The sequence below is a fragment of the Leiobunum rupestre genome, chromosome 3 (assembly GCF_980474605.1).
Source record: "Leiobunum rupestre chromosome 3, qqLeiRupe1.1.hap1, whole genome shotgun sequence".
Lineage (NCBI taxonomy): Eukaryota > Metazoa > Arthropoda > Arachnida > Opiliones > Sclerosomatidae > Leiobunum > Leiobunum rupestre.
Window position 1 is genome coordinate 59,902,111 of NC_143386.1, and position 288,358 is coordinate 60,190,468.

Below are 288,358 nucleotides of genomic sequence, written 5' to 3' on the forward strand. Positions count from 1 at the left end.
AATAGTGCCATCTATCGGTGACCAAAATTAGTATTTGAAAAAAAAAGTTCGCGGTAGATTAGGCCTAATAATGTTGATAGCCCTAGTGTAATGTGGAGTTGAAGTCACGTTTCATTTTTTTTTGCTTTTGATGAAAAGATGGCGCTATGCTATATCGTAGCGCATCCAGAAAATACTCGTTGTCTGCTAGCTGTCACTTACGTATCAATCCCTCGTAGAATTGTGGATCTATACTATTTCATATATCAATGGGTGTATCCTTGAGCGGTTGGCTTGGGGATGTCCAAGTACGCATTTTGGGCACGCTCAGCATCCCGTGACTACAATTTAAACGTTTAAATGTTACGTTGCTTTAAATAGTTTTGTGACCATGAATTCTGAAACCAGTGGCGAAAACCGCAGTCTTTTGTCACAAATATTCACGAAAATATCACGGTGTACCTTCATTAAGTTCATTATACCGGGCCTACTCTTTCAAAAATTTAAATCGATTGTTTTCCAAAATATCCGCCACTTTCTTTTGTTTTCCTTAGATCAAGCTTCAAATGTTTTTCGCAAGGTGGCGCTAGTGAAACTTTTCGTCACGATTCCAAGGCCTAAGCAATCATTCGTTTCGTTCTACTAACCTTCAAAATATTACGATTTCGTAATAGGAAGTACACTTCGAATTACCTCAAAAACGCGGCGCGACCGACTGGAAACCTAATATTGCTATGAATAAATTATGCAAATTGACTGTAAAGTTACTAGGACCATTTGAAAAAAATACAAAAATTAAGGTGTGGTTCGAAATATGACTCGTAGTGACCAATAGGGTAAAAGCCTGGAGTGAAACCGACGAATAGCGAAACAGAAAGCGGAACGCACCGCTAACAACAAAAGCCAAAATATCTTTCGAAAACGCGATTTCGTTTCTGTCTGATCACGTTATAGGCCTAAAATCACGGCGGCGACGGTAATCGCGGCAGACACCTGTCGACCTTAGGCGGCCAACTCGGCAGCTCGTGATCGGAATTAACAACTGTTCCTCCACCTTAAACGCCTCAAAGGAGAAGGGTCATATCCACCAAAATAATATCGTTTCAGCTGCCATTTACGATTAATTTTGGGGTAGCTTTTTATTTATATTAAAAATTATTGTATAAAGAATTTATTTACAGTCCTAGTTGATGGCGGGAAAACGAAAGTCTGCCATTTTTAAGTGTATCACAAACAAAATAATCTGAATATGGCAGCACTGTTATCGTTTTTGTCCGGCTGAGAAACCTTTGCCTGGCAGCTCTGTTTATCCACATTGAAAATGGCGGATTATTACCGAAAATCAAAATTTATACTGATTGGCGGCTTTTTCAACCGTTATATTGAATCCATTAGGCCTCTAAACTCGTCGTATGGTCCAATCAGCGAACTCGCTCTCACTGGCTATTACCAATAAGAGTCGGAGATTCGTAAAGGCAAATAGGGCAGAGTTGGCCGACTTTTTGACTCCTCCAACATTCAAAACACCATCCAGCGCGTACAAATTTAATTAGCTTTTTCAGTTTACATAGAGCCACGTTGTGGCCAATGCGAGAAGCTCATGAACTGCTGGATTTTCGTCTGCTAAGCAGGCGATTTTTCAATGAAGCGTCTGCTTAGCAGACGAAAATCCAGCAGTTTATGAGCTTCTTGCATTTGCATCTACGTCGCTCTATGTAAACTGAAAAAGCTAATTGTCCGCGTGACAGTACCTTTACATCATGAGGTATAGCAGGCTTATTTACCTGCTTTTATACCCAAACATGGCGGCGTATTTTCACGCGCAAAATGAATTTTAAGATTCCCCAATTATTTTTAAGAGGATGCGTTAATAGCTATATATAATCATATGACATTGCAATTTCAGATTATTTATAAAACCAGGAAGACTAATAATTATCATAGAAATGGGCGTGGTTTAAAGCCGAGATTTCGCTGGAGATGGCATTTGACGTAGTTTAAGCTCCACCCGTTTCTCCGGACGCTTTCGCATCGATAGTTAGACATTCTAAGTGTACATATATAATTTCCCAATAAAACGTATTAGCGTTACCTAATGCATCAGATAAAGTGGCTATTATGATTCTCAAGGTTGAAACAGCCATAAAAATCTGTTAATGGATAAAAATTACCATATCAAGCAACCTGTATAGAGATAAAATTCTTTACAGGGAAAACCTGCCATAAAACAAACAAACCAACACTTCACTTACGTAGAATACAGCCCTCAATAAACTCGAAGCTCTGTAGCGATAAGAAGGATTGGCAACGTCTATTTACTATTATTCAAGTACCTTCAACTTCAGAACATGCCAGAAAAAGAGAGACAAGTGTAAATATTAAATAGACCGTTGTGTTTAAAGGGCCACAACGGCGTTTTTAATTTTGCCAGTTTCTAGCGCGAGCTTCGGAAAAGGGGCTGGAAAAATCCCAGAATATGATTGGCCGGTTTGATCTCACGTGGTATGGAGGAGGAGGAGCTACCATGGCCTGGGTGTCCTCGGACTATTTTTCTAAGGGGGGCGGATATCTTCAAACCTTTATACCCCTATATTAAAAGGTGGGTAACAATGCGGACCCTCCCAGCAAAAATTAATTTATATGAAAGACCAATAAGAAACTGCTATTTCGTTACACGTCGTTTGAATCGCAGACGATTTTAAAGCGCAATTCACATAAATTCAAATTTCGTAGGGTGGCTCGAAGAAACCCTTTTTTTCAACGACTAAGGACTAGCCAATCGTTTATCTCTTTTTGTAGGCAAAATGGCTATCTGGTTAAGTTGAAAACGCGTTTTTAATTTCAATTGTCTTCAGAAACGTTCCTATTCAATAATTAGCCATTATTTCGACGAAATAAGCGTCAATGTTCATAATAAAAGCGTTTGAAGTTTCAACCGCACCGCCATCTATCGGCTTTAAAAATAACTATTACGATGGTTCTTGCCATAACAAATGGAAACCTAAGCTGACGTCATGGGTCACCGAGGTCACGCTGAGTAATGACGTCCAAGTACCATCCTCGTTAACTTTTTCGTCTAACGGCGCGAGTGTCAGATATTATTGAAAATCACTTATAGGTCTTGGTATTAATCAAAAATTGATCTGTGAACTTCATAATCAGGTCGAAAATTATTTTCGGAGGTATTCTATAGTATTGGTCCCCACTATCGTAGTACTCATGAAGAATGATTCAGTTAATGGTACTTGCTTCATAGAATATAAAAAATAAGTGTAGTAGATTTGATAAAGTTGATGTTTGTTTAGACAATACTATGGTACGATTTCACTAGTTACGGTGGCAGTAGGTGGTATTTCTATATACACCCACCGTGATTATAGAGAATGCGCCAATTATTTCATCGGCTTTACTGTAATATACTTCTGAATTATACTATTATAATTATAGTAGTGCAATGAAAACAATTAAACTCATCTTCATGAGTTCTACTATAGTTGGGGAACTATACTATAGTACTGTGGCCCCCTTTACGGTATCAACGAGGATAATATTTTGAATGTGAACCTCCGCAAGACGATGGTATAAAACCAGGGTGACCTCTGACCTCCCGACCCTCTTCGAAATCAAAACAGAGCATCGAAACCCCAGAGAAATAATCTCCATCTAACGAAACGGAAATCCTGTTTAATGGAAAGCATCACGCGTTTTTTAAATCGTTCTACAACGTACGAGATAAAGTAGTGTAAGTTGAAACTACCACTGTAGGCCGATTTTAATAGAGCTCATCATATCAGCACTAAAATCATAAGACTATAATTATCTTATGTAAGTGTGACAATTTGTAGAATTATTAACTTACAGCTATGTGTGGAGTAATGTGCAATAAGGGAAATTTTTAAGAACAGTCACCGATTAGATGGCGCCACTAGGTACTAGCAAACGCGACGTAAGACACTAAAAGTGTGTCAACTCTACCTTTGCGCTCTTTAAAATATTTACTGAGAGCTAGTCTCACAATAGACTAGTAGTTGGCAGAGTACTGGCAACGATATATTAACTAATTAATTTCGGAGGCACCGGATATATTTAGTCTATGGTCTGGCGCGATTTTATCTCTTTGATCTCAGTGGTCTGAGCTTAGATTTACTAAGGATCCTCCATGTTTTGTCCTTGACGGAATCTAAAGATGGATTCTCTATCGCGCATGACTCACCGACGGCGCTGCCATTTTTCGTCCCTCGCCTCATATCCTTCTAACATATAGGATCCTTGCGTAGACATACGTTCTAAAACGCCTCACTCGGCAGCGCTGAAGTGGAGGAAATTTCAAATTTCGATGACGTATTTTTCACCCCCTCTCCCACTCTATATTTTTTTCTTTGCGGCCAGTTCTCATTAAACACACTTTTGGGTCTTATGTCGCTTTTGTTACTGCACACATGGGACGCGAAATTAGAAAAAATCCTAGTTTCGCACACTCTTCGCTTGCTCGTGGGCGAGCTTGGTTTTTGAAACGACGCAACCGTGCGCGCTCAAAATTCGCTGGCGAGCTAATGTGTGCATCCGCCTTTAAGCTATTTCCACCAATAGGAAAGCGGGTGAAAGGTTATGGCCCTATGCCCTTCCATTCTATTGGGCAATGAAAAAGCGTGAGCTTTCACCCCTGCTTTCCCATTGGTGGAAATAGTGTAACTAACCTTGTACATAGTGGCGCCATCTAATCAGTGGCTACTCTAAAAGTATTGGTTTGTATGGTGTGAAGACCAAGCTGCCATCTAGGAGCAACAAACACAGCACCCCGCACAAAGACAACGCAACCCTTTAAAAGTCTTACATTTTCTTGTGTACGTTTTTCAATGGTTAGAGGCTTTAGCGCCTGCTGCCTTCGGAAGGGGAAAATTCGGAAACTGTCTTCCCTCCGCCCGATAAACGTTCAGCGTAAAGGTTCGTCCAATGAAATTTGTACACAACACTGCGTTAGCGTGTTTAAAGGCTAGCTGCGTTCTCCTTGTGTTTGTTGCTCCTAGCTGCCATATGCACCAATAAGGATAGGGGACATTTAAATTTGGAAGAGGGTAAACTTAAAGGGAATATAACCTCAGGTATTTGGTGTGGAACACCAACGTTTGCAACTTTGCCCGCTCTTGCCTTGGGCTTTCGAAATGTTTGGCGCCACTGTACAGGGAAATTTTAAAAATTGAAGGGGTCTTCCATAAAGATTGCTTTGCGGGTTATATTCCCTTTAAGGTGAAAGGTGGGGGAGGTTTTCAATGTAATTTTTTTTAATATAAAATGTTGATTAGTGATGGATTTATCGGATAATATTGTTTTGGATGAAAAACATGTAAAAAAATGTAATACATATTTGTAAATTTTAGTGGGTTTTTAACAACGGCTGACGAAGGACCGCGGTCCGAAAGCTACCAATAATACATTTTATTTTATTAACCTCCATGTAGTAGCGTAACTTTTATTAAATTTTACTATAAGTTATATCGACCATGGAACGAAATTTTAGTATTTATAATTATGAATACACTAATAAGACCACTATGCCAACGCATTGTCTCGCTAAGCTGAAATAAATGTATTCTTGGTAAAAACTGACACACTTATTTGAAACGTAATTATTTACTTATGCTACAGTATTACAACTGTTTGGAAGACCGTTAGGAAAATATTCCCGAAAACATTTCGTTGACATAAGCTTGGCAGCTCTCCAAAGAGTTTTATAGTATCGTGTGGCAAAAGCGATTTCTAGCAAAGTCTACAAGGTTTATATTTAAAGGGCTCCGTGGCGTCCAAAGAGTACGTTTCCTGCTCGCATAAAACACTCCAAAATCTTTGAACTTGAATATATCTTCCTCGAAACGAGTACGGGTGGTGCAATAGGATTTTTTCGCAAAATTCCGAAATCCCAAGTTTAAGGTCATAGCAAGGTGAGACTGAATACTGCTGTCTTGGAAAGGTATCGTAATACCAATAATATATAATATCAGAAGTATATAAAATTACTCTTAGTCATAAGTATCCACACTGCTAATGCAGGGCTCCCAGCGATTTTTTTTGTTAAATATTATAGGAATTATAGGAAATTTTGTAGAAAATATAGGAATTTATAGGAACATTTTTAGCCAAAAAATAGGAATTTATAGGAACATTTTAGCTAAAAATAGAAATTTATACGAACAATTTTGAAAAAATAGGAAATTATAGGAGTTTATTGAAACTATAAGAATGGATAGGAACTCTGCCTGCCCAACCGTTGATGTTGCTAAGCTCTATTTAGAAGGCAAATTTTTCCCAAACGTTAAGGTTGTTTTCTAATAAATTATTTTTAAAATTATAGGAATTTCTGGATATAGCTGCTATAGAAAAACTATAAAATTTGGAAAAAATAGGAATTTATAGGAACAATTTTGAGAAAATAGGAAATTATAGGAGCATATTGAAATTATAGGAATTATAGGAACTCTGGGAGCCCTGCTAATGTTATTCGCGTGAAACATGTACCTTCGCAGGTTCACACTGATATTTCGGAAGAAAAATTAGTGCTGGGTGAAATATTTTATATATAGACTTTTTAATACTATTACCTCGTTAAAATAAGGTTTTAATATAAGTAAATATTCCTACGCAGTGTAATTTTGGAATTTTACATCGTAAGTCGCGGTAATACCGGAAGAAAATGTTGAGCCGTGATGCGGTGTGTATAAATCCGCGGTTTGGAGGGGAAATCACGTCATTTCGAAACTGCTGCTAGTACAGGTAGATATTTCTCTAGTAAGTTACGTATTATATACTTCTGATAATATACATTTTACCGAATTACTCCGTCTGACGATGTAAAAATTACTTTGTGTAAAAATATATACTGATTTATTATCAATTTTATTGAGATTTAAATGAAAATTATTTTAATGGATATTGTTAGCCTCGTACTTTTTTTTTGAAAACGGTATAAATTTTGGTATATTATTTGTACCAGCTTTCCCCGGTTTCATGGGCCCCGGAAATTAGTACCAGTTTTCCGCTGGCTTCAGGTACTATGGTAATTTGTACACATTCCCTCTGACTTCGTGGGCATCGGAAATTTCTACCAGTTTTCCCCGGTTCCATCGGCCCGGAAATTACTACCAGTTTTCCCCGGTATCATGGGCCCGGGAAATTTCTACCAGTTTTCCCCGGTATCATGAGCCCGGGAAATTTCTACCAGTTTTCCCCGGTATCATGGGCCCGGGAAATTTCTACCAGTTTTCCCGGTTTCATGGGCCCCGGAAATTAGTACCAGTTTCCCGCTGGATTCAGGTGCTATTGTAATTTGTACATATTCCCTCTGACTTCGTGGACATCGGAAATTTCTACCAGTTTTCCCCGGTTCCATCGGCCCGGAAATTTGTACCAGTTTTCCCCGGTATCAATGGCCCGGGAAATTTCTACCAGTTTTCCCGGTTTCATGGACCCCGGAAATTAGTACCAGTTTTCCGCTGGATTCAGGTGCTATTGTAATTTGTACATTTTCCCTCTGACTTCGTGGGCATCGGAAATTTGTACCAGTTTTTCCCCGCTGGCTTCAGGTACTATGGTAATTTGTACATATTCCCTCTGACTTCGTGGGCATCGGAAAATTGTACCAGTTTCTCTCGGTTTCATAGGCCCTGGAAATTTGTACCCGCATCACCTCTTTCGTCGGGACTACTTTATACCGAAAACCTGACATGAAATATCACCAAAATTACCTAAGCCTAACGCGTAATTCTTAGAACAAACTCGCGTTTTGGAGACGAGCTATCGTTGATAAGGACAACTCGAGCACGCAGCGGGGGCGTACGGATCACGACTTCGAGACAGGCTAAGGAGACGTCTCCGTATCAGATGCGCCGATTCAGATAAGAATTTAATTGCGACAGAAACCGATTAGGGAAAAATTAGAAAAATGTCTACTTATAATGATACCAGTAAACCGTTCTAAAATTATCCAAAAATGTTGTCCAAACAGGCGGTCTAACCACGTGGAGTCGAAGCGCTTAACTTCGTGATTACTAGTATAATACGGAAATCTTGGCGAGTGTCGCTTGATAATTTATCTAATTTTATCAGGGCATCGTGATTAGGTGAGTCATGTCTGGAAGAAGGGCTATGTACCGGAGACCAGGACCTCGCGTCAGTCTGTCATTGGACGTGCCGGCCAAATTGGCGCACCAGAAGCCGTCCGAAAACGTGTCCTTCAGGACCGGGTTCGACGATCAGTTTCGCCTGATGGACAGCGACGACCACGAGGAGGACCGATATTACCTGTACCTGCCTAGAAATCTCTCCTACTGTCACTTGTGCGCCGACGTCGTTAAGCAACACGTTCAAACCAAGGTGAAGCATTTAACGTCCAAGTTGCTGGAGCTGGGGATAAGCAAGGATGCTACTCAGGAGATTTCCGGTAAGTGTCTGTGCTTTTCATTTCACGAAGATTTTTTTGCTTCCGAAAACTGGGACCAAATAAATTGACGCGTCAATGATCTTTCAAGATAAATTTCTCCATTAAAAAGACGACTTTTTAGACCCCAAATTTTCATTAATCTCTTCCAATAGGCCTTTCAATAGGTCTTTATATAAAATCATCTCCAACTGTCTTGCCCCCCGCCGAACACTGCTACCAGAACTTTGATGACAGTTTAGGAAGTATAAAGAAATACGAAAAACATTTTGTAAGTCCAGTCGCGGTAGCACAAACTCTATATTGGACTTTGATGGGGATTTTATGGTAGCACCTATAAAACATATTCAAGGAAATCGTCAAGAAGTAATATATACGAGAGCCAGTACCTACAAGTTACTGTTATTTTTGTACCGTATAATTTAAAGTATTAAAGTTATTTAGCTACAGTTACTGTTTATTTGGTGCTTGTTGAAATAATGGAATTTTTCACTTGTAAACAGAACGTTGTGTTTTGCTAAGCCTTAATATGGCAAAAAAAAGCTACCTGGTTAACAAGAAACACTAGTTGGAAAGTTTCCATTATTTTAACAAGCATTAAATAAACAGAAACTTGCAGGTCCTAGCTCGTATATATTACTTCTTAGCGATTTCCTTGAAGGTGTTTTATTGACGGGCCTATTGACCCAATTTGAATGACGTTTTTGACTAAAATTAGCAAGGCTTTTGTCCTTTGCGAGCTACAGGCGCCATCTATGGTTAAAATTTACTGTCTATTTTAGGTTTTTTTTATATTGGGTGATGGTGTGAAGGACTCGGGAGAGATATGCACCAACATTCCAGCTAATTTAAATAAAAAATAAAATAGAATAGAGTAAAATAAAATAAAAATGTTACCTACTATTGAAACTAAATATTAGGAAAGCTTCCCTCACTTTTGGTAATAGTATTTAGTAACTTTGGCTCTAAATGTTTTACAAGGGTTTTCTCTTTTTGAAGTTTTGGAAAATCTTTTTACTGAAAAATACATTTGTAAGATAAAGATACTTTTCCCTGGGCGACGAGAGAGGGGAAGCGGGTACCTAGGCTTCCTGGGCCCAATTACCATGGCCCATGAAGCCTAGGGGAGAAGTTTGTACAAATTCCCGGGCCCACGAAGCCAGGGGGGACGTGTACAAATAACCATGGCTCATAAAGCCAGGAGGGAGCTTGGGCCCGGCGAAAAAGGGCCACAAGCAGGGCTGGCGGTAGGGCAAGGCGAGCGAGGTGACCGTCCGGGGCCCCTGGGCGGGGTGTGACTGTCAGTGTCAAACTATTTTTGAGTTTCTATCTCATCTCGTGTTGCCTAGGGCCCCGGACACCGTAACGCCGGACCTGGCCACAAGCGCTTTACGGGCCCATTGTCTTGACCTTCACCAGCACACCCTCTTGGAAATTTCTGTTAGAAGGGCCCGTGATGACATAATTTACCCCAGGGTTCAAATTGTCTTTGAACGGCACTGTAGGGAGATGAATAAGATACATATAAGGTGGGGTGGCGGAGTGGTTAGCCCTTTCGCCTCGCAGCAAGAGAAGCCGGGTTCGATCCCAACTTGTGGCACTGGGTAAAACTCGGAACAACTCCTTCTGCGTTCGCGTTTACAAGTTCTCTCCCCACTGGTTTAAGAGGTTTAAGTTTGCAGGGCTTGCCACCACCCTCCTACGCATTGTAAAACAGCCACCTGTTTAAAGGCATTAAAAGTCGCAAGGTAACTTGGGCCTAAGGGTATTAAAAAAAGGTAATATGACATATTTTATTAATTAAAGATAATTAACAACGAATAATTATTGTTTACATAAGAAATAGAAAAAAAGTTTAAAAACGCCAATTTAAATAGTAGAAATTAAATATCTAATGACGCTGGTTCTTATCTATAGTGCCCCTGTACAAGTATCCCACGCACACGACACAGGTGTTCGCGGTGAAGTTAATTTCCGGGGATTGACCTATTAATTTCTGTCAATGAAGAAACATTTCAACCGCAACCAGAAAAAAAGAGATTTCCATATCAATTACGCGCTAATTTCCTGTACAAGAACAATAAACAGTTCACATACCTCCTCCTAAAAAAATAAACCAGCCAGAATAGAGGTATAATTTGGCAATATCCCCGAGTGGCCCATTTTTAATAAAATATTTTACAACGGCGTCCAAATTTAGAGCGTTCTGTAAACACAAAAGTCCCAGAATTTCCGGAAACGGGAGTAAACGGAACCCTTAATATTGTTATTTTTAGCCCGCATGGGTGTCGCGCGATTGGAAACGCCGGTTGGAACCGGCCGGCGTCCGGGGCCCCCGTGAATATTTTGACACTGCCACGTTATCCTACGGCGACGCGATAGCATTTTTACTCGGTATTTTTTTAATGGGTCGTCCCCCTACCATAGTTTCTCCAAGAATACGACGCTACCCGAGAGCTAAATTTCTAATCCTACACTAACTCGGAGGCGCAGTGTTACCGGTCGACTGAATTAGTTATCGTTAGACGAGCCATGACGTTCACGAGAGAACCGTCTATACGAAGTTCATTGGCAGAGAAATGGGGGAGGAGGCGAGAGAACAGTCAACAAGTTTGCGGTAGCTGAGTCTGGTGCCGGATTTTGTAACTGGCTCGATGGGGGAAAACATGGGAGAATCGGCAGTGCGGCGCCTACGTTTTTAAATCGCGTTTTTCAGCATGATGCTGTAATGTTTTTTCACGGTGTGCTATGATCGCCAAGTCGCATTATTACGGACATTATGGATACACGTCCTTGAACTTGAAGAGCGAATGTTTTCATTGGAAAAGTAGGATTTTTTTTTCTAATTGTTGTTTGGATTCCGTATTTGGATCACTAGATTCATATTTAAATTTAATATTTATTACTGTGGATAACCTAATTTCACAATTTCTGCCAAACATTTTATTAGAGGCAAGGTAAACTGGCGCTAGTTAAAAACAAATGGTTGTGCATATTAGCAGACGATTTTTCGATTTAGAATGTACACCCTTTAAAAGGGCATTAAAAATAATTTACATAGACGAAAAACTATACTTCAGATAGTGGGGACACGTATTAAGTTTATCGATCTTGGTCAGCAGATTGTCTACCCGGTTACGTCGATGGTGATAGAAAATTAAACGCGTTTTTTGGACTCAAATTTATAATTCGCGACCGATACGAGTCTAGGTGGCGTAACGGCGCTAGCTTCTCCGAGGTTGCGCCTATGATCTAGCGTCTGCTACCTAGGAATATGAAAACAATTTTTTCTTCAATAACCTTATCAAAATATAAGCAAACGATGCAAAAATTATATTAAATTGCAAGTATCATTATTTTTAAAGTAAAATTTACGAATAACGATGAGGGAAAACTTATAGCGTCTGCTTTAGCCGGTACCTATCAAGGTTTCAATGACGAACTATAGGGGGCGTAGGGATAGTTTTCGTTCGCGAATTGTCAATTTTGTTTTTCCCTATTCAATAATTTGACGCTAGTTCATCGAAGTAAACATTATTTTCACTTTTTGAAAGCATTTTAATTTTCAAACGGCCTTGGCTTCAAACGAAAATTAGCCGATTAAGGAGATTCCTCGCCATCGTTACCTGTCATTGCACACAGCACCAAAATCCATTGCGGCGTATTTGTGAACTTCGTAATCGGGTCGGTACGGTTTACCATATATCAACGAAGTCCCTTTAAATCGTCTCTTATTTTAAAGAAGAAATAATTGACATATTTAAGGGAACATAAGGAACACGTTAAAAAAATTATTTGCTTCAAAAGAGGAAAATATTTAGCAAAACTTCCTATTAGGTTCAGATTTTTTAATTCCCAAATGAAATGAGTAAATTATTTCTTATTTTTTTCATAGTTTATTTGAAGGAATATTGCAGTAGTTTTCCCGATTTAAATTTCATTGAACTTGACTGACACGATTTGTGTTATCTTATCTTAACCCGCGGCGTTCACTTAAATTAATCTATCGAAACCATTTACTTCTGAACGTATTCAATTTAGCGCTTCTGAAGCAGTAGCCTAGATAAGGTCCGATGTTGTGAAATTGACTCCTCTTCAGCGACCCAAGCGGAATAAATAGTAAATACAAATTTTTAAAACAACTTCTACAGTTTGAACTAAAGACTATATATACGCTTCGCTTACTAGACAGGAGTGTTCCTAGGAAAAACTTGTTAACACCTCTGTAGCACTGTAAAAGCTGGGTTAATATTTGGACCCGCGGCTAGAGGCGCCACTAGTAACACAGCTCAAGCTAGGGGGAAATTTTGACCAGCGTCGAGATGGAGCCACAATCGGTATGCAAGTTGAGACATAGAACACGCCTGTCTAGTAAGCGAAGCGTATATATAGTCTTTGGTTTGAACTAATCATGACTTGTCTATGGTGAGAAACAAGATACTCTGTTGCACCACTCTCTCCCAGTAAATATCCCTAGAACGTAAATGTCCTACGGCACCTTTCAGATAAGAGAAAACTAGAACATGGGCAAACTACTACCCATGACTAGAAAATGCAAATAATGGGATTCACGAGAGTGCCATCTATATTTATAAAATCGAACTAGATGCTTTTAATTGGTTTGCTTCATTCAGTATTAATATTAGAGGCAGGCCAGGGGTTATAGACTCTCAAACTAAATGCTCGGACCCTCGAAATAAATCATTCAAAGATGGCTAGAGGGTCACCAGGACCCCCAATTTAAATGAAAAACGTTTTAGAATATTTTACGATATATCATAAACTATATGCTTTTCCTATCGTTTCTGCATATATTTGATTTTCACTACAACATTTCACTTGACCCTCATGAAAAATATACAAGAGGGGGTCGAGGGTCACAAGGAGCCTCGTCAAAAATACCACTATTTGCTAGTCTGCTAGGAAATTCAGCGATGCTATGAAAGAAATACATTTATATATCGAACTACATAGAATAGGATTGGTCGTATCTGCTACCACGAGCTAAATTCGGACCGCAATTTTCAAACACCAGTGTGGCCCTTTAAATAAAAGGCTTACAGTAATAGTGGTAGTTTAACCTTCGATAGCAGTAGCTATTGAGATTATTTATCACATAGAATATAGTTTTCTTCCATGTTGTAGTGGTAGCGAAGATATTTGGGCCCTTTAAGGAGGGACCAAAAATCAAGAGGAACGCACTGAAAGCATTTTATCGATATGGTATGCGTGGCATAAATCAGTAAATGCTGGTGTTTCATTATGATAGTGAGCTTAATTGCTTTTAACATAAGGAATGCTATAGAATTGCTCTAAATAGTCCATAATTCAAAATAAGGGCTGAAATAAAATTTACAGCGGCGCAAACGTACGCCACTTTCCAGGTGGAGAAACAGAGCTGCCAGGCAAATGATTATCAGCCGGATAAAAAAGATAACAGCGTTGCCAGATTCCGATTATTTTGTTTAAAAATTTAAATACACGGAAAATGGGAGATTTTCGTTCATGGAAATCAGACAAGTTACTTCACTGATTTCCATGCTTTAGTTTTCCCGCCAAATGTAGAAATAGGAAAGGAATAATTTGCGACGGTAGCGGCTATGGTTCCGAGACGCAATTTTACCGAAAGGTACCTAGTCTGCCATCTTCCGGAAAAGTCAAAGCAATCCCTGTGCAGTGTGCAGGGACGCATTCATTAGCCTCCAAGCTAAAAGGGAAGGAAACGCTTTAAGACACTGGTACAATTTTGTCAATGCGTTTTGATGAGGGCTAGAAAGTAAAAAAATTACATCGAATTATCTAATAGTTAACGTCATTAGGTGGTTTCTTTTCGCTTGTTCCGGGATTTCGGAGTAGGGTAAGAAGTGTAAGGCTATGGCGTCTTTTTACTGAGATTCTGTGGTGGCGAATAGTTTGACTCGAAATAAAAACGTATTTCCAAAATGGCTGCCTGTGGCCTTTTTAGCAGATAAATTCTAGCTAACAGACGACAAAATCCGATTTACTCCTCCTTTTCAGAAATTCAGAATGAGTAAAAAGAGTAGCCCTAATACTCCGGAATAACCGAATAGTTTATGGGGCGGAAAAAAATTATCATCCCCAGAACAGGCGAATAAAACTTTTTAAGGGTAAAAAGAGAACACTTTTAGTCCGAGAACAGGCGAAAAAAAACCCACAAATTAAGACACTAGTCTTCTAACACCCTACTACCGAGCCTACCGAATGTAGGTGGTAGATGTCCTAAATTTCATAGTCATATTACCTGTGCCCATAGGTTGTTATTTTACCTTCGTGCTCATTTTTCAGCTGTCCCTGAACAAAATGCATGCCATTTTTATTCGGTATAACAACACTTACTATTACGTTCGTCCTCCATTTGAATATTCCATTTAGGTGGAAACGTATCTACAAGAGTGTCAACAAACTCGTACATCAAATATAATTTTCACAATAAGATATCTTCCCATGAACAAAAAATTTATAATCTTAATAGGCGCTTAAATAATACATCCTTCAAGGAAATCGCCAAGAAGTAATATTTCCGAGAGCCAGGACCTGCAAGTTACTTTTTATATAGTGATTATTGAAATAATGGAGACTTTTCACCTGTAAATAGAACGTCGTGTTTTTGCTAAGCCTTATTATGTCAAAAAAGCTACCAGGTTAAAAGGGAACACTTGTTGCATAATGTGAAAAGTTTCCATTATTTCAACAAGCACTATATAAAAAGTAACTTGCAGGTCCTGGCTCTCGGAAATATAACTTCTTGGCGATTTCATTGAAGATGTTTTATTGAAGTGCCTATTCTGCTTAAAAGTAAGAATTTCACACACGGGAAGTTCCTGCTGATATAGTCCAAATCAGCCTTGGAAATAACGGTGGTCAGGTGGTCAAAGACCAGTTAATTAATTGCTCAGACCAGTTTATTTATTAAAAATTTGGGGGGTCACTGGTCACCGTGTCCAGTTTATTAATTCGAAATAATAACAAAAAAACAGAAGGTGACCAGTTAAATAATTCCAAATAATAGGATGACCGATTAATTCAAGGCTTATATCAATTTTGATTTCCCTATTCACTGGATTTCTATGTACAGCGACTCCGCTTATGTCGATGTTTTATGTAGAGTCCCTTCGCTCGCATCCCTCGAACGAGTCGAACTGTCTAACCCCCCTCTGGCCTCAAACCCTCAATCCTCTAGTCTCGCTTTCCCCCGAGTACGGTAGGCTACCTGGCTACGCGGTAACGGACCGGGGACTCTGGAGTTACGGGGCCCAAAGAAAGAGAGATCATACGGTTAATTACGAGGGTCTTCTAGGCTATGATAGTAGTCTTAGGTGAGACAGTACTATATTGTACTATTCTTGTGGTACTCATAAAATAAAGTTAACTATTTTGAATACGTGTAAAGTTAATGTTACCAACGTAATCTAACTTCCAAACATGTAGTATAGGTTTTTTTAGGCCTATAAATGATATTAGAACATTTTATACAAGACCAGTTTAATAATTCATAAGCTAGGGGGTCACTGGTTATAAGGACCAGTTTAATAATTCAAATGCTAGGGGGTCACTGGTCATAAGGACCAGTTTAAAAAAAAACCTTATTTCCAAGGCTGGTGGTCAGGTGGTCAAAGACCAGTTAATTAATTGCTCAGACCAGTTTTTTTATTCAAAATTTGGGGGGTCACTGGTCACCGTGTCCAGTTTATTAATTCGAAATAATAACAAAAAAACAGAAGGTGACCAGTTTAAAAATTCCAAATAATAGGAGATGACCTATTAATTTAAAGTTTATATCAATTTTGATTTCCCTATTCACTGGATTTATATGTACAGCGACTCCGCTTACTACCGCTGCGGCCGCACGTCGAGGTTTTATCTGGAAGGACGTATACTAACGTCATTCCAGGTTTTATGTAGAGTCCCTTCGCTCGCATCTCTCGAACGAGTCGAACTGTCTAACCCCCCTCTGGCCTCAAACCCTCAATCCTCTAGTCTCACTTTCCCTGGAGTACGGTAGGCTACCTGGCTACGCGGTAACGGACCGGAGACTCTGGAGTTACGGGGCCTATCGTACTACTCTTGTGGTACTCATAAAATAAAGTTAACTATTTTGAATACTTGTAAAGTTAATGTATTATAGGTTTTTTAGGCTTATAAATGACATTAGAACATTTTATATAAGACCAGTTTAATAATTCATAAGCTAGGGGGTCACTGGTCATAAGGACCAGTTTAATAATTCATATGCTAGGGGGTCACTGGTCTTAAGGACCAGTTTAAAATAAAACCTTATTTCCAAGGCTGGTCCAAATACAAAAACTTTAATGACACAGGCGCCATCTATGTTTAAGATTAAGAACTTCTAACGCGGGATATTCGAATAGATATTTCCCATAAAATCCCCGTCGCTACGGCTTTTTTTCGGTTAGCGTTTGTCAGAGTAAGAGCCTGTTTTTTTATGGTACGTAATTATGCGTTCTAGAGGGTTATGATGGATGAAACAGAAGCTCTGAAAGGTTAATATTTTCATTTGATTTTAATTTTACACTGTTTTGTGTTTCCTCCATGGCGGATTAGAGCAATTACGGCGTCCAGATTTAGACATTTTTCTCTATTTTGACAATTATATAGTAGAAGCTAGATCATATCCGCAGCACAACCTAGACTCGTTCCTATAGCGAATACAGTTTGTGCTAGCGCGACTGGATTTAAAACCGAGTTTTTTCTTTATCCTTCCAGAGTTCTGACAGTAATGTTGGACAGGGGGGTAAAATAGGGCAAGGATTTTATGAACAGAAGTATTGAATTTTGGAAGTGGGCTAACAGAATCACCAGCTTTAGGAACTGGGAAATCACGTGACTAAAGGGGAGGAGCTAACGGAAATTCGTTCTGAATTTTTCAAACGACTCTGTAGACCTTTAAGATAGTCAATTAAGAGTTAAGACACTTCTTATAATATAATAATATAACTCAAAAATAAACTGAAGCAAAGAAAAAAGATTTCCTATATGGAAAAACCAACTAAATACAACATTTAAGACCTCCCTTGACTAATAGAAAAGATGTTTATTTATTTTCTTTCTTACTTTGCTAGCTCAACGATCATTTTGGTTGCCACGTGAAAGTATTCGAAACAACAAACTAAAAGAAGAGCATCTGACCTCATCCACGTCTTCCATCGAAAGCGAAGATTCATCCTTATCCTCGCAGTTTTCCAATGAATCAATTCCAAAAGAATCGCGCCAAGCTCTTGGAGAGCTGCCTTCCATTCTACGTAAATCTAATAAGCGAGCAAAATCTTTTCCTCCAGCAAAAAAGTACTCTGGGAAGAAAGTAGTGAGATTCGCAGATTCCTTGGGATTAGAATTAGAGACTGTACGACACTTAATGGTTTCTGATCATCCGCCATTTGTTCCTTCAAAAGCTTTTGCTGATTTACACCACGTTGTCAATAGTTTAGAATTAGAGGCTGATTTTCAAAATCCTTCAACTTGGGTGGATTTTGATTTCCAGCTTCGGCGGCATTGTGTTCGATTACATTCAGTCAGGCCCACTTATACAACAGTGTACGGATTGATTACGGTGCTTAATTTAACTTTCCATAAAAATGTTTCTGTGCGGTATACAACAAATGGTTGGACGACCTATAATGACGTGTACGCTAGTTACGTTCCTCCCTTAGATGATGAAGAACCACATCCGGACAGAGATAACTTCAGCTTCAATATATTCACAAGTGCCAGTGACTTCTACGGGATGCGAGAACTGAAACTGTCCTTTGCAATCTGCTACCGCACTGAAGACGGCCAAAAATACTGGGATAACAACGAAGGGTTAAATTATTCTTTGAGTGGCTTTTATAAACCAATAACACTAAGTGCACAATTTAAACATTCTTGGGTTCATTTCCTGTAACGTGCCAAAGCACATTGTTAGTCAAATTGTGTCTTGATAATAAAGTAAATTGTAAAATCATTATCATATGTGCAAAAACCACTTCACTAACAACTATACAGTAGCCCTAAACTAACAAACGCATATTTTAATATTTTAAATTTTCTATTTGACGTATATATAGAATCAAAATCGTATTTTAGTACGAAATTCCCGCTGAAGCTTCCTATAGGACAAATAAAACCTGACCAAATAGTTATACACTGCTATCGCCACCTGTGAGGCGAAAAGAAAACTTTATTTCACAATAAAAAAACCAAACGAAATAACAATAGTACTTTTTAATAAAGCTAACAATATTCTACAGGAGTGTTATTTATAACACGTGTAAAAATTATAAAATCAAATAAAGCTATTTTTTCGGATTTAGCAGCATATTTAAAAAAAAAATCAACCAGTTCTTCATATTAAAATCTCTATTAAGTAGGTGTATAAAATTGTCCATTTTTTATAGTTATTACAAAAAAATTAACTTAGTCCAAGCTGGTCCAAGGGGAGCTAATTTAAACTGTTCAAAATTGTGCTAATAAATAATTATCACTAAATAACGGGGATTTAACAACACTTCTTCTTTGGTGTTGATTTTGATTTATCTAGAACCAACGAGTGATCTGGTAAATTTGGAAGATGAGGTCTCGGTATTCGTTTTGCTATTAAATAATGAAGTTATATCAATTTTTAAAGTCAAAAATAGCTTAGAACAGAGATGCCAGGTCGCGAAAATGGAATTTCCCTAGTTTCTCAAAACACTAAAAACAATAATATTTCCGTAAAACAATTACTTAGATGTTTGAAATTTCCCTCAATCTGGCATCACTGGCTTAGAAGCAACAGAGGACGCCACATTTTTTCAGGAATTTCAAATGACGCCATCTATTGTTTATTATAGAACAACTACCAATATTATTATCTCTAACTTACAAATATCTACAAAAAGTTCCGTAATGTTCACGGCTGTAAGAGCGCTAGATTCAACAAAAGCTGCTCCAATACTGTCTGCGTATGATTTGGCAGCTTTATAGGAAAAAAAAATTAAAAACTTTAATGTTATTAAATTTTTAGTCAAAATTGAATAGCACCAAAAGTATATAATATCTCTCTAATGAGAAAAGTCTAAGACAAAATGTAAAATGTAGCTTTTCAATGGGCACGATTTTTCAGTCTAATGATGCAATATATAAAATTAAGCTGTTTAGATATTTTTGTTTATTTATAAATTATATTTTTCCAATTAAATAGTAGTAGTATTATATTTTCCTCAGAAAGTTATTTTAAAAAATCAGCGGGAACCGGTGAAGGTAGATGTTTCAAGCGAATAACATTGACAATATAGAGTGTTGTCGTCTTAAACCCTGAGACGTCACCATTGTAATTTGCCTATTGATAAAAAACTGTAACTGTCATGGCGGCCACTATTAACACTACAGCTGTGACGTTACAAGTTTTCAAAATAGTATCAGACGACAACACTCTATAGGAAGATGAATACTTCTTTCTTACAGTTACATTGAATACTTTTGACAACACTTACTTGATTTAACAACTTCACGATTATCACTCAAGTCAATTTTATTTCCAGCAATGGCCAAAACAATATGACTAGGACCATGTAGTTGAAGCTCTTTTACCCAACTTTTGACAGCGTTAAACGATTCCTAAAGTCATTAATTTCATATTTAATCGCTTTAAAAACTATTACATGAGAAATACCTTCTTATATCCTCTAAAAGTTTTTCAGACATGTTGGAACAGATTGAAATTTAACAAAACATACGTAAGAAAAATCTATTTACTTGAGAGGTAATGTCATAGACTATAACAGCGGCACCAGCTCCTCGATAATACATTGGTGCTAAAGCTCTATACTACAATTTACAGGAAAATGTAAGTTTTACATGTGGTTAAAAGAAAGTTTCAGATGATTACATACTCGCTCCTGACCAGCAGTGTCCCAAATGTTAAATTTGTACGTATAATTATCGACAATTATGCTTTTCGTCATGAATGAAGCTCTAAAAGGCAATGTTTATTTAAATCTTTAAAATTAAATATTAAACATAAAAATACTTACCCTATAGTACTTTCATTTGATGGGTTAAATGTATTATTAACAAATCTTTGTACAATACTAGATTTTCCAACACCGGAATCCTAATAACGGGTGTTTACTGTTTAGTGATTAAAAAAAACAATACTAGGAAATAATATTTCAATTTTGAATAACTTACTCCAAGTAAACACAACTTGACTTCTTGATAGGCCATGGTTGAAATAGTGTGTAAATTAAATAATTAAAGGAATTAAAAGAGTTCCAGGTAAATGATTAAAAGGGGCGTGTAAACAAACGCCTCCTCTAAGATATTTGGAGTTGCAAAGTGTTATCTTTGGCCCTGAAAAGTGAAAAGCCAAGTCTTAAAGTACTCTTTAAAAATGATAGGATAAAATAAAATTACTTTTTCGTTATGCCTTAAAAAGACTCAAGTCTCCCCTTTCTTTTGATTAAGGAAATGAGTTTAGTCATTATAAAATATCTAATTTAGGAGAAGACAATCTCGAACGGAAATAAAGCATCCATTCCCCAAAGATTAAATCAAGGACAGTCACCGCCATCTGTTGCTCAAAACCGTCATATACTTAGCGCGATTTTCGAAATAGTACTTAGAAGAATAGAACTTACGTTAAGAAATAGGCCTTTCTAGAAAGTATCATTAGTCTTCTTGTTCTGATGTTGCTGCTGTGTCAAAGAAAACGTATCGATGACGTTTTACTACGAAAAGCCCTGGACATACAAGTAAATTCGACAAGGCACCCGGTTTTTGAGTATTTATTTATTTATGACAAAAAAGAATTGCTCAATAAGCCTCAGGTGGGGTTTTGTTTGAGCATCGCTACAGAAATACGCAAAAAAGACGAAACAAACGACTATAATAAATGAGCAAATTTGGAAATAGAAGTTGAGAATCAAGTAACGCGAGAGGAATCTTTAAAATGAAAAAAGGCAGAGACGTGGCGGCGGAACGTGTGGCGATTGGGGATAGAAACAATCTCTCAGGGAAGGGAATTCCAGTCATTAATAACACCAAGAATTGATCTATTTATATATAGAGCGTTGCCTCCGTTATATAACGGAGGCAACGTATAGAGATAATGTTTATATTCCGTCGATTTTTACCTTCGCTTCCGTTGCAGCTCTAGGATCAGAACCTGGCCCCCTCCCCTTAAAATTCAATCAACTCCAGGCGGTGCATTATTGGCTCCCTAAATATTACGTCCTCTTCACGCGATCAACGCGATTGACATCAGTAGCGGCGCTAAGGGTGGGCTGAGGTGGGCTTTAGCCCCGCTACATTTCTAAGAGGGGCCACATATTTATAATTAAGAGGCCACATATTTGAATTTATGAATCTTCTTAATCTCTAGAAATTTGATTTATTGATAAGAAACGTTTTACTGGAAAAAAAATCTTTCAAAATAATTCATTTACTCAAGAAGAGAGTAGACCATAAACAGATATAGAGGAAGGGGGCAGAAATTGAGAGAAAGTTGAATGGACGATAGAAACAAAAGAAAGGGGCTTAAGGGAATTTAGGGAAATACCCCGGGCATGCACGTGTCCCCTCCAGGTCTGATACAAGGTCAGTAGGGGGTCCAGTAAAAGGGACGAGAGCCGCAACAATAAAACGACCTTGCTCTTCTCGCTTCCTGGAAAATTTATAAGGGGTCACTAAAGTTGTAAGGGCCACCAAATTCTTAGGGGTCACAAAATAATTAGCCCATTTGTGAAAAAACCTTAGCGCCGCTACTGATTGACATTCACGTGAGAGACGCGTTAAATAATAACACCTCCTTTTCCATTTCCTCCCCCCTTTAGTTGATTCCACTGGTTCATGATGCGTCGCGACCATAGATAAAATATAGATACAAAGATAATTTAAACTCGTAGTCTCGTACCCTAGATTCGAATACTGAGAGCTTTCCCATTGACGGTTTTGTTCAGCCTTGGAAATAACGGTGGTCAGGTGGTCAAAGACCAGTTAATTAATTGCTCAGACCAGTTTATTTATTAAAAATTTGGGGGGTCACTGGTCACCGTGTCCAGTTTATTAATTCGAAATAATAACAAAAAAACAGAAGGTGACCAGTTAAATAATTCCAAATAATAGGATGACCGATTAATTCAAGGTTTATATCAATTTTGATTTCCCTATTCACTGGATTTCTATGTACAGCGACTCCGCTTATGTCGATGTTTTATGTAGAGTCCCTTCGCTCGCATCCCTCGAACGAGTCGAACTGTCTAACCCCCCTCTGGCCTCAAACCCTCAATCCTCTAGTCTCGCTTTCTCCCGAGTACGGTAGGCTACCTGGCTACGCGGTAACGGACCGGGGACTCTGGAGTTACGGGGCCCAGAGAAAGAGAGATCATACGGTTAATTACGAGGGTCTTCTAGGCTATGATAGTAGTCTTAGGTGAGACAGTACTATATTGTACTATTCTTGTGGTACTCATAAAATAAAGTTAACTATTTTGAATACGTGTAAAGTTAATGTTACCAACGTAATCTAACTTCCAAACATGTAGTATAGGTTTTTTTAGGCCTATAAATGATATTAGAACATTTTATATAAGACCAGTTTAATAATTCATAAGCTACGGGGTCACTGGTCATAAGGACCATTTTAATAATTCAAATGCTAGGGGTCACTGGTCATAAGGACCAGTTTTAAAAAAAACCTTATTTCCAAGGCTGGTTTTGTTACGAAGCGTTTACCCTTTTCCGGCACGTGACCTCAGAAAAATCGGGCTCCATCGGTTGCGGTAAGGCGCAAACCATGGAGCGAATTTTTTCTGAGTTCCGGCGGGAAGTGGGTAAACGCTATCGGCAACGAGCGAGAGAGTAATTTCGAATCTAGGGTACGAGTTTAAATTATCTTTGATAGATAGGAAACTTCAATGGGGCAACTGACTTTCACCAGATTCCCCTGACATCTAGTGACTGCGCCAGTTGGCTGTGTTCTCAAGAGCGTAGAAAGTATGTAGGAATTAAAGTTAGCGTTTTTGCTAATAAACTTATTTATGAAGGTAAATGCCTTCAAATATACATGAAATAGCGTGTAAAACAAACTAGAAATCTTTACTGAATGCTATTTCTTTGTGCTTATTTTAAATTTGTTTTCAGTACATGAAAAAAGTACTTTTAATACACCTAGCTCACTTAAGCCTTTGCAATTGGCATTGCGACATACATTCAGCCAATTTTAGTATAATTTAAATATTTTTTTAACATACCTTAACCTTGGATTAATAACAAAAGCTAAATAATTATAATTCATCATACTTTTTAATCCTAAGCTCGTATAAGTCATAACTTATGGAAGCCAGGGATTTTGGATTAAAAATATAAATTTATATTATTAATCCAAGCTGAAGCATTAAAGCAATGTTTATAGCCAAGGCTTACGCTGAGCTAAGAGTAGTACGGACTTCGTGTAGTGCGAACTTCACCAAATAATATTATTCGGGTGCCGCCACCAGATGTCGGACAAAATTCTGGAGTCACCTCTACAACATATAGTTTCCTATCTATATACGAAGTTATTTTATCTATGGTCGCGACTGACGGAATTAAAACATTATCTCTATACTATATATATATAAATTGATCAATTCTTGATAACACTACAGGAATAATGATTTAGACGCTGAGCGGAACGAACTCGGGGGCTTGGAGAGTTTGAGTATAAACTGAACTGAATTTCTACGACTACGTATTTCCAGAATTATCAACATCTGGTATTTCCAGAATTATCAACATCTGGTATTTCGAGACGAATGAGCTACGTAAAACAAGTTCAGCAAGCGTAGCTTATTTTTTGGAAAGGCCTATTAATATCGTAATGGTTTGTGTAACGGAAGAGTTATAACAGCTGCTATCGGCCAAGCGTATGAAAGCTAGATCCTCTGGTCTCTGGATGACATGATGGATAATTTATATTTGGCCTGCCATTGGTTAAAGACCTGGATGATATCAAAGATAACCTAGATGATATTTAGCACATCCAGAATTATATAACGAGCAGTATCCACCTCTCTATATCTTGGAGGAATAAAACAAGTATACTGACGGAGGGGTTCAAACGCGACTAGCGCCAACTGCATACGGAATTTCGCAACTATTCTCATTTTAAAGCATTGTTTTCGCGCCGTCTGGTTTGTTTTGAAACATTTCTAAATTATATGCGCCTTTTTCCAAAATGACTCGAATTTGTTTGGAGGAATAAAACAAACCAGACGACGCGAAAACAATGCTATAAAATTAGAATAGTTGCAAAATTCCGTATGCAGCTGCCGCTAGTCGCGTTTGAACCCCTACGACTCGCGCGAGTTCACGGTCACTGACGAAACCGATTTCGCAGCTCTTCGCAACTCCTGTATACTTGTTTTTATACTACTATGATATATCCTTAAAACATGTACCTTCGAAGACGACCGCTAATGTTTCAAAACACGTTGAGGGAAAAATACACTGCACTGGTAAATACATCACCAGGCTCGATGCCGATTCCATTGGGGGAGATTTCTCGCCAAATCGCAGATGTGTAAACCGCATCACCATATGCAAGAAATTCTGCACCTTTTCAAAAACCGCCACACTAACTTTCCCTTCTTGAAGGTTGATGACGCGTTCTTCGTCACGAAGTCATATCTACGAACAACGTTTCATCAAAGATAACATAGAACTCCATACCCTAGATTCGAATAGGCGATACTATAAAGTAAATTTGGTCTTAACCAATTTATGAGAAAACAAAATCACGTGACTACCTTTTCACAGCCAACTTCGATTCGGTAACTCGTGTAAATAGTTGGCCGTGCGACGATTAAAGGGAATATAACCTCAGGTATTTGGTGTGGAACACCAACGCTTGCAGCTCTGGCCGCTCTTGCCTTCGGCTTTAAAAATGTTTGGCGCCACTGTACAGGGACATTTGAAAAATTGAAGGGGTCTTCCGTAAAGATTGCTTTGCAGGTTATATCCCCTTTAAGAAAAAAAAATTCCTTCCAAATACCGCAGACAGCTAATTAACTTACACTTTTCTATTACAAAATGTTTTAAATAAAAAATCGATCAAAATTTAAACCACCATTAGCAAAAAAAAAAGAATAATAGTTCGCATTTCTTAGGATAGATGGCGCTGCAGTTCTCCACAAAGTCACGTGACTACCATCTTTTCAGCCCCCCTGGACTTTATAGTTTCGCAATTCCAAGAGTTTTGCGATTGATGGTTTCGTAACGAAGCGATTACCCACTTCCGGCAGGTGACCTCGAAAAATCGGCCTCCATCAGTTACTGCAGGGCGCTATCTATAGTTGGTTACCGTCGTAACTATGGAACTGATAGTTTCCGGCAGGAAGTGGGGAATCTAGTGTACGAGGTCTTTAATATCTTTGGTTTCAATAAAGAAAATGCTTTTATGGCATCTAGGAGCAACAAACACAACACCCCACACAAGGAGAACGCAACCCGTCAAAAGTCGTGGATTTTCTTGTGTACGTTTTTCATTGGCTAGAGCCGCTAGACGCTTTAGCGCCTGCTACCGTCGGAAGGGGAAAATTCGGAAATTGTCTTCCCCCCGCCCGTAAAACGTTCAGCGTAAAGGTTCGTGACGCTCGTCCAATGAAATTCGTACACAACCCTTCGTTAGCGTGTTTAAAGGTTAGCTGCGTTCTCCTTGTGTTTGTTGCTCCTAGATGGCATTAAGAGTGTTTATTCTACATTTGGCATCACGACCAGGCTTGGAAATAAGGTTTATTTCTAAACTGGTCTATTTGGCCAGTAACTCCCAACTCTTGAATTATTTAAGTGGTCACGTAGACCAGTTGGTTAATAATACGGTAGATAATTTAGAATTAATAAACTGGACACTGGACCAGTGAACCCCTAGCTTTTGAATAAAAAAACTGGTCCGAGCAATTAATAAACTGGTCTTTGACCCAGTGACCACCGCTTATTTCCAAGCCTGATCACAACTCAAAATTTACCTAGTCTATAGGCTTCGCGCGTAGTTTAAACTTTGGTCAAAAGTATTGCCGCCTACCGACTGAGTTTTAAATCTAATGTGTGAAAGCTGTCTGCTCATTCAAAATTATCTAGGCCGCGTTCAGTAACAGCAAACGGTTGGACCGTTGAATGCGCATTCGTTACTGTACGACTTTTTTCACTTCCGGGACTGACGTCACGTTTGCAAACGGAGAGTCAACGAAATAAGCGGCTGGAAGAGCCGGTTATTTTGTTGATAAACGCAATCGTGACGTCACAGCACGCGGGAAGGCTAGTTGCAGACGATATTTTATAAAATTGACAACAATCGTAAGAAAGCGTTCAACAGACGTGCCTTCACGATTGCAAACGGAGATCAACGGTTAATTAACAATTCCCCCTCCGTTGATATAAAAGCTGAACGTTTCAGTTAAAGCACATTCATTTTCAAAAAACGTCTGCTATTTCTTCACACATTTAGTGGACAGGTATTAAAGTAGATGGCGCTATCTTTTCTAAGATCGAAGCCTATTACCTCGCTTAAAGATGTTAAATGTAAATTTACACTGCGTATGGATTTTTACCACATCGATGAATTGATTAGAAAATCTATATACGACGGTCTTCGCCCTTTTTGCGTTTTACGTAATCATTTAAGCCAATCAGGAGACAGACGTATGTCGTTGACTCGATCCATGAAACGTGATTGCGCGAAAATAACTCGTGATTTTTAGAAAAATACCAGTCCTGTAATCACAACTCTAACCAAATTGATAAATATAAATAAAGGAAATTAATAAAATTATATAATCTAAATTTCACTGAAAGCTAGTCAAGTTTTAAAACGTTGCCCTTCAAGGCTTTAATACATTTTTTGAGCGGTGGCGCATGACCGACGCAGTGGCGTAGCTGGGGGGGGGGGGGGGGGGCGGTCCGCCCCGGGTTCCACCCATTTGGGCGTTATTTGGGGGTAACACCCAACCGTGAAAAAAATAAAAACTTACACAAACTAAAGTCTAGTAAGTAGCACACCATGATATCAGCCCCGGGTGTCACCCATGCTAGCAACGCCACTGGACCAACGCTATAATAACTAAGCCCCTCCCAGCCTAGCGACTGAAGCCAGACTACCCAGGTGGGGCGGGGAAGTGGTTAGCACTTTCGCCTCGCAGCAAGAGGAGCCGGGTTCGATCCCAACTTGTGGCACTGGGTGTAAATCCGGAACAACTCCTTCTGCGTTGAGTTTGAAAGTTCTCTCCCCACTGGTTTAAGGGGTTCCCCCCGAGAAATTCGGTTTCCCCTTCCATAAAAACTTGTTGAGGTTAACGGTAATAGTTAGTGTAGGGAGCTGTTGGCTTGCAGGGCTTGCAGGGCTTGTAACCACCCTCCTACGCATTGTAACCCGACCACCTGAATTAAAGGCTTTAAAAGTCGCTCGATGACTTAGGCCTAGGGTGGTGCTTTGGGTATTAGCCTAGCTGATTATTATTACCCAATGGTTGAAATGAATACATTCATGATAATATATACTCCTGGCTTTTTATCTTTTAAGACATGTACTATCAACTTCTAGCATGACCTATAATTTTAACTTAAGATAATATATACCTCGTACCGTAGATTCGAATTCTGTGCCTTGTTCGTGGTCAATAGCTACTTTTTCTCACTTCCTGCCGGAACTTCGAAAAGATTAGCTCCATAGTTACCATGGCTACAGCAGCCGATGGATGCAGTTTTCGGAGGTCACGTGACGGAAGTGGGTAATCGCTTCATTACAAAATCTTCAATCGGAAACTATGAAATAAAATAAGCTACGCTTGCTGAACTTGTTTTTATGTAGCTCATTCGTCACGAAAAACGTAAAAGTTCAGTTCAGTTCAGTTTATACTTAAAACAGGGTGCCTCGTCGAATTTACCCTTATGTTCAGGGCTTTTCGTAGTGAAACGTCATCGATAAGTCACCCGTGACGCATCAGCAACATCAAAACAAGAAGGTCAATGTTACTTTATAGAAAAGCCTATTGGAATCTAGGGTACAGAGTTCTTTATTATCTTTGTTGAAACTGAGTAGTATCGTAGAAATTTCGAGCAGTTTGAAATGTTATTACCCAGGCGATTAAGAGATTAATACTTAATAGTTTTGGCTAAAAAAACCACTGACCTTTCAAGCACTCGTTTCCATCGTCGATACTGACAAACGCCGATAGCGCATATTTTACACAGAATCCAAGGGATTTGTGTGTATTGGTTTCACGTACAGTGTAGCCGATGCAGCCGTGTCGTACATAACTCTACCAGTTAGGGTTATAAATTTCAATGATATCTAGTTTGACGCTACATTTAACGGCCTCGGTATCCCAATATACATTTTTTCTTAATCTGAGCCCAATGAGTTTTTTTTTATTCAAAGAAGGAAGAAATAAGAGCTGATTGAGTCTGAGAAGACCGCGAGCTCGGCGAATATCTGATTAATCAGGGCGAGATAGGTGTAAGGAATAGTTCTCTGTAGTACAATATTTGCTCCAGACGTACCCTGGTGGCCAGAATTGTCAAATACCGGAAGTCTCGATTTTACCGATACACGGGGGTGGGGGAATTGCAAAGGGCGTACAATCACAATTTCGTTTTATTCTGCTATTATTTGTACCTTTTAATACGCATGATTGATGAAATTATTATTTTTGTAAGCCAAGGACTATCTATTGAAATTTTGTTTACAGTTTGAAAGCCTATAAACAATTAAACGAAAAATTAGGTGATATACATAAATGGCTTAAAAACAATATAAAAGGACACTTACAGTATTTATTTCCCACAATTCACCAGGAAGCTCCAGAGCCACTGAAGTACTGACCACGATTGAATATTTCAATTTCAAATGTAATAAAACAAACCGTTGGAAAAATATTAAATTCGCCGAAAGCCGCCGCGAGATGGCAAAGTGCCAAGAAATCTTGTTCCGGATTTGTATCGGTAAAAGGGGTAAAATTGAGGGGACGGCAAAAATATCTGGCAGCCTCGTTTGAAACAAACATCTTCAACTCGTAGTATAGTAAAATGTATTAGAGAGAACTATCCCTGAAATGTTATTTAATCCATGGTGTAACGGCCACGCCAACGGGGAATACGTGGGGACAGAGGTGGCGGAAGTATTCCGACTACCCGTTGGGGGATTAGTGGTCGTCCTCACACGGCCATCCACAAACTCTGCCTCCCAGACGCTTGGGATTACAGGAGTACGCCACTACTCCCGGCGAGCCCAATAAGTTAATAATTTTTCCATTTCAGTGGTTTTTCGCCAGGGTTGGAAAAAAATAAGTTTTTTTAATAAAAACCCAAAAAAAAAAACGTTTTTTTTTAAAAACACTCTTTATTTTATATATTAAACTTATTATTTACCATGGTGAATATTAGTAGAAATTATGTTTAATTCAGAGAAAACGGCATGGTATTAGAAGATAAAACTTATTTTATACAAGACGTTTCGAGCCGAGGCTCTTCTTCAGTCGTTCGTTAGTTTTAATTAAAACTAACGAACGACTGAAGAAGAGCCTCGGCTCGAAACGTCTTGTATAAAATAAGTTTTATCTTCTAATACCATGCCGTTTTCTCTGAATTAAACATAATTTCTACTACTCTTTATTTTACTTTTAATCTATATTTCACGTTTGTTTAACCGTGCATACACATATACAAATCAACTGAAAATTAATGTGAGTATTATTAAAAGTCTCACGTGATCAGAACCAAGTTTTAGTTTCGTTTTTTACAAGTCTCACCGGAACGAAGTTTTAGTTTTAGTTTAATTTTTGATTTTTTATAAATGCAAGGTGACCACGAAAATTACTAAATATAGGATGAAGAAGGGTACACGATGACGGAATGTTTTCGGGTTATATACTACGTGAGTAGACCTAATTTATAGGAAGTTATTGAAAATATAGGAAGTGTGGTCACCTTGTAAATGTTTTAGAAATGTAATAATTTCGGTAAGAAAATATACCAAAATTTTTGAATAATTTTTAGCCAATTAAAAACACAGAGAGATTTCTGGCCAATTCGCGGGACCTCTTAACCCTCGTACGCACTATTGTGATATTTGAATTTCGTATCAATTGATACAGGCGCCATCTAACTCCAAAAAAATCATGGCTACCTTATTTCCAAAACCAGGTAACTCTAAATATTCGGTTTGACTAAAAAATTAATGATAATGAACGTTTTCGCGTTTCGCTACCTTATTTCCAAAACCAGGTAACTCGAAAAAATTATTTTCGATAAAATTCCTCTTGGGTTTATTAAGTTGATGTACAAGATGATTTAAATTTTTTTAAATTTAATATTTAAAATATAGTTCTAACATCGGGGGGATTGTGTGCACTTAAATGTCAGGGACATCTTGTTCAAATAAGAGCGTTTTGCATTTAACTGCTTTCTGGCACTCGAGATCTGTAAATATTCGAAATCCAATTTTCGATCGAAAACTAGATTTAGAACTTCGAGATCTCGACGAATGGTATTCGGTAAAGATTTCGAATAAGCATAAATTGTCGAAGTCGATCTCGACATGGTATAGGGTATCGAGATCGAATTCCCATTCGATTTTTTGCAGAATCGCCCCCCCTGGATTTGCTCCGATCAATTATCGCGTGTTCAATTTAAAGCTCTTGAGCACTCTGAAGATCGCTCGAAACCGATCTGCCGATTTCGAGAGATCAACGGACCAGGATTACCCTCGGAACATGTTTTTCCAACGCGCTTGGTCCTCTAAAGCCACGTTCACACTAGAGCCTAAAACAAAGTTTAGGTCAGTTTGTATGCCAGTTTTGACCGCCGACGATAATTCTTGGTTCCACGTGCGAAATCTATTCAGCCCGGTTCGCTTATAGCCAAGGCTTAACGCCATTTCAAATTATTACTAGAATTTTGAAAATACTAAAATGCGAGGGGTCGGACATTTACAAAATCCCGTACACTTTGTCTAAAATCACAAAATCTTTAAACTTTCTCTATGGTAAATTAACATTGAAATCCCAAAATCACTACAAAAAGTAAAGATAAAATCGCCAAAATCTCTACGAAATCCCGTACAAAATAATGGCAAGTGTCCGACCCCTCGCTAAAATGTATCCCAAAACAATTAGTTAATCATGTTTACTATACATACAGTAATATTATTGGACATTATTTAGAATTTTATTCCCATTATTTTCAAAATTACGAGCACTTTTACTTCCCCGCCTGGTCGTTTTGAAAGCGATTCTAAGCGAACCGACTTGGACGAGTTGCTTCCCGAACCAACACGAAGCGATTTCTCACGTTGGTTTTAAAAACCAGTTCTCTAAAACGAAGAGATTTAAGGGGTAAGTGTGAACGCGGCTTAATAGTCTTTAGTCGATATGTACGCCGCACAAGTCTCGCAAATTTGCGGCGTATTTTGCGGGAAATCTCGGATCACGTGATCGTCGGCCATATTTTCAGAGTGGAACGTCGAAAAATGTGTCTGGCAGCACTTCTCTCTGAAAATATGGCAGTCGGATAACGCCGCTGAAAATCCGTTTCGGAGTTATGATCATATCGACTAAGACTATTGAGCGAATCTCGAGCAGTCCAATGGAAATCACTATAAATGTTACGCGTGACGTCATCTTTCCCCGAGTGAGCATACGGTGGTAGTTTTTTTGCTAAATTTCAAATAAAACAGCATATAGCCGATAAATAACACTTCATCCCAAGGTTCGTAAAAGAAAAGGCACTATAAGGTTGGCTCTTGTAAAAGTGGCGGGAAGGGAGATATCTGCAGCTGTGCGGAAAGGGGAAAGATAGCGCTGTATTCCCCTTTTAACTGGAGGGAAAATCTAAACAAGACGCCGCGTGAAATTATAGCAACTATAGCAACTGCGCAGGCGTAAAGGTATAAAAAGAAATTCCTTTTGCTGAGCTTCCAGATTATAGTTATATCAGCCCAAGTTGGCTATATTCTAGTAAAACAGTGAATTTTAATTAACATACATTATGGTTTATATTAATGTCGCTATTTGAAGAATTAATTTTATGGTATTAAGATTTTATTAAACATGCTAATCTTGAAAAGTAATATTAAAATATAATGAAACAATGAAGCTACAATTTTTATTTAATTTATTGGGCGGTATTTATTAGTAATGCGGGGCGATTGAGGCCTTTAAATCTTTTAAATTAGTTTTCTTTATGATATGTTACTAACCACATGGCCGAGCCAACAATGATTTATATTTTCAATAAAAAGTTTTGATTTTGGGTAAGTTTTTATTTTGCCATTATTTGATTAAATAAATTTAAAGAATTACTAATTTGTATTTTAGGCTTTGATTTAAAAATAAGATTAGTATAAAAGCAAAAAACCGCTTATTTTGAAGGACAGACTCTTATAAGAACAGACGTAGCCACCCCGAAAATAGTTCTTTTGAAATCTGACCAGTGACGTCACTGGTCAGAGAGAAATATACCTCTCTCTATTCGTTTCGACTTTCTCTCAAAAAACGAGTTCCAAAGATGCGCCCCCCTTGACTTCATCCCAAAATATATTAACTTCACTTTTCATAAAATCCATAAATTTTAAAATTAAAGGACAGCAAATGTGGGGTGGGAAAAACCATAGACTAAGGAAGGTCGTCAAAAACATTTTCGGTTGCCATGGCAAATCGAATGGGTAGTGCAACGTCTCCTTTTGGGTAATTTCATATCTCATATAGGCAATAAACACCTCGGGTACTCTCCTTGTCAGTTGCAGGTTAAGAAAGGAAAAATATTAAGTACATTTGCTATATATACACATACCCTGCAGTAAAAAAGTTTCAAAAAAAATCCATGTTTGAATATAAGTAATGTAAAATATATTTAGGAAAGAGTAGAAGATAAGGGAAATTTTTTCTTAACCTGGGTTTATATAATCTTGTTAAATTTTGTTATTTTTCTTTTTTTTATTATATATTCTGTGTTATAGTTTTATTTATACTTGGCCCACTAATGTCATTTTTTTTGTACAACTTAAAATAATTAAATTCTGATTCTGAAAGATACTAGCACGAATATCCGGTAAATCGTCGGCGGGAGTTTCAAATTTCGCAGTGGCGGCGCCAGGAATTTTCGCGAGGGTAGGCAAACCAAATAATTAGGCCCCCGACCCGGGACCCCCCTTTTCTCAACGAAATGCTTCAATAAAATAAAGTAGTGATGTACATGACGAATAAAAAAGTTCTAACAACAGTGTTAACTAGGAGATACAATTGTTTCATTGTTATTTATAAATAATTTTATCTTTTGGGACAATTTTGAGACCCTTTCTAGATCAATTTGGGGCCCCTTATAGGGTGATTTTGCGGCCCCTCAAAATTTTAAGGTAGGCAGTGGCTTACCTGGCCTACCCCCTAGCGCCGCCACTGAAATTTCGCCTATTTTCTGTTGAAATCCTGAAGGTTCCTACGAGTGTAATAATAATCCATTTAAGAAATGTCTATCGCGTAAATTTAAAAGTATTTTATGTAGATTATTATTTTTAAAGGATGATTAGTAGATTAGTCCATTATAAAAAGGGATAAAAAAGCTAAACCCTAAACTGCATTACCATTGAATTGGGAATAATACTGCTAGAATTACAATTACGATATCGGTTGCCATGGTTACGCGGGACCTGTTCTGATAAATTCATCTTTATAATTAGGCGGTAGCGCCATCGATATTTTGTAAAGTTATATGGCTAAAAATAAATAATTACTAGCTAACTCACCGTAACTTGAGTTAAAAAGGATCGTGTTGACACAATAAAATTATTTTTAAACAACTTCAAAGGTTTGTTTGTTACGAGTAATCATACATTTCAATTTCGCATCAGATTCGCGAACAAAATCAATTGCAATATAGTTTCCACCACTAGAGACAGATGCCGCCCCGGTAGAACGATAAAGTTTATAAAGTCTCCTTATTGAACGAAATTGGTCCCGCGCCAGCCAGATTTAGTTATACCTCTATTTATTCCCAACTCAATGCTGAATTACAGTCCATAGGTGGTTCCTTTTAACGTTAAATTTTTATTTTTAAGCTTCATTATAGCGTACTTTTAGTAATACGCTCCTAAAAAATCATCAAATCGCACGTTTATGTACGTCAACGTGGTAACCTCGGCATTACCCGTTCTATACTTACCCTGGACTCGCCAAATGGAATTTTTTAAGTATGCTTCACATGTAATACTAAAAATAAATTATTACAACTGTTTTCAAATCTTATCTTTATTAATTAATTAATTATCACTTTGAAATATAACGCAATAGACGGTATTTTCCAAAATTGTATAACGCGCGCGGGTATACTTAGAAATTTAACCGTAAACAGGCCAAATTCGAGATTCCCGCAAACGATTTACCGGAAATTCGTGCTAGAATCTATCCGCCAAATGTACTAGATATTTTGCCTTTCTTACCTGCAACTGAGTATAGAGCCGTCTTTATAGACTTGATTGTGATTGGGTTTCTGCGTTTTCGTTTAGTTCAAGTCTACCTAGTCTCCTAGCTGATCTAATTAAAACGTTTTACTTAGGTAGGTGGAGTAATAAACTTTCAGTAAACTTTTAGCCATGAGCCCCTTATTCAGTGTATGCTTCCGCTAATTGAAAACTGCTTCGACGCTGCCAAAGTAAATTATGGATACTTCTCTAATAAGAAATATTATATTCTTCTGGTAGAAAGAATCTTTCAATCAATTTTAATAACTGAAAATATAAGAAATTACCAAAATTCTTCATACAATTTAAATTTTAATGATTTACTCTCGATATAATACAAATAATAAGATAATTTAGTACCATAGAAATAGTGGTGTACAGCGGTGTGATAAACTACTAGTTTAAAACTAGGGCCCGTGCTCGAGTCAATAAAATGTTAGTATTTGTATTATATTTGTATTAATTTTAATCGTGTATCTGGTATATTTGGTAGTATTAGCATTATTATTTTTAATCGTGTATCTGGTATATTTGGTACTAATAGTATTATTTTTAATCGTGTATCTGGTATACTTGGTACTAGTATTATTATTTTTAATCGTGTATCTGGTATATTTGGTATTATTAGTATTATTGTTTTTAATCGTGTATCTGGTATATTTGGTATTATAAGTATTATTATTTTTAATCGTGTATCTGGTATATTTGGTACTATTAGTATTATTGTTTTTAATCGTGTATCTGGTATATTTGGTACTATTAGTATTATTATTTCGTGGTTCCTTGGGTATTAGCCTAGCTGATTATTATTATTATTATTAGTATTAGAAATTCCACGGCTAGTAATCTATAAAAAATACGCACAATTAACTTTTTCACCACATAGTAATGCCCCAACACCATTGTCCAAATATAGCAGTGTCGTGTACCCTGCTTTACATAATGCTTTGGTTAGCGAGAGCTTTCGGCCTCGTAGAGCCTTTGTCAATTTGTAATTCTCCCTAAGTATAAATAAATTCATTGTTACGAAGATCATTACCCCCAAAAAATTAAAATATATTCTTAACGAGATATAAAGATAATCTAGAATAGAAAGCACTCAAAATTTACCTAATAACTTTTATCTTATTCAGATTAACTAAACAACACATTTTCGGTTTTCAAACGAAACTACAAATTCGTTACAGAGACAAAAAGGTCGCAAAACTTTGGACCGATGGCCGATTTTCAATATTTTGTAAGACGTTTCAGACTTCGATTAACGCGTAAAAACAAAAACATTTGTTTGAAACGGATAAAACGTTATCTTGTTTATTTCTACAACAATTCTCCGGGAAATTTCAAAGTAACGTTTCGCTTTCGATCTCTAAGAGGCTGACGATTGCCTCTATCTGCCTCCACTTAATACTTATCACTCCAAGTTCAGAAGTTAAGTGCTTGCCATTAAAGACACCCACACCATGTGCGCCATATCGTAAAAAACAATCCTGTCTCCGTTCTTTGAAATAAAGTAACTACTTCAAAACGAGACTACGAGTACACGAAATTTTCCACCCTGTCATGGCGACTAACGAGCACCAATCGAAAACCTGGCGCCATCCCTAGATTAATTGTTGATCATTTATTTCAGGGTTGCCACAAATTTTTCAGATTCAAATTCCCTGACTATTCCCTGACCATTTAAAGAGATACTCCATGACTTTTATATTTGACCTTTATCAGAAGTCAATAAATTTTAATGAACTTATATTTCAGTAAAAAGGTTATTGCAATGTTGAAAAAATTAGCCAAACTTTCAAGGAAATAAATGATAATCATAGAATTTGTCATAGACCTGGTCTAAAAAATAACCTTAAAAAAGTGCCCAGATAAAATTTAATACCCTTGACTTTTCCCTGACTTTTTACAAATTCTAAAAATTCCCTGATATCTCCCTGACATTTTAGGTCCATTCTTAAATTCCCTGACTTTTCCCTGACATGTGGCAACCCTGTATTTTCTCGGTGGTATTTTAAGCCTATTAATTTCCGGTAATATTACGACTTAAGCCTCGCTTGAAGTGCCTCTAGTTTTAAAACCTCGATTTATAATATATTTTTATAACCCTTGTCAAAAGCTAGAGTTGCTATTCCTCTTCTATATTTTATATTCCAAGCAGAAACTGTTGTCTGCTAAAAATTGGATCACCAACGAATCTATTCGCTAACGAAAACTATCGATACGCCCCCTTTGGTTCGCCATTGAAACCTAGATAGGTAGCGGCTAAAGCAGACGGTATTAGTTTTTCCTCATCGTTATTCGTAAATTTGACTTTATAAATAATGATACTTGCATTTTAATATAATTTTGGCATCGTTTGCTTATATTTTTATAAGCTTATTTACGAAAAAACATTCTTAGGACTTTTTAATTTGTCTGTAGCAAACGCTATCTCGGAGACTAGCAGCGCGCAGCGTTACGCCACTGAAGACTCGTTTCGGTTGCGAATAGATTTCGGTAGTGTAGCCACAAAATGTCGTCTGCTATGACACGAATTTACATTAGGTAGAATATCCAGTATATTTTTACCAACGTTGGCGACACATATATGACTTTGATCATAAGTAACATAATAACAATAAGTATGACAACTAACGAGATTTACAACCAAACTGACTTTCATAGTTATTGCGTAATCAAGATATGTTTTCTCAGCACAGAGCCCTCTAGTGTCTTAAATATGCGAGACTTTCGCTAAGCCGAAATATCTGGTTTCCGATAGATAGGTGGAAGATTAGGCTAAAATAATAAAAATTTAAAAAGTTTTTCTCTGCGCCACGAGCTCATGTTTTTTTATCACGCGTGATTCGCACGCAGGCTTCTCTAAAGTCTAAACAAAGCCAAAGCCCCTCGCGACTCCAGAACGTGCTCTCCGATATTAGGCTTAAATTTTTATCAAAACGTAGTCATCCAAAACGGTAAGTCGCGAGTCCAAGTCACAGCTTGAAGAGAGTATCAGTGCCGAAAAAAGGTTCGGTTAGAAAATTAGCATTAAAGCAATAGGAAGTGTCATACTTATTGTTATTATGTTACTTATGCTTTGATCAAATATTTAAACTAAGCTATTTTTAAAGAGTATTTTCTTTGAAGCGTAATCATAATTTCAATCACGATAATGAAGATAGATAATTAAAAAAAGTTCAAAACGTCGATAATTAGGAACTTAGCAACGGCATCTCGATTGAAGGCTGTGATGAAACGAAATATCTGATCTGATTTTGAAGTTTTAATTGGTGGAACTCGTAATCTAACCTTCGTTGAGTCAAACTGGCGCCACTACGTAATGTCTAATAACGGAACAATGGTTCTAACAATAGCTACACCCACAAATGGATATCAATCACCTATTTCTAAAATCGCGCAATCTTGGATTACCAGACAGTTTCAGAAACTCATGAAAGTACGTCAACGTGAAACTCTATATTTATCTCCCCGACGTTTGGCTCCAAATTTTGTTCAGTAAAAACGTTTTAACTTTTGACGTCTGGCGCCATACGTTTTTCCAATGGACTTCCGATTTAGTCAACGTGTCGAACGTTTATATCACTCTTTTCTACTCACAATTGTCAGTTCATAAATCATAATTAAAACAAACGTCCGCCATTTTCAGTGTGGAGTAACAGCGCTGCCAGGTCACGGCCAACTTTGATACTCGCGCAGCGTTGCCAGATCGAAAAACTGAAATTATCGTATCTAGGCTAAAAAATTATTGATTTTCCTGGAAAATTATCGTACATTTCTTTTTGGCGATAAATTTTAATTCATACATAAATGCGTTGAATTTAGATGATTTTTTAAAGCACTACAGGAGTTTTATTTCAGGGAAATAAACAAAATATCTATTATCATTATTAACTGAACTTAATGTTTAAAAATGTTTTAAAAAAATGCGGTAATAGCTAGGAGTAATAAACTCACACTCTGGACTACGCGTACAGAAAATGTAAATATTATCGTACATTATAGTACGTTGAGGCAGAATTATCGAAATAATGGTACGATATCGTACGCCATGAAAATTATAGTACGCCCCAAAAATTTTGATTAAATTATCGCACTGTGCGATAATTATCGTACGTCTGGCAACGCTGCACTCGCGCAATAGCGGCCAACCTATTCGTTGAAGTTTCTATGTTAACCGACGCGACGGACAAAAATATCTCCCGGCGTTGAGCGCCCCTAGCGGAAAATTATTTTTTGAATAGTTTTTGCATTGAAACCAGGGTGGGAAATAAGGAATTTTATTAAAGTGGACAAATGACCAGCAACCACCGTTTCCTGGAATAAATAAACTGGTCAGGGATCGGAGGGCAAGTAGTCTGCCAAATTTAAATCTTAAGGCCAATTTTAATTAATTAATAAACTGGTCCAGGCAATTTTTAAACTGGTAATTTGTCCACTGCCACCGCCTTATTTCCCACGCTGATTGAAACCAATATAAAAACGAGCGTGGCCCTGAACGCCGGTAGTTTATACTTTATAGCATGGTTTATAGTGGGAAAATCCTTGTTCATGGAATTTCAGCGAATGGTTTGGCCGCTATTGCGCGAGTGTCAAAGTTGGCCGTGGCCAGGCAAACAATACACAGCACTGACAGCAGGCCAAAAAAGATAGCAATATTGGTCAGATTCCGTTATTTTGTTTGAAATACACCGAAAGTTGTCAACTTTTATTTCCCACCAAAATGTGGAGGAAGTAAATTAATATTTTGAGGCGTAGTATCGACCAAGTCTTGTAAATAAGGGTCTGCAGCCTGCAGGACAAAATCCTGTTTATTAATTGCTCGGACCAGTTTATTAATTTAAAATCTAGGGATCACTACACTAAACGTTATATAGTATTTTGCAGTGGGTCAGTGTCGCAGAGACGTGCAGGTGGTTTTAATAAATAGCGCAAGGGGTCACAGGTTAAAAATCCTAAGAGCAAAGGGTCACAGGTCCATATGACCAGTTAGCAAATAAACCTTATTTACAAGACTGGTATCGACTAGGACCAGTTGACCTATTTTCATTTACCATTTCAAACAAATATTTTTCTTAAGGTTAAAATTATTCACTAAGCTTATGCCTTTGTTTGGGATTCATTCGTCGCCTGCTTTCAAAAATATTAGAATCTCAACCAGGGTTGGACATAAGGCACTAGTCACAGCATTTGACTACTAAAAATCTAAAATTAATCGAAATCTGCGGGCTCACTAGTCAATTTGACTTGTTAAAAATTTACCGAAATTTTCATAAATAAGGCGAATATGGCGTATTATCAATTCAACAATCCCATTTTATTTTTAAAAAATCATATGTAACTCCTATTTTAATTCTGACTGGTAAAGCAAAATGTTGGCTGACCTTGTTTTTATAACCCCTTTTAACTCCACTAGTCAGGCTGACTACTAAAAAAATATCCTTATGTCCAGCCCCGATCTCAACGCCAGATAAATATTTCCAACCTAACGTAGACGTTCGCGTTTACGCATTATCACGAGTTACTAAAGCTTGTATAATAAAAAATATATAAATCTGATAATGTTAAAACCGAAATACGGATGGGGGAGGGTGAAGTGCGGATAAAATTATCAGTTCAAGTAAGAGTATTTGATATCCCCACAGTTCTTACCCCCCTTACAAAGCCCAGGGAGTATTAAATACTGAAAAACGGGTCCGACCAGAATATTGAATATTTTGACACGGTATGAGACGCAACGGTAAATCCTAGTTGTAGGAACTCTATTGGGATTTACTTTTGTTTTATTTTTTTCCGCTCTGACAGTTACTACTTTGAACTTTGTTGGAGAGCCGAAGTTATACTACAAACTCGACCGTTCATTCTATGGTCAACCATTCTGCTGTGGCGTCTAGGATTAACCGGAGAAAAAGGACTCCGCCAGTTCACAGAACTGGGTTAGCACCTGATACGTAAGTTTCAATTCAAATATTAATCCGGGTTTAACTTAAATTCAGGGCTCCCACCAAAATCTCAAAAAAAAAATAGGGAAATAGGGGATTTTTCTGGCTAGAAATAGGGTGAAATAGGAACCAAATATTTTAAAGTAGGAACCAAATACAGACCATTTTAATAAACAAAAATAAGATCTTTATTTAAATTTTTAAAAGCAGCAAATTTTTAAAACTGACTTAGTTTTAATTTAAAAAATGTTTTATCACAAAAATTAAGTACTTATAATAATTATAATTACTAAGTACTTAGTTTTAATTTCTAAAAACACTTTTATCAATCCCAAAAATGACTATAAATTTTTTGTAATAATTATATCACATTAAATCGGGTTTTTTTTAGCTTTTCTACGAAATATTTTAGACCGATAGTACTTTTCACCAAATGTACTAGAAATAGGGTCATTTAGTGACCAAATCCCGATTTTATGGTGGTTTAGGGACCTCGAAAAAAAGTAGGGGCTTTTAGGCATTTTAAGGACCTGGTGGGAGCCCTGTAAATTTAAAATTAACATTAACCCGTGAAAAACGGAACGTTAAATAGTCTGGGTACAATCAGTCCGTTGATATTTGATATTGTACTTCTTCCTAGTACCGAGTGTAGAAGTATATTTCTTTATCATAAGCCAATTATATTTTTCACATTCAAAATTCTTACTGAGCTCTATTCACGACACAGGCTTCGTAACAATTTTGCGTCTGCTCGCTGTTGTAAGCTTTGACATTGCTTCGCTAGAAGGCAATTTTCTTCCTGCTGATAACGTCACTTTGTGAATAGTTTTCAGTAGAATATTTTCATAATTATGAAACAATATTATAGATTTATGTTTTTACCTGATAAACTTTCCTTTAAAAACCACTAAATCAGGCACGATATATTTAAATAAAGAGCGTTTAAACGATTTAAACTGACTGATTTAAGTGGAATTTAATTTACGCAAATAATGTTATGAAAGTTTATAAACAGTAGGGGATATCTGGCGACGAGTTTAAGCATCAAACAAAAAAATCCGATTGAGTTTCCAACTTTTTTTCCTTTCCGATATTTCTTTCGGAGATAATTTATCTCTTCCAAGGACTCTCAGGATTTTAGTCACCACAAAACTCGTGATGCCATTTATAAGAAAGAAATACGAAGTGGCGAATGGTTTAGAATAGTTAAATAGTTTTTTTTTTAATATTTTCCATGACCTACATAAAAATCTGAACACCGCAAACCACTAGTGGACTAGTAGACCTTTTTAGCGTCTTTAATTTACCGCTCTGCGGTACTCCGAGATATTTATAGCTTTAAGAAGTACAAAAAATTATGTTGTATAACTAAAACTACCTGTGTATGGATACGGCGATTATTAGCGATCGAAACAAATATAGGTGGCGCTGCTGGTAATATCATGGAGAATATTTAATGAGACGTTTCGCATCAACATGCCAGTAGGATAACCAAAAGGGGGCCGCTCGTGATGCGTCAAAGCCACTACTTCCCGCAGCTGGCGTCCTCCACGCGCCAAAAGATCGGTTGTTCACCCCCTTTTTTTGTCAGCCCCCAATCTCAGTCTGGAATCACGGTGACGCGTAAAAATTGTTAAATCTTCCACTCCTGACGTTTTCTCCGTGGTAATAGCCTCTGCATATACACAACATTTCGATATATTTTGATATTTTTCGGTCGCAAATTATGTCGCTAAATAAAAATTTCGGAAACATACAAAGTTAATATTGTAGGTCTTTATAGGGCATTTACTAAATACAGGATACGATGGGTATAAAATGTAGGATTTGGTAGGACGTCTGGGCTTCCAGTGAGATGTATTCTAAGTGAATGTCTATTATCTCTAGCACAGGAATAAAAAAAAAATTTGTTGAGGTTAAACGGTAATAGTTAGTGTAGGGAGCTGTTGGCTCGAACGCGTGGCATGCAGGGCTTGCCACCACCCTCCTACGCAATATAACCCGGCCACCGGAATTAAAGGCTTTAAAAGTCGCTCGATGACTTAGGACTAAGGTGGTGCCTTGGGTGTTAGCCTAGCTGATTATTATTATTATTATTATACCTCTACTTGGAATGCTTATACTGTCGTATCGCGTATGGTAAGATCACTCTAACGGCTTTGGCCCCGCCTACGACAGAAAAATCCCCTCTGCGCACGCTCCCCTCTCACGTTGTTGTTTGTTAAATTAACATAGTGACGTCAAAAAAACCGTCAGCCACATCGAGAAGAAAATCTGCCGCGATAAGTATTCCAAGTAGAGGTATGGATACCTTTCTAGCAATCAAAGTCTTTTTTAGTTTATTTCAAAAAGAGGAGATAGAGTTGGGTTAAAATTTATTAAGTTTTAAGTAGCAATTTTATTTTTTTTACTTATAGTAAGAGTTAGATCTAGAATGTATTTATTATCTTTAGGGACGATTTTTGAAGTTACTGCCAATTCCCCTCAGACCGAAATTTCTTCAGCCTTTAGAGTTCAAATATAGGTTATTATAGGAAATTTAATGAAATTATAGGAGAGAAAAGGAAAAACGTTAAATTATAGGGAAAAAATAGGAAATATAGGAACGGTGGTCACCCTGATATATTCTTGGTTACACAGGGTTGCCACAAAATTTTCAGATTCAAATTCCCTGACCATTTTAAGAGATTTTCCCTGACTTTTTAAGGCCAAAATATTTCTTTTATATTTTACTTTTATCAGAAGTTAATAAATTTGATGGACTTATATTTCAGTAAAAAGGTTATTGCAATGTTGAAAAAATTAGCCAAACATTCAAGGAAATAAATGATAATCGTGGAATTTGTCATAGATCTAGAGTTAAATTACCTTCAAAACGTGCCAAGATAAAATTGAATTCCCTGAATTTTTACCAATTCTTAAAATTCCATGACATTTCCCTGATTTTTTAGGCCCATTTTTAAATTCCCTGACATTTCCCTGACGTGTGGCAACCCTGTTACATAAAATCGCGTATATTTTTAACCACGCTGAAGAATCTAAAGAAGATTAAATACTAGGCAAAAACGTGTGTAGACAACGCGTATTACCAAAAATAGATATAAACAGCAAGTCTCTAATTTGAACCTTGTACTCCCTTTACCATGTATTCAGAGATACAAGCCCCCACCAATCAGAAGACTCCTCAAACTTTGAAATTTGGGAAAGTAGTGTCAGACGATACTAGCGACTCAGGAGGGATTTGGCGTAAGCTCTCTGTTAGTTTTTTTTGGGGCCAGTTTACACATCGTGGATAGGGTAAAAATTGATCAGATTACACGGCCCAGGCTCAGGCTCAGGTTCAGGTTCAAACTAGAGACTTTCGGGTTGTCTATTTACTTTTGGTATTATGTGTACCCCAATATCACATCGAGAACTAAGTCAGACAAAGGATTTGGACGAAAACAATAGATGGTAGGAGGTGACGATGTGTTTATCGCCTATTTGATAAAACGATCAAAGGTTATTATAGGCGTCATATTATTAATCTGTCATTCGCAATTTATTGACGTTGACATGCCAAGCATTGGAATCCAAGGGAGTCGGTTTAAGATAACGACAAATTTTAAATTTTGGAGTGCAGGGTTCTTTTTTTTTTAATTTTTTTTTATTCGGATTTTTATTGATTTTAGGGTTTTATGCCGGTTTTTCTTGACAAATTGATAAATAGTAAATTTACTGCAGCGATAACGTTAACTATAGTTTAAATTAATCTTTATTCAATAAATTATTAATAATACAATTTAAGTGCCTATCCTAGGGGCCCATCCTTGGAAGGGGCCCTCCAGTGACCGTAATTACTGTATTCGAAGGCATAAATCTATAATATCAATCGTAATGTATATCGGAGAAATTCCTAGGTAGAAGATTGTTTTAAAATTACCAAAATTTCTGACTGGGAGCTAGGAGCAACAAACACAAGGAGAACGCAGCTAGCCTTTAAACACACTATCGAAGGGTTGTGTACGAATTTCATTGGACGAGCGTCACGAGCCTTTACGCTGAACGTTTTACGGGCGGGGGCAAGACAATTTCCGAATTTTCCCCTTTCGACGGCAGCAGGCGCTAAAGCGTCTAGCCAATGAAAAATGTACACAAGAAAATCCACGACTTTTGACGGGTTGCGTTCTCCTTGTGTAAAGTGTTGTGTTTGTTGCTCCTAGCTGGCAGTTTACAGACGCAGCCTTAAATCGCAATGTTGCCTAATTATCGCATATTTAGTCGACGATTGTTAAGAGCTTTAATTTAGTAATTTAACCTTAGAGCTCAGACTTCTACGCTGAATCAGGGAAATTCAGGCACAGCCTAGTTCCAGGGATAAGAGTAAATGCAGCGCGTGAAAAGGGGGCCCAGACTAATTATCTGCCTATATTTAGTGAAATAAAACTTTGATTATAACTTAGGCCTAAGGTGGTGCCTTGGGTATTAGCAGAAGAAAATAGGGGGAAGTACGCTTCTAGTCAGCTTTGGAAAGGCGTCACTTTTCACGAATTTTCGCGCCAAAACGGTTTGGCGGGAAATCGAGGATGAATACATCGTTTAAAAAATCAATTTTTCTTAAATAGAACAATTGTAACATAATGTCCTTCTCATTCTCTGCTAATTGAGCTAAGGTGTATTTGCTTTCGTCGTTTATAGCCGAGTTGAATCAAAACAAAAGTGGAACTACCTTTTCAGTTTGGTTTATTATGCGTAAAAAGGCATTTTCGTGGGTCACACGACGACTTCTATGGCTCAAAGCTACAGATACGTACTTCCCCTATTTTCTTCTGGTATTAGCCTAGCTGATTATGAAATAGAAACCATTTCACCATTTTATCACACTAGTGATATTTTATACTAGTAGCTAACCATGTTAACAATAACAAAAGTATAGACTACAATGACGGGATTTGAAATGGGCAAAATATCAAAATTATAGTACTTTATAGGACATTTTGGGGATTTAGCTAAAAATATAGGATGTTATAGGACATTTTTTTAAATATTGGATTTTCTAGGAATTATAGGACCTCTGGGGCCCCTGCAATTGTTGATTTTATAAAATGTCTTTACGCTTGCCCAACTTGTTGAAATGTTGCCCTGGAATAGTTCAGCCAATGCCTAAGAATTAATTCATAAACTCTTTAGTGGGAGAGAAAACGGATCCACAGCTGAAGCGGGGAGGCAACATTTCAACAAGATGGCCAAGGTTATTTTATAAAAAGAACTATTCTATACTAAGGATTCTATATTTTTATAAAAATATAGAATCTTTGTCTTTACCAATATAATATCAAGAATGTATTTATTTATACTCAGGGAGAATGAATATGTCGAGACTATCGACGGACACGTTGAGGCCCTAACCCCGTCGCGCTAAGGGGGGGGGGGGAAAGGAGGCGGTCTTATTTTTTGCGTCCTCGCTGCAGCGTTAATCGCGTCGAAAAACGTAATTTTTAAGAACCAATGAGATTGCAGTATTATTTGATTTTATTAAAGCGGGGGAGCATACCGGGGCCCCAACGGGTGGAATTAGAGAAACGCTAAAAATAATCTCGACATATTCATTCTCTCTGAGTATAAATAAATACATTCTTGATAATATAAACTATTGTTAAATTTTCGGTGTATTTAATACGTGGTTTCACTTTTTCCTACCTGTTCGGTAATCGGTGGATACTTCTTGTCCTGGAACGAAAGGTGCAAAATTAAACTATTCAATAGGCTTTTCTATAAAATAACATTGGCCTTCTTGTTTTGATGTTTCTGCTGCGTCCATGACGTTTTACTACGAAAAGCCCTGGACATAAGGGTAAATTCGACCAGGAAACCTGTTTTAAAAGCACTCTCGCCAGCTGAATTTCCCCACATAGGTAGCTTTTAGTTCTTTTATTAAATGAGATGGCGCTGGAGTCTATCGCGACGCGTGCTATGAGCCATTCCAATCTCACTTCAATCTTTATTGCGAAAGTCGAACCTTAGAGTAAAAGTATATGTGGGAAGGAATGAACTATATGCCCCAAAGAGTTAGAAATCAGTCACTCCAGGGGGCTGAAAATCCTGTCTCCGCTACCTTTGGCTGTACAGCGTAGTTAGAGAAACCTCCGCTACTCTCATTGCCGCTACTATCTAATGGACAAAATTGAAAGAAAATAAGTAGTCCCGAACTCGACGCTAACACAAATTTTGAGCTTGCGAGATTGCAATTAAGTATAAACTGAACTGCACTTCTACGTATTTCGTGACGAATGAACTACATAAAAACAAGTTCAGCAAGCGAAGCTTATTTTATGGAAAGGCCTATTGTGAAAACTATTATACCCTCGAATCGAACTACTCTTCTAAGTTCTTACCCTACTCCAGTGGCGTAGCCAGGATTTTGGTGTGCCCCCTTCCCCCTACTCCGAAATCCCAGAACCAGCAAAAAGTATCCGCTTAATGGAGGCAATCCATGCAAATAGGAAAGAAAAACGTGGGATTGATTTGAATAGGCGCCTTAATAAAACATCTTCAAGGAAATCGCAAAGAAGTAATATATCTGAGAGCCAGAAACTTCCAATTACTGGTTGTTGAAATAATGGAAACTTTTCACCTGTAAACAGAACGCCGTGATTTTGCTATGGTTTAAAAAGTCAGAAAAGGCTACATGGTTAAAAGGAAACACTTGTTGCATACCGTACAAGTGAAAAGTTTCCATAACTTCAACAAGCACTATATAAACCGTAACTTTCAGGTCCTGGTTCTCGTAAATATTACTTGGCGATTTCCTTGAAGATGTTTTATTGAAGCGTCTATTGTAGTTGTAGTCTGCTGCTGGATTGGTTAATGCAGTACAGGATTTCCCATTAGGCACACTAGGCCCTATGGCGGTCCATTTCTAGTTGAGAGGCGGCAAAGTTTTGGGCCGGGGGGTGTAAAATTTATTTTTTCAAATGATTTTTTTTGTTTTCGCGTGGGTTACGTTTGCGGGGAAGATAATAGATGTTTCTATATAATAAAATAAATAAAAATTAAAAAAAAGAAAATGTTGCTCTTACGTCACAAAACACTGCTTTATTAGTATATTCCTCGCACGCGCGCTAGAAAAACATATATTCCTAGGGACTGTAGCTAGAGCATAGCGCCGATTTAATTTCGGTCGGCGACGGCGTTTGGCGAAAAACACCCCGAAAATCCTCGGTGGCGTGAAAGGGAAAAAATGTCTCCCCTCTTTAGAAAATTTAAAATGTTTTTGAAAGGAAAAAAAGTTGCGTAGGAAAACGCAAAAAATTCCGGCGGCGGGAACAAAATTTATCGGCGGCGGCGCGCCGAAAAGTAAATGACTCGGCAGAGGCGGTAAAAATTTCGGCGACGGCAGCGTTGTATCGGCGGCGCTAGGCTCTAACCATAGACAAATAAAAGATTCTACTGGACTGCTATCCTTTTCAAAACGCGTCTCCTCAACGTAACCCTCGACTACTAGCGCCACCTTTTGAAATAATGGTGAAAGCGTAGAATTACGTCACTTTGGGTACAACTTATGTCACAGACTTTTTAGATAATTTTTAAACCGACGAATACCGACCGGAAAAACCAGCCGGATATTGTACCCAATTCCGGTTCATACCCTTCCTCACCCCCAAGTGGAGGGTTACATTGCGGGGACGACAATATTAGTACGGGGTAAGGCACGGGATTGCTGTCCTGGATAATCTTTTATTTGTCTATGCTCTAACCATGGACTAAACAAAACGTTTTGTTTAGTCCATGCTCTAACAGTAGCGCGCGCTCGTAGACTTGTAAAAGTAAAAATGAGGTGGGGTGGCGGAGTGGTTAGCACTTTCGCCTCGCAGCAATAGGAGCCGGGTTTGATCCCAGCTAGTGGCACTGGGGGAAAATCCGGAACCACTCCTTCTGAGTAGAGTTTGCAAGTTCTCTCCCCACGGGTTTAAGGGGTTTTCCCCCGAGCTCTTTGGTTTTCCCTTCCCATAAAAACTTGCTGAGGTTAACGGTAATAGTAAGTGTAGGGAGATGACGGTTGGCTCGCGTGGCATGAAGGGCTTGCCACCACCCTCCTACGCATTGTAACCCTGCCACCTGTTACTTGATCACACACAAGCAACATTGCTTATGTGGTCGAAGGTGGTGCCTTGGGTATTAGCTCTATTTAAAAAAAAAGAAAAAAAAAGAGGCTGTGACATAAGAGGCAACATTTTAAATTTTTTACTTTTCATTCATTTCATTTTATAGAAACATCTCTTATCTTATCTGGATAAACTTTTTAGCAGCAGATGGAGGTTAAAGCGTGATTTTGAAATATGTGATTTGTTTTCAGCAACCCTAGCCCTTTGGCCCTTCCATCCTTCCGATGGGATCAGGACAAGGCGGCAGTTTCCTCTGGGCGATCTTCTGGTTCCTCGTCCTCCTGTTCGTTTCGTTCTTCGTCGCCGGCTTCTGCGTCCCATGGTACATCCTCTTCTCCATCTTCGAGGCTTGCATCCCGGGACTCCACGCGCTCACGGAAATCCTCCTCAAGGGAGTCAACTTCCCACACACTTGCTCCGACAATATGGTCCATCGACGCGACTACAAGAGCATCTAAGAAGAGCGCGTCGGTGTCTAGCCATGACAGCAAGTGCCAGCTCCGGATCCCGGTCTTCCGGATCCTGGACAGCCCCTTTTTGGCGCATTGAGCCGACAAACTCTAATTTGATCATCCGCCGGCCCTTATTATCAACTTTTAATCCTAAATATACCCCTACGATAGATTACGATGGCTCAATGGCCTTTTCTTAGCAATTAGCGCTAATATCATGGCTTATCTTAAGAAGACCCATGCAAAATGAACCGGTGACATATAAAAAATGATATTATATTACGCGAAATGAGAAACTCAACTATATAATCGAATCAGATTCTAAATGTATACCGGACTTGTTTTTAAAAATACTGTTAAATATGACATTTTATGATATATGAAGAAACTTGGTACTTACAATTGTTAATATCGCGTATTTAATCAACCTATTATCTAGATCTCTAAAACAATTTACGACAAATAAACAATTTTCATAATGTTATTGAATTTTGTCTGTTAATAAGAAACTACTACTATAAGTAACGCAATAATAAGTATGACAATTAGCTAGGTAGTAGGTATGCACCTATATATCGACCTATTTTTCAAATAAATAAAAAACAACGATATTCGATTTGTGATAGAAAATATGTAAAAACAACGATATTTGATTTGTAGAGGTTAACGGTAATAGTTAGTGTAGGGAGCTGTTGGCTCGCGTGGCATGAAGGGCTTGCCACCACCCTCCTACGCTTTGTAACCCGGCCACCTTTTTAAAGACATTATAAGTCGTTAGATTACTTGGGCCTAAGGTGGTGCCTTGGGTATTACAGAAAGAGGAAAATGTACTTCAACATATTGATGGGGATACGCCGAACGTAGATTAATATTAGAGCATATTAGCCTAGCTGATTAAAAAAATATGTATCACGTAAAATGCAAAGAAACATTCTGATATGCTCTTGCAAACTTTAATGAAAAATGAAAATAAAATGGTATGACAGTGCGCTGAACCGTCTTTTATACACTACTTTGTTAATATCGGCGCATCCCTACAATTAGCTAAATTATCACCGGACTGATTTCATAGATATTGAGCAATCAAGGTTTAGTTCAGCACAGAGATCCCCAATGATGATCATGACGAAACACACTACTGCCAAGGAGGATAATATACCACTCAGTTTATTTGAAAGTCTAAGTTGGAGCTAAGCAAGAGTATCGGTGTCGAAAAAAGGTTCGATCAGAAAATTTACATAAAAAATACGATGTTACTTATCTATTAATGACATAATTATAGGCCAACCAAAACTATATATCAGACCAATATGCAATGAGCTACCAGTAAGCAACAGTCAAATAAGTCGAGATACGTGACTTTTTTTTAAATAAATTTAAAATCGTTGAGTTTTAACATTACGCTAACTTATTATTGCTTTAAACATCTTATTAACTTTATACTTTAATCATAAGTTAAAATTGAAACTTTATACTTTAATCATAAGTTAATATTGTAACTTCATACTTTTATCATAAGCATACTACACTTACACCATACCAAACCTTAACTAGTGAAGCCAATGGAGAAGAGTCACTGGAAGTGACGAATTTCATGATAAAAAAACTTCCGATTACGCAATTCGCGACCGAAACGAGTCTAGGAGGCATAACGGCGCTAGCTTCTCCAGGGTTGGACATAAGGATATTTCTTTTAGTAGTCAGCCTGAACAGTGAGCCTCATACCCTAATTTATTTTAATAGTCACTGACTAGTGGGGGTAAAATTGGTGGTATAAAAACCAGAAGGACAGCCAACATTTTGCTTTACCCGTCAGAATTAAAATAGGAGTTTAAGATCACTTGAGTTACATGATGTTATTTTTTTTAAATAAAATGGGATTGATGAATGATGAATTTATGATACGCCATATCCGCCATTATTTATGAATATTTAGGTAAATTTTTTACTGGTCAATTTGACTAGTAAGCCCCCAGATTTCGATTAAATTCAGTAGTCAGAGCATTTATTTTAGTAGTGAAATGCCGTGACTAGTGCCTTATGTCCAACCCTGGTAGCACCTATGATCTAGCGTCTGCTACAGCCAAACTAAAAAGCAATAAGAAATTTTTCTTCATATTAATCTTATCAAAATATAAGCAAACGATGCAAAAATTATATTAAATTGCAAGTATCATTATTTATAAAGTCAAATTATTTTACGAATATTGATGAGGAAAAACTAATAGCATCTGCTTTAGCCGCTACCTATCTAGATTAATATTCCCAACTCAATGGCGAATATCGGCGACAAACTATTATTAATATTCAGTCTTAGGTGGTTTTTTTGTGTCACACTTAATATATTATTTAACTTATAGTATAAATAATTTTTTTTGTCTAGATATAAAACAAAAAGTTGCTTTTTAGACTTACTTCACTTTTGCTCTCAGGTAGCGAATTGTAATTTAATTATACAAGTCTTACAACGGTGGCCTCATTATCTGGATCAAGCCTTGTAAGAAAGTCAATAATATTGTATCTATAGAAAATGACTCGTCATTTTATTAAAAAAACTATGACCTATAATACTATATTATTATGTACATGTGCAATAATAAAGCGCAACTACATTAATTGATATATCAAGGGTTTCATTTAATATACACTTTGGTTTTTTTTACATTACAATATATCTATAGGTAATTGCAGGGTGTAGCCATATTAAAGCTTCATTGCGAACTAACACAATAAATTTCTCATTTTATACAACTTTTTTTTTCCATTCAATTTGCTTGAAAATTACCAAAAATAATAAACTTCGCACATTTCACCCTTTATAAGATTATCTTCCCAAACATTTCTCATACTGGTAGGCACATTTTTTATTATACATATAAAATTTGATTCAAATTAAAGCACTATTTTTAATATTTCCTATGAAAAGTATAATTGAGGGGTGTAACGGAGTAGAAAGTTTTATAAAATTTACATTTCAGCGGAGTTAAGACTTTTACTACATATTATATAGAATGTCTATTGTATATAATATATATTTATAGAATAGGGGTAAAAAATTAAACTCTTAATAATAGTTTTGTAAAATTATGCGTTTTTCGAATTAATACCACAATGGTTGTCCAAACCACGGTCTGGCCATGTGCCATGGTTAAGTTAAAGTATTTTGCAGTTTAGGGTAACCTAAGCCTACCACGATATCCTACGAGATATTTTCACAAATTGTCAAAGGCAGCAATTATATATATGTATTTTCATTCAGAAGTAACGATACACCTGCTCAGTTAACAATACACGTAGGAAACAGGTTACAACTACCTATTCGTTATGAAAAAATATTCAATAACCCACCAAAAAAAACTATAATTGTTCAAAAACGTATGTATATATAAAATGTAATTAATATTCTAAACCAGAATTGGGTATTACCTTATAGTTAAGTCAAAGTAAGGTAGTTCAAAAACCTTGCTTTCACGCAATTTTAAATTAACCCCTAAACTTGGTCGTATAGTAATGCGTTAGATATAAGGTATTATCTTATCTGATTAATAATGAAAAACTGCGCAAAACTAGCAAGTCTTTAGGAGTTGACCTACTGGTGTTTTACGTTGTGCAAGTTTTTAACAGGTAAGGAAGGACTTAAAACGTTCGGAGAACTATAATATATAATTTTATTTATAAACCTACACTGGGTTAGGAGAACGATGTCTGTTAATTTAACTATATTCAACATCAATTGTGTACCAAATATGGATGTCACAAAAGCCATTAATCTACCATAATGATTAACTTATATAATTTTGAGGATGTGTCAATTTAGGCGTGAAGCTGCCTTTTAGTCTGTGTGATAGAAATTAACGCTATTCTTCTCAAAATATCTCATGACCGATATCTTTTCTATTTTCTGATAAATCCAAATTATTGCACAATTATCTCCAAGGTTCCTAAGTTATCTCAAAAAGTATGCATGGTTTGTAACAAGTTTAAATATATATGTGAACAAAAATTTTTACTTCTACGTATGCTTAACAAAATTGGTGTAGATATCTGTATTTTCATTATATTACAGCATTAGTTAAAATTAATTAATTATCAATGTGTTACAAATAGTTGCATTTCTACCAAATACCAAATTAAATATTTTAGTCTTAAAGGGTATAACACTTCCAGTTGCAAACTTAGAAAGGGGAAAATTCTAGTACAACTTGGGCAAGGTCTTAATACTCATTATTTCAAATTTGACTGATTGAAGTTTCTGTTTGTCAGTGTAGCTGCTAGTGTTATTTCATTTCGAGTAACTAGAGTTGATAATGATATTTGAAAACCATTTCTCAAAAGAAGTTTGCCTTTTCTAAATTTCCAACCTAGTATAGTTTTACCTTGCAATTCTCCGCAGAACTATAAAAAATTATCAAAAAGTATTCTGATCCTTCTACCTTTCATATGGTATTAGGAATTAAATTTAGTAATTTATCTAGACTACCACTAAATCGCTATTGCGCCTAAAATAAGAAGTGGCCAGGGGAGGGGGGTGGGGGGAAATGAAAGAATTAAATCTTTCTTTAATTTTTATCACAACCATCAGAGCGAGATTTTTTCATTATTTACCTTTATCCTATAATATTCAAGAGTACAAAAACTATCCTACACCATAATAATGGGTATATAAAGCAATACAATTTAAATACCTTTCCCTTAACGCGCAGATTTGATCATTACGCTTTCGTTATATATTTGTTAACTAGCAAAAATGTATTAGGCTAAGTCTTAAAAAAAAAGGTGATAAGAGTCTATGACAATGTTGAGAAGAAATACAGTAGCGCTCAATTGTTTCAATACAATTCTGGGTTTTATTACGGAAGAAGTTTAGCCGGAAAATATCGAAATTATTCTTAATAACAAAGAAACTTTAAATAAAAAGTAATTAAATTTGTTAGGAGCTTCTGTGACACCAATTTTTGAGATTAAATTAACCACGGATTTAGTTTTGTTTTTCATAAAAATCACTATAGCGGCCAGTGGTCCCAGTGTAGAATTGATCCAGTTAAATGTTGAATTTTTTCTAGTTTCCCTACGAACCTTTACGACTGAGAACTTATATAGAGTCGGTAAAGAACGGAAGCGATGACGGCCATGCCCAACGGAATCAACCAGCTTTTCCAAGAACTATCAAGAAGCAATGAAGATATGTTGCTGATATGGACCACTTTTTAAACTTACAAAGTTTTTTACTGAAGGGTACACCTAATTCAAACCAAGTCGCGACAGTTTTAAACTTTTGGTACTTTCATTTATTCCCACTTCCACCAAACAATATTGTTAAGCATGCTTAGCTAAGCAAATACTTAGTAAATGGATAATGGTATCAATAAACAAAATTAACGATCAAAGCACATATTGAAAAACAATTCCCTAAAAAAACTAATTTCAGAACCTTTTTCCAAATTACTATTGTTGATTTTAGTTAAAAAAAATTGTTTAAAGGCACCTTGGGATTAAATGTACATGATAAAAAAACCATATAACTTAAATGGTTTAATTAGACGTGCCAATACTGTATTTTTCTATAAACCTGACATCTACATAATTTAGTTAATTGTGAAAATATGTAAGCTCCAGAAAAAAATACTATTTTAAACTAGATTAAATGTGTTTTACAAAAAAATATTATTTAACATCCCACAAAGTAGAAAGCTAAGCTCTCATCTAGTGTATGGAACAAGGCTCATATCAGACAAATTAAAAAACTACATAATATCAGCAGAGGATAAACATTGTTAAACAACCATTCCAGGTTAAAAAGGTTAGAAGAAAAAAAAACCCCAACAGAATACCCATATTTTCAAAGCAATAGAGGACCTAGTACAGGTTGTGCAACATCTGTTTATATTGTAAGAAAACTAAGAATAATAGGTTCTAGTAGCTCAGCTTTCAAAAATATCCCATGAAATGAAAAAAAACTAAAGCAATGGAAAAAGCCCACCAATGTTACAGCAGGTGACCCACAAGTGCGCATAAGTGATTTTGAAAAACCCAGCACTAATGAGCATAATACTCAAGCAGATGATGACAAACAATTATTAGGTGTTTTTTTAGTACAGGTTTCACAGCACCAAACACCATAACATTGAAAAACATGTAAAAATCCATTCAGAAGTTTTTTTGTTTAAAGAATAGCAAATAAAGAAACAGCAAATGATAAATACTAAACAATACAAAAGATATTGTAGCCATAAATTTTACCATATATACTGGTGATCATTCTTACACAACACCAATTAGAGGATAGTCTAATACATTGAATAAAAACTTACCTGTCACTGGATGTGGACGATCCGTATTCACCTTTTTCTTGTACACTGCTTACTTTACTGCGGTCTTCCTAAAACAATCCAACAAAATCAATTTCAATATAGAAATTTAAAAATAAAGATAATAAAAAAATAGATATACCAACCTCACACAATTCCCCAATTTTATATTGAATCATAAGTTCCCTAGCATCAGTGGAATGGCCCACATCTTCGAACGCTTCAGTTGCATCTTTCCCAGCTTGTTCTAATAGAACTTCCTCCCCTCCTGGATGCTAAAATGAGATATGATAAGGTTTATAATGGAGTTAAAATTAATATTACTTAAAACATGATTGATTTCAAACATGGGAGTAATTTAAGCCTAAGCCTTCCTTATTATATAGGATTCAACTTAACGTTATCTTATCAACTTTTCCTTGTGTAATATGCACATTTATGGTAAATTATCAGGGTGACCACTGAAAAACCCCAAAAAATTTATAGGAATATACGAAATTCAACAGTCGATTTATAGGAGAATATAGGAGTATTTTCTTTAAAAAAAAAACAGGAACATATAGGAGTATTATCTTTGATAATATAGTAACATATAGGAAAATTTGCATAAATAAAATTTAAATTTGTGTTAAAATAAAAGAAACTCTATTTAAGCAGACTACGATATTCTTAATTCCGTTGAGTGCAGTTCTTTAGAGAAGCAGTTTACATTTTATCAAAGGCATCTGTATTACGAAAAGCGAACTAGGCACGCGGGAAATTCGTAAAAACCGCACGAAATACAAAATAATATCTAATTATAGGAAAAATGGTTAAATGATAGGAAAATAAAGGAAAGCATTGAAATATAGGAAAAATTATAAAATAAAGGAAGAATGGTCACCCTGGATTATGTATGAACTAGTGAAAACCTTATTTTATCATCACTAATGTCAGTAACAAAAGAACCCTACATTTTATACTGTGTAATATCCAATAAAATGTGGTTCCATGTGACTGACTGAAAGGAAGCGCACTAACAAAGTAGGAGAGTTTAGAAAAAGATAGGGTTTACTGACTTATGTTTAATGAAGCGAAGTAAAAGTCCTAGTTTAAACAAAACTATAACAAGGCGAAGAACTTTTCACACCTTTATATGTTGCGCAAAAAGACAGATAAGATGTTACTGGTATTTTTTCCTTAAGGAAACATTTGTCTGTTTCACCTTGAAATTAAACATTGGTTTGGGAAGTAATAAAACGTATATATTCATTAAGTGGGAGGGCCAATTACTTTAAAGCATATATACAAGTATCTACCATTAGCAGAGTTGTCTGCCTATTCCTAATCGCATCAAATTTACTTTTGTTTCATTGGTATAAGAAAAAAGGCTGATTAAAATCATAAAATTTCCTCTTCAGTTATGATACGAGCATACGAGCAAATGTTTTAGCCAACTAGAACTTTTATAAGATTGCATCACACTCTAAAAGGCTAATAGAAATAGTGGATACTTTAACGGCTTAATCAGTGAACCATTATTATATGAAATATCTAATAGCATTTCATATATCTATGCAATGAACAAAAAGGCAAAGTTGGCAAACGCAAATGCTAAGGCATAAAAATAAGCCTCGGCCTAAAAACAGCACGAGATAGTTGAAACTTATTTCACACTTACTTCTTCCAAAAACTTCGTTAAATCGTAAACTCCGTGATGTATTAAAACCCATACAGATTTCTTCTCATTGTGTTTCGCAATGTCCTCTAAGCTAAAATATTTTACTTCTGATTCTGTGTTTGCCATTGTGCCGCTAATACAAATAGTGCGTTCTCTTCTGTTCGGCTTTTTTCGATGATTTGCGCTAAAGTCTGCGTACCACAATTTGATCTGAAGGACGTTAATGCATAGACTAAAGATTTTTTCGAGATTTTTGACCTTGGAATTTTTTTTTAGATCTTCCAAGTAAATCCATTCTATTTATAGTTACTAAAAATACTCCTCTTATTTTTAGTACATAAATAACGTCTTTCAAGAATACTACTTTTGTAAAACAATTTTTAGTATTTAATAATGACCTTCATTTTTATTAATCAAAATAAATTTATCTAAATGAATAACTTGTCAGTCCATTTACTATTCCTTGCATCATGATTGGTTGGTTTCAGCGTGGGAAATAAGGCGGTGGCAGTGGGCAAATGACCAGTTTAAAAATTGCCCGGACCAGTTTATTAATTAAATCGGAGGTGGGTTAGTGCAAAGATAATATAACTACGTACCCTAGATTGGAAATCAAGCTCCTTGCACGTAATCCAGGCTCTTACTGAGTTCCCGGCGGAAGTCGGAAAAAACTGCCTCCATAGAGCCGCTGCTGGCAGGGCTACCGACATCTAGTTAAAAAGTTTTAGTTAAAATTGCGCGTGGTTTTTGACTTGCGGTTTTCAAGATATCAGATATTTTTTCGTTATATTGTTTTAAAACAATAGTGGATCATGCCTGTAGCTCTAAAAAAAAATTTTAAACGAAAGAGAACTAAAGGTGAGTAATATAATTTTGGGTTAACTATTGAAATTCCTTATTTCTCACCCTGCTATGGAGCCCGATTTTTCCGACTTCCGGCGCGAGCTCAGTAAAAGCCTCACGAGAAAACGGGCTATCGAGAAACGCTGAGATTTCGAATCTAGGGTTCGTAGTTATATTATCTTTGGTTAGTGCACGGACTGTAAATTTAGAGGACGAGTAAAGCGTTGCCTTCCCCTGTAGAATTTTGGTTTCCCCGTGCATCAATCACTTCGAAATAGAGAGAGAGAGTCCGTCAAGGTCATTTGTATCAGGCATAGAGCTAGTCCCCCCCCCCCCCACGCATGTTATCTGGAAACCTGGTCGACCGAAAGACGAGCGCTTTAGTTAATGACCTTGAGCGACTTCCGTCAGCCTGATCGGTGAACGGGGCGTAAAATACCTCGGGAATACCAGTCCTCTAAAATTTACAGTCCGTGGTTAGTGGCTTCAAAAGTCGCATGATGACTTAGGCCTAAGGTGGTGCCTTGGGTATTAGCCTAGCTGATTATTATTATTATTATTATTAATTAATTCAAGGTGTTTTAATTTTTTTAAGTCATTCTGCTTGAATATTTTGCAATTGGTAGGTGGCTGTGGCATGTTTGTACACTCCAATTCGAATAAACTAGGACTGTGGGAGTAGTGGTTTTAGGCAATCGAGTCGGGTATCAAGTACGAATTTTTTTTCATCGAGTATTCAAGTCTAGTCGAGTAATAGAGTACTTGATTAAGGGAAAATTTTCTTATTCTAGTCATGTAATTAAAAAAAAACCTCGAGTAATATTTTTAACGAGTGGGGTTATCGAATATACTTGATTAGAAGCTGGTCTTATTCGAGTAATTATGAAATTAAATTTAAAATTAGTATAAACTAGCTTTCAATGCTGAAAAATATTCCTTTAATTAAATGAACCACAATTTTCAGAACTTTAGTAACCTAGTGTGACTAGTGGGATATAAAAAGACTAGTATACTAGGCTAATAGCCTAATCATAGTAATTAATAGTAAAGTAACCATAGAATATACTTTTTTTAATTATTAATGTACCGTCTGTCCGTATATTGCTTAGGAAGTTAAGACTCCTATGTTCTAACGCCGGCCGACATTCGAATTCGTGAAGTGACACTCCAAACCAAAACAAAAACTTAATAATATTGTTTGAAGAAAAACCGCGCAGGCGTACTACGTATTAAAAACCGTGATCCATCCCCAAGGTCATTCAAAGCATTTGTTGTTTGTGCGTCTTGTAGGTACCGTTTATTATTTTCAACCCAAAAAATTCTAGGCCAGGGGGGTCACTGACCACCTGTCCACTTTCAAAAAAATCCTTATTTCCCACCCTGGTTGGTTTACCCACAGCCCGCTGCAAAGACTATATATACGCTTCGCTAAATCAAAGATAATTTAAACTCGTACCCTAGATTCGAAATCACTCTCTCGCGCGTTGCCGATAGCGTTTACCCACTTCCCGCCGGAACTCAGAAAAAATTCGCTCCATGGTTTGCGCCTTACCGCAACCACGGCCAAATTCGATCATGCGCTGCCACGCTATATAGCGCGGCAGCGCATGATCGAAGTTGGCCGTGCAGCAACCGGTGGAGCCTGATTTTTCTGAGGTCACGTGCCGGAAAAGGGTAAACGCTTCGCAAGAAAACCGTCAATGGGAAAGCTCTCAGTATTCGAATCTAGGGTACGAGTTTAAATTATCTTTGGCTAAATAGACTGGCGTGTTCCATGGCTCAACTTGGATACGATAGCAGACGCTGGTCAAAATTTTTCCCGCGATTCAGCAGTGCTACTAGTGGTGCCACTAACGGCTGGTCAAAGGCTTCTCTCGGGTTTCGAAAGTGTTAACAGGTTTTTTTGTATGGAGACGCCTGTCTAGTAAGCGCAGCGCTTGGTGTCTAAGGCTCTAGCCGACACCATATCGGGAGACTCTCAAAAAAAAAATTAAGCGCAGCGTATATAGTCTTTGGCCCGCTGGAAGTCGCCTAAAAGAGATTTTTCTAAGGACCTTGTGCGTCACCTACTCGCTCCTCTCCCATAGATATATCATGGATGCTTAGCGTCCATGGATATATGAAAAACTATGGTTTGTATCCATCATCATTTACCTGTTTTACCACCCATTACCATAGAACCACTCACTTCTGGTAATGTTATCACATAAGCCTTAGCCTAGCCTATTGAATTATTATTAACCGGAAGTTTATCTCGCTAAAAGCAGTAAATTTCGAAAGCTTCCTGGACACCAGAGATTTTATTATTCCTCTTCCATATTTTCTGTGGTGTCACGTAATTTATTTCAAAATGGCAACTTGGCCAGGTGATTTGCAGCAGCAGGAATCGCAACAGAATGATATTTCTGATTTAGAATTTGAAGACAATTTTGACCCTAAAGTAAATGAAAATCTAGATCATTTACCAGATTCAAAAGAGTATCTGTCACGCTTAGAAAAACGTTTAAGAAAAATGAAAAACCTCAAAACCCCACAAAACTTATTGGATGGTCTGAGAGAGGCCAATGACTCAGTTATGCTACAATTGACTCAACAATCCTCAAATATAGAATTCGAAAACGATCAAGAAAATCATAAACATGAAATTGGCTTATCTTACATTGAACAAAAACTTTTCCCAGATAAAGTTGCCTTGAATTCGGAGGAACTACTACATTTAGTCAAAGCTGATGTTTTGCAAACCATAACTACTGAAATAACGGATACATCTGATAATCAGTCAAATACTTCTCGTTGAATACATTCTTCAGTAACTTTCATTTACTTGTTACATTATTTACATTATTGGTAACACTTAATTTTGAAAAATTGTGTGTGATGAAAAAATTGTGAATTTTACAGAAAAATAAATGATGTTACGGAAGACTAGTTAAAAAAAACATTTACAGCAAACAATTCTGTACTTCTCATGAAACAAATTAAGCCTTATAAAACAAAAACCAAGTTCATTTTTAATAAACTACCCTTCAAATTAAATTGTGATGAAAATAAATTTAATTTAAAAATTCTCTTTCCACAGCCGCCGCCATCTCTTCATCTATCGAACCTATTGACTCATTAAAGTCATCACTGTCACTGTTATCACTCTTTTCACTATTGTAAGGTATTTCAGTTCTGGCAAATTTTGAAGACACTTCTTCATCTTCACTATCTATAATACCCCCAAATTCATCTTTCTTTAACAATACATCTTCCATTTCTGGTTCATCCACTTCAGTTTTTTTCCTCTTTTTCCACCCTTTTGGGAATTCTCCTCCACTTAAACTTTCCCCACTGGTTGACTCGGATTCAACAACAACTTTCAGCGTATTTCCTAATTCTTCTTCATTAGCTTCATTTTCTGATTCTTCACTGCAAGCGTCATCCACTTCTTGACCCATTTTAGTTATTTCATCGGTAGAAAAAGAAAGCAAAGGACTGTAGCTACTTGAAAATTTTAGATCATTTTCTTGTTGATTCTCAGAACTGGGGATATTGATTGTACTTTGTGAATCAACTAAACGCGAGGTTTCACTTTTTGGCACCTCATAATTTTGAAATCCAAATAAATGTTTTCGTTTAAGTCTTGCAAAAGGGTTCTTTGATATTTCTTCAGTTAATGGAAATATTCGTTCTTCAACCCTTTCCCAGCGTTCGGAGCAACACCAAAGCCAATCAGGGTTTACTACCCAAACTCCTTTCATTTTCTTAGCTTTAATAACTTTGATGGTTCCTAATTTAGCGGCGATGAGATGAGTTGTTCCGGTTTTTTCCGTGGTATGAGGTATCAAGTCCTTCGTGACATTTGCACCTAACGACTTGGCTAAAATCCATACTTTACTCTTTTCCGGTTCCACATTTGTAGGGATAACTCCGCTAAACACAATATTTAAATTTTGAAGTACTTTCCGACGAACATAGGGAATGACAAGTTTTAAATCAGGGATCTCCGGTTTATTATTCGTCTTCATTTGGTCATAGAGGTCGTAGAATGCTTTGTGAATCATAGCCAAAATCTCTTCCAAATACATTAAATAGTCATCGTCACAGTCTTTGTTGGAGTCTTGTGACAAATTATCAGTTTTTATCTCTCCACTTTCAGATGTACTATCTGTTAAGGATTCAGACACGACCTCCTCAATCAAATTTGGTGTTTCTCCATTGAGTTTACATTCTCCTTCCTCGTCTGTCTTCATGGGAGGCTCAGTTTTAGTATCCATTTTCTCGTTAGGAGTATTCTCAACACTACTTGTAGAATCAGAAGATGATGTCCCATCTCCCGGCTCTGGTGTTATTTGTTTACCTTCAATGATTGGATTAGAGTTGTTAGTTTCAGCCGGAACAACCATGTCAGAAGGATTAGGTTTTGATTCAATGGCACTAGGTTTTTCATTATTTTCACTTTCTGGAGCCATGGTTTTATTTTCAGGACCCTTTCTTTTTAGGAGAACCATGTTTTTCTGTTTTTCTGTGATATTGTCTGGAACTGTGGATTTTTTTTGTTTGGAAGGTCTCAATTTATATTCACTTCGATCAATGCCTAGCGGAGCATTAATGTCACCAGTACCAGTGAAGTAATGATACGGTTTAACTGGAACCATGTTGGGAGCAAAATTCCAGACATCTTCTCGATCATCTATGATGCATACCATTGAATCACCGCAAGGGAAAAGAGCTCTGAAATAATTATTTTATTATATCAGGACAATTCAAATGTAGACTCTAAAATGATGCGAAAAACCTACTTTAGGTTTCCACACTTTGTTGACTGACTGAAGCATTCATCCCTGGAAAGGATGCGATGTGAAAAGTATTTTCCTTGATAATCGATCAGGCAAGCTATGTGATGAGCGTAAGGTCTAGCTCCAAAGGTGAAGATGTGAAGTTCATATAATTTCGATATTTTTTCCAAAAATTCCTCAGTGCCAGGCCTAAATTTTGTATGATACCAGGGAGATCGTACTCCGTACAATTGAAAATGAAAAATATCTTTCATGTCAGGAGGCACGTCTTCGTTTGTTGTGTGGATTAGAGTCTGATCCAAGTCAACTAGAAGAACCAATTTCCTAGTTTTTAAAAGCCTCTCTTGGTCAGCTTTTCCAAGTATTTTTGCTTGCTACAAAACAAAAATAAAATTAAATCATATTTGTAATTTTTTATCAAATATATTGAAAGAATTACATCTTCACTTATTCTAAGTTCTGGTACACTATGGATCATGCTGACCGAAGCATTTGTAGTAGCGTTAGCAGTTTTTTTGGTATCTAATCTGAAATATGAAATATATTTAAACAATCGCCAGAAAAGATTAGCATCCATAGTCATACTGTCTTAGATCAGCACCACATTCAGCACACAAATCTTTCATGACGACTGGATGAGCGCAAGCACCAGTTTTAAACAAAAGAATTTGAGTTCTGAAAATTAAAGAATGAAACTTATTATATCTACAATCTACTGTATGTTCAAAATGCAGTAAAAACATTACCCTGGATGTAAGTCTTCCCCTTCTTTCACTAAGAGTTTATGGATGGTTCCTTCCACTTTTGATTTCATTTTCTCGACAGACTTGACCGTATTATCTTGACTTTTTATTTCATATAACAAAAGAATTGTTCCGATGGAAAACCTATTTCCCGACTTTACTTTCCATTTTAATAATTTAGATGAATGTTGTAAATCAAAAATAACAGAGTCAGTGCTACCGTTGTCCTCCATTCTATTTTCGTGAGCGTAACGGAAATTACGGCCGAGGCCGGCGTCTGCAAAGTTAAAAATTTATCATTCTCTTAATTCGGCACGGCCAACTTCGATCACGCGTACCGTGCTTTAAGTACGCGTAATCGAAGTTGGCTGTGACTTCGGCCACCTAGGGGTACGTTCAGTAACGCTCATCAAAAACATCGCTGAGTAATCGATGCCAACATTTTGTTACTGTACGATTTTTCACGTTTCCGATTTGACGTCACGATAGGCATCCGATGCTCATCAAAAAAACCATTTCGGCGAGAAGGTGTTTTTGATGACTTGACGTCAAACGCGTCGGTGTTAACATTTATAGCCGCCATCTTTAAAAACAGCGCTGACTAAAATAACACCGTTCAGTAACTGTGTAATGGACGCTTCAATAAAAGATACTCGGTTTCTACTCCCCTCTCCAAATTCTTCTGGGAAGGAGCTATTTCCGGTCGGTCGGTTAAACGGTTAAAATGGCTAGCCACAAAGTCATATTTAAGCCAATTGGAGACGCGTTTTTGCCCTCATGAGAATTTTTGCGTCAGATAAGAAACGCGTCGGCTCACGTGTATAAGGAACATACTAATGTTTATTTTCGATAATATATTTTAAGGTAACATATATAATGTTTTTAAAACTAAGTATAAGAAGATAATATTATTATTATTATCATCCTCTTATGGTATAAATAATTAAAATTATATGAAATATTTTTATAATACCAGGCAATTTTAAAGCTTCTCATGGAGGCTGAGTTAATTCATTTCGTATAAAATTATCTTTTGGAAAAAGATGAAAACTCATTGCTTTAGAACTAAACATATTACTTTTGCGGTACGGTATGCAACAAGTGTTTCCTTTTAACCAGGTAACTTTTTTGGCATGTTAAGGCTTAGCAAAAAACTGATGTTACGTTCGAGAAAGTTTCCAGCTTTCTATTCACCAAGCACTATATAAATAATAACTTATGAGTCCTGGCTGTCGGAAATATTACTTCTTGGCAATTTCTGGGAAGATGTTTTATTTAAGCGCCTATAGACCATAGAAATCTCATAGGTAACTAGAATGCTGCCGTGTAACTGGCAAATGGCCCAAACGCCGTGGCAGACGACGCCAGATCTCAGCCAATCAGAGCTCAAAGAGCGGTTCTGCCAAGAATTTAATGTCACCGGAGAGAATGAAGTCACCTATCTCCCGCTATATTATTATCCTCCTTGGCGGAACCACTCTACGGCCTCTCATTGGCTGAAGGTTCAAGGCGAACTGGCGTCAAGCTCGGCCGTAGGCGGCAGCATTCTAGTTACCTATGAGATTTCTATGCTATAGACCCATGATGAAAGTTGGGGGGCCGAAAATTAACATTTTTACCTGGCAACTCAGCATTTGGACGGAACATCCGTTTCCTTACTTCCGCCTGTATATTTCAATGGCGGTCACGTGGTTCAAAACGTCACAAACAGGATGTTCCGTCCAAAGGTCTCACTTAAGCCTCGTCTGCGGCCCCTCTTTTGTTATGGGTCTATTGTTAAAACAGAAACGCTCAGCTTGAACGAAAAAGAGGCTTTTACTGTATTCTTCCCTAAGTTCCCCCTTAAAAAGGAAACAATGATTTCCGAAAATAAAATCTCGACTAAGTAAATTTTATTATAAATTAGTAAATTACCAAATAATTGCCACCAAATAAACGACTAAAGTTATGTAAAATAAAACTACACACAAGGATCAAACTGGAATAGGAAAATAAACGTATTTGAAAATTCCAGTGCATTTTTCCATGTACAGAAGAAAATGGCCAAAAGTATATTTTCCCATGGATTCTAAGACGCTAGGAGGGGGGGGGGGGGCGCAGGGCTGATGTGGAGTTCAAGTAAAAACTGATTTTTCCCAGATTCGCGTTACTGAACGTACCCAAAGTGAGACAGTGTGACGTCACCAATATTATAATAATACCATATGTAACATAATTACTCATAAGTATGCCACTGTACCTTTATTCCATTCACAAATCTTCACTAACGGTTTGTTTCACCACGAACCAGTAAAAAGGTGGACTACGTTAGATTTTTAACCTTTTTATTCATCCTAGTAATTTTGGGAGTCACAATGGTCACACTATTGGCTACAAACATATTTATTTAAGCCAATGGAAAACCTCTAAATTGAGAACGAATTTTTTGCGTCGGATTTTTAGTCAGCCCAATGTGGCTTTATTGAAATTTATAAACTCGGCACTCGCTCGGTTTGTTCGGATGAAGTTAAATAATGAGTAGTTTAGAAAAATAAAAGGTTGGGAAAAATGACAAGTAAGTGATCGCTTTCCGAAAATGGAACAAGTCGTCGAAGTGGGATATTCCACCAGCGTTATTAAAACCAAAAATAATTTAAACTCGTACCCTAGATTCGAATACTGAGAGCTTTCCCATTGCCGGTTTTGTTACGAAGCGTTTACCCTTTTCCGGCACGTGACCTCAGAAAAATCGGGCTCCATCGGTTGTGGTAAGGCGCAAACCATGGAGCAATTTTTTTCTGAGTTCCAGCGGGAAGTGGGTAAACGCTATTGGCAACGCGCGAGAGAGTGATTTCGAATCTAGGGTACGAGTTTAAATTATCTTTGTTAAAACCCATATCAAGCCTAGAAGAGTTAGGCCTAGGCTCAAAAGAATCTGCAAAGACTCCAATTACCTCCATACTCTTTGAATTAACCTTGTAGATGCGCCAGAAAAGCTCAACCTGAATTTCAACTATTTTTTCCAATAAACCTGCTTCTTTTATTTGACAATGCAAATTTACTTTAGAACGTGAGTCTCCGAGAACTTCATTAATTTGAAAATTAATTACATTAACAGAACTTGACACAATATTGTAGTTAATTTTAGCTCCTAAGCCTTGTTTGTTCAAACCGGTTTGTTTACTAAAATAATGGCCGTCGGTTTATCAGACGTAGAGAATTGGGCGACGGCATTATCGGCATTTGAGATTCGATGACGTCAAAATACGGTCAAATATGACATCAAATATGACGTCAAATATTACGTAGGGTACGGATGACGCAATATCTGTGAAACAAACCGTTAGTGAGGAAATAGAGCTAGTAGCATACTTATGAGTAATTATGTTACATATGATAATACTTCATTGTCAGGATTTATAAAGTGAGATACACTTATTGGGCTCCTGAGTACGCACTTATATCACGTACACCAAGCAGTCGAAGACAAGAATAACACAAAACAAAATAAAATAATACAAAACAAGAGTATCTTTACCAATACAAGAAAGAGATATACAGAAAATAAAAAAAATTAAAATAAAAAAGGGGGTCAGTGATTGATTAGACGTTATTTATTTTATTTATTTATTTATTTGAATACATAATAGACTGCTAAGCTACAGTAATTAAGCTTTTGTGCAATCTTACAGGTTGTGGCTTATATATGACAATAATATGATATAGTAGAAGAAAAAAAAAGAAACAAATACGTTAAACATGAGAAAAAAAGAAAAAAAGTGAATGCAATAGTACAAACAGGGGATAAATGGGAACCGGGCGGGGTTACTGTGAGTCTATGAGATGGCGTGAGTACATCGCTGGGTAATTTATTCCACAAGGTAAAGCTGGTTTCACACTCGACGGAAAATATGCCGGAAAGACGATAATAAACGCCGAGCTGAAAATTGATTCCCATTCGATATACCGCTAACGTTCAACTTTACGCTGCTGATTTTCCGTCGAGTGTGAAACCAGCTTAATTGTACTGACGGAAAAGTGCCTTTGACTGGTGGTAGTACGGACATGTGGTTTGAACATCTTGGCTTGCCTGCACGACGTCCTATTTAGCGCGTCTTGGCGAGCTGGCTCGTACCATGGACTAATTAAGGAGTGGTTCCGGATTTACACCCAGTGCCACTAGCTGGGATCGAACCCGGCTCCTCTTGCTGCGAGGTGAAAGTGCTAACCATACACCACCCCATTTATCACTCAACCACCCCAGTTATAATTGTAATTAACTTATATACTAGTTGTGGAGTATCCGAGTTATAATTGGTATAATAATAAAATAAGTGCTAGTTTCAGCTCGGCGATCCGCGATTAAGCGCGCGGAGCCACTTTCAACTCGCCTAGCTACGATTTAGCACGCTGAGCTATTTTGAACTCGGCGATCTATGATTTAGAGCGCCGAGCTACTTTTAACTCGGTGATCTGCGATTAAGCGCGCCGAGCCACTTTCAACTCGGCGAAACAACAGTATAAAACTATGTACAGATAAGAACAGGTGAATTGGGTAAGCGAAATAGATTAAGCGGTAAATAGTACAACAAACTATACAAAAATATAAAACTAATTCAGATGTTTACAAGAGGAAAATGGGGAATTGGCAAGAAAATCCAGCCCCGAAACTTGTCCAAACGTGATTTAAAAGAACCAACCGAGGATTTAGTTTTGACGGCAGAGGGTAGCTGATTCCATTGGTTAATAACACGTTGAGTGAAAAAGACCCGTCGGGATAAACAGTTGCACCTGATTTTGTACAGGGTTGGCGCTTTTCGGCCAGTCCACTTAATTGTAAAGAACTGGTCGGCCTTCAAGTCATAGAAACCATGAACAATCTTAAAAGTTTCAATGAGGTCAGTTCGAAGGCGGTCAGGATAAGGGAGGGTATGCAACCCCGGGACAAGTTTCGTGGCTTTCCTTTGCACCCGTTTCAATCTATCAACGTCTTTAACAAGGTGAGGAGACAGTGGCGTAAATAGTGCCCCCGCAGACCCCGAGGCGCGGGGGGGGCCCGAGAACTAGGGGCCCCCAAACGTTTATGATTAAAATCGGTACTATTTAAAAGGGCCCCGAGTGGTTTTTCGTGAGGTGGCCACGGAATTTCTAGTTACGCCACTGTGAGGAGGCCAAATGCTCGAGCAATAGTCGAGATGAGGACGGACATAAGCACTATACAATTCTTAAACGATTTAGCACTAAACAAAGAAAAAGAGCGCCTTAATAGATAAAGGGCTCTCATTCCTTGGGCTGAAGCAGCTTATTTGCTATGAGTGTCCCCCAACATTCTGCCCGAGAGCATCACCCCGAAGTCACGAATTAAATTTTGAGATTCTATTAGTCGGCCACTAAGACGATACTGGAAGATGGGGTTATTACTCCCACAATGCAGAACTAAAGATTTGGTGGTGTTGAAACTCATACCTTTCGAGGCCACCCAATAATCTAATGCATTGACATCCGATTGAAGTAAAAGAGCATCAGACACAGAGGTAATACCGCGGCCAACCTTGTTGTCATCAGCAAAAAAATTTAAAAACAACTCCATAAAAATTATTTTAATAAAAAAAAAAAAAAAAAATTATTTTAACACCATAACCACAAGGGGAGATCATTGACAAAAATGACAAAAAGTGTGGGGCCCAAAACAGACCCCTGGGGAACACCGCTAGTGACCGAGCACCAGGACCATCCCATCCGAGTTCTCAACCACTATTAGCGGTTTATTGGGCTAAATGGAGCGTGCAATGTGAGCGTATAGGGCCTTAGGGTTGTTAGGGATGCCATTAACTAACTGAGCCTCATACTTGAATTTCGAAGAACGAATGTGATTGGTAAGAAGGTTCCGTTTGTTCGCGTAAGCGTGCCTAGTCAAATCAGACGGGGAGAGACGAAATGCCCTAAACGCGGCACGCTTTTCCCTAATTAAATCATCGGTGTTCAATTTCATAATTCGCAACGGAAACAAGTTTAGGTGGCGCTGCGTCCTCACCATGTTCCACAAAGCGCCTGCTACTGTCAAATTTGAGAAAAATACCCATTTATTTATTATTAAAATGGCTGCAGCTCCAGCAAGCCTATTTTGAGTATCGATGTACAAAGCAATTCGCGACCGAAACGAGTCTAGGTGGCGTAACGGCGCTAACTTATCAATTATTTTTTTGGTACCTATAGCGTATAAGTGAGCACAATGTTTTACTCATTCAGCTTTTTCGACGCTATGATTATCGAAGGGCGCATAATCGATTCGTATAGCTCCATCTACTTTAATGCCTGTCAACTTAATGTGTGAAGAAATAGCAGACAACTTTTGAATATGAATGTTTTTTAACTGGAACGTTCATCCTTTATATCGAGATAATTTGGAATGAGCAAACAGCTTTCACACATTCGATTTAAAACTCAGTCGGTAGGCGGCGATACTTCTGACCAAAGTTTAAACTACGCACGAAGCTTATAGGAGTTTGACCATGGATCCTTGGTTTTACATGCAAAAGAAATATATCACTTATAAAATTTGGCAGTATTCACCACCAAGCGTTGCCTTACAAACTTTCTGGAAATCTCCTTCGTTGGGTGGAAGATCTTCTCAACGATAGGACCTTTCCGGTCCTGGTCATTGGGGTACTCTCTGCTACTTACCCGGTCTCAAGAGGCGTTCCTCAGAGCAGCTCTATCAGTCCCATCCTCTTCACGGTAATGTTGGACGGTATCCTAAAAATGTGCCAGAGAAAGGTGGAACAAGGTGAACACGCAGATGATATCGCGGCCTAGGCCACAGTCTTCGCGTTATATACCGCGCCATACAACTTTCGCTCGACAAAAATTTAGAGTACGGTGCCGACTGGGCCTCAACTTCCAGCGACTGAAGTGTCAATACATCCTATTCTCCAAAATGGCTATCATCCCGGGAGACCTCACTCTCAGTCTCGGGGGCATTCCCCTAACCAAGGTCAGATCATATCGATACATAGGTGGAATTTTTAACGACCGTCTCTCATGGAAAACACACGTCGACGCTCTTGTCTCATCATCCTTGAAAAGCGCAACCTTTGGCGTACTATCTCCGCGACCACCTGGGGAGCCAGTAGGGGGGTGCTAAGACTCTTGTACACTCATCTCATCCGCTACAAGCTGGACTGTACAAGCCCCCTCTGTGCGTCCGCAACTGGCTCCAAAACGCCGCAGTCTTGATCGAATCTGAGGCAGCACTTCCACCGTTGAGGGTTCATCGAGCTCTTGTGGCTCTTTACACCATTATTCCATGTGGTGCGGCAGATTCCCCGGAATTTGATCGTTGAATTCTGCGAGCCAACCTGGATAATCTAGAGGTCATGAAACGTCGTTCTGTACCGGGTCGGCTTCCGTTTCTGCTCCGGGCATGAAACCTGGCTAAGAAACATAACCTATCCTGGCTCTTTCACTCCTCCAAAGTGAAAGTTATCTCGGCAAAGAAAACCTCTGCCCAAAAGCGCTGAGTCAATTGTTCTTAGTGACCCTCGACAGCCATAGGTGAGGGCGCCAAAACGGGATCGGGACGAAGGGACCAATAACTTTTGCCCGCAAGACGGCGCCACAATGAGATCTCGCACCACCAGAAAAACTTGTTGGGGCCGCTATTGCAGCCACGTCAAAGGCGTGACTGTTATTTATACTGACGGGTCTCTTGCCACGGACTCGGGAATCGAGGGTGCCGCCTTTGCCATTCCATCTATCGGAGTCGGCACTCAGTCCTATGTGGGCTTTGGCCACCCCATCAACCGAATTGAGCTGTTGGCCATCTAACTAGCCCTCTCATATGCGTCGGAACATCTCGCAAGCCCAGTAGTCATCTGCTCAGACTCTAATAGCGCCCTCTAACGATCCGGTAGTGACCGCTATCCATGACCTGTGTGACCAATACTCCTACTCGGTGACGCTAATGTGGTGTCTGGCACTTCGGAGAGGAGGGCAACGAAATGGTGGATGTTCTAGCCGGTGTCTCTAGTCTCTCGCGCACACTTTTTTCCAGAGTTGGCAAATTAGAATTTCTATGTTTCGAAGTAATATGATATTTGCTTTGGTATTTATATTCTTTCAAATATATTTAAAACGATGTAATATAAATTTTTGATAAATTATGTGGCGTTCCTCTAAATGCATTGGTCCCAAAATTCCAATATATATTTAGCCTTTTTCCAACTGTATGCTATCCTGACTAAATACCCAACGTTGTTTTTTATTTAATTTCCGTAGACTAAGTAGTGTCATCTACGATCTCTAAGTAAAGTAAATTTGAGCCCATTAGATAGTAGATGTAGGCCTACCGTGTACGGCTACTACGACTACATAAAAGACACACACGGTCTTACGAGGAACTAAATTCAATGGTTTGAAAAGGGGCTTAAGACTAGCTATTAAAACAATAGTAATATTACTTTAAAAATAGTCGCACAAGCCTAATGTTATTCTAGGTACATATTCTATAGATTCTTTTACGCGCGTATTTCATGGGAGTCGCCATTACCATGCTACACGCGAGAGAACGGGTTTTGGGGGAAAGAACTTTCCACGGTAGAGCTACGTGCAGTACGTCTATGGCAGCTGCCTGTGGAGCAAATCGTGGGAGGGTCCTAGATGGGAGGAAAGACGCGCGTAAAAGAGTGTATAGGCTACATGACGACGGAATAGAAATCACGAACTGCAGTCCCATGAGCTTTTTACTATAATGGCTTTAGCCTCGTCTAAGCACTTTTCATTTCTTCGTGTACCCCGGTTTTGCGCAAAAATACCTAGATAATTCTCTATCCGACGGAAGTTCGAAACTACTCGCCAAACCGAGCTTCCAATTTCCAAACCGAGCTGCCAAACACGCTTCGAGTAGCTTTTTAAGCCATAAGTCACTTGGATCAAAAATTACACGCTGCGTAAAAATTCGCAACAGATGCGAGGGGGGTCGGATTAAAGAGGCCACCAAATCTCCGCTAACTAATTTTAACCCGCAGAACTTGGTTTCTCAGGTAGAGGTAACCCTATTAAGCGTTCCTGGGAAAAACGGCGTTGATATGTCACTCCAATAAAAATATATCTAGGTCGTTGCAATTTAGGACGACAACGACAACATTTATAACTATCTGACGATTGCAATAGATCCTTTTCGATATATATATCGATGTGGATCTAAAAATTGTCTAATTTAGGGAAAAGTCAAGGAATTTGAATCTGAAAATATTGGCGCAATCAAGTTAAATAAATTGCTTTCATCATTTATGTCATTATACGACGGGTTCCTTGTATTAATTAATATAGAGATGTTAGGGTGGCACTGGTGCTCGGAATTGTTTATTCATTATCCACAAATTTTTCGATTTATTTGAAAAACGTTGGTAAAAAGAATATCATTTTAACTTATTTAATTATGTTTTTTACGCAACCAAGCATTTATTTGAATAAAAGTGGCATTTATTTAAATAATTGTTTGTTTTATTTAAATAAAAGGGTTATTCACTTTCGATTATTTAAACATTTTACAATTTTTATTCAACTATTGGTTATTTAAATAAATATTATTTAAATATCGCCGAGCTTATTTTATTCATGGATAAAAATTAATCGAAATCCGAGCACTAGGTGGCACTGAATTTAATAAACGCTTCAATAAATCATTATCCAAGGAAATCGCCAAGAAGTAATATTTCCGAGAGTCAGCAATTCGCATTATTCGCTGTTTATATAGCTCTTGTAAAATATTGAAATTTGTCTACTTTTACGGCAGCAACAAGCGTTCCTTTTAAACCAGGTAGCTTTTTGGAAATATTAAGGCTTGGCAAAAAGTTTCCATTATTTCAACAAGCAACTTGCCGGTCTCGGCCTTCGGATAATTACTTCTTGGTGATTTTCTTGAAGATGTTTTATTGAAGGGCCTACTGAACTCCGTATAGTCTAGACACTAAGACATCCAGCGGACGCAATAGAAAATAGTAAATTGCTGGAAAGAGCATGGAAAAAATGGTACCCCAGAATATTTCACTACCTGTAAATAATGTTTCTACACAAATAGTTTTTTTATTGAGCAACAGATTTAAATATTCAAACTTTAGATATGTTTTCATATGCTTTTAAATATTTATTTTTAATAATAGAGGACGCGATCTACTGATCAAATGTAATTTATGGAAAAGGATTCAATTCAACGGGATGTAAATGTTATGCGATGATAAGGGGGGGGGGGACAGTGTGACTTCACTTAAATGCATTCTTTATTCATTTTTTTTATTATCACAACCTAACTAACACAATACAATATAAGCTTCATCTATATAAATAGCTTAAACTAATATGCTATCATTTATCACGTTCGTTATTGTTACGTTGATAGGAGCGGGATGGATTAATCTGATATTGTATTGTGTTAATTAGGTTGTGATAATAAAATGAATAAAGAATTCATTTATTTATACTGAAGTATAATGACTATATTGAGAATTTTGAGACCAGCCGTGGGCATCACCGTATAATTTTCCTCCTGCACGAGAGGGTGGGTACAAAAACATCCTTGTGTGTGTTTCATTTGCGTCGGAAAATGTCAGTTGTAGGGAACCAATGAGATACCGGGCTGATTTCCATTTTTCGGGGGGACGGAACTTACTGCTAGTCTGCTTCTGCTAGACCCTGAGATGGATTCTTGTTTGGAGGGACGCAAATAAATAAATAAATCTTGGTCGAATGACTAATAAATACGATGGAAGCTAACACCTCGCGACTCAGATGACGCGTAACGTGAAATTAAAACCACAGCCAAAATTAGATTATAAATTCGATTATAAATTCAACAATATTTTATTATTCAACATTACATTATAATAATTTGAAGGCGATAGACGTCTCATAGCAATTATCGCGTCTGGTTTTTATTTTATCACTGAAAATCTGTCCGTTCTGCTAGATCTCTATAAGTCAAATCTAGATTTAAACTTTTCTTAATTGAAATAATACTCTACCATAAATTCAAATTCCGTGAGTATATAATTATTATTGGTTTTTCGAAATAGAAAATTGACTATTATAAAAACTTGTTTCATTTTGAAGGTAATTCTAATTTTCAAATTCGAGACCTAACCTGGCAAGTAACACATGATCTGCGATTATTGATTTAGTTTTCAAATTTGAATTATAGATGTTAATGAACTAATTAATTAAACCACGGACTCTAATAGGTATAATAGAGTCCGTGATTAAGCGCAATCTTAAAATGTATGTGGTCCTTATTTATAAATATTCACACTATTAGAAACCATAGAAATGTATTTTCCTAAAAGCATAAAGCCAAGGGCCCCAAGGCTTAAGCTTCATTAATTTTAAAATAAATTGCATTTATTTTAAATGTGACAATGAAAGACGAAACTCTCGACGACCTACAGATATAACGAAATATTTAATTAAAAATTAAAATTAATTATTAGTTAAATAAGTACTAATCCGGTTTCTACTTTCTGCAGACTGTGTTGATATTTTCGATAAAAAGCTAGGCCTACGTGTAACCCAAGGTGTAACGATGTAACGCGTCCCTTTCGCCTTGATAAGTTCTATTCTCCAAGCTTTCGCCAACATCATAATTGTACTGCAAACTCCTGAGAGTGACTGACATTGTGAGTGAGATAACTCGACCTTGTAATCGAGATCTAAATGATGACGAAATGGCAAACCTTTCTCCAACAGTTCGCAAACCCGCCAATTTTAAATATTTGAAGTTCGCAATTTTCAACGTGTTAAATTTTTATTGAGAACAAATCCTAAATTGTTGGTCTTTTTTTTTACATTTTTATGTTCTAGAATGACCACACATTTTTGGTAAACTTCAGACCAGGTTTGGCTGATATAAATCAACAGAACTGTTATGGCTATATAGCCCTAGCTCTTACTGAAATAGGAGCAAAAAAAGTGATTTTTTTAAATTAAACTTGGCTTAATTAATTAATTAATCAAGTGATTTAAATCTCACAATGTATTTCAATGGAGGAATACAAAATGGCCAAAAATAGGTTCTTAAAAAATTAAGATACATAGAAAATCTGAGCAAACTAAAGTATTAAATAGTAATTGAATATATTTAAGATTTCATTTAATTTAAGATTAGCTAACTGATTAAAGTAAAATATCCGTTAATTATACAAAAATGCCATTAATTCTAAATAAACCAATAAGCTCAATAAAATCAAATAAATCCGATTTAATTAAAAAAATAGATTAAATTGATTTTTTTAAATAAGAAAAGTTTTTAGACCTGCTTTTTGTATGAGGTTGGTAAGAACCAGCCACACTGGTTTAAACCACCCTGGTTTAAGCCGCGTTTAACCACCGAATAAAATCCATAGTTAAAGCAACTTTGTTTTTATTAAAAAAAATTGAGAAATGAATTAGAAATATTGAAAAAACTAAAACTTAACCTTCACTTTTTGTCGTAAGTAATGAGAGCTAGCAATTAGGGGATCTTAAAATTAATTTTGCGAGTGAAAATACGCCGCCATGTTAGGCTGTAAAAGCAGGTAAATAAGACTGCTATACCTCACAAAGGTACTGTCACTCGCAAAAACGTAATTTTGAAATCGCGCAATTTGAGCATTTTGAGTAATGAGGGCTAGATATAAGCAATTTCAGCATTTTTAATAATGGTTTTAACCGTTTTAGGCCACCGGTTACATCCGGTTTTAACCATACGGGATTTTTAAATTTTAAAAAGCCAGTTTTTTGCCAACCCTTTGAGCTGTACCGCAGCTCCTAATTTTCAATGTGTTAAATTTTTACTTATAGCCAATCCTAAATTGTTGGTATTTTTTTACATTTTTATGTTCTTGAATGACCACACATTTTTGGTGAACTTCCGAATTAGTTATTTGACCTAATAGGGTCTCTTTGTCTGAGCTGTGCCAAGGCGCGTGAGAGTGTTTTTATATTGCATATGTTTCTCGCTAGAGGCGCTTATCTTTTTTTGGTATGACGTGAATACTACATCACTTAAAACGTAGTTACTAATTATCAGTAATTATTTCCAATAACTGACACACTAATGCAACATAATTATAGACTATGCGCAAGTCTTTCGATGGCGATGGCCAGAACGCAAAATAAATGCTTATTTTTTGTTTCAGCGTTGAAGAAGCTACCGTAGAGACATCGAGACAATGGGCTTATCAAAACCAGATTACAATAAGCTGAATAAGGAGCTGAAGATAGTTGAAAAGTTCGTGAAACTACCCGACTGCAGTGCCGAAAATCGGCAATTGGTCCAAAAAGTGTTGGATGAGTTGATGAACCAGATGAAGACGAAATGCCCCATGTTCGAATATCTCTACCAGGAGATAACGTACCAAGGAAGCTATTTCGACGGCCTCAGAATCAAGGAGGCAACGGAATTCGATCTGAACATCGTACTGAATTTCACCAGGAAATTGAAACTCAAACTTAAGGTATTTGAACAATTTCAAACAACGAAACCTATTAAGTTTTTTCATGTATTCTACTATTATTTTGTAGGTTGATTCAGACGACAAACCGCCCGGGTTCTCGAAATTGCGGCTAGAACAACCGTTGAACAAATACGAGTTGACTAAAGAAGTCAATGAAAAAATAAAGGGATTCTTTGACCAGAAAGACTACCTACTTCCAGACAAAATTAATCAATTTATGGAAAGTACTCTGAGCAGGACTTTCAACTCTGCCAATATTAAAGTTAAAGGAGTCCGTAAGGTACGTTATCCGTCATTCTTAACAGGTTTAACCGAGCTAGGGGTGATCGACCGTATCGGGTGCTAGCAGACGATTTTCCGATTTATAGTTTCTACACCCTTTAAGAATGTCTTTTCGTAACAATTACCATAGATCGAAATGTCATCCAGTGGACCAGCCAGAACGTTGAAGATTTTCACGGACAAAGGTCAAAGGATCGACTTGGACCTGGTTCCCGTTTTGAAGTTTGACAGCCAAGACTTCCCCAAAACGTTAACTTTACCGAAAGGCGTCAACTTCTTAGAAACGGTGAGTTTCATCTCAATTACTCGTGGGTGTGGAATATATTGTCTTTGCAATGGTAACAAGTTAATGTCGCTTAAGACACTGATAATGGTCACGTTATTATTTGGGGCAAACAGGATCGTGTGGTATTTTGCCCCGTGATCTGTGACATAGAATAATGTCATGGCGGCAGTTACAAGACCAGGCTTAGCAACGACATTACGAGCAAGCACCGAATAGAGATAGTACTTAACAATTGTATCAACCTCGCTACTTAGGACAAAGTCTGGTATATGGTACCCAAGAAGTACAAATGCGGCTTGAAAACCAACCCCAGGGAACCAAAGGCGGACGACTTCCCGCGTTTGTGGCGTATGCACTTTCCTTGTATGGAACGAAAGATTATGAAGGACATCAAGTGCGTCAAGCCACTGATCAAAATTCTCAAGGCAAGTGTCGCCGATTCCGTCCAGCCGTCCACGGTGTAAAGTAACAAGTACCGATTTGTATTATACAATTACAGCTGCTTCGAGACGTACAAAACTGGTGTTCCATCGCCTCCTATTACCTGAAAACGGTCGTTCTTCTGGAAGTGACCAACAACAACAATAAAGATTATTGGAATGATGTCAATATGGGGGAGAGGTTTATGGAGGTCAGTACCTGAAATGAAGTAATTTAAGTATTTCAAGATTGAGTGGGTGGATGAAAATTTATCACAAAATGTCCTTAAAGGGGAACGACCAAGCTTTAACTAGTTAGATAGCCCTATAGCCCGTTAAAAACTAAAATTTATAGCGAAAACCGCATCAAAAAAATATTAAGCGGTTAACTTTTAATAAAATAAAGAAATTTCGGGAAATTGAAAAGCGCGCCTTCGCTGCGACACCTGGTGAGAAATCGGTGAGACACTCTTTGTTTGAAAAACAATATAAAAGCGCGCGCTGCTGAAGACGCGAAAAATTTGTATTGCACGCGCGGCGCGTTCCCGTTGTACGAGACCTAAGCCTAAATTGCGCGATTTTAAAAGTTAGGATAGTTCGCAAATCGCTCACTGAGGTCGTGCTGACGCAGGCGATAGCCGCGATACACCTTAAGATGGTGGCGAAAATTCAAATCCAAATACTTGGCGTTATTTTGCATTTCAACTTTTTAGGCCAAAAACAATTTTTCCAAGACAAAATAAGGTACGTGTAAGTATATTGAACGTCTTGTTGATCTTTTGATACGCAAATGAAGCGATATTTGGAAAAACTTGGCCGTTCCCCTTTAAGGTGTCTTTTCTAATTATTTCGAACAGATCTTGTAAGTCGTTTTTTTGCTACAGATCCTGTTGAAGTTGAAGTCATACACCGAAAAGGGCTTCCTGCCCTATTTGATGTTTCCCAGCTACAATCTTTTCAGTTGCATCACTCCATTGGAACTGTCCAACATTCAAAACCGAATTGCTAAAATTCACAAAAGTATTACTGATAATCCTGAAAAAATCTTGGAGTTTTGTAACGTACCAAGACCAGATTAATTTTAACGTATATCAATTCATTTTTCAAAACTTTACCTTCCAATACTAAGAAGTTGTGATATACCTGTACTTTGTTTTATGCGAAATCCCATTATCCCCCCAGTTAATTAATGACTAATTAATTAATCAAGCTCAATATATATATAATCTATCAAGAACGTATATATGTATAAGAACGTTGAACAAAAGGCATCGCTTGGGCCATGTTATAATCAGTGTTAAAATCCGCGTGCAGCGCGCGCTTGAACTAGAAACGGTTTTAACCTTTAGCGGGCGCCACACGTGGTTTTTGGGTGGAGTTATTCTGTAACCGATTGCATCATGGCACCAGGCGCCAATAGGTGTTTCTATAAAATAAATCAATAAAAAAATTAAATGTATAAAATGTTTTTCTCTGCGTCACGAGCTTAAGCTTTTTAGTGCTTTATTAACACGCGCGTTTCGCACGTCGACTTCAAAAACCAAAATCTTTATCGACTCGAGCGCGCGCTCTCTATCTTCAATAACTATAGCTAGTGACGTAGAAAAAACATTTACACGTGACCTAACGTATTTTATAGAAACACCTATTTGATCGTTCAACGTTCTTATACATTTATACGTTCTTGAATCTATATATCTCCTTCTGATATAATAATATATTTTTCCAATGCTAAGATATTTTTCATGATATTCTAAAAGATATTTTAGAATATTTTTAGTATTTTTTGTACATGGATGGTTTTTCAGTTTTTATATTAAAACAAATTTTATCAATATAATTCGGGATTAATTAATTTTAGTAACATTTAGCGACCTCGAGACAGTGGCGGCGAGGGGTGCCATTGGCCTGTCAAAACATTCGGTAGGGTGGCGGCTGATAGCTAGGCAGGGGGGGGCTAGGAGGATCCAGCCATCTTAAGCCGCCACTGCCTCGAGAACTGAAAATGTAATCGTTTCTACTAATGGATTTGTGTGTACTATGTAGCCGCCGCCGCCACCAGTGTTCGTGGCAAAAAACTCGAACCGTTTGTTGCTAATGGTTAATCGACAGAAAATATTAAACCCTCGATACAAATTTTAATAATTTTGAAAACAGAGCCTAAGAAGTTGGTCGTTTGGCCATTTTAGTGATCTTGGGCGATTTTCGACTTTAAATATATATATTTATTAGTTGAAAATTATATTTTTAGTTAGTTCTTACCAATTCAGAACTACGATTACGGTTGCATCAAGAAATTTTAATTTTAAGGGAGATTTCTGGCCAATTCGCGGGACATCACAACCCGCGTACGCACTATATAATTGTGATATTTGTATTTCGAACCAATTCAAGATTCCGAATACAAGCGCCATCTGTCCCCAAATATTTAATCTTCGACATTGGAAACCTTTACAAACTTCGTCCATGGTTTTCTACTTTTGGATTTATTTTTAGGGCACCGCATGTTTGTTATACTCCGCGTAATCGGTGTACAAGCCCGTACCTTTGACTGTACTAATGAGATTACGCGAAATCTTAAGAGTACGTACTTTTATCAATGTTGAGTATACTATTGTTAGATAAGGTGTGGGCTATGGTATGTTATGATATCTTGAGTATTGCTATACAGGGTTTTGGCTATGCTATATTGGGTACTTTCGAAGTGTATTTTTAATAGTGCCAATTTTCATATACCGGGTTTTGGTTACTTAACTAATGAACTCGATGTCCATAGTCAAACGGATTTTTACTGGATGAATGACAAGATGATTAGGTCTATAAATAATAATATAAAATATTTAAAACTTCTCTTACCTATGAAAAGATGCCTTTGTGTCTAATTTATAATTTCGGCAATGCGAAAACGCGCAACTTTTGACCATTTTAGCACTTGTAAATACCAAACCTTTTTGCGTCTCTTTTAAGCGTAGGGCGAAATCGCGCAACTTTTGACCATTTTAGCACTTGTAAATACCAAACCTTTTTGCGTCTCTTTTAAGCCTAGGGCGAAATCGCGCAACTTTTGACCATTTTAGCATTTGTAAATACCAAACCTTTTTGCGTCTCTTTTAAGCCTAGGGCGAAAACGCGCAACTTTTGACCATTTTAGCACTTGTAAATACCAAACCTTTTTGCGTCTCTTTTAAGCCTAGGGCGAAATCGCGCAACTTTTGACCATTTTAGCACTTGTAAATACCAAACCTTTTTGCGTCTCTTTTAAGCCTAGGGCGAAATCGCGCAACTTTTGACCATTTTAGCACTTGTAAATACCAAACCTTTTTGCGTCTCTTTTAAGCCTAGGGCGAAATCGCGCAACTTTTGACCATTTTAGCACTTGTAAATACCAAACCTTTTTGCGTCTCTTTTAAGCCTAGGGCGAAATCGCGCAACTTTTGACCATTTTAGCACTTGTAAATACCAAACCTTTTTGCGTCTCTTTTAAGCCTAGGGCGAAAACGCGCAACTTTTGACCATTTTAGCACTTGTAAATACCAAACCTTTTTGCGTCTCTTTTAAGCCTACGTCGAATTCCGCGATTGTTCTTTTTGTATGTTGTTTTTAGACATCAGTAGATAAGTTTTGATAATTTCGAATTGTTTTTTCAGATGGCGCTTTTTACTGAATTTACCACACGACTGCTTGCTCTTGCTTGAATGTTTATTGTTAGGCTTACCCTATTCATCGGGGGGTCTATTGTATTTCATATGGGGCTCTCTTAAATCCTGGGCTCTCTTAAATCCTGACTGGGCTCTCTTAAATCCTGACTGCAAAGCCTCCTCGTGGCGAGAGCCGGGCAACGTATGGCTAATAACCTGCGGCTGATTTGCACAGGTACACTGTTCCTATCCAGTGGTTTGATGGGGTCACTGGAGCTCTTGAGGGGCTCCACACCCGGCGTTCGGTGTCGCGGGGCTCTTGGGGGCGGTCCACACCCGGTTTGCTGGGTCACTGGAGTCCTCGAGGAGGTGTCTCGTGATCGGGGCGCTGGGTCACTGGAACCTCGGGGGTGTTCCATACTTGGCATTCAATATCCTACTGGGGAGGATTTGTGTGGTGGAAGAGGAAGTCACTCTAGTCCTCAGCTGTGCGAGGGTGGGAATTCGGGCAGCCCATGGTGTCGCCTTTTGTTGGGCCATGATGAGGGCGTTTGTTTGCCATATGTGAGCCTGTCTTTATGGCTGTCTCACTGGCCGAACGTTTGTTTCGCAAAGTACATTTTTGTCCGGCATGACTCTTTGTCTTGTGTGCCGCCGTAGTGCCCAGCGGAACGGCGGGGTACAAATACATAACCTTATGTATTTCATATGTCTATGGTCGTAAAATAACAAAGAAATGCTGTATTTACCTTTCGAAAAATATGAATCCGAAAACCACATTCTGGATAGTCACTGTTGCAGCCTTCTCTCGCTTTGTACTTACAGATAAAACCGTTAAAGAAAGTGGAAAAGACCACTAACAGAAGTAAATGAACTGTCAGACCTCTATATTGACCATGTTGGAGACGTTTTCCTTATGGAAACATAGTTTAAAGAATCCTTTAAAATTTCACGTGCTAAGTGGCTATCGAGCCTAAGTTTTACATCGCCACCTACCGTCTCTAGGAGAAAAGTAGTCGGCCGACGGTCGATCGACTAAAAAAATTCGACTCACTTTCGATGTATGTCCTACTCTTAAATGACTTTGGGCCGACTCAGAAATGACTATGGGCCGACTTCACAGAGGCATATTTCCGACTCGAAAACGATGTTCGCCCGACTTCACAGAGGCATATTTCCGACTCGGAAACGATGTTGGCCCGACTTCACAGAGGCAATTTCCGACTCGGAAACGACGTTGGGCCAACTCCATATACATACAATACCGACTCGGAAACGACGATGGGCCGACTTCACAGAGGCATATTTCCGACTCGGAAACGACGTTGGGCCAACTCCATATACATACAATACCGACTCGGAAACGACGATGGGCCGACTTCATATAGACATAGAAATCGGATAACAAACTAGAACGATTTTTGAAATTTTGTCGCGTGGTCCGATTAGAACTTTTAAAGAACCCTGCCTTTGGCCCATGCTTTTCGTTTGGCTGGCAACGAAAGTTACGCCATCGTCGCCGCACTGGTGAACTAACACTCTATTTCGTCTAAGATTAAATGGCCGACTTTAGCTCGCCGCTAACGCGGTTTTTTTTGACATCTTTAAAGCGACTTATGTTTAATTAAAGTTGAAGAATGGCTCAAAATTGCGTAATTAAATCATGTAAGAGTAAATTCACAAAAGAAAACATCTTTTCACAGGTTAGTGTTAGAAATATTTTTCATTTTACCATAATTTCCAATCGCTAAGAATGCACTAGAAAACTAGAAAGCTAGTTTTTTTTAAATAAAAAATGAAGAATGGTTCAAAATTGCATAATTAAATATTTTAGGAGTAATTACTCAAACAAGAACATATCTTTTCACAGGTTACTGTTAGAAATAGTTGTTTTACGCGCAATGGTTATGGGGGAACCGGTGCACAGTAATGGTTTATCGCGAATATCTACGTTAGTATTTTATGTACGGCTATAAACCCAATTACGAACAAAAAAGTTCTATCAACATTTTACGTACGAGATAATCAAACGTATAATAAATTATATTTAATACTTTAAATTAGTATATACATTGTGTATTATTTCAACGCTAAATGTAGACCTCAGAGCCAGCAAGAATATACTTTAGCAAAGACAGTTTCTCTAAACAAAAGTACATCTAATTTTAACAGAAGCAAACTGAAAACCTACTATAAACTAAGTATTATAAATAGTTAGGCCTATGCGACCAATGTAAAATTCCCAAACAAACAGAGAAGAAAAATTTAACTTTTGGATATGAGCTAGCTAGCCTAGCTAGGTAACATATAATTGCATAACATTAGCTTACATTTATGAGAAGTGGTGGTTTAGAAAATTTGGTTGAGTCACTCTTGTAATTTTTTTAAAAATATTAAAAATGAAATGTTTGTATCAATAAAAGTTTGTCGATAATTGAGCCAGTTTTTCAAAAACAAGGAAACAAAAAAAAATTTTTGTAATATGAATCGTGTACCCGTGTGTAGGTGCTGGTTTGCTCAGATTTAAAGAGTGTAATTTAATATTTTTAACAATATTTTTGGAAATACTACTGAAATTAAATACTATTATAAATAATTATAAGTGAAAAATATAGCAATTACAAAATTCTTAGTTAATTTTTTGTTACTAGATGGCGGTATAAAAATTGGATTAAATGTTCAAACTAAAATTTTAAATACTAATAAATTTAAACACCATTATGAATAATCAATTTATATTAAGTGAAAAATACAGCAATTCCGAAATTCTTAGTTATATTAAGTGAAAAATACAACAATTCCGAAATTCTAAGTTATATTAAGTGAAAAATACAACAATTCCAAAATTCTTAGTTATTTTTTTTATACGAGATGGCGTTGGGAGCCTAAAATGAATGAAAATGACAAGATAATGAATTCTAGGAATATAAGTAATATTATTCGAGGAATTTAAGTAATATAATTTATTTGATATAAAAGAAGAGAAAATGTTCAAACTGAAAGTAAAATTAAAATGAAAAAAATATTAACGGAAGCGAAATTCGATCTTTCACCCGTTCGCTCCAAAGTGCACTGGCCTCTCCGATGGGTCGATTGTTTAAAAAGTAAAATACGGAGAACGCGGCTCCCGCTTTCTTCGTAATTTTCTATGTTTTAAATAATTCATTTTTTGACGGTGTTATCTAATTAAATAGTAAAATGTGGATATCGATTCTAGAGCTCCGAAATGCAAGGAATCCACATCTGGCCTCAGAATTAAAATCGGGTGAGTGGTTGATTTTATAATCACCGCGAGTGGTTGATTTTATCAGGGAGCACTAAACCCCTGGAGAGGTACTGTGGGGTAGAAGCTAGCGGCTGGGATAGTTCTATAATTTCCCCAAAATTCCTCCCCTCTCCTAGTTTTGAGGAACGGAGTTGGAAACTGCGCATGTGCCGCAGAATATTAGGGACGAGGTCTTTTTAAAATGATGACGTTACAAGCATGCGCATTTCAGACTTCCGTCCCTATACCAGGAGAATGGGGGAAGATAATTTGGGCTGCAAGAGATACTTCCTATAGCCGGTTTCACAGCAATTCTACACCACAGGACCTCTCCAGGGGTTTAGTGCTCCCTGATTTTATAATCACCAGCAAAAAGTAACGGGCGACTTTAAATTTTTAACAGTTTTTCGATGTTTTAAATTGTTTGACGGTGTTAACTATTTAAATAGGAAAATGTGCATATCGTGGGCAGTGCTACGAAATCCAAGGAATCCAAATCTGGTCTCCAAATTAAAATCGTGCGAGTGGTTGATTTTATAATCATGCGCAAAAATAATGGCGGCCGCGGAGTATAATTTCCGACTTTGAAACGACGTTGTGCCGACGTCCAATTAAATCGCACTTCGGAACTCCCACTTAATACCAATTTGATGCCTTAACAGAAATTTAGCTGAGACTGAATCGATAATAATTTTCAATTATTTTGTAAACACAAATGAGCTATTTAAAGTATTTATCTTAATAGAACTAATCGAACTCACGCAAAACATTGTTCACAAAGCTATTATTAAATGATAGATATTTGTTTATTGAAAAACTTACTTTGTTAGTGTAGATTTAATATATTTCTTAAGATTTCAATGATTTCTCCATTGATTTGTAACAGAAAATTAATCGCAGAAAAATAATTGTAAGCGTACCTTTTTTCTAGGAACCTTGGAAAAAATAGATGGCCACCTTGCTGCTAAAGCGGCTCGAGAAACGGGCTGGGCTAAAGCTACTTCAAATATAAGACGTCACGCTTAGAAACTGCGCCGCGGAGAGAAAATTAAGCCATTATTAAGGACATTCACTTTTAAAATAAACTTACCAGAAAATGAATAGGCCTTTCCATAAAATAAGCTACACTTGCTTAACCGGTTTTTATGTAGTTCAGTTCAGTCAGGAATCCATACCTCTACTTGGAATGCTTATCCTGCCGTATCGAGTATGGTAAGATCACTCTGACGGCTTTGGCCCCGCCTACTAGAGAAAAAAAATCCCCTCGGCGCGCGCTCTCCTCTCACGTGGTTGTTTGTTTAGTTAACACATACTGACGTCAATAAAACCGTCAGCCACATCGAGACGAAAATCTGCCGCGATAACAGATAAGCATTCCAAGTAGAGATATGGATTCTTGTCAGAGCAGAATAGGTTTGTAACTGAAAGGAAGGGAGTGAAACAATGATTGAACAGACATTTGAAATCGTTCCAAAGTGCGGCTGCGCGATTTTGAAATTCCTCGTTCGACTACTGTTAAGTTTTAGTTTTGGCTTTGAGCGTCGCTTTGACACTTCGGCTTTTCTACTCCTTGAGTTTGGATGGCGGTTTCGGCGCCGTTAGGCTTAGGTTACTTGGGTATTAATTTAGTAGTTTAAATACAGTTAATCAGTCAACTTATCTATGAATTATTAAGTTTTAAATCGTTAATTCGTTAAGAATAATCAAGTATACCCAGGGTTGCCACAGTTTTTTCACAATATAATTCCCTGACTTTTCCAGGTTTTCCCTGACCATCTCTGGAGATTTTCCCTGACTTATTTTGTGCCAAGATTTTTTAACCTTTATTTTAGTAAATGTTTCCTATTTGCAACCAAAATTAAATTCCCTAACATTTCCTTGATTTTTAGAGTAATTTTAGACAAACTCGCGATCAGGGGCGAAGCTTGGGGGGCATCGCACACTCCCAACATTTTCCCAGAGTTCACAAAATTGGCCATTTGAACTTGAGTTGGCAAAGAAAAAAATTCTGGCGTATTCACTTTAGCTCGATTTAAGTCAAGTAATTTTAATGTAATGGACCGCTGCAGCTTCTATTTGATTTTTTTATTATATTTTGTTTTTATTACTTTAAAAAAGATTAAATTTCAGAAAATTTAATTCCATTTGGTTTTGGATTATTGATTGTGGATCTGTGTTCCTACTCTACTCAGTATAAGTTTTTTAACAGTTCTGTTACATTTACTTTGGTTTCATCCAATTTGTCTTATTTTCCTACTTTACGGTAAATCAGAGCGCCCGAGTGAAATAATTACAATTGTTGACGTAAAGCTTCATCATAGAAATCAGAGAGTATTCGATTGCGATTGTAGTGATCGAAGTTGGCCCCGCCGTGGTCTACCATCACGTGTTTTTTGTCGTGTACATTAATTGTGGTAAAACAATTTATTTTTTAATACTTTTCTGTAATGCGGTATCACTTTCACTTCTTGGCAAATAAAAATTAAAACAAAAGGAATAAGGCGATATCACATTATTAAAATTGCAGGTATTTAACTTTTTATTTATGGTACTGTTTTCTATTTTCTTCTTTTCCAGTGGCGCTTGTAACAGAATCAGAATGGTATTAACATAATAACATTAGGATTAGACCATAGATAAAATAACTTCGTATATAGATAGGAAACTTCAATGGGGCAAACTGACTTTCAGCAGATTCCCCTGACATCTAGTGACTGCGCCAGTTGGCTGTGTTCTCAAGAGCGTAGAAATGATGTCGGCGTTTTTGCTAATAAGCTTATTTATTAAGGTAAATGCCTTCAAATATACAAGAAATAGCGTGTAAATCAAACTAGAAATCTTTGAATGCTATTTATTTGTACTTATTTTAAATTTGATTTCAGTACATGAAAAAAGTACTTTTAATACACCTAGCTCACTTAAGCCTTTGCAATTGGCATTGCGACATACATTCAGCCAATTTCAGTATCATTTAAATAATTTTTAACATACCTTAACCTTGGATTAATAACAAAAGCTAAATAATTATAATTCATCATACACTTTATCCTAAGCTCGAATAACTCATAACTTATGGAAGCCTGGGATTTTGGATTAAAAATATAAGTTTATATTATTAATCCAAGCTGAAGCATTAAAGCAATGTTTATAGCTGAGCTAAGAGTAATGCGAACTTCACCAAATAATATTATTCGAGTGCCGTCACCAGTTGTCGGACCAAATTCTGGAGTCACCTATAGTCCTCTACAACATATAGTTTCCAATCTATATAAGAAGTTATTTGGACCTTGGACTCTAGCCCGCAAAAACCAGGCCAAAATCAACCTTGGTCAAAAATCCTTCCCCTAAAAGGTTACACATAATCACATCTACAGACTACAGAATTCGACTTATTTGATTAAATGGCAGGTTACGCCACCGCCTGAATTTCCCGTGAAAACATGTAGGGGAAACTGATAAAAGGTGCAGACTGACAATTTTTGGAAATTTGGTAGACCTTATTCCTAGTTAATTAGAATAGCGTTTAGTGAATAGTAAATTACTACCTAAAAGTCTAAAAGAACTCCTATAAACAAACAAAATCGTTTGGGCGTAGTAGTTAACGTTGTAATATTTATTTTATTGCTTTAGTTGTTTAACATTAAATATTGAAATGAACTCACACAAGAGGCTTATGAGTAGTGAAAAAGATATTTTAGACAATATCAACTTTTCTGAAGTCATCCAGTGTTGGGCCAAATTAAAAAAATCGACGTATACAAGTCACCAACGTGTAATATTTTTTTATGCATTGGACTGAAAACGTATCATGTATATAATACATGTAATAAAACTTTGACCTTAGACTATTCACCTACTTATTAACTGTAGTTTAAAGTTGGCAAATTATTGGTAATGAGTTGACAATTTCATAGACTTAGCCCCCCAATCCTAAGCCCTTCGCTACGCCCCTGCCCGCGATATATATATTTCCAAATGGATGAAAGCTGGTTGTCTACTTGTTGAGGATTGTCTAATAAAAATTTTAAGCGTGATATGCATTTAATCTAATAATAATCCAATAGTCTTGTCAGTAAGCGACGTTTGATGTCATTTTTGGACCAAATTGTTTTTGGCCCTATTACAGCGCCATCTAGTATTAAAAATAACAGTTAAAAACCTTAGTAAATATAAGTGGTGGTCGCCATTACAGTTACACTTATTAGAGTACGGAACGAGTATGTTGTGTGAACCTTTGTCGTGGGAGTTGCAAAAGAGATTCTAGTCTCAGATATTTCAATGTTCCGACGGTAATTAGCTATCAATGTGACAAAACTAAATTATTGTCGACGGAAAGGCGTAATCAGTGGCTTAATGCATTAAGCCTTAGTCCAGACTTGGTTAAAAACCAAAAAGTTTGTTCAAGGCATTTCATTTCTGGTAAGAAAACTCATGCCCACTTTCTGTTTTACCTTATTAACGAGTTGATTGTTATTTTAAAGGTTGTCCATCAAAATTGTTTGATAATACGAACCCAGACTGGATACCTAATATTAATCTGGAAGAAACTAGTACTGGTACTCGAAGATATCAAGAACAGAAGAAACTATTTTCTTCAACTGACACTGCCACCGAAAATCTCTCCTTAGAGTTAATCAATTATTCTGGTAGTAAAAATGCAAGTTTTGTTAGAAATGATTCTTTAAGTGAAGAAGATTTGGCAGCCCTTTCCTTCGATACTGGCATATATAGCGAGGATAACGGTTTTTCTACTCTAACTATTGAGGAAACCATTAAAAAAGTAACAAATGACAATTGTTCTGACAAACCAAAAACAAAAGAAATGTAATCTGTGAAGTTTACCTGCAATTCAGAAGTACAAATGGAAATAGTTGAAAATTTTCTAGAAACGCAAATGATAAACCTCAGAACAGATCAAGGAGTACAGACAGAAAACCTAGACTCTAATAAAGAAATACCAATGGAGACATTTGGAATTGATCGAGAAATACAAACTGAGAAGATGGTAATGGACCAAGAAATACAAACTAACAATATTGGAATTAATGAAGAAACACAGACTACCATAATAGAAACACGCAGTATAGAAACCCAAATCATCCTTCCTCCATGCCCAAAGTATTTTCCGTGTCTCTTTTAAGTTTGAACTGGAAGCAGCAGAGTTAGAAGTTCAAGAACTCAAAACTAAGTTGAACCAATTAAGTTTAAACATTGAACTAGCAATTAAAGAAGGAGAGTCACTGAATAATGAACTCCAGACCAAAAAAATGAGATAGTTGAATTAGAGAAACATCTTTATAAGAAATTATATTTAGAAGAATCCTTTCAAGGCGATGATAATCGTGTAAAATTTAGAGTGGAATTGAAAGTTTCAATTACCTAGTGGCAATATTTGAAGAAGTTAAGCCTTATTTAGTTAAGCGTTCGAAACTGACAGAGTTTCAGCAATATATTTTAACATTAATGAAACTGAGACTAGCTCTAACGAATAGACATTTATCCTATCTTTTCGATGTTGCCGACAGTACCGTTGGTAGACTATTTTATAACTGTCTAAATGCCTTGTTTCAACGTCTTTCACCACGCATACATTGGCCAGAAAGGGAAAATTTGCAAGCTACAATGCCTCGCTGTTTTAGGGAACATTTTGGAACTAAGGTCGCTGTAATAATTGATTGCTTTGAAGTATTCACTGAGAAACCATCAAGTGCAATAAGTCGAGCAGAAACTTGGTCCAATTACAAGCATAATAATACAGTGAAATTTCTAATTGGGATAACACCACAAGGGACTATTAATTTTATCTCAAAAGGTTGGGGGGGTTGAGGGATCAAATGTTAACTATAAATTCAGGAATACTTAAAAAGCTTGTACCCGGGGATGTTATTTTAGCTGAGAGGCTTTGATATAGCGGAAGAAGTTGGATTTTATTGCGCGTCAATTCAAAATCCAGCTTTCACTAAGAAAGTAGCTCAGCTAGATCCATTTGATGTTGAATCAATTAGAAAATTGGCCAATGTAAGGATCCATATTGAACGAGTGATAGGTTGTTTAAGGCAGAAGTATGCTGTTTTACATTCAAAAATACCAATAGAGTTACTTGACAGTGTTCCAGACGAAGACGTTTCAATAATAGATAAAATGGCCATAATAGCATGTGCACTAACCAATCTCTGTTTATCTATGGTTTCAATGGATTAAATTTAACAAGGGTTAAAAGGTAACTTATTTTATTGTTTTGACCAGTAATAAATTCTATTTTTTGGAACAAAATTGAAAGCCCATTTTTTTAAAATTTATTGGCAAGTATTAAGTTTTCTTTCTGTTTGCTCGTTTCATTGCCCTGTCTATTTTGTTCTGTTTCGTACAGTCGGGCCAAAACCATTTTCCACTTTTGATAATATCAATTTTAAAAGAGTCTGCATGAAACCATTGAATATTGCAGTCATCCCGGTCGCATCCTATCACAAGGGAATCGCCCTCTTCCTTTTTACAGAAACACCATACTTTTGGTTCACTTTTAATTTTCTTGTTAGGTGACAAGAATGCTAGAGGTGTGCCTTTATTTGAATTATCCAAGGTTTTCATCTGCAATATTCCCGTTGAAGTTGGAGGTAATAGTGTTACCCTATCTGAAAGCGATGGCTCCTTTACTTTTGTAGTTTTTGTGGAAGATTTCAATGACTGTGAACTCTTCAAAGGAGTAGTTGTGACTAACTGGGGTGTCTTCGCAGAAGTAGTGACTAGTTGTGGTGTCTTCGCAGAAGTAGTGACTAGTTGTGGTGTCTTCGCAGAAGTAGTTGTGAGTAGCTGGGGTATCTTTATCAGAGTTGATACTGGTTGGAGACCCTTTGTAGGTGGTAATCCTGAAGGTGAAGGTGATAGAGGTATTATTGCTAATGATCAAACGAGTTGCAGGCAGGGGTTTTGTTATGGGACTTGTGGTGGGCTGGAGGTTTTTGGTATGACTTGTGGCTGGAAGAGGTTCCTTTGAAAGTGACGTTGGTAAATGCTGATCCTTCTATTGAAATGTTGGTGGCCTTTTTGAATTGTCTTGTCGTAATCTCTTCAAAGGCGATATTGGCGGTCTTTTTGAAGTTGATCGCCAGTTGGGACTCTCTATTCTCACCTGATGTACTGATGTAGTAGTAAAATGCTTCCCACAGAGCTCTGGCAGAATTTCTAATTTAAAAAACTAATTTTCAGCCTTTACACATGCGTGACCCCAGAAACTGGGGTCAGGATATATTCTTTCTAAGTAATGATCAACTGGAGTCCAAATACAAAAGTCGCAATACTGCCACTCTGTCAAAAAAAAATGCGCTTGGGTTTGATAGAAATATGGGTGGTCTCTTTTTAGTCGTAATCCATCTAAAGTGTTTTCTAGACAAGAGTTGTCATTTAATGTTGTATATGGTTTGTTTTTTATGTATAGGGACATTTTATTTCTAGTACCCCTTTCCCACAGCAATCACACTATAAGTCCATCTGGTGATGCCCCAAGATAAGGGAATGATGGGTTTAAAAATAACCCAGCTCTTTCATACTTAAACTTTTGATGTTTTTTAAAAGCAGCATTACAATATATTTTGGTAATTGTAATTTCATTATGCATTCCCCATTTTGTGGCGTGGGTCTGAAATACATGGCTGGCCGGATAACAAATTTGAAATATTAAAGACCGAGATGGTTTAGCTGGGTTTGAGTGACCAGCTCTGCGCAAATTTGAAGCGGTAATTCGACCAGCCCTGTATTTTTGCCATATTTTACTTTGTGACTGGGTCTTTGTGTCTGTTTCTAATTTTCTACTTTCTTCAATGGAAAATGGCACTTTTATTTTGTCATAGTAGTCTACAAGTTCATTGAATGTTAAACGCACTCTCGCCAGCTGAATTTCTCCGCCTTAAAGTTTGTACCGATTTTAGAAAAAGATTGTGAGTGAACAAACCGGTCTAAAATTATGAAATTGGTTTTAAAATAATCTTTGAAACTAACCTTTAATCATATTTAAAATTCAGCTTCGGAAAACAACGCGAAAATTACAAAAAGTTATTTAATAGGTAAGCCACTTTAAAAAAAAAGTTTCCCCATAGAATAGCATTGGAGAGGCATTCCCTCTTACTAGCGCTCCAAGCGGCGATAAGCGAGGCAAATCGTAAATTTTTTATACGCTCGTTAACATGGGCGCTAAATAAAGCTGCTGGCCTCTATGTGCGAGTACGCGAGTATATCTAAGTTGGCCGTGTTGTAGCAGAACAGTATCCTTGGCAGAAGAACGTCAAATTGCATTACTGCCAGATGCCAGGAAATACGTTCGATTTAGGAGTAGAAATAAGTCAAAATCCCCATTTTTATTGGCTGTGAGAAGCTGAGAGCGCAACGCTTTTATCATTTTCTCTTTTCGGTATAGAATTCTACTTTTTATTAAAAATAAACTGGTCATTATGACCAGTGAACCCCCCATATTCCATTTAATTTACTGGTCATAGCCCAAACTAAACTGGTCTTTGACCGACGCCACCGCCTTATTTCCAACACTGGTTTGGATGTTTTAAAACTTTCGCCTTCGCTGATATTTTAGGCCTAGCCAACTCGCAGACTACAAATTGTGAAGCAGACGACTTTGGAAGTTTTTGGTAGTCGAGTTTTAAGCCAATGAAACGCGTCAAAACGTTTACGAATGTTTTTATGTCAGCGGGAGGATCTAAAGCTATCAGGGAGAGCCAGACGAAATGCAGCCGTTATAAGCATTTTCAAGTGCGTATATGAGTTCCTGTTTGCATATAAGGGGGATATGTAAGTCACTATTTACATAGATATTGAACCGATAGTATGGCAACGCGTAATCAAACGTGGGCATGCTTTGGTGTGGTGATTTTAAATATTTAAGAAATTGAATTCATAGCCTAATATACCTTATATTACTAAGAATGTGAAAACTAGATCATCGCTACCTTAGAGCAAGAGTCAAGCAAGTCTGTAAACCCCTCTTTGAGAAAAACCAGTTCGAAATCTAGCATAATAACAATGATAATCTAATAATGAAAATTGATAAAAATAGAGTGAAAATATATATTGAAAATTTTGTACTGAGGCACCTTAATTTAAAAACACTCTCAAGGATTCTTATTTTTAATTTCTTTCAATAGTCACGTATCTCGATTTACTTGACTTGGTGTGAGTACTCGAACATCATCGATTTCTCGGAATTTTTTAGGGTCGAGTTCGAAAATACTCAGGGTGTCAATAATAACAAGACGTACACACAACAAATGCTTTGAATGACCTTGGGGATGGATCAAGGTTTTTAATACGCGGTGCGCCTGCGCGGTTTTTCCCCAAACCATAATTATTCAGTTTTTGTCGGCCGGCGTTAGGACTCAAGACTTTTAACTTCCTGAGCAATATACCGACAGATGGTACATAAATAATTAAAAAAAATGTATATTGGATTGTTATTTTACTATTAATTACTATAATTAGGCTAGTACCCTAGTATACTAGTCTTTAGTATCCAACTAATCACTATAAGGTTACTTAAGTTATGGAAACTGATTCATCCAAATTAAAGGAATATTTTTCAGCATTGAAAGTTAGTTTATACTAATTTTAAATTTAATTTCCTAAGTACTTGAATAAAACCAGCTCCTAATCAAGTACTCGATAACACGACTCGTTAAAAATATTACTCGAGGTTTTTTCTGAATTACTTGACTCGAATAAGAGAAAATTTCCCCTTAATCAAGTACTCGATTACCATAAGTAACATAATAACAATAAGGCTGACAATTAACAAAAATTATCAGAGTTACTGCCCAATTAAGGTTTATTTATGAACGGAGCCCCCTCGTGTATAAATATACCCAAGGCGAAATATAAAGCTACCAAAGACAATAATATGCTACTCAGTTCGGTTGCAAGTCCAAGTCAGAGATGGGCTAGATTGTCAGTGTCCAAAATAGCTTTCAAAGAACAGGAAGTGTCGTACTATTTGTTATTATGTCAATTATAATATTACTAATTACTATCTAAATCGTAGAACGAAAAAACTAGCGTTTAACAGTGTGTAACGCTTTAAGGAACTCGCGAATTTTGCCTGAATTTAAAATCAAATAAATGTCTTTTACAGCTTTGAAAAAGCTACACTAGAAAAAAATGGGCTTACCAAAACCCGATTGCTCTAAACTGAATAAGGAATTGAAGAAAGTCGAAGCTTCCGTGAAACTACCCTACTGTCGCAAGAAAGTTCGACGTTTGGTTCAAAAAGTGTTAGTGGAGCTATTGCACCGCATGAAGGAGACCTGTCCCCTGTTTGGACTACTTTACCAGAAGATTACTTACCAGGGAAGCTACTTCTATTAGACGGTAAAATAAATGGGGGTGGAATTTTAAACCGTCATTGCCACTTAAAAACTGGACACTAGCCGGGGAGGGAACACCGGATTGGTTGGTATTGGAGCATGCGCAGAGGCCAATTTTTAACTTTCGCCGAGTAACAAATATCTAAATCGTGATTCTTCGTAGAGCACGTCGCGCCATCTAAGTAAACTGACCGTTATATTTCGGGCATAAAAGCTAGACAAAATGGTTGTTTAACTGTAAATTTACCTATAACTTGAATTCTTTAAATTAAAATACAAATTATTAACTGAGATCAATCGTAATGACATGAAAAACGGTTGAAATAATTTCAGTGACAATTAAAGTCGCGAAGCGGAGAGGCTGGCAGCCATGCTGTCACGAAACGTTTCCCCTTTTTTGTACCCCCAAATTCAAAAACCCTTCAGAGGCTGGGAAGCCGTTGGAATTTATTTTACCGTCTTTCACCCGGAAACTTAAACTGAAAGTAATGGAACGAGACGAAACTAGGAAATCGGTACAGTTTCTCATCTATAATAGAATTTGTAGGTTGTTTCAGATGACAAGTACCGATTTGTACAATTACAGCAACTTCGTGACAAAGAAAAATGGTGTTCCATCGCCTCCTATTACCTGAAAACGGTCGTTCTGCTGGAAGTGATGAAGAACAACGATAAAGATCATTGGAACATGGACTAATTAACAACAGGGACGGCCCAGATCTATAAAATTTCCCTATAAGGACCCAAAAAAAAAAGTGTTAACGCGTTCAGCAGCGTTGCCAGGCAAATATTTTTTATCCTGGTGATTAAAACGTCATAAACAGGAAACAGATTTTAACGGTTTTAGCGGTTGTGATTTGAATTTTCAGATTGTTGTTTACAAAGGAAACCCCAAACGTCTTACGTCTCTCATAACCATCCATGTTATCACGTTAAATAAATATTTTAGTATAATTGGTATAGTTAAATGATATTTTTTCCACCTCCGATTCTAAGATAGATTCGAAATTATCTCGGAAATTATTCATCATCAAAAAAAGGTAAACAACTATTAAGCCTTGGTACAATCATTTATATTTATGAATAATATTATATTATGATAATAATAATTACCGTAACAAATTTGGGAATTGCTTTCAGACGGTAAGCAGAATATTTTACTATATGTACGATCGGAAAAGCTCGACATTCTAAAAGACTAAAATATTAGCACCGCATGGTAATCTCGTGGTTAAAATTTTAAATTCCAAGCATTCCTAGGAAGCTTCTTGCCCTATTTTACTCCCCCCGCCTATTTTGAATCACCAGCCTATACAGGCATTTCCTGTTATGCCCGCGAGTACCGCTAGAGTGCGTCGATGCTTGTTCTTTTTACTTTTTCCCCGGGCCGGACCGTCCCTGTTGTTAATTAGTCCATGATTGGAAGGACGTCAAAATGGGTGAAAGATTTATGGAGGTCAGTACGTAAACTGAAGTAATTAAAGTATTTCAAGGTTGAGTGGGTGGATGAACGTTTATCCCGAGGGGCAGGTCACTTCCATTTTGGGTGCGTCTTAATCATAGTAAAATGATTAAATCAAGGTAATCCTGATTAAGTCAGGGTAATCAAGATTAGAAAATCTAATCACGATTTAAACGAGATTTAATCATTCTAATCATGATCTAATCTTTTTAATCAGGATTTAATCATTTAAACGAGATTTAATCATTCTAATCATGATCTAATCATTTTAATTATATTTAATCATTTTAATTATATTTAATCATTTTAATTATATTTAATCATTTTAATTATATTTAATCATTTTAATTATATTTAATCATTTTAATTATATTTAATCATTTTAATTATATTTAATCATTTTAATTATATTTAATCATTTTAATTATATTTAATCATTTTAATTATATTTAATCATTTTAATTATATTTAATCATTTTAATTATATTTAATCATTTTAATCACGATTTAATCAATATAATCGGTCGAATCGAGAATTGATCATTAAAATCAAAACTAAAGTATGATTTAATCATACTAATCACGATATAATTTTTTTAATCAGGGTTTAATCATTTTAAACAGATTTAATCATTTTAATCAAATTTAATCATTTAATCATGATTAAATCAGATTTAAACATTCTAATCATGATTAAACGTGATTTAATCAACTTAATCGTGATTAAATTGAATGTAATCAAAATAATCACGATTAAATCGGATTTAATCTTTGGAGGGGTGCGTCGTTAATCAAGGAAGTGACCTGCCCCTCGGTTTATCCTGATGGGTGTTTGATAATATGTCATTTTTTTTTCTAATTAAATCGATCAGCTCTAATGTCCATTGTTTTTCTTACAGATTCTGTTGATGTTGAAGTCCTACGCCGAAAACAAGTGCTTGCCCTGTTTGCTGTTCCCTAGCTATAATCTTTTCTGCTACATAGATCCGAGGGAATTGAATAACATTCAAAACCGAATTAACAGAATTTACAAAAGCGTTGCTGAAAATCCAAAGAAAATCTTGGAGCTTTGTGAAGTACCTACCCCTTATTAATTGTTGATTATTTTTAAATTTTATCACTTAATATTATAAATACAAATATGATCTTTCATATGGATGGAAGATATTTTTATAATCAATAAATATAAAACATTCGGTGTATGTTTTCGAAAAATAAGAAAACTTGATATAATATTTAATATTTTTAATATTTAAAGGTCCAGAGAATCGTTTGAAAAATTCGGCTTGAATTTCATGAAGATCGTCTTCTGTCACGTGACTCAAACATAGTGCTCGGAATTGTTTATTCATTATCCACAAATTTTTCGATTTATTTAAAAAACGTTGGTAAAAAGAATATCATTTTAACTTATTTAAAGTGTTGGTTGCACGAAAAATCGATAGTAATAAAAACGAATGAATGCGGGCTTGTTTTGAAGCCCAGGACGTTCTCTTTCCAAAAATGTCATTGTCGAAACAAATTTCCAAGCGTGCGACCCGACGTTTTAAGAAGAATTTACAAGGAGCCTTCGGTTTCATATCGTTTTTCTACTACGTAGGCTTGTGTATGCCTATTTCAATTATTACTGCGTTGGACTTTTTCCTGGGTGTTAAATCAACCTGCTTTTAATCCCAGATGTAAAGAAATGTATTACAGACAATTATCCAATGATACGCTTCGCATTTTCTGACGTCACGGGTGCCGAGAAGAATTTTAGAAGTCTGGAAATTCGCCGAAAAACTCGATTTCCACCATTTCGACTTCTTTTTAAAATAATTCAAAGTCCACTTAACCGATTTTGATGAAATTTTCTGTACTCGCTATAAAAAGTTTGCTCTTTCTAATGAATCATTAATTAGCCATAGCTAAAATTTAGTGCAACCAACACTTTAATTATGTTTTTTACGCAACCAAGCATTTATTTGAATAAAAGTGTCATTTATTTAAATAATTGTTTGTTTTATTTAAATAATAGGCTTATTCACTTTCGATTATTTAAACATTTTACAATTTTTATTCAACTATTGGTTATTTAAATAAATATTTTTTAAATATCGCCGAGCTTATTTTATTCATGGATAAAAATTAATCGAAATCCGAGCACTACGGTCAAACATACTTCTTCGCTTCTCAAACACCCTAAAATTTTGAGCGATTCTGTGAGCCTTTAATTTTATCTCATTTGTTTTTATGATAAGTAAAACAACGGTCTTTAAGGTACAACAGTTGTCTTGAGTTAGTTTCTTATTTAAGTTACGGTGTCCACTTTCTTGGTAATGTATTCAACATCTATGGTCTGGCTTTGATACTTTGATCCACGCTGATGACTCTAGTTTCACCTCTGATGAAATTACGAACCAGTCGCAGAGAAGTGCAAGTAAAAAATTAAGTAACGTACCCAGAATCGACGATGGACATTGGTAAAAGTCCTTGAGACGGGGCAAGGGTGTATCCAGGATTTTATTTCAGGGGGAGTTTTGGCGTAAAATTTCAAGGGGGGGGTGCTGACGGAAGTTTCACTGATTTTTATTAGGCTACCCCCCCCCCCCCACTCATCCCCCAAACAACACCCCCCCCCCTTAAATACGCCCTTGAGACGGGGATGCGCCGCGCCGGTTCGGGTACCTTTCCTGGTAGAGACGTTGAGCAGCCAAAGGATTACCAACCGCTAGTCCATACACGAAATGAATATCCGGTAGTTCTTCCGAAGTGAACTCCATTGTTGCAGTTTGAAAGTGATGAGAAATCGCGGTCCATCACGACTTTAAATACTGTTTAAGTTTAGTTTTTTTCGCTGGTTACCTCGATTTGTCAAAGTCCTTTTTAACCTATCACACGAACCCTAACCTTAATGTTCGCATTTTGCTGCTGCTTGGTTTTGCGCTTGTTGCAGCCTACTTCCAGGGACTAGTAGCCCACACTTTGAAGCTCTTTTAACGCATCGTAGGAAAATGGGAAAAAACAGGCATACTTCCCCTGTAGCAAATTAGAGTCGGGCCGACGTCGGCAAAAGGTACTAAACATTAAGGTCGGCCGACCTTTGGATTGAGGGTCGAAATGTCCTAGGGGTAAAAGGGTCGGCCGACTACTGTTACAAAACGTCGACTCTTTACCGCTTTTTAATAGACCTAAGAACCGACTCCGAAACGACGTTATCCCTACTTAGCATGTACTGTATTATTACGTCGAAACGACTTACTTTTTGATATTTTAAGGGACTGAAAATGACCACATAAAACCGTAAATATAGCTATATACATGTATGCAGTTGGTCAAGTCCCATGAACGGGAGTGAAACAATGAGTTTATTTCCGTCAATTGGAAAGCTCTTGAATCTAGAGTACAAAGTTCTAGAGTTTCTTGGGGCTTAGTAAAAGTAACGAAAAAATCTTCATTAATAATATCTTAGCCTAACATATTTAGCTATACGAATGTAACCTACTTGAGCTGAGAGATTTTTAATAAGGAAACATTCTCAGATTGAATATATAATCTTTTTCGAAAAAATATAATACAGAAAGGAAGTTATTTTTAAAAAATTTCAATTTGTTTTATTAAATCGTCAAAGTTTCATAGTTTTGAGCGATTAATTGGCAAAGCGCGACCTTAAATCGACTCTTTGTGCTACAGGGGTAATAATTAAATGTAAGGTCTATTTTAAGTCGGATAATGGTCGGCATACCGACCATAAATAGTCCCTAAATGGATTTACGGTTTTAGTGTCGAAAAAGGTTCGGACGTTTTTAGGTCGGCATTTGGTCGTCGACTATAAAGCGACTTTTCGACCGTACCCCGACCCTAAAACGACTTCATGTGCTACAAGGGTTCTCAACTACAACTCCTTCAAATTTTTGCATAACCTTTTGAACCACCCTGTATATGTTTAGTGTCCAAGACAGTGGAAAATCGGGTTTCTTTGTGATCGTTGTAAATCGTTATTGAATTTGTTGAGACCACTTGATTGCCAGTTTTGAACATTCGGCCGGTTAATCCGGCTTCACCAATTAGTGTAGCTCTTCCAGCCTGCCAATGATCCTCGTGGTAGTTTGTGTTAGACTTGCTTAAGGTACTTACGGCTTAAGAGATATTAGGATGAGTGGAAATTGGCCAGCAAATCAAGGGTACTGCGCGGCTTTGGTACATGCTCTCTCCACAAGAGTTTTCGGGTCTCTTTAACTTGGCATTTGCATCCAGTGGAGTAGAAATTGGTCATTACATGTGTAACATAATAACTCATAAGTAGGCCAGAAAATCATTTTCTCTAATGAAACCTTGTTCACGGGATACGACGTCAATTATGTCACCCCTGACGAAAAATGCGTCATCAACTTTATAGAAGGAAAGCGGATTTTGAAAACGCGCGGAATTCCTCACCCATTTCTAACTTTAAGAATAGGGCTCGTGCGTAGTTTATATTTTGGTCATAAGTATCACCGCCTACCGACCGAGTTTCAAATTGAATATATGAAAGCTGTTTGCTCGTTCAAAATTCACTTGTGAGCAAACAAAATGTCGGTCGAATGGAACAGTCGGTCGAATGGGATTCGGTTGAATGAAAATCGACCCAATGGGACAAAAGCTAAACTATTCGTCTGTTCCAGGATTTTAGGGCTACTCTTTTTACTCCTTCTGAAAAGGAAGTGTAAAGAGAGTAAATCAGATTTTATCATCTGCTAGCGAGAATTTATCTTCTGAAATGGCGACAGACCGCCATTTTGGAAAAACATTTTTGCTACGACTCGAACTATTCGCCACCACATAATCATAGGCTTACTCTTCTTACCCTACTCCGAAATCCCAGAACAAGCGAATAGAAACCACCTAGTCTCTAGATTAGCTCGTGATCAGGTGATTTCGTTTCCATGGTAACCTTTTCAAAAGTGCAAGGATTATAAGAATTTCCCCTTATTATACACTCTTAGAAAAAAGGGTTTTGGGAGGGTTTTTCCTAGAACTCCCGGGTTCTTTGTAGAACTTTAATGAGTTTTTAGTCATCGAAGAGGTGGCTTATACAACCTTAGGGTTTTATTTTTATCCTTTGGGTTTAGCATATAACCTTCGGGTTTTATCTTGGCTACAAAGGGTTTTATTTGGACCAGGTAGGGTTTTTTATAACACGTAGGGTTTTTGTTTGACCATGTAGGGTTTTCGTTTGACCGCGTAGGGTATTTGTTGACCACGTAGGGTGTTTGTTGACCGCGTACGGTGTTTGTTGACCGCGTACGGTGTTTGTTGACCGCGGAAGGGGGTGTTTGTTGACCAATAATGGGTTTATTCTAGATCTTCAAATATTTCATATTTGAACCTTTGGGTATCTCAACAACTTAATGCTATTTATTGTTGAAGTTTAATCTAGATCTTATTCAAGTTTCCATTTGACCCTTAAAGTCGAATTGACACCACACTAAAATTGACTAAAAATCATTTAAATGAATAGAGGACTTCCGAAAATGGTTATACAAAAATTTCATGTTCATATTTCCAGTATTTGATTTATTATTAACAACCAAATTTCGTGACTCGAGAATCTCAGAACCGCTTGGTTGAACCTACCCGCCGGGCCATCTTGTGACCGAAATATTAATTTCCCCGGTTTTATCGTTTTTCGGTCGGAACTGTCGTCTGCTACGACATTCTCCTTGGCTATTTAACCGAGTTACACTCTTAAAAGAAATTGTTCAAAGTTGAACAATTTAGTGTGCAAAGGCTCACCACACCAGTAGCACGTATTATTGTTCAAGTTTGAACGCGATTTATTGCGTGCTACATCGCACACTAAGACGGTGTTCAATGGTGATCACTTTTTGTGGAATGTAACACGTTTAAATGTTCAATAGTGAACGGTTAGCTTGACTCAAATAACCGATTTGGTTGGAAGATTTGGTCACCAGGTGTGCAAGAACAAACGAAATGGTTGGCATTATTAAACGTATTAGTTACCAAAATCAAACGCATTAATTGGCATTATTAAACGTATTAGTTACCAAAATCAAAAGCAGTAGTTGGCATTATTAAACGTACTAGTTACCAAAATCAAACGCATTAGTTTTCAAAATGACACGTATTAGTTGGCAGAATTACGCGCATTAGTTGGCAGTATTAAACGTATTAGTTACCAAAATCAAACACATTAGTTGGCAGAATTATACGCATTAGTTGGCATTATTAAACGTATTAGTTCGCAGAACCACACGTGGTAGTTGGCAGAATCGCACGCATTAGTTGGCAGAATCCAACGCATTAGTTAGCAGAATCCAACGCATTAGTTAGCAGAATCAAGCGATAAAATTGGCACAATAAAACGTTCTAACTGGCGCAATCGTACATTTTGTTTGCTGAAATAGGACGCTTATTTAGCAAAACCACACGTTGTGGTTAGCAAAACCAAACGTTGCTGTTAACATAATCGCACGCTGTGCTTAGCAAAATTAATTTTCATTGTTGACTAAATGGAACGCAATAGTTGGCGAAATAAAAATTTCAAGACATTTTAACCATTTCGTGAAAAAAACGAAATTGCCTTTGACAGCCGAAGTTAGTTTCGTTATTTAACAAAATTTTTAAAATGTCTCTTGAACATGCCCGTATATTGTAAAATTGTCTTGTTAATTTGAAATATGTTATTCGGACGCCGTTAGTTGTGAAGCCAAAGTTACGACTGAATGACGTATTTCAATACGACTAGGCCTCTCTTGAAAGTCCCTTTAAGTAATTTTAACGATAGGTTCCTTAGATTGAACATTGGGGTGATAATTTATTTTGAACCTAAAATATTATAAATACATGATTAATTGATATTTTAATGTTTTGATATCGATTTACAAATTAAACAATATTTACTTATTCAATTTTAAGAAAGTTTGTTTATCGTATTTATGATAGACGTTGACACATTTCTACAATGAATTTTAAATACAACTTTTTGCAAATATTCCATTGTCTTCGATAGTTTCTTTGAGTACTGCAATTGGAAGGTGTAGAACCCAGAAAAAAATGGAGGCAACTGCGCTTTCTATAGTAGTAACTTCACAGCTGGCCTTCTTAATTAAAATTTCAAATGATGATGAAAATAAATCGTGAATGCTTTCGCCATTTTGAGACCGTGTGACGTTTTACCACTTCAGTGCAAATAGTACAAGAATAAACCTTGTTAAATATGACCACTCTCTCCGTATTGTAATATATTTCTGAAAGTAAAGTAATTTCCTAGTCACCTGACAGTTATAAAAAAGAAAGTAATAAGTAATTTGGTCTTGCGTAAAATAGAAGGCCCCCAAAACTTCAAACACTGACGAATTTTGGGTTTCTAGTTCTAAATCATTAACCTTAAGATCGAGACTCGTGTTTTTTAATTACTTATCTTTTCAAGTAACATCTAGAACTAATCGAAAGTTTTAAATAAAAAAAAAAGACAATCAAACAAATTATATTAAGCTCTGATTGGGTGTTGGCGAAAGCCTTAATTAAAAAGGGGTGGAAACCTACGTTGCATATTTGAATTTCTAGGTCCTTAAATTATTAGCTAATGATTCCCTCTGCGTAGCTTCGCGCCTACTTCGTATTCCCACTATACCCAACTTTTCACAAATTTCTGCAATATAGGTTGAGGATCCCTTTAATAAATTTAACTTTGTTAATAATCTACCTTACTATTTAATACTTTTTACTTTTAACAAAATAACAAATGCAATAAATGACTGTAGTTTACATCTGACCCAATACCAGTTTTGGGTGACGTAGGGTACGCGACGATTGTATTAATAGTTGTAGACTAAACTAAGATTTTAGTTTCTTATTATCTTAAAAAATGTTTTCTATTTGTCATTGTTAAGTTAGGTTAGGTTAGGTTAGGTAAGTTTTAAGTTAGGTTAAGGTTAGGATAGGTTAAGTTAGGTTAGGTTAGCAATTTCTGGTTCTTTTGTAGCTGATTCGTAATTAATTACCTTGTTATCCATTGAAACCAGTCATCTTTGGCTCTTTGTAGCTTCTCCGAATGTACATTCCCTGTTTTTCATTGAAATAAGAAATTTCTGTTTCTTTTGTAGTTATTCCGTATTTAATTACTCTGTTTTCTATTGAAACAAGCCATTTCTCGCTCTTTGGTAGCTGATCCGTATTTAAATACCCTGTTTTCTAATGAAACAAACATTAATTTAATCTACAACTATTAATACAATCGTCGCGTACCCTACGTTACCCAAAACTAGTATTGGGGCAGATGTAAACCAAGGTTGGTAAAAATACTGTGATGTAAACTATTTCCCAATAAATTACCTTCGATTTTATCTGGGTCTCCTAAAGTTAAATCGAGTTGTCTCTTGGACCGTAGATTTTTCTTTAAATCCCTTGCGTGGCTTTGCCGAAATTGCCGTTGACCGTCTCTGCGCGGAAGTTTCCGAACATTCTGAATAAACCTTTAGACCCCGTAGAATATTTCGGGATGGGTGCCCAACGAACCAGTATTAAAAATAATAATTAATAATTTAGTAATATCAATCTTTGAATAAATTAATTTTATATACATTACCTGTAGTTATATGACAAGGCCTAAAAACACAATTATCACTAGTTTCACCACGACTTACGGTACGAACCATAGATATAGGAAACGTATATAAAGGTCTAGATAAAATATTTCAAATGGAGTGAATACGGAGGTGACAGCTAGCAGAAACGCGTAATTTCTGCAGGCTATCCTTATAAGGCGCTATCTATCTGTAAGAAAGCTTGTGCTATCGTCGCGAGAGCCATTGTCTCCTGCTTAAAAATTATACTAAAAGTCATTAACAGATGGTGTCTAAAGACTACGGCCTGCGGAAAGGTCAAGCACTTAGTACTAAAATGTTAAGAGAGCTCGCGCTCTTGGTCACGTGCCTTCCTCGGTGTCTGCCGCACTTTCTCAAATTTTTGCCGCTTCAATGGGTGGTAGATAAAACTTAGGAAAGATATGAGACCAACCTTTGAGGCTACTAGATGGAACCTTGAAGGAGGTAGTTAAATTTGTGGATGGATTGAAATAGAACCCATGACGGGGCTAGGTAAAACCTTAAAGGTGCTACGGAGGATTAACTAAGCACCTAGGTTGGAGTTACATAGAACTTTCTATAGTTCCAATATCACCTAAAAGGGTTGTTGATAAAACCGAAAGAAGATGTATGAAAAACTCCTGACGGTACAAGATAAATGCCTTAAATGGAAGATAATCAAACCACTGGCCGTGCCAAATGAAACCTCAAAACAAGGGCCATAAATAACACCTTTACGGGTTGAAAATAAGGGACATCGGTAAAAAACCCTTTTTCCGGTTACATAACACCAATTTTTCTAAGAGTGTATGTTCAGTGTGAATTTCTATGGAAATGTTATACAGATGCATACTTATGAGTAATTATGTGACATATGGTCATTGTAATAGTCTTATGTTTCGTGGTAACACCCAAGTCTGGCCCATCCATTTAATATTGTTGAAAGTAAATAATAAATAGTCGACGTAAAGTAGGTCCACGGTCAAAGACATAATTAGTTTCTTCATAAGCCATTCCGGATTATGGGCAAATCGATGTTTTACGTTGGACCTTTGTACCGCGTGTTTTCCAATTCTTTGCTTATATTTTCACAATTCAACGCCTATTTCGTAGTTGTTGGGTCTGGAACCCCAATCAAGTACACGGGGTCGACTTGGGGATTAAAGTAATTATACATGTATAGTATTATTGCTTGGAACAATAGTATAGGTCTTCTGGTTTCCATACCCTATTTAGTATAAAACTGATTAAGTCGTTGTAGCTACCAGGGCCGTGCTTAGAGGTCTCGCGGCCCCGGGCGAAATGCATGGGCGAAACTGAGTGTAGCGGCCCTCCGGTATATGCATACCTTTAGATGGGAAAATCTTAGCGCCCCCCCCCCCCTAAGAACGGCCCTGGTAGCTACTACCTAAGAACGACGTCAAACCGGCTTCCTTTTGTTGGGTAACCGGAAATGATACGCCAACCTCTCAAATGATTTAAGATTGGTATTCTATCCGTTCACCTTAAATACGAAAATCCGCCATTGATGCTTCGGGATGGATATCCCTGATGTAGGTATCAGTGGCAATCGCTTCACTTCCGAACAGTGGCAATCGCTTCACTTCCGAATTCTAATTGTATTGGATTGGATTGTATGTGGGTGGTCGAATGGTAAGCCAGATGTGGGATGGTGGAGGGTTAGCACTTTGCAGTTTCGATCCCAGCTTATGACACTGGGTGAAAACTCGGAACAACTAACGCGTAGAGTTTGCCAATTATCTTTCCTTTGGTTTTTCGGTTTCCCCTTTCCATAAAAAGTTGTAGAACTGAACGGTAATAATGAGTATAGGGTGCACTAGGCTAGGGTGGCACGAAGGGCTTTCCACCCCCCTCCTACGCAATTTAACCCACTTACCTGAATTTAAAGTCGCTGGATGACTTGGGTCTAGGGTTGTGATTAGGATATTAGCCTAGCCGATTATTATTAATAACGTGCATCTGGTCATCTCCATTAGAGTGGAGGTTATTCTGTCAGTAAATCCGTTCTGTAGGGCTGTGGATATTTTATCGACAAACAGCTTCAAGTGGTCGTGGACATATTATTCAGCTTTAGTGTCTTTTGTAAAGTTGCTTTCCGGGTTGGTAGTGACTGGTATACCGATTTAAGTTTCTGCAAACGTCCCGGGATATAACGCCCTTTTTACATGCTTTAATTCTGATAGCGACAATAGACGGTAAAATAAATTCCAACGGCTTCCCAGCCTCTGAAGGGTTTTTGAATTTGGGGGTACGAAAAAAGGGGAAACGTTTCGTGACAGCATGGCTGCCAGCCTCTCCGCTTCGCGACTTTAATTGTCACTGAAATTATTTCAACCGTTTTTCATGTCATTACGATTGATCTCAGTTAATAATTTGTATTTTAATTTAAAGAATTCAAGTTATAGGTAAATTTACAGTTAAACAACCATTTTGTCTAGCTTTTATTCCCGAAATATAACGGTCAGTTTACTTAGATGGTGCCACGTGCTCTACGAAGAATCACGATTTAGATATTTGTTACTCGGCGAAAGTTAAAAATTGGCCTCTGCGCATGCTCCAATACCAACCAATCCGGTGTTCCCTCCCTGGCTAGTGTCCAGTTTTTAAGTGGCAATGACGGTTTAAAATTCCACCCCCATTTATTTTACCGTCTATAGAGTGTTGTCGTCTGATACTATTTTGAAAACTTGTAACGTCACAGCTGTAGTGTTAATAGTGGCCCCCATGACAGTTACCGTTTTTTATCGATAGGCAAATTACAATGGTGACGTCGCAGGGTTTCAGACGACAACACTCTATAGGTCTTTCTATAAATGAACGTGGCTTTCTTGTTGGAATGTGGCTCTTACGTTTAGATTGCGCGTGCTACCATTATACTATTAATGCTCTGTCTTGTGGCGTAACAGAAACATTTTACATTTATATTTTTGGTTCAATTTATTTTATAGAAACAACTGTTAATTTTTATTTGGCTTTGTGTCCATTTGATCCGCAGTGGTCTGATCAATTGAGAACCTTTCCAGACGCTCCCAACACTTATGCCGACCTTCGAACACTTCCATCCACGTATGCCTTTCTTGACTATTAACACTTCAACCATGGAGATAGAAACTACTTCTGGAGAGGTGAATACGATACCTCTAGCACGGGCCGATTGTTCGATGTGCAGCACGAAAATCCGCTAGAGGCGCTAGGCGTTACGTCTGGTTCGTATGCTTTTAGCGACTCCTATTTTAGGACAGTCATTACGATATTTTTATAAAAGTTATAGTTATTCCGTTCATTTATAGATGGCGACACTCTACTAGGCACAAAGTTCAATTGTGCTGCTGTTCGCGCGCCTGCTTTTCTTCTCCAGGATAGTAGTTTCTTCCTCCATGCTTCCACTTGCAGTTCAGCTAGGCTAATACCCAAGGCACCACCTTAGGCCTAAGTCATCAAGCGACTTTTGAAGCCATTAATTCAGGTGGCCGGGTTACAATGCGTAGGAGGGTGGTGGCAAGCCCTGCATGCCACGAGATCGAGCGTTTCGATTATCATTGGTGACCTTTCGTCAAGATTCTAAGAATTCTTCACTTGATAGTGAGAATTTTCACTTCTCGAAATTTTTACGGTCCTTCTCACTGGAAGTGACGTAATCTCTTCTCACGAGGTGGAAATTATAAATAAAAACGGCAGCTAATATTCTATGCTGAAGAAAATAAACATGATATTTTTGTGGACGAAAATGAATTTCAGAGAATTCAGAATGGTTAGTTAATTTCCGATGAAACATTTCCTTTTAAATTATAAATCAAATGTTTTCTTCATTTTTATATTGTAGGGAAATCGTATGCAAATAATATTTATTGTCAAAGACTAGTTTAGAAGGTTCGTGGGATTCACGTAAGCCTCCATCTTTAGAAGAATCTTTTTACATTTGACGCATTTTAGCAAGTTCTCACGGGGATAAAAGTTATCACGAAGAACTCTTATCCCTCCTTAGAATTTTGACGCACCCCAGGAATCGTGTATTATTCTGTAACTATCTTCTTAACGCGTACTTGTTCACGAAAAAATGATAGAGTTACATTAAATACTATTCTATATGGAATGAAAATTTGCTGGGCCCATAACCTGTGTTCATGTGGATGGAAGTCCAAGTCGACCAAAAGGGAACTTAATAACTAACGTGAAATTTTTATATACATTAGATAAAAACAAATAAGATTTGAATATAATTTATTTATTTATTTTATTGGGTTTTATGATTTATGTCATAGGGTTTTATGATTTATTTCATTGGGTTTTATGATTTATTTCATTGGGTTTCATGACTTATTTCATTGGGTTTCATGATTTATTTCATTGGGTTTTATGATTTATTTCATTGGGTTTTATGATTTATTTCATTGGGTTTTATGATTTATGTCATTGGTTTCATGATTTATTTCATTGGGTTTTATGATTTATTTCATTGGGTTTTATGATTTATTTCATTGGGTTTTATGATTTATGTCATTGGTTTCATGATTTATTTCATTGGGTTTTATGATTTATTTCATTGGGTTTTATGATTTATGTCATAGGGTTTTATGATTTATTTCATTGGGTTTTATGATTTTTTTCATAGGGTTTCATGATTTATTTCATTGGGTTTCATGATTTATGTCATAGGGTTTTATGATTTATTTCATTGGGTTTTATGATTTATTTCATTGGGTTTCATGACTTATTTCATTGGGTTTCATGATTTATTTCATTGGGTTTTATGATTTATTTCATTGGGTTTATGATTTATTTCATTGGGTTTCATGATTTATTTCATTGGGTTTTATGATATATTTCATTGGGTTTCATGATTTATTTCATTGGGTTTTATGATTTATTTCATTGGGTTTCATGACTTATTTCATTGGGTTTCATGATTTATTTCATTGGGTTTTATGATTTATTTCATTGGGTTTCATGATTTATTTCATTGGGTTTATGATTTATTTCATTGGGTTTCATGATTAATTTCATTGGGTTTTATGATATATTTCATTGGGTTTCATGATTTATTTCATTGGGTTTTATGATATATTTCATTGGGTTTTATTATTTATTTTATTGGGTTTCATGATTTATTTAATTGGGTTTCATAATTTATTTCATTGTTTTCATGATTTATTTCATTGGGTTTTATGATATATTTCATTGGGTTTCATGATTTATTTCATTGGGTTTTGTGATATATTTCATTGGGTTTATTATTTATTTTATTGGGTTTCATGATTTATTTCATTGGGTTTTATATAATTTATTTCATTGGGTTTTATGATTTATTTCATTGGGTTTTATGATTTATTTAATTTGGTTTCATGATTTATTTCATTGGGTTTTATGATTTATTTAATTGGGTTTCATGATTTATTTAATTGGGTTTCATGATTTATTTCATTGGGTTTTATGATATATTTAATTAGGTTTTATTATTTATTTTATTGGGTTTCATGATTTATTTCATTGGGTTTCATGATTTATTTCATTGGGTTTCATGATTTATTTCATTGGGTTTTATATAATTTATTTTATTGGGTTTTATAATTTATTTCATTGGGTTTCATTATTTATTTCATAGGGTTTTATTATTTATTTCATAGGGTTTTATTATTTATTTCATAGGGTTTTATGATTTATTTCATTGGGTTTTACGATTTATTTCATTGGGTTTTATTATTTATTTCATAGGGTTTTATGATTTATTTCATTGGGTTTTATGATTTATTTCATTGGGTTTTATGATTTATTTCATTGGGTTTCATGATTTATTTCATTGGGTTTTATGATATATTTCATTGGGTTTCATGATTTATTTCATTGGGTTTTATGATATATTTCATTGGGTTTTATGATTTATTTCATAGGGTTTTATGATTTATTTCATTGGGTTTTACGATTTATTTCATTGGGTTTTATTATTTATTTCATAGGGTTTTATGATTTATTTCATTGGGTTTTATGATTTATTTCATTGGGTTTTATGATTTATTTCATTGGGTTTCATGATTTATTTCATTGGGTTTCATGATTTATTTCATAGGGTTTTATGATTTATTTCATTGGGTTTTACGATTTATTTCATTGGGTTTTATTATTTATTTCATAGGGTTTTATGATTTATTTCATTGGGTTTTATGATTTATTTCATTGGGTTTTATGATTTATTTCATTGGGTTTCATGATTTATTTCATTGGGTTTCATGATTTATTTCATTGGGTTTTATGATATATTTCATTGGGTTTCATGATTTATTTCATTGGGTTTTATGATTTATTTCATTGGGTTTCATGACTTATTTCATTGGGTTTCATGATTTATTTCATTGGGTTTTATGATTTATTTCATTGGGTTTCATGATTTATTTCATTGGGTTTATTATTTATTTCATAGGGTTTTATGATTTATTTCATTGGGTTTTATGATTTATTTCATTGGGTTTTATGATTTATTTCATTTAGTTTCATGATTTATTTCATTGGGTTTTATGCTTTATGTCATAGGGTTTTATGATTTATTTCATTGGGTTTTATGATTTATTTCATTGGGTTTCATGATTTATTTCACTGGTTTCATGATTTATTTCATTGGGTTTTATGATTTATTTCATTGGGTTTTATGATTTATGTCATAGGGTTTTATGATTTATTTCATTGGGTTTTATATAATTTATTTCATTGGGTTTTATGACTTATTTCATTGGGTTTTATGATTTATTTCATTGGGTTTCATGATTTATTTCATTGGGTTTCATGATTTATTTCATTGGGTTTTAAGATTTATTTCATTGGGTTTTATGATTTATTTCATTGGGTTTTATGATTTATGTCATAGGGTTTTATGATTTATGTCATAGGGTTTTATGATTTATTTCATTGGGTTTCATGATTTATCTCATTGGGTTTTATAATTTATTTAATTGGGTTTTATAATTTATTTCATTGGGTTTTAAGATTTATTTAATTGGGTTTTATGATTTATTTCATTTGGTTTCATGAGTTAATTCATTAAGTTTTATGATAAAACAAGTTACAACAATGTCTCCAGATCAGTCGTTTCTTTTAAAGTGAATAAGCTAAGATTTTAGAATATTTTAACTAATTTTGTAAGTGACCAATAATAATAATAAAATTGTTACGCTAGAAGCCCACGACAGATTTCACAAACAGTTTCTGAACAGGCTATGGATCTTCTCTAAACCAGTTTTAAGAAATTAGGTTGGAAAATACCCTTCTTTATCAGGGGTGATTTATTACGCCAGAGAGATTCTCACTTTATTTGACTAGAGTTCTAAGATCGCGATGCTTTCACCTGCCCAAGTCCCCAAAAGGGGATTTCAGCATAATCCAATCCAACTCAACCCCCGTCATTAGATGTTAGAATGCCACGACTGGCAAAATATTTCCCCTATTAAACTGATAAATAAAAGGGGGAAAAGGGCAAATTTCTATTTCACCCTAGCAACTAATTCAAGGTCATTCAATATTCGGTTCTAATTCTTTATATTTATTGAAAATACCGCAAAATAAAGTAAAACCAGCATAAAATCAAACAGAGCTAATTAATTTAACAAAAGCTTGTCTCGGCCCAAAACATTCACAAAGTAAGATTGCTTGAAAAAGTAGAAAAGTCCATAATAAAAAGGGGGAAAAAAAGCTAAACCCTTATCATTACTTTAAATTTGTAAGTGTTTAGCTTTTTTTGCGCATATTTATTACATTTTCGCGTAATTTAACTGCATTATCGTCTATAGGTGGTTTTATTAACTGTAAGATTGCTCGGATTGACAAAGGAAACTTAATTAACCCTTATTAATTCATATGACAAATTCAGTTCAACGAATTATTGACATGGGAAATTTTCTATATGACTGTTATCTGCTTGTAAATGAGGTTAATTACATGTCGATTCCAAACCACATCCCAAAATTAACAACGTTAAATGTATGAAATTTATTTTTAAGATCTTTGGAAGTGTAAAATTGATCGTGTCTTATTGTAATCAACTGAATCATATCGTAATGTATCTAACAAATTTGTTCACTGCCAGCTGCGCTGAACAAAGGTCGAGGGGCTTGTCACTTCCATTTTGGGTGCGTCTTAATCATAGTAAAATGATTAAATCAGGGTAATCGTGATTAAATCAGGGTAATCAAGATTAAAAAATCTAAATTTAATCACTCTTATCACGATTTAAACGAGATTTAATTATTCTAATCATGATCTTATCTTTTTAATCAGGATTTAATAATTTTAATCAGATTTAAACATATTAATTAGATTTAAACATTTTAATTATATTTAAACATTTTAATTAGATTTAATTATTTTTATCACAGTTTAATCATTTTTATCAAAATTTAATCATTTTAATCACGATTTAATCAATTTAATCGAGTGCGATAAATACGAAATAATAATTCTAATCACATATTAAATTATTCTAATCAGCTCGTTCTAATCACGCATAATTATAATCATTCCCATCAGCAATATAGTCATTCTGATTCTCGTTCTAATAGCGATTTAATCATTCTAATCATGATTTAATCGTTTCAATCAGGATTTAATCACTTAAATCAGATTTAAACACTTAAATCAGATTTAATCGCTTAAATCAGATTTAATCGCTTAAATCAGATTTAATCGCTTAAATCAGATTTAATCGCTTAAATCAGATTTAATCGCTTAAATCAGATTTAATCGCTTAAATCAGATTTAATCGCTTAAATCAGATTTAATCGCTTAAATCAGATTTAATCGCTTAAATCAGATTTAATCGCTTAAATCAGATTTAATCGCTTAAATCAGATTTAATCGCTTAAATCAGATTTAATCGCTTAAATCAGATTTAATCGCTTAAATCAGATTTAATCGCTTAAATCAGATTTAATCGCTTAAATCAGATTTAATCGCTTAAATCAGATTTAATCACTTAAATCAGATTTAATCGCTTAAATCTGATTTAATCACTTAAATCAGATTTAATCGCTTAAATCAGATTTAATCACTTAAATCAGATTTAATCGCTTAAATCAGATTTAATCACTTAAATCAGATTTAATCACTTAAATCAGATTTAATCACTTAAATCAGATTTAATCACTTAAATCAGATTTAATCGTTCAATCATGATTAAATCAGATTTAAAAATTCTATTAATTGATTAAACATGATTTAATCAACAAAATCGTGATTAAATTGAATTTAATCAACTAAATCGTGATTAAATTGAATTTAATCAACTAAATCGTGATTAAATTGAATTTAATCAAAATAATCACGATTAAACCGGATTTAATCATTCGAGGGGTGCGTCGTTAATCAAGGAAGTGACCTGCCCCTCGCCAAAAGTTTTCTTTTTGTATATCTCTGTTCATATCATTAATAAATTTTGATTTGATTTGATTTTAAATTAGGTTACTATAATAATATTTTGTTCTCAGACTGAAAGTGTACTCTTTTTACTGAGAATACTTCGCAATGGTCATTAACTATATTCGTCTGGTACAGGATGGTAGGGCCACACTTTCTACTCCTCTTAAACAACAGGAGTAAATATCTTAGTAATCGTATTTCGTCGTCGGCGAAGTCATCTTCGAATATTTAATTTGGTGCTGCTCTATTGGTGACGTACGCGAATACTTTAATTTGTAGTAAAGACAAACGAATAGTATTTGTAATTCATTTATTCTTGTTGGGAAATCTTTTTACCCCAGAATTATGTAAGGCCTAAACTTCTCACTCTACTCTGAGAATCAGGCGTTGTCTTTTTTGATAGCCATTAGTCACACCATATGTAACTTAATCACTCAGAAAAATAACTTTGTACAACATTTCCATAGAACAAAAAATTTAATGAGACCTGGTTTCATACGAAACTTACAATAGTGGTCCGTAAATGAAAAACTATCATATTCCTTGTGCTAATGACAAGGTTACCATGGAATCAAAATCTCGTTATCAGCATGAGCTAATCTATGGATTGTCAAAGCCAGAAACTAGCGAGGAATTCTGCACGTTTCCACAATTCGGTGCCGTAACTTATAAAGTTTATGACGCGTTCTCCGGAGTTGAAAGTGACGTAATTTACATCATTCACTTGGACAAGTAAGATATTTCTATGGCATATACTTGCAGGTAATTATGTTTCATATGGACGTTTGGCGTTCAGGCTCGAAGCTATTATTTTTCACTTTACAGTGCCCGACAAATTCCTAAGGCGGCACCCTTAAAAAACAATTTTTTTCCTAAGATCTATGAGGCTATGACTACTTTAAAATGAGCTGGCGTTTGACATTGGAACACGCGTTTTAAATAGATATAAATTAAATTTATACAGGGTGTTTGAAAAGGTTATGCAAAAATTTTAAGGAGTTGTAGGGTGTAAGTTGAGAAGTATGCCTGTTTATTCCCATTTTCCTACGATGAGTTAAAAGAGCGCCAGAGAGCTTCAAAGCGTGGCCTGCTAGCCCCGGGAAGTAGGCTTCAAAACCAAGCAGCAGGAACTTTAAATACTGTTTAAGTTTAAATCTTTACCCTGGTTACCACGATTAGTTTACAAAGTCCTTTTTTACCTATCACACGAACCCAAACTTTAATGTTCGCGTTTCCCTGCTGCTTGGTTTTGCGCTAGTTGAAGCCTACTTCCAGGGGCTAGTAGGCCACACTTTGAAGCTCTCTGGCGCTCTTTTCACTCATCGTAGGAATATGGGGAAAAACAGGCATACTTCTCAACTCACCCCTACAACTCCTTAAAACCTTTGCATAACCTTTTGAAAAGGTAAATCGAAGTTGAATCAGATTAGTTTGGTCCTAATTTCTTTGTGTTTTTACCACACATTTATCCATACTTGAACTTACAACAAATTGAGAACGTTCTATTGTTGCGAACTATAGGACGTCAGTTAGTATACCTTGGTAAAGCTGAATAAACGACGACACCGTACAATAGCATATAGTCTAACAGTACTACGGAAAATTAACCTTAGTTAGTATAGTCCAATCAATATTTCTAGTGGATTACGTGCCATATATTACTGTTTCTGCTACAGCTAAAACTTTCAACTTCAAATGGTGGAAGTGATACTAATATAATAAAGCAAGGTATACGCAATTAAATAACATAGTTTGGACTGTTTGACTTAACTTAATGTGAATAGGATATTTTTTATTGATTTTAATTACTAACTTTGATATTTTTCTAGGGGCACAACGCTATTTTTAAACGGGCACAGAAACTTTTTTAGGGGGTACGATAATAAGATTTCCACATAATTCTAAAACGACTAAAATTAAGGGCTGGTTTTCATTAGAAAATCCTCGTTAGGCTTAATATAATTTTTTTTCGCGTCCACGCTCGCCATAGAGGCGTTTAACCACTCTTAAAGCCATAAGTTTCACTCAAGATTACTGATGAATTGTGTATCGTACAAGAGTAAAAAGTATGACGCAAAAATAAGCAATTATTTGTGGAAGATGTTTTGAGTAAAACAGCGAAAGTGTCTATGACAGCTACATAAAAAGTGGACGCAACCCTCGTTACTCAACAACTCCTTAAACGTGGTTAATCTGCAGATCTATTTTATTTTTCTGTGGTCTCCCCTCAGCCTGTAGATCACGATCTCGTTTTCAAAAATAGGGTACCAATAAACCGTTAGAAGCAAAGGACCAAAATTACGAAAAGCAATAAGTAGTCGCTTTGGATCGAGGCCTTCACCACTTTCATATTTTTCCGTATACCGATTACGTTGTCAGTAATCGATTACAGCGATTATGGACGAATTACAGCGATTACAAAATAATTACGGGTTAATTAGAGCGATTACTGTAATTATTTTAGCTAGATTGTTAAGGGATTACATCGATTTGAGAGTGATTACAGAATTATTACGGGGCGTATAAAGCGATTACTGTAATTATTTTATTTAGCTAGAGTGTTAAGTGATTACATCGATTAGAGAGTGATTACAGAGCGCTTACTTTAATCATATTAACTAAAATGTACAGCGATTACAGAGTGATTACTGTAATTATTTTAGCTAGAATGTACTGCGATTACAGTGATTATTGAATGATTACAGAGCGATTAGTGATTACTGTAATCATTTTAGTTAGAGTGTACAGCGATTACAGCGATTGAGGGGTGATTTCAGGGCAATTACTGTAACAATTTTGAGCAGAGTGTACACGGCTTACGACAAGTGGTCGACTCCTCAAATCCATCATCACCTCATGCAGAAGCAAAAACACATTTAAAACATACACAAATGGATGAACTGTCAAGACCAAGACAAACACTCATTTTGAATACATAAAATGAATAAATAGCTAGAGCCTAAAAAATGTAAATGAAAGATTCAGTAGGTTCTTGGTGAAAACAATCCGATTATAATTACAAATAAAACTTTACGGGGATGAAGGATTTGAAAAATATAAGACAGAAGGATTGTAATGGAGTGTTTGAAAAATATAAGACAGAAGGATTGTAATGGAGTGTTTAAAAAATATAAGACAGGAGGATTGTAATGGAGTGTTTGAAAAATATAAGACAGGAGGATTGTAATGGAGTGTTTGAAAAATATAAGACAGGAGGATTGTAATGGAGTGTTTGAAAAATATAAGACGGAAGGATTGTAATGGAGTGTTTGAAAAATATAAGACAGAAGGATTGTAATGGAGTGCTTGGAAAATATAAGACAGAAGGATTGTAATGGAGTGTTTGAAAAATATAAGACAGAAGGATTGTAATGGAGTGTTTGAAAAATATAAGACAGAAGGATTGTAATGGAGTGTTTGAAAAATATAAGACAGGATTGTAATGGAGTGTATGAAAAATATAAGACAGGATTGTAATGGAGTGTATGAAAAATATAAGACAGGATTGTAATGGAGTGTATGAAAAATATAAGACAAAGCCCACGTTAATTTTCAGTACTTGTAAACCCCGTTCGAGCAAATTGATAACAATAAAATAATTACAAACATCCAGACAACAGTTACCACATGTATGGGCGTATTGAAAATTGAAGAAGCTTCGATTTTTACGAGGATTAAAAAACTGGATCCATAAAAAATTAAATGCGGGAGGAGGAAAAAAAATGTCACTATCTCGAAGAAGTCTGCAGTAACTAATCGTTTTTCTTCAAGGATTTTACTTCAGTTTTAAGAAACGTAAAAAAATATATCAGAAAACACGAGAGGGATGAATCTTCTAGACACGGCACCGATAAAAGTTACCTTCTCAACCTTGACATCGAGACAGAGGTCACCGCCGTTTCCTTTCACGATAGCGCTAAAACGTCGTAGTCATCTCTAGCCGTGGGCAATCTAGGGTATCATCGCTATCAGTGAAAATATCGTCTAACCGTTACCGGCGTCTGTACCACCACCCTCCCCTCAATTCTTTTTTTCGTTCGTAATGTCGAAAGGGTTACGACAGCGATAGCTATGACGCTTTTGGGTGTTAGGAGTGGCTTACGGAAAGTGGGTGGAGTGGGTGCCCGAGATTTTCTGGGTATAAAAGAGTCGGTGGCCCATCTCAGACCGTGGGTCTCACTTTGATAACCGACAAGAGAACTAATCATGAAGTCTATGGTAAGTATTCCAAGGAACGGTTCTTTCTGCTCGGGGACTTTGGCTAAATTGAAGTAACGTTTCCCGCAGAGCGCTTCCGCTTTCCTTCTGGCGTTGTTCGCCTCGGCGTTCGCCACCAACTACAACTACCAACTGATCGATGACCAACAGCCAGTGCAGCTCCAATACGTTAGGCCTATTGGAGGCTATCAATACTTGGGCGGATACTCCGGCGCTGGTGCCGCTCTTGGCAGACCCCAATACGGTTCTTCTTACGCCTATTCGACCCTCGGAGGACAACAACAGGTCGGCGGAGTCCAACTTGTCCAACCAGCCCCTCAAGTTTCCTACGTAAAGCCCGCCACAAGCTACTACGAACTTACCGGTTCCCAAGTCAGTCGACCACAAGCCGCCCGAGGATCGTACCAGGCTACTCGCCCAGCTTCCACCTCTTCTTATTATCAGGTAATTAAACTATAGCGAGAATGCATTTAAGTACCTAAGAATATGGACGTTTTAAACCCCATCCTCGTGTACTTGTTTGCGAAAGTTCGTCTGCTTTCAGTTTTTCTTGAATATCTTTCACACAGAATATCACCATCTATGTTTACGTTTTGGGATTAAATAAGTAGACGAAATTTCGCTATGAAGTATGCGAGGGTAGGAACCATGTTTTTAGGTACCTCAATGTATTTTTGGAAAAAAATCTATTTAACATATTGGTTTAATCTATAACCCAGGCTCCAGTCATTACCAGACGTTACACTCAAGCCAAGCCAGCTTACAGCTATCAACAGTACAAGCCAGCCACCGGCAGCTACCAACAATACAAACCAGCCACTGGCAGCTACCAACAATACAAACCAGCCACCGGCAGCTACCAACAATACAAACCAGCCACCGGCAGCTATCAATCTTACCAACAAGTTAAACCCCAGGTCTCTTACGTTCAGGCCAAGCCCCAACCCCAGGTTACTTACGTCCAAGCCAAGCCCCAACCACAACCCCAGCTGGTTACTTACGTTCAGGCCAAGCCCCAACCCCAAGTTACTTACGTTCAGACCAAACCCCAACCCCAAGTTACTTACGTTCAGGCCAAACCCCAACCCCAAGTTACTTACGTTCAGGCCAAGCCCCAACCCCAAGTTACTTACGTTCAGGCCCAGCCCCAACCTCAAGTAACCTACGTTCAGGCCAAGCCCCAACCCCAATACGCTCAAGCTGTTAAACCCCAAACCAGCTACAGCCAAGTTCAAGCAAGGCCTCAACCCCAAGTAACCGTCGTTCAACCCCAGGCTCAATACGCTTACGTTCAACAGGCCAGGCCATCGTACGTCGAAACTGTCCGCCCATCTTACTCGTACCTCGAGAGTGGTAAGGAATAATTTCATTTATTTGCGTCACTCGAATGTATCATTACTTAAAGCAAGTGATGGCTCCTGTCTAGTTGCATTCGCTCGCACTAGATGTCGTTAGCGTAATAATCAAATTGAGGAAAAAATCTAGCCTAATAGGTGTGACAAAATTTGAGCTTCTCACGTTGATTGGCTTTTCTGAATCACGTGATTATTAACTTTTTAAACACTTGGTTTCGGGAAACTAATAGACTTGGCAATAGATGACAGACAACTCGCCTTTTGTTTTAAGTCCCGGAAGGTGGTGCCACCTAGAAGTGCTTCTAGAAGCATTTTTGTAAACTTTTTTTACTCAATTTGATCTAATGATCTTGGATTAATAATAAAAGCTAACGCGTTAGCTTTTATTATTAATCCAAGATTTGATAAAGCGGCCACTTGCTTTTAATACTATTAATTATATTATATTATATTATTATATTATATAAGAACTATATAAGATATATGTACAACGACAAAAATACACTTCGTAGAGATATTTATTTATTCGTAAACTATTTTACCCGATGAAATAATTTTAGAAAGTCAGTTGCAACCTTAAGAGAAGGAAAATTCTAGATTTGGGTACAATTATTTTATATGTTAAGTGATTGAATCTTCGGTTTAACGGGAGTGCTCCTGTGGTTTCCATGTGGATACTTCAAGTCGACTTCGTAGTATTTAGAAATTAAATTAAAATCTATTCCTTTCTAAGACAGCAATTGAGTATATATAATTGCTTAGGCCTCGCACTATTTTTCCCCGCGAAACTTCTTTTGAAAAATCAACTAGAGCCGGCGAAGATATAAGTTGCATATAACTTATATAACATTAGCAGAATAGGGAGATCTATTATAGGCTTCGAGCTTAGGAAACATAGCGCCATCTGCCTTAATATCCATCAACTTAATATTTGAAGATATAGCAGACGACCCCTAAATTTCAATGTTTTTCGGTTGAAACTTTCAGCTGTTGTGCAAAGATCATTTTGAACGAGCAGACAGATTTTATATATTTAATGCGAAGTTCGGTCGGTAGACGGCGATACTTGGGATCAAAATTTAAACTACACCTTAAAATATTCATTTGGCGTGAGACCGAAAGTCCGCCATTTTAGGTATATTTAAAAAAAAAATTGGCAACACTGATATCCTTTTTTGCATGGATAAGAAACATTTCCCTGGCAGAGCTGTTTCTGAACACTGAAAATTGTAGATGATTGCGCCTTCAAATATTTTTCCTTGTCCGCCGCGGATTGTTTGGCCGGTATTTGGAATTATGAACGAAGTCTTTACATTTGGTTTATAGGAAAGGAATCCGTATCCTCCCAAGGAGCCTCCCGCGCCGCCACCCTCTTCGAAAACTCCAGGCCCGCCACCGTCCTCGATGTCGCCGACGAGGAAGCCATCTACGGCAAAAGCGCCTACACCGGAGTCACTCATCACCTTTAAATAAGCCGCCAATTTGGTAAATACCTTGCTTTTATTTAGATGTGGAAATACTAGCGCCATCTATCATAGAAAAAAACGCCACTCATAGGATAAATACTATTTATTTTCATTTAATTGAAGAAACACAAACGCCATCTATCATAAAAATAATCGGCTAAAGAACGGTTTATTTTGTTCCAAAATTAATAATAAATTAAAAATAAAACTCCATTGGTTTTTAATCTATAATAGTTTAAAGGCATTCTATTGAGAAAATAGTAATTTCACTATTAGCGATATATGGCGATACTTCTTATATTTATCGATATAAATGTCTTTATGACCATAGACCGTATATTTAAATAGCATAAATATTGTCTTTGGTGGCAGATATGGCTAGTGTCACCACTCACCAACCTTTACACGACGGCTGCCATCTTGACCAAATTTATCGTGAAACTTTCAGAACACCCCGAAATATTTAAACGAAATTGGAAATTAATTCCAATTATTTATCTTGTCCCAGCTAAGACACTAAAAAATATTTTATAATATTATATAACCTGTAAAGTCCCTGAACAAAAAAGCGTTATTTTATAGCATTAGTCAACCTATTTTAAAATATTGACGAATTTATAAGCGACTACCATCTTGGATTAATATTATGTTTATAATATAATATGTTAATATTATTAATCCAAGCTATTATAAAGGCCAACCCGAAAGGAATAATTTAGGCCTTGTTATCTAGAAATTTATAAGTGCAATTGAAACTAAAAAATTTCCTTAATAAAAACATTAGAAGAACGTATTAAAGTATGTTCAATCAAGGATAATATTTTAATTTCAGATCAGCGTACTTCAACAGAAGATAAAACGAAAACTTGAAGAGAGACTAATTTTAAACTAGATTGTTTCAGTTTAAATGAAATGAGCATAGCAATAAAAATATTTGTTTACACAAATCAATTTCTTTTATTTACCAGCACTCATATCGTAAACTTGAAACTTTTTACAATTATTATAAGCATAAGTAACAGAGACAATTAAGTATGCCACTTCCTGTTTAGCCAATGAAAACTCTGATTATTATAATTATTACTAATATCCTTTTATATTTTTTTATCAGCCAAGGCTTAACTTAAAATAGAAAAGCTTTCAAAAGTAATATTTTGTGAAATTAATGATAAATTATTAAATCTGAACATAAAACTATGGTACTTAAACTATTACCTAAACTTTTCTACATCGTTTTAAATAGTTGTAGTAATATTCAGAACGTTAAATCCACGTATCTGTTTTAGAGTTGTGTAAGAATGTAGGTGAATTATGCTTTCACACGACGAGAAGTAAATCAGTGATTTAAATCAAGTAATATAAATTCAAATATTATACTTCAATGCATTTATGAAAATGTACAAAAGTAGGCTTTCTGGCAATGTCATTTCAGAGAAAATACTAACTTAAATTTTGGTAAAAAATCAATAAAATAAAAATATTAAATAAAATAAAATCAATAAAATATAAAATTAAATAAAATAAAATCAATAAAATATAAAATTAAATAAAATCAATAAAATAGAAAATTAAATAAAATCAATAAAATAGAAAATTACATAAAATCAATAAAATAGAAAATTAAATAAAATCAAATAAATAAAATAGAAAATTAAATAAAATCAATAAAATATAAAATTAAATAAAATCAATAAAATAGAAAATTAAATAAAATCAATAAAATAGAAAATTAAATAAAATCAATAAAAACAGATATAAATGAATAAGAATCCATAACAAATTCAATTTAAATAAATTAAAATCAATTGCAAATCTATTTAAATAAATTAAAATCAATTGCAAATCTATTTAAATCAATTAAAATCAATTGCAATATGATTTAAATCAATTATATCAATTTTAAATCGATTTAAATCAATTGAAATCAATAAAAATACGATTTAAATCAATTAAAATCAATAAAAAATACGATTTAAATCAATTAAAATCAATAAAAAATACGATTTCAATTAATAAAAATCAATAAAAAATACGATTTAAATCAATAAAAAATACGATTTAAATCAATAAAAAATACGATTTTAATCAATTAAAATCAATAAAAAATACGAGTTCAATCAATTAAAATCAATAAAAAATACGATTTAAATCAAATAAAATCAATAAAAAATACGATTTAAATCAAATAAAATCAATAAAAAATACGATTTAAATCAAATAAAATCAATAAAAAATACGATTTAAATCAAATAAAATCAATAAAAAATACGATTTAAATCAAATAAAATCAATAAAAAATACGATTTAAATCAAATAAAATCAATAAAAAATACGATTTAAATCAAATAAAATCAATAAAAAATACGATTTAAATCGAATAAAATCAATAAAAAATACGATTTAAATCAAATAAAATTAATAAAATATACGATTTAAATCAAATAAAATCAATAAAAATACGATTTAAATCAAATAAAATCAATAAAAAATACGATTTAAATCAATAAAAAGTGAGATTTAAATCAATAAAAAGTACGATTTAAATCAATAAAAAATACGATTTAAATCAAGTCCACGTTACTCTAGGGCTATCAATATTATTAGGTATAATCTACCACGTTCTTTTTTCCAAATACAAATTTTGAACAACGATAGATGGCACTAATACGTAGCGAATTCAGAAAATATTTTCCGAATACTAATTTTGAACAACGATAGATGGCACTATTACGTAGCGCATTCAGAAAATAGTTTCCGAATACTAATTTTGAACAACGATAGATGGCACTATTACGTAGCTCATTCAAAAAATATTTTCCGAAAACTAAATTTGAACAACGATAGAAGGCACTATTACGTAGCGCATCCAGAAAATATCTTCCGAATACTAATTTTGAACAACGATAGATGGCACTATTACGTAGCGCATTCAGAAAATATTTTCCGGAAACTAAATTTGAACAACGATAGATGGCACTATTACGTAGCGCATCCAGAAAATATTTTCCGAAAACTAAATTTGAACAACGATAGATGGCACTATTACGTAGCGCATTCAGAAAATATTTTCCGAATACTAATTTTGAACAACGATAGATGTCACTATTACGTAGCGCATCTATATAATATGCTTGCAACGAATTTTGAAGCTAATCCCAAAAGGTGGTCATTGTTAAATACATTTTAGGGCCCCTAAGAGGAATTTTGTGGCCCACTTCGAATTTCAAAGTTGGCTATTGCCGATCGGGCTTACCCCTTGGCGCAGCCCTACCAATAAAAAATTTGGCATTTTTCAAAGCCCTATTACCGAAATTAAAACGATTCTGTGCGCCATGTATTTGTCGTTGGCGGTGGGAAAAACAAGAAGTTGCGAATAGGAACCGATCACAAATTATTTATCGCAGTAAGGGGGATTGGTACAAGCGTTACTAAATTTGATGTCAAGTATCATAATTCTATATCGGAATCTAAATTATCAATTGTTTTAATTTAAGCTGGCAATTTTAAACTTGTTTTACTTATTTATAATAGTATGATTAATTTTCTAGAGGTAAAACTATAAATAAATTAACTTAAGTTTGTTTTCAATTTAATAATTTAATTTAATTAATGTTACTCTTCCTTACGACCGTGTTACTGAAGTGTTTTCATAACCAAATGAAAACTACAAACTAATTACGGTTAATTTAAACCTTCAAATCAAAAGTTAGAATAGCTAGACATATCATCATTGCACCAAAGACCCCAATTTTAGATTTGGGGAAGAGATGGCAAACACAACAGATAAGTTATCAGATGCATTTAGTTTATCCAATTAAAGATATGAATAAAATGATTATTTGATTAAAGGGTGGAGGGAGGTCGAGCATGGTATAAAAAGGGTGTCGCATCTCCCGACGAGCACCAGATCTTCCTGACATCTTGTATCTTCCAGACGATCAACTTCTCATCCTTCAACATGAACTCTTTGGTGAGTAGAAACAATCTTGCTTCAAGATCCTTTCAGGGACAGATCATTGTCCGTGGGTCTGTCCACTCCGCGTTACTATAGGATATGTCATCAACGAATGGTTCTTTTCCGACAGGTTTTGGCTTTGACGGTCTTGGTGGCCATCGCCGGATGCTGCTCGGCCGCTGACGTCGGGCTTCCTGATCTCCTGGGACTCGGTCTCGGAGTCTTGTCCGGTGGTCTGGGCAAGGGCCTCGGTCTCGATGGGGGTCTGGGCAAGGGCCTCGGTCTCGATGGTGGTCTTGGCAAGGGAATCGGTCTTGATGGGGGTCTTGGCAATGGCCTCGGTCTCGGAGGTGGTCTCGATACGGGTCTCGGAGGTGGTCTTGGCAAAGGCCTCGGTCTCGGAGGTGGTCTGGGTATCAACAAGGCTATTCCCATCCCGGAAGTGTACCTTCGTTTCGGAAAGACCTTCGGTCCCGCTGGTCTCGGAGCCTCTTTCGGCAAAGACGTCGATCTTGGATTCACCCGATTCGGAGTGGACAAGAGCTTGGGTCTTCCAGTTCCTCAACTCGGAGTCTACAAGGGCATCAACACCGGATTTGGTTCCGGCATTGTCTACGGTTAAACACCACAAAGGTATTTATCTTCTCAGCATAAGTCTTTGGTTACGCGGAATGTAAGTGTGCCAGTTGAGTTTGTAACTTCTCTATCTGCTGGATAGTGGGGTTTTCCCCGAGCTCTTCGGTTTCCCTTTCCATATAAACTTGCCGATTTAGCTGTAATAGTTAGTGTAGGGAGCTGATGACTCGCGTGGCATGAAGGGCTTGCCACCACCCTCCTTCGCAATTTAGCCCGGCCACCGTTAATTGGTTTCACAAATCTCTAGTTGACTTAATCCTTGGGTACTAGTTTAGCTAATTATTTTTATTATTATTATTAACTGTGGCAAAGCATAAGTCCAACGCTTGGATTAAAAATTTATTATTATTATTATTAACTGTGACAAAGCATAAGTCCAACGCTTGGATTAAAAATTTCATATTTTACTTCCCAGAAACGCAGTTTTGTTGGGTATGACGTCAATTGAAAGTCACAACCAGCTACCAGTAATAATTTCGCTTAACTGAGTCAGTTAAGCGAAATTATTACTGGTAGCTGGTCAGTTAAACTGACACACTTATATGGACTGTAATTATTAACTTATGCTCCCACAGAATCGAATATTTAATTATGTCTCTAGAATTTGTGTCTAACACGAACCAATGTCTTTTGTTTTCATTAGCCCAGCACCGGATCCACAAATCTCATCAGTCAACTTCCGGTTTTCATATCGCGATCATGTTATGCAAATTGTCAAAAATCTATTTGAATAAAAGTTTCACTAAATTATGCAGTTAACCAAAAGTTCTTTGATTTTTCTATATAATAACCTTACACAATAAGCGTTGACTTTCAGAACAGAATCTCCTGACCAGTGGTATTTTTGGGACACTGCTCTGGACTTAATTAGCCAAAATGAATTCCGTCGTCTGGCAGCACCGTTCAACTGCCTTTGAGATGAATAAAAATGTCTATCTCATGGTAGCACCATGGACTAAAATTTACAGTCCGTGGTAGCACCAAGAATGTATTTATTTATACTCAGGGAGAATGAATATGTCGAGACTATCGACGGACACGTTGAGCCCCTAACCCCGTCACGCTAAGGGTAGGGGGGAGGGGAAAAGGAGGCGGTCATATTTTTTGCGTCCTCGCAGCAGCGTTAATCGCGTCGAAAAACGTCATTTTTAAGAACCAATGAGATTGCAGTATTATTTGATTTTATTAAAGCGGAGGAGCATACCGGGGGGCCCAACGGATGGAATTGGAGAAGCGCTAAAAATAATAATAATAATAATACATTCTAGGTAGCACTGTATTTTCTAGAAATCTTCAGATATCATAGTTTACTTACAACGGAAAACTTGACATAGAAATTAATATATTTAATTTTCAGTGCATTTAAAAAATCAAATTAAAATTAATTAAATCGATTTAAAAAAAACCCGAATATTCGTTTAACTTACGAATATCTCTTATCTATACGAATAATCGTTTTAAAACGATTATCCGTTAGATTAAAACGATTAATCGTAAATTCGAATAATCGCCTCTTATAAATCTATTAATCGAATAGTCTTAATATGTACGCCGCACAAGTCTCGCAAATTTGCGGCATTTTTGGCGGGAAATCTCGGATCACATGATCGTTTGCATATTTTCGATTAACCGAGTTGATTTTCGAATTGGGATTTACTATTCGATTCGGTTCTTAAATTCACTATTCGCCCACCTCTACTTATTTTGATGGTATGCGTCACTTTTATTTATAGCAAACAGTTAAAATTTGGTTTGTACTTCCCAAAAACTGCCGTAGATGGCGACACCATAAATAAATATTAAATATAAATTAGTAAATAATAAAAGGCCTTAATATTTCAGTTCCATTCTTTACTTCGTGTTCACAAATATTTCCAATAAAATATTTCGCATTTTTCAAAACCCTATTACCCAATTTAAAACGATTCTGTGCGCCATCTATCTGTCGTTGGAGGTGGAAAAAACAAGAAGTTGCGCTATGGAACCGATCACAAATTATTTAACGCAGTAAGGGGTGTTGGTAAAAGCGTTACTAAATGTGACGTCACTGAAATGCGACGTCACGTACCATAATTCAATGCCGAAACCTAAAGTATCAATTAATTTAATTTACACTTGCAATTTTAAAGTAATTGCTTTACTAATGTATAATAATGCGATTCATTTTTTAAGGTAAAATTATAAATTAAGGAACTTAATTTTGATTTAAATTTAATAATTTAATTTAATTAATGTTACTCTTCGTAAGACAGTGTTACTGAAGTGTTTTCATAGCGTTAATTTACAAACGTAGCTCGAGTTATGCCTTTTTACACACAATCCTAAAACAAGCTGGTCATTTCCAATTTTAGTGCTTTTTGGCGATATCCGAATTTAAATCTACAACATTTTTTTTAATTACGACCGACTTGGTTGAAAATTATGTTTTTAGTTAGTACTGATCATTTGTGAACTACGTTTTCGGTTTTCTTATGAAATTTTAATTTCAAATGAGATTTGTGGCGTGTCACAATACCCCCTCCCCCTCCTACGCATTTGCTTAACTGACACACTTATATGTACTGTAATTATTAACTTATGCTCCCACAGAATCGAATATTTAATTATTTCTCTAGAATTTGTGTCTTACATGAACCAAAATCTTTCGTTTTTTAAGCAGAGCACCGGATCCCCAAATCTCATCCATCAACTTCCGGTTTTCATATCGCGATCATGTTATGCAAATTGTCAAAAATCTATTTGAATAAAAGTTTCACTAAATTATGCAGTTAACCTTACACATAAAGCGTTCACGTCCAGAATCTCCTGACAGGTAGTAAATAATTAAAGTTAATGGTAAATAATATATTTCCATTAATTATTTACAGCATTTAAAACTTAAACCTACATTTATGGAGATAAAAGAAATGATCTTCTAAAGTTTACCATTAATCACTTTTTACCAATATTTACCATGATTTAAAACTATTTACCATTATTTACCACTTTTTACAACTATTTACCATTATCATAAACTAACGGTTTTACGGATAGGGAAACCGAAGAGCTAGAGGGAAATTCCTCTAACAAACTCAACTCAGGAGTGGTTCAGAGTTTTCACCCAGTGCCACATTTATTACCATGGTATATTAAATAATATACCATGAGGTACACCCTTAAGATCTTATAAGCTTAAAAATAAAAGTTTTAAAACTAATTCTCAAGTACCACTAAAACATTGGTTAAAATAAAAACAAAATTTATTTCGGAAATTTTGAAAATCAATTAGAAAGTGCAAGTACAACAAATTTGTATTTTTGGAGAACTTCGAGTTGAAGGTGAGAATGAATTACAGGTGGGGTGAAACGGCATGATGAACTTCATTCTAATAGAGAAATAAAAACAAGAATTAATACAAAATAAAATGAGAAAGTAACGAATAAGAGAACTTACTGGAGAATAATTTAACCGAGGGTGATTCCTTTGTCGAGACCGAGGGACTTTCCGATGGCCAAAGGGATGTCGATGTTCTTGCTGGTGCGGATGTTGGCGAAACCCAATCCGAGGTCCTTGCCGAGACGCAGGTTGATACCTCCGGGTCCGATGGTCTTGCCCAAGTTGAGTCCGAGTCCCTTGCCGCCGCCGAAGTCCAAACCGAGACCCTTGTCCAAGGAGAGTCCGCCGGCGCCCAAGCCGATGCCCTTGTTGAGGGAGACCTGAGGCATGGGGATCTCGATGCCCTTGCTGATTCCTTTGCCGAGGCCGAGACCGGATCCAAGACCAAGACCAGATCCAAGACCAAGACCAAGACCAGATCCAAGACCGACACCGGGGTATCCGTATCCGTAAGCGGGTCCTCCGAATCCTTTGTTGAATCCGATGTTCTTGCCGATGCTAATTCCTTTACCGTGGCCGAGACCAAGACCAGCTCCGGGGTATCCGTATCCAAGACCGGATCCAAGACCAAGACCAGCTGCAGGGTATCCGTATCCAAGACCGGATCCAAGACCAAGACCAGCTCCGGGGTATCCGTATCCAAGACCAGATCCAAGACCAAGACCGGATCCAAGACCAACTCCGGGGTATCCGTATCCGTAAGCGGGTCCTCCGAATCCTTTGTTGAATCCGATGGTCTTGCCGAAGCCGAGTCCTTTGCCGAGGCCAAGGGAGAATTGAGCGCTGCTCATGGCGACAGCGGCCAACAAAACAATGGCGAACTGTAAAATACATTGAAATAAAAAGGTTAAAATGGTTAACGTTTGAAAAACGCACACTTTTTTCGTTAGGTGATACTTACCAAAGAGTTCATTCTTGAAACTTTGGTAGGAGAGTGTGAGAAGTTGTTGAGACTGTGAGAACAGGAGCTGAATGTGCTTTTCGATGGGACAGGACCCCTATTTATACGGTTCGGGGAGGCCCGGAGAAGGTAGCCCATTGTTCGTAGGATCCTCCCCCTCTTTGCAATTCGCGCTGCAAATGGGGGGGGGGGGGGGTAAGGAACGCGTTCGGGGAATCCCTCTGGTTTGGGAAGTTGGGCTGAAAGAACACCTTAAAGCCAGAACGACTTAAATATTTTTATAAAGCATTCTACGTTTATAATGTCTATTTTTAACCTATTTTATAAACTTCAAAATTGATCCCTTTGAGAAATAAGGCACTATCACCGGCCAATTGCTAGTTTAAAGATTAGCTGGGCCAGTTTAAAAATTAAATGCTTGGGGTGTTAGTGGCCCTGGTGACCACTTAATTAATTCAAAGTTTTTTCCCTTCAAGATTTATAGTTCTTTATTTAACACTCCAAAATTTTGAAATACCCATAATAACTAACCTACTAAGCCTACACCCTAGCACATATTGTCAAGAATAGATAATTTGACCATAAATTGTGAAAGTCCGATTTTGAAGGTTAAAAATGGTAAGTGGCCAGTGACCAGTTTTTTAATTAAACTACCTAGGCTCTACTGGCCACAGGTCCAGTTTAAAAAAATTCCTTATTTCTCAGCCTGATCTGAAGTGTATGAACTAAATACTTTTAAAACGCACTTTAAAAACGTTTGTTTAAACTTCCGATAATATTTGAAGTTCACTTATGAATTGTCTAAGCGCTTGTTTGAGAATACGCTGAAGCACGTTCAATCTTGAAGAAGATTTTAAATCGCTTTTGATAAGGTTTTTGATTATTAGATTAAATTTTCTAGATACTCATCATTACTATAAGAAAATTGATTATATCATAAATAATTTTTTTAAGTTATACACCCGGCCACCTGATTTAATGGTATTTAAAGTCGCTAGAGACTTGAGCCTAAGGTGGTGCCTTGGGTAATAGCCTAGCTGAGTATTATATTAAATTTAATCGAATCAGTAATTTCTATCTAAGTCAAGTGGCTTTTCAAAATATTGAATTCCATTTATTAATGATTAGCCATTTTTTTTCAATATTTAAAAAAATGTTTTAATTTTAATATTTTACCTCTCAAGAATTAATTCCACATAAATTGGAAATCATTGTGGTTATTTTGATACATTTGATTCTAAAAATGCCTCCATACTTCATATTATTACATATGAACTGATATTAAAATGATTTTTGTTTCAAATTATGTAAAGTATAAAAATCTTAATTTTTATATAAAGTGAAAAATGTCACGTGAATTTGTAAAGTATTGGATATTTTTGGGACACAAAAACCATCTTGGAAATTTTATTTTAGAGAACGAAAAATGTTGCCGAGCCAAAAATGTATATTACAGACTAATACCAGTTCCTTGCCTTTGACTGTATTAGAATCTATGGAAATATAACAGTGAAAAGTACTAGTCTGTTACCATAAGTGTATAAATATTCTCAAAATAGGTGTGAAAGTTCCTTACTTTACTGAACGTCCTTTTTAAATTATTACTTATCAAGCATAATTATAGATTAATTATATGAGTATATGCATAAGTGTATAATATTTTAACATAAGTGTGACACTTCCTATTTTTCACACGCAAAAGGTTTACTGAGAGCTATTCACAAAACAGACTGCATTACGGGCTTCGTCGCCGTTTTGCGTCCGCTTGCTAACGCGTCACACGTAGCCTTTGATAGCGCCTCGCTAGGGGGAGATTTTCTTCTGGTGGTGACGTCACATCGTCATACTAGCTCTTAGTAAAATATTCCCCAAAGTTACAAACTAATGGACAATATTATAGACTTATGGTATATGTTATTGCATGTATTAAAGCAATTACTGTTTACTGAAATAGAAGCTGTTAAATAAATGATCTAAAAAGTTTCCTAGAAAGATTATTCGCGTCGTCCCAAAACCGTTTTGGTCTCTTTTAGTTTATTGAAAAATAGTTGGACCGGTTCTATTAAAACTTTGATAGTGTTAAATAAATCTGGAAATATTTTTCAAAAAATGATGATAATTTTAAATATAATATATTTCTTTTCGGTTTTAAACAAATATTATGAAAATGAAATGGATACAGTTGGAACTACAAAAATCGTATCAAAACATAAAATAATAGTTAATTTATTATGTCCAGAAGTATATGATATCCAGCCAAGTAACAATAATAATCAGCTAGGCTAATATCTAAGGCACCACCTTAGGCCTAAGTCATCTAGTGACTTTTAATTACTTTAATTTAGGGGGCCGGGTTACAACGCGTAAAATAATTCAGGGTAGTCGCTTTGTTAAATTATTACATCGTTAAAATAAGATTATAAATAAGTTAATATCTCAGAGCCACCTAGTTCTATTTGAAACTTTAACCACTTTTAATTTTTTTCTTATTTAGTTAGAAATCTAAATTTCGTAAATAGTCCTAAGCATGCCATTTTTTCAAATCATTGTTGGATTTCAACCTGGTCCAATAATAAATAAATAAACCCGGATTACAACCTGGTAAAATAATAAATAATTAAACCCGGATTCCAACCTGGTCCAATAATAAATAAATAAACCCGGATTCCAACCTGGTCCAATAATAAATAAATAAACCCGGATTCCAACCTGGTCCAATAATAAATAAATAAACCCGGATTACAACCTGGTAAAATAATAAATAATTAAACCCGGATTCCAACCTGGTCCAAAAATAAATAAATAAACCCGGATTCCAACCTGGTCCAATAATAAATAAATAAACCCGGATTCCAACCTGGTTCAATAATAAATAAATAAACCCGGATTTCAATCTGGTCCAATAATAAACCCGGATTCCAACCTGGTCCAATAATAAATAAATAAACCCGGATTCCAACCTGGTTCAATAATAAATAAATAAACCCGGATTTCAACCTGGTCCAATAATAAACCCGGATTCCAACCTGGTCCAATAATAAATAAATAAACCCGGATTCCAACCTGGTCCAATAATAAATAAATAAACCCGGATTCCAACCGGGTCCAATAATAAATAATTAAACCCGGATTCCAACCTGATCCAATAATAAATAATTAAACCCGGATTCCAACCTGGTCCAATAATAAATAAATAAACCCGGATTCCAACCTGGTCCAATAATAAATAAATAAACCCGGATTCCAACCTGGTCCAATAATAAATAATTAAACCCGGATTCCAACCTGGTCCAATAATAAATAATTAAACCCGGATTCCAACCTGGTCCAATAATAAATAAATAAACCCGGATTTCAACCTGGTCCAATAATAAATAAATAAACCCGGATTACAACCTGGTAAAATAATAAATAATTAAACCCGGATTCCAACCTGGTCCAATAATAAATAAATAAACCCGGATTCCAACCTGGTCCAATAATAAATAATTAAACCCGGATTCCAACCTGGTCCAATAATAAATAATTAAACCCAGATTCCAACCTGGTCCAATAATAAATAATTAAACCCAGATTCCAACCTGGTCCAATAATAAATAAATAAACCCGGATTTCAACCTGGTCCAATAATAAATAAATAAACCCGGATTTCAACCTGGTCCAATAATAAATAAATAAACCCGGATTACAACCTGGTAAAATAATAAATAATTAAACCCGGATTCCAACCTGGTCCAATAATAAATAAATAAACCCGGATTCCAACCTGGTCCAATAATAAATAAATAAACCCGGATTCCAACCTGGTCCAATAATAAATAAATCAATCCGGATTCCAACCTGGTCCAATAATAAATAAATCAATCCGGATTCCAACCTGGTCCAATAATAAATAAATCAACCCGGATTCCAACCTGGTCCAATAATAAATAAATCAACCCGGATTCAAACCTATTAATATATTAATTAAATCAACCTGGATTCCAACCTGGTAATATATTAATTAAATCAACCTGGATTCCAACCTGGTCCAATAATAAATAAATCAACCCGGATTCAAACCTGGTAATATATTAAATAAATCAACCCGATTTCCAACCTGGTCCAATAATTAAAAAATCCACCCGGATTTCAACCAGGTAATATAAGTCAAACTTGTTTCAAAAACATTTGTTTAACTGATTATTACATCAACCCCATTCAAAAATTGTCATTATCCAACCTGGTCCAATAATAAATAAATCAATCCGGATTCCAACCTGGTCCAATAATAAATAAATAAACCCGGATTTCAACCTGGTCCAATAATAAATAAATAAACCCGGATTCCAACCTGTTCCAATAATAAATAAATAAAACCGGATTCCAACCTGGTCCAATAATAAATAAATAAACCCGGATTCCAAGCTGGTCCAATAATAAATCAATAAACCTGGATTCCAACCTGGTCCAATAATAAATAAATCAATCCGGATTCCAACCTGGTCCAATAATAAATAAATCAACCCGGATTCCAACCTGGTCCAATAATAAATAAATCAACCCGGATTCAAACCTGGTAATATATTAATTAAATCAACCTGGATTCCAACCTGGTCCAATAATAAATAAATCAACCCGGATTCAAACCTGGTAATATATTAAATAAATCAACCCGATTTCCAACCTGGTCCAATAATTAAAAAATCCACCCGGATTTCAACCAGGTAATATAAGTCAAACTTGTTTCAAAAACATTTGGTTAACTGATTATTACATCAACCCCATTCAAAAATTGTCATTAACAAATCATGGTTATTCAAAATATTTAATAAGCCCGTTGAAAACATAATTTAAAAAGGAAATACTATGTCGAAGCAATGTTTTGAACCTTATTAATCCAGTAACTTCAGGATTTCACACCGAAAAAATTATTAATTTTTGTATGCATTTTTATTAAACAACATGTGAAAATTCTCCAAAATGTGTTTTACCGCTAATATCAAAAGTATAAAAATATTTCTTAGTTAGAGGTAATACTGCTACTGTTGTTGAATCGCGTCTATTGAAAACGGCTTCGAAGGTATTTTTTTAAATTTAAAACTTCCGTTAATATCTACTATCCTCAGAACCGTATCTGTAATAATAATTTAATAATGAGCCACACAGGCCTAAGTCCACGAAGCCAATTACCGGTGGCCGGGTTAGATTGCGTAGGAGGATGGTGGCAAATTGGATTAATAATAGTTATACCATTATTAATCAAAGGCACAAGCGTTACTAAATGTGACTTCATTGAAATTCTACGTCACGTAACCTAGTTCTATACCAAGAACTAAATTATCAATTATTTGAATTTACACTTGCAAATTTATACTTGTTTTACTTATTTTTAATAGTATGATCAATTTTCTAGAGGTAATACAATGAATAAATTTACTTCATTTTGATTTCAATTTAATAATTAAATTTAATTTAATTAACGTTACTCTTCCTTACCGTGTTGCTGAAGTGTTTTCATAGAGTTACCTTTATTTAAAAACGTAGTAACTGGGGCTACATAATAGCTAGAGTTACAGCTTTTTTAAATTAAAGTGACGATAGTAAAATAATAGACCGTGTTATTATGACTGAGAAACAGGATTTCCAATTTAAATACTTTCAACTACAAGAATTACACCAAGGATCGTCGTTACGTACATTTCAACCATGGTTGTCTTAATGTCATGATCGACACAAACTCGTTACTATGGTGACGAAAATACGCCGTACCTGCACCACACATTTGAATGGCAGAAATGAAAACTAAAAAATAAAGGTTAATTTAATCTTTCAAATCAAAAGTTAGAATAGCTAATAGACATATCATCATTGCATCATATAGACCCCAATTTTAGTTTTGGGGAAGAGATGGCAAATTCAACAGATAAGTTATCAGATGCATTTAAACAATCCAATTAAAGATATGAATAAAGTGCTTATTTGATTAAACGTGGAAGGGGGAGTCGAGCATGGTATAAAAAGGGTCTCGCATCTCCCGACGAGCACCAGATCTTCCTGACATCTTGTATCTTCCAGACGATCAACTTCTCATCCTTCAACATGAACTCTTTGGTGAGTAGAAACATTCTTGATTCAAGATCCTTTCAGGGGCAGATCATTGTCCGCGGGTTACTGTAGGATATGTCATCAACAAAGGGTTTTTTTCCGACAGGTTTTGGCTTTGACGGTCTTGGTGGCCATCGCCGGATGCTGCTCGGCCGCTGACGTCGGGCTTCCTGATCTCCTGGGACTCGGTCTCGGAGTCTTGTCCGGTGGTCTGGGCAAGGGCCTCGGTCTCGATGGGGGTCTTGGCAAAGGAATCGGTCTTGATGGAGGTCTTGGCAATGGCCTCGGTCTCGGAGGTGGTCTCGATGCTGGTCTCGGAGGTGGTCTAGACAAGGGCCTCGGTCTCGGAGGTGGTCTGGGCATCAGCAAGGCCATTCCCATCCCGGAAGTGTACCTTCGTTTCGGAAAGACTTTCGGTCCCGCTGGTCTCGGAGCCTCTTTCGGCAAAGACGTCGATCTCGGATTCACCCGATTCGGAGTGGACAAGAGCTTGGGTCTTCCAGTTCCTCAACTCGGAGTCTACAAGGGCATCAACACCGGATTTGGTTCCGGCATTGTCTACGGTTAAAACCACAAAGGTATTTATCTTCTCATCAAAAGTCTGTGATTACGTGACGCGTAAGTGTGCCAGTTAAGTTTGTAACTTCTCTATCTGCTAGAAAGTGGGGTTTCCCCCGAGCTCTTCGGTTGCCCTTTCCATAAAAACTTGCTGGGTTAGCTGTAATAGTTAGTGTAGGGAGCTGTTGACTCGCGTGGCATGAATGGCTTGCCCCAATACCACCACTCTCCTACGCATTTGCTTAACTGACACACTTATATGTACTGTAATTATTAACTTATGCTCCCACAGAATCGAATATTTAATTATGTCTCTAGAATTTGTGTCTAACAAGAACCAATGTCTTTTGTTTTCATTAGCCCAGCACCGGATCCACAAATCTCATCAGTCAACTTCCGGTTTTCATATCGCGATCATGTTATGCAAATTGTCAAAAACCTATTTGAATAAAAGTTTCACTAAATTATGCAGTTAACCAAAGCTCTTTGATTTTTCTGTATAATAACCTAACACAATAAGCGTTGACGTCCAGAATCTCCTGACCAGGGTTCCGAAATTGTATTTAACATGTGCTAAATAATGGTAAATATCGTTATGATATAAAATGGAAAATAAAGGTCAATAATGATAGATAATGGTAAATAATATATTTCATTTAATTATTACAGTATTTAAAACTTAAACCTGCATTTATGTAGATCAAACTTTAACTTGCTATAATTTTTGATTTCACATATTATTTACCACTATTTACCATTATTTACCAGTGGTATGCACAATGTTCGAAAAAAAGTGATATTTTTGGAACAATGCTCTTAACCCAATTAGCAAAAATTAATTCCGTCGTCTGGCAGCACCGTTCAACTGCCTTTGAGAGGAATACAAATTTCTATCTCATGGTAGCACTGTATTTTCTAGGAATCTTCACAGTTCATAGTTTTAGATAGAAACTAAATTGTTTAATTTTTCGTGCATTTAATAACTTCAAAATAAAAAAGAAATATTAAATTGCAGAATAATTAAAAACACCTTTTTTAGGTAAATTATGCATATTTTTGACCTCAAAAATATTTTTATTTGAGAGAGGAGTTAACAGACAACGTTGCCAGTTCCTGAACTTAAATTATCGTAAAAGAATAAAAAAAAAATCGATTTCAGAAATAAATTATAGCATGCTTGAAAACTAGTGGCAAATTTTTATTTTGTGTGAAATACTGTCTTCAAACTTTTGAAATAACTTTTTTTATTTTTAACTTCAATAAATAAAGTTCGAATGATTGAAACTTATGTTTAAAAGTCACATTTTCAATAATTATCGTACATTATCGTACGCGTAAGCGAAATTATCGAAAAATGTGTATTATATAGTAAGCCATTTTCCAGAATTTATCGACTTGTATGATAATTATCGTACGTTGATAACAGATGAAGCTAGGGAATTGACTCGTTCGTTCTCAGTAACCTAAATAAGTTCTTGAATAGACGTGGAATATTTGGCGGCAAAATGAGAATGGGTGGTTAAAATGTCTTATTTTTCTTCCACCATTACAAAAATGTTGAATTTCTGTACCCCATGGAAAGCTACAAATTCTAAAGAAAACCACTTTCTTTCTACTGACGAATTCAATTGTCAAGGTCATTCGACCCCTCGAAAGGATTAAAAAAAGCGTCCAAGACAGTTGGCGAATTTTCCGCGACTAAAAGGTTGAGTTCAAAGTTCGTATAAGCACTATCGCTCGAGTTGCTAATAAATCAGCGTCCATCCAACACGGAAATCACCCCTTTTAACAGGACGCTGACAGTTCGGGGTGAGTGGGATTAAACTTCGCTAAGTAGGTGGGTAGAGTCAGCTCGCCCAGATTTCAACTTGCAAGCTCTGACTATTTAGTGAGTCTCGATACATATTAACGGCATAAGTGTCGAATGAACATTTCGTATAAGTGTGTCACTTCTCCAAAATACCACTTTTTTTCGAATATTGTGGGTACCACTGGTAAATAGATTTTCATAATAAAAAATAGATATAAATAATTGTAAACAGTTTTAAATAACGATAAATAGTTTTAAATAATGATAAATAGTTTTAATTCATAATAAATAGATTTAAATAATGATAAATTGTTTTAAATAATGATAAATAGTTATAAATAATGATAAATAGTTTTAAATAGTGGTAAATAGTTTTAAATAATGCGAAATACTTTTATACAATGGAAAATAGTTTAAATAATGATAAATAGTTTTAAATAATGGTAAATAGTTTTAATTAATAATAAATAGTTTTAAATAATGATAAGTAGTTTTAAGTATTGGTAAATAGTTTTAAATAATGATAAATAGTTTTAAATAGTGGTAAATAGTTTTAAATAATGATAAATACTTGTATACAATGGAAAATAGTTTAAATAATGATAAATAGTTTTAAATAATGGTAAATAGTTTTAATTAATAACAAATAGTTTTAAATAATTATAAGTAGTTTTAAGTATTGGTAAATAGTTTTAAATAATGATAAATAGTTTTAAATAGTGGTAAATAGTTTTAAATAATGATAAATACTTGTATACAATGGAAAATAGTTTAAATAATGATAAATAGTTTTAAATAATGGTAAATAGTTTTAATTAATAACAAATAGTTTTCAATAATGATAAGTAGTTTTAAGTATTGGTAAATAGTTTTAAATAATGATAAATAGTTTTAAATAGTGGTAAATAGTTTTAAATAATGATAAATAGTTTTAAGTATTGGTAAATAGTTTTAAGTAATGGTAAATAGTTTTAAGTAATGGAAAATAGTTTTAAATAATGATAAATAGTTTTAAATAATGGTAAATAGTTTTAAATAATGGTAAATAGTTTTAAATAGTAGTAAATGGTTTTAAATAGTGGTAAATTGTTTTAAGTTGCATTTTGAGTTATGGAGAAAGTATTTTTCATTTTGAGTTATGGAGAAAGTATTTCGCATTTTGCATTATGAAAAAAAAAAGCATTTTGAACAACAATGTTAAATACCACTTCGGAGCCCTGCCTGGAGCTATTTCTAGAATAACCCAACCTACTAAATACATTATTAATGCTGGAAAATTTCTGTAATTTTGTGTATTGTTAGTAATATCATAAGTGCACAATTACGTTGCGTGTGACAATAGACCCATGATGAAAGTTGGGGGGCCGAAAATTAACATTTTTACCTGGCAACTCAGCATTTGGACGGAACATCCGTTCCTTACTTCCGCCTGTATATTTCAATGGCGGTCACGTGGTTCAAAACGTCACAAACAGGATGTTCCGTCCAGAGGTCTCACTTAAGCCTCGTCTGCGGCCCCTCTTTTGTTATGGGTCTATTCTATTTGTTCCCAAGTATGTCGTTAATTTTACATCACTTCACAGCTCTCTATCCATTGTTTATTTCTAACCGGCACACTTAGTAATAATAATCAACTAGGCTAATACCTAAAGCACCACCTTAGTGAACTTTTAAAGCCATAAATTCAGGTGGCCGGGTTACAATGCGTAGGAGGGTAGCACTTAATACCACGTGAGCCAACAACTCACTACACTAACTATTATCGTTAACTTATGGACTATTTTTATTATAGACGCATTCACATATTGCATACAGGGAAATATGCAAAAAGGGGCGAAATCCACCCGAGGTACCTTCCTATTTAATAATGTTTGAGGTAGATGGTGACACTATAAAATTTATGAAAAATAACCTTTTTTCACAAAGTTATTAATTAATTACTAAATTATAGTACTTCAAATTCTTATTAAAAATATATAATTTTTGTAATTTAAATTAACAATTAATTTAAACAGTAGTTAACACTCTCCGCCATAGATGGCACTATAATACAATTTTAAACTATCCAATCAGGGAAGATAATTTTGTATTTTAAATCTCGACAAAACCGTTCTCCACTAAAAACTGGAAACTTTCAACCAATCGTTGAAAATCAAAATTATGACGTCATGTTTCTATCAGAGTGCCATCTACTAGCAAATAACGCCATCACCACGTTACCTCGGATTAATTTTACCCCTTTAAAGTCGTCTTTGCCCGTTAAAAATTGTAAATCGATCTATACACTTATGTTAAAAGTTTAACCGTGAGGATTTTTGGTTAAAAACTGTCTCTTAGGGATGACATTCTTTGAAACAGTACTTGTCACCGTGTCACGGGTAAAACCCAAAGACCATACACTGAGCGGAGCCAAAGATATCCACTTCCCCCCCACCGTAGTGCTTTTAAAGTAAGTGGAGAGCTTCAAACAATTGTCCGCGAAAAGGGGTCCGAGGAAGCAGCTCCAAATTCCAGATCAGAAAATTGCTGCGATTAAAGAAACGCGTAAAGTGGCCTTTCAAAGAGAAGGGGGTGCACCTGGTCCACGTGAGAGGGGCCGAGGGGTCACGGACGGGGTTAAGCGCGCCGTTTTCGCCACCACGTGGAGAGGGTTCCCTGCAAGGCTGTTCCATTCAAACGCTCTTTCCCTAAATTCTTTGTGGAGACAGGCAGGGCCAGAATTTTCCATGCCTTCGTTTCACCATGATTGAGTAAAAACATTTTAAGCAATCTCTAAAATGGCCTATTTGGTCTTTCATGCACCGATATGGGTACAAACGATACCGTTTTATTCTAATTTTTCATTAAAAAAAAGTTTGCAAGAGCATATCCCAATATGTTTCTTTTCATTTTACGTGATACATATTTTCTATCGCGAATCGAATAGTTAGTTAATCGATAATTTTCTAATTTTTTAAGTTTTTCCTGAAAATATTTTTCTGTTCACACATTTGTTTCTAATGAAAATTGTTTTAATAAAAATTTTATATAGGCATAAATTATTTATATCATTTATACTATTTGCTGTTTCTAATTTCATCGTAGTATTTTTCTAAAAATCTCAAAAATCAATAGTTTTATTGTAAGTTTCTGATATCCTTAAATACACTCGATTTGGAAATTAACTACGAAATACAAGTCGGTTAACTCTACCAGGGAATTCCTACTTTCTTGTAAATATACGGCAGCGTTTTCACGTTCACGTCTTCTAAATAAAATGACACCATGTTAGAAAATGGCCGATATTTAGACAATTCTATTTATATTTCAAACAAATTTTTCTTTAAAGAATTTTTAATATGAAAATAAATTGTTTCGAAATTAATTTTTTTGTTACAAACAAATTCAAAAAAGCTATCAATTTAAAATTTTTATGTTTCATGTCAGAGATACATTTTTAAGTATTGTTTTTAAAACTAACATTTTCCAATTTACGTATCTCTAAACTTAAAATTACATATTTTAAATACATTATCATGTTCCCCGAGGGCTTAGACTTCTACGATTTCTATTATAGACTTTCCAGGATTTCCGGGAAATTTTTTACTGATTACCAAAGATTTCACTTGATTCCAAATGTTTTTGATTGTTAAAAAAATCTTATGATTTATACGATGTGCATTAAAGATTTAAAAAAAAATTGGGAATTTTTCTAGTGTTGTAACCACCGCTCGGAAAATTTCCCATTAATTACCGCGGTCTACTTTCCAGAAAATTTTCCGAATTTTCCGAAAAAAATAAAAATTAGGTTTATATTCCATGATTTGGTCGAATCTAAAAATAAACCTAAGCCTCTAGACTTGGCTAGAAGGAAAACCCTTAAAAAGACATATATTTTTAATATTTTATTTTCCCAATTTCCGGACACATTTCCGCAATTCCGGAAATTTTATCGTATTTAATATTTTCGGAAAATTAACAACTCAAAATTTTTCTGATAATTTTTGCTTTCATAACATTATTTTCGATCATTACTTAATTTAACAAATTTCTTAAGATTCAATAATCTATATTTTATAAACGTACTCCCGGGTGGTGCCTTGCCTGTTAGCATAGCTGATTATAATTATTATTATTTATCAAGTCGCTGAACCCTTGGTTTTATCCAATCCATGTCATAACTTATATTTATAAGTTATGACATGGATTGGGTAAATACATCTGTTTTAAATTGGTAAATATTTGAAATTGAAGAGGTATACGACAAAATCAGTGACTTTTTAGGCGTATTTTAGATTTATTTTTAATAAAACTCTTTTGTTTTCGATTGTGGTTCGTACAACCAGGAGTGTATAAGATACATCTTATGTGTAAAGTATGAAGTTCCCTATCCTACTAATGTTATTGGCCTGAAATTTGTCCCTTCTTAGGTAGAGGTCGGCGTTCCGATATTCATTATCCATTGATAAAATCAAGAATGTATTTATTTATATTTAGGAAGAATGATTATGTTGCGACAATCGCCGGACACGTTGAACGCCTTTCCCCCGTCTCGCGCGGGGGGAAAGACAAAACGTCACCGGCGTTTGATTACCGTCGCGTGAGGTGACGTAAATTTTAAGCAGCCAATGAAATACTGGGACTATTCGTTTTATTTTAAGCGGAGGAGCGTACTGGGGGGACCAACGGGTGGATTGAGAGAAAGGCTGAAAACCGTCTCGACATAGACATTCTCCCTAGGTATAAATAAATACATTCTTGATCATTTCTTTGAACAATTTTTTGTTGACTTAAAGTATACTTAAGGGATAAATGAATAAATTTCGAATAAAATAACTGATTTATTCAATAAAATTTTTTTTCCCAAATAATCGCCAAATTTCGTGGATAATAGACCCATGATAAAAGTTGGGGGGCCGAAAATTAACATTTTTACCTGGAAACTCAGCATTTGGACTGAACATCCGTTTCCTTACTTCCGCCTGTATATTTCAATGGCGGTCACGTGGTTCAAAACGTCACAAACAGGATGTTCCGTCCAGAGGTCTCACTTAAGCCTCGTCTGCGGCCCCTCTTTTGTTATGGGTCTATTGTTTTATCCACACGAAATATGGATAAATAAAATGGATAAATTATCTACAAGGATAATTATTTTAAATAATCCCCCAATTTGTAGATAATGATTGGAAACATTAAAAAATGCCGTTCTCTATTCTTAGTCTGATTTTCCAAAACGTAAAGAGGGGCAAAAATTCATCATATATCGAGTTTCTAAAACTATTTCAGACGGAAAATGATTTATTAATTAGTACGGTTTACATGTTTAGAAAAAGTTATATAAAGAGATTTAATAAAAACTTCTGGTATAACGAGTTACATTTTCGTTCAAACGTTGCACGAAAAATGGTCGAGATTTCGCACACTAAGTCATTAAGAAAATAAGTCGTAATTCTTCAACAAAAACCCGCAACGAAATATGTCCATTTATAAAGATATTTAATCTTAATATTATCATTTAGTTTTTCGTAATCAAAAGGATGTGTAGGAAAATTATTTGATTTAAATTTTTGGAGGTAAAAACCATCTGTTCTTTAAAACATATCCAACAATGATTTGCAAACATTACGGGCTTAAGACTATTTACGAAATTTAGAATTTTAACTATATAAGAAAATATTAATAGTGATTAAAGTTTCATTAAAATAGAACTAGGTGGCTCTGAGATATTTAATTAATTATAACCATATTTTAGCGATGTAATAATTTAACAAAGCGACTGCCCTGCACTAATTTTAAACGAATAACATTAGCATGCAGGGCTTGCACCACCCTCCTACGCGTTGTAACCGAGTCGCTCGATCACTTAGGCCTAATGGTGGTGCCTTGGGTATTAGGCTAGCGGATTATTACTTAGCTGGATACTTATCTCTTAATATCATATACTTCTGGACATAATAAATGGCTAAAAGAGTTATAAAAACATTTACGAATTATTGCGTAAGTTAAAATATTTTCCTTTATTACATATTTAAAAACATTTTATAACTCTTTTAACTATTAGCGTAAGGATAGAACGAATCAATATCAATTTTTAATAATAAATGGCCCATTATTTTATGTTTTGATACGTTTTTTGTGTTTCCAATATTTCATAATATTTGTATAAAACCGAAAAGTTATTTTTAAAATTATCAAAACTTTTTGAAAAATATTTAAATATTTATATAACATCACAAAAGTGTTAATAGAACCTGTCATGTCAAACTATTTTTCACTAATCTAAAAGAGACCAAAACGGTTTTGGGGAAATTGGAGGAAGCAAAAAATCTTTATCGGAAACGTTTTAGATCATTTATTTAACAGCTCTTGTATTTCAGTAAACAGTAATTGCTTTAATATATGCAATAACCTTTACACATATAATTAATCTATAATTACCACCATAAGAAAATCTCCCCGTAGCGAGGGGCTTCAAAACGCTGCGTGTGACGCGTTAGCAAGCGGACGCAAAACTGCAACGAAGCCCGGAATGCAGTCTGTCTTGTGAATAGTAAACCTTTTGCGTGTGAAAAATAGGAAGTGTCACACTTATGTTAAAATATTATACACTTATGCATATACTCATATAATTAATCTATAATTATGCTGGATAAGTAATGTTTTAAAAATGACTTTCAGTAAAGTAGGGGACCAGTATCACTAACTTCCCAAGCATTTAATTTTAAACTGGCCCAGCTAATTTTGAAACTGGCGATTGGCCTGTGATAGTGCCTTATTTCTCACACTGCTCAAAGAATTAATATTCTTTGCACTGCTTGAGATATAGAATTCAAAAGGGATCAATTTTGAAGTTTATAAAATTGGTTAAAAATAGAAATTATAAACGTAGAATGCTTCATAAAGATATTTAAGTCTTTCTGGCTCTAAGAAGGTGTTCTTTGGCCCAACTTCCCAAACCAGAGGGATTCCCCGAACGCGTTCCTTACCCCCCCCCCTTTGCAGCGCGAATTGCAAAGAGGGGGAGGATCCTCCGAACAATGGGCTACCTTCTCCGGGCCTCCCCGAACCGTATAAATAGGGGTCCTGTCCCATCGAAAAGCACATTCAGCTCCTGTTCTCACAGTCTCAACAACTTCTCACTCTCTCCTACCAAAGTTTCAAGAATGAACTCTTTGGTAAGTAGCAACTAACGAAAAAAGTTTGCGTTTTTCAAACGTTAACCATTTTAACCTTTTATTTCAATGTATTTTACAGTTCGCCATTGTTTTGTTGGCCGCTGTCGCCATGAGCAGCGCTCAATTCTCCCTTGGCCTCGGCAAAGGACTCGGCTTCGGCAAGACCATCGGATTCAACAAAGGATTCGGAGGACCCGCTTACGGATACGGATACCCCGGAGTTGGTCTTGGATCCGGTCTTGGTCTTGGATCTGGTCTTGGATACGGATACCCCGGAGCTGGTCTTGGTCTTGGATCCGGTCTTGGATACGGTTACCCTGCAGCTGGTCTTGGTCTTGGATCCGGTCTTGGTCTTGGATCTGGTCTTGGATACGGATACCCCGGAGCTGGTCTTGGTCTCGGCCACGGTAAAGGAATTAGCATCGGCAAGAACATCGGATTCAACAAAGGATTCGGAGGACCCGCTTACGGATACGGATACCCCGGTGTCGGTCTTGGATCTGGTCTTGGTCTTGGTCTTGGATCTGGTCTTGGTCTTGGATCCGGTCTCGGCCTCGGCAAAGGAATCAGCAAGGGCATCGAGATCCCCATGCCTCAGGTCTCCCTCAACAAGGGCATCGGCTTGGGCGCCGGCGGACTCTCCTTGGACAAGGGTCTCGGTTTGGACTTCGGCGGCGGCAAGGGACTCGGACTCAACCTAGGCAAGACCATCGGACCCGGCGGAGTCAACCTGCGTCTCGGCAAGGACCTCGGATTGGGTTTCGCCAACATCCGCACCAGCAAGAACATCGACATCCCTTTGGCCATCGGAAAGTCCCTCGGACTCGACAAAGGAATCACCCTCGGTTAAATTATTCTCCAGTAAGTTCTCTTATTCGTTACTTTCTCATTTTATTTTGTATTAATTCTTTTTTTTATTTCTCTATTAGAATGAAGTTCATCATTCAGTTTCACCCCACCTGTAATTCATTCTCACCTTCAACTCGAAGTTCTCCAAAAATCTAAATACAAATTTGTTGTACTTGCACTTTCTAATTGATTTTCAAAATTTCCGAAATAAATTTTTTTTTGTAACCAATGCTTTAGTGGTACCTGAAAATTCTTATTTTTAAAACTTTATTTTTAAGCTTATGGATCTCATAGTATTTTTAAATAAGAATATACCATTATTATATATTTAAAGAATATACCATTATTATATATTATATTTAAAGAATATACCATTATTATATTTAAAGAATATACCATTATTATATATTTAAAGAATATACCATTATTATATATTTAAAGAATATACCATTATTATATATTATATTTAAAGAATATACCATTATTATATATTATATTTAAAGAATATACCAATATTATATATTATATTTAAAGAATATACCAATATTATATATTATATTTAAAGAATATACCAATATTATATATTATATTTAAAGAATATACCAATATTATATATTATATTTAAAGAATATACCAATATTATATATTATATTTAAAGAATATACCAATATTATATATTATATTTAAAGAATATACCAATATTATATATTATATTTAAAGAATATACCAATATTATATATTATATTTAAAGAATATACCAATATTATATATTATATTTAAAGAATATACCAATATTATATATTATATTTAAAGAATATACCAATATTATATATTATATTTAAAGAATATACCAATATTATATATTATATTTAAAGAATATACCAATATTATATATTATATTTAAAGAATATACCAATATTATATATTATATTTAAAGAATATACCAATATTATATATTATATTTAAAGAATATACCAATATTATATATTATATTTAAAGAATATACCAATATTATATATTATATTTAAAGAATATACCAATATTATATATTATATTTAAAGAATATACCAATATTATATATTATATTTAAAGAATATACCAATATTATATATTATATTTAAAGAATATACCAATATTATATATTATATTTAAAGAATATACCAATATTATATATTATATTTAAAGAATATACCAATATTATATATTATATTTAAAGAATATACCAATATTATATATTATATTTAAAGAATATACCAATATTATATATTATATTTAAAGAATATACCAATATTATATATTATATTTAAAGAATATACCAATATTATATATTATATTTAAAGAATATACCAATATTATATATTATATTTAAAGAATATACCATTATTATATATTTAAAGAATATACCATTATTATATATTTAAAGAATATACCATTATTATATATTTACCATGGTAATACACAAGACTAAATTTTAACCCAGGCAGCAAAAGCAACCTGCACTGGGTAAAAACTGAACCACTCTGGCGATGAGTTTGTTAGTTAGTTCGAAAGAATTTCCCACTCTGTTTCCCTCTGCATAAAACCATTAGTTTTCAATTAATGATAAATAGTGGATATTGAAACCCAAAAGAGGAATATATTAACTTTAGAAGATCATACTTTTCTAAATCTTAGGTTTTATCTCCATAAATGAACGTTTTATAAATGAATAAAGTTTTAAATGCTGTAAATATATTATGGAAATATATTATTTACCATTAACTATAATTATTTACCACCTGTTAAATACCATTTTGGAACCCTGGCCATCAGATTCTGAAAGTCAACGCTTAAGGTGTAAGGTTATTATACAGAAAAATCAAAGAGTGGTTAACTGCATAATTTAGTGAAACTTTTATTCAAATAGATTTTTGACAATTTGCATAACATGATCGCGATATGAAAACCGGAAGTTGACTGATGAGATTTGTGGATCCGGTCGTGGGCTAATGAAAACAAAAGACATTGGTTCGTGTTAGACACAAATTCGAGAGACATAATTAAATATTCGATTCTGTGGGAGCATAAATTGGGAAGTAAATTATGAAATTTCACATCCAAGCGTTGGACTTATGCTTTGCCACAGTTAATAATAATAATAAAAATAATTATCTGAACTAGTACCCAAGGATTAAGTCAACTAGAGATTTGTGAAACCAATTAACGGTGGCCGGGCTAAATTGCGAAGGAGGGTGGTGGCAAGCCCTTCATGCCACGCGAGTCATCAGCTCCCTACACTAACTATTACAGCTAAATCGGCAAGTTTATATGGAAAGGGAAACCAAAGAGCTCGGGGAAAACCCCACTATCCAGCAGATAGAGAAGTTACAAACTCAACTGGCACACTTACATTCCGCGTAATCAAAGACTTATGATGAGAAGATAAATACCTTTGTGGTTTTTAACCGTAGACAATGCCGGAACCAAATCCGGTGTTGATGCCCTTGTAGACTCCGAGTTGAGGAACTGGAAGACCCAAGCTCTTGTCCACTCCGAATCGGGTGAATCCGAGATCGACGTCTTTGCCGAAAGAGGCTCCGAGACCAGCGGGACCGAAGGTCTTTCCGAAACGGAGATACACTTCCGGGATGGGAATAGCCTTGTTGATGCCCAGACCACCTCCGAGACCGAGGCCCTTGCCAAGACCACCTCCGAGACCGAGGCCCTTGCCTAGACCACCTCCGAGACCGGCATCGAGACCACCTCCGAGACCGAGGCCATTGCCAAGACCTCCATCAAGACCGATTCCCTTGCCAAGACCACCATCGAGACCGAGGCCCTTGCCTAGACCACCGGACAAGACTCCGAGACCGAGTCCCAGGAGATCAGGAAGCCCGACGTCAGCGGCCGAGCAGCATCCGGCGATGGCCACCAAGACCGTCAAAGCCAAAACCTGTCGGAAAAGAACCATTCGTTGATTACATATCCTACAGTAACCCGCGGACAATGTTCTGTCCCTGAAAGGATCTTGAAGCAAGAATGTTTCTACTCACCAAAGAGTTCATGTTGAAGGATGAGTAGTTGATCGTCTGGAAGATACAAGATGTCAGGAAGATCTGGTGCTCGTTGGGAGATGCGACACCCTTTTTATACCACGCTCGATCCCCCTCCACCGTATAATCGAATAATCATTTTATTATTATCTTTAATTGGATTGTTTAAATGCATCTGATAACTTATCTGTTGAATTTGCCATCTCTTCCCCAAATCTAAAATTGGGGTCTTTGGTGCAATGATGATATGTCTAGCTATTCTAACTTTTGATTTGAAAGTTTAAATTAACAGAATTTAATTGTTAGTATTCATTTGGCATTAAATTTTTCCATGTATGAAATGCACGTAACGATGATATATCTAGAGTAGTTCTTGCAGTTTGTGGAATTTAAAATGGCAAACCTGTTCCCAGTAATTATATGCAACACGGTCTATTATTTTACGGGAAAATTTTCCAATTTCCTATCGTTATTTTAGTTTAACAAGATGTCAACGACATTTAAGTGCACAAAATCCCCCGATGTATTAACTATATTTTAAATCTTAAATTTAAATTTGAACAAATCATCTTGTACATTTAACTTAATAAGCCAAGATATATTTGATCGAATATGAACTTTGTCGAGTTACCTACATGCTTTTGGAAATAAGGTAGTGAAACGTAAGCACGTTAGTTTTATTAATTTTAGACAAAACTAATTTTTCGAGATACTTGTTTTTGAAAATAAGGTAGTGAAACGCGATCGGGTTAGATGGCACCTGTATCAATTGGCCCGAAATTCAAATATGACAATATTGCGTACGCGGTGGTTTATGTAGTCCCGCAAATTGGCCAGAAATCTCATTTGAAATTAAAATTTCATAAGAAAACCGAAAACGTAGTTCAGAAATGATCAGTACTAACTAAAAACACAATTTTCAACCAAGTAGATCGTAATTAAAAAAAAGTTTGTAGATTTAAAGTCGGATATCGCCAAAAAGCACTAAAATTGGAAATGACCAGCTTGTTTTAGGATTGTTTGTAAAAAGGCATAACTCGAGCTACGTTTGTAAATTAAACTAACGCTATGAAAACACTTCAGTAACACGGTCTTACGAAGAGTAGCATTAATTAAATCAAATTAAGTTAATTGATTTATAATTTTACCTCAAATAATTAATCGCACTATTATAAATAAGTAAAACAATTACTTTAAAATTGCAAGTGTAAATTAAATTAATTAATACCCCCCCGAAACGTTTGGTCGTACGTACAAATATTTTTTTCTTTTATCAATGGCGTGTCCCCCCCCCTAAACAAAATCCTGGCTACGCCACTGAAGTCACATTTAGTAACGCTTGTTACCCTTACTGTGTTAAATAAATTGTGTTCGGTTCCTACGCGCAACTTCTTGTTTTTCCACCTCCAACGACAGATAGATGGCGCACAGAATCGTTTTAAATTCGCTAATAGGGCTTTGAAAAATGCCAAATATTTTATTGGCAATATTTGTGAACACGAAGTAAAGAATGGAACTGAAATTCTAAGGCCTTTTAATATTTATTAATTTATAGTTAATATTTATTTATGGTGTCGCCATCTACGGCAGTTTATGGGAAGTACAAACCAAATTTTTTACTGTTTGCTATAAATAACAGTGACGCATACCATCAAAATAAATAGAGGTGGGCGATAATAAAATTAAAATGACACAACACACTTCATGGCTTTAAAACATTATTTTAATGTTATAAACGTTAAAATTGCAAATAGTGAATTTAAGAACCGAATCGAATAGTAGATCCCGATTCGAAAATCAACTCGGTTAATCGAAAATTTTTCGTTTGAATTGTCTTAGTCGATATGACCATAACTCCGAAACGGATTTTCGGCGGCGATATCCGGCTGTCATATTTTCAGTGAGAAGTGCTGCCAGACACATTTTTCGAAAAGCTTATACCACGTGGAAGTATGTATGGGACGTTCCACTCGGAAAATATGGCCGACGATCACGTGATCCGATATATCCCGCCAAAAACGCCGCAAATTTGTGAGACTTGTGCGTCGTACATATCGACTAAGACCATTCGAATAATATTAACCCGACCACCTGAATTTAAAAACTTTAAAAGTCGCTTGATGACTTAGGCCTAAGGTGGTGTCTTGGGTATTATAGCCTAGCCTAGTCTAGCTGATTATTTTTAAGAGGCGATTATTCGAATTTACGATTAATCGTTTTAAAACGATTATTCGTACACATAAGAGATATTCGTAAGTGAAACGATTATTCGAGTTTTTTTTCGAAATCGATTTAATAGTCCTTTAAATAAAAGATCAGTCATAGCCGATTTTAGAGTTTGTACTGCTGCGACTGGACATATAACAGGTTTGTCTATGGTTTCTCTTTAGACTGCCAAAGCTGAGAATTTTCCACGCATAGATCTGGCACCATTTTCCACCAGGGGGGCAAGACAGTCAGAGAAGGAATTATTTAAACGCCTATTCATTTAAATAGGATTTTAAATGCACTGAAAATAAAATATTTAAATTTCTATCTAAAGTTTTCCGTTGAAAGGAAACTAATTTAGAGGTCGGGGATGGTTAACTTTTATTCAATAGATAAAGCTCTCAAAATTATTCGTAAAACGTTTTGATCAAGTAATTTATATTTCTGTATTATCCGATTAATTTTTTGATAAATTTGTAAAATTAATCGGAAAAACGACGTTTTTTTCGATAAAAAGCTCAAATTTTACGAATAATACATGTTTTTTAATTATTTTCCGAAATATTAACCGGTAAATTTCTTTGTTTACATTTTTTCCCAAAAAAATCAATTTAAACATGGATAATGATTAACCGTTACCGACCTCTAGAAACTATGAACTGTGTAGAATTCTAGAAAATACAGTGCTACCAGGCAGGCCCGTCTTAAGACCTTTTGGGGCACTGGGCTCAATTATTTCTTAAGACCTTTGCGATCCCCAACGGTCAGCCTTTGTATGTCCGTTGTCTAACCAAAATTTCAAAAGTATAACATATACAGGGTGTCCACTAAATATTGAACCAGGGCGAATATCTCAAAATCTGTTTTAGGTACGATTTGGAAATTTTCAAGTCGTATTCAAGATGTAGGGGGAAACCTACTGCTAAAATGTCGATGACCTTGAACCATGTCTTCAAGGTCATCCAAAAACTAACTCGAGAACCGAAAGTGTTAGAAAGATGGTTCCAATTAGAAAAGTGTTCCAAGTGACTTTATAAGTACAAATAGTTTTGACCTGATCAGATTTGACCAATAGGAAGCCCAGAAATGCTAGATGAAAAACAATAAGGTCGTTAAGTTGATAACGTGTCGAAAGCGAGGTTCGGGAGCTGATAACTCTAAAGATACTCGTGTTAGAGAACTGAGTCATCCAACAACTAACGCGAGAACCGTAAGTGTTAGAAAAATTGCCGCTGTTAAGCGCGCATTTCTCCCATTTTCATAAAATAAGCGAACCATTTCGACCTTTTCTCGAATAGTATACATAACTTTAATATTTCTAAAGAAAAAATTACTTTGTGCTTACAAAAATAAACTTCGAATGAATATTAGGCTTAACGTAAAATAAAATGTCATTTGAAAATATTTTTAAATGTTGTTGTCATGACGACCACCATAATGAGTTTGTCTAGCAAATTTCGATGTAATACGAATTGGTTTCGAGTTATGTGCGTTTTCTTTCAAATTTCATTTTAACGACCTTTGCGATTTTGAAAAACAGTTCCTCGACTTCCTATTGGTCAAATTCGATCGCATTAGAGCTAATTAGACATATAACGTGACGTGGAACACTTTTCTAATTGGAACCAACTTTCTAACACTTACGTTTCTCGCGTTAGTTTTTGGATGACCTTGAAGACATGGTTCAAGGTCATTGAAATTTTTAAACTAAAGACCCTCAATCCTGATGAGGAAGTGTCGCCAATTTCAGTACTCTAAAACGAGTATCTTTAGAGTTATCAGCTCCCGAACCTCGCTTTCGACACGTTATCAACTTAACGACCTTATTGTTTTTCATCTAGCATTTCTGGGCTTCCTATTGGTCAAATCTGATCAGGTCAAAGCTATTTGTACACTTTTCTAATTGGAACCAACTTTCTAACACTTTCGGTTCTCGAGTTAGTTTTTGGATGACCTTGAAGACATGGTTCAAGGTCATCGACATTTTCACAGTAGGTTTCCACCCTACATCTTGTATACGACTTGAAAATTTCCAAATCGTACCTAAAACAGATTTTGAAATATTCACCCTGGTTCATTTTTTAGTGGACACCCTGTATAGGCCTACTGAAAATAAGATTTTTACTGACAGTGACTCGCTGTTAGGTTTTAGAAATTGTAGGTACCGTATGATACACGATGTTGCGATGAGTCAAATTACTTTAGACGTAACTAAAATATACATAATATTAAAATGAACATAAATAATATTTAACCAACTAAAACCTTATCCCTAGAGTAGATGATGTATGGCTGGCCTTTCCGGGGCCCCAAATCTGGCTGGCGGCCCTGGGCTGTAGCCCATTTAGCCCATGCCTTAAGACGGCGCTGCTACCAGGAGATATAAATTTTTATTAATCTCAAAGGCAGTAGAACGGTGCTGCCAGACGACGGAATTCATTTTGGCTAATTAAGTCAAGAGCACCACTTTTTTCTAATATTGTGCATACCACTGGTAAATATGGTAAATAATAGTAAATATTGGTTTATAATGTATGATAATATACGAAATCAAGAAAATAACTCAAATAACGTATTATATCAACTTTAGAAGATCTTATAAACTTTATTTTCAAGACTCTACAAGTGTGTTCTAAATCTTAAAGGTTTTATCTCCATACGCGCAAATGTAGGTTTAAGTTTTACTTGCTGTAAAAATTCATTGAAATATATTAGTTACCATTATTTTCCATTTTATATCATAACGATGTTTACCATTATTAACCACCTGTTAAATACCATTTTGGAACCCTGGTCAGGGGATTCTGGACATCAACGCATTTTGTGTAAGGTTATTATATAGAAAAATCAAAGAGCTTTGGTTAACTGCATAATTTAGTGAAACTTTTATTCAAATAGATTTTTGACAATTTGCATAACATGATCGCGATATGAAAACCGGAAGTTGACTGATGAGATTTGTGGATCCGGTCGTGGGCTAATGAAAACAAAAGACATTGGTTCGTGTTAGACACAAATTCGAGAGACATAATTAAATATTCGATTCTGTGGGAGCATAAGTTAATAATTACAGTCCATATAAGTGTGTCAGTAAGGCGAAATTATTACTGGTAGCTGGTTGTGACTTTCAATTGACGTCATACCGAAAAATATAAAACTTCAAATCTAAGCGTTGGACTTACGCATTGGCACAGCTAGTAATAATAATAATAATAATCAGCTAAGCTAATACCCAAGGAACCACTTAGGTCTAAGTCCTCTAGCAACGTTTAATGCCTTTAATTCGTATGGCCGTGCTACAATGCGTAGGAGGGTGGTAGTATTGTGGCAAGCCTTTCATGCCACGCGAGTTAACAGCTCCCTACACTAACTATTACAGCTAACTCGGCAAGTTTTTATGGAAAGGGGAAACCGAAGAGCTCGGGGGAAACCCCACTATCCAGCAGATAGAGAAGTTACAAACTTAACTGGCACACTTACGCGTCGCGTAATCACAGACTTTTGATGAGAAGATAAATACCTTTGTTGTTTTAACCGTAGACAATGCCGGAACCAAATCCGGTGTTGATGCCCTTGTAGACTCCGAGTTGAGGAACTGGAAGACCCAAGCTCTTGTCCACTCCGAATCGGGTGAATCCGAGATCGACGTCTTTGCCGAAAGAGGCTCCGAGACCAGCGGGACCGAAGGTCTTTCCGAAACGAAGGTACACTTCCGGGATGGGAATAGCCTTGTTGATGCCCAGACCACTTCCGAGACCGAGGCCCTTGCCTAGACCACCTCCGAGACCGGCATCGAGACCACCTCCGAGACCAAGGCCATTGCCAAGACCTCCATCAAGACCGATTCCCTTGCCAAGACCACCATCGAGACCGAGGCCTTTGCCAAGACCCCCATCGAGACCGAGGCCCTTGCCCAGACCACCGGACAAGACTCCGAGACCGAGTCCCAGGAGATCAGGAAGCCCGACGTCAGCGGCCGAGCAGCATCCGGCGATGGCCACCAAGACCGTCAAAGCCAAAACCTGTCGGAAAAGAACCATTCGTTGATGACATATCCTATAGTAACCCGCGGACAATGATCTGTCCCTGAAAGGATTTTGAAGCAAGAATGTTTCTACTCACCAAAGAGTTCATGTTGAAGGATGAGAAGTTGATCGTCTGGAAGATACAAGATGTCAGGAAGATCTGGTGCTCGTCGGGAGATGCGACACCCTTTTTATACCACGCTCGACCCCCCTCCACCCTTTAATCAAATAATCATTTTATTCATATCTTTAATTGGATAAACTAAATGCATCTGATAACTTATCTGTTGTATTTGCCATCCCTTCCCCAAATCTAAAATTGGGGTCTTTGGTGCAATCTGTAGGAGCAACAAACACTGCGTTTGTTGCTCCTAATTGAAGGTAACGCTATGAAAACAATTCAGTAACACGGTCGTAAGGAAGAGTAACATTTATTAAATTAAATTGGTAAATTGAAATCAAAATGAAGTCAATTCATTGATAGTTTTACCTCTAGAAAACTAACCATACTATTAAAAATAAGTAAAACAAGTATAAAATTGCAATTGTAAATTAAAATAATTGATAATTTAGGTATTGTTATAGAATTATGGTACGTGACGTAGCATATCAAAAACGTCACATTTAGTAACGCTTGTGAATTGGATTAATAATGGTAACACTAGGCCTAGGCTCAAAAGAATCTGCAAAGACTCCAACCTTTTGAACCTTGTAGATGCGCCAGAAACGCTCACCTGTTTTTCAACTATTTTTTCCATAAACCTTCTTCTGTTATTTGACAATGCAAATTTATTTTAGAACGTGAGTCTCCGAGAACTTCATTAATTTGCAAATTAATTACGTTAACAGAACTTATATTGTAGTTCATTTTAGCTCCTAAGCTTTGGTTGTTCAAACCGGTTTGTTTACTAAAACAATGGCCGTCGGTTAATCAGACGTAGAGCTAATTATACGACGGCATTATCGGCATTTGAGATTCGATGACGTCAAATATTACGTAGGGTACGGATGACAAACCGTTATTGAAGAAATAGAGCTAGTGGCATACTTATGAGTAATTATGTTGCATATGCTCTTACAAAGAAATATTTGTATACTTTTGATATTAATGGTAAAACACATTTTAGAGAATTTTCATATGTTATTTTATAATTAAATATGCATACCAAAATGTTAAAATTTTTTCTAATTGAAATCCTGAAGTTACTGGATTAATAAGGTTCAAAACATTGCTTCGACATATTATTTACTTTTTAACTAGGGGGCCCCCAAACGTTTATGAATAAAATCGGTGCTATTTAAAAGGGCCCCAAGTCGTTTTTCGCGGGGGGCGGGGGGGGGGCGGAGTTCCTAGTGACGCTACTGGGTCAACCTTTATATTCTTGAACCATATTTGAATCAGGGTCCTCTTAAGAGATAAGTTTCCATCTAGACCATTAAGATGAAACATGTAACTGGGCGGGCTTTAGGAACTTTTCACTGGCGCGAATGTGCACACCGTTTCACGGCTCAAACTATAACTCTTGTATAACTCCGCATGGGCTTGTAAAGAAAGGAAAATTGCTCTCCATAGACACATTTACTTATTAATAAATCATATTTCCCCACTAAATTATAATATTTCCCCAATAAACTATAACATTTTCCCATTAAATTATAATATTTCCCTAATAAATTACATTATTTCCCCAATAAAATATAATATTTCCTCAATTAATTATAAAATTTCCCCAATAAAATATAATATTTCTCCAATACATTATAATATTTTCCCAATGAACTATAATATTTCCCAATAAATTATAATTTTCCCCACTTAATTATATTTTACCACTAAATTATATTTTACCAATAAATTATAATAATTTCTCAATAAATTATAATAATTTCTCAATAAATTATAATAATTTCTCAATAAATTATAATAATTTCTCAATAAATTATAATAATTTCTCAATAAATTATAATAATTTCTCAATAAATTATAATAATTTCTCAATAAATTATAATAATTTCTCAATAAATTATAATAATTTCTCAATAAATTATAATAATTTTCCCCCCTATAAATTACAATATTTCCCCACTAAATTATAATATTTCCCCACTAAATTATAATATTTCCCCACTAAATTATAATATTTCCCCATTAAATTATAATATTTTCCCACTAAATTATATTTTTTCCCCACTAAATTATATTTCCTCCCACTAAATCATAATATTTCCCCCCACTAAATCATAATATTTCCATACTAAATTATAATATATTCCCACCAAATTATAATATTTCCCCACTAATTATAATATTTCCCCACTAAATAATAATATTTCCCCACTAAATTATCATATTTTCCCACTAATTTATAAAGTTTTAACACTTAATTATTTTATATATTTCAAAAACGATTTCTCGTAAGGTGAACATTATATACTTGATATTATATTTACAACCATTTAACCTAAACTATTTAAGAGTATTTTACAGTATGGATACTTCTCTTGTAAATATCTCATATACTTCTGGTATTACATAAAGCGATTGCTCTACTATAATTTCCCAGTTCTAAGGTTGCAATTGAGTATAGTATATGACCAAAATTACACGCCGGTTTTATATATTGTCCCATAGCCAGAAATCCAGGGACCATGCGGGGGGGGGGGTAGTCACTGCAATTTACCCCAAAATTATGAGCAATCAGCGATAATTTTACGAAATTCAGTAATCAGGTGTTCCAAATATTTACGAGTGACTAACCCTTCGGGACAATGGGACAAACCTCCCCCAAAAACCCCCAAGTATTCTGACGCCATAAATGACGTACGGGGGGGGGGGGGGGGGTTAGAAAAATCATCGGTAAAGGGCGGAGAGAGGGAATTTCAGGGAAAGCATCGGAACGAGTTGGCGAAATATAAAAGGAATCTTGAGGAAACACACATCGAAGCGGTTCGTCAACGGCGGTTTTGGCTCTCTTATTTCGAAAACAAGAAAATATTCAAAATGAAATATTTGGTAAGATTGCGGGGCGAAAATAATTCTGTTAAGATTTGAATTAGGGCTAATTATAAATTAATATATTTACAACGAAAGGTAGTAGAGTTAATTAGAAGTAAATAATTAATTCTGCTAGTAATGGGATAAAATTAAAGATCTCAATTAAAAACCTAATTATTATGCTACCTTAGCACAGTCAGGCAATCGCGGCCCTTTAATTAAATCAGGGGGCAGAATTTACATTAATTAATTATTTATCAAAGAAATGTTTTTGAAATTTTTAATTTTTGGGCAAATAATAAATATGTTTAAATTTTTGTAATGCCCAGTTTATATAAATATCGATATTTTTAAATTAAGATATTAATATTTTCGTCTAGTTTTGAGAAAAAATATGAAAATACACTTTTAGAGTTTGCCTAAATAAACATGGTTTTATTTAATGCACAGTTTAAACAGATATCTTTAAATTACGCAGTTTACGCTACGACTAAGAATTAAATATGATATTTAAATTTTTGCAGTGCGCCGTTTTGGTGAGCCTGATTTCAATCTACGGCGTAGCAGACGGATTTTTCGTAGCCGGCATCGACAACATGAACCCGTTGCAAATGGGCTTGGACCTGATCGGGATGGGCCGAGAAATAGCCAACAGACTGGGCATCAGATTCCAAAATCACCAAGTTCAATACGGACCCAAAATCGAGCCGTTCTTCAAAACGATGACGTACCAAGGATCACGCGCCAATGGCAACTGGCCCAACGAATTCAAACGAACCATCGGCGACTTCAACGTTCGACCCTCGTTCCTCTTCGGGAAGTCGGCGTCCGTTCCCAAGGTCTACTTCAGAAAGAATATCGTTGCCAGCACCGGTCAGACCAAGAACCTGGGGACCAATTACTACGACAAGTACTACAAGAAAGGATATGGTTCCCGAAAAGCTTTCAATTTCAACATGGGTCCCCTCAGATTCCGCGTCCAGAAATACTTTGGAATGCCGGCTGCGCGTTATTAACACGTTCTTTTGAATTTCGGTATTGTAGTTTTACGGTTGCCTTTCCGATATTAAAATCATTAATTCCATTTATTTTATTCAAAACATATCTTTCCATATTTTGTTTCAACTCTTAATACTTTTTGAATTTTCAATTTTTTACCAAAATTGCTTTGAATATATTTCAAAATGTTGATTGTACCGTTTCAATTCATGAATAAATATTTGATTTCTTTTAAATATTTGTCATAGTAATTAGAGTTAGTTTTTCCTTAGATTTCTAGTTTACCTTTCAAATATCAAGTGAATTAATTAAATTTATTTTCTTCAGAAGAAAGTTTTCAAAAAATAATTTTTCATATTGTATAGCAATTCTAATGATTTTTTTTAAATTAAATTTTGGTTAAAAATTGCTTATGATATATTTCACAATGTTGATACGAATTTAAAAATATTTTACATAGAAAACATTTTATTTATAAAATTATAAAATACAAAATCATTTAACTACTATTGACACTTTACATCTTTTTTGGCTGTTTAAGATATTATTTTATACCTTAATTTAATAATAATGTTTTCACCTTCAAAACATTATATTTCGTATTTTATAATATTCTTTTAATATTTAGAGTTTTAGGCCATTGGTCATATTTTCTGAATATTTAATTTTGGTCAAATATTGTTTTACTTTAAAATATTGATTGTACCGTTTCAATTCATTAATAAATATTTGATTTTTTAAAATGAAATTTCATCAAAATTTATTCATAAGAAAATTTTAAAATTAAAATGAATATAATTAATCTGTTAATATTAGAGTTCCCATAAGCCTTGTTATACATTTTTCACTTTTGGAAAATATAGAAAAGTATCCACTAGCGCCATCTGACTTTTTTCGAAAAATTTCTTCAAGTTATATTTTAAGCTAATTATTGCGATTAATTATTAGTACGATTTATTCATTAATTTTTTGACAATTTGGTTGAGTATATTTACTTCAGAAATAGAATTTGAAAATGTACAGTCAATATCATGATCAATAAACAGTAGAAAGTGAAGTTTTAATTCAACATTTTTAAAAGATTTTGTTTCAAGAATGGTTTTTATTGGCGTCAGTGTTCATTAGATCAAAAAATACTACTTAAAGGTACACAATTGTAAAAAACCCGTTAATGCTGATATTACTTAATAATGAAAAACACAAAGAAATACAATGAAAGGTTATAATGGATTTGTATCCTAGATATCTATTATAATAAAAGCAAAAGTGACATAATTACCAAAAGTGTGACAATCCCTGTACTTTCGTATGCTAAAGGTTTAATGAATGCTCGACTCGAGATCGACCACATAAAAGACTATTTATTGTCGCCTTTCTGGATTTTTTTAGTCTATGGTATTATATCGTAGATAGATGGCGATAGCGTCTCCACAGAACGACGAAAAATAAAAAAATACACTAACTTTGGCCAGAGCTACTTAGTTCCTCCGTTCCTCACTACGAGGCGTTATTTATTGGTTTTAACTTCCTTCCCTCCCATAGGCATACTTTCCCCTCTCCCCTCCCAACTTGTATTTCGCTCGTAACATTCATTATGAAATAGGTCCGAATGACACACTTTTGGTAATTATGTCACTTTTGATAAAGGAACTAACACTCCGTAGCTTTGTTGGGTAGAATTTGTTTTTCAATAGGAAAAACCATGGGTGACGTCGTGTGACGTAGAACGTTTAGCGTCCTATACTCGACCCAAAATGCATTTATTTATTTATGAGTAAGTTGAGGTTTCTTGGGTAGTAGCTTAACTTAGCCGACGTCACCGGCGTTAGCTTCCATCGCGTCGGAAAACGTGAGTTAAAACTGACTCAGTTTAAGGCAACCATAAGATACCGAGCGGATTTGGGCATTTTCGTTAAAGAGCCGCTTAGCTCACTCACCGCTCGCACTCGCTAGCCTATTATCCACTCACGCTCACGCATTTTTAAGCGGTAAAATAAGCGCTCCTCTCATTTCGATCTATTTTGAGCGGTAAAATAAGCGCTCCTCTCATTTCGATCTATTTTGAGCGGTAAAATAAGCGCTCCTCTCTTTTCGTTCTTTTTTGAGCGGTAAAATAAGCCCTCCTCTCTTTTCACTCTTTTTTTGAGAGGTAAAATAAGCGCTCCTCTCATTTTGATCTATTTTGAGCGGTAAAATAAGCGCTCCTCTCTTTTCGTTCTTTTTTGAGCGGTAAAATAAGCCCTCCTCTCTTTTCACTCTTTTTTTTGAGAGGTAAAATTAGCGCTCCTCTCATTTCGATCTTTTTTGAGTGGTAAAATCGGCGCTCCTCTCTTTTCGCTCTGTCTGAGCGGTAAAATAAGAAATCCTCTCTTTTCACTCTTTTTTGAGAGGTAAAATAAGCGCTCCTCTCATTTCGATCTTTTTGAGTGGTAAAATCGGCGCTCCTCTCTTTTCGCTCTTTTTGAGCGTTGAAATTAGTGATCCTCTCATTTTCGTTTCGCGCACTTTTAAAAAACATTTTGCCACTTAATTTCGCTCATAATAACCAAAGCGCTCACAATGAGAGAAGCGTTGCCCATCACTGGATTCCGGACTGATTTCGGTTTTTCCAAGGGAGCGAAGCTTACTGTTAGAGCAGGGCGGGATTAACCCCAAGTCCCCAATATCTGCCCTAAGCAATTTAAGAATTTTGGTGACTCCCCCCTCATTAGTTAGTAGACGCCGGACTCAGGAAAACAAAATTCTTAATTGGAATCTTGGATAATACTAATACAGATGCATTTATATTTTATTTATATTTTACTCCGTAACTTAATTTTTTAGCTTGTATGAGATACATTTTGTAGGATAAATTTTTGTATTTTTTAAATTAAATTTTATGGTAAAACCGCCACTGAAATAAGGCGAAGCGTCTACAGGTGACATCGGCAATTCGCCAAAACGACTAACTCAGTACCTCTATAAATATATTGGATACCGCAAAACTGGTGGCGATAACAAAATGGTAACACGAAATGTTTTGGCTATACTAAAGTATAATAGATGATGCCAGACTACCATTATTTGAAAATGTTTTCCGAGTTAAATGTATTTACTGAACTGTGAGTTTTAATAAATACAAATTTTACTAAAATACGTGACTTTAGTATATTTAGTTTAGTCAAAACACTTCATGTAGCCTTTTTGTTCCCGCCACCAGGCCTGCGGTATTCAATATATTTATGGAGGTAATCGTTTTGGCGAATCGCCGATGTCAGTAGACGCTTCAAAGGAGTATATTATTATAAATATTATATATTTATACTGATATAGTTATTTTTTCATTTAGTTTTAGTTCCATTGTATCATTATCACATTTTTTAGTTTTTCCTAATGGATAAAATTTCGATGGTGCCACTAATTTCTATATTTCTTGATGCCCTAAGCAATTGCTTTTTTTGCCTAATGGTTAATCCAGGGCTGTGTTAGAGCATGTGGGGGATTGGGTGCAACGCTAAAAATGGTCTCTGAATTATAGTTATTCTCCTCAAGTAGAAATAAATACAATCTTGATTCAACTTCAGTGTTTTTTATCGGGTGGATTTCTCGCTAAAATTAAAATACTTCGATAAACGCTAATTGGATTACATTGATAAGTGGTGAAATAAATACTTGGAATTTTTTAATAGCAGAAGGGCTCTTTAAAATCTATTAAATTTGTTTTTACATTGTGGCAATTATTTCTATTGGCATAAGTAACACAATTGGCATAAGTAACACAATTGGCATAAGTAACACAATCGGCATAAGTAAGACACTTCCTATTCTGTTTACCCTAGTTTCTTTCAGTGGCGTAACCAGGATTTTATTTCGGGGGGCCACGCCATCGAATTTGTACGTACGACCATACGTTTCAGGGGGGGGGTGACATGTGCCCCCTGTGCCCCCCCCTGGCTACGCCACTGGTTTCTTTATTGATAGTTGGTTTTCTAGATGACTTGGGCCTAAGATGGTGCCTTGGCTATTAGCCTAGCTGATTTATATGGTTATTATTTCGCCGCTGACCATGGAAAGTATTGCAGAGCTGTTACTACTCTTTGAAAGTGTCAATTTGAAAAATATAAAAATTAAATTTACTTTAGCAAAATAATGATAAATTATTCTAATAAATTTGTTATTGATTATAAGTTATCAATATCCCACTAACCTAGCAGTAATTGTGCCACCGAAGAGGGTAGGTTGAGTTTATGTAACAACTCCGTGATACACTATCTTTTATGGAAATTATATAGTATCATACTTATGCTTATTATGATATTTATGCTGTAACCAATAATTTTCTATATTGCATTAAAATAGTTTTTTAGTAATATTAAGATGAGTAATTGTAAGGCATTCACTTCGTTGAAAGCTATTTTTGAATTAAAGACCTAAACGTGTTTTTGAGTGGTATACTTATGTTTATAATTTTACTTACGATATTAAATATAATTTAGTTTAAGTCTAATTTCACTGTAATTAAGTTAAACGTTTTGAGGCTGATTTCAATGTAATTTAGAAAACCATTTTGAATCTGATTTAACTCAATTGAATAAAAAGTTTGAAGTGGATTTATCTAAATTTAGTGAAAAAGTTTGAAGATGATTTAGCATAATTTACTATAACATTTAAACATGTTAAATTGTATTTAAGTTAATTATTTTGAAGTCTCAAATCTGTAACCGATTTGGTTACCTCGTGTCTTATGTTATAGATTTCTGTTCAAAGCTGATAAACCACCATTACTTAAATCCTAAAATATGAAAAGTTGAGTTAACTTTGACTAATGCAAAAGCAACTTTGCTGGTTTTTCAAAATGGTTTATACGGAGATTAAATAGCACTAAGACACTCAGATTTTAATAAGGTACTAAATATATTTCATTTGTATAATTTATCCGCTGATAAAGAAAGCATCAAAATGTAAAGTATCGATAAAATGCAATTTATTAACGTCACGTTTGCTTTGAGAGTCGAGCATTTTGCCCAATCTCGTTTTTAGACCGGGGAGAAGTGAAACCCCCCCCCCCTGGTGTGTCTTTATCCGTAGTCATCTTTCTCCACAGATAGAAATCGGGGAAATAACCCCGAAAACGAGCTCCACCCGGGGCTACAGCGACCAATGGGGAATGTCCCGGAGAAGGGACGTCACGAGGTGCAAGAGCCCCTTGGCTTCCAGCGCGCGGAGGGATTTCGGTATAAAAAGGGGTCCCTTTCCGTTTGGAAATCACAATCAGCCCTGAATCTTCTCCCGTTCTCATCTCATCCGCCTTTCAACCAGCAACCATGAACTCTTTGGTAAGAACTCTTTGAATCGTTTTTAGCCAGCTTAGAAAGTTAGGTTTCTTCAGAAATAGACTTGGATGTTCAGGAACTTTTTCGAAGTGAAAGTTCTACAAACTCCAACGATAATCTGTCCATTTTACGCTTGCTTTTGCGATAGTTAACCTTTTTTGGATTTTAGACTTAGAACATTCAAAATAGAATCGCTGAAGTTTGTTAAATTTTAACTTTCTCCATTTTAACCTTTTCTTTTCAATGTATTTTACAGTTCGCCATTATTTTGTTGGCCGCTGTCGCCATGAGCAGCGCTCAATTCTCCCTTGGTCTCGGCAAAGGACTCGGCATCGGCAAGACCATCGGATTCAACAAAGGATTCGGAGGACCCGCTTACGGATACGGATACCCCGGAGTTGGTCTTGGATCTGGTCTTGGATACGGATACCCCGGAGCTGGTCTTGGTCTTGGATCTGGTCTTGGTCTCGGCCACGGCAAAGGAATTAGCATCGGCAAGAACATCGGATTCAACAAAGGATTCGGAGGACCCGCTTACGGATACGGATACCCCGGTGTCGGTCTTGGATCTGGTCTTGGTCTTGGTCTTGGATCTGGTCTTGGTCTTGGATCCGGTCTCGGCCTCGGCAAAGGAATCAGCAAGGGCATCGAGATCCCCATGCCTCAGGTCTCCCTCAACAAGGGCATCGGCTTGGGCGCCGGCGGACTCTCCTTGGACAAGGGTCTCGGTTTGGACTTCGGCGGCGGCAAGGGACTCGGACTCAACCTAGGCAAGACCGTCGGACCCGGCGGAGTCAACCTGCGTCTCGGCAAGGACCTCGGATTGGGTTTCGCCAACATCCGCACCAGCAAGAACATCGACATCCCTCTGGCCATCGGAAAGTCCCTCGGACTCGACAAAGGAATCACCCTCGGTTAAACAATCTTAACCTCATTTTCATCAGTCGTAAGCGATTCATTTTCACGTTTTCCCCTACCCCCTTCTAAATTACAGACTAAATAATTAAACTCTGAGACGCTTTCTAAATGTATAGTTCCGACCCTAATAATTTTTTACATCACTGTAAATTAATTACAAAACTTATTTAAATTTGTTCGCTCTCGTTCAATAAAAACAGTTCACTTTTATGCAAATTCAAGTCTTATTTTTGAAACCTATATTCTTCATGTCCGATTTGTGTGATAGTAAAAAAAACTACATTGTCCGTCTAGGTCTTTTGTGTTTAAAATTTCGAAATGGTCTTAATACAAAGATAAGTTTCCTAAATTTTGATTCCTTTCGTTGCCTACAAGTACGATCCCAAGTTAGCTGGGTTCGTTATTCCTATATACATTTTTCTAAATGCTAAAATTGGGGAATGGCGACCGTTGACGCAAAAAATCTCAGTTAGGCCGAACGTGAGTCTTTCCCGTGAACCTATAAAACCTCGCGAATTGCTTCATGGGTTTAAATGAATTTACCCCGTCAATAATTTCTGCTAGTCGATACTACGCTTCAAAAACTTGAGGTTAAAGGTAATAGTAGGTAGCTGTTGGCTCGCGTGGCATGAACCACTCCTCCTACGCATTGTAACCCCGCCACCTGAATTAATGGCTTTAAAAGTCACTTGATGACTTGGGCCTAAGGTGGTGCTGATTATGGCCTAAGGTGCAGTGTTGCCATAATTGGTACAATTTTACTTTTTTTCGGTACAACTTCGTGCAGTGTTGCCATAATTGGTGCAATTTTACATAGGTACTTTTGGGTTTTTAGAGGATTTTGGTACGTTTTTAAGATTTAGATTTGGTAATTTTGCTATTGGTGGTTCTTCCAAAACTGAAATTTGGTTGTACCACATTTCAATAGACCTTTCTGAGCAAAATAAAGTTAAGCGCCATCTATTAAAACTTGTTGGTATTAAAAATATACAGATGTAGGTGGCACCCTGTTTTTTATAGCAAAAGTATGAAAATTCCGATTCCGTATTCTTTGAAGGTACATCCAGATAATATCTAGCGGCAACACTGCTAAGGTGGTGCATGGGTGTTAGCCTAGCTGATTATTATTATATTAATTTACTGCTTTAACATTTTGGCGGGAAAACTAAAGTGGGCCATTTTCGGTGTATTTAAAACAAAATCATATGAATCTGACAACCCTGTTTCTGTACATCGTAAATGGTGGACGTTTGCTCAATCTGTCTTAATAACCGTCAACAAAACTGTCGGTAGGCGGCGATACTTGTTACCAAAATTTAAACTACACGAAGCCGTTGCGCCTAAGATCTAGCGTCTGCTACAGACACATTAAAAATTCACAAGAACGTTTTTTCTTTAATAAAATTACCAAAATATAATCAAATGATGCAAAAACTATATTAATATGCAAGTATCAGTATTTATAAAGTTAAATATACGAATAACGATGAGGAAAAACTAATAGCGTCTGTTTTAGCCGCTACCTATCTAGGTCTCAATGGCGAACCAAAGGGGGCGTAGCGATAGTTTTCGATCGCTTGTTGAAATAATGGAAACTTTTCACCAGTACGGTATGCAAAAAGTGTTAACTTTTAACCAGGTAGCTTTTTTAACATATTAAAGCTTAGCAAAAACACGGCGTTCTGTTTAGAGGTAAAAAGTTTCCATTATTTCAAAAAGCACTATACAAACAGTTATTAAGTTGGTGAAATTTGGTCGATTTTATCATTTTTGAAAAACAAAACCAAATTTAAATGAAGTTTGAGAAATTTTTAACTATTACAGCACTTTTTACCCATTTCATTTTCTCATTTTATAACTTTTTGATTAAATTTTACCCATTTTGATGAAATTCAACAAAGTTCGTTATGATTTGATCAAATATATTAAAATAAAAAATATTTTTACTCAATATTAGGTAATTATTCTAATTTAATAAATTTTTATCAATTTTGATAAAATTTGATCATGTTTAACCTATTTTATAAATGTTTTAAATTAAATTTGTCTTAAATAAAATTAGATATTTGTCCGAAAATTATATCATTTTCTTAATTTTTACCTTTTTGATCAATTTTAATCAAAATAATAAAAAATTTAAAATTTTATAATTTTTTATAAATAATTTTAATTACCAAACATTTAAAATATTTAGCCAATTATACAGCCATTTTTATTCATTTTCTCTTATATTTATTCATTTAACTCATTCTGAATTACTTTAACTAATTTTTATCACATTGATCAAAATATCAAAATAGGTCAAGATTTGATCAAATAAATTAAATTTATCCATTTTTACCCAATTTTCAATAAAAAATCAAGCTTAATCTGTTTTTATAAAATTATATAAATTTTGATAAAAATTTTATTTTTTTGATCAATTTGGAAAAATATTGCTGTTTTACGTAAGATGGTAAATATTTTTAAATGATTTCCATTTTTACTCAATTTGGTAATTTTTTACTCATTTTGATCAAATTGACCAAAAATGTATTTAAACTCGATGAAATTTCAATTTTTGTTATATTTCTTAAAAAGTTTCACGGGGGGGGGGGGGGGACCCTTAAAATCCTTCAGATTCCCAAACGATGTTGTCAAAAACGTTTTCGGTTGCCATGGCAAAACGTAAGCCCATCGCAACTTTTCCATTGCAGGTTTTTCAAGTTACATAGAGGTGTACATTATACCCGAGTTTGAACAAAATCGGTGATTATCACCTCGGGTCGTCTCCTTATGAGTGGAATTTTCTCCTAAAAAATTTCCAATCCGCTGAGTATCTCATTGGCTCCCTAAAACTGACGTCTTCCGGTGACGTGTTTCTGCCACCGTCTTTCGCGCCAGGGGATTATTGGATCCTATTAAATTGATTGTGTTAAACGCACTCTCGCAAGCTCAAAAATCAAAATTGGTGTTAGCGTCGAGTTCGGGACTACTTATTTTCTTTCAATTTCAGTTCAGTTCAGTTCAGTTCAGTTCACTTTTCCACTCCGAATTTGGTCCCTTTTAAATCAGGGAGGCTCACTTAAACTTTCGGATAAGGGGCGCAGTGGGGGGACATGGTGTGTGTCACCACGTTGGTCTTTTTGTAGGTTTGCGGAGCGACCACCACCTGTCCAAGAGGTGTTTGGTGGCCTCCGTCGTCTCTGTTTTTTGTTTGTCTTCAGTTAGTCCAAGCCATCGGAGATAATACGGGGATGATGGGGCTACTACCATAGGCATTTGCTCGGACTCGCGTATTAAAAGTCGCTCCGGGGTTAACGCCGGGCACTCTTCCAAGATGTGAGCCACGGTTTCTGACGGGGCAGCGCAGAGTTTGCATGTTGGTGCGTTCCCAAGGATCTCGAACTCCCTGGCTGCCGTTGGGAGGGCACCGGTGCGTGCCTGGAACAGTAGGCAGCTTCCTCGGCTGTTGTCATATATGGCTTCTTTGGCTGGCTTTTGCTTTAAGGCGTAGTCCCGAAGGCTGTTCTTGCTACTGACCTCTTTTTTCCAGCGCGATTCGTTTGTGGCTGCGACGTCCCGCCATACCTGTTGTCACCACAGTTTTGTGGTGGGGCAGGTTCCCAGGTTCGCCCGGACCGCGAACTTCCTGTAGAGGCGATTTGTGCGGCGGCTCCATTGCGTTCGGTGGGCGGGCCTATCGATATTCATCTTCGCTCGGGCTTCCCGTGCCTCGAAAGTGGACCAGCCAATCTCCCCTTCTATGGCCGCGTTAGCCGTGATGGCGTTGCCTCCCAGGGACACCTTGCCAACTTCCCTTTGCCTTCGCTCGAGGATCTTCCAAGTTGTGGCATTTAGACACAAACTTTCCGTGGCAAACGTCAGGGCGGGGACGGCGACGGACTTCCACAGGGCGCGGCCCACCTCGTATCTGTCGTAAGACGCACGACTCGTCGAGGAGATTGAACCTTTCAACCTATTCGCCTTCGTAATACGGGCCGCATTCGTAGCGTCGAGGTAGTCCTCGCGGGTGGATACTATTACCCCCAGGTATTTCGTCTCGTCTACCTCCGGGAGCGCCTGGCCATCTAGGTAGAACACCGTTGCCGGGAGATCTTCCGGTAGAAGGGCTTTTGGTGTAAAGTTCATTATTACCGACTTAGCGGGGCAGAATCGCATTGCTTTTCCTTTGGCGAACGTCTCAGCCGTATCGAGTAGCACCTGGAGATCTTTCGCTGAGTCGGCGATGAGGTCGATATCGTCGGCAAAGAAAGATCCCGGTATTGTCCTGTCTGACCTATCTGCCGATGGCCATCGCAGGTGGAAACCCACCCCAGTACTACGTAGACGGTCTTCCAGCTCTTCCAGGACCAGTGCAAACAGAAGGGGCGATAGGGGGCATCCTTGTTTGACCCCAACCCTAACTGAGATCGCTTTGGTGGTGACATCCTCCCATTGTAGAAATACAGTCGCCTCGTTGTAAATGGCCTGGAAGTGGTCTATGACCGTCTCCGGAATGCTCACTCGTCGCATTGCGTCCCAGAGCACCGGGTACTGGATACTATCATAAGCGGCTTTGAGGTCGAGGAACGCAACATACATCTCTCGGTTTTCCAACTTCGCGGTCTCTATGAGGTTGGTTAGGACGAACACATTATCCGCAAGTGATCGACGAGGGCGAAACCCATTCTGCATGTCTCCCATCACTCCCCGGGACTCCAACCAGGGGACCAGGCGATTAAGCCAAAGTGTTCCATTAGATAGTAGTGGCGATGAGAGTAGCGGAGGTTTCTCTAACTACGCTGTACAGCCACACATACATTTACTCTAAGGTTCGACTTTAGCAATAAAGATTGAAGTGAGATTGGAATAGCTCGTAGCACGCGTCGCGTTAGACTCCATCGCCATCTCTTTTTCATCAAAGAACTAAAAGCTACCTATGTGAGAAAATTCAGCTGGCGAGAGTGCGTTTATGCCGTTTCGACTGCTGTAGGGACCAGCGTAGCACAGAGAAATTGCATAATAATAATAAAATAATTATAAAAAAATAAAACCGGTGGGACTTTATAATAATAATAATAATAATCAGCTAGACTAATACCCAAGGCACCACCTTAGGCCCAAGTCATCTAACGACTTATTACGCCTTATCAGCCGTATCAGCTATCCGAAAGCAGACGACATACTAGCTACATATAAACAAGAATACCAAATCGGTGCTGAGTGAGTGTCAGTGTCGAAAAATGGAAAAGTAAGAAATTTTCGTTAGAAGAACATGATGTGTCATACCATAGGTGTATAATATTCTTTCATAAGTGTGACACTTCCTATTCTTCACGTGCAAAAGTTTTACTGAGAGCTATTCACAAACCAGACTGCATTACGGTGTTCATCACCGTTTTGCGTCCGCTTGCTAACGCGCCACACGTATCCAGCTTTGACAGCGCCTTGCTAGCGGTAGATTTGCTTCTTTTGATGACGTAACTCGGTTACTAACTCTCACTCTCAGTAAAATACCCACCAAAGTGACAAACTTATGTAATAATATTATATACTTATGGTCATACTTTTTATTATTATATTGCTTATGTTTTTATTATCTTACACACTTGAGGAAAAATCATTATAGACGTAAGGTACTAAGCATGCAAGAAATGAACTTTCTTAAACGAGGAATAAGTATTTTATTGATAAAAACATAAAACAATTTGTACATTTTTGATGACATGGTAAAATGAGGAAAATGAAATGATGAGGTGTCAGGGAGCGTTTATAAAAGGTGGACACCCTTTTCGATTCCGAGTCCTTTGTTGAGGGCAAAGGGGAAGGCGATGTACTTGTTGAAGCCGAGGTTGAGGAAACCCAAGTTGAGGTTCTTGCCGAAGCGCAGACCGACTCCGCCGGGTCCCAGAGTCTTGGCCAAGTTGAGCCCGACGTTGAAACCTTGTCCAAAGTCCAAACCGATGTGTTTGTCCAAAGAGAGTCCATTGGCGCCTAGTCCGAGGCCCTTATTGAAGTACACTTGGGGAATGGGGATGGTCTTGCCGAGTGCCATGTCGCCGAAGAAGATGGCCTCGCCACATGCCAAGGCGGACAAAAGGACAACAGCTAGACACTAGAAATTAAACAAAGCCCAAATTTACAATTTAAAATACCGTCCTTTAATAATAATAAACAGCTAGGCTAATACCCAAGGCACCACCTTAGACCCAAGTCATCAAGCGACTTTTAATGCCTTTAATTAAGGAGGTCCGTTTACAATGCGTAGGAGGGTGGTGGAACGCTAGCCAATAGTCCCCTATACGCTTACTATTAACGTTAACCTCATCAAGTTCTTACGGAAAGGGACACCGAAGAAACCAGGGTAAAACCTTAATCAGTGGGGAAATAGGTTGCAAATTCAAGGCAGGAGTTTTAACCTAGTGCCACAAGCTCCTCTAGCTGCGAGGTGAAAGTACCAACCACTTCACCACCCAACTTGTTCATAGCAGCTATTTTTAAGATTTTAATATAATTTAAAAATTGGAAGGTCAAGATGACCCTTTTCAAGGTCGAGACCATCATTTACTAAAGATCGCCCATTTATCAAATTGAATGCTTCCTTACCAGAGATTTCATTGCGGTAGTAATGACTGAGTTAATCCACACGGTAACACTTTGAAGAAGAACTGTTTTGGAAGATGAGAACTATTAGAAGTCGAAATTGGTTTGCGACCCTTCCTCGGGCTAGGGGCCCTATTTATACGGATCCGAGAGTGAGGGGCCGGAGCCTCCCCCTTTTCTGGGTTTTCTCCGGAATTGGGCAAACGGAGAAGTACCTGAGAGGAGAAGACACAGGTTTTCCACGGTTTCTCTCGAAACTTTCCGAGATGACCAAGAGCGACGGGTTTTGCCTCTCTGGGAACTTGGAGAGGGGTAAAGTCGATACCCGCTTCACCCGGACAACACCGGGGTTACTATGGTTTCCTTAGAGTCCCAACATAGTAACTCCGTTTAACCCTTTTTCTGAAGTTATCTCCTTAGCCATCAAATCCTCCAATTAATCATATCGATAATACATTATCATTAAGAGCGTAACAAATAGTATTCTTTATTACAGAATTAATCATTTTAAGGTAAATATTTAAATTTATAATTTTCGTAACAAAACTAGACAAGTATCCCTTTATGCGACTGATTTTTCAAATTACATTTCGGAAAAAATGTCTAGCGAAATTCCTAAAACATTTTATGGTTTATAAATAAGTTACTATATCTAAGCAACGTAATTTATTCATTTTATTTTTTAGTTGCATTAATAAATTATGCAAATATTTAGTTGGGATGCGATGTATGTTTATGACATGAGGCGAAAAAATTCAGGTACATTAATAATGCCATATGTAACATAATCACTCATAAGTATGCCATAAAAGCATTTTCGATAATGAAACCTTGTTCACGGGATATGACGTAAATTACGTCACTTACAACTCCGTGACGAAATACGCGTCATCAACTTTACTGATGGGAAACGGAAGTTAGTGAAAATTCCTCGCGCGTTTCTGGCTTTCCCATGCCAAGTTTAGCTCGTGCCTCGCGATCACGTGATTTCATTTCCACGGTAACCTTTTCAATAGCGCAAGGATTATAAGCTTTTTTGCATTTTTGGGTCCGCTCAATGTATGTTCCGCGTGAAACAAGGTCTCATTGAATTTTTTTCAATGGAAATATTATACAGAGGCATACTTATGAGTAATTATGTTACATATGATAATGCCCATAGCCTGCTGATTCACATGTTTCATTAATTAAAATATGTACTTCTTGTATATTTAAAAAAGACTTTAAACTTAAAAATAATGAATCACTGGAAATAAATGAAAATTTCTTCGTTTAAGTATAGCAATGGACTTTTGAGTCTTGAAATTTGAAAACGCCATTAAACTTAAAAAACTTTTGTAACCTTTTTGAAAAAGTCTGCCTTCCTTTTAGCTGAAATTTCAAATAAATATCTATGCTAATTTAAAGTGATTCTTGTAGTTTGTAGACCTCTCGAAAACGAGCGTGGAAAACTTGTAATAGTGAAAAATAAGCTTGGAAAGCGAAAATATACTCGATGTCAATGTTACCTACGACCACTACGAAAGGCGGAGCTTTTTCGGCCCCCGCCGGAAATTTAATCCGCTAACTAAAATGATCTATGTGAAATATTATGAGATTAGAGTTGGGTTAAATTTATTATCTGCCACTAATGTGAAGTATGAGCTTGAAAGGGCTTGTAATGTTTTTTTTCTTACTAATATTTCCCCATTTAAAAATTGAATTATAGTAACGCCGTGACGTAATTACCTCAACCACCGTCATTCGTCATAACATCCGCTTCTACCTTACAAAGATCATGGCAGCCCTGTTTTAAAAGATTTGACAACTAAGGACTAACGGTTGGGCAGCAAATTGCAAATTTATCTTTGTAAATTAATAAGATGATTTTTGTAAAGTCCGTAAGTTGTGATATGAGGTTATTTTTTATCTGTGGGTGCTGCTATTTGAAAATTGGGAATTTAAAAAACGGAAGAGGACTAAGGCCATCTATTGAGCAGATGATGAAGTAACTCGGATGTGTATTATCAATTGGTAAATTCCGATCGCTGAGGGCTCGGCGTTCGTATGGGAAATTTTCCGTTCATTTCTTTCATATCCATATCCGAAATTATCATCTTTGACATTAAATTTGTTCGTATGGTAGCACTGCTCGCTTGCTTTTTTGATTTAATATCATGTTTTAATTCCATAAAGTTTCAAGTATTTTGAATATTTCCTTAAACACTTGTTGTAATTTAATAACGAATTGTAATTGATAATTTTTAGTAATACATTTCACGTTGTTATATAAAAATGTTATTGTAAATATGTAAATAAACTGAATTCAATTATTCAAAAAAGTTTCACCTTTTAAACGGGTGACTTGGAAGTTAATTAAGATAAAATACGATTTTGGAGTCTTTTGGACTAATTTTTTATTTCTTTGATTAAGATTGTTTTGATTTCTTTCTTTAAATCGTAATTTGTTGCTGAATATGACAGAAAGACCTTCACGTCATGATATTATGTGAACAATATCATATTTTCCCAATAATTTCGGAAAGTCACTAGACGTTGTATTTAGCTCTGCACAATTGTTTCTTCATAAAGCTATTTTGAAGAATCAGCGGGAGCCTGCGAAGGCACATTTATCAAGCAAATAAACATTATTATGGAGAGATCGAAACTTCAATCTTAAGAGATATGTGATGTACTTTTGTTTGTACCTATTTTGGTGGGGATTTTTTAACTGAGCAGTCACCATCTACGAAAATTTAAAATTTCTTTAATTTGCATTGCCGTAACATAAGAAAGTTTTTACATTTAAATTTAATTTAAAATATTGTGGCCATTAGAAAAATAACGCATTAATAAAATATTATCAGTATGTTGCTATTAAACTTAAAATATTTAAATGATAAACTTCAAGGGGGTGAATCTCTCAAGAATTGGCTAATTTAAAACATATTTATTTCAATGGGCTATTTATAAATATGCCAAAATTAATTATTATTTGAAACTAGTCCCATTTCATTTTTAAATGAATAAGAATCAGTCTTAAATAGCACTTACTTTCCTTTTTTTAAATATTCATTTTCAACTGAAATTTTAATTAATCTAATTTTTGCTAAAAGCCAAAATCAACAAATGGTAATTTTGGCGTTAGATTAGTAAATTCGCCCCATTCAAAATTGTTATGGAATACTACAAGTACAGCCAGCTGCAATAGTTTTGACAAGCGCTTTTTTTTATCGCAATTGTCCAGGACGGTACTTTTGCTCAAGACTAATTTTAAGAACGTGCTGCCTTATTCAGTGCGAAATATTTGAAACCGACAGATGGCGGTAAAGTTATCGAAACTGGCAAATTAAACCCCTCGAATTAAACAACAAAACATTTATAAATATTTGTATGAAAATTCCTTCACTTATTTTTATCTAAAGTGCCGTGTGGTTTATCACAAATACTTTAATTAAATGATTAAATTAGTGCGTGGCAGAGATAATAGCAGTTTGTTGTTCTTGACTAAATAAATTATTCCAAAGTAAAGACAATATTTATAAGTCAAACTGGTTAATACTGCAACGCTCCTTCTAAGCAAATTATTTTAAAATTGGCGAATTTGCAGCGTATTAAAGAAATTGAAATCATCGTATTTGAAATAAGCAAATTTGAAATGACATTATTTCCCGGTTTGGGTTATCACAATTAATTCTAGATTAAATTATTAAAATAAAACGTAAAACAAGCGAAACTGAGAGGATTCTAATAGTAGTGCGGGGTTTCAACAGTCACTGAAATATCGAACCCCAGCGGAATTTTCCCGAAAAACCTCGCAAGGTCGTTTTCCCACTTTGGGAGTCGTAGTTCACTCCACCTGGCCCCCGCAACGCCACGGAACCCGGCAGACCAATGGTCCTGTGAACGGGGGATTTGGACGTTGCTATAAATAGGCCCCCTCGTACAGTTGAAGGGTCACAAATGAATCTTGACCGTCCAAAGTAACTGCTCATCTCTTCTCCAAGTTCTCTTCATCGCTCTGGGATCTACCACTTGACCATTTCTTCGAAAATGAACTACTTGGTAAGAATAATATATACTTTGATTTTCTACTCTTTCATGTGATTTTAAGCGTGCATTTGACTTTGTCTTTGCAGTGTCTCGCTTTGACCGTCTTGTCCGCGGTGGCGTGCTGCCACGGCTTCTTCATGGGTGAACTGATGGGTGGCTATCCGGCTGGACTGGGCTTCGGGCTGGGCAAGGAGTTGGGGCTGACCAAGTCCATCCCGATCCCTCAAGTGTACTTCAACAAGGGCGTCGGATTCGGAGGCGCCGGCCTCTCGCTGGACAAGGGCGTCGGCCTCGACTTCGGACACGGGCTCGGCGTCGGTCTCAACCTGGGCAAGACTCTGGGACCCGGAGGGATTGGCCTCCGCTTCGGCAAGAACCTCAACTTGGGGCCCTTGAACCTCGGCTTCAGCAAGAACATCGTATTGCCCTTGGCTTTCAACAAAGGAGTCCAACACGCAATTGCCTTCGCCTAAAGATCCTCTATCCCATCCTTACCACCATATGTCTCATTCTCTTTGTAAGATATTTCGTAATAAATGAACTAATTATAATAAACTTTATTTTTAATATTAATTTTTCTCTTCGTAAGTTTGTACTTTGTATAAATTATTTTCAATAATAAAAATTTAAAATATATTACGGATATTTGAAAAGTATTAGGGTAATTATTTCTGAAATCATCAGACTTCGCTGCATGATAGTAACAGATTTTAACCAAACTTTTGTGGGTTCATCTACCTCTACAATGAAGATTTCAGAAGTTTACAGGGAAAATTTAAACATTTTAAAAGTTATCTTTTTCTGAAATTATGTTATTGACATTTATTTTAATATCGCGTTTGCTAAAGGCTGGAAAACATAAAAAGGGTATCCGAAAGTACAACTGTACGCTGAAACAGAATTTGAAATTATTTAATTTTATCCGCTTTAAATTTTGATAAACGAGCCAAAACGTGGGGTGACACTTTTTTTTTCAGTGCATTATCTTATACACAGAAACGTTCTTGTAAAATATCGTTTTGGTCTAAGCATTATTTCTATATAGAAAAAATATTAAACTTTTCTCAGTTTTGACCAATTATTTATTGCAATATTTTTGAAGTATTATAGAAAAAAAAACACTAATGGTTATACTAAACAATTTCTATGCAATTTTTTCCATTTTGAAGAACAGTGCTTTGGCCTTTTTCAAACATCCGTTCGCAAAGTAGTAATGTCTTTCCCTTGGTGATGTGGGACTTTTAACTACACAAAGAATTTCAAATTCTGAAATCCAGTGTTGATCTTTTCTATTTGGAGCTCGTTATTAAGGGGGGGGGGGATGGTGAATAAACTAATAAGTGCCACAATTTTGGATCGTAAGTTATATTTCGGAGTCATTGGAGAAACAAATGAAGAATGGGGGAAGCACCCCCCCCTGGGAATATCGAAAATAGGCCCGCCAAATATCAACTGTGATACTAGCAAGCTACCTCCGCAAGAAATCAATTATAAAAATAATTTTGTAATCGCAAAATACGAATTATTGACAGCGATATAAATGTAATTATCAAAAGGGGCTCAATTGGCAAAAGATCCCAACTGGCACCTCTGACTAACGACTCTGTGGTCGTCAAATATCCCTAAATCCCCAAATCAAGAAGAGTTGACGAAGGGCTCAAAACATCTCTCTCCCCGTCCCAGAAAATTTGCCTCTTCCCTCGTGGAATATTTCTTCAGGGGGCAACGAAATAAAACCGAAAAACGTCGTACCTTCACTCCATTTTCTAATATGGGAGCGGCGGCAAACCCCGTTGCAATATTTCGCCCCCCCCCCTGAAGCAACCCCCCTCTTCATAGCTGGGGGCAACGAAATAAAACCGAAAAACGTTCTTCCTTCACTCCAAGGTTCCTAACTTCCTATAAGTATAAGTACCAACGCACTATGCCTTCACTCTATTTTCTAATATGGGGCATTAGCTTTATAAACTTTTTGGCGTTAGTTCAAAAGGTAGACTTTTTTTAGGAATCCTAAACTCTTCAGATCCTACGAGCTTTTTTAATCTAGATTTAATCTTTTAAATCTTCAATTCATTTTCTTTTCTACGCGTATTTATTAAACGTTTCTTTTCCCATAATTACTAATTTCATCTCAAAGTTTCTTAACTTTCACAACAATCTGATTCGCAAATCGCTTACAGGCCAACAATCATTTACAGCCAAGCAGCGTGAAGCTCGATTTTAGTTACTTTTATTTGTACTAGATGGCGCCAATTTGAACTTTATGGCGGGAATGGAATAAATACTTACTGAGGAAACTAGAACTCTCGATTTTAATACTTACTGATTTAATAAAAGAACAACTTCAAACACAATTTTAAGCGATGTTTCATGTAAAAACTATAGACGCATTCACATATTGCCTACAGGGAAATATGCAAAAAGGGGCGAAATCCACCCGAGGTACCTACCTATTTAATAATGTTAGGTGTAGATGACGACCCTATAAAGTATATGAAAAAAAAACGTTTTTTAAAAAGTTATTTATTAATTACTAAATTATATTACTTTAAATTCTTATTAAAAATATATTTTTTAATTTAAATTAACAATTAATTTTAACAGTAGTTAACACTCTCCGTCATAGATGGCATTATAATACAATTTTAAACTATCCAATCAGGGAAGAAAATTTTGTATTTTAAATCTCGACAAAACCGTTCTCCACTAAAAACTGAAAACTTTCAACCAATCGTTGAAAATCAAAATTATGACGTCATGTTGCTATCAGAGCGCCATCTATTAACAAATAACGCTATCACCACGTTAACTCGGATGCATTTTACCCCTTTAAATTTGTCTCTGCCCCTTAAAAATTGTAAATCGATCTATATAAACCAAAAGTTGTATTCGTGAAAAATTAACCGATAAGAAAGATACAAAAAATTCTCAGTTTTTGAATTATTTAATCCTGCGGATATTTAAAGAATCTACCCTTAATGCCATTGCCCCCTGAAGGGATCTTCGGCCCTCACCTTATATAAATCCGTCTGTACTAGAAAATTAAACCAAGAATGTATTCAGTATCTTAGAGGGAATATAAGCTGCAAAGGAATCTTTATAAAAGACCCCTTCAATTTTTCAAATTACCCTTACAGTGGCGCCAAGCATTTCTAAAGCCAAAGGCAAGAGCGGCCAGAGTTGCAAACGTTGGTGTTTAACACCAAATACCGGAGGTTATATTCCCTTTAAGAATACAGTACAATAGCATTAGCCGCTGGGACAATACAAGCATATTTCGCAGCGAAAATTCATCTACTTTTTAATCGAAAACTGAATGTGAAGAATATTACGAAAAATTTAAAGCAGACGAAATTTCGCTACAAAGTACGAGAGGGTGGTGGCTCATTACATTTTCAGTCCCATATTCTCGGTTAACGATTCGGCCACGAAATTTCCATTGAATCAATTGGAAGTGTCATACTAATTGTTATTACGTTACTGATAGGATTAAAGGTTTTCTGGACAGTCTCAGTTAAACGCGGGACTAAGTATAGTTTGTAAAGCCCGCATTTTTTCATTAAAAATTATTAAAACAAATCAAATTGGGTTAAATTCATTAAATTGGGTGAAATAAAGAAATTACGCTAAAATTGACCCAAATTGGGAAAAAATACATAAGAAAATTCGCTAAAATTGAATCAAATTGGGGGAAAATTAAAAAAAATACTAAAATTGGGTAAAATAAAGAGGTTTCACTAAAAATGACCCAAATTGGGTAAAATAAAGAATAGTCGCCAAATGACAGCGATTTTGACGATTTTGGGCTTTTATAGCAAATTTTGCATGCCTACAATTAAATACAGATGAAAGCGAACAAATTTGGGTATTTTAGTACTGAATATAAATATGTTTGTGTAAATATAACGTACTTAAAAAGGTAAAATAGAGAAAGCAAATGATTAGAAAAACCGAAAAACGTTTAATCCCTTGACTTCGGGTACGTCGTCTAGATTATCTTTGCTTCCGAGAAACCTCTCGTTGTTTTGGGCGAACGCTGCTGGGGAGGGCCCAGGCGCAGAGGTGGGCAAAAATAGTGAGCACTCGTTTTTGAAAATCCTGCAGTAATGAGCGAGCGCTTCAAATTCGAATTCCAGCTGCTCTTGTTCAGCGAGAGGGCTAAATTGAGCAGCCCCTGGGCGAGCGCCGAATAGTTCGCTCCGGCGTTGATGGCTGACGGCGCGCTGAGGGAGATTCCCCCCTCGACGGGTTAGTTCCCTCACTTTTAAGCGCTCACCGCGCGCTGAGCGAGATCTCCCGATCGTCGGAATAGCCCCCTCACTTTTAAGCGACGCGTTAGTACCCTCAGTAGAAAGCGCTGACGCAGCGTTGAGGGAAAATTACCGAGAGAAGGAATAGTTCGCTCAGATTTGAGCGCTAGCTACGCGTGGATTTTGATCACGGTGAGCGACGGTAAAGTTCGTTTACGCAAATCGCTCACAGCGCGGCGAGCAAAAATTTCAAAAATCAAACATTAAACTATTACTCGGCTATGGGTTTATTATTTACTTTTTTTATTAATAAAATGAAGGGTACTCTAAACGTCGGGAGTTAATGATATCTCCGATTGAATAAAATTCAAAGGTTCTTCCGAATTTATCCAACGATAAACTAGACTGCAAATATTCCGTTTAGTGTTAAAAGAGCTTTATTAAATATTAAAAGCCACAAATTATAACAATAGGCGCTGGTATACATTCTTTTGGTCTTGACAAACTTGGCAGGTGAAATGGGCTACGCGGTACGCGTTTCTTCATTTTTAGGGGATTGTGGCTCGCGCTACTTTAAAGGAAAATATTAGCGCGCTCTCAACTTAAATTAATGATCGGTACCATAAAAACAAGTGGACATTTACTAACCCCTAATCCAACTCATTTGTAAATCTCCAGAATTTAATAGACAGTTTTAGCAACTACCTACAGGGGCGGTGCCAGAAGATTCTTAGGTGTAGGCTAATAATGTTTATCATTTGTGGGCCCCCTGTTCCTCAATATTGGACTTATAATTCAATTTTGCAAATTCAGGTAATTTATTTATTATTTGATATTAGTGCGGTTTTTAAAATTTTACAGTATTAACTATCATCACATATTTTATTTGAATTTAAAAATCGACTTGATGTGGCCCCGTCAGATCGATTTGTGGGCCCCTATTTGAACACAAAAGTAGGCTATAGCTCGGGTTGCCTACCCCTAACGCCGCTCCTGACTACCTACACCGGGACTTTATTCACAGTGAACGACGACAGAGTTCGTTTACGGTAAATCGCGAAGAGCAAACATTTTTAATAATAATAATTATTTAAAATTAAACTTCACATTTGACGGTATGAACAAGTTAATAATAAGATTATTTTTAATGTATATGTAAAATATAATACAATATCTTTGCATATAACCATCTTCGATTTGGTCCATTGTTTATGACATCGACAAAATAACCATATCATCAAATGATCAAGCTAATTGCGAAGATTCACGGTTTTTAAATAATAATTTTTTTCAGAAAAAAAAAGGGAGGGGTTGGAATTAATATAATGGCCAGCCTGTGCCAATATTAAAACTGTTTTAGTTCCAAATTGAGGTAACTCGATTTACGCGAATTTTCTTTTTTGCCGTTTTTCAAACTTCCTTTACACTAAAAATATAAATATTACAAATAGCGGCCAATGTATAGTTACAAAGTTATCGATTATTTTCCATTTTTAAAAAGCATTACGTTATAATTTTTTTTCCAATTTAAATAATATTTTTTAGATACCTGGTTTTGAAACTAATAGCGTTCTTTTCGTTTTATTTCACACCGAATTTTAGTAATAATAAAAATGTTTGAATAATTCTAATGTCTAGTTTGTGCGGGTAACAAAAATCAACAGTGAAGAAGCTGTCAAAGATCACCGTCAAGCTCAGCATGTGGGGAGTGGGGACCCGCTGGCTGCCGGGGAGTATGAACAAGGAGGGAGGGGGGTGGCATTACCAAGGTAACCTATTTAAAGTTACTATAGACAATAGGCTATAATCACTATGCTGTAAACATCTGTGTCGCGCGAAAGCGATCCAAATCTAACGACTGACGATTACGATAAAAATTACATCATTCTTCCGAACTTCAAAAGGGCGTTATTTTATTTATGGGGGGGGGGGGGGGGTTTCTATTTGAACTTGTAATAACTTACACACAAATATTTTCTTTACATTTTTCTGTTTTTATTGCTTACGATGTTACACTTAATATACAATATTGGAAGTATTTCAATATTTATTTAAATCTTCGCTCTTGCTTGATACCTACAAAGATTCTCAAAAAAAATTGTGTGGATCGTGTCATTTTCGCCTAATTTGGTTTGCACATGTTTCTTAACAATGAAACGAAACCAAAATTAGTTACAGACATACGCCAAACGAGGAGGCAATGAACACCGCTAATGCCCCACAATGGAACATTTTGAAAAAAAAAGGATCCACCGTGGAACTTCGTATGTCATTAGAAAGTGTTCATCTTGTAAAATACGGAAGCGAACTTAAAGCCTGAAACTGAATAAAAAAACTCAAGCCACAGTCGAAGTACTATAACTCCAAAACTATGGACTCGAAAAAATTAAATTATGAACAGCTAAAGCAAAAAACACGAAAAAATTAAACTAAGGAAGGACCGAAATACGAATCGAAAGACGCAGACTTGAGAAAAGTCGACAAGAAACTGTAACGAAATGAGAAAGGAACCTACTATTTATACTATTATTGTAGAAAGGATTACGAAGCGAGGTTTAAGTATAGGAAACTTCGAAATTGCCCTAGCATTGGCTAAGACCCAAGGGAGGGGCGACTCATTGGCGTCAGTTCGGAATTCTGGCGTTGACCCCCCGTCATATGACGTTAAGAAGTACACGCTATTGTTGAAATTGAAAACTGCGAGAATGAAGAAAATGGGTTCGATGCTAAATAGAAAAAACCCTCCATCGACTGTCCCCCTATTTTAATATTTTTGTCAGGTGCAGTAACGAGTAAGTGGCGCCCTTGCTGTCTGGAATGGGCAGTGTTCGAAAAAAAAAGCCCAAAGTAAGGAAAAAAGGTTTGCAGAGCCAAATAGGATTTTATGAATCGGGCCAAGCCGCCAATTCAATGCTTTTGAATTAACTAATATTATTATAATGTCTGAATATGTCGGCTATAGATTCCAAGGTTCAATAATATCTAATCGGCCCGATTAGTCGCAACTTAGTAAATAGTAACACAGAATAAATAAATATTGTAAATAAATGTAGTAAAAATAGCTAATAATACCATTAGTTAATAATATTGTTACATAAGTATGACACGTCTTATTCTTTATATGCAAAACGTTTACTGATAACTAGCCACAAGAGACACTCTATATAGAGGGCTTCTCGTGTATGACGTGCCCTTTATCAGCATCTCGCTAGGGGCGATTTTTTACCGTGATGACGTCACTCTGTAAATAGCTTTTAGTGAATTATTTCCATTAAATTATGGATTTATGATATTACGTAGTATTTTTATTTTTATTGATTAACGTTTTCATGTTAGTCTATCCGTAGTCCAGAAAAATATACTTTGGAGCTAACGTTCCGTATACGCGGCCCGAATATACATGGTTTTCTCCGTTTTCCTATATACTTATTTCGGTTTCAGAAGGGCTAGTTTTGATCTAGTCTATCTATGAAGCTATACGACTCATTTTTAGGGGGAGTTCAGTTTAGCGAAAAGTATATTTATATATGTATATTATAAGTCAAGCCTAAATTAGCGAGTGAATGCCTATTTCGGGGAAATATTTGGTTAGTCATGTCCCGCTGCGACTAAGAGACGTTTCCTATGAGTGGTCAACCTTTGCCTTTTCGTTAAGATGCCGAAAGAGACGCCTTCGTGTCTGGACTCCACCTGCGGGTCCCAAAATTGAAACGATTGGGATAGTTTGGAAAGGGGTTGAGGTTCCACCCCCCCCCCCCCCTCTTTTCAAGCTTCAAGTTGAAAGCCGATCGCTAAAACGTAAATACAGCAACTTAGTTTTACATATAGTTATTATTATTGTTACTAATTATTGATAATTTTTGTTTTTTTATTTCTTAGGACGATTTACAGAAAAATATTTTGATATTTTCTGTAACGAACAAGAACTCGCCCAAAGGCCAGACGAGCTGATGAATGCCAAGTTAAAGAACGGGGAAATGGAATTTGAACTCCAGTTGTATAAGGAGCAGTTGGACAATGCCAACAAAGCCCCCTAAGTGGCTGTAGCTGGTTGTTCTTGCGTAAAGGTCTCAAAAATTCAAAAACCAGAAGAAGCCAAATAATTGGCTAAAACCAAAACGGTCCTTTTCAGGACCACCTTCGTTTGGTCTAAAGACCATTAGACTGTGTGATTCTAAAATGCTGAACTATTGAAACTAAAATATATTCGCTGTTTTAATTGTTCCGTATTTTACAAGATGAACACTTTCTAATGACATACGAAGTTCCACGGTGGATCCTTTTTTTTTCAAAATGTTCCATTGTGGGGCATTAGCGGTGTTCATTGCCTCCTCGTTTGGCGTATGTCTGTAACTAATTTTGGTTTCGTTTCATTGTTAAGAAACATGTGCAAACCAAATTAGGCGAAAATGACACGATCCACACAATTTTTTTTGAGAATCTTTGTAGGTATCAAGCAAGAGCGAAGATTTAAATAAATATTGAAATACTTCCAATATTGTATATTAAGTGTAACATCGTAAGCAATAAAAACAGAAAAATGTAAAGAAAATATTTGTGTGTAAGTTATTACAAGTTCAAATAGAAACCCCCCCCCCCCGAAATAAAATAACGCCCTTTTGAAGTTCGGAAGAATGATGTAATTTTTATCGTAATCGTCAGTCGTTAGATTTGGATCGCTTTCGCGCGACACAGATGTTTACAGCATAGTGATTATAGCCTATTGTCTATAGTAACTTTAAATAGGTTACCTTGGTAATGCCACCCCCCTCCCTCCTTGTTCATACTCCCCGGCAGCCAGCGGGTCCCCACTCCCCACATGCTGAGCTTGACGGTGATCTTTGACAGCTTCTTCACTGTTGATTTTTGTTACCCGCACAAACTAGACATTAGAATTATTCAAACATTTTTATTATTACTAAAATTCGGTGTGAAATAAAAACGAAAAGAACGCTATTAGTTTCAAAACCAGGTATCTAAAAAATATTATTTAAATTGGAAAAAAAATTATAACGTAATGCTTTTTAAAAATGGAAAATAATCGATAACTTTGTAACTATACATTGGCCGCTATTTGTAATATTTATATTTTTAGTGTAAAGGAAGTTTGAAAAACGGCAAAAAAGAAAATTCGCGTAAATCGAGTTACCTCAATTTGGAACTAAAACAGTTTTAATATTGGCACAGGCTGGCCATTATATTAATTCCAACCCCTCCCTTTTTTTCTGAAAAAAATTATTATTTAAAAACCGTGAATCTTCGCAATTAGCTTGATCATTTGATGATATGGTTATTTTTGTCGATGTCATAAACAATGGACCAAATCGAAGATGGTTATATGCAAAGATATTGTATTATATTTTACATATACATTAATCTTATTATTAACTTGTTCATACCGTCAAATGTGAAGTTTATTTTTGAAATGTTTGCTCTTCGCGATTTACCGTAAACAAACTCTGTCGTCGTTCACTGTGAATAAAATCCCGGTGTAGGTAGTCAGGAGCGGCGTTAGGGGTAGGCAACCCGACCTATAGCCTACTTTTGTGTTCAAATAGGGGCCCACAAATCGATCTGACGGGGCCACATCAAGTCGATTTTTAAATTCAAATAAAATATGTGATGATAGTTAATACTGTAAAATTTTAAAAACCGCACTAATATCAAATAATAAATAAATTACCTGAATTTGCAAAATTGAATTATAAGTCCAATATTGAGGAACAGGGGGCCCACAAATGATAAACATTATTAGCCTACACCTAAGAATCTTCTGGCACCGCCCCTGTAGGTAGTTGCTAAAACTGTCTATTAAATTCTGGAGATTTACAAATGAGTTGGATTAGGGGTTAGTAAATGTCCACTTGTTTTTATGGTACCGATCATTAATTTAAGTTGAGAGCGCGCTAATATTTTCCTTTAAAGTAGCGCGAGCCACAATCCCCTAAAAATGAAGAAACGCGTACCGCGTAGCCCATTTCACCTGCCAAGTTTGTCAAGACCAAAAGAATGTATACCAGCGCCTATTGTTATAATTTGTGGCTTTTAATATTTAATAAAGCTCTTTTAACACTAAACGGAATATTTGCAGTCTAGTTTATCGTTGGATAAATTCGGAAGAACCTTTGAATTTTATTCAATCGGAGATATCATTAACTCCCGACGTTTAGAGTACCCTTCATTTTATTAATAAAAAAAGTAAATAATAAACCCATAGCCGAGTAATAGTTTAATGTTTGATTTTTGAAATTTTTGCTCGCCGCGCTGTGAGCGATTTGCGTAAACGAACTTTACCGTCGCTCACCGTGATCAAAATCCGCGCGTAGCTAGCGCTCAAATCTGAGCGAACTATTCCTTCTCTCGGTAATTTTCCCTCAACGCTGCGTCAGCGCTTTCTACTGAGGGTACTAACGCGTCGCTTAAAAGTGAGGGGGCTATTCCGACGATCGGGAGATCTCGCTCAGCGCGCGGTGAGCGCTTAAAAGTGAGGGAACTAACCCGTCGAGGGGGGAATCTCCCTCAGCGCGCCGTCAGCCATCAACGCCAGAGCGAACTATTCGGCGCTCGCCCAGAGGCTTCTCAATTAGAGATAGAGAAAATAAACTCGTTTGCCTTGAGTACTCGCTCACTTGAGCAAGCCGTGTTTAAAACTCTATATGCTCATTTTTCCGAACGCTCGCAACTTTTTGCCCACCTCTGCCCAGGCGACTCAAGATATCTTGGCGGGCTTTTTCCTCTAGCCAATCGGTTTAGAGGACTGTGGCGTCATCCGAGCGGAATTAGTTCATTTTATTTCCTTTGGGGCTGTTCACAAATTACGTAACGTGGTAGGGGGGAGGGAGGGTTTTGGCAAGCGTTACGAATTGTTACGTGGGGGGGAGGTATGGTTCACTAAAATGTTACGTAACCCTTTTTTTTTAATATCGTAGAATAAAATTTTCATCACTTTCAGAAACAGTCGCAATTATTAAAGCATTTTCATTGGTTTACATAAAAATACAGTTGTAATTTCAAATGTAAATTACAAACAACAAAATTTAGTACCTGATCTTATAGTACTTTATTACCAGCATATTAGTTGTTACGTACTATAATAATTTAAGGGGGGGGGGTTCGATATTTGTTACGTAATTTAAGAAGAGGGGTCTTTCCATTTGTTACTCTTTGTTACGAGGGGGAGGGGGGGAGTCCAAAAAGTGGTTTTTCTGCGTTACGTAATTTGTGAACAGCCCCTTTTAGTATTCTCTTCCAAACATGCCCAGTGGCGTAGCCAGAAATTCCTCAAGGGGGGGGGTCGAAGTATGTGAATGTTAACAGTGGGGTCGAGAAGGGGGTGGAAATTTAGTACAGTCAAAGGTAGACCCAAAGCGTGGGGGTTTGGACACGGAAACCCCCCCTTGTCTACGCCACTGAACATGCCTAACTGGTAAATATATATCTTGTATATAAATAAAGTGTTTGTTTTATAATGTACTTACAAATTGTTAGTCTCTCATACATGGGTTAACTATAAGCCGACAAATTTTGGCTTCACAAGTTTAAACCTAGGAGCAACAAACACAGCACCCCACACAAGGAGAACGCAACCCTTCAAAAGTCGTGGATTTCCTTGTGTACATTTTTTGTTGGCTAGACGCTTTAGCGCTTGCTGCCGTCGGACGGGGAAATTCGGAAATTGTCTTCCCCCCGCCTAATGAAATTCGTACACAACCCTTTGTTAGCGTGTTTAAAGGCTAGCCGCGTTCTCCTTGTGTTTGTTGCTTCTAGTTTAAATTGGTTACTGAATTAACATTTTTAAATATTTTTAGATTTCGAGAAATACTCTTTAAACTTCCAATATGTTATTATCCAAATTTATTTTAAACGCTGTTATCAGAAGTAACTGATCTTGTTTCAATTTATACATAAGAAAGGAAGGGGAAGCTTGTAATAGTGTTAAAATTATTTTATTTTATTCATTAGCGAATATTAGGTTAATTTTATAAACCACAATTGATAATAACGTCCTTGATAGGAGAAAATTTGGATTCGCAAAAATTAATAAAATAAGGAAACCATTTCTTTCAAATATCCGAAATAAAGTTTATTATTGACCAGATTATAATTAGTAAATTTATTACGAAATATCTTGCAAAGTGAATGAAAAATATGAAGCTAAGGATGAGGAACAGAATAGTTAAGCGAAGGTAGTTGCGTGTTGGACTCCGAAGCCTTTGTTGAAAGCCAAGGGCAGTCCGATGTGCTTGTTGAAGCCGAGGCTCAAGGGCCCCAAGTTGAGGTTCTTGCCGAAGCGGAGACCGATCCCTCCGGGCCCCAGAGTCTTGCCCAGGTTGAGACCGACGCCGAGCCCGTGTCCGAAGTCGAGGCCGACGCCCTTGTCCAGCGAGAGGCCGGCGCCTCCGAATCCGACGCCCTTGTTGAAGGTCACTTGAGGGATCGGGATGCTCTTGGTCAGCCCCAACTCCTTGCCCAGCCCGAAGCCCAGTCCAGCGGGATAGCCACCCATCAGTTCGCCCAGGAAGAAGCCGTGGCAGCACGCCAAGGTGGACAAGACGGTCAAAGCGAGACACTGCAAAGACAAAGTCAAATGCACGCTTACAATCACATGAAAGGGTAGAAAATCAAAGTATATATTATTCTTACCAAGTAGTTCATTTTCGAAGAAATGGTCAAGTTATAGATCCCAGAGCGATGAAGAGAACTTGGAGAAGAGATGAGCAGTTACTTTGAACGGTCAAGATTCGTTTGTGACCCTTCTGGAGCATCAGGAGCCCATTTTATACTACCGGCCACTTTCCCGGTGAAAGGGCTATTCTGGTTTTCTGTTGGGGAGAGCCCCAAAAGAGGGTAAACGATCTTTCAGGGTTTCTGGAAACTCCAGCCGGGGTTCACCCTTTCATTCGTAATTGAAACCAAGCCACTATTCGACAATTGTCTATTTTTCCCATTTCAAATACGATGCTCTAAATTTATTGAATGGCCGGAACATTAAATTTATTCGGTAAATCAAAAATTAGTATGACTTAACGAGTTAATCTTATTAAGTAAAAATATAATATAACTTCCGAACTCTTATGAAATTAAATTGATTTTAATGTTATCGGTCTTTTTTATAATATCATTTAATATATTTCTCATAATTACAATACTCACTGACTACTTTCCGCACAACGCCTATATTTTTCTATTTATAAATTACACTCAAGGGCTTTCAATAGTTTTGACAATTTTAGTTAAATATTTAAGTACCTGTAACGTCAATATAATTAAATGTTAAAAACCTCTAATATACGATGCTATTTATTGTACTTAGTGTATTTTAACATTATATTCCCTTGATACTTATGTACAAGTGTCGCTTAAATATTTTTTTCCAAATACCTGTAACTTATAAATACCTTATTACTAGAGTTAGAGACTCTGCGTTTGCGCAAAAATTAAATAAAATATTCAATTTTTATTTTGTTCCTATAGCTTTAACGAAAAATAGTATACAAAATCAAATTATATCAACCTTTTGCAAAATAAGCACGATAAACATCAACTCAATGAATTACTTAACAAATACTCTGAGCCCGCCGCGCAAGTATAATGGCAACATAAACGTTAAAATTATTCAATTTAATTTTAATTTAATCCTTATACATTTTTGGCTTAAGAAACTAAATAACCTGTACAATGACCGATGAAATTATAATACCATAATTAACATTAACATAATTTAAAATTAAGCCTTTTTCTTTATGGATTTACCTATTGTAATTTATAATTATGGGTCTTGGAATTTATATACACTTTATATCGTTGCTCTGAAAATTAATAAAAAATTCGGGCTGGTATCTTATTGTTTCCTAAAACGCGATTCTAGTGCCAGCCGGTGACGTGCCCCCCCCCAATCTAGAGTGGGGGCTCATCTCCTCATCGTCATTATCTCTAAATACAAATAAGTGCATTCTTGAAGTGCCTCAAATTAATTCGATGTAGAATCATATAGTTAATGTTAATTTTTACTTTGAACTATTGGGGGGAATAAATTAAATTAGTTAGGAACCCATTAACTTTTATCGTAAACTCAATTAAATTTTAAAACACGTTTTTCAACGACAAACACGTTAAGCACGGATAATATACGCGCAGGAAGAACGCCAAAAACAAGTTAATTTATCGAAACCAACGATTCCGTTTGCGAATCACATTCATGTGAACCTAATTAAACTAAGACGAAAGAAATTACAACCAAAAATAGTGGCAAGTCCCGGATAACAGTATTTCTCTTTGCAATTTATATTTCACAATAATCTATGACACGCTATTAAAGGGTTATATTTTCATCGTCCATACATTTTCACTGGTAAAATAACAACTGCGTGAAAGTTTCAGATAATTATCATAGATGGCGATGGCTCCGATAAAAAAGGCCTAAGACAATACGTACAAGCAGAAGTACAAATGGAGTAACAACTGTGGAGCTATATAACAAGGGCGGAAGAACGAATTTGATTTATTGCTTTTATGAAAATTAATTTAAGGAATTTTAGACTTTAGTTTTATAATTTATGTATATGCTTATACAAGAGGATCTATACATGTATTCACTGTGAATGTTTAAGGAAGTCTGATGATTCCAATTAATGGATTTGGCCAGTCAAAGATTTTGAAAATACCGTCGAAGTTCAAGCCCCGCCCATTTCTCTAACCGCATTATCAGTGTGATTCCAATGGATACTAAGACATTCCTAATGTATGCTACTATGATTTCCAGGTTTGGGTTAATGCCGCCAGTATTAATACCACTAAAATTCGATAGATGACTTGGACCTGAGGCTTTGCCTTGGATATTAGCGTAACTGATTATTATTATTAATAATCATAATGGTTTTAGGTAGAGCTCAGCGTTTCGATAAAAATTAACCATTTATTTTATTTTTATCCATAACCTACAATTATCCGAAAATATAAATAATTTTTTGCATGTTAAATCGTTGTTTATCCATGGATATTATCCATAAATAAACAGTTAACCAAAATATTTACGATTAATCGAAATTTTGTCAGTTAATTTATTTGTTACGCAGAGCTCTAGTTTGAGGCTATCCACGAAAATTTTGAATTAATAAACTATCAATATTTTCAAGTAAAATCGGTGAGTAAGCTAACTACTCTTACTTGGTAAATCATCTTAATTTTATACGCAATATTAACAAATTGACAGCTCATTGAATAAATTTAAAGCATCATATTGGAACCAAACGAGATAGAAATGTTTTTAAGACTAGTGCGCGGTTTCAACAATCAGTGAAAGGGCAAACCCCGGCTGCAGATTTCCAAAAACCCAGGTAAGTCGTTTTCCCATTTTGGAGTCCTAGCTCTCTCTACCAAGAAACCCGGCAGTCACGATGGTCCTGTGAACGGGGAAAGTGAACGTTGCTATAAAAGGACTCTTGATACTCTAGAAGGATCACAAACGAATCTTGACCGTTCAAAGTAACTGCTCATCTCTTCTCCAAGTTCTCTTCATCGCTCTGGGATCTGCCACTTGACCATTTCTTCGAAAATGAACTACTTGGTAAGAATAATACTTTGATTTTCTGCCCTTTCATGTGATTTTAAGCGTGCATTTGACTTTGTCTTTGCAGTGTCTCGCTTTGACCGTCTTGTCCGCGGTGGCGTGCTGCCACGGCTTCTTCCTGGGCGAACTGATGGGTGGCTATCCCGATGGACTGGGCTTCGGGCTGGGCAAGGAGTTGGGGCTGACCAAGAGCATCCCGATCCCTCAAGTGACCTTCAACAAGGGCGTCGGATTCGGAGGCGCCGGCCTCTCGCTGGACAAGGGCGTCGGCCTCGACTTCGGACACGGGCTCGGCGTCGGTCTCAACCTGGGCAAGACTCTGGGACCCGGAGGGATCGGTCTCCGCTTCGGCAAGAACCTCAACTTGGGGCCCTTGAGCCTCGGCTTCAACAAGCACATCGCACTGCCCTTGGCTTTCAACAAAGGCTTCGGTGTCCAACCCGCAAATGCCTTCGCTTAACTATTCTGTTCCTCATCCTTAAATTCATACTTTTCATTCACTTTGCAAGATATTTCGTAATAAATGTACAAATTATAATAAACTTTATTTTAAATATTAATTTTTCACTTCGTAAGGTTTTACTTTGTATAAATTATTTTCAAGAATAAAATTTATTTCGGTTATTTGTAAAGTATTAATGCAAATTTAATTAAACAGTTCCCGAACTTCAAGCTTATTGAATAGGTGAAATAATATATTGATTATTTTTAATTAACCATATTTTAAAATAATATGAATATTATTAGTTACACAAAATGATCCCTTATTTGGTACAATTTATCAACTTGCTCAGAAATGTTGGTAAGAACTCTTAATTTCCTACCTCCAAGATCTCCTTGTAAAAGTAAATAAATGAAATAATAAAGAATTGAAAAAAGGTTTTTGATACACCTAAATTAAAATCTGAAATTTATTAAATCGATTTATTGTAATTGGGCAAAAATATTTATAAATATGCTAATTAAAATGCTGATCTCATTATTATGTAAATTGCATTGTTGGTTATCACAAATACCTCGAGATTATTTGTTTAATTTAATGCTCAACATTAATAGTATAGTTAATTTAAAATTAAAAACCACAATTTTCCGTCAATAGGTCAATGCTTCTTCTTAAGTAAATCACTATTACTAACCCATCTCTCGTTTCTACCTGTTAAAGAAAAATTGAAATAACGTGATCATATTTAGTTTTCATTATCTCTATTGGATGACGCGGATGCGGCGATTCCATTAGGGCTGTGCAAATAGTGGTTTATACATTCGAGTCGGGTTTCGAGTATTAATAAAGTTTTCATGGAGTAGTCGAGTCGGGTAACATTTTGATCGAGTCGGGTTGTCGAGTATTCGATTAATTCGAAATTTGCCTTGTTCAAGTAGTCAAGTAGTCAGAAAAACCATTTCGGGTACTCGAGTGCTTAGAAAAATCGTTCGGGTACTTGATTAATCAACGGGTTCTAATCGGATACTCGAGTACCTAAGACTAACAACTAACAAGTGAAAAAAGATAAAAATAATTAACAAAACGCTAAATTAAAGATAAAATTCCGAGCTCTCTGTGTTAATCCTCACAGTCCGAATAAAACATTCACCCATGTCCCAGATTTCAAAAATCAGAGTCCGAATAAAACTTTTACCCTGTATCAAAATTCGCACCAGAAAATGCCCAACACAGTAAATAATCAAGCCCGATGTAAAAAATTCACCTATATCAAAATTAGCTCCAGAAAGTCTCCAACAAAGCAAATAATCGCAGTTCAATATAAAACTTTCACCCTGTATCAAATTTCGCACCAGAAAGCGTCTAACATAGTAAATAATCAGAGACCGATATAAAACATTCACCCTGATCAAAATTAGCACCAGAATTTCCATAAAGTCCACAACACATTAAATAATTACAGCCCGATATAAAACATTCACCCTGTGCAAAATAATCGTATCGAATCAGACTATTAAATGTCCCAGATTTCAAAAACCCCAGTCCGAATAAAACATTCACCCCTGTGATTTCAAAAACCACAGTCCGAATAAAACATTCACCCCTGTGATTTCAAAAACCACAGTCCGAATAAAACATTCACCCCTGTCATTTCAAAAACCACAGTCCGAATAAAACATTCACCCCTGTCATTTCAAAAACCACAGTCCGAATAAAACATTCACCCTGTCATTTCAAAAACCACAGTCCGAATAAAACATTCACCAATGTGATTTCAAAAACCACAGTCCGAATAAAACATTCACACCTGTGATTTCAAAAACCACAGTCCGAATAAAACACTCACCCCTGTGATTTCAAAAACCACAGTCCGAATAAAACATTCACCCCTGTGATTTCAAAAACCACAGTCCGAATAAAACATTCACCCCAGTGATATCAAAAACCACAGTCCGCATAAAACATTCACCCCTGTGATTTCAAAAACCACAGTCCGAATAAAACATTCACCCCTGTGATTTCAGAAACCACAGTCCGAATAAAACATTAACCCCTGTGATTTCAGAAACCACAGTCCGAATAAAACATTCATCCCTGTGATTTCAGAAACCACAGTCCGAATAAAACATTCACCCCTGTGATTTCAAAAACCACAGTCCGAATAAAACATTCACCCCTGTGATTTCAAAAACCACAGTCCGAATAAAACATTCACCCCTGTGATTTCAAAAACCACAGTCCGAATAAAACATTCACCCCTGTGATTTCAGAAACCACAGTCCGAATAAAACATTCACCCCTGTGATTTCAAAAACCACAGTCCAAATAAAACATTCACCCCTGTGATTTCAAAAACCACAGTCCGAATAAAACATTCACCAATGTGATTTCAAAAACCACAGTCCGAATAAAACATTCACCCCTGTGATTTCAAAAACCACAGTCCGAATAAAACATTCACCCCTGTGATTTCAAAAACCACAGTCCGAATAAAACATTCACCCCTGTGATTTCAAAAACCACAGTCCGAATAAAACATTCACCCCAGTGATATCAAAAACCACAGTCCGCATAAAACATTCACCCCTGTGATTTCAAAAACCACAGTCCGAATAAAACATTCACCCCTGTGATTTCAGAAACCACAGTCCGAATAAAACATTCACCCCTGTGATTTCAGAAACCACAGTCCGAATAAAACATTCACCCCTGTGATTTCAGAAACCACAGTCCGAATAAAACATTCACCCCTGTGATTTCAAAAACCACAGTCCGAATAAAACATTCACCCCTGTGATTTCAAAAACCACAGTCCGAATAAAACATTCACCCCTGTGATTTCAAAAACCACAGTCCGAATAAAACATTCACCCCTGTGATTTCAAAAACCACAGTCCGAATAAAACATTCACCCCTGTGATTTCAGACACCACAGTCCGAATAAAACATTCACCCCTGTGATTTCAAAAACCACAGTCCGAATAAAACATTCACCCCTGTGATTTCAGAAACCACAGTCCGAATAAAACATTCACCCCTGTGATTTCAAAAACCACAGTCCGAATAAAACATTCACCCCTGTGATTTCAAAAACCACAGTCCGAATAAAACATTCACCCCTGTGATTTCAAAAACCACAGTCCGAATAAAACATTCACCCCAGTGATTTCAAAACCACAGTCCGAATAAAACATTCACCCCTGTGATTTCAAAAACCACAGTCCGAATAAAACATTCACCCCTGTCCCAGATTTCAAAAATCACAGTCCGAATAAAACATTCACCCCTGTCCCAGATTTCAAAAATCACAGTCCGGTTAAAACTTTCACCCGCTATCAAAATTCGCACCAGAAAGCGTCTAACATAGTAAATAATCACTGACCGATATAAAACATTCACCGTGTGCAAAAAAATCGTTTCAAATCAGACTATACAAGGTCGTTACTGATAGGATTAAAGGTTTTCGGGACAGTCTCAGTTAAGCGTGGGGCTAAGTATAGTTTCAATCGGTGACTTAATTAAGATTTTGAGATATTTTTAGATTTTGAGAAATACTCTTTATACTTCCAATATATTATTATCCAAATTCATTTTAAACGCGGTTATCAGAAGTAAATGATCTTGTTACAATTTATACATAAGAAAGGAAGGAGAAGCTTGTAATAGTGGTACAATTATTTTATTTTATTCATTAGCGAATATTAGATTATTTTTATAGACCACCATAATAACGTCCTTGATTGGAGAAAATTTGGATTCGCAAAAATTAATAAAATAAGGAAACCATTTCTTTCAAATATCCGAAATAAAGTTTATTATTGACCAGATTATAATTTGTACATTCATTACGAAATAACTTGCAAAGTGAATGAAAAGTATGAAGCTAAGGATGAGGAACAGAATAGTTAAGCGAAGGCATTTGCGTGTTGGACTCCGAAGCCTTTGTTTAAAGCCAAGGGCAGTGCGATGTGCTTGTTGAAGCCGAGGCTCAAGGGCCCCAAGTTGAGGTTCTTGCCGAAGCGGAGACCGATCCCTCCGGGTCCCAGAGTCTTGCCCAGGTTGAAACCGACGCCGAGCCCGTGTCCGAAGTCGAGGCCGACGCCCTTGTCCAGCGAGAGGCCGGCGCCTCCGAATCCGACGCCCTTGTTGAAGGTCACTTGAGGGATCGGGATGCTCTTGGTCAGCCCCAACTCCTTGCCCAGCCCGAAGCCCAGTCCATCGGGATAGCCACCCATCAGTTCGCCCAGGAAGAAGCCGTGGCAGCACGCCACCGCGGACAAGACGGTCAAAGCGAGACACTGCAAAGACAAAGTCAAATGCACGCTTAAAATCACATGAAAGGGCAGAAAATCAAAGTATTATTCTTACCAAGTAGTTCATTTTCGAAGAAATGGTCAAGTGGCAGATCCCAGAGCGATGAAGAGAACTTGGAGAAGAGATGAGCAGTTACTTTGAACGGTCAAGATTCGTTTGTGATCCTTCTAGAGTATCAAGAGTCCTTTTATAGCAACGTTCACTTTCCCCGTTCACAGGACCATCGTGACTGCCGGGTTTCTTGGTAGAGAGAGCTAGGACTCCAAAATGGGAAAACGACTTACCTGGGTTTTTGGAAATCTGCAGCCGGGGTTTGCCCTTTCACTGATTGTTGAAACCGCGCACTAGTCTTAAAAACATTTCTATCTCGTTTGGTTCCAATATGATGCTTTAAATTTATTCAATGAGCTGTCAATTTGTTAATATTGCGTATAAAATTAAGATGATTTACCAAGTAAGAGTAGTTAGCTTACTCACCGATTTTACTTGAAAATATTGATAATTTATTAATTCAAAATTTTCGTGGATAGCCTCAAACTAGAGCTCTGCGTAACAAATAAATTAACTGACAAAATTTCGATTAATCGTAAATATTTTGGTTAACTGTTTATTTATGGATAATATCCATGGATAAACAACGATTTAACATGCAAAAAATTATTTATATTTTCGGATAATTGTAGGTTATGGATAAAAATAAAATAAATGGTTAATTTTTATCGAAACGCTGAGCTCTACCTAAAACCATTATGATTATTAATAATAATAATCAGTTACGCTAATATCCAAGGCAAAGCCTCAGGTCCAAGTCATCTATCGAATTTTAGTGGTATTAATACTGGCGGCATTAACCCAAACCTGGAAATCATAGTAGCATACATTAGGAATGTCTTAGTATCCATTGGAATCACACTGATAATGCGGTTAGAGAAATGGGCGGGGCTTGAACTTCGACGGTATTTTCAAAATCTTTGACTGGCCAAATCCATTAATTGGAATCATCAGACTTCCTTAAACATTCACAGTGAATACATGTATAGATCCTCTTGTATAAGCATATACATAAATTATAAAACTAAAGTCTAAAATTCCTTAAATTAATTTTCATAAAAGCAATAAATCAAATTCGTTCTTCCGCCCTTGTTATATAGCTCCACAGTTGTTACTCCATTTGTACTTCTGCTTGTACGTATTGTCTTAGGCCTTTTTTATCGGAGCCATCGCCATCTATGATAATTATCTGAAACTTTCACGCAGTTGTTATTTTACCAGTGAAAATGTATGGACGATGAAAATATAACCCTTTAATGGCGTGTCATAGATTATTGTGAAATATAAATTGCAAAGAGAAATACTGTTATCCGGGACTTGCCACTATTTTTGGTTGTAATTTCTTTCGTCTTAGTTTAATTAAGTTCACATGAATATGATTCGCAAACGGAATCGTTGGTTTCGATAAATTAACTTGTTTTTGGCGTTCTTCCTGCGCGTATATTATCCGTGCTTAACGTGTTTGTCGTTGAAAAACGTGTTTTAAAATTTAATTGAGTTTACGATAAAAGTTAATGGGTTCCTAACTAATTTAATTTATTCCCCCCAATAGTTCAAAGTAAAAATTAACATTAACTATATGATTCTGCATCGAATGAATTTGAGGCACTTCAAGAATGCACTTATTTGTATTTAGAGATAATGACGATGTGGAGATGAGCCCCCTCTCTAGAGTGGGGGGTGGGGGCACGTCACCGGCTGGTGCTAGAATCGCGTTTTAGGAAACAATAAGATACCAGCCCGAATTTTTTATTAATTTTCAGAGCAACGATATAAAGTGTATATAAATTCCAAGACCCATAATTATAAATTACAATAGGTAAATCCATAAAGAAAAAGGCTTAATTTTAAATAATTTTAATGTTAATTATGGTATTATAATTTCATCGGTCATTGTTTACGTTATTTGGTTTTCTTAAACAAAAAATATATAGGATTAAATTAAAATGTAATTGAATAATTTTAACGTTTATGTTGCCATTATACTTGCGCGGCGGGCTCAGAGCATTTGTTAAGTAATTCATTGAGTTGATGTTTATCGTGCTTATTTTGCAAAAGGTTGATATAATTTGATTTTGTATACTATTTTTCGTTAAAGCTATAGGAACAAAATAAAAATTGAATATTTTATTTAATTTTTGCGCAAACGCAGAGTCTCTAACTCTAGTAATAAGGTATTTATAAGTTACAGGTATTTGGAAAAAAATATTTAAGCGACACTTGTACATAAGTATCAAGGGAATATAATGTTAAAATACACTAAGTACAATAAATAGCATCGTATATTAGAGGTTTTTAACATTTAATTATATTGACGTTACAGGTACTTAAATATTTAACTAAAATTGTCAAAACTATTGAAAGCCCTTGAGTGTAATTTATAAATAGAAAAATATAGGCGTTGTGCGGAAAGTAGTCAGTGAGTATTGTAATTAAGAGAAATATATTAAATGATATTATAAAAAAAGACCGAGAACATTAAAATCAATTTAATTTCATAAGAGTTCGGAAGTTATATTATATTTTTACTTAATAAGATTAACTCGTTAAGTCATACTAATTTTTGATTTACCGAATAAATTTAATGTTCCGGCCATTCAATAAATTTAGAGCATCGTATTTGAAATGGGAAAAATAGACAATTGTCGAATAGTGGGTTGGTTTCAATTGCGGATGAAAGGGTGAACCCCGGCTGGAGTTTCCAGAAACCCTGAAAGATCGTTTATCTATTTTTGGGCTCTCTCCGCAGCAAAAAACCCGAAAGTTATAGCCCTTTGACCGGGAAAGTGGCCGGTGCTATAAAATGGGCTCCTGATGCTCCAGAAGGGTCACAAACGAATCTTGACCGTTCAAAGTAACTGCTCATCTCTTCTCCAAGTTCTCTTCATCGCTCTGGGATCTATAACTTGACCATTTCTTCGAAAATGAACTACTTGGTAAGAATAATATATACTTTGATTTTCTACCCTTTCATGTGATTGTAAGCGTGCATTTGACTTTGTCTTTGCAGTGTCTCGCTTTGACCGTCTTGTCCACCTTGGCGTGCTGCCACGGCTTCTTCCTGGGTGAACTGATGGGTGGCTATCCCGCTGGACTGGGCTTCGGGCTGGGCAAGGAGTTGGGGCTGACCAAGAGCATCCCGATCCCTCAAGTGACCTTCAACAAGGGCGTCGGATTCGGAGTCGCCGGCCTCTCGCTGGACAAGGGCGTCGGCTTCGACTTCGGACACGGGCTCGGCGTCGGTCTCAACCTGGGCAAGACTCTGGGGCCCGGAGGGATCGGTCTCCGCTTCGGGAAGAACCTCAACTTGGGGCCCCTGAACCTCGGCTTCAGCAAGCACATCGGACTGCCCTTGGCTTTCAACAAAGGCTTCGGAGTCCAACACGCAAATGCCTTCGCTTAACTATTCTGTTCCTCATCCTTAGCTTCATACTTTTCATTCACTTTGTAAGATATTTCGTAATGAATGCACAAATTATAATCTGGTCAATAATAAACTTTATTTCGGATATTTGAAAGAAATGGTTTCCTTATTTTATTAATTTTTGCGAATCCAAATTTTCTCCAATCAAGGACGTTATTATTGTGGTCTATAAAAATAATCTAATATTCGCTAATGAATAAAATAAAATAATTGTACCACTATTACAAGCTTCTCCTTCCTTTCTTACGTCGAAATTATAAAAAGATCATTTACTTCTGATAACAGCGTTTAAAATAAATTTGGATAATAATATATTGGAAGTTTAAAGAGTATTTCCCAAAATCTAAAATATCTCAATCTTAATTAAGTCACCGATTTAAACTATACTTATTTCCGCGTTTAACTGAGACTGTCCAGAAAACCTTTAATCCTATCAGTAACGTAATAACAATTAGTATGACACTTCCAATTGATTCAATGGAGATTTCGTGGCCGAATCGTTAACTGAGAATATGAGCCAACGCCCTCTCGTACTTTGTGGCGAAATTTTGTCTGCTTTCAGTTTTTCGTAACATTCTTCACATTCTGTTTTCGAGTAAAAAGCAGATAAATTTTCGCTGCGAAATATGCTTGTATTGTCCCAGCGGCTAATGCTATTGCCCTGTATTCTTAAAGGTTGACGAAATATTGCAACGGGGATTGCTGCCGCTCCCAGTGCGAATAGAGCTCTACCACTTGCTTTTTCCAGAAGAAAATAGGGGAAGTACGTATCTGTAGCTTTGAGCCGTAGAAGTCGTCGTGTGACCCACGAAAATGCCTTTTTACGCATAATAAACCAAACTGAAAAAGTAGTTCCAATTTTGTTTTGATTCAACACGGCTATAAACGACGAAAGCAAATACGCCTTAGCTCAAATAGCAGAGAATGAGAAGGACAATATGTCACAATTGTTCAATTTAAGAAAAATTGATTTTTTAAAAGATGTAATCATCCGCGATTTCCCGCCAAACCGTTTTAGCGCGAAAATTCGTGAAAAGTGACGCCTTTCCAAAGCTGACTAGAAGCGTACTTCCCCCTATTTTCTTCTGCTTTTTCGTATTGAGAAACCCGCTCAAAATGGCGACCATTACACTGCCAAAGCTAGGGAAAGCAGACGACGTTAAATATCTCTATAGATCCACGGGGGAATTTAGAAATATTCCGCGATGAAAGAGGCAATTTTCTGGGACGGGGAGAGAGATGTTTTGAGCCGTCCGTCAACTTATTTGGGGATATTTGTCGACCACAGAGTCGTTAGTCAGAGGTGCCAGTTGGGATATTTTGCCGCCCAATTGGGCTCTTTTTAATAATTACAATTATATCGTTGTCAATGTTTCGTATTTGGCGATTACAAAACTCTTTTTTTATTGATTTCTTGCGGAGCTAGCTCGCTAGTATCACCAGGGAACACCTAAGAGAGGGAAAGGTAATGACCCGGCGGAGAGCATCCGAAAATACCTTCTAGCTCGTTTCTCAACGCGCAAGCTTATTTTACCTTTGCGCATGCGCGCGCTTCGAATAAGTTACGTACTTATATTGATAGCGACGGTCACCCCGTAATTCGGACTTCGCGGTTCTCAAGGGCATTGTAACTGCTGACAATTTCGACAGCGCTAGCAATGCCGGACTTAATCCTTCCACGTGGAGAGGTCGGGAGAGCAGGGAACGTCACTCGCGCCTGTGCTTTACGGAATAGAGCCTGACATTGGGCGAAGCGGGAGAGGGAAAATTCAGCCGGGTTTTTCACGTTGTGCCATTATCAGGTATCAGAAATTGACCTTAATCGGGTACTCGAATACTCGAATAAGCCACCTGTAAAACTTGCCGAATTGTTTTTCCCGCCGACAATATTCGGGTACTCGACAATAAACTCTTTGTCAAACCAGTCGCCCGGGTAGAAAAACCAAAGAATATAAAGCTAATTTAGTGGACTCCCACGCTTCTTGGCGATTAAAACTTGAACGGATTTCGCATTATTACTCTTAAACCGTTTGCGTAACAAAAACACCAAATATGCCAATCGATGGGGACTATTAAAACCTAGCTGCCACTGTTAACAATTTTCAAATTGAAAAACAAGAAGATGGTCATTTGCGCTTTCCAATGGGACAGAATCCAAATTTCATCGAATTTCGAATTTCCCGCAACACCCAAGATAAACCAGATAGCTTTTAAAGAGGTATCAATTAGGTGTTACTAGACTCTTGTTTATTGCACGTGTTCCTGTTAATTATTTTATCCGTTCTAAAGTTCACGTTTGCTACTATTTTGGTTTTTGCTATACGCGGTGGTTGTTGTTGAATAAGAAGGGCGTTGTAATTAATTTTGTCTTTAAATTTAATTATTAATTTGATTATTTACTATGTTGTAGACTTTATGGAAATTAGGTTGAATGTTTTATATCGGTTTTGATTGTTTCCTGTGTTGGACATTTTCTGGTGCGAATCTGCGTGGCATGAAGGGCTTGCCACCACCCTCCTACGCATTGTAACCCGGCCACCTGTTACTTGATCACGCACAAGCAACATTGCTTATGTGGTCGAAGGTGGTGCCTTGGGTATTAGCTCTATTTAAAAAAAAATCATCTTCATACAGGGTGAATGTTTTATTCGGACTGTGATTTTGAAATCTGGGACAGGGGTGAATGTTTTATTCGGACTGTGATTGTTTAACTCTGGGACAGGGGTGAATGTTTTATTCGGACTGTGATTTTGGAAATCTGGGACCTTGTATAGTCTGATTCGATACGATTTTTTTGCACAGGGTGAATGTTTTATATCGGTCTGTGATTATTTACTATGTTAGACGCATTCTGGTGCGAATCTTCATAAAGGGGGGATATTTTATTCGGACTGTGATTTTGAAATCTGGGACAGGGGTAAATGTTTTATTCGGACTGTGATTTTTGAAATCTGGGACAGGGTGAATGTTTTATTCGGACTGTGGTTTTTGAAATCACAGGGGTGAATGTTTTATTCGGACTGCGATTTTTGAACTCTGGGACAGGGGTGAATGTTTTATATCGGACTGTGGTTTTTGAAATCTGCGACCTTGTATAGTCTGATTCGAAACGATTTTTTTGCACAGGGTGAATGTTTTATATCGGTCTGTGATTATTTACTATGTTAGACGCATTCTGATGCGAATCTTCATAAAGGGGGAAGGTTTTATTCGGACTGTGATTTTGAAATCTGGGACAGGGGTAAATGTTTTATTCGGACTGTGATTTTTGAAATCTGGGACAGGGTGAATGTTTTATATCGGTCTGTGATTATTTACTGTGTTAGACGCATTCTGGTGCGAATCGTCATAAAGGGGGAATGTTTTATTCGGACTGTGATTTTGAAATCTGGGACAGGGGTAAATGCTTTATTCGGACTGTGATTTTGAAATCTGGGACATGGGTGAATGTTTTATTCGGACTGTGATTTTGAAATCTGGGACAGGGTGAATGTTTTATATCGGTCTGTGATTATTTACTATGTTAGACGCATTCTGATGCGAATCTTCATAAAGGGGGAAGGTTTTATTCGGACTGTGAGGACTAACACATCAGCGGGATTGTGTGTACGGAAATGTCTTGGGTTTTGGATTTGAGAGAGCTCGGAATTTTCTCTTTAATTTAGCGTTTTGTTAATTATTTTTATCTTTTTTCACTTGTTAGTTGTTAGCCTTAGTTACTCGACTATGCGATTAGAACTCGTCGATTAATCAAGTACCCGAACGATTTTTCTAACTACTCGAGTACTCGAGTACCCGAAAGGGTTTTTCTGACTACTTGAACAAGGAAAATTTCGAAATAATCGAATACTCGACAACCCGACTCGATCAAAATGTTACCCGACTCGACTACTCCATGAAAAATTTATTAATACTCGACACCCTACTCGAATGTATAAAACACTATTTGCACAGCCCTAATGGAATCGCCGCATCCGCGTCATCCAATAGAGAAAATGAAAACTAAATATGATCACGTGATTTAAATTTTTCATTAACAGGTAGAAACGAGAGATGGGTTAGTAATAGTGATTTATTTAAGAAGAAGCATTGACCTATTACGGAAAATTGTGGTTTTTAATTTTAATTTAACTATACTATTAATGTTGAGCATTAAATTAAACCAATAATCTCGAGGTATTGGTGATAACCAACAATGCAATTTACATATTAATGAGATCAGCCATTTTAATTCGCATATTTTTGTCATCATTAAAGACTATGCCCAATTACAATAATTTGATTCTATAAATTTCAGATTTTAATTTAGGTGTATCAAAAACCTTTTATCAATTCTTTAATATTTCATTCTTACCAACATTTCTTAGCAAGTTGATAAATTGTACCAAATAAGAAGTCATTTTGTGTAACTAATAATATTCATATTAATTTTAAATAATTATATGGGTAGTTAAAAATAATCAATTTATTATTTCACCTATTCAATAAGATTGAATTGTGGGAACTGTTAACTTAAATTTTAATTAATACTTTTCAAATATCCGTAATATATTTCATTATTGAAAATAATTTATACAAAGTAAAACCTTACGAAGTGAAAAATTAATATTCAAAATAAAGTTAATTATAATTTGTACATTTATTACGAAATAACTTACAAAGAGAATGAAACATATGGTGTTAAGGATGGGATAGAGGATCTTTAGGCGAAGGCAATTGCGTGTTGGACTCCTTTGTTGAAAGCCAAGGGCAATACGATGTTCTTGCTGAAGCCGAGGTTCAGGGGCCCCAAGTTGAGGTTCTTGCCGAAGCGGAGGCCAATCCCTCCGGGTCCCAGAGTCTTGCCCAGGTTGAGACCGACGCCGAGCCCGTGTCCGAAGTCGAGGCCGACGCCCTTGTCCAGCGAGAGGCCGGCGCCTCCGAATCCGACGCCCTTGTTGAAGGTCACTTGAGGGATCGGGATGCTCTTGGTCAGCCCCAACTCCTTGCCCAGCCCGAAGCCCAGTCCAGCCGGATAGCCACCCATCAGTTCACCCATGAAGAAGCCGTGGCAGCACGCCACCGCGGACAAGACGGTCAAAGCGAGACACTGCAAAGACAAAGTCAAATGCACGCTTAAAATCACATGAAAGGGTAGAAAATCAAAGTATTATTCTTACCAAGTAGTTCATTTTCGAAGAAATGGTCAAGTGGTAGATCCCAGAGCGATGAAGAGAACTTGGAGAAGAGATGAGCAGTTACTTTGGACGGTCAAGATTCGTTTGTGACCCTTCAACTGTACGAGGGGGCCTATTTATAGCAACGTCCAATTCCCCCGTTCACAGGACCATTGGTCCATGGACTGTAAATTTTAGAAATTTTAGAGGACGAGTAAAGCGTAGCCTTCCCCTGTAGAATTTTGGTTTCCCCGAGCATCAATCACTTCGAACTAGAGAGAGATAGTCCGTCAAGGTCATTTGTACCAAGCATAGAGATTGCCCCCCCCCCCCCCCCCCCGCATGTTATCTGGAAATCTGGCCGACCGAATGACACGCGCTTTAGTTTTTTTTATGACCTTGAGCGACTCTCGTCAGCCTGATCGGTGAACGGGGCGTAAAATACCTCGGGAATACCGGTCATCTAAAATTTACAGTCCGTGAGTAAACTACGACTCCCAAAGTGGGAAAACGACCTTGCGAGGTTTTTCGGGAAAATTCCGCTGGGGTTCGATATTTCAGTGACTGTTGAAACCCCGCACTACTATTAGAATCCTCTCAGTTTCGCTTGTTTACGTTTTATTTTAATAATTTAATCTAGAATTAATTGTGATAAACCAAACCGGGAAATAATGTCATTTCAAATTTGCTTATTTCAAATACGATTATTTCAATTTCTTTAATACGCTGCAAATTCGCCAATTTTAAAATAATTTGCTTAGAAGGAGGGTTGCAGTATTAACCAGTTTGACTTATAAATATTGTCTTTACTTTGGAATAATTTATTTAGTCAAGAACAACAAACTGCTATTATCTCTGCTACGCACTAATTTAATCATTTAATTAAAGTATTTGTGATAAACCCGACGGCACTTTAGATAATCATAAGTGAAGGAATTATCATACAATTATTTATAAATGTTTTTTGTTTAATTCGAGGGGTTTAGTTTGCCATTTTCGATAACATTACCGCCATCGGTCGGTTTCAAATATTTCGCACTGAATAAGGCAGCGCGTTCTTAAAATTAGTCTCGCTCGAAAGTACCATCTTGGCCAATTGTGATAAAATAAAAGCGCGTGTCAAAACTATTGAAGTTGGCTGTACACAGTTAGAAAAAAGAGTTTGATTATAAACCCCCTAGGTTCTTAAAGAAAATTCCACAAATTCAAACCCTCCAAAACCCTTTAACGGAAATTTTCAAACCCACAAGGCTTAAAAATGAGGACTTTTATGATTATAAATTGAACCATTAGAAACCCTTTAAAAACGTCCTATGGTTTGCAACAACCCCCCCCCCCCGTGTATTTATAGATTACTTTAAAATTAATTAATTGAGTGAAGCGAGCGTAGCTCTCTTAGCAGCGAGTTCTATGGGAAAGTTTTGTCAGTCCGTTAGTAAGTTTCGAAGGCCGTTCGTCCGTTAGTAAGTTTCGAAGGCCGTTCGTCCGTTAGTAAGTTTCAAAGGAGGGGGGGGGGGCGCAAGAGAAAGAGGAATGTTATGAGCCACGGGTTGCGAGAGGGTAGGGGGGCCCTAGACGGGTATAGGAGTGAGTTGTACTGAAACTTTCAGTAGAGAAGTGGAGGGGGATGGTAGGGGCGTTAGTGGGGGTGTCAGAGGTGTTAGCAGAAGAGAGACAGAGCGAGAGCAGGTGGAAATTTTGTCCGTTCGCGCTCCGAGGGGATGCTAGAGAAAAGGGGTAGATAGGTAAAAACTACGTAAAACCATTTAAAATTTTTAGCTTTTTATTCTACAATTGGATTACACATTTATTTACACTCTTATTTCAACTTATAAAACTTCAATGGGTATACCACCACTGCCAGTTTCCTCTCCATAATTTCATCACAGTTTCCCCAGACATTAAAGTGAACGGTATCAAAGTGGCCAATTTGTCGAATTCGTCGTCACTGTCGACGTTAAACTCCAGATCGTCCGAAAGGTTTCTCCTTTTAGAATAACGTTATTTAATAAATAAAATTCCATATTTTAGAAATTTATTAACGGGAAAAATAGTTAATCTGCTGGAGGGGCGGCTGCCTTTTTAACGGGCGTTTTGTGGGCCGGAGAAGTAGTTTTGTGGGCCGGAGAAGTAGTTTTGTGGGCCGGAGAAGTAGTTTTGTGGGTCGGAGAAGTAGTTTTGTGGGTCGGAGAAGTAGTTTTGTGGGCCGGAGAAGTAGTTTTGTGGGCCGGAGAAGTAATTTTGTGGGCCGGAGAAGTAGTTTTGTGGGTCGGAGAAGTAGTTTTGTGGGCCGGAGAAGTAGTTTTGTGGGCCGGAGAAGTAGTTTTGTGGGCCGGAGAAGTAGTTTTGTGGGCCGGAGAAGTAGTTTTGTGGGCCGGAGAAGAAGTTTTGTGGGCCGGAGAAGTAGTTTTGTGGGCCGGAGAAGTAGTTTTGTGGGCCGGAGAAGTAGTTTTGTGGGCCGGAGAAGTAGTTTTGTGGGCCGGAGAAGTAGTTTTGTGGGCCGGAGAAGTAGTTTTGTGGGCCGGAGAAATAGTTTTGTGGGCCGGAGATGTAGTTTTGTGGGCCGGAGATGTAGTTTTGTGGGCCGGAGATGTAGTTTTGTGGGCCGGAGAAGTAGTTTTGTGGGCCGGAGAAGTAGTTTTGTGGGCCGGAGAAGTAGTTTTGTGGGCCGGAGAAGTATTGAAATCAACGGCTGCCTTTTTGGCGGGTGTTTTGCAAGCCGTCGACTGAGTAGGAAAGCGGGTTTATTTGGTGGTTGTAAGCGGTCGCGCACCAGAATTGCAAAGGGAACGTCTAAGAATATATTACAAACGGAAGGCAGACGTAATTTTATAATGAAAAACGTAATTTGATGATGGAAATTTTATAATGGCAAACGGAAATTTTATAATGAAAATATTAAAATATATTGTTTTCACCCTCCAAATTTAGAACGACTTTTGAAAGTCAATAGTAAGACCGGACTAGCTTCCAAAAAAAAGAACTGGAGAGGCTGAAACTACAATGATATGTATGTCATAAAAATAAAAGTTATTACCTTAATTTCTTTAAATGTGTGTTCAATATTTGAATTATTTATATGGTCGCTAGCTCGCTCCGCTCAGGTTATTGTCAAAAATACCCGTTGGGGTTTTGTGACGCCCTAGTTTAATTTACGGCTTGATAACAAACTTTGGCGATTGCATCGGGCGCGTTTCGAACCCAAGCCCTATAGCACGACAGGCGGGCGTTTTACCACAGAACCCCCGAAATAAGTATGATTGCAACGATGTTTAGAGAAACCATTTTGGGGAAAGTCCGTCTTCCTTTACGTTTTATGAAATTATTATGCGGCTTGATATCAAATTTTGGCGTAGATGGCGTGATATAGTTTAAAACGTGCAGGGTTTGAAAAAGGTTTTAAAAAGTGATACATTATTTTTTTTTTCTATAGGTTCTTAAATTGGAATCCTAAGGGTTTTCCATTGACATATAGGGGTTTCCTTTAAACATTTAAACCCTTTTCATACCATGCAAGTTGCCAAAACAAACCTTAAGGGTTTATAATTTTTTCCTAAACCTTTTTTAAACCCAAAGCAAACCCTAATAAAACCCATGGAAACCCTTTTTTCTAACTGTGAATTTTGAATGTGGCGAATTTACTAATCTAACGCCAAAATTACCATTTGTTGATTTTGGCTTTTAGCAAAAATTAGGATAATTAAAATTTCAGTTGAAAATGAACATTTAAAAAAAGGAAACTAAGTGCTATTTAAGGCTGATTCTTATTTATTTAAAAATTAAATGGGACTAGTTTAAACGAATAATTAATTTTGGCATATTTATAAATAGCCCATTGAAATAAATATGTTTTAAATTAGCCAATTCTTGAGAGATTCAGCCCCTTGAAGTTTATCATTTAAATATTTTAAGTTTAATAGCAACATACTGATCATATTTTATTAAAGCGTTATTTTTCTAAAGGCCACAATATTTTAAATTAAATTTAAATGTAAAACCTTTCTTATGTAACGCCAATGCAAACTAAAGAAATTAAACTTTTTCGTACATGGTGACTGCTCAGTTGAAAAATCCCCACCAAAATAGGTACAAACAAAAGTACATCACATATGTACGATTTCAAGAAAAAAATCAAAACAATCTCAATCAAAGAAATAAAAAATTAGTCCAAAAGACTCCAAAATCGTATTTTATCTTCATTATTTTCCAAGTCAACCGTTTAATGGACGCTTCAATAAAAGATACTCGGTTTTTACTCCCCTCTCCAAATTCCGAGCCAAATTCATCTGGGAAGGAACTATTTCCGGTCGGTCGGTTAAACGGTTAGAATGGCTAGCCAAAAAATCATATTTAAGCCAATTGGAGACGCGTTTTTTCCCTCATGAGAATTTTGCGTCAGATAAGAAACGTATCGGCTCACGTGTATAAGGAACATACTAATGTTAATTTTCGATAATATATTTTAAGGTAACATATATAATGTTACTAAAACTAAGTATAAGAAGATATTATTATTATTATCATCCTCTTATGTTATAAATAATTAAAATTATATGTAATATTTTTATAATACCGGGCAATTTTAAAACTTCTCATGGAGGCAGTGTTAATTCATTTCGTATAAAATTATCTTTCGGAAAAAGATGAAAACTCATTCCTTTAGAACTAAACATATTACTTTCGCAGTACGGTATGCAACAAGTGTTTCCTTTTAACCAGGTTACTTTTTGGGCATGTTAAGGCTTAGCAAAAAACCGATGTTACGTTCGAGAAAGTTTCCAGCTTTCTAATATTTCAACAAGCACTATATAAATAATAACTTATGAGTCCTGGCTGTCGGAAATATTACTTCTTGGCAATTTCTGGGAAGATGTTTTATTTAAGCGCCTATTGAATTCAGTTTATTTAAATATTTACGATAACATTTTTATATGACAACGTGAAATGTATTCCTAAAAATTATCTTTTACAATTCGTTATTAAATTACAACAAGTGTTTAAGGAAATATTCAAAATACTTGAAACTTTATCTTTAAATCAAAAAAGCAAGCGAACAGTGCTACCATACGAACAAATTTAATGTCAAAGATGATAATTTCGGATATGGATATGAAAGAAATGAACGGAAAATTTCCCATACGAACGCCGAGCCCTCAGCGATCGGAATTTACCAATTGATAATACACATCCGAGTTACTTCATCATCTGCTCAATAGATGGCCTTAGTGCTCTTCCGTTTTTTAAATTCCCAATTTTCAATTAACAGCACCCACAGATAAAATATAACCTCATATCAAAACTTACGGACTTTACAAAAATCATCTTATTAATTTACAAAGATAAATTTGCAATTTGCTGCCCAACCGTTAGTCCTTAGTTGTCAAATCTTTTAAAACAGGGCTGCCATGATCTTTGTAAGGTAGAAGCGGATGTTATGACGAATGACGGTGGTTGAGGTAATTACGTCACTGCGTTACTATAATTCAATTTTTAAATGGGGAAATATTTGTAAGAAAAAAACATTACAAGCCCTTTCAAGCTCATACTTCACATTAGTGGCAGATAATAAATTTAACCCAACTCTAACCTCATAATATTTAACATAGATCATTTTATTTAGCGGATTAAATTTCCGGCGGGGGCTGAAATATCTCCACCTTTCGTAGGGGTCGTAGATAACATTGACATCGAGTATATTTTCGCTTTCCAAGCTTATTTTTCACTGTTACAAGTTTTCCACGCTCGTTTTCGAGAGGTCTACAAACTACAAGAATCACTTTAAATTAGCATAGATATTTATTTGAAATTTCAGCTGAAAGGAAGGCAGACTTTTTCAAAAAGGTTACAAAAGTTTTTTAAGTTTAATGGCGTTTTCAAATTTCAAGACTCAAAAGTCCATTGCTATACTTAAACGAAGAAATTTTCATTTATTTCCAGTGATTCATTATTTTTAAGTTTAAAGTCTTTTTTAAATATACAAGAAGTACATATTTTAATTAATGAAACATGTGAATCAGCAGGCTATGGGCATTATCATATGTAACATAATTACTCATAAGTATGCCTCTGTATAATATTTCCATTGAAAAAAATTCAATGAGACCTTGTTTCACGCGGAACATACATTGAGCGGACCCAAAAATGCAAAAATGCTTATAATCCTTGCGCTATTGAAAAGGTTACCGTGGAAATGAAATCATGTGATCGCGAGGCACGAGCTAAACTTGACATGGGAAAGCCAGAAACGCGCGAGGAATTTTCACTAACTTCCGTTTCCCATCAGTAAAGTTGATGACGCATATTTCGTCACGGAGTTGTAAGTGACGTAATTTACGTCATATCCCGTGAACAAGGTTTCATTAACGAAAATGCTTTTATGGCATACTTATGAGTGATTATGTTACATATGGCATTATTAATGTACCTGAATTTTTTCGCCTCATGTCATAAACATACATCGCATCCCAACTAAATATTTGCATAATTTATTAATGCAACTAAAAAATAAAATGAATAAATTACGTTGCTTAGATATAGTAACTTATTTATAAACCATAAAATGTTTTAGGGATTTCGCTAGACATTTTTTCCGAAAAGTAATTTGAAAAATCAGCCGCATAAAGGGATACTTGTCTAGTTTTGTTGTTACGAAAATTATAAATTTAAATATTTACCTTAAAATGATTAATTTTGTAATAAAGAATACTATTTGTAATGATAATGTATTATCGATATGATTAATTGGATGATTTAATGGCTAAGGAGATAACTTCAGAAAAAGGGTTAAACGGAGTTACTATGTTGGGACTCTAAGGAAACCATAGTAACCCCGGTGTTGTCCGGGTGAAGCGGGTATCGACTTTACCCCTCTCCAAGTTCCCAGAGAGGCAAAACCTGTCGCTCTTGGTCATCTCGGAAAGTTTCGAGAGAAACCGTGGAAAACCTGTGTCTTCTCCTCTCGGGTACTTCTCCGTTTGCCCAATTCCGGAGAAAACCCAGAAAAGGGGGAGGCTCCGGCCCCTCACTCTCGGATCCGTATAAATAGGGCCCCGGGCCGGAGGAAGGGTCGCAAACCAATTTCGACTTCTAATAGTTCTCATCTTCCAAAACAGTTCTTCTTCAAAGTGTTACCGTTTGGATTAACTCAGTCATTACTACCGCAATGAAATCTCTGGTAAGGAAGCATTCAATTTGATAAATGGGCGATCTTTAGTAAATGATGGTCTCGACCTTGAAAAGGGTCATCTTGACCTTCAAATTTTTAAATTATATTAAAATCCTAAAACTAGCTGCTATGAACAAGTTGGGTGGTGAAGTGGTTGGTACTTTCACCTCGCACCTAGAGGAGCTTGTGGCACTAGGTTAAAACTCCTGCGTGGAATTTGCAACCTATTTCCCCACTGATTAAGGTTTTACCCTGGTTTCTTCGGTGTCCCTTTCCGTAAGAACTTGATGAGGTTAACGTTAATAGTAAGCGTATAGGGGACTATTGGCTAGCGTTCCACCACCCTCCTACGCATTGTAAACGGACCTCCTTAATTAAAGGCATTAAAAGTCGCTTGATGACTTGGGCCTAAGGTGGTGCCTAGCTGATTATTATTATTAAAGGACGATATTTTAAATTGTTAATTTGGGCTTTGTTTAATTTCTAGTGTCTAGCTGTTGTCCTTTTGTCCGCCTTGGCATGTGGCGAGGCCATCTTCTTCGGCGACATGGCACTCGGCAAGACCATCCCCATTCCCCAAGTGTACTTCAATAAGGGCCTCGGACTAGGCGCCAATGGACTCTCTTTGGACAAACACATCGGTTTGGACTTTGGACAAGGTTTCAACGTCGGGCTCAACTTGGCCAAGACTCTGGGACCCGGCGGAGTCGGTCTGCGCTTCGGCAAGAACCTCAACTTGGGTTTCCTCAACCTCGGCTTCAACAAGTACATCGCCTTCCCCTTTGCCCTCAACAAAGGACTCGGAATCGAAAAGGGTGTCCACCTTTTATAAACGCTCCCTGACACCTCATCATTTCATTTTCCTCATTTTACCATATCATCAAAAAATGTACAAATTGTTTAATGTTTTTAATAATAAAATACCTATTTTGCGTTTAAAAAAGGTCATTTATTGCGTGCTTAATACCTTAAGTCTATAATATTGTCACGTTGGGGAATATTTTACCGAGAGTTAGTAATGGAGGGACGTCATCACAATTTGAAAAAATTTAAAGCCGAGACCAGCCGGGTATATAGATAAGGGAAGCAAAGGGGCGAAACTCCTGTCCAAAGTCGATGTAAAATAATAGTAGGGGAGGTTAAGTTGGGATTTTTAAGTAGTTCAGGACTTTTTGGTACGCGTGTGTTACGTGTTACGTTTTTGCTACGCGTGTTGGGTTTTTGCAACCGAAAAGGTTTTTATCTCTTAAAACCAAAAAATCTCCATTTAAAAAAGCATGGGATTTTCTCGCTACTTACTTAAAAAATTTGAAAAAATTAAATTTGAAAACTTACCCAAAAAGATAAATTTTACCTATTTGGGGTAAAATTGAACGACGATTTTGGGTAAAATTGATCAATTTTGGTTAAAATTTTTACAAAATTTGTGTAACCGAGAAAATCCCATGCTTTTTTAAATGGAGAGGTCAAAAATATTTTCGGTTGCCATGGGAAAACTAAAGCCCATTGCAAACTTTTCCCTTCACGAATTTTCTTACTACCATAAGGTCTACCTAACCCCCGAGTTTTAACAAAATCGGCGATAACCACCTCTGGTAGTCTCCTTGTCAGTTAGTCGATAAGTCAAAAGTTGAAAAAACAGCCGATCAGTTTTGGAAAATATTACGTCCACCATTTCCAGTGTGCAGAAACAGCGCTGCCAGGCAAATAAAATACACAGCTGTCGCATGGAACTAATAAACTATTATTAGTTCCATGGCTGTCCAAAAAAAAAGGATTTCAGTGTTGTCAGATTCATATTATTGTTTCAAATGTACCTTCCGTTTTCCAGCCAAAATGTGACGGAAGTAAATTAATATTTTGCAGCGTACTATCGATTAGGACTATTATATACTAGCAGAAGGTAATGAAGGATAAATTCATTTAAACAATTTCGGAAATTCTAGATTTTATAGGTTAACGTAGAAAACTCACGTTAGGCCTAACTGATATTTTTTGCGTCAACTGTCGCCATTGCGCTATTTTAGCATTTTGGTAATTTGTAAGCAAAGAAAAGGAATCAAAATTTTGGAAACTTCTCATTTTATTGAAGACCATTTTTGAAGACATAAACATGTAGAGCCGTCATGTTTGAAAAGGACGTTTAAACTAATTGCGAATCGGCTAACTAATCCTGAAATTTTACATAAAATTTAGGAAAATTGAGCTCGATTCTTCACTATCACACAAATGCTACATGAAGAATATAGGTTTCAAAAATAAGACGAATTTGCATAAAAGTGAACTGTTTTTTACTTAATGAAAGAGAACAAATTAAAATTAAATTGGCAATTATTTTACAAAGATGTATAAATAATTAGGGTCGGAAATATACATTTAGAAAGGGTCTCAGAATCTGGAATTTAGGAGGGGAAAATGAATCGCTTACGGCTGATGAGAATGCCATAAAGTACCGCCTTAAAGATCTATAAGCTTAAGTTTTAAAATTTTCAAGTAACACTAAAGCATTGGTTAAAAAAAAACAAAAATTTATTTCGGAAATTTTGAAAATCAATTAGAAAGTGCAAGTACAACAAATTTTGAATTCGTATTTAGATTTTTGGAGAACTGCGAGTTGAAGATGAGAATGTGAATTACAGGTGGGGTGAAACGGAATGGATATTACGAACTTCATTCTGATAAAGAAATGAAACCAAAATTAAGACAAAATAAAATGAGAAAGTAACGAATAAGAGAACTTACTGGAGAATAATTTAACCGAGGGTGATTCCTTTGTCGAGTCCGAGGGACTTTCCGATGGCCAGAGGGATGTCGATGTTCTTGCTGGTGCGGATGTTGGCGAAACCCAATCCGAGGTCCTTGCCGAGACGCAGGTTGACTCCGCCGGGTCCGACGGTCTTGCCCAAGTTGAGTCCGAGTCCCTTGCCGCCGCCGAAGTCCAAACCGAGACCCTTGTCCAAGGAGAGTCCGCCGGCGCCCAAGCCGATGCCCTTGTTGAGGGAGACCTGAGGCATGGGGATCTCGATGCCCTTGCTGATTCCTTTGCCGAGGCCGAGGCCGGATCCAAGACCAAGACCAGATCCAAGACCTAGACCGGATCCAAGACCGACACCAGGGTATCCGTATCCGTAAGCGGGTCCTCCGAATCCTTTGTTGAATCCGATGTTCTTGCCGATGCTAATTCCTTTGCCGTGGCCGAGACCAAGACCAGATCCAAGACCAAGACCAACTCCGGGGTATCCGTATCCGTAAGCGGGTCCTCCGAATCCTTTGTTGAATCCGATGGTCTTGCCGATGCCGAGTCCCTTGCCGAGACCAAGGGAGAATTGAGCGCTGCTCATGGCGACAGCGGCCAACAAAATAATGGCGAACTGTAAAATACATTGAAAAGAAAAAGTTAAAATGGAGAAAGTTAAAAATTAACAAACTTCAGCGATTCTATTTTGAATGTTCTAAATCTAAAATCCAAAAAAGGTTAACTATCGCAAAAGCAAGCGTAAAATGGGCAGATTATCGTTGTAGTTTGTAGAACTTTCACTTCGAAAAAGTTCCTAAACATCCAAGTCTATTTCTAAACAAACCTAACTTTCTAAGCTGCCTAAAAACGATTCAAAGAGTTCTTACCAAAGAGTTCATGGTTGCTGGTTGAAAGGCGGATGAGATGAGAACGGGAGAAGATTCAGGGCTGATTGTGATTTCCAAACGGAAAGGGACCCCTTTTTATACCGAAATCCCTCCGCGCGCTGGAAGCCAAGGGGCTCTTGCATCTCGTGACGTCCCTTCTCCGGGACATTCCCCATTGGCCGCTGTAGCCCCGGGTGGGGCTCGTTTTCGGGGTTATTTCCCCTTTTTCTATCTGTGGAGAAAGATGACTACGGATAAAGACACACCAGGGGGGGGGTGGGATTTCACCTCTCCCCGGTCTAAAAACGAGATTGGGCAAAATGCTCGACTCTCAAAGCGAACGTGACGTTAATAAATTGGAAATTATAGATACTTCACATTTTGATGGTTTCTTTATCAGCGGATAAATTATACAGATTAAATATATTTAGTACCTAATTAAAAACTGTGTGTCTTAGTGGTAGCTGTGGGTCATACGATGCTATTTAATCTCCGTTTAAACCATTTTGGAAAACCAGCAAAGTTAACTCAACTTTTCATATTTTAGGATTTAAGTAATGGTGGTTTAAGTTTTTAGCTTAAGAAACGAGGTAATCAAATCGGTTACAGTTTTGAGACTTAAAAATTATAAACTTATTTACAATTTAACATAAAAATGTTATAGTAAATTTAGTTAAATAAGCCTCAAACGTTTTAACTAAATTAAGTCAAATGAACCTCACACATTTTCACTAAATTAAACTAAATCAACTTCAAACTTTTTCACTTAATTAAACTAAAGCCCAGTTTACACTATACAATTAATTGGGCCACTTAATTGAAACTAACTAATTTTAAGCAAGAAAATTTAATAGTGTGAACAGAAAAATTGAAACCATTGTTCCAACTTTTTATGTTCACACTGTACAGTTTTCTTGCTTACAATTAGTTGGTTTCAATTAAGTCGCCCAATTAATTGTATAGTGGGAACTGGGCTTAAGCAAACTTAAAATTTTTCATTAAATTAAGTTAAATCAACTCGTAACGTTACTAATTTAATTTAAATTAACTTCAAACTTTTTCATTTAATAAAGTTAAATCAGCCTCAAAATGAGTCACTTAATTATAGGTAAATCAGATTCAAAATGAGTCACTTAATTATAGGTAAATCAGATTCAAAATGAGTCACTTAATTATAGGTAAATCAGATTCAAAATGAGTCACTTAATTATATGTAAATCAGATTCAAAATGAGTCACTTAATTATAGGTAAATCAGATTCAAAATCAGTCACTTAATTATAGGTAAATCAGATTCAAAATGAGTCCCTTAATTATAGGTAAATCAGATTCAAAATGAGTCACTTAATTATAGGTAAATCAGATTCAAAATGAGTCCCTTAATTTGAGGTTAATGAGATTTCCTCAATATATATTTATATATACATTAAACAATTATGTTAATTAAACAAAAGAATAAAAGTAAACAGAGTAAACAAAAACACAAAATAAATATGGAATAAAATAAAAAACAGTACTAAATCTCATCCAACATAATCTTTTTTATACAGGATTTAAATTTAAAAAAAAAACTTTATATTTCTATAATATTTGTACCTAATTTGTTGAACAGCTTTAATTTATCGTAACGTCGTAAATGCACATTGAAATAAGCCTGAAAACGGTTAATTTAATCACAATTAAATTATTTTACATGATTTGGATTTCACTTCTGTATATCTTCAATATCATAAGTAAAATAGGAAACAGAAGTATACCACTCAAAAACGCGTTTAGGTCTTAAATTCGAAAATAGCTTCTTTCAGAAACGAAGCGAATGTTCTACAATTACTCATCTGAATATTACTAAAACTAGTTTAAATTAATATAGAAAATTATAGGTTACATCATAAATAGCGTAAGTATGACACTAAAAAATTTCCGTAAAAGATATAGTGTATCGCGGAGTGATTGCGAAATCTCACACTAGAAATGCCCCGAAGATATTTAAGACTCGGTTGCAGTCCACGCGTCAAAAACCCCTGAAAAAAATCACGGGACTCCTAAAAAAATGTCTTTAGAAGGGGGTAAAGAGTCCACGGGACTCCCTCAAATTATTTCGCTAGCTGTGTAAAAAGAGGAAAAATTTCGAGAATTAAATAAAAAGTAGAATTATTTTTCTCTTTGAGGCATCTGTTTAGTGTATACTGACCAAAGACTATATAACGCGTTATATAGTCTTTGAAACTGACCACCACTATTTCAGCTCTCCGAATATTAGTCGGATTCCCCACGGAGCTAGAGCTCCCCATGGCTCCCCTATCTACTTATCTGTGAGGCCTATAGAAATTGACAATGACCAATGAAATATTTGGAACAGTGCCATTGAAGACCAAAATTTTGCTTTATTAATATGAATAAAGGTAGAAAAAAATTAAGCTCTATGCGTTTGGAATGAAGACTTTCATGGTTAAATTAATTGTGATCATATTTACGGGCATTTTAATTTACCCGATCACGATTATATATGAAAATATGTAAACACTGAGGCTGTAGTTCGATTACTAACTGTCTCTTTTATAATTACCATAAAATTTTTATAGGCTTTGCCTGGTTACTGGTTAGGTGCCATTTATTTTCGAATAAAGAGAGATTAAAGAACATATAAATTTAAACGAGGGGGGGGGGTGAAGAAAGAGGAAAGAGTCCGTCCTGGACTCGTCGAAAAAATAGATCGGCGGAGGGGTCCGGGTCCAGTGGACTCTCTTAAAAATATACACTATTTCCAAGGCCGCGTTTAGTAACAGCAAACGGGGTTGGACCGTTGAATGCGCATTCGCTACTGTACGACTTTTTTCACTTCCGGGATTGACGTCACGTTTGCAAACGGAGAGTCAACGAAATAAGCGGCTGGAAGAGCCGGTTATTTTGTTGATAAACACAATCGCGACGTCACAGCACGCGGGAAGGCTAGTTGCAGACGATATTTTATAAAATTTACAACAATCGAAAGAAAGCGTTCAACAGACGTGGCGTCACGATTGTTAACGGAGATCAACGGTTAATTAACAATTTCCCTTCCATAGAGCGTCACTGAACGTGGCCCAAGAGAGAAAAACGCGACGCGCGCATGAGCGTACTACGTCACAAGTTCTCGAGTCTTCTGCGGATCTATTAAAACGGTAGGGCTCATATGATAGACTATGTTTTCATGGAGGTAGGAAATACGGATTTCCTCAATCCGTATTTCTAAATCCGTGCTACACTGAATGAAAACGCTCGTATTTGAGAAAATACGTATTTTCTGAAATACGGGAAACGCACCCGTATTTCCTTGGTAAATTCGGATTTTCTACGAATGAAAACGCACGAACACGTGTTTGACACACTGGGGGTTTATTTAGTTGGAAATGTAGTAACTAATAAGTAGTGCTCGGACTTTGTTTTTTTTTATTCGCGAATAAATACTTTTAGCCTTAATTTATATAGTAATATTTTAAGATGAAATAGCTGAATAAACGAAAGTGGATACACCTAAAACTTAATAAAAACAATTATTTATTTGAATAAGTTGAATGAGTAGTAGATTAACGAAATCGTTGGTTACATAAGAAGTTTATTTCTTCACAAAAATGACGAAAAAAAATATCGCAATTTATGAAAATGAATAAATAATTCCGAGCACTACTAAAAAGTTGTGGTTTCACATGTTTTAACCTAGGTTTTAACGACACTTTTTTAAAATAAAAAATAAATGTAAGCGTAAATATAAAGATATAAACAATACATTTAATTGTTGACGTGATTAAATTAGTAAATTTTGCAAATAGGTTTTTTGTAATCGTACGCGAACAATTCAATTTTTACATTTTTAATTTTTATATAAAATAACCGAAGAAGCCGCGGAAGAGGGGGTGGTAACCTGGTAAATTCCCAGTGACGTAAACTACAGATAAGAACTCTAAAGTAGGATTGGGCTCATTTGAAGAAGTTAGTGGAACCGAATTCTGAATATAGCTTAATTTTAGTAATGGCCAACGAAACAATTCTTCTCCTTCTTAGGATTGAATTTGTTGCTCGTTGACATATTAATTTTCCTAAGCTAATAAATTGGGAAATTAAAGCTAAAGCGGTTTTTAGCATTAAACTGGCATCCATTTGCTTGGAGTTTACACTAATCACGCGTTACTGCAAAATGAAACGACCGGCCAGCTGCCCTTAACCGAAGGAAGTCGAGAGAGTAGTCAGAACATTCCAAGTGTAGAGGTTTCTGGGGGGTTTAAACCCGATTGAAAGTCGAGAGTGGACTTCCATGAAAACGTCCAAATACGAGTTTCTTAAAAAGCTCCCCGCTGAGAACAAAATCGGGATTTAATCAAATCCGCATTTCCTACCTCCATGAAAACATAGTCATATTTACGTCTGTCTAACGCCTTATTTTTTGAAACCAGCATATAAACCCGGCAAGCATTTTTTCGAACCTTAATATAAAGGTCTAAATTTAGTTAAGTATATAAATATATATTAATAGATTTTATTAAATATAAATTGTAATTAATTTAGAAATAATCATTTATTTCAATTATTTTTATTTTTATCTATTTTTAATTTCCAATAGATGAAAAGTGTAAGTTACTTTAAAGGGCAACGCGAGTGGCCATGCAGGCCCGTACATGGGGGGGCCCCAGGGGATGCTCAGCGCCCCCAAATGAGTACTTGAGCATCCCTAATTTACTAATTTCATAGGTGGGGAGATAAAAATGACTCAAGGCATTGGCACCCCCAAAAAGAATTTGAGCGCCCCCTAGTTTTGGCGGCTGTGTACGGGCCTGTGGCCATGTAGGGAGCGCTTGGTTTGGAACTATGTTTTCTTCTATAAGTCGTAAGTTGGTTTTCCCAGGAAGATTTTATACAACGCGGAAACCTTATTCTCCTTGGTGTAGCCACGTGGTGCAATTTCGCTCTTATTCGCGAATTTTCCAATTTTCTTAGCTCACCACCAACGAACCCAGGATTTTAGACTTAGCTTAATTTATTTATTATGGCGAAAAGAACTGAATTAGTTTCCGAGAGTTTGACGTTGATATTTTCGATTTAACAATGATTTGGAAAAAATTATTTGTCAATTGAATATTTTCAATTATGGAGGTTGAAACATTCACACACCTGGCCCTATTTCCAGTCTCCCTTAACAATTTCCAAATCATTATACCCCGACAGAATATTTATCTTTGTTTTATTACATTTTTTTACTATAAAGGATCCGATTTGTTGGTAACCTCGAAAACTTCACTTTCTTAGGAATACATGGATTTTGCTATCGCATAAGAACCGCGAGAGGCTCATTTATACAAAACAAATTCGGCAAATATGATTCTGCTTTTTTTACAGAGGGAAAAGCCTATTTCAGATAGCGCATGCGTGGTCGTTCTTTTTATCTATAAAGATAATTTACCCCCCTGCATGGCCACTTGCGTTGCCCTTTAATACTTGTAACAATTTTGCACGCCTTGCTTCGCGCCAAAAGTTACAGTGATTTTCCGTACGCGGGGAATCTTGTTTCTTCTATCTCTGGAATTTGTGACGTCAAAAGCTCGAGACAGGCCTCTTCTTCCCGCCCCAAATGTTTTCCCCCAAAACCGGCGCGTCCGCGTGAGCCAACCTTAGTGCGGAAAGCAGCGTTGCCATACGTAGTATAATTATGGTACAAATACCGTAATTTTGCATCATATACACGAATGAGAGAATGGGGCCAAAATTTTTAGCACGCCATTTTAAAGTTTTGACCCATTTCCGTTTCAAAAAATTTGCCTGGCAACAACGAAATGGTACTATTATTTTGAGAGCGTACCAAAATGTATTTCCAACCTTTTGTACTATAATGGTACTATTTTTATATTTTCAATATTTCTACTACTAAAATAATAAGAATTTCTTATTAACTATATACATAAAGTCGTCACCTGAAAACAAAAACCAAGTAACTTAATAAGTATAGTTAAAGTTACGTAGTTTTTGCTTACGGACGACGAAATTATAAGCCCACGTTCAAGGGTTGCCAGATCACTCGATAGTCAATACCATAGAAATCGGAATTTCTAATCGTCGCGCGCGGCAAAATTTCAAAAATCGTTCTATTTAGTTATTCTGATTTCTATGGTCGAGCTGACTACATCCACTCCCCACAAAGAAACGAACAACGAGAACAGTTATCCGCGTGTTTTGCAACAAACACTTTAAATTAAAAGTAATTAATACTATTTTCTATTGCTACCATAATTTCCATTGTTGTACTATAGTTTTTTTCTTTTGTACAATAGTTAGGTCAGAAAAATCTCGCAACGCTGGCGGAAAGCATTTTTACGAACCTTGGGGCGTAGGAACCAAGTAGGAACGTTCTAGAAGTTGGAGGGGGCAAAGATAATCGAAAAGGGATCTGGAGAATGGTTTGGAATTGTAGCTTCTCCGAATGCATGTGTACATTTTACTACTATGTAAATTGGCGGGAAAAGACTGAAATCTAAACACAGTTGAGGTTCTATAAGCTGTATATGCTTTTAAAATGATAATTTGAGTCTTTTGAAGATTTCAACTGACCAAAAAGCTGGAGGGGGCAATAACATTAGTTACCCCTCCCAGCAAAATTCTAGGGAAGGGCATTGCCCCCCCTGCCCCCCGGTTCCTACGCCCCTGTATTTATCAAATGTAATACTTTTAATCACTTTTGTATATGCTATGTATGTTTATAATATTTCTCCCAATGTAATGTAATGTAAAAGTTGTGTAATGAAAGCTGATCCAATAAGCGCATGCGCTTGTATATTCTATTCAGTTCAATAAACCTCTATAGGGAACTAACACTCCATAACTTTGTCGGTGGCCGCCATGTTGGGTAGAAGTTTTTTTCAATAGGAAAAAGCATGGGTGAGGTAGAACGGTTAGCTCATTATCCTATTCTATTCTAGTCTACCCTCTTCAGTGGCAAGGTTAGTGTGATGGCTATAGGGTGTATTCGCGTGACGTCATCATCGCTGTAGTGGAAGGCTAGTGTCATCTCCCTTTCCCCCTTAGAGCAATGGCCGCCATCTTCTCGCGAATACCACCTATAATACACATAATCAAACACAAATTTATTAGTATAATTTATCATTACTTTGCTAAAGTAAATTTAATTTTTACTGTTTCAATTTGGCACTTTCAAAGACTAGTAGCTCGGGTCGGTGGCGAAATAATATTACTAATAATAACCAGCTAGGCTAATACGAAATTAGGCACCACCTTAGTCTCAAATCATCTAACGACGTTTAATAGCATTAATTCTGGCGGTATCAACACAAACCTGGACATCATAGTATTATACATTAGGAATGTCTAAGTATCCATTGGAATCACACTGATAATGCGGATAGAGAAATGGGCGGGGCTTGAACTTCGACGAATAAATGTCCTGGCGGGTATTTCAAAATCTAAGGAAGTCTGATGATTCTAATTAATGGATTTGACCAACTTCCTTAGACATTCTGAGTTAATACATACATGTATATATCTTCTTCCCTAAACACATAAATTATAGAACTAAAGTCTAAAATCCCTTAAATTAATTTTCATAAAAACAATAAATCAAATTAAATATTTGTCCTTCGTTGTTACCACAGTTGTTACTCCATTTGATAAAGAGTACATAGACTTCTGCTTTCGCGTAATGTCTTGGGCTATTTTAGCGGAGCCATCGCCATCTATGATAATTATCTGAAACTTTCTTTCGCAATGCAGTTGTTATTTAACCAGTGGAAATGTATGGACATTTAGAAAATAATATTAAAGCGGCATACGTATCAAGAAAATAAACTGTTAAAAACGACTAAATACAATAAAAAGTATCGTACATTTAGAGCTTTTTAACATTTAATTATCTTGACATTACAGGTACTTAAATATTTAACTAAAATTGTCAAAACTAACTAATTGAAACACTAGTTAGACGCTAGCATAAACTCTATTTATGTCTTATTCAACTTGTTAAAAAGTTCCACGGGCTCGAGCGATTTAGCGCGTGCTCCCTGAAATATAAAAAAAACGCACGAGCTTTTTACGCTAAAATATTAAAGAGCGCGTGGAACATTTTAAAAAGTTGAACAAGACATGAATAATTTATGCTAGCGCCTATTTATAAATTGAAAAATATAGGCGTTGTGCTGAAAGTAGTCGGGAAGTACCGTAATTACGTGAAATATATCCAATGATATCATAAAAAAAGACCGAGAACATTAAAATCAATTTAATTTTATAATAGTTTGGAAGTTATATTATATTTTTGCTTAATATGATTAACTCATCCTCATTTTGATTTATCGAATAAATTTAATGTTTAGAGCATCGTATTTGAAATGGGGAAAATAGACAATGGTCGAATAGTACCTTCGTTTCAATTGCGGATGAAAGGGTGAACCCCGGCTGGAGTTTCCAGAAACCCCGAAAGATCGTTTTCCCTTTTAAGGGGCTCTCCCCAACAGAAAACCAGAATAGCCCTTTGACCGGGAAAGTGGCCGGTAGTATAAAATGGGCTCCTGATGCTCTAGAAGGGTCACAAACGAATCTTGACCGTCCAAAGTAACTGCTCATCTCTTCTCCAAGTTCTCTTCATCGCTCTGGGATCTGCCACTTGACCATTTCTTCGAAAATGAACTACTTGGTAAGAATAATACTTTGATTTTCTACCCTTTCATGTGATTTTAAGCGAGCATTTGACTTTGTCTTTGCAGTGTCTCGCTTTGACCGTCTTGTCCGCGGTGGCGTGCTGCCACGGCTTCTTCCTGGGTGAACTGATGGGTGGCTATCCCGCTGGACTGGGCTTCGGGCTGGGCAAGGAGTTGGGGCTGACCAAGAGCATCCCCATCCCTCAAGTGACCTTCAACAAGGGCGTCGGATTCGGAGGCGCCGGCCTCTCGCTGGACAAGGGCGTCGGCCTCGACTTCGGACACGGGCTCGGCGTCGGTTTCAACCTGGGCAAGACTCTGGGACCCGGAGGGATCGGCCTCCGCTTCGGCAAGAACCTCAACTTGGGGCCCTTGAGCCTCGGCTTCAGTAAGAACATCGTATTGCCCTTGGCTTTCAACAAAGGAGTCCAACACGCACTGGCCTTCGCCTAAAGATCCTCTTTCCCATCTTTACCACCATATGTCTCATTCTCTTTGTAAGATTTTTCGTAATAAATGCAAAAATTATTATAAGTAATTGTTTCATAATTTTCTAAGTATTAATTTATTAACATCTGAGTGTACAGTTACCACACTTCGGGCATATTGAAGAAGGAAAATTTGAATTAATTAATTTATATGAAAGGTGACAAAAACTTTGTTACGTATTTATCTCCTTAGTGTGCAGCAATTCAAAATATTAATTATGACAAAAAGCTTGTCGTTATATTAGCCAAGAAATCTTCCAATCACTAACAAAGGTCAGATCTAAGTTATAGACAAGAATGATTTCAAGTTTAGCTTTAAAATCATCGAGAATGCTCCCTAGGATTGTTGGATCGAAATAGGTCAGAGGACATTAAACGCACTCTCGCCAGCTCAAAATTGGTGTTAGCGTCGAGCTCGGGACTACTTATTTCCTTTCAATTTGTTCCATTAGATAGTAGCGGCAATGAGAGTAGCGGAGGTTTCTCTAACTACGCTGTACAGCCAAATGTAGCGGAGAGAGGATTTTCAGCCCCTGGAGTGACTGATTTCTAACTCTTTGGGGCATATAGTTCATTCCTTGTCACATATACTTTTACTCTAAGGTTCGACTTTCACAATAAAGATTGAAGTGAGATTGGAATAGCTCGTAGCACGCGTCGCGAGATTGCGTTTAAATTATTTTTTTATTTAAATGAATATGATTTGAACCAAAAATAAATTTTTTCTTTAAAAAATTCATTGAATTAAGTAACATAACATAACATAACATAATATTAAAATCTTTAAGAAACAAGGGTGTATATTAAAATTCATGTGCTTCTTCTTTACAATACTTCATTAACACAAAATGTAGGTATTCAAAAATGGCAAAAAATAGGCTTTATAGAATAGTTCTTTCTATAAAGTAACATGGCCTTCTTGTTTTAATGTAGCTCTTACGTCACGGTATTTACCTTTTCCAACACTACGAGCGCGCGCTCGAATCACGAGGAGCTTCCTATTTTCTAACGCTCGTGCAAATCGCGCGTGCTAAAATAATTCTACCAAAGCCAAGTCTTGTGACGTAAGAGCAACATGTTATACTTCTACTTTTAACAAGTTGGATAAGCGTAAAAAAATTATAGAAAGAACTATTGTACGCCCAAGCAAACAAAATTTTTAAATTTTATTAAGATAATGTTTTTTTTTTTAGTTTGAATAAACGATATTATCAAAGGGAATATAACCTGCAAAGCAATCTTTATGGAAGACCCCTTCAATTTTTCAAATTTCCTTGTGCAGACTACAATGGTGCCAAACCTTTCTAAAGCCAAAGGCAAGAGTGGCCAGAGATGCAAACGTTGGTGTTCCACACCAAATACCTGAGGTTATATTCGCTTTAAAGTACCTATAAATTAAATATGATGATAAACATTATTTGCTTAGAAATCGATATATTAAACCATAAATTATATGATTTTAAAATAGAAGTTTTTGGATAAATTATGTATTTTAATTTTTTTTAAGCTTTGCAAAAATATCTTAACTTGAAGTTACTATATAATAATAATAATCAGCTAAGCTAATACCCAAGGCACCACTTTAGGCCCAAGTCATCTAGCGAATTCAGGTCGTTGGGCTACAATGCCTATATTCTGATTATGAATTATTTATTTTGTAAATATGTTTTTAGTGAACAGTTTAAACCACACCTCTAAAATGTGAACTTGGAAACTTGAAGCTGAGTGTAGTTCCCCGAAGTTCCCCCGTTCACGTGTTAGATATCTGGCTCAAGCTAGCTATTATTTAAGCGTTTATAATTATTAAGAGCGCAAAGCGTTTAGGACTAAAATAAGCAAAAACAAATTTTGACGCATGAAAATATATTATTTTTATTTCGCAGTATACATTTCGCCGAAACTCTAAACAAAACAAACAATGAACGATATTGATGAGGCGATAGGAACGGGGAAATGATGAGGAGGGCTAATTAAAGTTTAATCAAATGTGATTTAACCGTAGACAACGCCGGATCCATATCCGTTGTTGTAACCCTTGTAGACTCCGGTGTTGACGCCCTTGTAGAAGTCGATGGCTGGGACGGGGATACCGACGCTCTTGTCCAATCCGAATCGGGTGAAACCGAGATCGACGTTCTTGCCGAAAGTGGCGCCGACTCCTGCGGGACCGAAGGTCTTTCCGAAACGAAGGTACACTTCCGGGATGGGAATGGCCTTGCTGATGCCGACGCCCTTGCTGCCTCCGAGACCGAAGAGGTTGCCGAGTCCAATATCTCCGCCGAGGCCGACATCCTTTCCAACGCCGACATCTCCGCCGAGAGCCAGACCACTGTCGAGACCACCGCCGAGACCACCGCCAAGACCACCGCCAAGACCAATATCTCCGCCAAGAGCGACACCATTACCAACGCCGACATCTCCGCCTAGAGCCATACCATTGCCGAGACCGATATCTCCACCGAGACCGAGTCCTTTACCAGCGCCGCCGAGTTCAATGTCTCCACCGAGACCGAGTCCTTTTCCAGCACCGCCGAGTCCAATGTCTCCACCGAGACCGAGTCCTTTTCCAGCACCGCCGAGTCCAATGTCTCCACCGAGACCGAGTCCTTTTCCGTCTCCAATTCCTCCACCGAGTCCACCACCGCCCAAGGCGGACAAAGCTCCGAGACCAAGCCCCAAAAGACCACCGAGACTACCAATGTCTACGTTGACGTCTTGGGCGCTAGCAACGGCGGCCAGAACGACTAAAGCTAAACACTGGAAAAATACAAATATAATTTAAGATTTAACGTCTTTTAAAAAATCGGAGCCGATCGTTAACTAGTAAAAGTTTGTAAATGGAAATATTCTTACCAAAGAGTTCATCTTGAAAATATTGAAGAGTTCACTGGTTGACAATGTTAACTGAAAGAGAGTGAGCTGGTTTGTGTCTTTCGGTGGAGGTGGGAGCTCCTTTTATACCGATTCGGTTTCGTCCGATGGTCCACGTCATTGTAATTGGGAATAGGCTGGGATTTCCCCTTATCTGTCATTGTAAGTACACCCTTTTCAAATCAGTCGAGAACCATCTCGACGGAAAATAAGAACTAATAATCGCACTAATTAAAAGAAAATTCGGCACACTCGAGTTCCCGACTAAAGGGCAACATTTTTTGGCAAAACAATATTGGTCAACACGAAACGATAAACAAGTTGGTCCGTGCGAATGGAAAATCATCGCCGTTAAAACAAAACGACGTAACTTGAGATACGTGGTTTTGTAAAAACTGACATATTTATATTCTACACCCCAATTTACGTATATCACATTTAAAACATTAATAGGTTGCAATTGAATATCTTTTTTTAAATCGAGAAAACATTTAAACGTATCACTTCGTGCAAAAGCACGTATCTTGCTTATTGTCAGCTCCTATCTCACTACATGACGCGAGACCACGTATCTCTAAAAATTCCCCTTTAGCAAAATATTTTTAAATTAAAATCCTCATAAATTCAATATTGAAACGAAATTATTTAACTATAAAATTAACTCGCGTGTAAAAACCTAACACGCGATTTCACAAATCCATGCAAAATTAAAAACCCATTTTTCTCATAAAGGGCCCGAAAAGATACGTGGTTTTGTTTTAACGGCGACAAAATATACTTTCACACAAAAGTGACATAATTACCAAAAGTGTGTCAATCGGACCTATTTCTTAATGAATGTTACGAGCGAAATACAAGTTGGGAGGGGAGAAGGGATGCCTTGGGGAGGGAAGGAAGTTAAAACCAACAAATAACGCCTCGTAGTGAGGAACGGAGGAACTAATTAGCACTGGTCAAAGTTAGTGTATTTTTTTATTTTTCGTCGTTCTGTGGAGATGCTATCGCCATCTACCTACGATATAATACCATAGACTAAAAAAGATCCAGAAAGGCGTCCATAAATAGTCTTTTATGTGGTCGATCTCGAGTCGAGCATTCATTAAACCTTTAGCATACGAAAGTACAGGGATTGTCACACTTTTCGTAATTATGTCACTTTTGTTTCACAACGTAATAATCACGCAAACGATTTTATTGCTCAAGTTTTGAAAAAAGTCGGTTTTTCTGACCAAGGCTTAGCTCCAAATACTTTTCGTTCACATCCATTTGATTACGCAAAACCAAATTATAATATTAAAATTAAATATTTACGACTATATGATGAATTTCTAAATTGCATTTTGAATAATCAGTGGTAGCCTAAGAAGGGACATGTTTCAAGCGAATAACATTTGCAGGATAGGGAGAGGCATACCTTTCTCATAAGAGATATGTTATAGATTTCTGGTTAAACGAACCAGCGTCGAGAACGTGTTTTTCTCACAAAAGTCGAAACCGAAGTTAAGCAAAAATATTAGCTATCGTGAATAGGCCTGGAATGTAGCTTTTATATGCGGATCAATTGCATTAAACCAACTTAAACAAACTTAAACAAACTTAAACCAACTTAAACGAACTTAAACAAACATAAACCAACTTAATCAAACTTAAGCCAACTTAAACAAACGTAAACCAATTTAAACCAATTTAAACCAACTTAAATAAACTTAAACCAACTTAAAAAAACTTAAGCCAACTTAAACAAACTTAAGCCAACTTAAACAAACGTAAACCAACTTAAACAAATTTAAGCCAACTTAAACAAACTTAAGCCAATTTAAACCAACTTAAACCAACTTAAATAAACTTAAACCAATTTAAAAAAACTTAAACCAACTGAAACCAAATTAAACCAACTAAAACAAATTAAATCAACTTAAACAAACTGAAACCAACTTAAGCAGACTTAATTACAAGGGAGGTGTGAGGGGTCGAAAGTCGATTCAAAAAACGTCACTGAAACGTCATCAGAGTGTAGCTTCGTAAATGCGGCGTACGGCGACCGAATGACGTATTTTTGACCGACTTCAAGCCCCCCTCCCCCCCCCCCCACAGCTCTACTATTGAACAAACATTGCTGCACCAATTTTTTATCACAGAATTATTGCTGTTGTTTGGACAGATATTGGAAGATTTGGGAAGATAGAACAGGCTCAATGGAAACTTAAAGAGAGTATGAACTAAAACAAACAATTGCCTGCTAATACGTGGCCTGACTTGTTTTTAAACATTGCTTTTTGACTACTGGCATAAGTAACATAATAATAGAAAGTATGAAAATTATAAAGAATTATCATCGAACTGATTTTTAGAGTTATTGGGCAATCAAGGTTAAGTTTACCACAGAGTCCCTTGGGGCTACATATGTCCAAGTTCGTTTGCTGGTCCTAAACAGAGTTGGACACGACTGTCAGTGTCGAAAATAATATTAATTCATATTAAAACATACTTTTTGTTATTATGTTATTTTTGCTACTAGTAGATTCGAAATCTGTATTTCGGTGTTTACGAGGAGGATAATAACTCCTTGGTGTTTATGTGATTTTCCCTCGTGAGGTAACTAACTAAATGCACAACTTTTATGAATACCGCAATTGATATACCTGTCTTTGCTGTAACACACTTTTTGAAAAACTTAAATAAAACATACATGCTTAGATCAAAGTGTAGTAGCTCTTCGCATCAGCAAAGTACGTCCTATGATGGATTAAACACTAATCCATGGTCCTATAAATATTTTGATTTTGAAATTTAGAAATAAGCTTTTACGTCGCTTAGCTAAGATCAAACTGTAGTAACCAGGGTTGTCTAGTTTCAAGGTTCAAATCATGGTCTAAGCCTAGTGATTTTTAAACTTTGTTACGATTTAGTTAAAATTATTCTCAATTATTTGTAAATTTTCTTAACCAAACATGGTCAAACTAAACTAAAACGTCTTCTTTGCCAAAATATTTGTACACAATTAAAACTTAAACCAAAACTATTTAACTATTTTAAAGCGAAATTTTTTGTAATCTAGGCATATAATTTTGCTACTTTTTAAAAAAAATCTTAACTCAAATTAAATTTTAGTTAATGTATGTACAGTTAAAATAATTAACAGAATTGAAAAATAGTTTAAAAGTAATAGAAACAAGTGGTTTGCTAAGCCTTGTAGTATCTTTTGCATAAGCTGTTAGACGTATTAATATTGGATACTATTAGACCCAATAGAGACTTGGCACTCCGTAGCTTTGGCCATGGCCGCCATTGTTGTCATATTTTTCTCCCCACGATAAAAACTATTGAAAAAAAAAACTGTGACGTAGCACTGCCAAGTCCCTATAGACGTATAATAGATTATCTAAATCCAAGTCCGATGCTTTTCAAACGATGGCAGAGAACTAGTATTTTCCGTAACTGCAGTTTCGTCATTTCATCGCAAACTGCAACATGGAAGATTTGGGAAAATTGAAAATCTTCTGTATCAATGGAAAGCTAAACCCAAGCGGTATTTCGATTAAAAAGCAACCAAATATTGTTTATTGACATATTTTCAAACAGTTGGAAATAGCTGATGAAACCGGTAAACAGTGGAATTAATTTAGCTATTACTAATACATTTCTAATCATCTCGGATATTTACACTAATATTTATCCGAATGCTATCTTTGATATCGCGTTTTTCCTCTCGCACTTAACATGCACGTGAAAAAACCCCGATTATCGAAGTCCATATAGAAAACTCTCCAAAATTGAAGTTTATTTCCCCCGAGAATATCAGACCAATAGAAAGTTAGTGGTCTGTCAAATTTAAACAGCAACAGCTCCAAATCTGAAACGCTGAGCTTAGGAAAAAGACGCAACCATGAATACTCTGGTAAGGATTTATATTATTTTATAATTTTAAATTTATAGAAAATATTAGAAAAATGCAGTCTTAATATGTAGAGTTCAAGTTCCAGTGCTATATTTTAATTTTTAATTTAAAATTAATTATAGTTAATTAGTGTCTCTTCTTATAATGCTTAAAATAGTTTCTTTAAGTTTTTACTTATTCAATAGCTGGAGGTATTTAGTTCCAAATGAAAAAATTGTTTGCTACGACTCTTTTTCAACGTAACTAGTGCTAGAAACGTGATATAAGATGATACAAGTTAAAAGCCAGTATAAAGTTCTATATTTAAAACGCTTGTAGAGGTTAACGGTAATAGTAAGTATAGGGAGCTGTTGGCTAACGTGGCATGAAGGGCTTGCCACCACCCTTCTATACGCGATGTAACCCAGCCCTATGATTTAAAGGCATTAAAAGTCAGGGCAGTGCAGAGACTTTTCGGGACCTGGGGCAAATTATGTCATCGTGGGCCCTTCTAACTGAAAAATGCAAAATACTTTTTCCATAACTCAAAATGACAAAGGCAAAATGCTTTCTCCATAACTCAAAATGCCAGATACAAAATGCATTTTGAAAATTGGTTGTTCTAAATGCAAAATGTAAAATGTAAAATGCTTTTTCCAGCTCAAAGTAAAAATACAAAATGCATTTTGAAAATGTCTCTACAATTAGTAATTAATTATTAAATAATTAATAATTTATAATTTATAATTTATAATTTATAATTTATAATTTATAATTTATAATTTATAATTTATAATTTATAATTTATAATTTATAATTTATAATTTATAATTTATAATTTATTAATAATTAATTGGTAATTAACTAGTAATTAATTATAATTTATAATTTATTAATAATTAATTGGTAATTAACTAGTAATTAATTAATAATTAACTAGTAACTAATTATTAATTAATTGCTATTGATAATTAGTAATTAATTGTTATTGTTAATTAGTAATTAATTGCTATTGATAATTAGTAATAATTGTTATTGTTAATTAGTAATTAATTGTTATTGTTAATTAGTAATTAATTGCTATTGATAATTAGTAATTAATTGTTATTGTTAATTATTAATTAATTAGTAATCAATTGTTATGGTTAATTAGTAATTAATTGTTATTGTTAATTAGTAATTAATAAAAATTACGTAGAAATTTCAAAACCATCGTCGCAGCCCAAGGTTTGTAAAAATACTTCGTGGGAAATAAAGTACGAATGTTCGTCTGCTTCTAAGTAAATGAGTAACTGAGTATCGCCATCTGTGATTACTTGGGAGTAAATAGCAGACGAACTTTCTCTACAAGAACTGCGATGATGGTACCAGTGTAAAAACATTTTGAAAATGTTTTTCCACATATCAAACCCACAAAATGTAAAATGCCAAATAGTTTCCTAGAAACTCAAAATGCAAAATGTAAAATGCATGATACTTTTTCTAACTCAGAATGCATTTTGAACAACCCTGATGGGTCCGTACCAGGCCCCTATAAAGCATGCTTCTTGGCCCTTTTCCTCCAGGCCTTGCTGATTTTACCCACCTCCTGCCCCAGTGTCTGCACGACCCTGTTGAAAGTCGCTTGATTATTTGATTTACTATTATTATTATTACTGGGAGATCTAATTTATCATTTACACCACTGGCTAATTTAAAAAAAAATCGTAGCGGGGGTTAGCAGACGACGTTCTTCACTTTTTAGAACGAGTTATTTAAAAATTACCAAACTAATATTTTAAGCTTTAGATAAAGTGATTTGATCTATTAATATAGAAAAATCTGTATTTAAATATTTTATCAAAGCTGAGTGACAGCTAGGAGCAACAAACACAAGGAGAACGCAGCTAGCCTTTAAACACGCTAACGCCGTGTTGTGTACAAATTTCATTGGGCGAGCCTTTAAGCTGAGCATTTTACAGAAAAAGGGAAGACAATTTCCGAATTTCCCCCTTCCGACGGCCGCAATGAAAACTGTACGCAAGAAAATGCATCCTTGTGTAGGTGCTGTGTTAGTTGCTCCTAGGTGACAGCAAGTAGAAAGTCAAATTTTTGTTTAGCCTACAGGCTGGCTTTCACCATGGACTAATTAATTAGTCCATGCTTTCACTTTGGTTTCATTATTGGCGTCGACGCGGTTTTGCCCAAGTGAAAAGTCGACGCAAAAACCAGTTTATTAAGCCGAACACGCTCGCTGTCGTCGTGTTTTTGCCCTAGTGGAAACCAGTCTTTAGCCCTAATACAATAATTTTGCGTTTTTGCAATTATGAAAAAAGGTCTTAGCCATAATACAAATTATTCGTGTCAACCTTCCAGCGTAGTGATGACAATTTCTACTTTCAGTACATCCTCTCGAGCCTGTTGTCCGCCATAACGCTCAGCAACGCCGCCGCTTTCACTGGGTTGGCGCAGCTACTGGAGGCTCCTCTATCGCAATTGTCGATGCTTGGACAACTGAACGACAAGTTAAGCTTCGAGAAACAATTGGGCCTTAACAAAGAAATGTACCCCGGCCTCCCTAATTTGGTCACAGTCGTGGGCCAAGGATTAAACGTTGCCAAGAACATTCCTATCCCGCAAGTATCGCACACCACGGGTGTCGGTTACGGACCGAAGGGAATTGCCTTCAACAACGATTTCCTATACGAATTCGATAAGAATACTGCCATGGGCATTAATGTGGCCAAGACCGCCGGACCCGCCGGATTGGGAATGAGTTTCGGCAAAGATATCGAATTCGGGTCTCTCAGGATTAAGCTCAACAAGAACTTCGATATTCCAGCAAAGCGCAATAAAGAATTTGGTAGCGAGAAGCGAGTCGTCCTTGCTTGAGCACTTCAGCTGGGTAAGTCGTCAATACCTCAAAAGGATATCACGTTACCTTAGCTTAAAAAGTCAATTACAAGTAGAAAACAGTTCAGTATATATATATATACACTTCAAATGTCAAATTAATACTATAGTTTCCCTGATTATTATCATAGAAATGGGTGTAGTTTACAGCCGAGTTTTTGCTCTCGAAGGCGGCAAACCAATGATTTTGAAAATAAGCGCAACGTCATACATTCGACGTACGTCCCGCCATAACCCATAAGCCTACCATAAGGGGTAGGTATTCAAAATCTGCACCTCCTAGTGGCTACGTCCTCAACTATGCATTTCTGAAATAAATACATAAATGAGAGAATGGGGCCGGAATTTACAGCGCGCCATATTGAAGTTTTAAGTGACTTCCGTTTTTAGAAATTTGTCTGGCAAACCTGACATGATGAATGCGCGTAAGCCGTGCGCGAATGTTTTTAAACTTAGAACCACGCGGGAAAAAAATCTCCACCGCGAGCCCTTAGTACCGTAGCCAAGGCTTATGCACAATTTTATCGTTTCAGAATTTAAAATTAACACTTATCTTTACAAAATTATTCATTAGAACCTAAAACTGGCAATTAGAAATTAGAGTTGCGTTTCTGTAGGTATTTATTTTTCAAATTTGAGATAACTCACGTTTTGTGTGGCATTTATCAACCCGAGCGTGGCTGCTCTACCAAGTAAGAGAATATTTTAGATGTAGAAATTTTGAAAACGAAGATGTCGCTACTGCCCTATCGTCGTACGTTAATTTTTTTCTCGCATGGACAATGCCGTAAACATGTGGCTTTTTACTTATGATGATCTTATGATAGGCTTATGGTCAGCAACGTGATTTTAGGATTTTACAGGAGGGGCAGAACTTTAGAGCTCCGGAAAACCGGTTTTTTAAAAAGACAAAAACCCGTCAAATTTAATATTTTTGGGATTTTTAATCGAAATAGTTATTGCATATTTGCTATTGATTTTCAGGATAATAGCGAGAACAAAAGATTTCCCAAGATATGCATGAACATTTTAAGATCATAGAAATTCAGGGGGGGGGGGGGCGAATAAATGTAGTTTTCATTTAGCCCCTTAAATAAGTGAATCAATGTCATTAAAATAGGCAAATCAATGTAGCTTTCACTTAATCATTAAAATAGGCAAATCAATGTAGCTTTCACTAAATCATTAAAGTAAGCGAATCAATGTAGCTTTCACTTAATCATTAAAATAGGCAAATCAATGTAGCTTTCACTAAATCATTAAAGTAAGCGAATCAATGTAGCTTTCACTTAGCCACTTAATAAGCGAATCAATGTAGCTTTCACTAAATCATTAAAGTAAGCGAATCAATGTAGCTTTCATTTAGCCACTTAAATAAACCAATCAATGTAGCTTTCACTTAATCATTAAAATAAGCTAATCAATGTAGCTTTCACTTAATCATTAAAATAAGCAAATCAATGTAGCTTTCATTTAGCCGATTAAATAAACCAATCAATGTAGCTTTCACTTAATCATTAAAATAAGCAAGTTAATGCAGCTTTCACTTAATCATTAAAATAAGCTAATCAATGTAGCTTTCACTTAATCATTAAAATAAGCTAATCAATGGAGCTTTCACTTAATCATTAAAATAGGCAAATCAATGGAGCTTTCACTTAATCATTAAAATAGGCAAATCAATGGAGCTTTCACTAAATCATTAAACTAAGCGAATCAATGTAGCTTTCATTTAGCCACTTAAATAAACCAATCAATGTAGCTTTCACTTAATCATTAAAATAAGCTAATCAATGTAGCTTTCACTTAGCCACTTAATAAGCGAATCAATGTAGCTTTCACTAAATCATTAAAGTAAGCGAATCAATGTAGCTTTCATTTAGCCACTTAAATAAACCAATCAATGTAGCTTTCACTTAATCATTAAAATAAGCTAATCAATGTAGCTTTCACTTAATCATTAAAATAAGCAAATCAATGTAGCTTTCATTTAGCCGATTAAATAAACCAATCAATGTAGCTTTCACTTAATCATTAAAATAAGCAAGTTAATGCAGCTTTCACTTAATCATTAAAATAAGCTAATCAATGTAGCTTTCACTTAATCATTAAAATAAGCTAATCACTGGAGCTTTCACTTAATCATTAAAATAGGCAAATCAATGGAGCTTTCACTTAATCATTAAAATAGGCAAATCAATGGAGCTTTCACTAAATCATTAAACTAAGCGAAAAAATGTAGCTTTCACTAAATCATTAAAGTAAGCGAATAAATGTAGCTTTCATTTAGCCACTTAAATAAGCGAATCAATGTAGCTTTCAATTAATCATTAAAATAAGCGAATCAATGTAGCTTTCACTTAATCATTAAAATAGGCAAATCAATGTAGCTTTCACTAAATCATTAAAATAGGCAAATCAATGTAGCTTTCACTAAATCATTAAAGTAAGCGAATCAATGTAGCTTTCACTTAATCATTAAAATAGGCAAATCAATGTAGCTTTCACTAAATCATTAAAGTAAGCGAATCAATGTAGCTTTCACTTAGCCACTTAATAAGCGAATCAATGTAGCTTTCACTAAATCATTAAAGTAAGCGAATCAATGTAGCTTTCATTTAGCCACTTAAATAAACCAATCAATGTAGCTTTCACTTAATCATTAAAATAAGCTAATCAATGTAGCTTTCACTTAATCATTAAAATAAGCAAATCAATGTAGCTTTCATTTAGCCGATTAAATAAACCAATCAATGTAGCTTTCACTTAATCATTAAAATAAGCAAGTTAATGCAGCTTTCACTTAATCATTAAAATAAGCTAATCAATGTAGCTTTCACTTAATCATTAAAATAAGCTAATCAATGGAGCTTTCACTTAATCATTAAAATAGGCAAATCAATGGAGCTTTCACTTAATCATTAAAATAGGCAAATCAATGGAGCTTTCACTAAATCATTAAACTAAGCGAATCAATGTAGCTTTCATTTAGCCACTTAAATAAACCAATCAATGTAGCTTTCACTTAATCATTAAAATAAGCTAATCAATGTAGCTTTCACTTAGCCACTTAATAAGCGAATCAATGTAGCTTTCACTAAATCATTAAAGTAAGCGAATCAATGTAGCTTTCATTTAGCCACTTAAATAAACCAATCAATGTAGCTTTCACTTAATCATTAAAATAAGCTAATCAATGTAGCTTTCACTTAATCATTAAAATAAGCAAATCAATGTAGCTTTCATTTAGCCGATTAAATAAACCAATCAATGTAGCTTTCACTTAATCATTAAAATAAGCAAGTTAATGCAGCTTTCACTTAATCATTAAAATAAGCTAATCAATGTAGCTTTCACTTAATCATTAAAATAAGCTAATCACTGGAGCTTTCACTTAATCATTAAAATAGGCAAATCAATGGAGCTTTCACTTAATCATTAAAATAGGCAAATCAATGGAGCTTTCACTAAATCATTAAACTAAGCGAAAAAATGTAGCTTTCACTAAATCATTAAAGTAAGCGAATAAATGTAGCTTTCATTTAGCCACTTAAATAAGCGAATCAATGTAGCTTTCAATTAATCATTAAAATAAGCGAATCAATGTAGCTTTCACTTAATCATTAAAATAAGCTAATCAATGTAGATTTAATTTACACACCCAAATAATCAACGCTAAACTCAATTTTATCAAAATGTATAGTAATCATGTCATTATCAATCAAATAACTAAAGCGTTCTTAATTTATTTCGCAGGTGAAGACGATGAAAATGTAAATAAGAGGTATCATCAGTCATACGAGCCTCGACGAGAGGCATCATTTAATTATAAAAGTATTGTTAATAGATATCAACGTAATATTTCGGAATGAAATGGAGCAAATAATGAAAATAAAAATGTTTTGGTGTCGCCATGTTCTCAACCTGTTTTTAAAAGACAAATTATGGAAAACCTTGTCTTTACACGCTTGACAAAGTCTCGCCTTTCCGTAAAGACTCTATTTTAAGAAAATGTAACGCGCTAAAATGGTGTTTTATTTTCCGGTATTCTAAGCACTTTTAAAGAGTTTAATATCACCGTGATTTTTAAAACCAAACGCTAAGTTAATAAATGAAATTTAAAACAGTTCTTGATATCGTTTAAATTTCTCTCGCATTTAAACACAAATATTTATTGCCCAATATTTGATTATACATATCATGAGTCTATAATAATATCTTATAAGTTTTACACTTCCAATTCTTCGTATACAAAATGTTTATTGAAAGCGCAAACTCTACACGAAACTTCTCACGCTAGGGCGAAATTTTCTTCTAATGATGATGTCAATCTGTGAATAAATTATTTAACAATAGGCCTACTTATAACACAATATGGGTATGCGAAGCCAGCTAGTTGGAATATCTGTAAGTTAGTGGGTTAATAATCTAAATCCTTACTGACGCGAGAACTACCCTAATTTTTATGTTCTGTGCTGGTTTGTTCAAACCCAGCAACTGTGACTCATTGTTTTAGTTGAAATCCAACGCCATTTTGGAAAATGGTATATCATGGCCGATTTCATATGCGAGTCGCGCTCGAAATTCAATTATATTCTATTATAAGCGTGTATATGATCCTAAGAAAATTAAAGCTTAATGATTAGCAGCTTTCAATTTAACTTTGAAATCTTGTGAAGTGGCTAATGACGTTAAAAATAAGCCACAAACTATAAAATAAATAAATAATAATAATCAGCTAGGCTAATACCCAAGGCACCACTATAGGCCCAAGTCATCTGGCGACTTCTAATGCCTTAAACAGATGAGCGGGTTACAATGCGTAGGAGGGGGGTGGAAAGCCCTTCTGGTCACGCGAGCCAACAGCTCCCTACACCATGGGCCAAATAATGATAAATCATTTATCATTATTTGGCCCATGCCTACACTAACTATTACCGTTAACCAAAAGTAACATAATTACCAAAAGTGTGACAATCCCTGTACTTTCGTATGCTAAAAGACTATTTATTGTCGCCTTTCTGGATATTTTTTAGTCTATGGTATTATATCGTAGGTAGATGGCGATAGCGTCTCCACAGAGCGATAAAAAATCAAAAAGTACACTAACTTTGACCAATGCTACTTAGTTCCTCCGTTCCTCACTACGAGGCGTTATTTTTTGGTTTTAACTTCCTTCCCTCCCCAAGGCGTACTTTCCCTCCTCCCCTCCCAACTTGTATTTCGCTCGTAACATTCATTAGAAATAGGTCCGATTGACACACTTTTGGTAATTATGTCACTTTTGCGTTAACCTATACACTCTTAAACGCACTCTCACCAGCTGAATTTCCCCACATAGGTAGCTTTTAGTTCTTTTATGAAAAAGAGATGGCGATGGAGTCTATCGCGACGCGTGCTACGAGCTATTCCAATCTCACTTCAATCTTTATTGCGAAAGTCGAACCTTAGAGTAAAAGTATATGTGGGAAGGAATGAACTATATGCCCCAAAGAGTTAGAAATCAGTCACTCCAGGGGGTGAAAATCCTCTCTCCGCTACCTTTGGCTGTACAGCGTAGTTAGCGAAACCTCCGCTACTCTCATTGACGCTACTATCGAATGGAAAAAATTTGAAAGAAAATAAGTAGTCCCGAACTCGACGCTAACACCCATTTGAGCTTGCGAGAGTGCGTTTAAACGCGCCTCCCCAATCAACCGCCATTACCATAAAGTCTACGGGGAGGGTGATGAAATTTCTAGGGTAGAGCTCTTGCTGGTCGGTTGCCTGTACGATAATGGCGGCGCCCAGTAAACGTTTATAAAAAGAGTGTTATACAATAATAAACACTTGTAACGTTGTCCTCACATTTTTGCTTACTTCCAAATATATTCACCATGCACTGACAAACTATTAAAAGTATTAACAAACTTTATAATCCGTAAAATCGGTAGTCTTTGTTGGTTTCTTTTTTAATTTGGTCCTGAAAAATTCACATTCAAATTCTCGGAAAAATGTAGAATATTTGATATTAATTCAAATTTGAAACCTTAGAATAAATTTTATAAATGAAAAGAATGCTTATTGTAGTCAATTTCATTTTCCGTTTGAGGAATATTTTTTTTTGGTCAAAGTGGGCATTAGTTTTCCTTTAAAATTTATCTAAGCCGTGACTTAAATAAATAAATAAATAATTATTAAGTCTAGTTGACATTTACAGGCCTACCTCTACCATTGGGCTATGTAGGGCTAAGCCCTGGGGTGCCGTTTGGCCCTTTCTATTTTTTCATAATTTAATTATTTATCTGTGTAGAAACGATAGCATCGTACTTGCGTCTATAGTCCAATTCCAGCAGAATTCAACCCACCTAGTTGTTGATTTTATTTTCTTTGATAAGATCTCGAGATTAAATTTTAAATTGTATAAGTTAGGCCCAGACTGGCCAGGTCGGATGGTCGGTGATCTTAGAGATCCTGGGCCCATAGGCAGATAAGGAGTCTGAGCCCCCTTTTCACGCGCTACATTTACTCTTATCCCTGTAACTAGGCTGTGCCTGAATTTCCCTGATTCAGCGTACGGTTATATTACTAAATAAAAGCTCTTAACAATCGTCGACTAAAAATGCGATAATTATGCAACATTGCGATTTAAGGCTGCGTCCGTAAACTGCCAGGCAGAAATTTTGGTAATTTTCAAACAAAATCTTCTACCTAGGAATTTCTCCAATATAAATTACGATTGATATTATAGATTTATGCCTTCGAATACAGTAATTACGGTCACTGGATGGCCCCTTCCAAGGATGGGCCCCTAGGCCACGGCCTAGGTTGGCCTAGGCGGAAATACGGCACTGCCAAAGGAGCCAGTCCGGGCCTGTTAGACCGTATAACTATCAAAACGTAACATACGGAAAAGCGCGCTTTAACCAGCGTAACGAGTTGATATAAATTGGCCGTTAACCAACCGCGGATTCAATCCGAATTAAAAGTCATTTAATAATGGCTTAAACCGAAAACCCAAATTACGAGAAACAAAACGAACTCTGCCACTTGGCCGAACGCTATTTTTAGCAATTACGGAGTTTCACGCGCCGTAGAACAACGTCCAAATGAGCGTGAAAACTAAGTTGGCAAATGAGTGTAAAAATGTTGTTTTAATAGGGAATCATTATATTTGACTAAAGATATAGTGGATACGCTTGTTTTTTTATATCCGCCGTTATTTGGTTATGCCCTTGGTGGTCAATTAGTGAAGGGTCATTTTTACCAAAATTTAAGCTGTCACAATACGGTCCTCTATAAAAACGCGCCACTCACGACGCTTGGTATCACAATCCGGTTGGAGAGCGCGAGTCGCCAACACACCAGCGACTACAGAACTAACATTTCGCTTACTTCGACTTAGGATCCCATAATGCAGATAACTTTGGTAAGAACTACCGATTTTCTCTTAAGATTCATGCGCGTATTCTTATAGGGTATATTTGAGTATTCGGTCTAATATTCAACCATGTCAAAGGACTTCTTATCGCTGGTTTAAAATCGAGTCACTAAGGTAGTCTTTCTGCGAATTTTCTTTGGCCACAAAACGTGTTAGTTTAATAACGCTATTTACTAACGACAGACCAGAAATATTTCGGTTAAACATAATTTATTACTCGATCAGTCTTAGTTATTCTAACACGGTTTAAACTTCTAGTTGGATACTCTTTCGCAAAACTGTCAAGACGGTAAAAACGCCATAGTCAGCAGTTTCTGAAGTTGAACGCGTTATAAACAGCATAATTAACCGGTCATATTTAGCAAGATAACGGGTCATAATTATTAAATTAAATGCGTAATATATTCAAAATAAAGGTGTCATGATAAGCAGGATAAATAGCTCATAATAAGGATATATGGATAATTGTAGAGATAAATGCATCATAATTATGATACATGGATAATTGTAGAGATAAATTCATCACATTAATAATATATGAATAATTTTAAAGATAAATGCGTCATATTAAAGATCTATGAATAATTTTAAAGATAAATACGTCATATTAAAGATATATGAATAATTTTAAAGATAAATGCGTCATTCTTAGGACATATGTATAATTTTAAAGCTAAATGTGCCATATTAAGGATATATGAGTCACGTTTAGGATAAATGCGTCATATTAAGGTTATATAGATCACGTTAAGGGTAAATGCGTCATATTAAGGTTATATAGATCACGTTAAGGGTAAATGCGTCATATTCAGCGGGCTAAACGCGAAAAACAATGTTAAAGGGCATATTTGATTAATTAACGTAAGACAGGCATAAGGTAAATCACAAACATTTAAAAATCCAGATTGCGACGCAATAACCGAAGAACGCTGTTAGTATCCCTTTAAAAAAATCCAAAACAACAAAGGAAACAAATCAATTGGTGTTTGTTCGCAGGTGATCTTGCTGGCGATGATGTTGTTGGTGGCGGCCGCCTACGCGCAGAGCGACGAGCTGTTCACCGACGAGGACAGGTACGACGAGCTGGAGAAGAAGCAGAAGAAGAAGAAGAAGAAGAACAAGAAGAACAAGAAGAAACACCACTACGACGACTACTACTGGCAGTACCCTCACTACCCGCCTCCCTTCTACGGACACATGCACGGCCCCATGCACGGGCCCATGCACGGGCCATGGGACGGCTACATGAGACCAATTCCTCTTGGACCTTGGCTCTAGAAGAAAAATTTTAAAAATTCATAATTTTTAATGAAATTTTATTTTTGGATGCGTGTACTATTTAAGTAATACGTAATTTCCTGATTTGTTCTAAATATTTAAATATGTTTTTGGAATATATTTGTGTATAAATATGGGTTAAGTTTTACATATACGCTTCTGCAGAAAACAAACAGTGAATTCTGGGTTTGCCAAATTGTCGTTCACTAAAATATGGCTTTTTTTGTTTTTTCCTGAGACTTTTTTATATGTAATTATATTTGAAACGTTAAAATAAATATGTTCACGTTGATTCAATTTTAACTTTTCAGAATATTTTACTATTATTTGGGTTTTTATAAGAACTGATTTAAAACAATAGGGGGGAAATGGTATCAATAATGTTTTATTTAAAGGCCTAGGATTTCTTCTGCCTGTTTTCCTTAAAGTTTTCTTCCCGCCACGCAAATATCCTGGTGGTAGGCCAACCGCGGAACATGTTGGCCTACCACCAGGATATTTGCGCGGCAGGAAGTAAACTTACAGGAAAACAGGCAGAAGAAATCATAGGCCTTTAAACTTTGGGATAATGACTTTGTTGGTATGATTTTAGCTTTGCTGCCCATCCTACTCATGCTTTAACACAGTGGTCTGAAACTTTTATTTTCCACGGAAACCTTCGCTGTCAGAACTAAAATCCGCGTTTGGAAAACCAATTTTTGAAAGCCAAAACGCCCCAGATTTCAAATATATGATTTTTTATTATAAATAAATAAATTGTTATTTATAGTAATAATAATAATATTTATAATTATTTATAAACAAAAATGCAGAATTATCAATTTATTAATCAAAACATCAAAAATATGACTAGATTAGCTAGATTAGAAATTTGTTAATAGGGTTTTTAAACTGTGTATATATTTTTTGGAAATGTTTCCGTGGAACACGTGGAGCCATCTTGCGGAACCCTGGGGTTCTTAGTCCAAAGAATATATCCTTTGCTTAGTCATTCTCAATAACGTATAAATACATAAATTCTTAATATTATTAATCTATTTATTATTAAATTAATTTTTCCTTGGGTAAACTGTTACAATTTTCGTGTCTATTTCCAACCCTAAAGGGCCGTTCACAGCTAACAATTTGTGTTGGTCAACTTTTACTCATTCGGTTGCAATTAGTTGGGCTAGTAAAAATATTTCGACAAGTTAACTCACAATAATTGTTTAAAGTGAATTCAAGCTTCGGTTCAAAAAGGTTTCATTTAATGTACCATAACTCGACTATTTGAAATTACCTACGTTAATCACAATTTAATCTGCCTTATAACAAGATCCATAAAATTACTGAAATGAAGCTTACACGGCAATAAACCACTAATAGGTAACCCTACTAAACGACAGGGTCACACCACTGAAACACTAATAGGCTCTAATATTACGCCCATTAATAATAATAGTCATTTTCACAAAAAACTAAATGGATTTCATACTTACTTTAAGAGAGTAAAAACTTACTTGTTGCTAACGTAACTGGCGCCACAGTAATCCCTCCCTTCGGTTAAACCTGGTGGTGGAAAAATTAAGAGAGCTATATACTTTAAAGGGTATAATTCCTCAAGGCTGACCAAGACAAGGCGTCAAGGGTAAGTTCTCACCGCTTGGTAGTTTAAAAGGTTATGTATTCCTCTAGAATTTAAGGATCAACTAAATTAAATTAATTAATTTTTCCTTTAGATAATAGAAATTAAGGATCAATTAAATTAAATTAATTAAATTTTCCTTTAGATAATAGAAATTTAGGACCAATTAAATTAAATTAATTAAATTTTCCTTTATATAATAGAAATTAAGGGGAAGTTAAATTAAATTAATTAAATTTCTTTTAGATAATAGAAATTAAGGGGAAGTTAAATTAAATTAATTAAATTTTCTTTTAGATAATAGAAATTAAGGATCAATTAGCTAAAATTAAACTGAATTTTCCTTAAGATATTAGAAATTAAGGATTAATTAACTTAAATTAAACTTAATTTTCCTTAATGTAACATAACTAAGGGTCAATTAACTTAAATTAAACTGAATTTCCCTTAAGATAATAGAAATTAAGGATCAATTAAATAAAATTAAAGCTTACTTAATTAAGATAACAGAAATGAAGGATCAATTAACTTAAATTAAACTGAATTTTCCTTAAGATAATAGAAATTAAGGATCCATTAATTAAAATTAAATTGAATTTTCCTTTAGTTTAAAAGGTTATGTATTCCTCTAGAAATTAAGGATCAATTAAATTAAATTAATGAAATTTTCCTTTAGATAATAGAAATTAAAGATCAACTAACTTAAATTAAACTAAATTTTCCTTAAAATAATATAAATTAAGGACCAATTAACTAACATTTAACTGAATTTTCCTTATATAATAGAAATTAATGATCAATGAACTAACATTAAATAAAAGTGATTCTAAATTGCATTCAAAGTATGACCATTATTTCTACATTTTTCTTGACAATTGACCATTAAATGAGTAGTTTCATTGAAATAGGTTTCCAAAGAATGTATTTATTTTAGTGTTGTTAATTTTCTGGAAAAATAAAATGCCGAAAAAGTTCCAGAAAATTTTCCGGAAATCGGAAAAATAAAAAATTGAAACATATATTACTTTTTAAGGGTTTTTAATGTTTTTAACTTTTTATCGATATAGAATGACTAATATCAGTAAAAATACTACAAAACATTAATGTATTACATTGTTAATCACTTTAAACTAGTCTAGAGTTTTATTTTTACTTTTTGATTCGAAAAAATGAGGTGAAAATGCCGCTTTATTTAAATTTGCAAACAATATATTAGACTAATCAAGGAATGAAAACTTTTTTATTTTTTTCGGAAAATTACGGAAAATTTTCCGACTTACAACGCTAGTTTATTTCTACTAATTGAAGCACACGCTGGTAACGTTTTTCTCTCCCCCCTTTCGTGCCTGAGTTAAATTCGACCATGTCTAAACATAGCTATTCTCCCTAAGTTGGAATTTTCCCTTTCCATCGTACCACCGAAATTTTCAGAATATTTAAAACATCGCACCATAAGTCTATTAATACATCGCATAAGTGTACCAGTCAGTCAAAATAATCACGGTTAGCGATGTGTCTAAATACTCTAATGACGTAGAATTGGCGTCGTAGTAAAAAGATAAAGTCATCTATCGAGTCAAAGGCTACGTTCAGTGAAGCTTAACGGTCTTATCATGGACTAATTAATGTATACATTAATTAGTCCATGGTCTTATACCGTTTTACGTTTACTTTTTATCCTGTCTTGTTGAACGCTTTTTTACGATTGTTGTAATTTTTATAAAATATCGTCTGCTGCGTCGTCCGCAGCTAGCCTTCCCGCGTGCTGTGACGTAACGATTCCGTTTAACAACGAAGAAACCGGCTCGAAGAGCAGGTTCAAATGTTTCAGCAACGGTTTAGCAACGCTACGTCACACCGGAAATGGAAAAAAGCGTACAGTAGAAAACCGGTTCCGAAATACTGCAACGTTTAATTTGTTGCAAGCTACTGAACGTAGCCAAATACGTGATTTAAAAACAAACGATCCAAACCGGTCCTACGCCTCAACAGTGTATTATAATGTGTATTAGTCAAAAGGGCTAAATAACAACGAAACGATAAATCTTCCAAGTTGCTATTCCTCTTCTATATTTTCCATGAGTACGTGGTCATTTTATAGGTCGGTTTTCTTTTACGAACCTTGGGTTTACAGTTCGTTCAACGCCGAGTTTGCTTTACAGGGGTAAGCAAAAACTCAGATTTTTTTAGCTTCTTTCAATCGAGAGATGGCGCCAATAGTTGCTAAATTGTAGCGAAAACCATAGACATAATAAAGAATAGACCTAAGATTCTACGGGCGGTTAATACGGTGGCGACGCCAAGCAGACAACCGGTATTTTTTCCGTATTCCTATGGTACCACGTTTAAGCGACACCTGTCGATTAGGTGAGAAAATAAAAAATCATCACGTGACACGTCACACATATTCGTGTTTGTAATCTTTTAGGTACTCTGACGTGATTTGCTAATATTTTGACTGTGAGAATTTAAAATAAGGTTAATTTTTATTATAATTTTTAAATAAGTCAATTAATTCTTTTAAAACCCAAATAAAAAGCAGCAGATGATCTTTTAATTAAAAACGAAAAAATTCTAATTGCAAAATGATATTTTGTCAAAGGCTTAAGTAACTCGTGTACTATCCGGTGTGTTGTGGTTATGGCTTGTTATGGGAAATTCTGAGATTCTAAATTGTAATCAAAAGTAAATGGAATTTTGATGAAATGGATGATTCTACTAAAGGTATGTACCCCAGTAACATTAGGGGTCCGTTTTGCAGTCGGCTGAGAGTCGACTCAGACGGATAACAGTCGAAGTCGGCATTGAGTCGGAGAAAGACCAAAAATTGGCGTGAAGTCGAAGGTCGACCCTTACCCGACTGTCGGGCCGACGGCCGAGCCCCGATTGTTAAACGTCTACACAAACCGACCCTTACTTGAATGTCGGCCCGACGGTCAGGCCACGACTGAAAAGCGTCAGTACAAATTATGCCTGTCTGATTTTACTACGGAGACCCCGTAGTGACTTTGCCCCTCGTCTTACAGTAGAAATCGCAGAACACCCTTGGCGTTTTGCTTCTCTTTTCCGTTGTTACGCTTCATGAATTAAATCTTATATAATTTGAATATGCTAATGCATTTACAAATTTAAAAAAAAATGTTTTAAATATTTTATTGTCGGTTTAAAAAAAAGAAAGAGATCACTAAATGTTCCCCTCCACCAATGTGGGGAAAATTTAAATTTTTTCTTAATTTTGCTTTCTTTTAGGCATACCAATTGACTAACTAAAGTACTTTTCAAAGCGTATTTAAATTAGTCTTAGAGCTCATCGTTGGCTGAAAGATAAGCCCACGTAACTTGAATTACGTGGTTTTGCATTAAAGAGTTATTTAAGTTTATTATAGAACTATGATCTAGAGCGAAAACTGCAGTCCTTGATGGTAAATGCTCGCCTAGATAAACACGTTCTAAAATGAGTGTACCTTAAGAATTGATTATTATTTAGAATATTTAAATCAATATGCCAGTTCAAAAGATATGTGGATTTTGCTTTAAATTGACTATTTTTATTATTATTTATCCTTTTTTCTTGAAATAATCAGGTAGCCCTGTCACATGCTTATCTTGTCCACCCCCCTCCCCTCCCCCCCATTCGCTGCATTTCCTCGGTCTTTCTTTACACATTCGAGACTTCGAGTCGGTTTAACCTCAGTTACCTCACTTCAACGTAAATTTTCGAAAAACGGATCGTTAAGCCTTTTTAGTCGCTCGTGTATTTTTTTAAAATCTTCAAAATTATTGCTGTTATCTGGATACGAACAAGGCGAAATCGAATTGTTAAAGGTAAGAATAAGATATTTTATATAATCCTAATCCTATATTTAATCTGATAGGTTTTATCTTGTGGGCTTTAATCTAAGCCTTAATACCTCGTGGAGTCTTGCCTAACTTAAAAGTAGCCTTTTATTGTTAGTCCTTATTTATTTTAATCATTTGTTTTAAAATAAATAATTGAATTTAGTTTAAAAAGCAGTTATCTGTTTTCGGTAAGGTTAAAATTAGATTAGTAAGTACTTCGTCTTAGAAATTTATTGTACTCTTATACGCCGAGTTACCCGAGTATGCTCTAGGAATGCTCAATGCATAGCGCGACCAATGAGGCTGCCAGACATTTTTTCTAAGCATGCTCAATGCATAGCGCGACCAATGAGGCTGCCAGACATTTTTTCTACTCTTTCCACAAACCAAATTCAATATTAAATTTACTAGTCCAACCCTGTTTTAGTTAATGGAAGTGGTCTACTGGTCTGTCGGCCGTTTTCGCTTGGTCGCTTTCTTATATTGCTATAGATTTCTTTCGTGTTTGGAGACTGAAATTTAAGTCAAAATATTACTTTTAGCCTAATAGTGTAGTAGAAATTAACCTCACCTACTTCTATATCTAAAGGGCTAAACAACCATGGTCATTTTTTTTTTTTTTAGTTACTATTCTGCTCTGGTGGTCTTATTTTTTTTTGCGAAACCCTATGGACGGAAGTGATAAGAAAGTGAGTAAACTTTAATTCGTTTAGCTTGAGAAATAAATAATTTTTCAATATTAAATATGTAATTTAATAATTAAAAAAATTAGTTAAACTTTTCAGTTTATTAGTAAATTTTGCCTTTCCATTTAGCTTTTTATTTTATTATATATTTTCTGTTCATATGTTGTAGAAATAGATTTCAATATGGATCATTTGGCATCACCTGATGATGGCTACAATCTGAAACCCTTGTCTGCAAGGCAAAGACGTCGAAATAATAAAATATCTTACGAGGAATTGTTTCATAATGAAAGCAATATTGATTTTATATCAGATAGTAGTAAAGAAAGTGAGATAGATTTAGAAATGGGTTTAGTCAGTGATGAGAACGAGATAGATGATGTTTTGAGATCAATTCAATGCTCACCAACCCATAGCGTATTTGAGAGCTCAGACAATCAGTCTAATTTAGAAAGTGATAGTAATGATGAAACTAAATTAATTTCAACTGATACAGAAGATATTAGCCAGGCTCCCAATATTCAATTTGACACTGACTTAGCTGTTTGGGCACTTAGAAATAGGACCACACACGTAGCTTTGGATAATTTATTACAACTGTTACGCAAACATGGGCATGATCTACCAAAGGATAGTAGAACACTTTTAAAAACTGAAAAAACGGTTGCCGTTGTTAAAACTTTTGGAAATGGAGAGTTCGTTTACTTTGGGATTAAAAAGGGTTTAAATTATTTTCTACTACAAAATTATCCATATGATAAAGAAATTTCACTTGCGGTGAATATTGATGGTATTCCCATTTCCAAAAGCGGTACTCTGGAGTTTTGGCCAATTTTAATTTCAGTTTTTAATTTTGATGATGGGCTTGTTGGTAAACCCTTTATTGTTGGGATATTTTGTGGTGAAAAAAAACCAGTTCCATTAAGAGATTATTTGGAAGATTTCATTGAAGAATTTCTAGAGCTTATGAGAAATGGTTTTAAACTGGGTGACAAATGCTACCGTGTAAATTCAAAGGGCCCGTTTATTTTAGACACCCCCGCCAAAGCGCATTTGAAACGAACTAAAGGGCACGCAGGGTACAACTCTTGCGATAAATGTGATATTGAAGGGGAACGGGTTGACCATACCATGACGTTTATTGGTGATAATTCTATATTGCGCACAGATAAATCCTTTTTGGATAAAGTAGATGAAGAACACCATTCAGTTGGAGAACAGTCCCCTCTAATAGAACTCAAAATTGGTATGGTATCTCAATTTCCCTACGACTATTTACATTTGGTATGTTTAGGAATTATGCGAAGATTAATCTACTTTTGGATGAGAAAAGGCCCTTTCTCTGTTCGTTTAGGCCAGAAAAATATAGGTTTCATTTCTGAAAAACTTTTAAATGCACGAAAATTCATTCCTTCAGAGTTTGCTCGAAAACCTAAGGCACTCAAACATATTGATAAATGGAAAGGCACGGAATTGAGACAATTTCTTTTGTATACTGGCCCTATTTTACTAATTGGTATTCTCGGCAAAAACTGTCTAAAACACTTCAGGCTTTTCCAAACTGCTATCTATATTTTATCCAGTCGCCATCTATTTAGGACCCTTAACGGTTATGCATCTGAACTTATTAATATGTTTGTAGTAGAGTGTCAAAAAGTTTATGGCGAAAAATTCATTGTTATGAATGTGCATAGTCTAACACATTTGCATTTAGATGTTTTAAGATATGGCCCTCTTGATAATTTTAGTGCCTTTTCATTTGAAAATGAACTACAATTTATCAAAAAGGAATTGAGAACTCCAAATAAACCTCTGCAGCAGTTATGCAAGAGACTAAGTGAAAAAGAAAACTTTGAATTATTGAGTTTTGGCAGTAAAAAAGAATACCAATTTATAAGTCCCTGTGACTTTAACTACAACAAGCAGGGTTGTACTCAACTGCCTAAAAGAGGAAAATCATTTCATAAGATAAAAACCGAGAAATATGTTATATCAAATTGTATGGCTGATTCCTGCGTGTTGTTAGAAAATGGTAATTATGCGAAGGTTGATAATATATTCCAAAATTACGATAAAAAGGTCTTCATATTTGCACGAATCTATAAAGTGGTCAGTGACTTATTTGATTACCCTATGAAGTCTTCTCGTATAGGAATAGTTAAAGTGTCTAGTTTATCAAAAACTGTCCATGTCTATGACATCGGTAGTATTAGTAAAAAATGTGTAGCAATTCCTCATAAAGGTGAAGTAGCGGTTGTGCCAATGCTTCATTATTAATGTGTGGGTGAAAAATTTAGTATTTATTTTTTGAACAGTGGCTGACTGTCAATATAGCTTGTCCAATGGGAAGTGGCCCCTTTAATATGATAACTTTTAGTTGTTTTAAGTGGGGCCTTTTATCCCCTGGCAATTAATATTTTTAGACCCAGTCAGCTACCGTTTATGAATATTTTATAACTGAATAACATGGTTTTTTTTACATTAGTACGCGGTGGGTCATTTTACGGAAGATGACACAGTTGAGGTGATCTTAACATTGTGGTTAAAGGAAAATGGAACCAAATGTTATTACCCCCCAAAAGGACCGTCATATTTCTTCAGAGCATTAAAACATTCTATAGTGCCTGATAACTCTTGGTCACTTTACGACGTAGTTGTCGTGTTGATTACAAGTAAGTTATATATTTTTTCAGACAATTGAATGTATTTATAATAATTGATTAATGCTAAAATTTAAGATGATTATGAAAAAGCGATGGAAAAAGCCAATAGGAGCAGAGATGAAATGGAAATATCCAAAAGTACGGATAGTGAAGAAATTAAGAAAAGAAGAGTGAAAAAACCCATATCCGTTCAATTTGAAAGAGAAAATGGTGATGCAAGCCAATTGTCTTCAGATGCCCCACCGTTGAAAAAGAGAAAAAAAAATAAGGAAGTATATGAAGTACCTGCAGCACCAATTTTCCCCAGTCTTCTCTTGAATGGTAAATTTTATTAAATCATTCAATATTTATATGTGCGTATATGTGTATAGGGTTTTAAAAACTGATGAGCTTCGCTATATTTAGGAGACAATTCATTAGAAGTACACATACAGGATGCGGAGTTATTAGAAAAACAGCACAATGATTTTTTAAAAGAGCGCTCCAAAAAAAATTGTAACGTTAAAATAATGAAACCGCTAACTATTTTTCATACTTGATATTAAATATTTCAGACGAGTCTCTTGAGGAAGCTACGGACAAAGCTAACCCCAACAGTAAGTCAAGCCCAACTGTAAAAAGCAAGGAAAATATTTCATTTGTAACCGATTTTTCAAGTGATAATGGTAAATATATTTTCCCAAGTTTATAAAAATTAATAGCGGAAAGTAAAATAACAATAAATTATAGATTCAAATCCTGAATGCAACCGATCTAACTCTTGTGAATTTTCCGAGGAAATCCGTTCACCTTGTAAGTTGAAAAATAAATAGCTTTATTTATAGTAACAAGTTTATTGAAATTGTAATTTTAGGCAAAAAACGCAGCATCGGTTTGGTTAGACCTAAGAATTCTAGGGACTCAACTGAGTCTGAAAGCGACTTTGAGCCTCGTGAAAAAAATAAAATACCTGGTAAGTCCAAAGTGTTTGTTGAAATATATGGACGGAGCATGGCTTAATTTTTGGTTTTACGCCAATAGGTGCATGGACCAACCCTAAAATTCGAATTCCATCATGTGAGAATGTCCTAATAAGCAGGGAAATGCAATCCCCTCATTTGTGCCTATGAAAAAATTTAGAGCCAATGGCGTAGCCAGGGGGGGGCACTTGTATTTTTTTCATTGTGTACCACCTCCAAAACCAAATCCTGGCTACGCCACTGTTTAGAGCATCCCTAGCCTTGTCCGTTAAGACAAGCATGTCCACATTCTAGAGGGATAGAATACACATTATATATACAACATATCCGCTTGACAAATTAAATTACCGTTTTATTATGCATCGAATATTTATCAGTTAATTTATCTCTTTTAGGTAAATTTAAATCAAGTCAAAGTGGGAGTCATCAATATTTTAAAAAAAACCGAGGTTGGTAAAGTTTATTCTTAATTATTAAATTCCTCTTTTAATAATTAGCTCTATTAAAAAAAAATTAATTTGTAATCAATTGTAGCTAATCAAGGAAAATGCCAAAATGGCTTTAAAGAAACTGTTGAAATGAGTAAGATTTCATTATAATTTTTTGTGCTGGATTATTTCTAATAAGCTTTTTCAGAGTTTCGAAAAAAGGTCATCTACCAACTTCAAGATATGAAACAACAAGTTGAGCATTTAACAGCTATATGTAATAAAATTTCCACTGCTTTATCTGGCAACCACCAACTAGAGGTCGAAGAAGTTCCATTTGTAACGTTGCCCTTAAAAACGATAGAGGACGTAAAAGATCTAGAAGAAAGATTGGATGAACCAGAAAATTTAACAAAACTAGTAAGTCGACTATAATTTTATTGCTTTAAAATAATATTCTTAACTTACTTTAAAATTATAGGTGCGTAAGCTGTCATCCTGGGGTGGAAACAATTCCAAAAACACAACCAGAAGGATTTTAAAGGAAGTAATTGGACACGATCTTTCATTGAAAATAAATTGGATTGGAGCCAATGGAAAGTGCGCTTTGAAAAATTTGAAACTACTTAAATCAATGAAAGGTATGTTATTTAGATTTAATATTTTATATTTGTCCTTTTAATTAACACTACCGGGCTGATGTTAACAAAACTTTTTATTTTAAAAACCATAAAATTGATAAAATGGCCTAATAGTCAAAAATATTTTAAAAGCAGTTTTTGCCACAATTAGCCTTTAAATAAAACCACTCTCTACTCTTATTGCTGCCAGAACTTTGAATAAAAAAACTGGATAAAGACGAACCGATTTTGAGTCCGATCGCGCTAGCACAAACTCTAGTTCTAAAATATAATATTTGATAGAAATGCTAATGGTTGGTTAACCCTAGACGATTATATTTGCATTGAAGGTTTTACATATACATGCTTTTAAAAAATTATTGAGAAGTAAAACATTTATTACTTCTAAAAAAACTTTGGGTTTTTAGTCACTAATTAAAGCAATCCTTTTGTTTTCAAACTACTAATGAATGGTTATTTTTTTGTATTTTTCCTTAGATGCTGTTCGATCCAACTCTAAATGCATTAGAGCTACGGATTTTGAGATTGAGCAGCATATTCGAGATTGGATCAAGCATGCAAAAGATCGCTATGGAGGAAGGAAAAATAGGGAAAAAGTTAAAGAGAATTAAGTGTTTGTACATAAAACAATAAACCATTTTGAATGAAAATACTGGTGTATTAATTTTATTATTTTTCACATTTTATCGTTTCTAAGCCTACTGCTAACTGGGTAGTCGTTTTTCAGTCGGCGAGGAGTCGATTAGGCTTCATGACCGTTTCTCAGCCTACTGCTAAATGTGTAGTCGTTTTTTAGTCTGCTAGGAGTCATTTAGGTTTCATTACCGTTTCTCAGCCTACTGCTAAATGGGTAGTCGTTTTCGAGTCGGCTACGAGTCGAATAGTCTTCGTAACCGTTTCTTAGCCGACTACCAAATGGGTAGTCGTTTTCGAGTCGGCTAAAAGTCTAGAACGTGTCCTATCCGACTCTTATTCGTTCACTATATGGATAGCCATAATTTAGTCGGCTGCCAGTCATTTAGGTTTCATTACCGTTTCTCAGCCTACTGCTAAATGGGTAGTCGTTTTCGAGTCGGCTACGAGTCGAATAGTCTTCGTAACCGTTTCTTAGCCGACTACCAAATGGGTAGTCGTTTTCGAGTCGGCTAAAAGTCTAGAACGTGTCCTATCCGACTCTTATTCGTTCACTATATGGATAGCCAAAATTTAGTCGGCTGGCAGTCGACCCGACTGTTTTTCGACCGTCCATAGGGTAGCCATTGCCGAGGACATCGACTTCAATGGACCGACTGTGCGAATAGCAAGCCAGCCGACCCTTTTTAATTCCGTCGGCCCGACTGTTTTATGCTACTGGGGTAGCTATTGTCCTTGAAATAAAATTAGCTTTGACAATTTAAGTCTGATGACTTGACCCTTCATTTCTAGATTTTTGTCCTTCGCTAATTTGTGGAGTCTGAGCTTGCATTATAAATTAATAACTTTCTTAATGATGATGTTCGATTCCAACTTCAGCATCAAACATGTTTGTGGTGATCTGGGAAGATGTCCATGCCAACAATATTTCGTAATACAGCAAGTTCTAGTTCTTAGACTACATTTCTTTTATAGAGAGAGGAATATCTCTTCACAACAACTAAACAAAATTGGTTAAAAACCAAGGAGATCTCGCTCAAATTATAATAACATAATTAGACCTACATGAAATGATCCTTGGTAAAAATTTAAATGTGAGAAGTTAGCATCACCGGTTTTTTTATTTCACTTTCAACTGGATGTAATTTCTTTAAATTAAATTAAATAAAAAAATTATTTTGACTATTTTTACTTGTTTTAATTCTATGGAAACCAAACCAGAGTTGGAATGGCTTTTGGTGTGACCCACCTTTTGCCATTTACAATTTGTATATCCCGTTCTAAAAAGTGATCATTACAAATTAAATCATGATTTGAATGTGTCGCGATTTACAGCAATTGTCCATTGAGAAAGTATTGTACGTTTAGATAAGGGAAACCTATAGTTATACAAAGATTTTCAATAAGAATGAATATTCATCGAATTAATATGATAATTTAATCCTACTTATGGAATGAAACCTTTTCCGGTATTGTTTTACTTGTTATTGCAATGCGTAAAAACACTAATATTAACCTTTTTACCAAATAAAAACAGATTTTTAGTAGAAAACACTTTTTCTATAACTTTTTAATAAAAAAAATCACCAAAACGAATTATGAAACATGTTAACTAACATAAAAGTACTACCCATTTATCAAATTCACCCCTAAAGTTTTTGCGTCTGATTTTAAACCGGAGATATATTCTACTACGTGGCCTAGGACAAGCGCTCACTTCTCGTAACGTCTCCGTCCTAAATGTAGCTTCCACAAGCCTTTGCTTCGTAACGGAGACATTGCCTTGTGGAAGGCAGGACGGATACGAAACAGAGAGCCAGTGGGCGCCTAGTCTAAAGCGCCACTAAACTTAAGTGGCGCTTTACACGTAGTACCCCAGGAATACGGAACAACTGCCGGTTGTCTGCTAGTTATCGCTCCCGTATATTTATGGCAAATCAAACTCCGCGTAAGGTGTCTATTTCTTTATTATGTCTATGGCGAAAACGTACTAGTGGCGCCATCTCAAGAACTTCTGAAATTAAAAACGAAATCCTAACATCGCCCTGCCCCTGTGACTTACTACCCAGTAAACCAACCTATTAATAGGCGCTTAAATAAAACATCTTCAAGGAAATCGCCAAGAAGTAATATTTACTTATATTTATTAATGTTTATATAGTGCGTTTTGAAGTAATGGAAACTTTTCATCCGTTAATAAAACTTCGTATTTCTACTAAGCCTTAATATGTCTAAGAAAGCTACTTGATTAAAATTAAAAACTTTTTGCATACCGTACAGGTGAAAAGTTTCCATTATTTCAACAAGCATATTATAAATAGTACCTTGCAGGTCCTGGCTCTCGTAAATATTACTTCTTGGCGATTTCCTTGATGATAATTTATTGCTCTCAGTAAGAATGTATTTATTTCAACTTATTATTGGAATAATTACACGTATAATTTCAATGACACTATCAAGAGGGACATGTATCGCTGGTAGTAATTTAAAATATGTCTCGAATGTGATTCCGTTTTTTTTAAGAACGCGCCATCTAACGGCAAATAGAGGCAGTTTTGAAGGAAAAATGTATTGTAGAAGCTAGCTCACGAACGACTTTTTTATTTTAATTTCGTAAAATAAAGAATTTTCACGCGCTATTTTCTGCTGGTTGTTAAAAAAGCCGCATCACTTTTGAGACCCCTTCTTTTCGAGGTTAATGCAACTCCTTCTTGGGGTATGTGGTCTTTGGGGGGAAGGAAACACGTCACCGCCGTGCACTTCAATTACTTCGGAAGCACTTAGATAACGGGCTGATTTATTTTGGTTTGGAGGACGGGGCTTACTGTTAGGGCTGTGCGATTAGTAGTTTTAGTCGGTTATAGAGTATCAATTTTTTATTATCGAGTATTCGAGTCGAGTAATATTGAAGTCGGGTCGAGTATTCCTTTTGGGAATTTTCATGATTCATTAAGGCCTTTAACCCCCGAATTTGAACAAAATCTGTGTGTTACACCTCGGGTAGTCTCCTTGTGAGTATAGTCTGTATCCCTAAAGATAAATAAATATATTCTTGTTCTCATCAAAAATGTAACTCGCTTAAGACAGCGAATAGACATACTTATGTAAGAGACAATAATAAAATTATGATCGTACCAATACGCTTATTTGAAGCTCGACCCCGGAAGTACGCTAAAACTAATTTAATTTATTCAAGTGCGCGTTTTTTTGCGTAAAGTCTGAAAGCGGCTCAGTGTGATCTCAAAGGAGCACCAAAGGCACCTCCTAAGAGATCAATTTGTGTAGAAAATACGCCACTAAATGACTATTGTTTCGAGTGAACTTTCCCTTTTGGTACGCTGCGGTACATCATAATTATCAATTTGACCCAAAAACAACGGCTTCCTTTTTTGTTTCAATAATAGCCACGACCACGCTAAGAAAACACCTCCTTTACCAGCGCCCAAATTTCACGGAACTGAGAGAACTTTACAGCGTAACCCAAAAACAAACTCCAGAAATCGAGATTTAAAGGTCTAAAGGTGACCGACCTTGAGAAAAAAGACAGATTTAGCCAAGCGGGACATTTAGTTTGTAAACTAACCCTGGTTACCGTTAAAATATTTTTTCACGAGATAAAACTGGAGATATTAATTCATTAGACGGGAATGATTTCATTACGATATTTTCGCTTCTAGTGAGCTAATGATGAGGATAATCAAATTTTAAAATAATTTCACATTAAGAACAAAATGAAGATATATTTTAGAAGCTTTGCAAGATTTTCATCAAAGGAAATCTGACCGCGCCAAATTTCGACTGCCCATTCCGATTTTGAAATTTAATAGATACCGATTTCGATTTTGAGATTTAACAGATACCGGTACAAATTTTGAGATTTATCGGATACCGGTACTGATCCTGAGATTTAGCAGATACTGGTACTGATTTTGAGAATTAACAGATACCGGTACTGATTCTGAGATTTAACAGATACCATTACCGATTTTGAGATTTAACAGATACCATTACCGATTTTGAGATTTAACAAATACCATTACCGATTTTGAGATTTAATAGATACCGGTACCAATTTTGAGATTTCTCAGATACCGGTACTGATTTTGAGATTTAACAGATACCGATACCCATTTAAACCAAATATTATTAAAAAAAACTGACCTAGAAATTAACCGTTGAGCTGACGGTAGCTAACGCAAAAGCTTCATCTATCCTGCCTCTTTTAAATTATCTTTAAAAATCCGTTAAAATTGTAATCAGTAGTTTTCTCGGCTAATCGGTAAAATAACGATACGACGTATCAGTCTGTGCTAATCACTATTTTATTTAAAAGATGGTAATAAACGAAATATTTAAAATATTTAATTTAATGTTTGAATTATTTTAATTTTTATTTTTATACAATTTCAAAGGATTTTCAACGCTGTTTCCACATAATATAATTTTATAAGAATCAAATGGAAGTGTTACAAATGTCCAACACCACCGACAACCATCTAACCTAATTTTTTTCAAATAATAACCATCACTAAAACATAAAATAAAAATCACCGAATTAATAAAAATGTAAATCGTAACACGGTTATTCTTAATGACCACAAAAAAACACTACCCATATTAATCCCACTTAATCTTCTGGTAAAAAAAACCCAATCCACCGTAGGCGACTCGAAAATTCACCGAAAATGAAAGTTGAGAAAGAAGAACAATAATCAACGGGTCACCTTCTTTTTTTCGTCAAAACGTGAAACTAAAGTACACGGAATATACCACACACACCCATCTTGCCACAGTTTCCAATCAGCCAATCGTCGCATCGCGTATTTCACTTGCCCCCGTAACGGAGCCCATATATAAGGATGTCTCCGAAGGTTCATTTTAAAAAATAAACGTCTAAAAAACTAGCTTCTACTTCGTTCCAATAACAAGATATACCTCAAAATGAATTCCAAGGTAACGAATTTTATTTTATTTTTTATTAAGAATAAATCGAGTATAGTTGTAATCTTGAATCTGATAAGCCGAATTTCGATCCTTTTTTTCGTGAACACTGGTTAGGTTATAATTCAAAGGGGCTGATATATCGCGTGACAATTTGACATTTTTCTAAAGTTCATTGTTGCTACGAATGGATTTCGCGAAGTTTGTAATTATTGGAATTGATCGATTCGCCAAAAAATAACGGTGCAAGATTGAAATATTTGTTTTTTGATATTTAGCGTTACTAAGCACTTTACTCTATTTGTATTGCGGGTAAACAAATGTTTAGGATTCTTCAAACTATTTCGCGTCGTTTACATTTCAGTTTTCTTTAACAACGATCTCCTAACGTACGGACATATAACAAAAGCCTGTTTGCGAAAATTACTACGTTAATTTACATATGAAAATCGATAGTTTTCGGGTCCAATTTTATAGTCGATGATTCATATTATTACTGAGAAAAAGAGTTGTCAATGTAAATTCTCCATATTTCAACAGTTACTTTAGAATTAGACCAAAACATTTGATTTATAGAAGTAAATTAGCAAGTTCAATTTATTACGAGTGGCGTAAATAGCGCCCCCGCAGACCCCGCGGCACGGGGGGCCCCCAAACTTTTATGATTAAAATCGGTGGTATTTAAAAGGGCCCCGAGTCGTTTTTCGCGGGGGGCCCAGGAGTTCCTAGTTACGCCACTGCTTGAGTTAATTGGGAGATAATTGAAAATCATATTTAAAATTTTGAGAATCTAAAAGACTCAAACGTATAGGCCTACATCGAAGTAATTCCTTAGAATCACATTATTGAATCGATTTTCTTGACAAGACAATTGACAAGATTGGGCCCGTGCAGCTTAAGGGTCCGGGTTTCAAACCCTTCTTACATAGTGTATCTCTTTTGGCCTGGGATTATTGTTTTACCGGGGCCCTGGGCCCCGGTCCACTTTCGATGGCTCTTGTAGAAATGAACCCCAAAATGAAAGCTTTATTTGCCTATTTAATTCAACTTGCCATTTGTTAAATACGACTTTAATTAAAGTTGTTTAAACGCACTCTCGCCAGCTGAATTTTCTCACATAGGTAGCTTTTAGTTGTTTTATGAAAAAGAGATGGCGATGGAGTCTATCGCGACGCGTGCTACGAGCTATTCTAATCTCACTTCAATCTTTATTGCGAAAGTCGAACCTTAGAGTAAATTTGTATGTGGGAAGGAATGAACTATATGCCCCAAAGAGTTAGAAATCAGTCACTCCAGGGGGCTGAAAATCCTCTATCAGCGTAGTTAGAGAAACCTCCGCTACTCTCATTGCCGCTACTATCCAATGGAAAAAAATTGAAAGAAAATAAGTAGTCCCGAACTCGACGCTAACACCAATTTTGAGCTTGCGAGAGTGCGTTTAAGCTTAACTAAGGGCTAATTTGAAGTAGATTTTACAACCGATACCAGATGGCATTATTAAAACGAGCGCTTTCTTTTGAGGGAGAAGCAAGTTCTCAGTCATCCTAAATAAGTTCTTATTTACAGATACTGATGTTTATATTGCTGGCCGTAGTAGCTTCTACAGCTTCAGCAAAACTATTCAAAAAGTACAGTAAATTAGGTGGCTACGGCGGTGGCTACGGAAGTGGCTACGGAGGTGGCTACGGATTGGGTGGTAGCTCCTACTACGGTGGTGGAGGATACGGTAGCTACAGCCCTTACGGATACGGAAGTTACGGAGGCTACGGAAGCTACAATCCTTACGGAAGTTACGGTGGTTACGGAAGTAGCAGTCCTTACGGCTACGGCGTTTCATCATACCCCGTTTACGGATACGGAAGTAGTTACGGACACGGATACGGAAGTAACTACGGACACGGCTACGGTAGCTACGGAAGTAGTTACTACGGAGGCTCGCAGGATCCATGGTGGTAGTAGAATTCCTACTACGTTTCTACCAATCAACGCAAATGGCAGCTACAGTATATTATAAATAGACTTTCATAAAAAAAAATATATATGTACATTTTGTTTCATTCATTGTTATCTAATAAAGCCGTTAATTTTAACAAAATTTTCGTTTTTGTTTCACCCAGAAATATACCCACGTAATTCCATAGCGTTATGCCTAATTGAGTAAAATGAGAGACGCCTTTTAAAATAAGAAAAAAAAGGCAGTTTTGTTTCAAGGCGGGTTCCGCCATCCGTTAAGCGTTTTCGCAATCTTGGTTTTTTCGGATCCTATCCAATTATAACACAGTTTGGTGTTTCTATTTATATTGCGTAATTATAAGAAGGCGTAATATCTTTTGAAAAGGCCTATAGTTTTCCCAAATTTAAGAGCTTGCTTGGCCGACGGCGACTAACTGTGAGTCGGCGAATAAAAAAGATTACCCATACTAATTGGGGGAACAAATTAAAATTAAATAACCAAACAACATTTTAACTCTTAAAATTTTATGATTTTTTTATCTGGGCAAGCGGGTCGTTTCACCCTTTTACGCTTTGCTTTCGGTTCGGATTTTGAAATGCTTCACCGTGTTAGACCCTTAATTTTCACAGTTATCTCACAAACTTACAATTTTACCGAATGAAATATCGTTATCTGTTTGTTATCGGTAAAATAGTAATGTGGGTTTAAATATGGGTGTCAGTTTTTTATCGTTTAAATCGTGACATGGGTTTAAATATGGGTGTCGGTTTGCTATCGGTAAAACTGTGATATAGGTTTAAATATTGATGTCGGTTTGCTATCGGTAAAACTGTGATATAGATTTAAATATTGATGTCGGTTTGTTAGCGGTAAAATAGTGATATAGATTAAAATATGGCTATCGGTTTGTTATCGGTAAAATTATGATCTGGTTTCAAATATCGGTTAACTGTTATGGGGTAGTCGGTTTATCGGTAACTCGAATATCGGTAATGTAAATTCGCGATATGGAACTATCAGTTAACCTATAAAGTTATTTAAAATTTTGTAAAATAATAATTAATGCAATTTTCTGCATTTCAGCTATAGATATACTTTTGAAAATTGCCACCCACTGAATATATTAAATTCTATATTTTGAAAAACAAGTTCCATTTAAAAATTATTACAGGTTTTTTGGCCGGAAAGGCAGTTTTATAACGACATTTATCCATGTATTACATATGCGTGTTTTAATTTGGTTTTAAAACGTGAAAATGCTTCGATCTTGTCTTTTATGTCGACCCTTAAAATCAACCAAGCGTAATAACTTCACTTTTAAAAGAAAATTTAAAAACACAGAGTGCTTTTAATCCGTCGAAAATTAAGTTGTTACTTTAGGCGCAACAACAATTTTGACAAATATTTCTTTATAGACTAATAAAATACATAATTGTCAGTAAAAATACATAATTAATAATAAATAATAAATACATAATAGTCAGTAAAAATACATAATTAATAATAAATAATAAATACATAATAGTCAGTAAAAATACATAATTAATAATAAATAATAAATACATAATAGTCAGTAAAAATACATAATAGTCAGTAAAAATACATAATTGTCAGTAAATATACATAACTGTCAGTAAAAATACATAATAGTCAGTAAATATACATAATTGTCAGTAAATATACATAACTGTCAGTAAAAATACATAACTGTCATTAAAAATACATAATAGTCGGTAAATATACATAATTGTCAGTAAAAATACATAATAGTCAGTAAATATACGTAATTGTCAGTTAAAATACATAATTGTCAGTAAAAATACATAATAGTCAGTAAAAATATATAATTGTCAGTAAAAATACTTAATAGTCAGTAAATATACATAATTGTCAGTAAAAATACTTAATAGTCGGTATAAATTCATAAAAGTCATTAAAAACATAATTGTCAGTAAAAATACATAATTGTCAGTAAAAATACATAATTGTCTGTAAAAATACATAATTGTCAGTAAAAATACATAATAGTCAGTAAAAATACATAATTGTTAGTAAAAATACATAACTGTCATTAAAAATACATAATAGTCAGTAAATATACATAATTGTCAGTAAAAATACATAATTATCAGTAAAAATTCATAATAGTCATTAAAAAACATAATTGTCAGTAAAAATACATAATTGTCAGTAAAAATAGATAATTGTCAGTAAAAATACATAACTGTCATTAAAAGTACATAATAGTCAGTAAAAATACATAATAGTCAGTAAAAATACATGGTAGTCAGTAAAATACTTAATAGTCAGTAAAAATACATAATAGTCAGCAAAAATACATAATTGTCAGTAAAATACATAATTGCCAGTAAAAATACATAAGCCTAATTGTCAGTAAAAATAAAAAAATAATAAATCCAATAAACTTTATTATTTCCTTTTATCAAAAACGTCAATTTAATTGAAATTTAATGTTTTTACAGAAAATTTCAATTTTTTTATACATTGAAATAATAATGAGAATCAAATTTATTTCGCAACTTAAAAACAACGCTTTAATGATTTTCTAATTAAAATAATCATTTTTTCAACTACATAACCATTCTTTAAAAAATTTGGTGAATGCATGCAACCAAAAATTTAAATTAATCATTTTTGAAAGATTCATAAATTAACGGAATGTTTTTGATCTCTACCGCCTAAAGTCTAATAATAATAATACTAATGTGTTTTATCCGAATACACAAATAATTACTAATAGCTTTCGAATGTTAGGGTTTTCCCCGCGAACTTAACAATCAAATGAATTAATGATTTATTATCTCAATTCTCTCAATTTCTTGAACTGAAAGATATCTGTGGGTTGAGTCAGTTGTTTTTACCAAATGGATCCGATTAATGAGAATACTTTGACATTGTTGGGTAAATGCCAAACCAGAAGAAAGCGTTCAGACATTTTTAATGACTTATAAATCTTCCTTTGAAAATTACACTGGCAGATTTTAAAATTAACATAGAAAAACCAGCTGCTTAAATCTTGATTAAAATAGGGTTTTACCTCAGTTGGTTTTGCCTATTGAATTAAATGCTATTTTGAACGAATTAAGTTAATAGATAGTGAAAGCACTGAAAAACTCGTTGAAGTTTAAAAGATTAAAGTTGAAAATATTGCCATTAATCAGTACTTTTTTAAATGATTTAAATCCTAACTACAGGTTGCTCATTTTTAATTAGGCTTATTAAGTGTTAGTGTTGTTAATTTTGCGGAAAAATTGCCAAAAAATATTTCGCAAATCCGAAAAATTAAAAATTGAAATATAAATTTCTTTTTAAGCGTTTTTATTGTTTTTATCGATATAAAATGTCTAATAACCGTAAACATACTAGAAAACATTAATAGTGTTACATTGTTAATCAGTTTAAACTAGTCTAGAGGTTTAGTTTTACTTATAGATTCGAAAAAAATTAGGCGAAAATGGCGCTATATTTAAATTTTCAAACATTATTAGACTAATTCATGGAATCGTTTTCGGAAAAATACGGGATATTTTCCGGAAAAAAGGCCTCGGTCATTTTCCGGAAACTTTTCCGACTTACAACGCTAGTAAGTGTAGTGATTCAAGTCAACATTTTACACATTTGGGGTTGTCGATTTCCCTTAAATAACTCTAAGGAATTTAGAGTAAATTTAAATAGTATTGTATAAAATTATTTTATATATTTTTCATAAAATTTATTTTTTTCTTGATCTAGCCAAAACGCGTTAATGTTATATATATCTTTTTTTTACTTGTAGACCTAATTTTAGAGTCAAAACTGAAAATATTAAGTTGACGATTATCTTAGAGAAAGTTATATTCCCTGATTTTTAATAAAAACCAAATATGAAGTTTTTGGGTCAGAAATTTAGGAGATAATAAAAATATATTTGTCGTATATCGGATAAAAGAAATAACTTTTCCATCTACTCGTCTTAAAAGATAAATACGCAAATCAACTATTAAAAACTAACCAACCCCAATTTTCTATTTCTTCTTTAAAAAAGGTAAGACATAAGGATTCAGAATGTAATCAGCTCCCAAAAACCGCAGAGTCGTAATCAATAGTTCATTTTATAAAATAACCTTGGCCATCTTGTTGAAATGTTGCCTCCCCGCTTCAGCTGTGGATCCGTTTTCTCTCCCACTAAAGAGTTTATGAACTCATTCTTAGGCATTGGCTGAACTATTCCAGGGCAACATTTCAACAAGTTGGGCAAGCGTAAAGACATTTTATATATCAACTATATATTAATAATCCAGTCACTTTCACTTTAGAAGGGGATCCTTGAAAACACAATCCACGGGCTTCATGCTCGAATTTCCCCCCGACACGAAAGGGGGGAAGGAAACACGCCACCAGCGTGCGCTTCAATAACGTCGGAAGACATCAGATTTAGGGAACCAATTAGATACCGAGTTAAGTTGATTGTTTTTAGGGAGAAGGAGTTTACTGTTAGATGAATAGGCAAAACTATAAAGTTCAAGGGGGGGCTGAAAAGATGGTAGTCACGTGACTTTGTGGAGAACGACAACGCCATCTATCCTAAGATTTACGAACTGTTATTCATTTTATTTTGCTAATGGTGGTTTAAATTTTTATCGATTCATCTAATTATTATTATTGTTATTTTAAACATCTTGTAATAGAAAAGTGTAAGTTGTCTGCAGTATCTGGAATGAATAATTTTTTCTTTACCGTCGCACGGCCAACTATGAACACGAGTTACCGAATCGAAGTTGGCTGTGATATGGTAGTCACGTGATTTGGTTTTCCCATTTTAACAAGTTGGTTACGAAAAATTTTACTTTATAATTTCGCCTATCGGGAGCCTAGGAGCAACAAACACAGCACCCCACACAAGGAGAACGCAACTCGTTAAAAGTCGTGCATTTTCTTGTGTACATTTTTCATTGGTTACACGCTTTAGCACCCACTGCCGTCGGAAGGGGAAAATTCCTAAATTGTCTTCCCCCTTTCCGTAAAACATTCAGCGTAAGGTTCGTCTTATGAAATTTGTACACAATACTGCGTTAGCGTGTTTAAAGGCTAGCTGCCTCCTCCTTGTGTTTGTTGCCCCTAGGTGGGAGCCAGACTATAAAGCCTCTCAACATTCTTGATAAAGAACTGGACATTTTCCCGAATAGAAAAATATTTGTAAATTGGAAAACAAACATTGTTGGTTTTCGCTTGGATAAAGAAACTAATAGATAGAGGGGTTATCAGGTTCATTTCAAATTGTTTACGTGATATCTCAGAGCATATTGCGGCCAGAAGAAATCCAACGAAATTAGGTGACAATTTCAAGGATAAGTACCGGTCCTTGACGCGATTTGCGCTAAGTAAGAGCTTTGAAAGACCGATATCGAAATACGGAAAATAGTATTTATTTTCCGTTAGGCTTAATAAATGTTCTAATTAAAAGTGATATTCTACACTTTTTATATACGCGTACTTCAATGTTTAAACTCACAAACCAGATACATCAAATTTTGTGAAAAATAAATTTTGATGTATTAAAAAATAGGTTAAATTTTAATAAAAGCGCTGCTACTTCAGTATTTTTAATAAAATTTATTTTAAAATCTCGAAATTTTGTTAAATATGTTTTATTAAAAATACTTCAATTAAAATTTAATATAGTTATTTATCATGGTAGCTAAAGAAAAACTGTTTGATACTGGAAATTTGTATAAAGTTATGCGTTATAAATAGTAATAGTTAGTGTAGGGAGCTGTTGGCTCGCGTGGCATGCAGGGCTTGCCACCACCCTCCTACGCATTGTAACCCGACCACCTGAATTAAATGCTTCAAAAGTCGCTTGATGACTTAGGCCTAAGGTGGTGCCTTGGGTATTAGCCTAGCTGATTATTAAATCTGGAAAAACTAAAATAAATTTCAAAATGAACATGTATTGAATCTATTTTAAATAGTTAAATGTATTAAGTAAATTTTATTTGTTTTTGGAAAATTGGTAAGGAATTAATTTAGAAAAATATGCTTTACATTTCCAAATATAATAATAAAATTATTAATTTTTGCTCCTATTTACTTAAGAATTATTTCAAGCATTATATTTAAACAACGATATGATTAAATTTCACAGCGTAAATATTTCAACATTTTCTAATTTGAATAAATAAACCAATGAAAAAATAAAGCTACAAACTATGAAAAACATAACAGAACATTTCCAACCACGAAACAAAATTTAAAAACTAAAAATCGACAGAATCGAGAATTAATTCGGAAGAGGTATGGCAAGTCGCGCCTCTAAATCTATCAAGTTCCCCAACCGGGGGACCACGATAATCAAAACGTTACGTATTACCCCAGGTAATTTGCCAAACCACACCCCCTGGCTGGAGCCTGCGTTCAAAATGAGGGGATCAGTTTCGTATATAAGGCAGACTCAGATCTCGAAATCACCATCCGAATCCAACTCGTGAAGCAGACTCGAACAACAGTCGTTCCAAACTTCTCTCTACATTTTCCGTAGTTTGAAACCTACTCTAGCATCACCATGAAGGCTATGGTAAGTAACACTGACTTAAGGGGGAAGAATACGGTAAAAGCCTCTTTTTCGTTCAAGTTGAACGTTTCTGTTTTAAAAATGACATAATTGAATTATATTTTTATTAATAGGCTGAACCTTCCTCTAGTGCTTAAAATAATTTTGATAATTCTAATATTAATAGTTAACGAGATATAAGGTCCTAACTAAAGGGCTTGCCACCACCCTCCTACGCATTGTAACCTGGTTACCTGATTTAAAAGTATTAAAAATCGCTAGATGACTTGGGTCTAAGGTGGTGCCTTGGGTATTAGCCTAGCTGATTATTATTATTATTATTATTATAATTATTTATAAATATAGCTAGGCTTTCCCTTAGCACCATCCAAGATTATGATAACTCTATTTCTTTGCGAAAGTTCAGATAAATATGGCATCTTTGATACGGAAATAATAAAATTAATGGACGTAAATTACGAACGTTAATAATAATTCTATTATATTGAGAATGGATAAAATAATTTTTTTTTAAATATATTGCCTTTAGCAAATTAACGCATTTGCTGTATTTTTCGATTAAACGCTGAAAATTTCCATTTTTGCATGAAAATTCGAGTCGCAAATTAAACTGATTTTGAATCAAAACTTCAAAAGTAATTTTTGCAAAGTGTAGTACCTATTTGATGTATCAGAAATTAGTAGACTAAACAATTTTCGAAATCCGTCAAATTCAATTTTTTTTAGTTATTTTTTTTTGTTAATTACTTTAAGTAGCTGCATAGGCCTCCAATGCTTAGCATTATGGAAACCATTTAATACGGAAAACAAAAATGAGTATTCCAATTTAATTCTCAGCTCGCTCTTTTGTCCGTTCTTCTGGTGGCTTCAGTGGCCATGGGTGGATTGATTGGTGGCTACGGCGCTGGCTACGGCGGACTCGGTTACGGACACGGTTTGGGATACGGAGCCGGCTATGGAGGTAAGATCTCCGTAATTTAAGACGACGACCTTCAAATGACCTCTAATTTAAATGACCTTTAGGACTTTATGGAAGAGGAGGCTACGGCGGATGGGGCGGTCTCGGTGGTCATGGATACGGAGGTTGGACTTTATCAAATGTAATTATTAAGTTAATTAATCTAATTATTTAAATTATTTTAATTTCAGGCTGGGGACACGGCGGCTATGGTGGTTATGGCGGTTATGGCGGTCATGGCGGACACGGCTGGTGGTAAGAGACGGCAGTACTGCATGGATAATTAACCTTCCCAGGAGTGGCAATGGTAACGTATTCGGGACGGTAAATCAACGTAACACGTCATTTATCCCGTAGAACTAATTAAGTACCATCTACTTACCACAGGAACTGGTGTCCGTTGTTGATGTCTGATCAGGATAAATCTTTTTCTCCCTTATTTCATATTATTAATTTTGTTGTCTTTTAATAAAAATTGATATATTTTTATAAATAAAATAGTACAAGTGTTCTTCTTAAATTTCGGTCTGAACCTCGCTCCAACCTAGGAGCAACAAACACGAGGAGAACGCAGCTAGCCTTTAAACACGCTAACGCAGTGTTGTGTACAAATTTCATTGGACGAACCTTTACTCTGAACCCTTTTTACGGAAAGGGGGAAGACAATTTCCGAATTTTCCCCTTCCGACGTCAGCAGGTGCTAAAGCGTCGAACCAATGAAAACTGTATGCAAAAAAATGCACGACTTCTGACGGGTTGCGTTCTCCTTGTGTGCGGTTCTGTGTTTGTTGCTCCTGTTGTTTCTGTACTTGCTTCAAAAGTCACTTGATGACTTAGGCCTAAGGTGGTGTCTTGGGTATTAGCTGATTATTTAAGGTTTTGCTCTTTCCAATGAATCATTAATTATCCATAGCTAAAATTTCGTGCAACCAACACTTTAAACGCACTCTCGCAAGCTCAAAATTTGTGTTAGCGTCGAGTTCGGGACTACTTATTTTCTTTCAATTTTTTCCATTCGATAGTAGCGCCAATGAGAGTAGCGGAGGTTTCTCTAACTACGCTGTACAGCCAAAGGTAGCGGAGAGAGGATTTTCAGCCCCCTGGAGTGACTGATTTCTAACTCTTTCGGGCATATAGTTCATTCCTTCCCACATATACTTTTACTCTAAGGTTCGACTTTCGCAATAAAGATTGAAGTGAGATTGGAATAGCTCGTAGCACGCGTCGCGATAGACTCCATCGCCATCTCTTTTTAATAAAAGAACTATGTGAGAAAATTCAGCTGGGGAATTTTAGGGTTCAAACATTTCTGTTAATTCTCAAAGGAGTGGGTGCAAAAGTAAGTGGCTTGTAAAGACGCTTCCATCCACCATCTGATTTATACGAGATCCGAGATCTTGACCTGATAATTGCACTTCAAATTCCTTTAATTAGTTCAATTAAAAGACTCAAATAAATTGAGCTAGAACTTTATAAAATGTGTTTATTTCACACGAACCGTCCATGCTATGGATGATTTTTTGCTGCCTTAAAAATTCAAAAGTATTTTATGAATAAATATTTCCAGTTAAAAAATTTATAAACAGCAATTAGATTTTGGTAATTTGCGAGTTAGCCCTTAGACTGATAAATATATTGAAAACTATCATATAAACTGAAATGTAAATATTAACTGATAATAAAAATATTCACGCGTACCTCTTAAAAAGGGTTCAATAGATAATCTCATATAAAATCATAAAATCGATGACTTTTATTAATCCTAATGGCACCCCGTTTTAAAGCAAAATCTTTTATGGGCATTGTTAGTTTCACCAGAAGTATTTAATACCATAAGTAACATAATAAAAATAAGTATGACACTCCTAATTGCTTTAATGCTAATTTTCTAACCGAACCTTTTTCGGCACTGATACTCTCTTCAAGCTGTGACTTGGACTCGCGACTTACCGTTTTGGATGACTACTTTTTGATAAAAATTTAAGCCTAATATCGGAGAGCACGTTAATCTGGAGTCGCGAGGGGCTTTGGCTTTGTTTTGAAATGCCAAAAAATGCGTGATAAAAAACATGAGCTCGTGGCGCCGAGAAAAACGTTTTTAATTTTTATCATTTTAGCCTAATATTCCGCCTATCTATCGGAAACCAGATATTTCGGCTTAGTCGAAGTCTCGCGTATTTTAGACACTAGAGGGCTCTGTGCTAAGAAAACATTTTGATTAAATATGAAAATCAGTTTGGGTGTAAATCTCGTTAATTTTCATACTTATTGTTATTATGTTAGTTATGTTAATACATATCTTAAGAGAGAAGTTCGCTTGAAACATGTGGAAAATATGGCTTGGTAAAATATTTAAGTATACGAAGTGTAGTTTTTACATTTTACATCGTTCCAACTAAAAAATGAAGAGGTGCTTATTTTTACATGATACATCTAACGACAGGAAATATCTAATCCTCGCTGCACCAATTAGAGGTTTTGAAATCAAAGAACCACAAGTTGAGACATTTTTCTGGAAATCTACATAATTGCCGAAATAGTTTAAGAGTTGTATCAACTTAAAAATATCCTAACAAAATTAATTTCATCTTTTAGACGTTGCTGCAGAAGCGGAAAACTGTTCATCTATTTTGAAAATCATTTGTTAAATTGAATACGAATGTAAAATGGAAATGATATCAGGGAATCATAATTTAAGTATCTTTTCTTTTTATGCGTTTCATCTTGCCATCTTCTGTCCAAAATTTTAAATTATTTTGATATTTTTTTGTTAATGTCCCTAACTTTAAAACAGATAGCATTGATGGGCACAAAGAACCTGAAATCAGTTTCAAAATTGAATATTTTATTTAAAAAAAATCACAAAGAAAGGATCTGCAATATATTTAAGCATTTAACGGGAGGAAAGTTCGGAGTTTATTTTAAATCTTATTTTTTTATATATTGTCTACGGGAGGAAAAATCTTGGGGTTTTTTATGCCTGTATTGTTTAAATGATTTGTCATGACAAGTGTATTGGGAGGGATCAACATTGTTATTATTCCTAAGTATAATTAAATAGGGTAGCCACACGTCAGGGGAAACTGGGAAAAGTCGGGGAATTTTAAAATAGGCCTAAAAAGTCAGGGAATTTTAAGGATTTGTAAAATATCAGGGAAAAGTCAGGGATTTAAATTTTATCTCGACACTTTTTAAAGATAATTTTACTCTAGATCTATGACAAATTCTATGATTATCATTTATTTCCTTGAAAATTTGGCAAATTTTTTCAACATTGCAATAACCTTTTTACTGAAATATAAGTTCATTTAAATTTATTTACTTCTGATAAAAGTAAAATATAACATAAAAATTTTGGCCTTAGAAAGTCAGGGAAAACAGGGAATAGTCTGGGAATTTGAATATGAAACTTTTGTGGCAACCCTGTTAAATAATTCTTGGTTGGATCTTATTTTATAATAAACTTATAAACTTATAAACTTCTAATATAATTCTTGGTAAGATATTATTTTATAATAAACTTATAATATTATAATATTATAATATAATTCTTGGTAAGATATTATTTTATAATAAACTCATAAACTTATAAACTTCTAATATAATTCTTGGTAAGATATTATTTTATAATAAACTCATAAACTTATAAACTTCTAATATAATTCTTGGTAAGATATTATTTTATAATAAACTTATAAACTTATAATATTATAATATTATAATATAATTCTTGGTTGGATATTATTTTATAATAAACTCATAAACTTATAAACTTCTAATATAATTCTTGGTAAGATATTATTTTATAATAAACTTATAAACTTCTAATATAATTTTTGGTAAGATATTATTTTATAATAAACTTATAAACTTATAAACTTCGAATATAATTCTTGGTAAGATATTATTTTATAATAAACTTATAAACTTATAAAGTTCTAATATAATTCTTGGTAAGATATTATTTTATAATAAACTTATAAACTTCTAATATAATTCTTGGTAAGATATTATTTTATAATCAACTTATAAACTTATAAACTTCTAATATAATTTTTGGTAAGATATTATTTTATAATAAACTTATAAACTTATAAGCTTATAAACTTCTAATATAATTTTTGGTAAGATATTATTTTATAATAAACTTATAAACTTATAAACTTCTAATATAATTCTTGGTAAGATATTATTTTATAATAAACTTATAAACTTATAATATTATAATATTATAATATAATTCTTGGTAAGATATTATTTTATAATAAACTCATAAACTTATAAACTTCTAATATAATTCTTGGTAAGATATTATTGTATAATAAACTCATAAACTTATAAAGTTCTAATATAATTCTTGGTAAGATATTATTTTATAATAAACTTATAAACTTATAAACTTATAATATAATTCTTGGTAAGATATTATTTTATAATAAACTTATAAACTTATAAACTTCTAATATAATTTTTGGTAAGATATTTTTTATAATAAACTTATAAACTTATAAACTTCTAATATAATTCTTGGTAAGATATTATTTTATAATAAACTTATAAACTTCTAATATAATTCTTGGTAAGATATTATTTTATAATAAACTTATAAACTTCTAATATAATTCTTGGTAAGATATTATGTTATAATAACAGAAGGTGATAATACACCTCACTTATAAACTTCTAAAAACATTAAGCATTTTTAAATACTGTAATTCGTGTAGCCTTAGATGGCACTAATTATCTTCACGCCGTGTTCGTTCTTGGTACTATCATGCAAAGAATATTCTTTGTATCATGTTTGAAGTGGCCCAATGAACGGGAACATTGAATTTAGGATGCACCATGAAATGTGCCCATGTGACTGCTTTTCTGGGAAACTTGTAATATCTGATTTAACTTTGCTTTTTGTTTATTTTAACATTATGTATAACTAGGATTTGATGAAAGAGTTAATTTCTATGTCATGCATCTTAGACTACTCTCAAGATGTCAGCAAGGGACCTTATAATTTTGTTTTATTAATTAGGAATAAAAAATATAATCGATAACGTGAATGGAAGATTTTGTAGTTTTTTTTCTGTACAATGTAGATTGTTGTAAGTGCCCTCGTTCACGTTTATAAGAGAACATCTCTAAAGACCATGTTATTAATAGATTATAATCCTTTTGGTTCGCGCGTGGGTGCAACTGTCGATCAGCTGATATTCCTTAAAATGCTGTGTCACTACACTTTCAAAAAATTGAAAAACAGCTTTAAATAACGCCCGTATCTATGGGTATCATTAGGCTAGATATACAAGTGTATAATTACCTAGTACAAACTCATATACAAAATAAGTGGTTAGCACTTTCGCCTCGCAGCAAGAGGAGCCGAGTTCGACCCCAGTTTGTGACACTGGCTGAAACTCTGAACATTTCTTGGTGAATTATTGTAGAAAATATAAATTAAGTATAGAATTTAAGTGAAATAAAAATTAGAACTTAAGTGTATCAATAAAATTATAAAGAGCTCTATTTATTCAAACATATCAAAAGTTTAACAAATAAACTATAAATAAAATTGGTAATCACAAGTTAGAAAACTACCAAAATATTACAAATGGTGTATTTAAATTTAACAAAACTAACCAATGTAAAGGGTAAAAATCTATTTAGTTGTAAACTAAAAATGTAAATCAATACACTCTTTTACGAAGTCAGCCATTTCATTACAGGCCTAATTTAAAATAGTACAGGCAAGGGCGCCTTCACGTGCTCATCAGCTCGAGACGTCGCGTGCACTTGACCGCGTGAAGCGGCCTTGCATGCACTATTTGAAATCAGACCTGTAATAAAATGGCAGCTCTCACAAATAAGGATATAAAAGAGTGTATTGGTAACGGAATTTCCCGCGAAATTTATGTATTTTTTGTTTTGGTTTAAAATGTGTAAAAATCCATTTATGTATTGTATTTTTTGTTTTGGTTTAAAATGTATTTCAACATTGGTAAAAAGCACTCCTAAGGAATGTAAGCTTGCGGATATTGGCTGTTATTGTAAAGCGGCCAGAAACTCAGCGGGAGTAAAGATGTCACTGCTTATTTCGAAGCTTTGGTTGGGATTAGGAAATACTAAATTCCTCCCGTTCAAATTTTTGTATAGAAGCTGGGAAAACCAGTGATCGTCTTAAAACCTTGTAAGGGACACTCTGAACGTCCCAACCCAAATCATAGGGATAAAAAAAGTTGCCCACCTGTTCAAAATAAAATAGCCAATTCTTTGTATAGAAGCTGGGAAAACCAGTGATCGTCTTAAAACCTTGTAAGGGACACTCTGAACGTCCCAACCCAAATCATAGGGATAAAAAAAGTTGCCCACCTGTTCAAAATAAAATAGCCAATTCTTTGTATAGAAGCTGGGAAAACCAGTGATCGTCTTAAAACCTTGTAAGGGACACTCTGAACGTCCCAACCCAAATCATAGGGATAAAAAAAGTTGCCCACCTGTTCAAAATAAAATAGCCAATTCTTTGTATAGAAGCTGGGAAAACTAGTGATCGTCTTAAAACCTTGTAAGGGACACTCTGAACGTCCCAACCCAAATCATAGGGATAAAAAAAGTTGCCCACCTGTTCAAAATAAAATAGCCAATTCTTTGTATAGAAGCTGGGAAAACCAGTGATCGTCTTAAAACCTTGTAAGGGACACTCTGAACGTCCCAACCCAAATCATAGGGATAAAAAAAGTTGCCCACCTGTTCAAAATAAAATAGCCAATTCTTTGTATAGAAGCTGGGAAAACCAGTGATCGTCTTAAAACCTTGTAAGGGACACTCTGAACGTCCCAACCCAAATCATAGGGATAAAAAAAGTTGCCCACCTGTTCAAAATAAAATAGCCAATTCTTTGTATAGAAGCTGGGAAAACTAGTGATCGTCTTAAAACCTTGTAAGGGACACTCTGAACGTCCCAACCCAAATCATAGGGATAAAAAAAGTTGCCCACCTGTTCAAAATAAAATAGCCAATTCTTTGTATAGAAGCTGGGAAAACCAGTGATCGTCTTAAAACCTTGTAAGGGACACTCTGAACGTCCCAACCCAAATCATAGGGATAAAAAAAGTTGCCCACCTGTTCAAAATAAAATAGCCAATTCTTTGTATAGAAGCTGGGAAAACCAGTGATCGTCTTAAAACCTTGTAAGGGACACTCTGAACGTCCCAACCCAAATCATAGGGATAAAAAAAGTTGCCCACCTGTTCAAAATAAAATAGCCAATTCTTTGTATAGAAGCTGGGGAAACCAGTGATCGTCTTAAAACCTTGTAAGGGACACTCTGAACGTCCCAACCCAAATCATAGGGATAAAAAAAGTTGCCCACCTGTTCAAAATAAAATAGCCAATTCTTTGTATAGAAGCTGGGAAAACCAGTGATCGTCTTAAAACCTTGTAAGGGACACTCTGAACGTCCCAACCCAAATCATAGGGATAAAAAAAGTTGCCCACCTGTTCAAAATAAAATAGCCAATTCTTTGTATAGAAGCTGGGAAAACCAGTGATCGTCTTAAAACCTTGTAAGGGACACTCTGAACGTCCCAACCCAAATCATAGGGATAAAAAAAGTTGCCCACCTGTTCAAAATAAAATAGCCAATTCTTTGTATAGAAGCTGGGAAAACTAGTGATCGTCTTAAAACCTTGTAAGGGACACTCTGAACGTCCCAACCCAAATCATAGGGATAAAAAAAGTTGCCCACCTGTTCAAAATAAAATAGCCAATTCTTTGTATAGAAGCTGGGAAAACTAGTGATCGTCTTAAAACCTTGTAAGGGACACTCTGAACGTCCCAACCCAAATCATAGGGATAAAAAAAGTTGCCCACCTGTTCAAAATAAAATAGCCAATTCTTTGTATAGAAGCTGGGAAAACTAGTGATCGTCTTAAAACCTTGTAAGGGACACTCTGAACGTCCCAACCCAAATCATAGGGATAAAAAAAGTTGCCCACCTGTTCAAAATAAAATAGCCAATTCTTTGTATAGAAGCTGGGAAAACCAGTGATCGTCTTAAAACCTTGTAAGGGACACTCTGAACGTCCCAACCCAAATCATAGGGATAAAAAAAGTTGCCCACCTGTTCAAAATAAAATAGCCAATTCTTTGTATAGAAGCTGGGAAAACCAGTGATCGTCTTAAAACCTTGTAAGGGACACTCTGAACGTCCCAACCCAAATCATAGCGATAAAAAAAGTTGCCCACCTGTTCAAAATAAAATAGCCAATTCTTTGTATAGAAGCTGGGAAAACCAGTGATCGTCTTAAAACCTTGTAAGGGACACTCTGAACGTCCCAACCCAAATCATAGGGATAAAAAAAGTTGCCCACCTGTTCAAAATAAAATAGCCAATTCTTTGTATAGAAGCTGGGAAAACTAGTGATCGTCTTAAAACCTTGTAAGGGACACTCTGAACGTCCCAACCCAAATCATAGGGATAAAAAAAGTTGCCCACCTGTTCAAAATAAAATAGCCAATTCTTTGTATAGAAGCTGGGAAAACTAGTGATCGTCTTAAAACCTTGTAAGGGACACTCTGAACGTCCCAACCCAAATCATAGGGATAAAAAAAGTTGCCCACCTGTTCAAAATAAAATAGCCAATTCTTTGTATAGAAGCTGGGAAAACTAGTGATCGTCTTAAAACCTTGTAAGGGACACTCTGAACGTCCCAACCCAAATCATAGGGATAAAAAAAGTTGCCCACCTGTTCAAAATAAAATAGCCAATTCTTTGTATAGAAGCTGGGAAAACCAGTGATCGTCTTAAAACCTTGTAAGGGACACTCTGAACGTCCCAACCCAAATCATAGGGATAAAAAAAGTTGCCCACCTGTTCAAAATAAAATAGCCAATTCTTTGTATAGAAGCTGGGAAAACTAGTGATCGTCTTAAAACCTTGTAAGGGACACTCTGAACGTCCCAACCCAAATCATAGGGATAAAAAAAGTTGCCCACCTGTTCAAAATAAAATAGCCAATTCTTTGTATAGAAGCTGGGAAAACTAGTGATCGTCTTAAAACCTTGTAAGGGACACTCTGAACGTCCCAACCCAAATCATAGGGATAAAAAAAGTTGCCCACCTGTTCAAAATAAAATAGCCAATTCTTTGTATAGAAGCTGGGAAAACTAGTGATCGTCTTAAAACCTTGTAAGGGACACTCTGAACGTCCCAACCCAAATCATAGGGATAAAAAAAGTTGCCCACCTGTTCAAAATAAAATAGCCAATTCTTTGTATAGAAGCTGGGAAAACTAGTGATCGTCTTAAAACCTTGTAAGGGACACTCTGAACGTCCCAACCCAAATCATAGGGATAAAAAAAGTTGCCCACCTGTTCAAAATAAAATAGCCAATTCTTTGTATAGAAGCTGGGAAAACTAGTGATCGTCTTAAAACCTTGTAAGGGACACTCTGAACGTCCCAACCCAAATCATAGGGATAAAAAAAGTTGCCCACCTGTTCAAAATAAAATAGCCAATTCTTTGTATAGAAGCTGGGAAAACTAGTGATCGTCTTAAAACCTTGTAAGGGACACTCTGAACGTCCCAACCCAAATCATAGGGATAAAAAAAGTTGCCCACCTGTTCAAAATAAAATAGCCAATTCTTTGTATAGAAGCTGGGAAAACCAGTGATCGTCTTAAAACCTTGTAAGGGACACTCTGAACGTCCCAACCCAAATCATAGGGATAAAAAAAGTTGCCCACCTGTTCAAAATAAAATAGCCAATTCTTTGTATAGAAGCTGGGAAAACTAGTGATCGTCTTAAAACCTTGTAAGGGACACTCTGAACGTCCCAACCCAAATCATAGGGATAAAAAAAGTTGCCCACCTGTTCAAAATAAAATAGCCAATTCTTTGTATAGAAGCTGGGAAAACTAGTGATCGTCTTAAAACCTTGTAAGGGACACTCTGAACGTCCCAACCCAAATCATAGGGATAAAAAAAGTTGCCCACCTGTTCAAAATAAAATAGCCAATTCTTTGTATAGAAGCTGGGAAAACTAGTGATCGTCTTAAAACCTTGTAAGGGACACTCTGAACGTCCCAACCCAAATCATAGGGATAAAAAAAGTTGCCCACCTGTTCAAAATAAAATAGCCAATTCTTTGTATAGAAGCTGGGAAAACCAGTGATCGTCTTAAAACCTTGTAAGGGACACTCTGAACGTCCCAACCCAAATCATAGGGATAAAAAAAGTTGCCCACCTGTTCAAAATAAAATAGCCAATTCTTTGTATAGAAGCTGGGAAAACCAGTGATCGTCTTAAAACCTTGTAAGGGACACTCTGAACGTCCCAACCCAAATCATAGGGATAAAAAAAGTTGCCCACCTGTTCAAAATAAAATAGCCAATTCTTTGTATAGAAGCTGGGAAAACCAGTGATCGTCTTAAAACCTTGTAAGGGACACTCTGAACGTCCCAACCCAAATCATAGGGATAAAAAAAGTTGCCCACCTGTTCAAAATAAAATAGCCAATTCTTTGTATAGAAGCTGGGAAAACTAGTGATCGTCTTAAAACCTTGTAAGGGACACTCTGAACGTCCCAACCCAAATCATAGGGATAAAAAAAGTTGCCCACCTGTTCAAAATAAAATAGCCAATTCTTTGTATAGAAGCTGGGAAAACTAGTGATCGTCTTAAAACCTTGTAAGGGACACTCTGAACGTCCCAACCCAAATCATAGGGATAAAAAAAGTTGCCCACCTGTTCAAAATAAAATAGCCAATTCTTTGTATAGAAGCTGGGAAAACTAGTGATCGTCTTAAAACCTTGTAAGGGACACTCTGAACGTCCCAACCCAAATCATAGGGATAAAAAAAGTTGCCCACCTGTTCAAAATAAAATAGCCAATTCTTTGTATAGAAGCTGGGAAAACCAGTGATCGTCTTAAAACCTTGTAAGGGACACTCTGAACGTCCCAACCCAAATCATAGGGATAAAAAAAGTTGCCCACCTGTTCAAAATAAAATAGCCAATTCTTTGTATAGAAGCTGGGAAAACCAGTGATCGTCTTAAAACCTTGTAAGGGACACTCTGAACGTCCCAACCCAAATCATAGGGATAAAAAAAGTTGCCCACCTGTTCAAAATAAAATAGCCAATTCTTTGTATAGAAGCTGGGAAAACCAGTGATCGTCTTAAAACCTTGTAAGGGACACTCTGAACGTCCCAACCCAAATCATAGGGATAAAAAAAGTTGCCCACCTGTTCAAAATAAAATAGCCAATTCTTTGTATAGAAGCTGGGAAAACCAGTGATCGTCTTAAAACCTTGTAAGGGACACTCTGAACGTCCCAACCCAAATCATAGGGATAAAAAAAGTTGCCCACCTGTTCAAAATAAAATAGCCAATTCTTTGTATAGAAGCTGGGAAAACCAGTGATCGTCTTAAAACCTTGTAAGGGACACTCTGAACGTCCCAACCCAAATCATAGGGATAAAAAAAGTTGCCCACCTGTTCAAAATAAAATAGCCAATTCTTTGTATAGAAGCTGGGAAAACTAGTGATCGTCTTAAAACCTTGTAAGGGACACTCTGAACGTCCCAACCCAAATCATAGGGATAAAAAAAGTTGCCCACCTGTTCAAAATAAAATAGCCAATTCTTTGTATAGAAGCTGGGAAAACCAGTGATCGTCTTAAAACCTTGTAAGGGACACTCTGAACGTCCCAACCCAAATCATAGGGATAAAAAAAGTTGCCCACCTGTTCAAAATAAAATAGCCAATTCTTTGTATAGAAGCTGGGAAAACCAGTGATCGTCTTAAAACCTTGTAAGGGACACTCTGAACGTCCCAACCCAAATCATAGGGATAAAAAAAGTTGCCCACCTGTTCAAAATAAAATAGCCAATTCTTTGTATAGAAGCTGGGAAAACCAGTGATCGTCTTAAAACCTTGTAAGGGACACTCTGAACGTCCCAACCCAAATCATAGGGATAAAAAAAGTTGCCCACCTGTTCAAAATAAAATAGCCAATTCTTTGTATAGAAGCTGGGAAAACCAGTGATCGTCTTAAAACCTTGTAAGGGACACGCTGAACGTCCCAACCCAAATCATAGGGATAAAAAAAGTTGCCCACCTGTTCAAAATAAAATAGCCAATTCTTTGTATAGAAGCTGGGAAAACCAGTGATCGTCTTAAAACCTTGTAAGGGACACGCTGAACGTCCCAACCCAAATCATAGGGATAAAAAAAGTTGCCCACCTGTTCAAAATAAAATAGCCAATTCTTTGTATAGAAGCTGGGAAAACCAGTGATCGTCTTAAAACCTTGTAAGGGACACTCTGAACGTCCCAACCCAAATCATAGGGATAAAAAAAGTTGCCCACCTGTTCAAAATAAAATAGCCAATTCTTTGTATAGAAGCTGGGAAAACCAGTGATCGTCTTAAAACCTTGTAAGGGACACTCTGAACGTCCCAACCCAAATCATAGGGATAAAAAAAGTTGCCCACCTGTTCAAAATAAAATAGCCAATTCTTTGTATAGAAGCTGGGAAAACCAGTGATCGTCTTAAAACCTTGTAAGGGACACTCTGAACGTCCCAACCCAAATCATAGGGATAAAAAAAGTTGCCCACCTGTTCAAAATAAAATAGCCAATTCTTTGTATAGAAGCTGGGAAAACCAGTGATCGTCTTAAAACCTTGTAAGGGACACGCTGAACGTCCCAACCCAAATCATAGGGATAAAAAAAGTTGCCCACCTGTTCAAAATAAAATAGCCAATTCTTTGTATAGAAGCTGGGAAAACCAGTGATCGTCTTAAAACCTTGTAAGGGACACTCTGAACGTCCCAACCCAAATCATAGGGATAAAAAAAGTTGCCCACCTGTTCAAAATAAAATAGCCAATTCTTTGTATAGAAGCTGGGAAAACCAGTGATCGTCTTAAAACCTTGTAAGGGACACTCTGAACGTCCCAACCCAAATCATAGGGATAAAAAAAGTTGCCCACCTGTTCAAAATAAAATAGCCAATTCTTTGTATAGAAGCTGGGAAAACCAGTGATCGTCTTAAAACCTTGTAAGGGACACGCTGAACGTCCCAACCCAAATCATAGGGATAAAAAAAGTTGCCCACCTGTTCAAAATAAAATAGCCAATTCTTTGTATAGAAGCTGGGAAAACCAGTGATCGTCTTAAAACCTTGTAAGGGACACGCTGAACGTCCCAACCCAAATCATAGGGATAAAAAAAGTTGCCCACCTGTTCAAAATAAAATAGCCAATTCTTTGTATAGAAGCTGGGAAAACCAGTGATCGTCTTAAAACCTTGTAAGGGACACTCTGAACGTCCCAACCCAAATCATAGGGATAAAAAAAGTTACCCACCTGTTCAAAATAAAATAGCCAATTCTTTGTATAGAAGCTGGGAAAACCAGTGATCGTCTTAAAACCTTGTAAGGGACACTCTGAACGTCCCAACCCAAATCATAGGGATAAAAAAAGTTGCCCACCTGTTCAAAATAAAATAGCCAATTCTTTGTATAGAAGCTGGGAAAACCAGTGATCGTCTTAAAACCTTGTAAGGGACACGCTGAACGTCCCAACCCAAATCATAGGGATAAAAAAAGTTGCCCACCTGTTCAAAATAAAATAGCCAATTCTTTGTATAGAAGCTGGGAAAACCAGTGATCGTCTTAAAACCTTGTAAGGGACACGCTGAACGTCCCAACCCAAATCATAGGGATAAAAAAAGTTGCCCACCTGTTCAAAATAAAATAGCCAATTCTTTGTATAGAAGCTGGGAAAACCAGTGATCGTCTTAAAACCTTGTAAGGGACACGCTGAACGTCCCAACCCAAATCATAGGGATAAAAAAAGTTGCCCACCTGTTCAAAATAAAATAGCCAATTCTTTGTATAGAAGCTGGGAAAACCAGTGATCGTCTTAAAACCTTGTAAGGGACACGCTGAACGTCCCAACCCAAATCATAGGGATAAAAAAAGTTGCCCACCTGTTCAAAATAAAATAGCCAATTCTTTGTATAGAAGCTGGGAAAACCAGTGATCGTCTTAAAACCTTGTAAGGGACACGCTGAACGTCCCAACCCAAATCATAGGGATAAAAAAAGTTGCCCACCTGTTCAAAATAAAATAGCCAATTCTTTGTATAGAAGCTGGGAAAACCAGTGATCGTCTTAAAACCTTGTAAGGGACACGCTGAACGTCCCAACCCAAATCATAGGGATAAAAAAAGTTGCCCACCTGTTCAAAATAAAATAGCCAATTCTTTGTATAGAAGCTGGGAAAACCAGTGATCGTCTTAAAACCTTGTAAGGGACACTCTGAACGTCCCAACCCAAATCATAGGGATAAAAAAAGTTACCCACCTGTTCAAAATAAAATAGCCAATTCTTTGTATAGAAGCTGGGAAAACCAGTGATCGTCTTAAAACCTTGTAAGGGACACTCTGAACGTCCCAACCCAAATCATAGGGATAAAAAAAGTTGCCCACCTGTTCAAAATAAAATAGCCAATTCTTTGTATAGAAGCTGGGAAAACCAGTGATCGTCTTAAAACCTTGTAAGGGACACTCTGAACGTCCCAACCCAAATCATAGGGATAAAAAAAGTTGCCCACCTGTTCAAAATAAAATAGCCAATTCTTTGTATAGAAGCTGGGAAAACCAGTGATCGTCTTAAAACCTTGTAAGGGACACTCTGAACGTCCCAACCCAAATCATAGGGATAAAAAAAGTTGCCCACCTGTTCAAAATAAAATAGCCAATTCTTTGTATAGAAGCTGGGAAAACCAGTGATCGTCTTAAAACCTTGTAAGGGACACTCTGAACGTCCCAACCCAAATCATAGGGATAAAAAAAGTTGCCCACCTGTTAAAAATAAAATAGCCAATTCTTTGTATAGAAGCTGGGAAAACCAGTGATCGTCTTAAAACCTTGTAAGGGACACTCTGAACGTCCCAACCCAAATCATAGGGATAAAAAAAGTTGCCCACCTGTTCAAAATAAAATAGCCAATTCTTTGTATAGAAGCTGGGAAAACCAGTGATCGTCTTAAAACCTTGTAAGGGACACTCTGAACGTCCCAACCCAAATCATAGGGATAAAAAAAGTTGCCCACCTGTTCAAAATAAAATAGCCAATTCTTTGTATAGAAGCTGGGAAAACTAGTGATCGTCTTAAAACCTTGTAAGGGACACTCTGAACGTCCCAACCCAAATCATAGGGATAAAAAAAGTTGCCCACCTGTTCAAAATAAAATAGCCAATTCTTTGTATAGAAGCTGGGAAAACTAGTGATCGTCTTAAAACCTTGTAAGGGACACGCTGAACGTCCCAACCCAAATCATAGGGATAAAAAAAGTTACCCACCTGTTCAAAATAAAATAGCCAATTCTTTTGTCGTAAAAACTACCTGAGAGCAAAAGTCAAGTAAGTCGAGATACGTGACTATTGAAAGAAATTCAAAATAAGAATCCTTGAGTGTTTTTAAATTATGGTGACTTAGTACAAAATTATCAATATATATTTTCACTCTATTTTGATCAATTTTCATTATTAGATTATAATTGTTATTATGCTAGATTTCGAACTTAAAACTGGTTTTTCTCAAATAGGGGTTTTCAGACATGCTTGACTCTTGCTCTAAGGTAGCGAGTTATAGTACGGTGCGCGGATAAAGGTTTAGAGTTCCCGATAAAACTTATAAAACTATAGCCAGTCTAATCGAAATAGGTAGCGAGCTAAAATTAATATGCTCTACGCCGTCTGGTAGGATAAGCACACTTTATAAAAAGGAAATTTTTTACCAAAAGCAGCACTTTCTCAACAACCACGTGCATTAAAGGGAATAGAACCTCTGTCGCGTTCTTTATGGAAGACCCAATCAATTTCCTTTATTCCCTTCACAATCAGCGATTATCAGCGCCGCAAGTGTGAAAAGCCGTGGAACCCTCGGAGGGCGACAGAAATACCAGAGGTAATCTGGCTCAGGTTATATTCCGAGGGGTCGGACATTTACCAAAATCCCGTACACTTTGTCTAAAATCGCAAAATCTTTTAACTCTCTCTATGGTAAATTAACATTGAAATCCCAAAATCACTTTAAAAATAATGATAAAATCACCAAAATCTCTACGAAATCCCGTACAAAATAATGGCAAGTGTCTGACCCCTCGTTATATTCCCTTAAACGCACTCTCGCAAGCTCAAAATTGGTGTTAGCGTCGAGTTCGGGACTACTTATTTTCTTTCAATTTTTTCCATTAGATAGTGGCGGCAATGAGAGTAGCGGAGGTTTCTCTAACTATGCTGTACAGCCAAAGGTAGCGGAGACAGGATTTTCAGCCCCCTGGAGTGACTGATTTCTAACTCTTTGGGGCATATAGTTCATTCCTTCCCACATATACTTTTACTCTAAGGTTCGACTTTCGCAATAAAGATTGAAGTGAGATTGGAATAGCTCGTAGCACGAGTCGCGATAGACTCCATCGCCATCTCTTTTTCATCAAAGAACTAAAAGCTACCTATGTGAGAAAATTCAGCTGGCGAGAGTGCGTTTAAACAACGATCCTAATCATCTGGTCATGCATACAGTGAAAAGCAAATACGAATCATGTTCATTGGTATAATAACAAACACCCTGTAAAATAGTTGATTTTATAAAATGTCTTTACGCTTGCCCAACTTGTTAAAATGTTGCCCTGGAATAGTTCAGCCAATGCCTAAGAATGAGTTAATAAATTCTTTAGTGGGAGAGAAAACGAATCCACAGCTGAAGCGGGGAGGCAACATTTCAACAAGATGGCCAAGGTTATTTTATAAAAAGAATTATTAGCGCCATTTCATTAAACATAAACTCTGAAAGTACCCAAAATAGCATAACCAAAACCATGTTTAGCAATACCCAAGATACCATAACGTAGCATAGCCAACCGCATCGAACCGCATAGTCAAGATAGCATAACGTGGAATAAGCCTCAACCTGTATAGCAAACGTGCAGTGCTCTAAACATCGCGGCGAAAGACTTGTAGAAGACAATAGACACAGTTCGTAGACGTTTCCAAGGTCGAAGATCGAATATTTGGAGACAGATGGCGCTTGTATCCTGTACTTATTTTTTGTCGAGTGACAACTGATTGGCATCTCTGGCAACTTGCTTGAAAGCTCTGACAACTTACTTGACAGCTCTGACAGATTGAGTGATGCTCATTATCGATATTCTATTCAAAAACGGACTGAGCCGTCGGTCAAGCTGTACACGCTTTCAATAGACGGTAAAATAAATGGGGGTGGAATTTTAAACCGTCATTGCCACTTAAAAACTGGACACTAGCCAGGGAGGGAACACCGGATTGGTTGGTATTGGAGCATGCGCAGAAGCCAATTTTTAACTTTCGCCGAGTAACAAATATCTAAATAGTGATTCTTCGTAGAGCACGTGGCGCCATCTAAGTAAACTGACCGTTATATTTCGGGAATAAAAGCTAGACAAAATGGTTGTTTAACTGTAAATTTACCTATAACTTGAATTCTTTAAATTAAAATACAAATTATTAACTGAGATCAATCG

General features: G+C 36.0%; 16 protein-coding genes and 4 long non-coding RNA genes across 23 annotated transcripts; 11 read left to right on the plus strand and 9 right to left on the minus strand.

The window, feature by feature from the left end:
- Positions 1-5,716: 5,716 nt before the first annotated feature.
- Positions 5,717-18,465, plus strand: LOC149953489 (protein phosphatase 1 regulatory subunit 3E-like). Of its 2 annotated transcripts, none has more exons than XM_090168864.1 (3): positions 5,717-5,947; positions 8,080-8,413; positions 17,512-18,465. In XM_090168864.1, the coding sequence occupies exons 2-3, from the start codon at positions 8,101-8,103 to the stop codon at positions 18,330-18,332; spliced, it is 1,134 nt and encodes a 377-aa protein (XP_090024990.1). In that variant the 5' UTR covers positions 5,717-5,947; positions 8,080-8,100; the 3' UTR covers positions 18,333-18,465. The 2 variants fall into 2 exon arrangements, with proteins under 2 accessions (XP_090024990.1, XP_090024989.1); XM_090168863.1 differs by having other exon boundaries at positions 5,717-5,918.
- Positions 18,466-18,637: 172 nt separating this feature from the next.
- On the minus strand, positions 18,638-28,698 carry LOC149953490 (ras-related protein Rab-22A-like). 2 transcript variants are annotated; one of them, XM_090168866.1, is made up of 8 exons: positions 28,575-28,698; positions 20,600-20,761; positions 20,443-20,522; positions 20,302-20,383; positions 20,165-20,236; positions 19,903-20,026; positions 19,293-19,385; positions 18,638-19,021 (listed from the first exon to the last, which is right to left on the minus strand). In XM_090168866.1, exons 2-8 carry the CDS (start codon positions 20,633-20,635, stop codon positions 18,927-18,929), a joined length of 582 nt encoding a protein of 193 aa, XP_090024992.1. In that variant the 5' UTR covers positions 20,636-20,761; positions 28,575-28,698; the 3' UTR covers positions 18,638-18,926. The 2 variants fall into 2 exon arrangements, with proteins under 2 accessions (XP_090024992.1, XP_090024991.1); XM_090168865.1 differs by lacking the exon at positions 28,575-28,698 and adding an exon at positions 20,825-20,964.
- A 12,002-nt stretch (positions 28,699-40,700) lies between these two features.
- LOC149953491 (uncharacterized) lies at positions 40,701-49,913 on the plus strand. Its single transcript, XM_090170251.1, has 2 exons — positions 40,701-40,846; positions 49,173-49,913. Exon 2 carries the CDS (start codon positions 49,206-49,208, stop codon positions 49,437-49,439), a length of 234 nt encoding a protein of 77 aa, XP_090026377.1. The 5' UTR covers positions 40,701-40,846; positions 49,173-49,205; the 3' UTR covers positions 49,440-49,913.
- A 4,583-nt stretch (positions 49,914-54,496) lies between these two features.
- Cyt-b5 (Cytochrome b5) lies at positions 54,497-57,606 on the minus strand. The gene is made up of 4 exons (XM_090168867.1): positions 57,402-57,606; positions 55,888-56,016; positions 55,745-55,812; positions 54,497-54,596 (listed from the first exon to the last, which is right to left on the minus strand). The coding sequence occupies exons 1-4, from the start codon at positions 57,525-57,527 to the stop codon at positions 54,512-54,514; spliced, it is 408 nt and encodes a 135-aa protein (XP_090024993.1). The 5' UTR covers positions 57,528-57,606; the 3' UTR covers positions 54,497-54,511.
- Positions 57,607-61,019: 3,413 nt separating this feature from the next.
- On the minus strand, positions 61,020-64,075 carry Fcp1 (RNA polymerase II subunit A C-terminal domain phosphatase Fcp1). The gene is made up of 5 exons (XM_090168868.1): positions 63,772-64,075; positions 63,611-63,700; positions 63,465-63,552; positions 63,029-63,399; positions 61,020-62,960 (listed from the first exon to the last, which is right to left on the minus strand). The coding sequence occupies exons 1-5, from the start codon at positions 63,999-64,001 to the stop codon at positions 61,298-61,300; spliced, it is 2,442 nt and encodes an 813-aa protein (XP_090024994.1). The 5' UTR covers positions 64,002-64,075; the 3' UTR covers positions 61,020-61,297.
- Positions 64,076-74,497: 10,422 nt separating this feature from the next.
- On the plus strand, positions 74,498-79,948 carry LOC149953494 (cyclic GMP-AMP synthase-like receptor). The gene is made up of 7 exons (XM_090170252.1): positions 74,498-74,784; positions 76,917-77,234; positions 77,302-77,514; positions 77,647-77,802; positions 78,057-78,227; positions 78,302-78,433; positions 79,106-79,948. Exons 2-7 carry the CDS (start codon positions 76,950-76,952, stop codon positions 79,298-79,300), a joined length of 1,152 nt encoding a protein of 383 aa, XP_090026378.1. The 5' UTR covers positions 74,498-74,784; positions 76,917-76,949; the 3' UTR covers positions 79,301-79,948.
- Positions 79,949-96,909: 16,961 nt separating this feature from the next.
- Positions 96,910-98,041, plus strand: LOC149953495 (uncharacterized). Its single transcript, XR_016479990.1, has 2 exons — positions 96,910-96,941; positions 97,847-98,041. It is a non-coding gene; the product is annotated as an uncharacterized LOC149953495 (long non-coding RNA).
- Positions 98,042-119,023: 20,982 nt separating this feature from the next.
- On the plus strand, positions 119,024-121,986 carry LOC149953496 (uncharacterized). Its single transcript, XM_090170254.1, has 4 exons — positions 119,024-119,152; positions 119,222-119,596; positions 119,872-120,505; positions 121,834-121,986. Exons 1-4 carry the CDS (start codon positions 119,141-119,143, stop codon positions 121,974-121,976), a joined length of 1,164 nt encoding a protein of 387 aa, XP_090026380.1. The 5' UTR covers positions 119,024-119,140; the 3' UTR covers positions 121,977-121,986.
- A 3,906-nt stretch (positions 121,987-125,892) lies between these two features.
- Positions 125,893-126,550, plus strand: LOC149953497 (uncharacterized). The gene is made up of 2 exons (XM_090169822.1): positions 125,893-125,943; positions 126,059-126,550. Exons 1-2 carry the CDS (start codon positions 125,932-125,934, stop codon positions 126,548-126,550), a joined length of 504 nt encoding a protein of 167 aa, XP_090025948.1. The 5' UTR covers positions 125,893-125,931.
- Positions 126,551-129,888: 3,338 nt separating this feature from the next.
- LOC149953498 (uncharacterized) lies at positions 129,889-216,984 on the minus strand. The gene is made up of 3 exons (XR_016480088.1): positions 216,518-216,984; positions 216,400-216,450; positions 129,889-129,911 (listed from the first exon to the last, which is right to left on the minus strand). It is a non-coding gene; the product is annotated as an uncharacterized LOC149953498 (long non-coding RNA).
- On the minus strand, positions 149,184-150,379 carry LOC149953499 (uncharacterized). The gene is made up of 3 exons (XM_090170255.1): positions 150,331-150,379; positions 149,728-150,230; positions 149,184-149,283 (listed from the first exon to the last, which is right to left on the minus strand). Exons 1-2 carry the CDS (start codon positions 150,340-150,342, stop codon positions 149,739-149,741), a joined length of 504 nt encoding a protein of 167 aa, XP_090026381.1. The 5' UTR covers positions 150,343-150,379; the 3' UTR covers positions 149,184-149,283; positions 149,728-149,738.
- Positions 156,065-156,709, minus strand: LOC149953500 (uncharacterized). Its single transcript, XM_090170256.1, has 2 exons — positions 156,661-156,709; positions 156,065-156,560 (listed from the first exon to the last, which is right to left on the minus strand). The coding sequence occupies exons 1-2, from the start codon at positions 156,670-156,672 to the stop codon at positions 156,069-156,071; spliced, it is 504 nt and encodes a 167-aa protein (XP_090026382.1). The 5' UTR covers positions 156,673-156,709; the 3' UTR covers positions 156,065-156,068.
- On the plus strand, positions 165,668-166,788 carry LOC149953501 (uncharacterized). Its single transcript, XM_090169823.1, has 2 exons — positions 165,668-165,872; positions 166,126-166,788. Exons 1-2 carry the CDS (start codon positions 165,861-165,863, stop codon positions 166,786-166,788), a joined length of 675 nt encoding a protein of 224 aa, XP_090025949.1. The 5' UTR covers positions 165,668-165,860.
- LOC149953502 (uncharacterized) lies at positions 189,831-190,366 on the minus strand. Its single transcript, XM_090169824.1, has 2 exons — positions 190,298-190,366; positions 189,831-190,223 (listed from the first exon to the last, which is right to left on the minus strand). The coding sequence occupies exons 1-2, from the start codon at positions 190,307-190,309 to the stop codon at positions 189,831-189,833; spliced, it is 405 nt and encodes a 134-aa protein (XP_090025950.1). The 5' UTR covers positions 190,310-190,366.
- LOC149953503 (uncharacterized) lies at positions 213,680-214,607 on the plus strand. Its single transcript, XM_090169825.1, has 2 exons — positions 213,680-213,784; positions 214,263-214,607. The coding sequence occupies exons 1-2, from the start codon at positions 213,773-213,775 to the stop codon at positions 214,605-214,607; spliced, it is 357 nt and encodes a 118-aa protein (XP_090025951.1). The 5' UTR covers positions 213,680-213,772.
- Positions 216,985-217,038: 54 nt separating the features above from the next.
- On the minus strand, positions 217,039-217,454 carry LOC149953504 (uncharacterized). The gene is made up of 2 exons (XR_016480090.1): positions 217,400-217,454; positions 217,039-217,146 (listed from the first exon to the last, which is right to left on the minus strand). It is a non-coding gene; the product is annotated as an uncharacterized LOC149953504 (long non-coding RNA).
- An 8,178-nt stretch (positions 217,455-225,632) lies between these two features.
- On the plus strand, positions 225,633-226,576 carry LOC149953505 (uncharacterized). The gene is made up of 2 exons (XM_090170257.1): positions 225,633-226,069; positions 226,140-226,576. Exons 1-2 carry the CDS (start codon positions 226,058-226,060, stop codon positions 226,524-226,526), a joined length of 399 nt encoding a protein of 132 aa, XP_090026383.1. The 5' UTR covers positions 225,633-226,057; the 3' UTR covers positions 226,527-226,576.
- A 1,937-nt stretch (positions 226,577-228,513) lies between these two features.
- On the minus strand, positions 228,514-229,472 carry LOC149953506 (uncharacterized). The gene is made up of 2 exons (XM_090170258.1): positions 229,415-229,472; positions 228,514-229,318 (listed from the first exon to the last, which is right to left on the minus strand). The coding sequence occupies exons 1-2, from the start codon at positions 229,424-229,426 to the stop codon at positions 228,554-228,556; spliced, it is 777 nt and encodes a 258-aa protein (XP_090026384.1). The 5' UTR covers positions 229,427-229,472; the 3' UTR covers positions 228,514-228,553.
- Positions 229,473-261,168: 31,696 nt separating this feature from the next.
- Positions 261,169-263,388, plus strand: LOC149953507 (uncharacterized). Its single transcript, XM_090170259.1, has 2 exons — positions 261,169-261,326; positions 262,881-263,388. Exons 1-2 carry the CDS (start codon positions 261,315-261,317, stop codon positions 263,268-263,270), a joined length of 402 nt encoding a protein of 133 aa, XP_090026385.1. The 5' UTR covers positions 261,169-261,314; the 3' UTR covers positions 263,271-263,388.
- A 6,356-nt stretch (positions 263,389-269,744) lies between these two features.
- On the plus strand, positions 269,745-271,259 carry LOC149953508 (uncharacterized). Of its 2 annotated transcripts, none has more exons than XR_016480086.1 (5): positions 269,745-269,842; positions 270,677-270,800; positions 270,863-270,922; positions 270,989-271,104; positions 271,185-271,259. It is a non-coding gene; the product is annotated as an uncharacterized LOC149953508 (long non-coding RNA). The 2 variants fall into 2 exon arrangements; XR_016480087.1 differs by having other exon boundaries at positions 270,989-271,052; positions 271,155-271,234.
- The last annotated feature ends 17,099 nt before the right edge of the window (positions 271,260-288,358 follow it).

Bases quoted from the DNA above. Each gene is read 5' to 3' on its own strand.
- LOC149953489 (XM_090168864.1), top strand. From the start codon at position 8,101: ATGTCTGGAAGAAGGGCTATGTACCGGAGACCAGGACCTCGCGTCAGT. The intron at 8,414-17,511 runs GTAAGTGTCTGT...TTACTTTGCTAG, and splicing joins TGCTACTCAGGAGATTTCCG to CTCAACGATCATTTTGGTTG.
- LOC149953490 (XM_090168866.1), bottom strand. From the start codon at position 20,635: ATGGCCTATCAAGAAGTCAAGTTGTGTTTACTTGGA. The intron at 20,384-20,442 runs GTAAGTATTTTT...ATTGCCTTTTAG, and splicing joins TCAAATGAAAGTACTATAGG to AGCTTCATTCATGACGAAAA. The intron at 19,386-19,902 runs GTAAGTGTTGTC...TTTCCTATAAAG, and splicing joins TCGTGAAGTTGTTAAATCAA to CTGCCAAATCATACGCAGAC.
- LOC149953491 (XM_090170251.1), top strand. From the start codon at position 49,206: ATGGGATCAGGACAAGGCGGCAGTTTCCTCTGGGCGATCTTCTGGTTC.
- Cyt-b5 (XM_090168867.1), bottom strand. From the start codon at position 57,527: ATGGCAAACACAGAATCAGAAGTAAAATATTTTAGCTTAGAGGACATT. The intron at 56,017-57,401 runs GTAAGTGTGAAA...ATCTCATTTTAG, and splicing joins TAACGAAGTTTTTGGAAGAA to CATCCAGGAGGGGAGGAAGT. The intron at 54,597-55,744 runs GTAAGTTTTTAT...GCTTCTTGATAG, and splicing joins TCGTCCACATCCAGTGACAG to TTCTTGGAAAAGCTGGTTGA.
- Fcp1 (XM_090168868.1), bottom strand. From the start codon at position 64,001: ATGGAGGACAACGGTAGCACTGACTCTGTTATTTTTGATTTACAACAT. The intron at 63,701-63,771 runs GTAATGTTTTTA...TTTAATTTTCAG, and splicing joins GGGGAAGACTTACATCCAGG to AACTCAAATTCTTTTGTTTA. The intron at 62,961-63,028 runs GTAGGTTTTTCG...TAATTATTTCAG, and splicing joins ACAAAGTGTGGAAACCTAAA to AGCTCTTTTCCCTTGCGGTG.
- LOC149953494 (XM_090170252.1), top strand. From the start codon at position 76,950: ATGGGCTTATCAAAACCAGATTACAATAAGCTGAATAAGGAGCTGAAG. The intron at 77,235-77,301 runs GTATTTGAACAA...ATTATTTTGTAG, and splicing joins AATTGAAACTCAAACTTAAG to GTTGATTCAGACGACAAACC. The intron at 78,434-79,105 runs GTCAGTACCTGA...TTTTTGCTACAG, and splicing joins TGGGGGAGAGGTTTATGGAG to ATCCTGTTGAAGTTGAAGTC.
- LOC149953496 (XM_090170254.1), top strand. The intron at 119,597-119,871 runs GTAATTAAACTA...TCTATAACCCAG, and splicing joins CCACCTCTTCTTATTATCAG to GCTCCAGTCATTACCAGACG. The intron at 120,506-121,833 runs GTAAGGAATAAT...TTTGGTTTATAG, and splicing joins TTACTCGTACCTCGAGAGTG to GAAAGGAATCCGTATCCTCC.